Source organism: Mesocricetus auratus, unplaced genomic scaffold, assembly GCF_017639785.1.
Source record: "Mesocricetus auratus isolate SY011 unplaced genomic scaffold, BCM_Maur_2.0 Super-Scaffold_4256, whole genome shotgun sequence".
In the NCBI taxonomy this organism is placed as follows: domain Eukaryota; kingdom Metazoa; phylum Chordata; class Mammalia; order Rodentia; family Cricetidae; genus Mesocricetus; species Mesocricetus auratus.
Window position 1 is genome coordinate 124,490,694 of NW_024429182.1, and position 288,358 is coordinate 124,779,051.

The window sequence follows — 288,358 nt, forward strand, 5'->3', positions numbered from 1 at the left end:
CATGGTGTCTCTTCACAGCAAGAGAAAATAGTGACAAAGACAGGGGTTCTCTAGGAACTGATATCCCTATAAACCTCTGCCCAGTGTTCAGATTGTGTTTTTCAATGAAGCAAAGAACGTAGCCAGTATTGAAGACAAGATTGTATTCCCTCCACCAATATTCCCCGAGCGGCTGGGTTTTCTACATGAAAAATTTAAGGCTCCCAGGCAAAGATGAGCTTTTGGCATGTGTCACATGTTTTGTATAAACAGCTCAGGCACGGTGAGTCATCCTTAGGCATTAGGGAATGGCAACAAGCCTCCTTTCTACATCTCAATTCTTCACCAGTGTCAGAGGAGAGCTTTCTGCTACGGTAAGTTTTCTGTGCTATTCTTTTGTAGTAAAATAGGGAAGGCTTGTACCTAAAAGATTCAACAAAGGCCACGGTTTACTCCATGATTCATCATCAATTAGCTAGGAGTAGGTATTGCCATAGTCAGCAGTCTCATGAAAATCAAGTTTTGTCTGAGCTTTTTGGGTCATTAAATTTGTTAGTAAGGAATTTCAGTAGTGTCTCTCTTCCTTCCCCTCCTCCCCCTTTTGTTCTTTCTCCTTTCCTCTTTTCTCGATTCCCTCTTTCATTCATTTCCTTCACCTCTCTCTTTTGATCTTGCCCAGTTTTATTGTTAACACAATATAGAACAATTCCTTAAAACCCAATAAGTGGGAAGTACAAACATGTCCTTATCACAATGAACTTAGCTAAGCCACATAAAGTGATGTCTACCTTGACAGTTGGTGCTAAGTTGGACTCAAATACTAAAGCAATGCATAAAACAACAGAACAAATAGCATAGCTAGTGAAGCATCATGGAGAGAGGGGCAGACAAAATGGAATAATGGCAACATACACAAATAATTCCAAAGATAGTATAAAAAGAAGAACTGAAATAACATCAAAACTCAGAGAGTATAAATAGAAGATAAATAGCAAGGTGATAGATTTAAACTTATAATGCCAGTAATGATATTACATGTAAAAGGACCAAGCAGATCAATTGAAAAGGAAAATGCAAAGTTGAATAAAGGAAAGAAGATTCTTCTATATGGCATGCAGAAGCTCTATTTAAACTCAATCAAAACATGAAGAGGAAGAAAAGTAGAAGGGGCTTCTTGGGAAGAAGAATTTCAGCTAGAGAGAGGGAGATAAGAGAAGGTAATGAGAGATGAAGATGCTTTAAATTAAATATGTCCATGTATTAAAAATTCAAAGAATAAATAAAAGGAATTTAGGATACTAAAAGAGCAAATTTCATTTAAGTTAAGCAAAAGAAAGAAAATTATGAAAATTAAAATGCAAACCAGTAAAGTAGAAAACAGGGGCAAAAACAGAGGAGAAAATGAATGAAGCAAATATTTTTGTTAAACTTAACATCCTCTGTCACCTTGATACAAACCTAGAATTTCCTGGGAATAGGGAACCTTGAAGAAATTCCTGCATTGGTTTGTGGTCATGTCTTTGAAGCATTTAATTAATTGCTAATTGATAAAGGAGGGCTCAACCCACTGTGGGTGATGCCATCCCTAGGCAGATGGGCCTGGCATATATATAAAAGCTATCTAAGTAATCAGCATTGTACAGTGGTTTCTATTTTCTTCCCAAGTTGCTTTTGGGTCTGGTGTCTATCATAGCAACAGAAAACAAGCTAGGACCATAAATTGGTAGCAAGAGTAGGTTTGCTGCAGCGTTTGTCACTCTGCCCCTTCCTGAACAAGAAAAGAAGAGGAGGGGATTCAAGGAGGTAAGGCAGAGGGGAAGTGAAGGGAAGGAGTGGGAGGAGAGGAGGGAGGGGAAATTGAAGTTGGTACGTAAAATAAACACATACATTTAATTTAAAAAATGAAAATTTTCTCTGCAGGTGACCCAAGGGGCGATCAGGTACTTAAGCATGAATAGGTTCTAGTGACTGTCTTGAAGACTGGAGACAGAAAGTAACAAGGTGTATGGAGAGACTCTAGGAGGTGAATGTGACACTTGGCTAGCGAGAGAATACGGATCCAGTCCTACGAATGAACAGCAAAAATTAGCAGAGGACTTCTCCAAGTCTCTGGAAGAAACACAACTAATGTATCACTTGTGACCTTTAGTATTCAGAGCAGGGGACTTAGGCAATTACTTGTTATATAGAAAAGGGAACTAATGTACTTGTGCTAACAGCTTATTCTACACAGCTGGAGTTACCATAGTGATAAAGTAAGGCAGGGGGCATCCAGGAACTCAGGGAGAATGCAAAAATTCTAAGGACAATGCCAGTAAACCGAACCTAACAACCTATAGGAATAATGTAGCCACACAAATGGAATCTGTAAGTTAGGCCAAGTTCAGCATTCCAAAGTTGAAGAACATAGTGGGGTCATGCTAACCAACTGAAAACCAAAAAGTAATTTGTAATGGTCATAGTAGATATATAAAAAAAGTTGTTTGACAAATATCCAATTCACTACTTGACTCAGGAAACTGGAACTAGAAGGGACTTTGTCATCCTGGGATGCTGTCATAAGTATCATGTTTAATAGTAAAATACTAAATGCCATTTCCTGAATCCTGGGAGAAATTAAAACACTCTGTTATTCCACTTTATTGCATTTCTTCTGACTACTGATATATTTGTTTATATTAAACACAATACTCTGACCTTTATTCCTAGAGCTCAAAAGCACATGTACTTGTGATACATGGTCCAACTCTAGCCATTTTCCTACACATTTTCCCAGGAAATAAGAAAGTCTATGTCCTGCTTAATGCCACTGAACTTCATAATCACCACAAATTGAAAAGAACTGAAATGTGGTAAACCAGACACAGTATGGTCTCTTCAAATGCATGAAATACCGTGTGATGGTTCTGAGCATACTAGTGCATATGACCATGAGAATGACTCTCAAAATAACCATCAGGAGTACATGGAACTAGATCTCAGGAAAGCTGGTTTCATTGACCCAAACTCTAGAAAACTTATGTTAAAGGAGGAGAAAGCTTGGGGGAGCATGCCCTGGGGCACTGTGGACTTGGAATAGTGATGCCTTCATGTTTTGTCTCTATTCTCTTGCTTGAAAAATATGCATACCCATCATATTGTCCATGTTAAAATGTATGTTTAATCATAAGTGATCCTTCTTCAATAATATGTTTAAGTCAGAGTGACAAACCCTGCAGCAAACCTTTAAATGAAGTCCACTTGAACACAATGATATTGATTTGAATATTTACAGTTTTCAGTAAAAGGGTGGTGCATCGATAATGAGCTCCAGGTTGACCTCTATAGTTGAAACTGAATTCAACCAACTAATATGCTAGTTAAGTCAACCTGTTTTTAGGATCTAGTTACTGGGGGTTGTCCATGTGAGCCTTTCTAGTCTCCATTTGAAAGTTTAAACAGGAAAAGTCTATCTGTAGATAGCACTGGGGAAATAACCTTTCGTGCTCTTGTAATTCCGCTGCATCCAGGAGTCCAGCCCCAATGGGTGTCAGTCTATGATGCAGGGGAAAGCCAACCTCATGCTGTTCCTGTCTCCTTACTCCTGCCTGCATCTGCAACACACAAGGCAGTTGCGTCCTCTAGTGTCTATCCTAAAAGGAACTTTCTGTAGCTCTTTTTTTTTAAAGGGCTAGAAAATAAAACACATGGCATTTTCTTTTGTCTTTATCCCTTCCCAAGCTTGCTGTTTTATACAGTAAGCCGGGACAGGCATGCTTCCTCCTTAAAATCTGAGTATTTAGAAGGAAGGGCCGCCTGCGGTGAGTCTGTATGGTTGAAGAGGAAAAATAGCAAGGTAGCTCTATTTTTAGGCTATTGTTCATGTGCCTTAGAGCTCATCACATGAATGAGGACAGTTTGGACTGCGATTTCTCGATTCAGGAAAGAGCACAGCTGAGACTGCTGTAAAACCTACAAGCTGGCCTAGCATGTCTGAATGACTTGGGGAAGCTGGAGTCGCTACCTCCCCGTGTAGTCTCCCTAATATCAAATCTTCCCCATGGGATTTTCATGATTACAATGAGTTATTTTCCCAGGAACTGCTCTTCCACTTTGCAAAGCTTGCTCTAAGAGGGCGAGGAATGACTTAGCAGATTACCGGAAGCCTGTGTTTGTTCGTCCTGCTCTGGCCTGGGCAGGTACAAACCAAACCCTGCTTATTACGGCTGGTGGTTTCACTTGTCCCTTCCTGTTTGGAGAAGCGCATTGCCTATCCAAAGAGCCAGGCTTGAGAAACTGTCAGAGTGCACAGCAGAGGACAGGCCCACCTATCAGCTCTGTGTCTCCCCACACATGTGACAAAGCTTCCAAAAGTCTTCAAGGATAATTTGAGGGTCTATAGTGTGATGAAGGGGCCCATCACCAGCAGTATCATGTGGATGCCTGGGTGTCCCCAATCTAATGTGACAATGAGGCCCCCTCCCTTTTACCTTTCCTCTAACATTTTTCTCAGAGTAAGATTAGATTTTCAAATGTAATAATACTTTTAAAAAGCGACAGATCAAATCTAACAGTTACAGTTTCTACAAGATGTGTGGTCAGTCCTCTTCAAAGGTGTTGAGGCAATGGACATCAAGGAATGCCAGAGACATGCTTATAGACCGGAAGAGCCCTGGGAGACAGGAGAACCAAGCAGATGGTGTCATCCTGCATGGGGTCATTGAACATGAAGTGTTGCAGTAAGGGAAAAAGTGGCGTTTAAATAAAGACTAGCAGTTAATTAATAGCAATGACCAGTGTCTCTTTCTTAATTGTGACTAATGTTTCAAGAGATCTTAATATATTAACAAAGGTAAAGAGATTGGGCAGATGGCTCAGTGGGTAAGAGGGCTTGCTAGATAGATAAAGAAGGTCAAAGTTCAAATCATCAGCATATAAATTTGACTCCAGATTGGGTTAGTTAGGTACATATTGAATATTATCATGGACAGAATTCATGGGCTGGATGAAAAGTTAAAAAATGAGCTGAGTAGCATCATTCATTGGTTTCCCCTTCCTTACTGCAGACACAATGTGATCAGCTGTCTCGTGTTCTGACTGTCATGCCTTCCCTGCATGCTGGACAGGGCTTTCACAGTAGCAGCCCAAATAAATCCCTCCCACCTCGTGTTGCTTTCATCAGGCATTTTGGCACAGCAATGAGAAAAAGCAGTAAAAACATCTGTCTCTAGAGTATGTGTATTAAATGTTCACTGACTAGAAGTGATAATGGACTTCAAACGTGCAGATGACTAGAAGAAAGAAATCTTAAAATCTTGAGAATAAGTACAAGATGGAGAATGCTAGGCTCTGGACTGAAGTTCTTCAGGAACTGTAGAGAAGAAAATAATTTTCCAGTGCAAAGTCAACAATGTTTTTGTGTGTGTGAGAGGCAGCTGTGGCCTCATCCATTAGGGCCCCGAAGCTCTAATCACCTCCCACTTAGGAGGAAATGCAATAACTTTGTGGCTACATCGCCTGAAGACATCTTTGCCGTTTACAGGATGCTGGGAGGCCCTAGGCAGAGATAGTTTATCATTTGTACATTAGTGGTACATCCTTCATGGGATTTTTACCCACTCCCCCAGTTATTCAGGGAGCTCATGCTGTCAGCATGTCCATGTGAAATACTGAAGACTGCTGATTTTTCATCAGACCAATAGCAGTATGTGCTGCTGGCTGAAGATCTTGGATTTTTTTTCTCTCTTAGATATTTGATACAAGTAACTCTTGCAACTCCTGGGGGAATTGATGCAAAATCCTAACAGCTCTAGAACTGTACAAAACTCCAAAGAGAAGACAATATAGAATCTAGTTCATTTATTTTAATTAATATAATATCCTAAAATTCCTTTCCATTAATTACCAAGGTTCTCCAATAGGAATCAGGTCCCATTTGCTCATGATACCTCTAGAAACCTTTATAACTTATAGAGAGAGGCTTTCCAAAGCAGCACAATTAGGGCAATGCCATGGAGTCCCTACTCCAGTCCTAGATGGGTCCTGCTCTGTTTGAATTCTTGTCCTGACTTCCTTCAGTGGTGAACAACGCTGTGGAGTGTAAACCAAATAAACCCTCTCCTCCCCAATTGCAGCAATAAAAACCTAACAAAGACCACGACCAAGGCAACTTAGAAAATTTAGGGCTTACAGTGCCATAGGGCTGTAGAGTTTATGACCATCATTGTGAGAAACACGACCAGCAGGCAGGCTGGCATGACAGTAGAGCAGTATCTGAGGAGAGAGAAGGCAGACAATTGGCAATGGTGTGGGCTTTTGAAAGCTCAAAGCCCATCTCCAGTGATCTAAATCCTAGTTCCTTCCACCAACTAGGGACCAAGAATTCAAGTGTGTTAGCCTATGGGGCCATTCTCATACAAACCACTACATTGTATAAGAGTCTCTAACAGTTCAAAAGTACAGAGTAGGTGTATGGGGTTGGGGGACAGAGACGGGAAAACAATAAGTTCCTGTGACCTTAAAATCCAACAAAAGAACATATCATTCTATGGAAAAGGCTAATCCAAAAATGTTTTTTAGCAACTTTACTCAACACCTCCCAATGTGAAAAGTCAAGTGTCTATCAAGAGAACCAACTAACCAACTGTGATATAGTTATACAATAGACTATCATCCAACAAAAAGGGACACAATGAGGAAAGAAAAAAGTCAGCCTTACATAAAAGAGTATAAAGTTGTTGTCCTATTTATTTGAAGTTCTAGAATAGGCAAAAGTGAACTGTGATGGAAAAAATATCTGAAATGACATTGACACATTGTGAATTGTGACTGTGACTCTTTCTCTCTCTCTCTCTGTGTGTGTGTGTGTACATATAGATACTGACTTAAGAGGAATAGATGAAGTAATTTTGGAGTGTATAGACAATGTCTATGGCACTATACCTGTGTTTATCAATTAAACAGTGAAATTGTTTATATTAGGAACAATATATTATGTATATAGGTACATATATATCCATATATATGTATATATACATACAGAATATAAACCTGAATTCTAATTAATGGTATGATGGATGATGTGCAATGAAAGCTTCTGTTTACTTCGAGATGTGTCAAAAATTAAACAGAGATAGGGAGGATGGAATTGGTATGCAATAAAATGCATAATAGAATATAGGTGGTGAATACATCAGTTGATGGTCTTACAAGCACTGTATAAATTTCATAATAAAATGATGTAAAAATTTCAATAAATTAGGGCTGGGGGCATCAACTTACAATCGTGAACTTTATCATCAATGTTATCATTATCACATCCATTGATTTAATTAATGAGAATCTGTTTTGGCTCAGATATACTTAAAGTATGAAATCTCTTTACACAGTCCTTGAGTGCAGGTGCTATTCCAGCTCTAATCTGTAGGATTTCTGCTTGTTCAAGGGCTACACGCTCATGTGACAGATTGGCTGTGCTCATTTATTGACTGTTATTGGTTGCTTTTGTTCTTATTGTAAGTATATTAGGTCTCCTGTGTGTGTCAAAATAATTGAAACTGTTTGAGCAGCTAAAGAGTTATGTTTGAAATCGCTTTTACTCAGATTATAAAGTATATTAAATAACCAGGGGAGAAATGATCATACAAAAACTTGAAGGATTACTCTCCTGAAGTAATAGATGAATAGTACATAGAGCTCAGGGAAGAGTGACATTGCCATGACTGATTTTGTTCGTGCTGTGGATGGTTGTAGACATATTGAGGCCCTGTTGTATGAGATATGGTGTTTGGTCTGGGAAGGACAAGAACAGCATCAGTCAATGACAGTTTAGGTCAAGACAAGACTCTTCTAAGGACAGGAATAGAGAGACTTTGATGCTAACATATTTGCATCTTTCCCCTCCAAAAGGAAAGGTGCAGCAGGGAGCTATGGACCATGAATCATAACTTTGATTGCTTGCCAGTCACCTGGGAAGGCCAAGTTGCTTAGTGGCTTCATTTCCAAGGCCATAATAATAAAAACCACACTGAGTTCTTGTCTTGAGGGAAAAGAACCCATCACATTCCCAGTATATTTCAGAGAGCAACTTCATGTGGCCTAGAAAATTTGCTGGCTGTCATCAGGAAGTGGAAATTTGCCTGTGTGTTATTTAAAGGATTGGTGACAACGGGAGTGATGAGCCTTGTAAGAAGTCTTAAGTATTATTACTCCTGTAGAAAGACACTTTTCAGTACCAAGGCAAAGGCTTATAAAATTTAAGTGGTAGACCCATAAAGGCTTATTCTTAATGGAAACTGACTGTCCAGCAGAAAGGTTTTCAAAGATGTAGCTGTTTCACTTTTGTCTGTAAGTAGATCAATTCAATGAATAAATAGGAGGTGATTTCATATCCATCAGACCCTAACTGAGTGTTAAAAACATGACAAGAATTTGGAGGCTGGACCCTCTCATTAGAGCAAGCAATAAGATAGCCAGTGCCACAAAATTGATAATAATAATAGTAATTATTGGGTGAAACTACTGAAAGTGCTTGATGTGGTTAAATCTCTTCACCAAACAGCCTGAGAAATGGCACTCTGATTTGCTGAAGACTTAAATTATTAACTCAGATATGCCTTCTAATGCAGTTCTCTCGACTTCTAAGAAATTGGGTCATGTCTTTTTGTCACCTAGAATCAATGTCACGATAGCCATGGTAGAGATCCAGTCAAACACCTATAGGCTTAGACTTCCATTCCTGGCCATGATGAGATGAAGGGAACAGGGCTGGTCCCTCTCCATATTTAACAGCAGTAACATTTGTCTGCATTAGACAACAGGTGCCCTGCTCCCAGGAAATGATGGGAAATGAGTGCTGAGTTTCCTTCTCTTTACAGCCCTGAGTAAGCACATTTGATAGTTCAGCGGTGAGGACACCAAGTAGAGCCCGCTGGCTTTTCTAGCTAAGCTCCAGGAAAAATCCCCAGGGCAGGGTGACTTTCATGGGGGAGAGTAGCGGAGGGGAAGTGTATGCATACGAAAAGAGACAGAGACTGAGAGAAAGAATCAGGGAGAGACTGGCTCCCAATGTGTACTGGAACAGTAATTAGCTCGGGTATCTGAGAAATCCACATCTGAGCAAACAGGTGTAACACTCTTTAGAGTTAAAACAGAGCCACCAGCAGAGTTCAAATGATGTACTAAAAAGTCTTAGTCAGGGTTTCTACTGCTGTGGGAAAATGCCAAGGCCAAAAGATCCATGGGGGAAAACGGGTTTATTTCACCATACAGTTTACAGTTCTTTATGAAGGGAAGTCAAGGCAGGAACTCAAAGTAGGATCCTAGAGGCAGGAACTGAAGCTCAGGGCATGGAAGACTTCTGCTTACAGGCTTTCTCACTGAGGATCTCTCAGCTTATTTTCTTATACACCCTAGTGGCAATGTTCAAAAGCTTTCTAGCATCTACAACTGGTATCCAAATGGGGACATAGAAGTACCCAGAGAAGTAATTGTTGGAACACTTCTTATGAAACCTGGATTTGGTGATGATGACAAACTCGGATTCAGGATGTTCAACAATTAAGCAGATCATGCATTTCTTGGATATTTATTGTGTACCTCTCCTATTAACTGGACAATAGTCTCTGCCTTGGTCCCCAGTATCTCATTTTGGTACCCAAGGACACCCCTTCCCCTTGAACATCAAATGAACTATTGATTTAAATGTAATAATTAGAGTATTACAGAACTGATGGGTGTAATTTCCAAGACTATGTAATAGAGTTATGGTTCTACTTCTCTATCATACACATAAAGCATGGGACTTCCTGTGGGGAGGTATATGTAGCCAGGAGTCATGTTGTGCAACCAGCCATGTATATGAGTTTAGAATTTTGAAGCAGATTTTTGAGCTCTAGGTTATCAGCAATAAAGCGGTGTTTGGGGCAGATTACTTGAAAACTTGTGGTATATTCCAAGTCTGAGGCACTCATCAGAACATGCCCGAATCATTTCCCATAGAAACTCTGAGATGGTGTATGCTTGTAATTTTAAATAACTGAGGTTGGGAGTTGTTACACAGAAATAGATGTCAATTGAATCATGTGTATGTATGTGGGTCCCTTCAGGCATCATGGCAGGCAAGGAAACAGTCTGCAAAGAGGTGAAAAACTGAATTTAGCCTTACTTAGGTTGGCTGGATCAAACTTTGGGAGTCTGATGCCAGGCAGTTTATTGCCAGCATGTTTAAACACAGTACAACTTGGATTATGTCCCTGGTGTAATACAATACCTTGTGTACAAGGAAGCATAGTTATTTTGAAACTCAACTCAAAGTACTTGTCAGTGCTTCTAAGAAGATGAGTACTAGAAATAGGGTCCCAGTATTAGCTTAAACACCTAAGGAAGGGTCTGGTGTGGTCTTAGTCATATAGATAACAGAGAGGTCATTTGGGCTATGAGATACCTTGGATCTTTTTTGTTTGTTTGTTTGTTTGTTTTTGTTTTTCGAAACAGGGTTTCACTGTATTGTTTTGGAACCTGTCCTGGAACTCACTTGGTAGACCAGGCTGGTCTCGAACTCACAGTGATCCGCCTGTCTCTGCCTCCAGAGTGCTGGGATTAAAGGCGTGCGCCACCAATGCCCAGCAATACCTTGGATCTTGAGGAAGCTTTGTGGGAAGCCACTGACTACACAGATAATGTAAAGGTCATTTAGACTACTGGCCACCTCTGGTCTTGTTATGGGAGCTTAATATGGCCTGACCCAACAGATAATGCAGATAGACCACTAGGCTACTAATCATCTCCGATTCACAGCTTTTTGAGTGGAAAAAAAGATTTTATGTCCTTTCCAGTGAGAGGACAATCCTTCCTGCTTAATATTCTTGGTTTTCTTGGTGATCTGTGTGTACAAGGACCTTCGTGTTCCCAACATATGTGTATGAAGTTTTGAAAAACCTTATTATCCATAGGCTGTCTAGAAATGAATGGTTAGTCTAGAGATGTTGTATTTTGCAACAAATGAAATCACCAGAGGCATCAACACAACCCTTTTACAAAGATGGAAGTGGTTGCTCTTCATCGAAGCATTTTAAGGTTGCTGGGTACATATTTCTGTGGAGCCTCTTAAGTGGGAAGGAGTGATTCTTGCTGGAAGAGTGAGAGAACTTTGGAGGGAGGAGACGGTGTTTATCTTGGGTGTTGGAGGAGACAGAATCTCATAATTTATATTTAGCTTTCTTTCTGCTAACTCAGGGTGACAGGATAGGTGAGGCGGTCGAAGAGGCAGAGCACCAAGGGCTCAGTGTGGGAAACCATAAGAAGGGGCAGCCGTGTGAGAAACAAAAACAAAGACCAACCAAAGACTCTATGCTTTAAAACCACAGAGATAATTGCAACTTTTATCTTGGGGCTCAAGTATTGTTTGAGAAAACCAAACACTGACTCTTATAAATATTTCCTTGTACAATTCACCCTACTTTGCAATATGAGCATTTGCCTCTACCTCTGGATGAGCTAATGAGTGTCCTCACCCTTAGAGAATAACAGAGTCAGATAAGGTACTGTGGTAGCCTATACATCACTTAACTGAGCAGAGGATTACAGCACTTGACGAAGTGGCAATGGCAGCCAAACCTGGAAGGAGGTGTGATCCCTAAGAGGGACAATCCATTTTCTTGCCCGACATATTACAGCCACACACAGTATGGACTTTGACTTTATTGGGCCCATTTCCGTCACTACTGACATAATCAGGCCATTCCCTTTGACTTATTGTCTGTCTTGCTCATCTCCAGTGTTCTGCTCCTCATCATCTACGGTTGCTTTACCTTGGCAATTTAAATTCTTGTTTGCTTTCCAGTACTGCTCATCCATCACTGGCTTTTTCATGTTTAATTGTCTTCCATTTGACTTCTACTCACACTTCTTATGGTGCTGATGGTGGTGCCCTTTATTCTCTCACCTGACATCGTCATCATTTTTGCAACTGTGGAGCATTTTGCCTGCAGAGGACACAAGGTCCCACGGAGCACCCCTTGCTAAAACAGGTACTTCACAGTTGCGTGGAATAAGGACAAACAACAGACAACATCTCCATCAGCATTTCAAATGCTGGCCCTCAGACTTTAATTCAAACTCTTAGAGAACTGACTCTGTCAACTAACAAAATCCCACTTCAGTAGTACACTAAAACAGTCTGCTCAGGTGAAACAGTATGGGCTTGAGATTTGAGGAACTGTCAAAAGGAGCGATAGCTTGTTGTTATTGGAGCAGGAAGAGCGTTTGAAAACACGATTGAGGCATTGAAGGGGATACAGACGTAACAGAGGTCTGGCATAGATCTGCATGAGCATGCAACTGGATCCCCTTCTTATTTTGTGGTTTCCAGAGCATGTTCCACCAATGAATGTGTATGGATGAAGCATACACGGTTTGAAATATAAGCCTGGGATTTGCAGTGAGAGGCATTGAAGAAGAACCACATTTTGAAAATTCGGTAAAGAGGGGTTAGTTTCACTGAAACATGTCAGGAATAAGGCTACAGGTAATAACTTTGTGTGTGTGGGTGTGTGTGTGTATACATGAGTGCATGTGTGTGCTCATGTAGTAAGTTGTATTTGACAGGAATTGGCTGAGGAACTCTTTTCTCCAAATCATCTCAAGTATAGTTTCTGTTTGATTAGATAGGGATTCCCTTACTGTTCTTCATTTTAAAAGTAGCTGAACAAGAAGTACAAATTAATCAAACATTCTTTGTAAAGAGAATGTATCCTTTATACAATGTAAACTTTTCCCTTTAGTTAGGTGTTTCCAGATAGAGAAGCAGTTAAAGGCCTATGTATTGGTTAATCTTCTCAACTTCTTTTTTTATAATTTTTATTTTTGAGATTATAATATAATCACATTTCCACCTTCATCTTCTTTCCTACAAACACTCCCATATAACTCTCTTTCCTCCTTTTCAAATGCATGGCCTCTTCTTTCATTAATTATTATAATATGTATGTACATGTAAATACCTATGCATTCCCAAATATAACCCACTTAGTCTGCATAATATTATTACTATGTATGCCTGAAGGCCAGCAGAGTGCACCAGATCTCATTACAGATGGTTGTGAGCCACCATGTGGTTGCTGGGAATTGAACTCAGGACATCTGGAAGAGCAGTCAGTGCTCTTAACCTCTGAGCCATCTCTCCAGCCCAACTACTATGTATGATTTCAGGACTGACCATTTGGTATTGAATAACCAACCAGTTGGTGTGCTCCTAGCTGGGGAAGACTATTTCTCCCATCTTTAGTGTTCTTTAGGTGCCTGTAGTTATTTTGTGTATGTTTGAAGCCTTGTGGGTTTTTCCTCACCCACTATGGCATGTCTATTAGTGTTGTCCTTGTTCAGCTCATGGTTAAGCAGTCATGTTGGTAAGTATTACTAGAAGACATAATATCTAAGCAGCTCCAATCTCCTGACTCTTACAATATTCCTGCCCTCTCTTATGCAACGTTCCCTGATCCTTTGGTGTAGGTATATTTTATAGATGTATCCACTGGGACTGGGCTTCACAACTTAGAATTCTGATTGGTTGTAGTTTTGTATAGTAGTACTCTCTCAGTTTTAAAGAGAAGTTCCCTTAACGAGGGGTGACAACTACACTTATCTGTAGCATAAGGACAAGAATTTATAGATTGTTGTTAGGGATTATGCTGCTTTAGTAAAATAGTGGTTGGAGGATCTCCTTCAGTAACCATGATCTCATGGTACCAGGCATGGTCTTCCTCTTGTTGAACAGGTCTTAAGTCCAATTAGAGAACTGCTGGTTACTGCTAAGGTATATGTGCCACTACTGCACACATACAATTATTGTTACATGCTGGTTGTTTATGCTTCATAGCATCATAGTTTGGCAGGACCTTCTGTTACCATAAAAGCTGGTCCTAAAGGAGGAATTCTTTAGATCAGTTCCGGCTCAAGGATGCCCAGTGTCTGAAGTGCAAGGTGTCTTCAGCAATAGAGACTTACTTTCCACCCCTGATGGGACAGTCAAGGGCTCTAACAATAGGCCGAGTGTTTGGGAGTCTAAGGACAGCTCTGAACAACAGCTCAAACAGGGCTTCTCATGTCTAGTTATTAGGGTTTTTGTTAGGTCATCTTTGACTCATGGAGAGAGCGTTGTCTTCTTATACAAGAAAAGTTTATTAAAGCTATGTATTTATACACAGAATTATATGTATTAAAGGTTTTTCAAGAAAGGACAGCTACAAGTGTCATTTCTTGTGACTTTCAGAGATAATTATTGTCTTCCCCCTCTTCTATGCTTACCTCCTTCCCTAAAGAGCCCCTCCATGCCCCCACCCCATCTCATTTCCCTGATATTGTCAATTTGATGGGCTTGAGAAATGCAAATTTTATGAACAAAGCACACTTCTGGGTGTCTGTGAAGGGGCTTTTGGAGACAATAGGCATGTGGGCTGTGCAGCAACTAAGTGGAGCTGGGGAGAATTCCTGAAGATGGACTTACCCAGCCCATAGTCAGGGAGGACAAGAGAAATAAAAACGGAGGATGGAGAACATCAGCTAATGTGAGCATCGTCTACTTTTGCTTCCGGGTTTTTGTGATGTGAGCAGATCCAACGGGTCCTCCCTCCCCTGGTGCACTGAGACCTTCATAACTCAGAATAGATCTTTCTTGCTCTGAGCTGATTTGCTCAGGTGTTAGGAAACAGCAACAAAACCTGATTAACCCAATCTAAACACTAGATAGAAATCAATTCACCTTAAGCTGAAATTTCTTACTATTTCATTTCATATTTTAAGCCCATATTTTCTCAAGACATAGCAATATTAGTCATTGTAAATCTGTACCTAAAAACTAGTAATTATTTAATTGCATGTCCAGCTTGCTCAGAAATATTGTTATTACACATGTAATAAGGCTCCATCTATTTCCATACTGTTTTGTAATCAATAATTAGTGAGTCTGTACTTTCTTTGTAAGGCAACATTCCAGCCAGCAATTGGAGGTTAGATAAATTTAAACTTACACAAATTGCATGTCCTGAATAGTTCATGAAGACAGACAGGTGACACATGTCCAACATTTGTTAGTGTCTTTATTCAAAAGTATGGTTACCATTTCTCCCTGTGTATACATATTTAAAATTTTTGATATCTTGAGCAAATATCACAGAGATAGATATTCCTAGACAGGTTTGGCATCATTCCATGAATTATTCTTTATTATCTAGCTATGTCTGTGAGCATCCTAGGTTTGTACCTCAAGATCTTTTTCACAGCACCTAGGACTGACTGGAAGTCCTCTCCTGCTAACTCTCCTAGTATTATTTTTTTTTCTCCTAGTATTATTTTCTACATAGTCTCCTGAGCTTGACTCTGGACATGCATTTCCAGCCTCTTCAGGCTTTGGCATCAGAGCTGCCTCCCTTTGACTCACTCTGTGTGCTCATCTGGTTATACATTTTACGTCCTAGCAAAGCTCTAGGACCCTGGAAAGCCATCATGTTTTTTCCTCTTCCTAATCTTCCTCCCCATGCTCCTCCTCCTTCTATTCATACAACTGATAATAAAGCTGAACACATTGTTGATTAGAGGATACAGACTAGTCATGTGGCTTATGGCTGTAAGCCCAGGTTTAAAAAAATCTGTGAACTTGAATGTTTTAGGTGGGTATGTCTTGAGCTGTTTTGACTATTTTGGTCCTTTCCTGTGTGATCACAACCAGTCTTTTATTTTACTAGATGACCACTGTTTGTGTTCTTGGTTGTAGAAGTTGAGCATGTGTTAGCTATGACAACATGTCAGTGACAGCATTGCTTATTGATGGAAGATTGGTTATCATGAAGGGTTGCTTATCATCTGGCTATTACAGTCCTGAAACTTCTGCTTGCTCCATTTCAGACTTTACAAAGTAAATGCAAGCAGAGATAGCTCCAATGAACAAATAAATATTCCTGAGGGATTGCTAGAAGGGAGACACTCTGAGAATTCCAGTAGTCCAGTCAGAGCAGAAAACAAAGTCAGTTGCTGTTGTGGGACATTGGTACACTGTGAAGATGTTTTTGCTGTGGTTGACGTAATAAAAGCTGAATGGTCAATAGCAAAGCAGGAGAGATAGGCTGGACTTCCAGGAGAGAGAGAGAACACTGGAAAGAAGGCAGAGTTGCCTGCTTGACAATGAGGAAGCAGGATGGGCAGTACAGAGTAAAGGTAACCAAGCCACATAAAAGAACATAGATTAAAAGAGATGGCTTAATTTAAGGTATAAGAACTAGTTAGGAACAAGCCAAAGCTAAGGCCAAGCTTTCATAATTAATTTGAAGCCCCTGTGTCATTTTTTGTGATGTGGTAGCCCCCAAAAAATCTGTCTACATATGGCACCCAGTGTGGAGTGCTATGTGTAAGGAGTCTTTCTCTGTCCCAGCAGCCAGTTCCCAAATAATGACACAGAGACTTCTTACTAATTATGAAAGCTCAGCCTTAGCTTAGGCTTGTTTCTATCTAACTAGTTCTTATAACTTAAATTAACCTATTCCTATTAATCCACGTGCTGCCATGTGGCTCATGGATTTTTTCCTCTCCTTCTGCATGTACTGTTTGCTCTACAACTGGCTGGTGACTTTCCATTTCTTCTTCCCAGAGCTCTCTGTCCAGATGTCCCCTGCCCCATACCTCCTACCCAGCTGTTGTCCTTTTAGCTTTAAACCAATCACAGTGTAATTACATACAGTGTAATCAAATATCTCACAACAATATTTAATGTTTGCAAATCTTTAGACGTGTCACAGTATTCCTGATTTAAAATGAGGACACAGCCCCAGACTCATGAAACGACTGCTCTAAACCCTGGATCAAGGTGCCGGAAGAGTCTAAGAAACAAAAGGCCCATGGTAAAACTGGGTTTATCCACTGTGCCCTCTAGAGAGCAAAGGTAATGGGGAAAATCAAGTGTAAAAGGAAGAGGAGAAAAGCGGCCTATAAAAGCAGCAACCGTTTCTTTGAAGTTAACAATTTGAATGGCTTAAAACAGTAAGCAAGGCCACACAAGGAACTTTTGTCTCCGTCTCCCCTGCCACAGTGAAGTTCCTGTCCTGTGGTTCCCACAGCCCAACCACAGGTTGAAAATGACTCATAGCGTTTTGCAATCATTAAAACCTATAGAAAGCAAAACAGCTACAGATAGAGATGTCTAAAGTAATATCTCACCCTGCCTCCCACCACAAAATGTGCATCCATCCATCCATCCATCCATCCGGCTTTCGGGGCGGGGTTGGGGGGACACGGAGGGGAGATGCTTCTGAGGCTTGTTTTGTCTTTTATCTGTCCAAAGATATTACCTGCCCCTCCCAGGGGCATTTCACTCTGAGAACAATTCAGTTGTCTTTAGTTGAGCTTTGTTCCTTCACCACTCGCAGCTACATTTGAAGCCGTATGGGGCTGATCAATTTTTAATATGCTGCTGTTATATTGGATTTCTTAATTTAAACAGGTTGTGAACTAAGTCTTACTTTATGGGCACTGGTCAATGATGAAATAGACATTACTTTTAAAAAGCAAAATCTCATGAGTTTATAATCGGCAGCCTGTTCTCCCAGGCCTTCATAATTCATAGCAGCAATGAGGTATGTGGTTGTAGTCTCCCAAGAAACAGCCCCCATGGTCAGTGTGATTGCTGAAGTGGAGATTTTCCACTTCCAGACATACTCACTTTTACACATTAGGGAATGGATGCTTGGTTGCATGACAGTCTCATAATAGCTCTTGATCTTTTAAATGGTCAGTGAAAATGCATGTCTATGGGGACCATGTATGACTCTGCATACATAACCAAACTACTTATCCACATCTGTTGTGTGCTGCCCATAGGTCATACTGCAGAGGAGGAACCTCATCAGTAGGATGTGCATATTTGAAGGATGCAGAGTAATTTAAATGGGACAAGTTATAATTGATAGTCACCCAGAATTGGGATGTTGGATGCCAGAGTAAGAGCATCCTTCTTAGAAAGAGCCAACAACCCATGTAATCAGTGAAGCTACGGATCTGACTCTTCCTTGTCCTGAAGGACCACAGCGGATTTCCATGGCCTTCTTCCCCAAGCTCATCATGCTATCAAGCTATCAATCCAGCACAAGTCTGGAGGGAGGGGCAAGGCTAATGTTAGGAGTTCAAATCCCTTTGATACCTAAGAGAAAGCTTTCATGGCTCTTCTAGCCAAGCCAGCAGTGACAAGGCTTTGGCCTCTGATATTGCTCACATTTCTGTCACTGCACCTTCTTATTGGTTAAGGAACAATGGTGGTAGAAGTCGAAAAGCAATTGAGGTAGACACTTCTATCAGGATGCAGATGGTGGCAAAATGTATTCTGTTGTCAAAGTGCCAGATATGTATAGTGCAACAAGGGAGTGGACTTTGTTACGTGGCATCGCGAAAATGGCAGCCTTTTATGGCTAGTGCAAACAGCTTTTGCTATCCTATTTACTCAGCCAGGTTTTTCTATTGTATCATTGTCATCTCATCTCCTTTTCATAGTGGCAGGTGTGGAAGCCAAAATTAGTCGCTCACTCCAGACCTGGCACCACTTACCAGCCGTATTTTTCCCAGCAGTGCCCATCCTCCTGAGAAAAGGAAGGACCTTTACAGAAATCTAATGCTTACAAAGTGTATCATAAAACCTTCCTTCTGAGTTCATCAGCAGAATGTATGATAATTCCATGTTGCAAAATGTCTCAAGTGTTCCATTACGAGCATCTAGACTTCTGTGGTAGCTGTTGAGATAAGCAGACTTTTCATGACAAGGCAGTGGCTTTCAGCATTCTTCCTATATTTGAATACTATCTCCTTTTCTTTTCACCCCTTCTAACTTCCTACCTAGAACACATGGTCATTAGCTCCTTCTTAGTGAATGACTAGCATGCCCCATGGGCTGGACACTGGCTTTAGAATTTCTCAGATCCTGTGAGATAGGTATATGCAAATTGAGATTTATTGGAGGGAAGTTTAGAATCCTAGTAGTTGCCTAGTCACAATTGGTTGTTGGGCCAGGATTTGATTTAAGGGCTTTCTGAGTTCAGAGCCCTGCTCTTTAATCATCAATCATATCAAATACACTCCTCTCCAGTTACAGCCCTCCTGTACCCACAGCAGCCTATAGAACACCAAGTCTGTGTCACACCCAAATTACCCTCTCTATATCTCTTGTATCCAGTTTCAAAACTGCTGCTTCCAGGAAAGGCGAGCGAGTCCCCATCTTCCCAGACACAGAGCCCTCACCGGCTTGGAGATAAAGTGGAAACGGAGGAGTTGCAGGGGCAGCAAGGCTGATGAAACAAAGAAACACAGCCTGAAGGCAGGAGGGATTCCAAGGGAAAGGAACTAAGGGCCAAGATTTACTGAGCACCTGAGTCTTTAGGAGGTGTCTGATTCCTTGGGACAGCTCCCAGGCCACAGAGCAGCTCATGGGAGAAAGGGTACGGTCCAGCAGATATGAGTAACTGACTTCCACACACCATCGCATCCCTGTGGCACAGGTTTCGGGGGTTTAATCTCTTGGGTATCTCTTCCTAGGGTTGAGGCAGTAAAACGGGAATGTATTCTCTGCCTGGTGGTTTTTTAAGGACTGAATGGGAGCATTGTGAGGGTCTCTAGGAATCGGTGAAGAAAAAGTATTTAGTAACAAATATGCAAGACACATTCAGCCTCTTTTCTTCCTTTTGACTTCTTAGGACACACCTTCTTGTCCTGGGAGCCAACCCAAACGAATGATCGGAGTAATCACCGACTGCGTGTGCCGCCAGCCCAGAGAACAGCCCAGGCTCCTTCCTGTCACACCTGGTAGAAGCACCAGCTGCTGCCCACGCTGTAGCTGGGAGGCGGCTCCAAGGTGACGCGATCGCCTCCTCCCCTTTAAGGCGGGGCTCACGGAGGGGCTGAGGAAGTCCTGCGGCCCTTGGGACTCTCTTGTCTCCTCGGCATCAGGGCTGCTTGGTGCTATCCTGAGCAGCGATTCCAGCCACCACAAGCGACAGCAACGGTGGATCCCACGCAAGTGAGGAGCGCGCGCCCGGCTGCGCTCTATTGAATTGGGGACTCAGCCTCAGACAGGTGAGGGCGGTTGCCAGTTCACCTGGCCGTGCACAAGGGTTAGGTATCAGGGTCCTGGACAGTCGGATGCTGAAGCTGGACTTCTGTCCTTTTAAAGTCCAAGTTACTGACTTCGGGGGAGGGGTCCAGGATGGGATTTAGTGGCGTTCCTAATTAGGGCTCAGGGGCTCAGGGTTCAGAGAAACATCTTGTTGTGATACAGAGGCAGACGAACTTGAGAGGGCAATCTGTCCCAGAGTTTCTCAGCATTTTAAAGGCCACACTCCCTTGAGTACAGTGGAGTTATCACCCCGGCGCTGCTAGAATCTGGGGTTTGCAGAGGTCAGTCCTTTGCTTGGGTGGGTTTGATGCACTCCGAGTTCCTGAATATGTGGAGACTCCCGTTTCAGTCCTTGCGCTGGCATTTGTTCAGTTACAGGAAGGTAAAAAGTCTTAGCTTAAGCATAGGTTACAGAACATTAAAAAACAACGCAAAGGCTAATGATTACTGTAGTGAATTTGCAAGAAGTTGTTTCCGCAGTTAGTCCCCTAACGCTGGCTGTCCGTGGCTTATGCTTTCCCTGAGTTGAGTTGTCTCTGTTAATGGATGAGCTCTTTTGCAGTATGAAGGTCCCAGCTGCATCTGCATGCTGAACCCTGTGTGCACTGGAAGCTACAAGCCCCGGGCACTTAAGGTGTTAAAGAGCTTCTCCATGAACCTTGGGCCATCAGGACACTGTTTTCTCCAGGCATATGGAATTCAGTCGCTATTTACTGTGTGGGGGTCTCTAGATGATGATACCATTAGCATTCAGGCCTTGATTGGGTCAGCAGCAATTCAATTAAACAAATATTGTACACCCTTAGGCAAGACTTCTAAAGATGACGCTGACCTTGGCTTTGGTAACACAGATGTTAAGACAAGGGGATGTGGTTTAGAATACTTGCAATTTATAGGTGGTGTTTTGAAAAGCCCAGGGCCACGTTTATGATTTACTTCAGCACTGTCACCACAGGGAAAAACTACCATACGTGGAAAAGCACAAGTCTGAGAAGAGTATGTCATCAGCCATAGTGAAAAGAATGGTGAAAACTGTCATTCAAATAAAGTTAAGAATCAATGAGGATCAATTATATAAAGGGCTATTTTAGGCACTTTTTCTTATGGCATGAAATACACATCGTGGATATTAATCCCCCATCCAGATGAGAAAAGGAGACACAGAGCAAGCCAGTAATTTGGACAAGAAGGTTGACCTAGAAATGGAACGTGGGTGCATCTGTGTGCTGCTCCGATAGTCCATGCTGTCATAAGATCAGATAATGCAGATCTGAAAGATTGACTGGAAGTTAGAATTCAGTCATGTTCATGAAATCTGCTGCCTCAGGTTAGAGCAGGCGATAGTGGATAAAGTGAGCAGTGGTTTTATTGTGATTATCTTGGTAAACTGCGACCTACCTGAGACAAGTAGATGGGTAGCTATTTTTTAAAGGGAAAATTATTATGTGACTTCTTTAGTCTGTCTTAAATGGATTAATATGTCCGAGTGGGAGCAGTTACTAAAAGTTCATATGTATACTTTCTGTGTCATACATTAACATGCTTTAACAGTCTAGCTTAATTTCTTTCCTGAGCTGGGAAGTGAATAAAGACCATCACTGTTCCCTAGAAAGGGCCTTGTGTTTGTATGTAAATCTGTCTCATATTAATAGATACATAACATTAAAATATTGCATTCATCTTTTCATTAACCCATCCCAGGAAACTCAGTCCAATGTGCAGATTGGGCAAGGAACCCTTAGGCTCCCATATCACTTTTGTGTAGAATCCATGACAAGTCTGCCAGTCATATCTCAAAGTGACCTTCTAATTAAAGTTACTATGTTCTATAAAATGAACTAAGGTAGACTCAGAATTCAGTCTCTTTCTGGTCAAGGAGCATGTTTGCTTTCTTAAAACTCTTTCTGCAATTGCTACTAATTAAACACAAAAAAATCAAAGGTATTCACATTTAAATTATTTTTGACTTATTGCCATTTAATTGATGAGAAAGAGCTTTGCCTGTATAGAAAGATCAAGGGACATATTCTGCCTGGATCATGCTTCACATGGGTTTAGTTTCTCTATTTGCAGAGAAATTGACAAGCCATTCTAAACTCCTCTTTAAGAACCTTTAAAATTGTCTGTAGGAGGTGTATGTAATCCCATGCCTGATTCAATTAAGGTGATACAGTGAAGATTGAGCTGGACAAATGATGAATTGGAGAAATTTCCAGAAAATCCAAAGGGCCCAAGTATGTCTGGACGCTGTAGCTGTCATGACTGGTGGTTTTGTGCATCCTGACAGGCGAAGAATTTAGGCACCCTCCTGAAGAAAATCAATACAAATTGGGGCATGAAAGTGAACATTTATTTAAGTGAGGATGACACAGATAAGAACTTGTGTATTTCTCCTTTTTTGGTTGCAGTCTTATTGGGAAATTTATCAGTGTTTACAGAGCAACGTTTCCTGTTCCCAGACCCGCTTTCACTCTCCTGAGACTACTTAGATTCTACCAGCTGCTGGATCATAGAGGCCTGAGGCTGAAGCTCCTGTATTCATAATGAGCGAGGGGCAATTTAGTGTCAGGAGGTCAAGCACTCCCAGACCCTTCAATAAAGAGGAGGTAGTTGGTAGGGTGGCATCAACTCCTGGGTTGTTAGAACTCTTAACACTGGTGAACAACCCAGATATGACCTCTAAGGCCTTCCAGGGATCCTGTCTATTTAGTTACCATTTACCTTTAGTTACCGTTTTAGTTACCATTTTCTGTATCTTAAAGTGACCTAGGGGACTTTATTGCTCCACTTTCCTTGCCTCTGGGAGGAGGTTTCATTGATCATAGTGCAGTGAAGATGGTGCCTTCATGAAGGTTCTGTGGGAGTCTCTGCATAACTTCAGAGGACTGGGTGGAGTTTGGTGTTGGTAGAGTTACTGAGTCTAAGCAGGGTTTTGTAGGTGAGCAGAGAGCTGCAAGAAGCCTGAATGTCTGTTGACACTTGATAATAAGGTGGACCTTAGTCAGTTTTCATATAGGCAGCATGAGCATTCCTGACATGCTCATTAGATTCATGAGCTCAGCCCCTACCTCATGGCCTGGGTATCAACAACTCTGTATCTGAGCATGGAGCTTTTTATTGAAACACCTGCCAGATGATCTCAGGCATGCTGAAGGTTGTGAACCACTATAGAACCCAGAAAATAAGCCAGGCAGAAGGTGCCTTTTGGTCAAGAGACAGAGGGGAGTTAGTAATAATGTAGATATATTACTATCATAAAACAGGTTAAGCATCTCCATTCTGAAGATCAGAAATCCAGAGGACTCCAAAATCTGACTTTTGGGTATTGGCATGATGCTTCAAGGAGAAAAGTACACACTACACAACTTTATCTTTTGCACAAAATTATGCATAACAATGTATAAGATTACCTGCATGCTAGGTGCAAATGAATACAGTGACCTTAGGTACAAAATTGATTGCAATCTCACTGTACATATGCAAATATTACAACATCTGAGAAACTATCAAATCCCAAATTCTTCAGGCCCAAAGCATTTAGAATAAGTGGTATTGGATATAGTAAACATTGGAACTTGTATTCTTTATGCGTATCACATATTTATGCCATGCCATGCACTGTGTTGCAAATGTTACCATTCAATCATAAGCCTAACCTCAAGGTGAAGCAGCATTCTCCTTGCTTTGATGCAAAGGTGGGGAAACTTAAGAAGACAGCAAAAACAGGCTTTGCCTATGTTCTCACTGAAGTATGGATGCCGCTCAGGTTGGACTCAGGAGCAGGCACCCTGGATTCAGACACAACTTTCTCCTCCGGTCTCAGAGAAAGTTTCATGGCACCACCACTTTGTGTTGACATCGAGGAAGAAATCTGGAAGGCAGGCACAAAAACCTATTTGGATGTACCCTTTAAACAGTTATTTAATTTTGTGAGCACCCTGGGTTCCCAAGATTTTCTTTAGCGGTATATTCCCTTATTGGGAGAGGGGATTTATATGACTCATTCCTACTGTAGATGTTTAAAATTTGAATGCATTAATTACTTTCTTGTCACTGTGATAAAATACTTGACAGAAGCAACTGAAGAGATGACAAATAATTTTTTGTTTGCTTGAGAGGATACAATATCATGGTAGGGAAGGCATGATGGTGGGGCTGTCAGCAGGTAGTTGCATGTATAGCATCAACAGGTAACTAGGCAGAGTAGAGTCAGTTTAACTCTTAAGATCCACCATCCCAGGCAGCAACCCACTTCTTCCAGGTAGGTACAACCTCCTAGACATTATACAACCTCCAAAAGTAGTACCACCAGCTGGAGGCCAGGTGCTCAGACACAGGAATTTATGGGGAATATTTCTCACTCAAACCCCAACAGCGGTGAATAGATATAATTGCATAATGTGGGAAATTCCTTTCCTGTAGCCATATTATGACCTAATAGTACGTATCCAGTTAATTTAATTAGAGGTGGTAGTGATTATGGAGGCTGGCTTTCTTTAGATATGCTAAGATCTGACGTGACTTTGGGCTCAGAATAGAACTAGTGGCCTCCTGCATATGAGACATGTTTTTAAATTTTAGACTCTTCTAAAACCCTCTCCCCCAACCATTGTATTCTCCCAAACCATGAATCAAAATAATTTGATGCATATAGCCACTGTGTGTTGAAAGATGTACAGAAGACCCGTGCCTTGTGCTTTCACAGCTGTAGGTCTTTTTTTATGTTCTTGAAAACAAATATTCACATTTAATCTCAAAATAGCCTCAAAGAATCAAGTAAGAATATATTCTACAGATGTAAGTATATGTGAGGAGTACAGAATAATGGTTTGCCTTTGAACATCAGGCTACTGTCTTTGCTTTTCCTCCAGCTGCAAACATTGAGTTTATGATGGATAGAGCATTTAATTTTGATAGCCTCTTCTGCTTCATCCGCACATTCCTTTTTGCATGTGGTCACTCATTGCTTGTCTGATTATTAGGTGACTATGAAGGTAAAGAGGAGATCAGGACAAATATAGCCTTTCTGGGCAAATTAGAAAAGTATTGACTCTTCTGTGCCTTTGTTCTGCCACTGTGAAATGACATATGTTATTGTCATTCAGGGTTAAAGCCTGTTTGCTTGGCTTAAGGAAGTGGTGGATTCTGAAGGTGTGGATAAGAGAGAAAAGTAGTTTTACAAAGGTGATCAGGTGTATGGGGGTGATGAGAACAAGAGAGGTCTTAGCCTCAGGAGGGGATTTGTACCAGTTTGGAAAGAAGAGAATTATGAGTTCCATGAATCTTGTGTTTGAAATGACTATATGACCCCAAGGTAGAGAATGGGACCATACAAATGTCTTCTCTCTAGAAAAGAGTTGTAGAATGCCAAGATTAGAAAGAATGGGTATTTAGGTAATAGCTTAATCATTGACTGGTTATCACCTGATTGAATAGTGCAATTGCTATCACAACTGAGCAAGCAATTGAATAGAATCTACAACTAAAGATAGGGAGAGAGCAAGTTAGAAGGAGATTGAAGAGGACACTTGGTCACTCCTCCCTCTGGTTAAGAAAGATGCTAACACATTCCACTTCCTTTGAAGCTAGATGGGAAGGGTTTATTCCTGCCATTTATGTATAAGTGAGAATAATTCTCTACTCCAATTGACCTTTATCACATTCCAAAGCTGAAAAAATCCTCTTTGAGGAAAAGTCAAACAGAGCTGGCCAAAGCAGTGGAATGAACAGGAAGAGTGTTAAAGGCTAGGTTTCAAAATCTGATGCTATGAAAATTTCACATCGTTCACACAGGTAAAAAAGTCTAATGTTTTCCTCACATATATCATGTTACATCATGTATTTAATAAAGTCATGATTTTTATGTGACACAGATCAAATGCATTTGGTTGTTGATGTTAACACATTTCAGGACAACTTTTAAAAGCAGAATGCATAGATTGTCTTAGGTGCACAGAGTTAAGGAGACAGCTGTTTGAAATATGCAAAAAAGTTCCTGCAATAAGAATTTGGTCTTATTTGATTCTTTGCTATGCATATCGTGCACTAGAGTTTTAATTGTTATTGAAGCAAGGAGATCTCCATCCGTTTAGGATCTTATATCATAGGATGGTAGCTAGACATCTCACACTGAGTGACCTTCAAGTACTGTACAAGATAAGGGACTGGGGCTCTGGTAGTTATTGGTGAAGGGCAATCTCTAAGCAGAGTTGATGACCATAGGAGGAAGCCACAGGTGGGGTAGTTAGGCAGGGGCACAAGGAGGAAGTTTGCAAAGCACACTAGATGGATGCTTTTGAGGAACTGCAAGCCTCGGTCGCTCAGCTCAGTTTCAGCATTGTTAACAAAGGAAAACAAATTAAAAACAAAATCCAGGAAGAGACCTGTGAACTGACAATGAGGCCCCAGAGCAAAATACTGAGTGTATAATTGTGGCAAAGGAAATGCTGAGACGATGGAGAAGATAATGGATAACACAAGTCCCCCTAAAGAGAAACAACAGGACCCTACAAAGCCTTTCAAACCCAAACTGATAATGGCAGCAACATGATAAGGATTGTGCAACACATGTTTGGGTTGGTACATGATGAGCTATTTTTGCTGGGGTTTTAGATTGAGAGCCTCTTGGTGTATCAGTCATGAACATTATATCATTTGATTCATAATAAGCAACATCATTGCTATAATAGCTTTGATTCAAGCTAAAGATATGCTTCTATTGATATTAACAAATTAGCTCGGCTCCCTAGATGTTCTTTCTGGACACGACTTCCAGGGTCAGTCCTTGAAACCCTGTTGCTATCCCATAACTGAGTGATAGCACAGATATGATGGAAGCCCTCCCCCCCCCTACAATTATTTGGTGACAGCGTCTGTGGATTTGTAGCTCTCTGTCTACACATGTCTTGTCATTCTGTGCTCAAATGTCTCTTGCCTCTTGCCTAAGCCTGACCCATGATGATCTTACTCTGCCTCCCCTTCCTTTGCGATGGCCTTTCCTTATCTTCCCTCCTTATCTTCTTTCCCTCCTTAACTTCCCTCTGGTATGTTTGCGTTCTCATTTTTTTTTTTTGTTCACAAAACCCAGTGTTTTGAATGTTGTAGGAATCCTTGGCAGAAGTCACCTTCAGCATTGGGGACTTGTCTGAACAGGTAGGATTGTCTGCCATTTCTTTCTTTCCCTTAAGTCACATGTGACTGGCAAAGCAATGGTAGAATGAAAAGGAAGGTTCCCAGGAAGTTTTCATTGTTAATATTTAATAAGACATGGGAGGGATAGGAAGGCACATTGTGAATGGTCTTTAAACCTCATGAACTTTTAATGTGTAAAACAATAACAAAAAAGTTTGGACAAGCAGGTGTGACTCAGGTCATTACAAACTGGTTGGCAAATTTGATTGCATCATCATCTCCTTCCTGTCTGGCATCCAGCCTTGTGTCAGTTTCTAGTTTCATCATAAATCCAGGATACCACTTCACTATGTGATTGCATGGCTTCTGTGTTCCATTGTCAATACATACTTTTCATTGGCAGGTTTCTACTTGGCACTTAGTGGGAGAAGTACTTGCTTTTTATAGATGACAGAATGTATAGCACCATCTGGTATATTTTGCATTCTGTGTGCTCACTCTCCAAAGTCACTGAGCCTCCATCTTAGTCTTTGTACTCTGAAAGATCCCTACTCAGTAGGAATCATGCTCATTTGACTGAAGGGGAAGCATGTAAAACATGTACAAACAACCAAGTAGGTTGTTTGGCCAATATTTGTTTAAATTTTACTTCATTATTGCATTTCACGTTATCTCTGTCTTAGTTTCTCCCCCTCTGTGTTGCTTTTCATTGACATACAAGATTCACAAGATTAATCACAAGACTTCCAGGTCACCAAGGTTCCTTCCAACTACAATTTTTGGATTTCTTTTGCTTGTTGGATTAGGAGGAGGCTGGTTGGTCCATTTTTTCTCAGACTCAATACTAAGGTGAGATACTTCAAAGCGTGTGAGAGAATAAAGAGGATGCCACATGGGTAAAACCCTTGAGAATCCTGCAGACTCTCTTGTGGAGATGGGTGTGCATTTCTTTGATATTACTCAAAACACACACATGTACATGTGCACACACTTTTGGATTACTCTCTTGCCAGATTGTGACGACCCAAAGCAGAATGTTTTTCAGTGTCCCCTCTCCTTAATCTGACCCAGCCGGCACTGTAAACTCCTGATTGTTCAAGCGGTCTTGTGGAAGGAAGCAAACAGCCTCCACGTTTCATTCTTGATTGTTCATCTAAGATCAACTCACTCTCTGGGTTTCTGTTAGAGGATGTGAGCTTTTAAATATGAACGGAGGTTGACATTTCAAAGCTCTGAAAATATCCTTGCCATTGACGTGATTTGGGTGCTTATTTATATACCCATCAGCATTTGGGTATATTATCAAATGAGCCTTTTCGGTATCTACACTGCTCAGCTCTGCTAGGTGTTCTGGTTGTCCCAGTCTTAGAGGGTGGACACTATTCTTATTCCCAGAAAGGCTTTGGAGCCCTAACTCAGGAACCCTCCTTTTTATCTGTGTGCTTTTGAAGTCACTGTCTGTTACTTCTTTGGATGCTCCAGCTAATAGAGTGTAGAGGGAAGTGAGATATAATTAAAGCCCCCACAACCCACACGTCAAGCTCTGTGTGCCTCTGAGAAGGACACAGCTTGTGGTTTGTAGTAATTTCAATAGAAGTCAACTCACTTTGTGGTGTTTTATGAGGGGGTGGGGAGTTGACTTACTGTGCAAGCCAATGATGACAAATGGGTCCCTGGAACTCGTGTAAAACTCAGGTGTGATGACCCGTGTTTACACTTCCAGTGCTGGGGAGGTAGACAGAGACAGGTCCTGGCAGCTGACAAGTCAGCCAACCTAGTGCAAATGACGAGCATCAGGTCCTGGCTGCTGACTGGTCAGCCGGCCTAGTCCAAAATGATTTGCTTCAGGTTAAGTGAGAGACCCTTTCTCAGAAAAATAAATGATAGAGGAAGACACCCAACACTGTCCTTTGACCTTCACAGACACAAGCATATGGGATTGCATGTACACACACACTTTGATATTTTGTTAACTTTTTATTTAAATGTAATTTTTACCAACTAGTAATTCTGTATATCTGTAGGAGTTTGGAAAGTTTTCCTTGGTTTGCCTGACAACCTGAATCTGACTAGTCAGATAGCCAGTGTTCAGGCAATTGTCCCTTCCTGCCTGTGGCTGTGGCTGAGCACCAACTAACCTAGTATTTATAAAGAATTTGGTAGCATTGTTGCTTTCTTGATGCATGGCTTAGCATGGCTTGAAATGGTATAGACCAAAATCCCCTTCACACACATCTTTGCGCTGTTGCCTGCAGTATGAATATATAAATATCCCTTTCAGAAGTGAGCCCTAGAAAGTGTGTAGTTGTCCTTTATGGCTGAGTCACAGTTTATTGCGTGCTTCCATGCACAATAACCATTTCCTAAGGCATGCCTTTTAAATAAATGTGTTCAGTGTTAAATGGTTAGGGAGCTAATAGGCCACTTTTTGTTGTCATTAAAGTGTCATTAAAGAAAAATCCTTCAAGGGCTGGAGAGAATGCTCAGTGGTTAAGAGCACATACTGTTCTTTCAGGGGACTGGTGTTTGGTTTCCAGAATGGCTTCAAGCAGCCACTTCAAGAAGCTAATATTACCTGGAGCTCCAACTCCAAGAGATCTCAACTCTCCCGTCTCCTGAGGCACCATTTATGTACATATCTGCTCACAAAAGTATATGCATGTACATAATTTTTTAAAAAATTAAAAATATATTTGCATTGAAAATTGAGGATAGTTAAAAAAAGAAAAAAAGAAAGAAAAACCTTTGGATTTAATTAACATTTTAAAACCTTAAAATGTCTGACATTTCCTATCAGATTTTAAAAAATTCTCTGAAGTCAGAAAAACTTGTTCAGCTATGTCTGTGTAAGTCAAGAGTATCTCCAGATTTTTCCTCAGTTCAATTTGTCTTCCAGATGGTGCCCTCTGAGGTAAGCATGGGCCATGGCCTGGTTAGAAATGTCTACCCTAGAAGGCCAGTTTTGGAGACTCTTACTTTCTACACTCCCCTAAACTTACCATCACCATGCTGATGAGGAGAGTCTTGGTTTTGGACTCAGGGTAAATCAGAGTTCAACAATCAACTATGGCAGGCGCTAGCTGTGGACTTCACTGCTTCAAAATTTTCTCTTATAAATTAGTGGTGAAAATGCTTATCTGGCGGTGTTGTAAAGATTAGTAATGTCAGGTCCGGGCGGGAGCCTAGTATGGGATTGGTATTGCCTAAGTTTCTCTTTCACATAGAAGATGTGCTGGCATCTCAGCATTCAGAAGCATACAGGGGACTCGGGGAGGGGTGGGATGCCCAGTGCCCCTGTAGCTACAGAGTTTTATCATACATTGCTTGTGGCTTTCTAACCCATGCATGAAAGAAGGCAGGGGTCAGTAATGATGTTGAATTATTGTTTTAAAACTACAACACTGCAGAGGCAGACACCCACAGCTAAACACTGAACTGGACTCCTGGAACCCAGTGACAGAGACGGAGGAGTGATGAGCAAAGGGGTCAAGACTGGGCTGGTTTAACTCACAGAAACAGCTGACCTGAACAAGGGAGAGATCTTGGGCCTCAGACTGATGGCTATGAGGCCAGCATGGGACTGATCCAGACCCCCTGAATGCAGGTGTCATTAAGGAGACCTAGGAAATCTATGGGGCATTGGGTAGTAGATCAGTATTTACCTGGCAAACAAATGAACTTTGGGTGCCCATCCCACAATGTGGGATGCTCTCTCAATCTGGACACTTGGGGGGAGGGCCAGGGCCCTCCCTGGAACTAAATGACAGACTCTAGATATCCCCCATGGAGGGTCTCACACTCCCTGGGGAATGGAGTGGGGATTGGGTGGGGGGTTGGGGGGGCTGGTGGGAGGGAGTAGGTGTGGAGGGGGAGAGAGAGGAAGCTGGGATTGAAATGGGAAGCAAGCTTGTTTCTAATTTAAATATATAATTAAAAAGTGTCAAAAACCCTACAACAATGACAGCAACATCCACCTAAGGTCTCTTCTAGGAGATAAAAAGTAAAACTTAAATTCAATCAATTTATTCAATTTGAGTCATCCAGTTTTCAAGATGAAAGTGTTGGCTGTTTGCCTCCTAAGCACTCACCCAAACCTTATAGATGGTTACCTTACTTATAAGATACTTTCTTCTTTTTATATTTTAAACTAAATCTTAGGTCAGAAAGCAGATAGCAGACATGAGTATCCTATGCAAAGTGCTGGATTTAGTGTCTTCTTGCTGAGTACAGTATAATTTGGTGAAAACTCCACCACACTTGATCCAAACTTGACAGTTTCCTGGAAGGTTAAACTGAATCAGTGGCTTTGCTGGTCTCATACCTTTACTCTTCTAATTGACAGGTTGATTGGCCATGATCTCAGGTTTCTATGGGGCAAATGTGAAGATAGAAATAGCTCTTAGTCTGAAAAAATTGTCTCAGATGAATCTGAACATTCACACATGTGATCCCAGATACATGGAATGGGAGGCGGAAGCAGGAGGATTGAAATGCCAAGACCTGTCTGGACAACTTAACATCTAAAAGTTAAAAATGGGCTGAGGATAGCTCATTGTTACAGCAATGTCTTGGTATACATAAGGCCTCAGGTGAAATCCTCAAGATAGGGATAGAAAGGAGTGAGCGAGAGGAGAAAACATATCTCCATAGAAAATTAGGATTATTCTTCATGAGGAGATTATCCACGATAGTGTCTTTGGGACAGAGAAAACTTTAAAATCATGTAAATTGCTTAGTGCAGAGAGGAGGGGAAATGTGTCCTGTTGGGCAGGATGGGAAGAAGGAAAATATTTTGAGAGGCTTGTCATGGTTGCTGGGAGAGTCCATTACTGTCCACCTGCTCCTCCTAAGGCCTCCCTGGACTGTGTTGTATGGTGCTTTGCTAGACAATATGAAACAGTGTCACCTTCCAGGATCCAGGATATCAGGGACAAGGCAGCCTCGGGATCAGGAATGCAGAGCTGTGTGGTTGGTTCTGGGTCTTATTGAGTGTGTGCCACTGGCCAAGTTGCTTAAAGCTTTCTGTACTTCAGCTTGCCAATCAGTGAAATACAGGCTGCTAACAGGGTTAGGAGGATTATATTACAATATCCTTAAAGAGCTTGTTCCTGATGCCTGAGGCATCGTTTGCTCACTGAGGAGTATCTGCAGTCACTGCAGTCTTACAGCCTCATGATGAGGAAACTTATTTTAGAATTAATGAACCATCACATGCCCTATTGGCTTACCTCAATAGACCCTAATAATTGCTTTCATATTTCAAACTCATTTACAGCATTATATCTCAGTGGGAAGATTTCTTGGGATGTTGCTAATCATTCCAGGCATTTTCAATGTGAATTCTCTGAGGCACATTGCAAAATGACATCCGGGAGTGATCAGTTTAAGCTGTTACAAGAGAGAATCCTCTTTATGGAGCTGACAGTCACCCTGATGGAATCAGAGTGGTGGGGGAAATCAATGTGACTTTTCTGAAAGACAGTTTTAATATGGAGAACACCATTCTACACCTCGTCATTTGAGAGATGCTGCTGTAATAGAAAACCATATAAATACTCTACTAGAGAGATGACCACAAGCTTTGCTACTGACTAACCTCCTTCATTGTTGTAGGACAAAAGTGAGATGATCTTGACAAATGTCACTTGTGTTAATCACTGACAAGTTTAGAAATAGATGAAACAAGATTCATATGTAAGCATAGGGAATATTCAGTAATTAGTATTTTAGAACCTTTGATGTATATGTCCATGTGGGTGTGCCTGTGCACATGTGTAAGAGCATGCAGTATACATGATTCATTTGAATCCACTCATAAGCATTTTTCTGGAAGGAGACTAGAAGGTGTATGGTTACAGATTTTGGGCTCATGTTCAGTCTAGGCACCTTCAGCTCTCAACTGAGAGTCTCTGCTGTCGGTTATGTATGCCTTACCCTGTTAAGGATGTTAACAACTTCTTGGCCCACCTGTTGATTACACTTTTGTAATGGCAATAAGTGGAGTGCAGTGTTCATTATTAAATGATTTGGAAAATGCAGATGGGATATGCAGTGGGTAAAACATGCTCCATGCTTACAGGCTAATCTAGTGCAGTTCCTCCTGGGCATCTAATGGGGCTGTGAAAAGGCTAACGATTATTACTTATCTAATGTTCTTAAATCTGGGCACAAATCCACCCACATTTCTTATCATAGAGCAATACATTTTTTTCTACAGTCTATGATTTTAAAAGGTTTAATGGTTATGACACCTGTTAGGCTGATGGGACACACTGGTCTCTAGCCAGGCTTGGATTTACGGTATAAACATTCAGTCACGGTACTAGTAGATTTAATTGTTGCCTGGATACACTCAACCCTCTTGTCTTTCTACTGCCTCTGTCCATCTGTCCATTTGCCTAATGGAAATATAACTGTGATGCACTAAGTATTTAAGTGGACAAGAAAATACTCTCACCCCCTATCAAGTTCATATATCATTGGGATTGGAAGTAGAGTGGGAAATTAAGTAATCTAATGATCATTTTGGATCATCAGGTCTATGATAGATGTCAGCCGGTATTGCAAGAGAAATTACTGGGCAGAGATACTCCTTCGTACTAGAAGGTGGGCTTGGTGTTAGATGAAGCTTTCTCTGAGACCCCAGAGAGTCAGTGTTTGATTTATGACTGGGGTGTGTCACATAACAGCGTGAAACCAATGATATAAGCTCCAGATTGTCATTTCAAAGGTTTGCACCGATGTTCTCTTCATTCTGGTTCTGCAGCATTTTTCTATATGTGGACTGTATAGGACAGGATAGGACCAGGTAGAATTGGACTGTTCAAACATGAGGAATCTTTTCTGGGCTCAGTCTTTGCCATGGGTCGGTGGAGCCTTCTTCCCTGCTATAGCCAATGTCAACTGAACTTTGTGCTGCCTGGGATTTTACCTGTGTTAACTTGCCAATGACAATGGTTGGTTAGGCAAGCTGGTGCTGTGACTGGGCTTAAGTTAATTTACCTTTCTGCCTAAAATATGTACTCTCCTGCTTGGTGCTCTTAGCTCTGTGCAAAGTAGGCACTATCTTTGTCAGCTTCCTGCTGTCAAGGTTCAGCCCATTCACCTGCTGGAAATGAAAGCTGCCTCTACTTTCATTTTGAACTTGCCAATTTTGGAGGCCTTTCTAGCCATTTCTATTATTAATGGAATTTGAGTTGTAGCATGTGTTTTCAGAAGAGGAATCTAAGCAGGGGTGAAGCTCAGTATAAGGAAGAGTATATGAATTGAGAGCCCTTCATGACCAGTCAGGGAAGGAAGCTCACCATTGTTGTAAATTCAGTTACAGTGCTTTGAGAAGTTCTCTGTTTTGTTGTTGATGATTAACTCTGTGTATAGAAAGCATAACATGATTTATTTGAAATGGGAAGAAATATGTAGATTTATAGCTTTATAAGGAATCAGGAATTTACTTAATTATTAAAATTCAACTTCAGTCCTATTCGAGCCCTTGAATTACACAGGTAGAAGGTTACTCTTGCTGTTTTCTATTTCTAGAATAGTTTGGATGGAGACAAAAATATGGTAACATTTTATTGCAAATGAGTCAACATTATAACAAAGTAATGATGGAGCATATTAAATAGGTTCATATTCACTTTCTTTCCATATACCTGTATAATGTTGGTAGCAATCTTTTTATGAGCATTTTACTTTTAGAATAGTATGATCTCAAATAATATACATGGACATTTCTATCTTGGATAAGGGAAAAGAACTCATTCGATACATTGTATTTTAGTCACCAGCATTTCTTAAATTGGTGGTTTCGTAAAAAAGTCAAGGGTATTCTTGATTTTTGTGTAAAGTCTATGTTTTGGTATTTGGTATTTGAGACAGATGACAAGTAACTGGCCAGTTCTCATGTCTTTGCAGTCCTGTTTCATACTGAGTCTTAGAATCTTCTGGATCAGAGCTGCTTACACAGATGCTTGGAGTTCTCCTCAGTTGTTCATGGAAATCTAGACATTGTGATGGCAGAGAGGATACCCCCTCACTTCGCAAAACATCACCACACACAGATATTTTTAGATAAGTTTATCTTACATACACATAATGCCTGTACTGGAAAGAATGCAAAATAAAAGTGGAAAAAAGTCAAATATTCTCTGTTGAGTCAGCCATTAACAAGCAGAAGTTCCATGTTTGTTTGCAGTTGAGCCTTGATGGACACACCATCTCACAGAATTGCAAATGTATTTAGTTGTGGCTTTGTGAACTTTTCATTTACAAATGTTATTAGTGATTTCTGAAGTGGCTTCCTAGCACTTGAGGATAATGTTCAATGGCTAGTTTGATAAACGAACTAATAAGTCTCTACTGTGTCTGTTCACGAGCCTGTCTTCAAAGCCAAGCGAATTACTGTTCCTCCCAGGCCAGTCTCCTAGGCCTGGCATTTATTTGCTTTCAATTTTTCATTTGTCATCTTGAGCAAACCGAGACAGACATCCTCGTCTTCACCTCTGACCATGGAATCATTTAAAGTCTCATATGGTGAATACATATTGGGATTTGAAACAGAAGGTTATGCACTGGACAGTTTCATATGGAATTTCCTTAATTTAGTCTAAATCTTAAAAAATTAAGGTAAAGCCAGTATCCCCAAAGAATCAACATTGGAATTGCTTGGAAACAAAATGCAGATAATTTTTCCTCACTACTACTGGGATATTGGTTGTCTGTTTTCCCTTGTAATAGTCCAGTGAGTGTCTTCTTCTTATATGCATGAGGTATTCTGTTCCTAGGGAAGGTGAAATTACTCAGAAAATTAAAAGAAAAGTGGCCTTAAATAATGCATGGGAGGCTTATGCTTTTTAATGAAATTCAGAATAACCGAGCTGAGTTAGCAAATCCACAGCAGAGCCCAGAAAGTTTATAATGAAAATGACCCATCGAAACTGTCTCCATTGTGCTGTGAAATGTGAATCGGTGTGGATTGGTAGTGTGGGGAATAGCAAAAATGTCCTTGTCATTGAAGTGAAAAGGTTTGCATTGACTTGCACTCTAATGTAAGAAGGATCACTGTCAAGCATAATTAAGGAGTAGTTGTCCTGGATCCTGCGAAGATGTTCAGTAGGTAAAGTACCTGCTGTACTAGCAAGTGGACCCGAGTTTGGATCCCCAACACCTAAAAGACAGATGCTGCAGCACATGTCTGTTATCCCGGTGCCTGGGGACAGAGACTGATAGACACTGGGCTCTTTGTGGACAGTGAGCCTAGGCAGTACAGCAGTAGTGAAAGACACTGACTCAAAAACACAAGGTAGAGAACAATAGAGGAGGTATCCTGACATTGACCTCTGACTTACAGAAACATCCACACACAGATACACACACACACACACACACACACACACACACACACACACCAAAAACAACAAAAAGCAGTAATATAAAAAACAAACACCAATACAAAATGCCACCCTCAAATCCCTAAATCAGAGTCAGTTTTGTGACTGCGGTGTTTCACTTAGAATAATGCTTTCAAAGTTTACCAATATTGTAAAATCATAACTAGTTTCAGTATTTACTAACTTTCTTTTCTATGGCCATGAAAATTTTGTTCGAATTGCTTGAGGATTTCTTCTATCTGTTGTCTGCTGAGAATAATAGTGGGAACACTATCATGCATATAGATTTCTCTAAGTCCCTGCTTTCAAAATTCTTTTTGGTATATATGCTGACCTGCAATATACCTCACGTGATGAGATGTAATATTTGGGGAACTGACTATATAATATCTAAAAGTCAATACGCACGCTACAGTCCCAGAAACAGTCCACAAAGCTTATAGGTTGTCATGTTCTTGCACAGTCTAGGTATTTCTGTTTGGATGAGGGCTTTTCTTAGTTGTGATTTTCCACTTTCTCTAATGATTAATCATGTTGAATGAAACTTTTTACAAAAGTTTAGTATATGTCCAATCGTTGATCTGAAGTTTCTTTGAAAGAAAATTACCTGGAAAAATCAAAAGATCTAGATTCTCGGCATGATTCCATATCCAATTATCCATTTGACCTTCAATTCTGTTTAACAAATGTTAATTAGGCCACTATCAACTGTTAATCACTGTACCTCATACCATAGGGAGGGGAAAAATAAGTGAAAATATTTCTATTCCTTTCAGCTTACAGTAGTAAAAATGCTTTTTAAAAGCCTCCATCAGTAACCTCAATCCATTTACCGGCACCTACAATTCTAAATGTGACATAATTTGTCTTCAGACATAGGTAGGGTAACCTGCAATTAAAGTAATACATGAGAACTATAACAGAGAGATTTTAAAAAGGTAGTTATAAGATCTTGAAGGCCTAGGGTCTGTGATAAAAAACAAAACAACAAACAAACAAAAACTCTATAATCTGAAATCATAAATGAAATTTTTGTACTGTATATTTCTTCTCTCTGCTGTCTTGGTACAGAAACACAATCTAAAGTATTTATACCCTTACAGTTAATTTGATTTTATGTCATTCTATATGTGACCAATTAAGAAGAAAGCTTAATCTATCTAAAACCAGGTGATGCCATTACTACATCTCCATAGTTTGACATTCGAGTCTGTCTTCTATTTTAAAGGAAGCTTTTGCGCAAGATGGTTCTTACCCAGCCAGTCTTGCTTCTCTGTCTTCCCAGCTTGCCTCATCCTGGCATTTACATTTCTCAAGCTGCTCAGCCTGCTTGGTAGCCAAAGCTCACTGGCTCCTCACTGGCTCCTCACTGGCCCCTCACTGGCTCCTCACTGGCTCCTCACTGGCTCTCTACAGTTTCAGAAAAGGATGCTCACTTTCTCTTAATGTCTCCATGCTCCATCAGCTTCCCCACCCCCACCCCACTTCTCAGGCTATTGTTCCTGGCCACTTGATTCGTTTTCATTGCGAGTTCAATTTTGTCTGTTCTGCCACTAAGAAATAATGTGTCCTGTGGATCACTTCCTAATCTTGTCTTGTTTTCACTTGACACCCATGTTGAAGTGGGGGCAAGGGCTTCCATCACCTACAATTCCATCTAGACTTCCTTCTTAGCTCTGAATATCCCTGTGTGCCAGATATGTCTGTCTCAAGTTTAGAGCTGTCTGAGTCCTTCCAGTAGAACTCAAGAGGCATGACACTCACCTCTCTCCCGTCCATTACCCTTGCACTTGTTTCCATATGTTTAACTGGTGGCTGGCCATATAATCCCTGCTTTTTCCTCTGCCCTGCCTCCCTAACACACATCACTAAAGAATGACAGTCATTCCCCTATATTCATGGAAGTTTAGCATCAAGATCATTAAGCCCAGAGATAATTAAGTCCCTTGTATAAACTGCCATAGCATTCAAACACAGCCTCATGTCTTCCTGCGTGCCTTAAACTATCTCCAGGTGACCAGGTGACATACAATCACTTAATAATATATTGTAAGTCTTTTTGTTTGTTCATTTGTTGTTGGTTTTTTTTAAAGTGTGGTGCTGATTGAACTCCGGGACCCCGGTGTCTATTTCAGTTTTTAAATTCCTCTTTCAGAACGGAACCTTATTTATCCATTAGACGAGAGGTGGGTTGATTTCTCCAGCTGGAGATGACCATGTACTCCCAAAGTTGTGGCGGGGCAAATTGGGGAAACAGTGGCACTGGTACTTACCAGCTGACAACTTGTTCAGTATTTCTAATCTGGATTTCCTCCTACATGAAACTAGGGTGATTTTTATACAGCTCTGTTATGCTTATGAAGATTCAGAAAAGTCATAGATTAAAAAGAATGTTCAGGGACTGGTGAGATGGCACAGCAGGTAAAGGAACCGGCCATGCAAGCAAGCCTGTGGCTAGCTAGGGTTTGATTCCTGGAACCCATCTGAAGGTGGAAGGAAAGAAATAACTCTGCAGTGTTGTCTTCTGACCTTCATGCCAGTTCTGCTAGTGACTGGTCGACATATTCCTCTAATGAATGAAAGAATCTAAACCATATACTTGTCCTATGAGAGAAAGCATTAATTTGTCTTGGATAGCAACCGTAAATAATTGGTGAACACTTATTTAGAAGGTAATCATTTTGCCGGGCGGTGGTGGCGCACACCTTTAATCCCAGCACTTGGGAGGCAGAGGCAGGCGGATCTCTGTGAGTTCGAGGCCAGCCTGGTCTACAAAGTGAGTTCCAGGACAGCATCCAAAGCCACAGAGAAACCCTGTATCGAAAAACCAAAAAAAAAAAAAAAAAAAGAAGGTAATCATTTTACCAGTGACAATTTTCAAGCTGTCATTTTGTTAACAATTTCAACAATGTCTCTGTATTATTTATTCTGAAACTTGGAGTTTTGAGGTGACTTTCACCTGGCACTTGTATAAAAGATGTATTATGTTTGGGAAAAGTCAATAGTTTGATGCAAGGCTTAGCAATGATGGACTTCATAAAGACAGAATTTTTTAGAAGTCTCTAACTGAGAGACAGCATATTTTCTAAAGGTAATAGTAACTAAAATATCAATTAGTAAATTAAAAACAGTTAACATTTTATTACTTTTAATTAATTTTCCCTGTAAGAGCAGTCTATTAAGGGTAGAAGTGATGTCAAATATATTACTGGGGTGTGGTGGTCTGAATGAAAATGACCCTCAAAGACTCATAGGGAGTGGCATTATTGGAGGTGTGGCCTTGCTGGAGTAGGTATGACCTTGTTGGAGGAAGTGTGTCACTGGGGGTGGGCTCTGAGGTCTCAGATGCTCAAGCCAGGCCCAGTGTCTCATTCTCTCTTTCTGCTCACCGTCAATCTGGATGTAGAACTCTTAACTATGTCTCTAGCACCATACTCCCTGCTATGATGATAATAGATTAAACCTCTGAACTGTGAGTCAGCCCCAATTAAAGGTTTCCTTTTAATAGTTTCCATGGTCATGGCATCTATTCACAGCAATAGAAACTCTAATAAAGGCATGAGGGAGTTTGCTAATTTTCAGAATTGGTCAGCCAGGTATTTCATTGACTTGATGCAGAAAGAAGATCACAAGATCTGATAACTGTCTGTAGAAGAAATCCATGTGGAGGTCTTTAGTGTTACCAGTAGGTATGGATGGCACCATACTTAACTTTTAATTTTTAATTATTTTTTAACAACACTTTAGTATCATTTGAGGTAAACTAGTTCTAATAATTTTATTGTCACTCATTTTCTGGGTAGTAGTAGATCCCAATTAAACAACAATAACAACAACAAACAAAAAACAACAAACCTTCCCCATAGTCTTGCAAAGGGAGTTTAGACAGCATCTGGGACCCTGGTGAGAGTTGGATAGGTGTGCTTGTACTTAATCTAGCTGGCTTTAAAGATATAACATGGGAAGCAAGAACCAACTCTGTAGAGGTTCTCTCAGAACAACTTAGTATCCTGGTGGTCTTTGTTAAGGCTGAGAATAAAATCCTTTTCCATTGCAACACATTAGTCTTCAGATGTGTTGGGCTGCATTTATAACTATCTTGGGATGTAAACAGGTTGGACACACCTGATAGTAAGAAGACGAATGAAATGCAGCAGTGAAATTGGTGAAAACAAAATAATTGTTCCAAATGGTTTTGAAGGAGAGGGCTTATCTCATTTCAACTGTGGAATGATGATGTGAAAAGATTTTCTTTTGCCATTGAGGTTTGTATTTTTCTGTTATACATCTCAGACATATTTTTTTTAGGGGAGATGATATTTGCCTTCTGAAATGTCCCATGAAGACTATTGATTTGTTTTCCTGACACCATATCTTTTTAATGAATGACTCAATGACATAATGAATGAATGACTCGAATTCATGGTGTGTTTAACATTGTCCTCATGGTCTTCCCTGACATAGAATAGAGCTCACTTCAGACAGAAGTGAATATCATAGTAAATCAGCATATTTGGCCTATTACTGCATCACCAGTGAACGTCAACAAGGCAGACCTCCAGAGAGGCTGGGTGTCTCTGCTGGGAGAGACTCATGGGAATGGAGAAACTCACTGAAAAGAAGTGAAATGTCCTCACATATTAAATTCTGAGCAGACATTAAAGGCAGCATATAATAAGGGATGTCGTCTATGGTGTCTTATTCTTGGCAGGATGCAATTTTGAATAACCTGAATGCTAAGCTGTAGAAACTAACCACAATCCCAAATAACCATGAGTCTGGCCCCTCAGCTGACTGCCCTCCTCAGCTGATGGCCTGGTCTGACTCTGTTCTCTACTGTAGACACTGGGATGACTTGGACTAAGTAGACTTGCTGATGTAGCTTCATTATCTTTAATGCTATGAAGTTGAAAGGTGGATTTTTGTGGGGGAAATTCCCAGACAGCTGGAGGAGGAAGTGGGTGCTGAGTATCATGCATGAAATTCTCAAAGAATCAGAATTTTAAAACTGCCGTTAAAAATATAAGTCACACCAGTCTTCTCATAAGACTCAGCCTCTCTGTTTAGCCATGTCTACTTAAGTTCACATAGACGACTGCTGCGGTCTCTACCAACCCCTGTGCCCCTCATTGCTATGGTCTCTTCCTAATGACAGGTGAACAAGGTTGTCTTAGATATGTTCATCTCTTTGGTATTAGAAGCCAGAGGCATAGATGTGGCTTTAGGACTCAGGGTGGACTTTTCCTTCTATCTAGAACACTCTCTTCCTTAAGTTGGCAGTCACTCCTGCCTTGTCCTGATTTGAATGTATCTTTCAATTCCATGGATTAGAAAGTTAATGTGTGTGTTCATGCATGATACATGGAGATAGGACCTCTGGAGTTATTAGGATGCGATAAAGTCATGAGTCCCCACAATGACATTACTGATTGCATAGAAACTAGACTTGAGGTAGCAGGCTAACTCTCACCAAGTGACCCCTCTACCATGTTATGATGCAGCAAGAGGGCCCTCACTAGATGCTGGCACAATGCTCCTAAACTTTAGCCTTTAGACTGCATAAGTCTCTACTCTTCATACATTACTACAGTCTCAGATATTTGGGTCTAACAAAAAAAGGACTAAGATAGACCTTCTCTTGACTCTGGTTTCTTTTCTGAAGATGTAAGCCTTCATTGTGGAAGCTTGTGTAGGTAGGGCCCTGTGTGATTTTTCACTCAACTGATGAGTGTGAAAGAAGTCAAGCCAGGCTTGGAACCACGAACCTGGAAGTGTATTCGCAGGAATAATTTTCAAAGTATATGATAGATCAGGTGGCACTGAATCTTCTCTCATACATTTTGAAATTTTAGCCATGTGTTCACTACAATAACCTGGCAGCACAAAAGGTTAAAGGAAATTTTTCTTTGTTCATTTTTGTATTTTTGGAGATTACACTGTGTAAGAATATTTGTTTTCATTATCTTATATTGACCATTCATTCCCCTCAAAGGTTAAGACCATCCTAATCATTGTTTACAGTGTCATGACTGAAGTAAGTTAACTGGATATCTCTATCCACACATGATGGAGAATGTGTTTATTTGTTTGTGTGAGCCCGAATGATGACTGTCTCCTGTCTCTGTTGAGTTGCTCGGTTACTTGTTTGGTTATCCTTTCTACCAATATCACCAGAGGCCACAGAAAGGCATCTGCATCTACTTTTGAAAATACAAATTATACAAATGGAATAGAGGAAGCAAAAGGAGGCAACATACAAGGTAGTTTGCAAATATCACAGTGTGTTTAAGACAAATGAGCTCACTTATTGAAATTAATGTCCCCAAGGGAAACACCCTTTTGTAGAGGTGCCAGCAGTCTTGCCTGAATACCTTATTTAAATCGCACCTGCATGCTTTTTTTTAATTGAATATTTTCTCTCAGCCCATCCTGGCTGGCTGGCAAAATGCTCTCTGCCTGATCTAATTTTTTGAAAGGAGAGACACTGTTCCTAAAATAGCCTTTGCCTAAAGGGGAAACCAAATTCTTTTCTGGGTATTGCTGCTGCTGTTGTCTTTTAAATTTGCTTTATTGCAGACAAAAGGATTTAAGTCTCACCTGCTCTAAAACACTCTAGATTTTCTCGATCACGTACCCTTAGCAGCAAACATAACATCTGTGAGTTTTCAGGTTTACTTACGGCTCTGTGCACGTTATACAGCATGATGATGCATCATGAAAAATACACAGAAGGGAAGATGGGAGACACATAAAGTCGTTCTGAATGGAGGAGGTTCCAGTATTTTCTTCTACCATAGAACAGCACTCCAGGTATACTTGATCTGTTCTGGGGAACCCCCATGGGCCTCCTAGCCCAGGACAGGTTTTCAAGTGTACTGAAATGTGCTCACACCATGAAGATAGAGGCAGGGAAGAGAAAAGTTCGCTAGGATCCCAAAGGAAACTCATTGAGTGCTGTCTCCTCCCACTTCAGAGAGAGCACACAGGGTGTGGCCTGGTGTCTGGTGCCAGGTGGTGGTCAGGGACCGGAAGCTGGCCTTCTGCATCTGTTTCTGTGGCTGGTTTGTGACTGCAGCTGTTTCTGCTGGCTTCTAAACCACTTATTCAAAAACTCAACAAAACTTGTGAAAATGGAGAGTGCTGTTGTTTCTCATGGGCATCCAACCTGCAGCCTGACTTCCTAGCTAGCCCTTTATGAGCCTATATGTGCTAAGTGGTTCGAATTTTCATATGGTTAGTGGAATGCATACTCACATGTTAAACCTTAAATTCCAATTTCTACAAACTTGGCTGAAGATATTAATCGTTGGGAAGGTTTGATCTGTGTACTATTGTGTTTGAAACTTGTCACTATTCTAGGGAGAATCATACTCTATGACACTTTATATAGGATTCTGTTTTTTCTTAGACAAAATTGATTATAAAGGCTTGTGATGTAATTAAGTCCTGAATGGCCCCCAAAGACACATGTGTTGAAGGTTTTGTTCCCATTACATGGTGTATTGGGAGGTGGTATTAAGTTAGCAGGTGAGGCATAGTGTGCGTGAGGGGGTGCAGTTGGGTCATGGTCCTTTTGAAGATGCTATTCAGGCACTGATACCTTCCTTCCAGCTCTCTTTGCCTCTAGGTTGGATTAATGTGAACAGGATTTCTCTTCCTTGTATTCCTATGATAATGCACTGTATTCCCACAGACCCAAAGCAGCAGGGTCTAAATGACCATAGACTGAACTTCTAAGATCATGAGCCCAAATAAACCATTTTTAATTAGTTCACCTTGCATGTTTTGTTAAAACAATGGAAAGTTGATTGACATAGCTCACTTAGGTCTCTTTAGCTACAAAACAAGAACCTGTTCACAGTGATCACTTGCTCCTTGATTATGGTGGGCAGACATAGTAGACAGCTCTAGACTAAGCACAGCTCTATGCCCTTCTCCCTGTAGTGAAATAGTTGTTTTCAAATTCTGTTAACTCAATTTGTCTAGAAGCCCATTCTCCAAATTTGAATGCATAGTATGGGGTCATTTGCTTTATCTTGGGATTATGTTAATGACTCTGTTTCAGTGTTGTCCTTCTTCAGGGACACCTTCTTTTGCATCACGTGTACCTGAACTCCCAGAGCCTTTCTGGGCATTCAAATTGCTGTAATGTCTGCAGCTCTCTAGAGATAAGGAAATGCAAAAGTTCTTTGGTCATGGAGATCTACGAGGGCTTCTTTCAATATGGTAGTTCAGCCAAAGAGGTCTCTACAGTCTCTGTCATTCTTTCTCCAGGTTCCAGCCACCTACTTGATCTTTAGATTGTGTAATTTCTTTATCATAAGGTGCATCTGTCACTGATAGGTTGGCATGATCTCTAGATTGAGGTCCTGAACCAGCTCTCGCTGCCTTCTCTTTCATCTCTGGCCATAGATACAAAGGCTAAGAATACAGATATAAACCACCCACAAACAAATAAGAGTTTCAAATGCTGCCATTATCCTTTCAAATACTACCAAGTCTTCTCAACTTTTACAGTGTTTGTCCATAGAGGACTGAGTGAACCTACTTCCATATACTATATGGGCCCTATATTAGTCTGCTCCATGTTATTTTTTTAAATTCTTTTGTTCTTCTGGAGAATTTTACATGTATACATAATAAAACATGAACTCTAGCCCACATTTGATTCCTCAAATGTCCTCCTGAATATATATCCCAATGTCTTGTCTTATTGTATAATTCACCAAGTCTAGGTAGTGCTGCCCATGTATACACCAGTGGCAGATGCATATTTTTTAAAAGAATGGTGCCACCCCAAAATAGCTGTGGCAAGAGTAAGTTATTCATGTATTAGTTCTTTAATTTACAAAATGGGGTTTTCTAACTTACTCAACATGCCTATGGGATTTTGATGAATATTATGCAATCATCTTTGTGATGTGTGTTAGTATCTCTTTATTGTGTCAAAATATACAAGAAATGAAAAAGAAAGGTTTATTTTGGTCACAGTCTCAGAGGTTTCTGTTAATGGCTGGTATGATTGCTTTGGGCCCTATGGTTGGATGGCATGTCACAGAGGCTTGCAAATGTGGCATAAGACACCTGTTTACCAAAGGGGCTCGGGTCCCAGTATTCCACCCAAGGGCACTTTTTAAATACAGAATTTCCCTCAGAAGTTTTCACCTCTTTTTCTACCAGTTTCAAATAGCTCCATGGACTAGTTGTGGTACCTTCACCACAGGGGCCATTCCAGGTGTGGTTGAGATCTAGACTATGTAAGATCTAAGTAAGTAATTGTATACCAGGAACACAACAGGCCAGGTATCCCAACCCCACAAGCTATTTCTGCCAAGATCTGAACTTGAAATTCAGGCTTATGAAGTTGAAGCTTCTGTATTACAAATTGACTCTATTAGCGGTCACAAATTCTGTTGGTTAGGTCATGCTAAGAAGAGAAATGGGCTATCAAATAAAGCCCTGCTTGACTGGTACTTATATCTGTTGTCAGTGGACTTGGGAATTCATGTGGTACTTTAAGTTGAACACAAGATCTTACCTAAACCTATGTAAGTCTGTGATGTAGAATGACTTTAAGGTTAAGATAGGCAACATGTCACCAAAGACTCATGGTTTGAAGCTTGGTCCCCAGATGGAGGATCCAATGATCATGTGATCAGATCATAAGGACTTGGACTTCATCAGGGGATCAATCCCTTCATGTCTGTATAATATGTCAGCAATATTGGGTGGTGGTAGAAAACTAACAAAATAAGAGGTCTTCTTACAGAAAGTGGGTCCTGGGAAAATGCACCTTTCACCTGACCTCCCCTCTCTGCTTCATGGCCTCCATGAGGTTAGTGATCTCCCCTACAACATTCTCCCACTTCCCACATCTTGTTCTACCTTACCAAGCCCAAGGTGAAGACATAAAATCAAATGTGGACTGAAACATCCAAATGATGAGCCAAAAAATTTTCCTTCAAAACCCTTTTCACTGGTATTTCTCAAAGCAGGGGAAGTCTGAGTAATGCACTTGATTAGAAAGCCATATTTACCTCAAGGCTTTGGGGGAATCATTGCCATTTTGCATATAAGTCAATCTAATTAGACACATATTTAAGAACTTTGTAATCTAAGTATTTTATTTCTTCCCCCTCTGTTGTCTTCACACATTTAATTCCAGTCCTGTAATCAATGCATCCTCTTATTTGAGGTAATTTAATTGAGCTTAGGAGATTAAAAATAAATTATACTTAAAAGGCTTTTTAGTTGAAGTCACACAAATATTTTAGTATTATTAAGTATCAATAAGTGAAACTTTATAATAGTCTTCTTGTGCAATTATCATGAAATATGCTCTTTTATGGTGGTCTTTAATGTGCTATGTTTGCCAACTGAACTTCATTTGAAAATAATTGTTTGAAGATTGCAGTTTTAATTTGTGCATGTGTTTCCCAGCCTGTTCTCTTTACTCACTAATTTATAATGTGTGCCATTTCTTTTGTGATGTGACTGAGACATGATCAGACACAGATTAGCTTGGATTCATTCAGCAAGGTCAAAGCTCCTTAGCTCACTCATAATTTCTTAACTTCAAATGTGAATGCAAACCTAGTAGTGAGTGAGTAGAAGCTGTAGTGGGAATGTCTGTAATTACATATGCATTTGGAATACCTCTTCTCAATGCATTTGAACTTGTCTGTGTTCTGTTACTTTAATTGCAAAATGATATGTAGACTTGCATATGTAATTCCCTATGAACAAAATAAAAATAGATTATATAATAGATTTGTGGCTTACTTATGTATGTTCACAAATCACATAATTTATTAAAGGAACTATGTGTGTGGCTATTAGTTGAATCCTGACTATGAAAAATGTCTATCAAAGAAGAAAGACACTGAGTTGTATTTGGTCCCTATGTTCACAGTCATTGTATTCTACAGACCCAACAGAAGAAGTGAGTTATGATCACCTGAACCATTGCTTCCAGGGAAACTATATAGTTAGGTTCTTAAAATGCTATTTTATTTTTGTTTATATATGCATAAATGTTTTACTAATATATATACATGTGTATCATGTGTTATCAGGTTCCTTGGAACTGGAGTTACTGAAGGTTGTGATCTGCCATGTGGGTACTGGGAATTGTATGTGGGTCATCTGCAAAAAATGACAAGTGTTTTTATCCACCAAACCATTTCTCCCATAGTTATATTCTTGCAAATAGTTAGGTTCTAAGTTGGGTTCTTAAAAACTCAGTTACAACTTGTGTAACTCAATTAACAACATATTTGCTTCTTAGTACATGACCTTATTTTCTGTGCGATACTATTAAGAACACTTTATTTCATGTACACTCGTGCCCAATGTATATAATATGTATATGGAATTCCTTAACATTGAGCTTGTGGACAAAGCACTATAATTCATGTATGAATGAAGGTTCTCTAGCATATATTTGGTTTTCCTATAAGGCATACAATAGCCTTCTCCCTCTTAAGAATACCAGATGGTGCATCAGACTTGTGCTTGGAGATCAGTTAAAGCTGGGAAATCATCAATGGAAAGCACAAAGAATATACACTCAGTTGGCTCTAGAAATTAAGCCTTTTCCAACATCAGAACTGGAGATGTAATAAAACACAAGGTACTTTCTCCTGTCATTACTCATCACTTACCTTGTTAAAAAACATGATAGAACTTACATGATCAATATTTTTAATAATGTAATCATCTGACCAGGGAGAGCTCACACTAGGAACTTAGTTTCCCCTTGGTTGATACTTTGTGTGTGCCCCATTGTATTACTTTCAGTCTGCATTCTTTGTAAGAATCTTTCTCAGTAAAATGGGTCAACATCTTAATAAAATAGTAGCTGGGTTGACAGGCTGTGCAGGCACGCATGCGTGAGCACACACACACACACACACACACACACACACACACACACACCATGCCCCCCGTTGCACCCTCATGTATCACATAGACACACCCTTCTTACAGCACACACACATAGACACAGACACAGACACAGACACAGACACACACACACACACACACACACACACACACAGCTCCCAGGATAATCCTGAGCACGTGGGTCCTGTCATAATGTCTGGTATGGTAAAACTCCCCCTCTTCCTCCACGTCTAGTCCAGTGGCTTATGACTCACTGGGTTTGGTAAGAGAACCACACTCTGTTTCCTGTCCTGGCAGTTTGTTTCTTCATTTGTATCACTCACTATGTGAATTACAGGAAATACTTTTTTTGACTTTCAAAAAATGTTTTGTTGATATTTCTTTTGTCTTGTCTTCTTCAATGCAGACTTTCTGCATCCAGTGTTTACTGTCTTGCTCCCTGTTTTGTTTTCAACACAGTGACCAAGTTCTTGACTCAGCAATAGGCTGGCTGGATGTTGCCAAATGAAGGAATCAGTTTTCACATTAAAGTTTAAAACCAGACGACTCTCCTCAATGCTAAAATGAAAATAAACATAAACCGATGCTCTGATGTGTGGGGTGTTAATGCTTCCTGTAGGAGGCTGGGTGCGTTTCTGCTTTTAGTCCAAATGGAGAGTTGTCAGCCTGTCTAAAAACCTGTAAGGCTGAGATGAGGGAATAGAGAAGAGAAGACTGATGTGTGTAGGAGATGCAAAGTTGAGTGGCTGCCAGCATCTTGAACAGACCTTTGCCTGCTGCTGTGCAGGGCAGGCACACCAGATGCAGTGATGGTCAGAGGGCAGCCTTTTGGCAAAGAACTTACAGAGTGTGTTTTGGTGAGTGGCCAGTTTCCTGGCATTTGATCTGTGTGTGAGTCAGAGCAAGTTTATGTGTCTTCCTCTTTAGAAGGGTTTAGTTAGAAATTGAAACACATGAGTTCAGTCCTTGTCCAGGACAATGCGATCTTGTGGAAACACTGTGCAGAAGGCACTCTTGGCACTCTTTATGGCTTCTGAGGGTTGTGTAAGATCCAGAAGGGTAGTTTTTCCATAGGACTGTCATGGATTGCATTGTTTGGTGAGTTTCAGCATTTGGTTTGTTTTGAAGAAATCTTTTATAATTGTTTGAGTTCTTGTTGATTTAAAGCTCTAGTTTCATATAAAACTCTTATGCAGTAAACTTACCATATATATATATAGGAAGTTTGAAGTTTAACAAATTATACAAAAAATCTGTATGAACATCTCTTTCCATCTCCCCTCAATAAGTAGTGGTAAATGTTGCTGTTGGGTCACATGACCAGTAGATACTAATTGCTCAAGAAACTGTTGAAGTTTCCCAATGTGTCTGTGTTGCTTCTGTCCCTGTTTACAGTGTATGAGAATTCTAGTTTACTAGGTATCTAGGCAATCTCACCGGCACTGTGTATTGCTGGTTTGGTTTTGGCTTTGCTCATTTGTTTATAGCCATTCCATTAGTTTAGTTTTGAACATAGTGATATGTATTAGAACACACACACACACACTTTGATGTCATTTTGTTTTTATGAGAATGTAGCTTCCTCCTATTACTGGCTCCTGTTGTGTATACTTCATGTTAAATGGCTCGTGGAAGCTGTAGGAAATTGTTTGTGATGTACATTAAGCCCCACTTTGCTCCTCACTGAATTCTTACTGTTAGAGTATACACTTTATGTGCACAAGACTTTCACTACTCTGATAAAAAAAACCGCCAGCAGATACTCACTGACTGAGAGCATAGCCAGCTCAATCATCCTTGAGAGAATTGCATTGGATGATAGGTTTGAGTTTCGTTTTTGTCTTCTTATATGCAATGTAAGGGAATAATTTTTTTCTCTTTAGACAAGGGGCATTATTATGAAGCTCAGGTTGGTCTCAAGTCCACAATTCCCCTGCCTTAGTTCATCAAATATGTATACCACAGGTAGAACTGTATAACCAAATGAGTTTTTCCTTACTTTTTTCTTTTTTTGAAGATAAGTATGTTTTCCAGATTGTCAGTTTTGGATCAAGGATAAATTGATGAACCACTTTAGCAATTTTTAAGCAGTTAACAAAAGGATCTCTTATTGATCTGACAGCTTCAGTATGTCTTCTTCACATAATAGCCAATACTTTTCTAAAGCATCCAAGAAACATCCTCTGTTGATGAGAATAAACCCTGTAGATTTTTACTCTGGGCTGTCAGTTCACAAAATTCAACATGGTCTATAACTTAGGCTTGTCCCACTAACCCTTATAACTTAAATTAACCCATTTCTATTCATCTATGTGCTGTCACATGACTCATGGCTTTTTACCTCTCTTCCTGCATGTCTTGCTCCCACCAGGCCTAGCTGGAGTCTCTGCCTTTCTTCTTCCCAGAGCTCTCTCTGAGCAAAAGTCCCGCCTGTACCTCCTGCCTAGCTATTGGACAATTTGTTTTTTAATAAACCAATCATAGTGACACATCTTTACACAGTGTAATCACATTTCCCACAACAGGACCCTGCCATGCTGGTTTCAAATCCTGCCAGCTTTCTAGCTCTCTTCAAATTTGGCTCTAAGGAAAAAAATAATTATACAGACAAATAGCACCACAGACTTGTCCTAATGACTTTGGTGTCTGCAATCCTTCCTATTTAATAAGTGGTTTATTAAACATAAGCATGACTTTAGACTCTGCTCTTTAGTTCTCTTCAATTTCAATTGTACATCCAACTAATGTTGTGCATATACCAATATAGTTACGTACTTACATCATTGTGTATCTTGAATCATGTTTTTGATGACTGTCATAAAATATGTGAAGCAGAGAGCTCATAATTCATTTTAATTGTTTTGTGTAAGCTCTGTTCCATGAACATAGCAGCTTTGGTGGAGTTTAATAGACTCGGGCATGCATGGTTAGTTTTGGATGCAGAATTCTCTAGTATCTTATGTTATTTTTCCCACTCCAAGCATTTTTTAATATACCTGAGGTTCTAAATAAAGTCTCCTTGGCTTTGGATATTTTTCCTTGGCCCATTTATTACATTTCCATTTTAACAGTAGGTGCCTAATCCTGCAAGGCCTCTCTGGGATCAGCTGTCCTTCTAGAACAGTATCTCTCAACCTTTCTAATGTAGCAGCCTTTGAATACATCCTCATTTTGTGGTGATCCCCAACCATAAAATTATTTCATTGCTACTTCATTCCTGTAAGTTTGCTGCTGTTATGAATCACAATATAAATATCTGATTTACAGAATATCTGATATGTGAGCCTTAAAGGGATCATGACCCCCAAGTTGAGAAGTATGTTCTAGCATTTACTATGCTCCTCCGTGGGGTGGACAATTGTGTTTCAATACTAATTTGAAAATAACATTGTCATATTGAAGTTTGAGGTAAGGGAATGGCAGATGTAAAAGCCTAAACAAATGGAGGAAACAGGCCATCTTAAAAGTGGTTTGGTCATCCACACATCTTTCTAATGACTCCTGCCCCCCCCCCACATCTCTCCTACTGGCAGAATAAAGTGACAGAGGCAGAGCAAAGTGACAGTTTGGGTGGGAGAGTTCTGGTGGCTCCAGCTAGTGGATGCAGTGATCTCATTGGAGAGCACTTTTGAAGTTATGGCTACTAATTTGATTCTCACCATGGCAGGGATGCTGTGGATGTCAAGGAAATGATGACTGGTGATCATTTCAATGTATAGGACAGTGCCACACAGATGAGGAATGGTGGTAACTTCAATGTGTAGGACAGTCCCACACAATAACCCCTACACCACCCCCAGTGCCAACAATACCCACTATTGAGCAATTGTGAGGTACAAAGGCTCAGAGTCAACTTCTGCAACTGTGAACCTGAGCAAAATTTCCTCATTTGTAAAGCTGGCATAAAAGTACGTCAGCATATGATGATCTGGAAGAATTGTTAATGTGTGGAGAACAATGGGTACAGGAACAGATACACAGCAGTGACTAGTTAAGCATCCCAGGTACAGTTTTTAATGTTCCACTGTCCCTAAGACCACTCTGTACCATAGTCAAGATCTTCAGTGTTTCTCCTAATGACCCATCGTATACCCTTTCTCCTGCTCTTCTTAGAACACCTCTCTTGCTGGTTCCCCTGCCTGATTCTTCCCTGACTACCCTTGACTGCTTGGAGTCTCCCCATCTCTCCAACCCTTCTAGCCTTCTGCTTTGTCTGTGTATAGAAGGCTCCTGAATTTCAGATCTTTCTCTCTCTCTCATATAGTTTTCTTTTATGCTCTGGTACTTTATGCAATGGATACCTCCCCAGTGCATTGACCAGAAATGGCAGTCTGGAAACCTGCCAGACATCTTAGCACCTTCGATGTTGCTTTTTTCCTTCCCTTCATATTAAATATGCATTTACTTATTGTCTGTCTCTTCAAATTCTATGAAATAAAGAAGTATGCTTTGTTCCCTGACTTAAACATAGAGGCTGGAATATTCCCTGAGTACTTGGATACCAACAATGTTTATTAGTCGAATAGATTATTCAGTAGGAGGGTAGAGTAGGTTGAGATTGAGGGGCATCTCTTGGTGGCTCTGGTATGCATGTGAGAGAATGTGGTTATTAAAGGTTGACTTTCTTCTAGTTAAATAATTTTTATGAAGATGATAAAACTAACAACTTACACATGCCTGTCCATCTAAACAAATTAGCCAAATATTTTAAGTTATAACAACATGTGCAAAACTGTCCAAATATTGGATTTTCTGCTCCTCAAACTATGATTCTCCCATCCATTTCAAATGAGAAAAGCATGCTACTGTCATTACTTTGCAGCCATAGTGATGTGATTGCCTGTGCGTGTGTGGCTTGAAACTGGCTGTAAATCTCTGGATGGTAACAATAGAATTACCTATGTCACATTGGGATTATCCGAGTTCCTCTGCCTGACTGGAAGAGGTTTAATTACTCTTAGGATATGTGTCTCATGCTTCTGTTCTGACAGGCATGGATGAGGACTTACTTTGCAAAGACCAGTTATGAAGAAACTATTTGTTTGATTGGGAAGCTAGATCTTTTTAAGTTTGAATTTTCAACTCTTAATAGATGCAGTCATATACCTGAAATACTTTGTTTCCATTAAAAACAATAATTCGGTGATTTAGAGATACACACAGCCATATTCACATTAGAAATGCCCAATACTTCTATTGTCCTAAGTCATTTATTTCCAGCTAAATACTTTGACTCAAAACCCAGGTAGAATAAAGTTTTATAAAATTGGTTATTGTCTTCACATACTATTCCTGTGGCAGGAAACCTTCAGTGTGTGCTTTTTTTGAAGTCAATTCCCAGGTATCGTGTCAGATGCTGTTTTTATTGCTGTGACCACTTAAGACAGAAAGGATTGACTTTAGCACACAGTTTGGGAGTATCATCCAGCACTGTTGGGAAGGCAGAAAGACCTGAATATAGGCACTCAACTGGTTTTTGTTTCTGTTTTTGCTTTTTCAGCTGGGACACCCACTAAGGAAGGTTGCTAAGTACAATAAGGGTGTGTCTTCTCTCCTCTTTTAATTCTCTAGGACCATTCTCCTCTACACGCGATTCAAAGTCTAGTCACATTAATAGTTAAGATTGGCCATCATATAAGGGAAACCTTTAGGTGCAACAGTGTATTGGACTGGGGTTTCTGAAGTTTGGCACTTGCTTTGAAATGTAGTAGCTAAGTGATGTGTCTGTGTGATTTACATGAGGCCAATAATGCAAAACCATGAAGAAGTGAATTACTTCTCTTCTATCTGGTAAATACCATTAGGTTGATTGTTGGATTGGTTAAAATACAGCTCCACTCAATAGCTGGACAGCTGAGACCAGGTAAGGGAGTCAAGACAGCTTGCATGTGTTTGTGTTGGAGTGGGGAGTCTATTAAGTCAATCAGAGATTGCTGAGTGAACACTGCATTGAACCGTGTATGTGCCTTTAGTGGAAGAACTTCTTCTATCTACCTCTGGCCATGATTTTGCCTCCCCAAGTGACCTGCATTTCTCATCTTCCTCAGCCCAGTTTTTGAGTAATTACTGCCTCTCTTCCCATCATTTCCAAGCTCTTGTTGCCTACTCCACTCAGATTATTTTCTGAATCACATCATGAAGACAACCCATACCATGAGTACTTCTTTCATTTTGTCAGGTTGATACTTTCAAGATTATTGTTCCTTTGTCTGTGCGCAGTACTTGGGGCTGCTGACCACTTCCTCTATAAAAACAACCCTTCCTTTGGCGTCTCTGTTTTAGGTTTTAGTTGTCATACGTGATACCACACCTTTTTTTTTTTTTTCTGTCTATGTCTTTGTAGTTTCCTTCGTGAGGTTATTCTGTCACTACCGGCCATTAAGTGCTAGAGTTCCTTTAGACTCATGCTATCTTTTATTATATATTTTCATCTGTAGACTTTTATTATAAAAGTCTGAATGCTAATCTCTCCAACATTAATTTCTAGACATGATCCATCTCTTTGTTCTGCAATCATGTTTCCAGCTGCCAACTTGGCTTCTTCTATTGGAAAGACAAAACACAAAGAAGCCAAGACTAAATCTGTGATATTCCTGTAAAATCCAGACTTTTCAGTGAGTGGCTTTAGTTAATCGGGAATCACTTTGTCCCAACCTGACTTCTTCCTATTTATTCCTTCAATGGAGTACCATCAGTCTCTATCATTAATATTATTCAGAGAAGAAAATGTCCAGTAAGAATACAGATGTGAACAACACGATCAACCACCTCCAAATAATTGACAGACATAGAACATGGCACCTGGAGAATGTTTGATTTTTTTTATTATTTCTATTAGAATAGTATGCTTTATGATGAATCTCAGTATATGTATGCATTTATATTTTATGTTAACATTTCACATATAATAATTGCAATTTCCAAATTTTTTATTAAATTGTATTATTATTTAATTCTGGATAATATTTATGTCAATAGTTCATTCTAACTGGAGTATGTTTATGGCATGTGTATGTGTATTCTGAAATACACAGATTATTTTCCTAAATCAATCTTCAACCATAGTTAGATATCAGTAGCCAAAAGATAATTAAACAATTCCTGTGTGGAAATTAAGTAGTCTCTTCCAGACTTATCATTCTTTATGAGAGATCTTATTAAACTAGATATAGGAGGAAATTTTCTTATTTTGTTGAGTATTTAGTTTTCTAAAACCTTATTTTTTATACTTAAGTAATTTAAGTTTGAAATATACTTTGTAATTTAAGTTTTATACTTAAGTAATTTAAGTTACTCTCTGTGACTGCCTCCAATTGAATGAAGGCCCCCTGTCACTACTGGCATTAATCAACATGTAAAACAAGTTATGAATCTGTGAAAAAGAAAGTTGTGGCTTTGTCACAGATGGTGAGATTGTGAGCAGTTACTGAATACCTTGTTAGAAGAAACAGTTTCATGCTGATAGATATGGAGAGCAAGGTTAAAATGCAAAATACAGTAAAATTCTGAATGTCATTAATAAACGAAACTAAAGCTAGGACACCATTGACAGTAGCATCAAAATCATGAGAGATATGAAAACAGTTTACACTGAAAGTTTCAAAATGTATTTGAGGAAACTTTAAAAATCATATTTATTTTCCTGTAGATTTATAATTCCCCATTACCTAGGTTTCTTTTCCCAGTTCCTTATGTAATTATACATCCATGGATCAATAAATCAGCATCTATCTTATTGTAGATTTATGGCAATTTTGAGACTTTAAAGATTCAACCTCCTTAGCTTCTTTTCCTGTAGTGTACCCCCACTAATTCTGGGCCGTTTATATTTCAGAATACTTACTATTTTTAATCATCTGCATATGTACATGTCTCTGTGTGCCTGACATGGGTACTAGGAACCAACATCAGGTCCTCTGTAAGGGTTTACACATGCTTAACTGCTGAGCCATTTCTCTAGTTCCCAGCCCCTTATACTTAGGTGCTTAGGTTTGCATCAGTGTGTAAGAAAGATAAGAGTAGACATTGATGAAACTGGAAATAACAATAGAAGAAAAATTGTCAAGATACGGCAAGTGGAATATATTTTCTGTTTTATAAGAATTTTTTAAGACACATTTTTGGGCTCTATCAATCCTTATTATGAAAAGGAAAAATAATATTAAAAAGAACATGAGTGTATTCATAAATAGAGATTCAGTCTGTAGTTATATGGATGCTTTATGCTGATATGTTTGGAACACTAGATAAAATTTCCAATAAAATATACTAACCATCAAGGAATATAAGATATATAAAAAAGAAGCACCTAAAACCAATAAAGAAACTCTCAGCCAATAGTTAAATAACTTTTCCCCCAAACTTCATGCATACACAACTTTACAGTTAGGTTCTGCAAGGCTTTTAAGGAATTCCACTTGTTTGTGTATTATGTGTATATATGTGCATGTTGGGGGTAGGTATGCATGTGTGTGTGTTTTATATGTATATATGAGGGATTGCAAGTGTGTGTATGGAGGGATCATGCATGTATATGTGTGTATGTCATATGTTTATATATATGCATGTGTCAGTTGCAGGCATGAATTGTGTGTTTTATGTGTATATATGCACATATAGTGGTGTGCATGCACATGGTGTGTGTATTGTATGTGTATATATGTGCATGTGGTGGTGGGCATGCACGTATGTGTATTTGCATGTATATGTGCAGAAGACAACCCGAAGTGTCATTTTATCTTAATGGAACCATCTTCCACCAACTCCAAGAAATTCTTGTTTTACTTTAATGTTGTCTTTGCTGAGGGTGAGATAATCATGAGTCTCAAACTGAAATACCAGGAGAGGATTAGAAGTCCAGATTAAATATGAAGTCACATCAACAAATTCTAAGTGAAATGTTTTCAGTTTGAATTTAACAGTGGTTGCAGTTGTTATATTAATAGGAGAATTTGAATTTACCTTAGAATGGATAAAATGTTCCACAGTGGGATATCAGTGTGATTTACTGCATTAACATATGAAAGGAGGAAAAAATCACAATCATCTAAACAGATGGAGATAAACTGTTTTGACAAGTCAATGCTTGTCTTTAGCTTGCTCTCAGGTCCTGCCCAGTTGACAGTTAACACCAACTACCATGACCAAATCATTTCCAAGCAGCAATAGTTTTATTTAGCTTTTTTATCAAGCCAGGTTATTTTTCTCCCTTTTCACATGAGAGGGGCATCTAATCCAATTGTAGCAGAAGTTCTTGAATGTCTCTTGAGTGACATAATCACCCCATATACTTTCCACTCTGCCAGAATTTTAGATGCAGATTGCTTGATGAAAATAAGATACACTACTAGAATACATTGCATGTAGCTCAGCCACATGAATTCACATTTATGTTGTAAAAATAAACCTACAATTTATTCTACAGAGCAATGGTTCTCAACTTTACTGATGCTGCGACCTTTTAATACAGTTCCTCATGTTGTGGTGACCCCCAACCATAAAAATATTTTCATTGCTGCTTCATAACTGTAATGTTGCTACTGTTATCATAACTGTAATGTTGCAGTTTTCCTGATTCCATTTGGGCAATTACTTAGCTGCCAACTGTGAAGAACGTCTGAAACCATGCTATAGATGGGAGTGCCATTAGTCCCCTGGGCTTGGGCTGTTTCCTGTGAAGATAGTGTCCTGCCATCTGCCTTAGAGAGGCACAACACTTTTTGTTGCCTATTTAGTGAAAGCTGAAGTTTGGAGCTGGGGAGGAGAAGCATTTCATTTTGCAAAACAATTAAACTTTGACTGTTGCTTTGCAAAACACCAGTAGAGTATATTCTTGCAAATAATTTTAGTGTATCTTTTTCTTCCGTTGGTACACGGTAATTATGATATTGAGTGGATATTGTGTTATATTTTCATATGCAATGTAAAATGACCAGACTTACACGATTTTAAATATTGGGGATATTCCAAATCCACTGTGTTCTCTATTTGTAAACACTCAACTGACTGTTGGCAGTCATGTTACCCTGATAATAAGCTGAGTCTTTGACTTGCAGTTTGTGGAGTGCTTCTGACAACAGTCTTTGAACTTAGGACTTGAGAGAAAATGAAACACTTGGGTTAGCTTCAAATATTCTTTGAGATAAGGAAAGTTGGATTGTATTTAATATTCAGATAGGTGGGCTTATGTCACTGAGCTTTTCTTCAAACATAAGTTCACCATATTTCTTTCTTTTTTTTTTAGCATTCCTTAATTCAGAAGTACAAACTGTTTAGTGTAGGAAGTATGTTTCTCGTCATGAAAGAGACCAAACTTCAGTTAGCAGTACACGTTTAAATACGTATTAGCTTTGTTGTTGTTGTTTGATTTTTCTTTTCAAGACAAGATTTCTCTGTGTAACAGTCCTGGCTATCCTGGAATTCTCTTTGTAGACCAGGCTGGCCTCAAGCTCACAGAGTTTCACCTGCCTCTGTCTCCCCAGTGCTAGGATTAAAGGCATGTGCCACCACACCCACCAGAACTTGTTGGCTTTTTTTTTCTCTTGACAAATACTTTGGTGTTTGCATGCTTGTGATTCAGTACATTTGGTTCTAGAAATTATGGGCAGCATGCTTTTAATTTTTTTTTGCGAAAGTTATTACAAATAGTCCTGTCTCCAGATAAGATGGAATGAGGTAGACAGGTAAGAACACTGCCATTGACATCCCTCTGAACTTGACATGCGTTAGGTTCCTCTCAGAAGCTTGCCACTTCTGTGATCACACCGGGCTAGTGGAAAGATACAGATCTTTTCCAAACCAGAAAAACCCATGAAACTTGGAAATGCCATTTAGAGTGACAGCTTTACCAGAGAGAAGAGCTGTTTCCTGTAACCCATTGTTTTGTGTGATCTTACTTCGTTACTACCTGGATCTTTTATGGTTGTATGTAAATTTTAGAGTAGGTTTATTACCCACACAAAAATCCTGCTGTATTTTTATTGTCATTGTATTAAGCAACAGCACTTGGATTTTATTATGTCAAACAGTGATGCATTTAGCAGAACAGCTAAGCAATTCTGGAGAAGAGTGAATTCAGGGAAGTTACGTGAGCTGATTTTAAGACTGGATGCTGCCCTGGCCATCAGAACAATATAGTAGTGGGAAGTGATGGGTGTGTGGGTCAGTGGAGCAGAACAGACAGTTCAGGATACCTCCCCTTGAAAACAGGACATGTTTCATAGAGACAGGAGATAAGCAATTCATTTGAGGAGGACAGTGTCCCTACAATAAGATTGGAATCGATTGTCATCCATGTATAAAATGAACTATGACCTAAACCTAAATTTATATGCAGATATTTTGTTAAAATATGTCATAACTCTAAATGTAAAACTACAAAAAAAACCTTAGAAGGAAACACTGAAGGTCTCCTTTGTGAATTGTGGTTAGACAATGGATTCTTAGATATGAAACCAAGTCTGTTGCATAAGATGTACTAAATGTCATCATATTTCTGAAAGCTAACTCTTGATAATTAAGAACTTTTGATAAGCAAGAAATACTAATAATAACATGAAAAGACAAGCCACAAAATTGGGTAAAGTTTGTTATGTGGTGAACATGGCTCTTATATTCAAAATATATAATGAACTCTCATAAACCAAGAATAGGAAAGCAAAGAATTTTACATTAAAACAAATTGGAAAAGTCTTGAACAGATAGTTCCACCAAACTACATATAAGACAGAAAATTAATGCCCCAAACCATTTTCAATATTACACACCAATAGGAAAATGAAAATTGAAAACTATTCTAATTATAAAAAAATTAAGACTATTCTGATTATTCTAATTGCAAGGAACAAAAATAAAAGTACTAGAAATGTCAACTGAGACAAAAATGTGAATCAAGTGGAATTCCACAATTGTTAGTGGGAAAAAAAGGACTTCATAAACCACTCAGGAACCATTTCCAATGAAATAAGCATTCACTTGTCATGTGACCCAGCAAAAAAACGTAGCTGGTTGTTTACCTCAGAGAATGGACAGTAGTTCTACACAAACTTATGACAGCTTTAAGTTGACAGAACTTAAGACTAGAAAGGTCCCAACTGCACTTAAGAAAAATGAATCAGTCTGTGATATGCACACACAATGGCATACTGCTCCTGGAAATCGAGACATAACCCACAGCTGATAGGGCCAACAACTTGGATGAATCTGAGTGCAGCTTGATGGCGTCAGCCTTGGAAAGTTAAATGCTGGGTGATTCCATTTGGGAGATTCCTGAAGACAGAGCTGTTGTGATGGAGAATAAATCCATAGTTATCAGAGGAAATGAGTTTCTCCTGACAGTGTTCTTACGGTCTCTAAAATCCTCTTCCATCAGCCTTCCTTGCTGGCACAGTGCAGTTCAGTTGCATGAATGATGTAGTGCTTTCATATATGCAACTAGTTCTTCGGAGGTATGTTTTTAAAGAGCCAACACCACTTTACTGCATGATTTTTTTAATAGATAAAAAGATTTCAAATCTCTCCTTTACTTGAACACTTAATTCCTCTCATAGTTTCTTCTCAAAACAAATAGACTTCCCCACCAGGGAGTGCAAATCTCTTTTAAGGACTTAGATTCTAAACAGCGATTACCAGGAAGTTCTGATGAAAAGCAGATTCTTGGGAACCAGGTTCATCCAATAGACTGGGCTTAATTATTCAAGTATCACGCAAATTGTTAGGTTTTAGTACAGACATTTCCAACAAAATTTGTTTTATTGTCCTCAGTGAGTTCATTTCAGATGGTACAGGGGCGTCTTTGAGAATCCTGGGAGTGTGAATGTGCATCTCATCTCTGCTTGCCTACCTGTCTCCCCCACTTTTATTATGTGGGTGAAATCACTAATGCCTCATTCATTCCCTGAGTAGTTTGTTTCCTACTGCTCCCTCTGAGGTCATGTTCAAGTGCGCAACCCAACTGTGCTGTTGCGTTTCTTCAGATTTCTCCTGGCATTTATGTTGCCTACAGACCCAAGGTCATTGTTTTTGTTCAGAAGTTATTGGCACCCTTCTCCATTTTCACAAATTTTCTTTAAAATTCTAATATTTTAATCAGATTCTTTCCTTCACTCCAACTCCTTCTATATTCTTCTCACTCCATACCCATCCAACTTCATGTTTTTTCTGTTTCTCTAAACTGGTGGTTTGCAACCTTCCTAATGCTACAACCCTTTAGTGCAGTTCCTTATGCTGTGGTAACATCCAACCATAAAATTATTTTTGTTGTCACTTTATAACTGTAATTTTGCTACTGTTATAAAGTGTAATGTAAACATCTGTGCTTTTCCAATGGTCTTTGGTGACCTCTATGAAAAGGTCATTCTGGGTTGTAACCCACAGGTTGATAACAATGGCTCTAAACAAACAAACAAACCCCAAAAACAAACAAACCAAACCCAAAGAAAGCACTGCTCCTGAACGTGAGCCCTGCCTTGGAGTGTGGCTCGTATACTTAGTGTCGCTTCATCTGAGAAAACTGTTTTACCCTCTCCCTGTACCTGCACATTGCAAATCACTTCTTAGAGGGTTGAACTTTGTGCCTACTTCCCTTCTTTTTTCCTTTCTTCCTTTTTAAAATTTAAGTTAGAAACATGCTTGCTTCACATGTCAATCCCAGTTCCCGCTCCCCACACTTCTCCCCTGCCTTCCCCACCAGGCTCCCCAGTCCCCCACCCAATCTGCACTCCTATCCTCAGGGAGGGTGGGGTCCTCCATGGTGGATCTCCAGAGTCTTTAACTGTCCAGATCTTGCATAGTTTATCACAGTCTCTGTAAGTTCATGTGTGTATCATTCCGATGTGCCTGACTCAGGTCACGGACTCAGAGAGACAAACATTGCACAGTTTCTCATATGTGTGGATGTTAGCTTTTAAGGTTTAGATAGGTGTGGTTTATTTTGTGTATTTTAGTTGGAGTGCGTTAAAACTTGCTGTTACTGGAGATTGTTTCTTTACTCTGCCTTTTCGCTGATCTTTTTTAAATGTTAAGAACTGTCGCTGGTTGTAATTACTGTGGAATTTGGATAAGCTATTCCTCTCAGATGTTTTGCTTGCGCTGTGTTGTTTCTATTTCTACGAAGAATTTCTGGAGGTTGTGATTTGTACCCTGTATCCCTTATAGCACCTGCCATATCATGAATATCTTCTATACATTCATCAGAAGCTTTTAATGTGATATCATTTCCTCTAACTAAGTGATCTCATCCCCGCTGGAGAATTGAGAAAATGGACTTATAATGAGGTGACATGACTCTGATCCAACAGCAAGTATATAACAAAGTAGAATTTGAACCAAAGAGTCCATCTCTAGATCCCATGGACTTAGTCTGCAGTACTGGAGACACCAAGTGAATACTGGGAGAATCTCTTGCTTGTGATGATGGGCAGTAGTCATGGGCTACAGAGACCCATATTCAAATGTTCAGCAGGCTGTAGTCATGTGAACCACCATGTATGGGGAGTAGTTCTTTCTACTACTTAAATACCTTGTCTTGATATGAGGTGGTAGGAGACAGAAAAGCACTGCGGGCTGCACTAGGCTCTCAGCTTTGGTCCTCACCAGACGTGGCAGCACCAGTACAGCATATGTCATAGTGTCCTGATCGTATCAAAAGGACATTAGGAAGCATTTGGCACATAAGACAGGGGCATTTATCTCAATTTGGTTTTTATTGGTTTTCACATTAATCTAACCTGTTGCATCTGATCACAATGGCATTTCCAGTGTGACTATACATGTATCTGTGCAGCTGTCCTTACCCACACTCCCAATCACATATCCAGTTCACATCATCAGGATGGGTCTCTTCAGCTTGCTTTGTGGAAGGTTCCATTATGGAAACATTGTCGGTTCTTCTGGAGGGGTACAGAACTCTCATTTTTGACAAAGGTGTTTTCTTTACACTCAAGTGAATATGATGGTGTAGTGATCAAAGTTCCAAAGAGTACATTTGTCATTCAAAACAGATATAGAGTTTGGGGTGATAGCTCAGTCAGTAGATCAGATTGTACAAGCACCAGGAACTGAGTTGAGATTCCCAGCACCTAATAAAGTAGGACTTATCCGTTATCCCAGGACTGGGTGAGGTAGACAGGAGGATACCCGGAGTTCATTAGAAGGCTGATGCATCATTGGTAAGTTTCAGTGAGAGACCCTGTCACAAAAATAAGGTACAGAGTGGCTGAAGAAGCATCCAACATCAACCTCTGGCTTTAATACACATGTACACACACACACCCCTGACTTTGTGCAGTAAGATGGTACATTTGCAGTATAGATTGGCATGTACATAAGGATTCATTTGAACATAGCAATGCTTTTAACTGTAGGTACTCTTTTATCATCTTTGATGTCACAACAACTCATTTTTTAGATGACTACATCAGATATCACCCAATCCACAATGTCTAAAATACCCATTACTTTTCCAAGTTCAGCAAATATTTGGTGTTCCTCTATTTACAGAAGTATACGTAGTGTCCCCCTTGTTTATGGTGAAGAAATGCTAGAGTAACTGCTTTAGCTAATGTCTTAGCTTTGATATCCTTGGAGAGGAGGAAGTAGTCTATCTATGAAGCTTATCTTCAATCCAATAATCCTATTTATTACTTCTCTATTACTGCTGACTTAAATGTTCTGTTTCTTTAAAATGTTTTTTGTGATGTCTGTGAAATTATGACCTTAATGTTTTGATTCTCATTAAGGGATCAAGAGTAAATTTTCTGTATAAGTTGCCCTTGGGTATGCCCTTACACAGTGAGACGGCTCATGTCCTCTCTTTGTGCTCTATCTTGCAGAAGTCACTTACTATTTTCTACTAGAAGCACACTCTTTTGAAGAGTGGAATTCTTGATTCTTCATGCAGTCATGGATATGGATAAACCATCTGTCTGGGGGTCATTAAAACAGAGGACCAGACCATTGTTAATCAACCTGAGCAAGAAGAAAGCTAAAAAGACCCCAAGCAAACCCTTGGATTTAAAGGTGCAGCATCACCTGGACCGGCGTCTCAGCCTCTCGGTGCCTGATCTTCTGGAAGCAGAGGCCTTGGCCCCCGAGGGTCTGCCTTACTCAGGGCCACAGTCATCTTACACCTCGGTTCCCAACAGCCTGTCCACGGCAGGCATCGTCCCCAAGAGCAGCAGCAGCTCCTTGAAGCAGTCTGAGGAAGAACTGGACTGGAGCCAGGAGGAAGCAAGCCTTGTCCATGGGCTGGACACCGACTCTGAGGAGATCTACGCCTCTTCTGTGGAGGAGAGGCCGGCATCCAGCCAAAGTGGCCTGGATATGCACAAACAACCCCTTGGGGGGGATGCTCCTGAAGAGCCAGAGGTGAGGCCTGGGTACTTCCCAGCTTTAAAAAAATGTTTTTAAGGTGCAGTCATTGTCCTTGGGAAATTTGGGTAGGAGCTATTTTGTGGTTATACTGGATGGGAATAATGTCATTTACGAGAATTTAAATTAATGTACTATTGATTGCACTGGTGTTCCCATTTGATTTAGGGATGACCTCTATATATTTAAAGGCCAGCACAAAAGAACCTTCTAGGACCATTTCAGGCTTAAAAAGCCCTAGTGGGTGAGGCTTCTTTGCTTCTTCTCCTGGCAAAGAAATTGAGCACGCAACTTTAACCTTTTGTAATTTCCTCTTTCTCCTCTTCCTCCCTCCCTTCCTCTTCTTCTGCCTCTCCCTCCCTTCTTCCTCTTCCTCCTCCTCCCCTTACCCTCAATATATTACATTTTTCACACTGAGGTGAGGAGTGGCAACAAATGAGAGCAATAGAGCCTCCCCTCTACCATTACAAGCTCAATCCGACTTGTAGATACCTCACGCACACTGTCTTCTTCCTAACCTAGACTGTAGACAAAACACACAAACCATATATTTTAGATGGTATACATGTTTATCTTTGACTACCAGATCACAAAGGATGCCCTTTCCTCCTGTGGTATTAGGTCTGAGTCAACTTGTGCACACACAAATTCTGAGAACTTCCCTTACCTCTCTGCACAAAAAGATAATAGAAGTCAGTGATCAAACTTTCATTGATTGCTGGCTTTTAGCAAAGCTTCAACATTTCAGGAAGGCTAAGTGGTCAGTGTCAGTGCCAAAGCTCATGGATTTGGAAGAAGAGTTTAAATTCAGTCACCAAGTTCCTAAATCCTGATTTGAATGATCAACCAACTTGGATATTTTTGTTTGAAGTCTTCTCAATTAATAATGTAGAAATGGCTTCCAATGTTGATGAAGCTAATTTTTTATGTATTCCATATTATTCTTAGAGTTGTATAAAAATTTATTCTTCAGCTGAAGGTTCTGGTTTTACTTTTAGATGATAATCTGTGGATCACACATTGTGTCTGGATTTCCTTGGGGAATGGATTCTGGGAATGGAGAATGCTGGGATCATGTTCTTTTGGACATTGTTACTCATTAAGTGGCTTGTCGATTTTAATTTTGACCTTAATACTTAGGAGATATTGTTTGTAGAAATCATATTTGTAAATTTGAAATGTTTCCATTTTACAAAATGCTAAGAAGGTAGATTTAATAATCTTTGTCAGTATATGAAAGGAAACCTGTTGATTGTATCTTGAAATTGTCTTCAACATCTTTGCATTTATCTGAATCTGAGTGGACTTCTTGGCTTTGATATAGGAGCAATTTCAAATTAGTAAGATTTTTGAGCTATGGATACTTAACCACATTAGTATAATCCATGTAGTCCAAGCGTTGAGAAGGATGTTTTTGGAAACTGATGAATGCCACATCATCCATGATTGTGGGGGACAGGGGCAGGGATGGTCTAGTGTGTGCTCTGCACAGTGCCTGAATCTTCCTGTTTCCTTTAGTACAAAATAGGTCTGTCCACTCCCTAAGATTCCAGTGTTCATTATGTGGAGGGAGACATTTCTGCCTCTGCCTCTGAGTTGCAGAGAGTTCAGGGCTAGGAGAGGAATGTCTAATTTTTCTTTTCTGAAGGCCTTGCTCTGTGCTCATACATAGCATATATTCAACTATGCTTAATTAAGAAGAAAATCAGTGATGGCAATTGACCCAGGTTAATGGAGTTGTATATGTGGGTTTTCAAAATTGATTTGTTAATAGCGTTTATTACTTAAATTAAAAATGGTCTTCATGGTGATTTTTTTTTTCTGTAAGTATATAGTGTGTTCTGGTAATGCTGCTTTTGTTTGTAGTCATTCCCCCCTCCCCTTGATTCAAATCCTTTTCTCTACTCACCTACAATTTAGTTTGTAAATACGTTTTTTAGATGCCACATTTGAGAGGAAGTGCGTGGTCCCTGATTTTCTGAGACTGGCTCATTTTGCTTAATAAGATCTGCACTAGTTTTACCCATTTTCTTGCAAATGGCTTGGGTTTGTTCTCCTTTATGCTGAATAATATTGCATTGTATATAAGAGCATATTTCCTTTATCCTTTTACCTGTGCCTGGTCACTGGCCTTGTTCTATAACTTGGATAATTTGGATAGTGAATAATTGTACCATGGATGAAGCTGTCTATTGCCTTCTCATGTTGAGGTTCCTTTGAATGGCCAGACTTTTTGTTGTTGTTATCTAATACTTGTTTACTTTTGATTTTAGTCTTTGTATTTCTTTCTCTTTTCTTACTTGCTTTTAATGTTTATACTATAGACAATAGTGGCTTCATTATGATATTTTTGCAAATTTACATAATGAATTTTGATCATGTTAATTCATACCTTCTCTCTTTCTGCTCCAGATAATCCCCTTCCTATGTCCTTTCCATTCCCCATGTGCTTTCATGGATTTTTTTTGTTATTGTTGTAATTTTTTTTGTTGTTGTTGACCCATTAGGGCTGCTTGTAAGAGCATGAATGGGTGAGGGTTTGTGTACAGAAGGGTGGGCACCTTACCAGTGGTTTTGACACTGAACAAAATAGAAGTTCTCCCTCTCTCTCTGAAGCTATTAGAACCATCAGTGTTTTTATCATGAGTTTTCTTTTTTGGCTTATGAGTTAATGAAATCAATACACTTTTCTTGAAAAAGTACTCTTAAGTTCTCCATTCTATAAGATGTCAGCTGCAAGTGCAGAGAGGTCTATGAAAGTGGATTATGTCCTAATCCAAATATTGTAAGAACTTGAAATCTGAATTTCTGAATTTACTTCATTTAATGATGATGGAAATCCTGATAAATTTGTGTCATTGGAGTCTTGATGTTAGCATATCTGTCTCCGTGGATCCGATTCATGTTTGTCTTGCTTTATAAATAGTCCACAGATGTCTATAACTTTCAATGGATGGGGGAGAACTAATATGGATGCTGCTGGTTGTCATGTGACCAGCCTGGTATACAACAGGGATATTAGAGGTTTTCAAGCATCCTTGGTGCAGGCCATATGGCTTGTATCTTTCCTGAGGGTGGGAAGATGGTAAATTCTGTCGTCTAAAGGACACACTATGCAGCTGTCCTGCCTTGTTGATGTCATCCAGAGCCTGCTGCCTTCTCAGAAGACCTGGAGTATCATGTCTAGGTTCTCCAGACACTTTCCAGAGCCGCCAGGGTCAGCAAGCAAAGGAAAAGGTCAGCTTACAGTTAGAACACAGAACGAGAAGACAGGAGGAGGGATAGAGGTGAAGGTATGAATGGGATGTAAGGTCCACAAGACAGGTAGAGGCAGGAATTTCCACACAGATTCTCAGAGCAGCCACAGCAGCAAACTGGAGAAAACAGGCTTAGCAGAGGAGGATTGGGAAAGCTGGACTCCACCAAACTGGTTTTGATCCTCAGAGTCACATGTGTTGATAGCTTCAGGAAACATGCCCTCAAGTCGTGTGAGCGGAAGTCATCTTCTCCCTAAGGGCCCTCACACGTACATTGCAGGCTGCACCACCGTTATCTGTCTACTAGCCCAGACCTCCAAGTGTTAAGGTGGCACTGTTCTCACTCTGGGAAGCCTTTTTCCATCAATATATGATTCCTCCTTACTTTCCCCTGTATTCTCCTCTTCTGGGAAACCTTCATAGCCAAAAACCTCTGTTACGGTGTTTTCCCACATCTGTACCCAAATGTCTTATCCTGCCTTCATTTTTATAGCAGTGTGCTTCCATGCTTTCGGGAAATATCATCTTTCTGCATTGGCTAGGAATTTGAGAACTGTTGATGGCTTCCACGAGTGGTATTTATTTTAGCACCCATTCCACAGTGAGGGCAGAACTGCAAATGAGAACTTGATCCATTTTTCCTGGACCAACAGTGTTCATTTCTACATGGGATCTGGCCTGTCTGATAAAACCAGAATTCTTTATGTTTTGTGGCATAGGTTGTCCTCCCTCTGAGCTTACCTGAAGTTACCTAGCTTTTTTAATGATACATTGTTTTACTTGTTGTATGTTGTTACTTATTTAGGCTATATATTAGTTACTTTTTTGTTGTTGTTGCTGTGACAAAACACTGAGAAAAGCACCTGAAGCAATCAAGAGGGTTAGTTTTGCTGCACAGTTCAAGACTCTAGTCATGTCAAGCAAGTCATGTTGGAAGGAACTTAGATAGAACATCATATGAGATCTGCAATCAGGAAGCAGAGCAAGACGAATGTGAGGCTCAGCTCCAATCATTCTTTACTTTAGTCTAGGGCCCTGACCCATGGAATGATGCTTCTTATCTTTAGAGTCAGCCTTATCCTCTTAGTTAAGCTAACATAGAAACCCACTGAGACATAATCCCAGAGATTTGTTTCTGTGATTATTCTAAATCCTAGCAAGTTGATGATCACGACTGACTATCATCAGGGGCTAGCACTCTGATGCAGCAGCCCAGGAACTACACCTCTCCTTTTGTCACTTTGCTGGGTGAAGAGTTCAGTTGCTAAGGATTCAGGTGTGTGCACCTCCCTCTGTTTATACACTGAATTCCTAATCCCCCATATGATTGTATTGGAGACAGGGCATTTAAGAGATGATTGAGCTTAAATGAGGGTGTAAGCATGGAGCCACTCATGGAATATTACTGATGTTTTAATGACAGAGGAAAGTCCTGGATGGTTTTTTTTAACCATGTCAAGACCTGTGGAGAAGACAGCTATCTACAAGAAGTAAATGGCCTCATTGAGTACCAAACTTTCCAGGGCCTTGATCTTGGATTTTCAGGGTCCAGAACTATGAGATATCAGCTGTGTCAAGTCTCCTAGTCAGTGAGACGGCACTGTAGAAGCCTCAGGTGACTAAGGTTGTGTCTATTGGTCTTTATCAGGAGGTGACTTCATTGTTCTTGCCACTGAGACTGAGAACAAAAGAGTTGGTCAGAGAGCCTTAGAATACTGAAAAGCAGAAAGCCAGTAACAGAGAGGGAGGACTGATGACCAAAGGGATTAAGACTTGGCTGGTTTAACTCCCAGAAACAGCTGACCTGACAAAGGTTAACTCTTGAATCCCAGGCATCAGCCTGGGAATCCAGCATGGGACTGATCAAGACCCCCTGAATCTGGGTGTCAGTGAGGAGGCCTAGGTAATCTATTGAGCCTTGGGCAGCAGATCAGTACCCATCCCGAGTATACACACGGACTTTGGACTCCTATCCAACAATGTGAGGTGCATTCTCACCCTGAACTCTTGGGGAAGGGTCTAGGCCCTGCCCTATATGAAATGACAGACTATGGACACCCCCATGGAGGGCCTCACCCTCCCTGGGGAAATGAGGGGATAATGGGGGGGTGGGGGAGGGCATGGGAGGAGGGGAGGGAAAGGGAGAGGGACCTGGAACTGACTTGTGAAGCAACCTTGTTTCTTATCTAAATTTAAACTGAAAAAAAAAGAATACTGAAAAGCACCAGACCCCAACACATTATGTTGAAAAATTGTAAGCTCCAGATGGTTAGCAAAGAAATTTTTCTTCTCCAAGCATTTGTGTAAATCTGCAGAGATGGATATATGTGTATATATGTGTGTACATACATACATACATACATACATACACACATACATACATGCACATGTATTCACACAGAGAGATAAGTGATAGTACATACATAGATGAATATGTTCATGAAGTCTTCATTTGCCTTTCAAGCTAAGGCCACCATGATGTGCTCTGGTTACCATTAAGAGTCTCTATCTGGTTTGGAATGTGTTGACACATAGTGTTCCTTGGTACATAGCATGTGTTCTAAGGTCAAGCTTCTTAACTATAGCATCACTTAACTGAATGTGGGGGTAAAAATAATTTGACAGCAGTGAAAGTTTCCTGGCCATGTGAAGACTGAAAATTAAATAAAAATCAAATGGGTAATGAATACAAACTATTTATGACAGAACTGACCCATGTTACCACAGGACTTCACTGCAGCCTTAGTTCTGAACATGCATGTGCCATTCGTGTGCCCTTATACCAAACAACACCAGCAAATGCTTCCTAGAGTACCTTAGCTCAGATATGAAAATATTATATAATATGAATTATAGTGTTCCTCTGTATAATAAACTTTTTTGCTCCTATAAACTTATAATGGTTTAATTAAAGAAAATACACATTTATATTTTACTACTATCATTCTTCAGCATGTGTCAAATTAGCAATCTTTGTATTTTACTGTGTTACAATGCTAGATTTTATTTTTATAATTACTCTTTACTTATTTACATGCATATTCATGCATGTGTGGAGATAAGAGGATAATTCTGGAACCAATTCGCTCCTTCTATTGTGTGTGTTCTTGGAATCAAGCCCAGGTCTTCAGGCATCTCTTGCTGAGCCATCTCTTCAGCCCAGAATATTTACTTTTAAGAATTTCTGCACTTGTGTTGCTAATGTAAGTTTAGAAAAGAAATTGTTAGACAGAGTTTGGCTTGGGAATAGGAAGTAATTTCCAAGTGTCCTCGGCATTAACAAATCAAAATCAAAGAACTCTGAGGAGTACTGGAGATGCTGTTCTTGTTACAGCATCAAAATTATTCAGTCAAGTTTTAATTCTTTATTTGAAAAGAAAGTATCTCCATTTCATTGGCATGTAATTTGCTTTCATCTTCTATTAGTGGTAAAATATTAACTTAAGGAAATGTTGTAAAATAAATTTCCTCATGAGTTATTTCAGCAAATATTTGATCTGTATACCTGTTTTGTAGACCTATACATATGGTGTGGTGTGAAAGTTTCTTGGAGGATGTCATGAGCAGGATTTTATAAATTCCTGTTCTTTAGGCGTAACAGCTACCCTATGAACATTAAATCTCAGCAATATGGTTCTGTGTAAGGCCTGCACAGTGACAACACCAGTTGACATGCCAGTGTGGATGAAGGAAATTTCACTAGACTCCACTCCTAGATGAAGAGATACATGTAATCAAAGGCTATAAGAAGATCGATAATCAGTGTTGTCCAGGGAAGGACTCCAGACAGGTTTAGTACCAAATGGTAATCCCTAAACACATGTATATATGAGTAACACTAAATGGACACAATAGTATACACATATATACATACGAATCTTTGTTACTTTTCTATTGCCACATATAAACATCATGACCTGCGAAGTTTATGACATTTAATTTCGGGCTCACAATGGCAGAGGGTTAGGGTACATAAGCACCATAGCATCACAACAGGGAGGTAGGAATGACGCTGGAACAATAGCTGATATTTGTCTGCAAACAGGAGACGTGTGTGTGTGTGTGTGTGAGAGAGAGAGAGAGAGAGAGAGAGAGAGAGAGAGAGAGAGAGAGAGAGAGGAGAGAGAACACTAGGCTAACTAGGCTAGGCTTTTGAACCTCTAAACCCTGACCATGTTGACACACCTCCTCCAAGAAGACCACACTGCCCAATCCCTCCTAAACTGTTTTACCAACTAGGGACCAAGTATTCAAATACATAAGACTATGGGGGCCATTCTCATTCAAAGTACCACAGCATGTATACACATATTATATACATATGTAGCAATAATGGAGAAGAGGTCATGAATTTGAAAGGGAGTTCCAGAGACAGAGAGGAGTTGAGGAAAGGGGAGGGAGAGGTAGAAATGATGTACATATAGTACCTGTGTGTGATACACTTACAAAATTAAAAATTAATTTCAAAAACTCCACTTAGTAAGTGTCATCCTGCTAGTTCTAGAACCAGGCTTAATCGAGGCATATCTGAGTCTGTGTACAGAATTATACAATCTACACAAATTGGGAAGCGGCTTTGATAGTGGACAGATCCAAAACAAGACAACTGCAAAAGGAAGGTAGTCATTTTTTTTCTGCCTCTATTGTACCCCATCAGACACAAGGATTAAGGCAATGATTAAAAAATAAATGCTGATGCATCGAAGAGTTATTTCCTTAACATCACCCATGAATTCTGCATATGGTACCCTTTTCCCTCACAGTTCATTTGCCATTTGGAGCTGTAAACACTAGCTTTGGTGATGATGCTTCCTGCTTGGATGATTCCAGAAGACCTGCCTTCCAACCATAGATAGAGCTTCAAGTTCAGTGACCACAGAGAAGCTGTATGACAGTTACAAAGCAGAACAAACAGCCTGCAGAGGGAAGCAAGTGTCTTCAGCTCACTATTCTTCAGTTCTGTGGTCGTCACTTTCTGTTTGGCGTCGGTGAGGGTGGTATATATGACATTTTCTAGGGATCTTCGTGGATACAATCTTCCTCATTTCCATCTTTGGAGAATCTACGATCTGTGGGGTGATAAACTTGGCACTAGGAACATAGCAACTGACAGTGCAGTCAAACTTCCCTTCCTTGGGGAGTCCCTATGACAAATGTGAGGACAACTTAGAAAGTGGTTAAGTGCCACGGAGAAGCATTAAGTGGAAAACATCCTTAGAAGCACTGTGTAGAGATGCTACAAAGAGTGGTCAGGAATGACATCTTCTGAGTAACAGTCCTCTTGGTTTAGTATTTCTACTAGTGATTTCTGGGACATTTGGGAATTAAACAGTCAATATTCTGGGCAAAGGATCTAAAGCTGAGTTAGGCTCCTAGCTCTCAGAAGACAATCTTCACATGAAGAGGAAGCAGGATGGCAAGCTGTGTGTGTATCTGGAGAAGTCTTTTAGGGGATGAGAGTAGCAATTGTGAAGGCCATAGAGCAGGGAGCTACCAAGGAGTATGTGATTATTTCACAAAAAGGCAAGCAAGTGCTGTAGCTCAGGAGGAAGAGAGAGCAATGGAGGCAGCATCAGAGAAGTAGCACAGGTTACAGGACTACAAGGCTTTCCTACTCTGTAGGATAACTATTAGACTTCGGTGGTGGCCTGGTACCCTAGGTGTGTCAGAAAGATGCAAACGATACTGAGGCTCAATACCATGCCATTCACAGACAGTGAAAAATGAGTCAGCAGTCAGCAGTGTGCTGACCATGATTCCCACACCTGCTTCAGACCATAGGACAAGAGTTCTGAGGAAACCTGCTGGCCAGTGAGTAGCATAGAATGGCCCTTCCCAAGGCTTCATCCCCCTTCCTTCAAATAACTTTTTCATGCGAACAGCATCACCTGGTAAACATTAACAGGAGGCCTTGGGTTACTGGCCACCTTCACTTTATCAAAAGAAATTTTGGACTGAGGAGGTAGCTCATTGGGTACAAAACACACTTGTATAGCAGGTGTGAGGACTTGAGTTTCAGTTCCCATAATATACTGAGAGGCCTCACATAGCTCTGAACTCTGTAATTCCACTGTTCTTTGGGAAATAGGAAACAAATGGGGAAATCCCTGGAAATGCACAGGGCAGCTAGCCTGGTATAATCATTGTGAATGCAATAGAGGCCCTGTCTGAAATAAAGTAGAAGGTTAGCACCTATACCCAAGGTTGTCCTATGGCCTTCTCATTCTTGTCATGGCACCCATCCATCCATACTCACATCCATGAATGCCCATTCACATCAAACACATATACACACAGAGAAATAACTTAATTTTTATTGTTGTGTTTATTTATGAAGTATAATACCATGACTCTGTGCACATATAACTTTTAGTAGCCCAGTCAGGGTAGAGTTTTTCCATCTTTCATGAAGGTTGTTTTGCTCTAATACCTCCCAAACATATCTTCAATAATAATATTAATAATAATAATAATAATTGCTTTATTATTATTATAACAAATGTGCTATCATAGTGATAGTACTTTATTATTAGTTCCTGCAAGGAATTGTGTTGAAGTCTACATCACTGGAATTCATCAGTTTACAAAGAGCTAACCTGATACAGTATCCACCATAAAGAAGTAATTTATTAAGTACTCTTTGAATTGTTTCCCCCCTAAAACCTTCAAAGTAAGTATCCTGCTTTGCTCCTTTGGGAAATGTTTCTATGCCTGGAAATTTAAGCAAGAAATCAGAGACACAAAGAAATAGCAGAAGTGGGTGTGAGTCTAGGTGTTCTCCACCCAGATCCTGGTTTATTAAGGGATTTGAGTCTAGGTAAGCTTGCTCTGGGTCCTTGTTTATTACTGGATGTTTCTGTTCCCAATACATCTGGTGTGGTGGTTGTTATAGGTGCTTTTGACACAGTTGTATTCTCAAGTGGAAAGTGAAGTACTTAAAATTTCCCTAAAGGCCAAACTCTTGCTTCTCATTAGTGACTGTTTAGCCTCCTGGGTTTGGATTCTTCATTGTATATTGGCGACATGATGATAGCCTTTGGACTTCTTAGTAAATGATAATGTGTGTTTTTTGTGAATTATGAAGTGATAAGCAACCATAAAGGGATGGACTGTTCTGCTAACACATCTCTTGCAAATAAGATGGAAGATCATTTGCAAATATTACTCCTGGTTCAAGAAGTTCCTAGGAACTGGCCAACCACTTATATCAGGTATTGACCAGGTTTTTCTGCAAGTGTCCAGATATTAACTGTGTTACTGTGTTTGACTTTGTGGATGAAAAGGTATTTGCCACGACTCACTTCCGATGTTACAGCATGGAGAACACAGAATGAGTAGGCAGGACTGGAATTCAAATAAAAGAGTCAGTCAAATCCCCCAATTTTAGATAGTTAGCTTTTCTTTCTTTCTTTCTTTCTTTCTTTCTTTCTTTCTTTCTTTCTTTCTTTCTTTCTTTCTTTTTTTTTGGTTTTTATGAGACAGGGTTTCTCTCTATTGTTTTGGAGGCTGTCAGTCCAGCCTGGCCTCAAACTCACAGAGATCTACCTGCCTCTGCCTCCCGAGTGCTGGGATTAAAGGCATGCACCACCACCGCCTGGTTTAGATATTTAGCTTTTTATTCCAGTTTGTGTTTGTCTTTTCTGGTTTAGACAGCACTCTTAAATCCTTGCATTTTTGTAAGAAAGCTATCTCTTTATTAGATGATAGCTGTTTGATATTTGTAAATGGTGTGTTTGGGTAGGTAAAATTATGTAACTCTGTGCTAGAAACAAGAGAAAAATTCTTTATATTTTATTTTTTAAGAAACTGTGATATTTCTCAAGTTAATGGCAGTGTACTTTGTGCCACTGGGCTTCCAAAGTGTACCCTTTTGTTCTGTGCTTCAAATAAATAGAAAAATAGTTACAAAAAATAAAGAGAACAGAACAAGAGCTGAATGTTGTAATGGTTCTAGTTTGCCGAGTGCATTATTAGATCCTATGTCTATGCACACCAGAACCTCCTGGAAGTTTGTGCAGGAAGTGTAGGTGGATGTGCAGACCCGACTGGCTTTTGAACACACCTTCTGACTTTGCCCCAGTTGACAGATGCTGTGTCTTAGTCTGTCACTGTTGCCAGTGACTGCTTAATAGCCTAACTTGCCCATGTGGCCATCACATTCCTGTTGCTTATGTTAGTACTGTCTGTGTCTCACATAGATGTTTGCATGTGAAGTTCTACTCTTAAATATGCATGATCTTCAAAGCCTGGATTGGGTTATAGAATTTAAATCATATTCCACTTAATACTCAGATATCCACTCATATTCGTTCACGGATTAGTTTTAAAATGAAATAATTGATCTCAGCCAGTGTACTCCCTTATTGTCAGCTTGTCTGCCTGGGAGTGTATGCCTTGTTCTACTGAAATCAGGTACCCAGGGATGGCAAGCCTTGCTTTGGCTCTTGAGTATCCTGCATAGCAAGGTTCTCTGACAGCCACGTGGAAGGGGGCATTCACACAAGATCACACTGAGTATATGGAAAAGGAAAACTTCACTTGTTCACAATGATGTTTTGCTTTCAAGATCCTTGATGACAATATTGTGTGTTTGCACATGCAAGAGTGTATTCATATTCATCTATGTATAATTGTATATGTGAAAGCATACATGCATGTCTGTACATGTGTATAGCAGTCAGAGGTCAGCCTCAGGTGTTGTTTTTCAAAAGATGACCACCTTGATTCCTGAGGCAGGGTCCCCAGTGGCATGGGGCTAACCCAATAGACAAGGATGCTTTTCCCAAGCTTCAGACATTCATCTGTCTCTACTCCTCAGCCCAGAGATTCCAAGTGTACACCAGGATGTCCACCTTTTTATGTGGGATCTGTAACTCAGGTCTTTCCACTTGCTCAGCAAGCACTTTAACCAACAGAGTCATTTCTCTGTCCCTTGGATGCACACGCACACACATAAACACACACACATATGCACACACTCACACACACGCACGCACACACGTACACACATGCACAATGCACACAAATACACACACATGCACACACATACACACATACATACACACACACACACTTGTGTCCATCTCAAAGCTACCTACATATGTCAGGGTTTTAATGAATTTTCACTCCTTTAAGTTGGGGATTCACACCTAAAGGGGACACAAATTATGAATTAGCTTCCTATGTATAACAGTACACTAAAGTAGATTGCAACGCCGTATGTCTCTAAAGTCAAATCAAAGAAAGACACCTGTTTCTTTGATTGAGAGTTGAAATCCCCCATATGTACATGAAATAGGAAATAATATGCTTTAATTTATTTTGGTGCGATTTATTAGATTTTTTGATGTTCAAATATGATGTTCAAAATTATCCATCCTTTGCTGAGTATGCGCTTGAAAACAATTTGTTTAAAATCCTAAAAGTGCTGCTCAGTAGTTCATCAATCTGTACACTCACCACTCACCTGTTAGAACACTACTTGGCAATTAAGAGAGATGATAATAATGGGAACTTGCATGGTTTCAAATGCCTTATGCAAAGTAAAAGATGCCATAAGTTGACATATTATATGACTTCTTTGACAAGATAATTTGTAAATGATAATATAGAGTGTTGAAAATAGATGAGTAGTTGCCTTGGTTGAGGAAGAGGTAGCAGAGTGGCATAGAATGAAGGAGTTTTCTGAGTGTCAGAATGGTTGTGTATCCCAACCATAGAGCAGCTGTTCAAATCTACACCTCTTTAAAGTCACAGCACTCACAGCAATATGGTAACCTTCCATTGAGATACCTTGACTTGTGATTCATTTTTAGCAAACCCAGTATGTCTGATTATTCTTATTGAGAACATAAACACAAACAGCTAAGGGCAGAGGGCTATCAGCCAGTCCTTAGAATGTAAACTTAATTGTGTTCCTTTTACTAAGACACACAGTCATAACTCAAGGATCTAGTTACTTGGTTTACAGAAGAGAGTGTTACAGATTCTGCTCAGTGGATATTTCCCTGGGTTCTGTGTAAGAAGAGTGCATGAGAGTAGTCTAAGTTATGTGTCTCCCAGCTGCTGTATCTCGTCCTCTTGTGCATATGGAATGCTTTCTGTTCTTATGGTAATCACTTTCCTTCCTTCCTGTGTATATATAGTGTATGACAGTTACAGTGGCTGTGGGAACCATAACTTTGAGTTCTGTGACTTCTGTGAGTAAAACCAGCCATAATGTTGAATTAATGTCATTGCTCACATGGAATTTCCCTGTTGCTATAAGTGGAAAACTTACAGTGTATTTAAATAAAGGCTTGACATTAGTTTTTCAATAGTATATAAATTATGGCATATATGTAGACTGATTGCATCATTTAAATAGCATTACTACTAAATAGAGTAAGGCTGGCATTGGGGATTACATACAGAGTGCCATGCTTTAGCAGAATGTGGTTTAGTCATCCATACAATTCAAATGGAAGATAAGGACCCAGAGAGATGGCTCAACAGTTAAAAACACTTACAGCTCTTGCAGAGGACCCAGGTTCAGCACACTAACTTCCCTAACTCCAGTTCTAGGGCTTCCAGCATCCGCTTCTAGCCTCCAAAAGCACTAGGCATGCACATGGTACACATGCATAATTGTAATACACATACATGTGCATGCTTCTGCATACCTCCCCACCCAACCCCCCAACAAACACACTCACACACCCCCAAAATAAATATTTAGAAAAAGTGGAAGATAGCAGACTACCATGACACTCTATAAATAACAAACTAGAATTCTGCTCCCAGCCATGGTAACTATGTGGGATTGTCTTGTCTTCAAGCAGGATTGATCAACTGGAACATTGATTCATTTAATAAAATGAAATGGTAATGGAAACTTTCCCAGGTTGCAGAGCGTCAGAGTGTGCTGGTGATTGTTGGTTCTGGGTTTTTGAAACATCAGTATTGGCATAGTAAATCAGGCAGAAATTGGGGCTTGCTCACATGCAGTATAAAAGACATGCAAGGAATCCATTGACATCAAAAAAGTTGGGTAAGAATCTAATTGTTGATGGACCCACCTGTCTTGCCTGGGTGTCATTTTAGAAACAGTCAGTCAAGGTGAGATAAAGAACCTGAAGGAGAGGTTTTCTTGGCACTGGACCTGTTGTTGCGTTCCTGTCTGCCTCACATGGGGTGTTGGGACACTGGTAGTACTTACAGGGGTAGTGGGTATAATAAATGAAGTGTATCAGCCCTAGAGAAAACTCAAAGTATAGAAAAATTTCCCTCCCACCCTCCTATGTGAGTTGACATGAATTGACCATGATGTCTTCGTGTTCTGGGGAGAGTGGACCTAGGGTGGGTGAGGACAGAGCAAAGTTTGAGAACAGTAGAACCAAGAGCTCCAGGGCAGCTGTTATCCTGGCTGAAAGCTTGTAGATATGCAGGCGATTTCTGCCTGTTATGGTCTCCTGGCTCTTACCGAATGCAGAGGTGGTGACTCAGGGAGCCTTGCTTGTTTATAACTATCCACCCACCCTATTGGAGGATGAAAAATGGCTCTTGTGCTGGAACTGTCTCAAGGTCTGGGAGTGTATGTGTTAGCAAGGAAGGGTGTTTAACATATCCCCAATGGATAGGAAGCCTCGTGTCTTCTGGTCTTCCAAGCATGGCCTGCACACCAGGGGTCTGTATTCTAAGCAATCTCTGAAGGCCTCCTTACCCCCAAACTGAATTAAGACTTTGGAGTCACCCAGCTTTCATTAGAGCAATATATAGGGCCAGGCAAATGGCAGCATGCTCAGATTTTCAGGAAAGGGGTGCATGAACCCTGTCTTCTCCTGTGTGTGTTTTCCTGTGGGTGTCACCCTCTCACACTGCTCCCCAATTCTGCAAAATCCTCAGCTTTTCTAGATGTTCCCTCATGTGTGCACACACATCTAGACCAAGCAGGCTGCTGAGCATCATCTTTCCTATTGACAGATGTCAGTTCTGTCAACCCTCCCTTCCTGGGCACGGGAGTGTATTCACAATAGGAACCACATGTTACCGTGTCAAGTCATTCCTTGGGAGTTCCTGGTTGCCAATTTTGGGCTGGCGATTAGAGCCTTGTGGGACCCAAGCAGTCCAGGTGGAAAAAAAAGATTTCACAAATCCCATATTGAAGGACTTCCTAGTTTGTGGACGTGTTGAACTCTTTGGAGGATGGGCATCACAGTTTAGTTGCTGGTTGCAGGTCGAGCAGTCCCACCCTGGAGAAGGGACTTGGCTATGTGCCCTCCTGGTCATCTTGTTTGCTGTATGTGTGGATGTATTTATTCATAACCTAGTACCTAAGCCATGCTATGATAGATAACCTAGGTCTCAGAGGCCATGGCCCAATCGACACCTCTGAGTTCACCTCTTCTTGCCACACAGCTAGCAAAGCCTCCCCCATACCTGAAACCAGACATGCAAATATCAGATTCCCAAAGGGTTGAGGCAGGACAATGTCACAAGTCAATATTCATTTGCTTTCCTACAGCAGAATTTGTTTTCTTTTACAGAAGTCGCATGGCAATGATGATCTGAATGCTTCTATGACGTCTCAGAATTTTGAAGAAGAATCTGTGAGTGATGTTCAGTACAAACTAGCACTGATGTCATCTTGTAATATTTCTCACCGATTGTTTGTATTGCTTTGCTTCTTCATCTTTAAAATATATGGAAAGGTGTCCCGCCTATAGAAACGTGTTTTACAAGTTCTAGCTGCAAGAGATTCATTTGGGTTTATTGATTGGTTAGCCTGGAATAGATTACTCTAAAAATACACAGGAGCAATGCAACTGAGTTTGGAAGGAAAGAGGACAAAGCCCTTTGAAGCCCTCTGAAACTTTGAAAAGAAACTTGTCAAGGGCAACTGCAGCCACTGGATCAATTGACTGAGTGCCTAATGAATGAATAATAAATCATCCCACTTGTTCTTTGAAGAAAGGTAGAAATCTGACCTGGCTCAAACATTGCATGGGATTCAGACAATTCATAGGTACTCAAAACTAGATGGGTTAGTTACTGGAGCCCATGACAGCTGATGAATTCCTATAGAGGCAAGTGACAGAGCCTAGGGCATGAGAGAGCAAGAGGGTAAAGAGACACCAAGAAAAAATACTGAAGAGGAAAGTGGGTGTGCATAAGCTAGGGAGCAGAGCGCTGAGGCTGGGGCTCAGGTGAAGAGTCTGCACCTGATGGTCTGGAAGACTGAGACTCACGCTGAGGGTTGAAATTATAGCCCGTGTGGAGGAAGCCTACTCTAATTGGGGAGGATTGGTGGGAATGTAGACAAGAAGGGGGAGGCAGTCTGCATCTGGCGTGGATATGTGGGTACACCTGGGTGGGAGCCAGCCCCGCTCTCCTCTCGTCATACTATTCCTTTTCCCTTGTTCTGTCCTTATTTTTAGTTAATTCCCCACCCCCTGTGTGTGTGTGTAAGTATGTATGTATGCACACCTGCGTATGTTAGTGCACCTGCCTTTATGCATGGGGAGGCTAGAAAAGGACACTCCTTTCATCACTCTCCACTTGTCCTTTAGAGACAGACTTTCTCCCTGAACCAAGACTCATATAGGCTCAGCTAGGCTAGAAGCCAGCCAAGTAAAAAGAGCCTCTTATCTCTACCTCCCTCGGAGCTGGACTTGCAGATGTGCATAGACTGTTTGGCTTCTTATGGGGGTGCTGAGACTGGAACCCTAGTCCTCATAATTACACAAGTGTCCAACTGCTGAGTCATCTCTCCAGCCCAAGTGTACAGTTTTTATAATAAGAAATCTCACAATGTCAAGGAGTTTAGGGGTTTCTGACGCTGACATACTATTCATGTAATTGTTGGGAAGTTATGTTCATGATTCCATCTGAATTCAGATACAGTCCCACTGGGGAGAAAATATAAAGTAATGGGCTGATAATATGGTTAATGACCATGTTATCAAAGCATGTGACAGCTGGGGTTCATACTCAACCACTGTTTCTTTCGTCTCTCCTGATTAGTAAGTAGTGTCTCGCTTAGCCCACATTTCGCTGACTTGGATGCCTTTTCCCTCTGTGCAGACTCTTGGAGAAGCTGGCGATTGCTTGAGTCACCTCCCCAGCCCCTTCGCATACCTTCTCACCATACACCTGAAGGAAGGCCGCAACCTCGTGGTCCGGGATCGCTGCGGTAAGGGTCTGTGGTGCGCTTGCTCAGTAGCCTGAAAGACTTGTTCTGCGTCTTGGTATGAAGGCTTGAGTTGCTCATCTCACGCTGTTCATAGAGGAGCTCATCCCTCACACTGCACCCCAGCCTCAGCCTCCTACATATATACATTGACTCTGAGTTGTTTAAAACAGATAAATGCTGGTATACTTAAAAAATAGTAACAATACGTAAGGCTATTTCAGAATGAAATAGTCATGATAATTGTATTTGGCATGTAGAAAGTGATTCAGAGAAATAGTCACTTGGCCTTAACACTTGAAAAGAGTGAATGGTTTTCTAAGATGAGGCCATCAGATTCAATGATTGATGCAAATGGCCTTTACACTTCTTCCCTCCTGTCTTGAGACTCTGTAGGATCCCTCTTACATCCATTATCTATTTCTTTCCTTTGTCCTTTATACAATTCTCTTTACATTTCCATACACACATTTTAATTAAATTGAGACCCTGATGCCCATATTGTTGTTCAATAAGCATTGCTTTTTACTTTCCAATGTGTCTTCAAGATAGACCATGGTTTTCTGTGTAAATACACATTCTCTTTTAAGCTCACCTTGTTGCTGCACGCCCTTTGCATGTGTGAGTCTCCAAAGAAGCTTGGTCGTCCTTTCCGTGTCCTTGGGCCCCCACTTATGGATGCCATCTTTGTTCATGGTGGCCTGCCCTCAGTTAAGTGGGTTGAGACCTGCAGCTGGGCAGGGTAAGCAAGTAGTACCTGTTGGGTTTTTTTCTCTTCTACTTTGAGCAGCTCCTGCCATCTGCCATTTAAGGCCTTTCTTTCTGGCTTCCTGCCCATTATCTCTGTTCCTGTTTGATCATGCATGCTTTGCTGATCCTTGTGTAACATCAGTGGACAAGGGAGCGTCCATCCCTCCTCTGCTGTGTAAATACTGTACCCAGGCCCTGGTGCTCACTTGTACATAAATCAGCTTCTATGTCTTATATCTGCTGCCTCCAAGCCTGGAGCATGGCTAACTCGTCTGTCACACACATTCTCCTCCTATTCACCCCACCTCTGCCCCAGAATCCTTCCTACTACCTCTCCATACTGCATGCATTTGTGCTGTCAATTCTTCTACAAATCTCTTACCGATAGGACTTCACACAGTCAGAGATGTGTGAAATATGTCCTTCCTTCCTTCCTTCCTTCCTTCCTTTCAAGATGGGGTTTCTTGTGTAGCTCTGACTGCCTTGGAACTCTTGCTCTATAGACAAGGCTGGCCTCAAACTCAACAGAGATCCTCCTGCATCTACCTCCTAAGTGCTATGATTAAAGGCATGCACCACTACCACCTGGCGTATATTTCTTCTTGATAAAAATTATATCTTTTCATAAGTAGTTTTCAAAACAGGGAGTATAACATTGTATTTAATAGGAAGTCTATTATTTTTATTCAATATCATAGTTTCTTATCTGTCATTTGAATCACATGTGTTTTATATCCGTCATAAATACATCTATGTCTGTAGATACATTCCATGCCAATTTAATGAGAAGATTCATCTAGATCTTCATATATGAGATGACATCTGAGGGATGTGATCTTTAATCAATATGAGTGACCACTTACAGATGACCTGACTCTGGACCTGCTAAGTGTCCCAGTGACTGCTTATGTCAGTCAGTTCATTTTGTGACAACTTCCTCAGATGTCAAGAGCATTTTGGACAGAATGTGTTTAACTTTACAGGTCCCCAGACAAATGTACATGTATATTACATATATATATATTATATACACACATATATATGTATGTGTGTATGTATATTGTTTATATGGAATATATTTACTTTAAATTTGGACTTCAACAGCTCCCCTTTCTGATCTTTTGATTCTCTCTTATGTATGTGAGTTATGTAGCCAGCCCATTCATGGTGCCTCATTCTAATACAATGACAACAAATCCCTATAAGATGGCCAGTGTACTTGCGTGATGAGGAGCCTATTGCCATGTCAGAAAGAGAATGAAACACTGGGGTTCATAATACTATTTTCATACTTTGCTGTTTTAGTTTTTACTGCCACATTTGTATTTATATGGTATTCTGTTTATGTATGTAGAAATATATGTAGTGATTATATGTGGGCAATTTGCTTATACATTGCCTTAAAGTCTTCTCAGTTCATCATTGTGAGAACATTAACTATCTTCTCCACCTGAAAAATGTTGTATATTATTGCTGGTTATAGTCATTCAGTTAGGCAACACAACCCCAGAACTTCTTGCTCCACATAGCTGTAAAACTGTGCCTGTGACTAACCTCTGTCCCCCTTTCTCTTCCCCATATTCTTCTTGTCCCATGATATCCATCATTCTACTGTCAACTTCTTTAGTTTCTATACATAAATGGGAACATACAGCATTGGTTTTTCTGAGCCTGGCTTATTTCACTTAACATAATGTTCATCAGACTCACCCCATCCCCTGCTTTTATCATTGGGGAGTGTATAGTCATTATTTACGAGAGAGGTGTATTTGTATTGCCTTTTCCTTAAATGGAATAATATATTTAATTTTTAATTTGAAAGTCCAAATGCGTGTAATTGATCAGATGATAACTTCCTGTTATGATGGGAGCTTTCCAAAGTATTACAATGTTTTAGTTACCTTGCAGCTCACGGGAACAGATAGAAGATAGGTAATTTCCATGCATAGTTTCCATTTTTGGAGGTTTTGCAAATAGAGGTTATTTTTGATGAATCATTCCCTGTTACCAAAGAGCTCAGCCTTTTCTTTGAATTGTTACAAAACCATTCCTGTTTATGAAGCTGTCTGCCTAGATACAGGTTGGCCAGCAGTTTATACACAAGTCCCAGTAGTAGGTATTTTAGGCTTCATGACCCATGAGTTACATCTATTCAATTTGTGTTAACATAGTGGGAAAACATCTTTGGGCAAATGAACATGACTACGTTCTGCTAAAACTGTATTAATATAAGCAAAACAATGACAAAGTAGTCATTGGGCCAGAATGAACCCACGTACTAAATTCGCTGACCTCCGACTAGAGTATTATGATCTGATTTTTGGATTCATCTTCTAAAAACATGCTTTTAATAGCATAGTGGCTGAAACCGGTGCTTGAATAAATAAGGTGTGTTTGTTAACCAATCATGATTTGAAGTTCACACTTTTAATAGAGATATCTAGGAAGCATCTTGGTAAAAAGACAAAATGCTGAATTAATAACTGGAAATATCAGGCAGTCAAAGGTAATGTTTGGTATTTCTTTGGGCCTTGGAGCTAAAACTCAGTTTCAGGAGAAGACTGCTTAGACAACATCAAGAAAGTACGAAGCTGTGCTTAAAGGAGTCTTGACCCACAGGAAACCAGGGAGAAGAGCCTCCCTGGCACTTCAGTGCCTCTGTTAGCCAGGGCTGGGAAAAGTACCCTGCTGATGTTGACTCCTATGCTTTGGCCTTTGAAGATGCTGAGAAGTTCTGGGATTTTTTGTTTTGCAGTTTTTAATGCACAAAGGTGGCAGGTGCTTTCTGGAAAGATTTAGGAGGAAACTTGTGGTTCAGAATCCTGAACAGGAGCAGGGTCTGTAGCTGCAGCCCAGAACCCACCTGTCTGTTCATTCGCTCCCTGCCTCAGTCCCTCCCCTGCCCTCTCCCTCTCCATCCCTTGTAAACACGTCTATACACGTGTGAATAAATATGGATGTAAGAGCAATGTCACGTGAGGCCAAGGGCTTCAATTACACAGTATTAGAAGTCTGGTCACAATCACAGATTGCAGTGGCAGGACTCTTTCTAGTGTAGAATCATTTTCTTTGGGTTCCTGACATATCCCTCTGCCCACACCACTAGATCCAGCAATGGGCATTTTGTGCCAAAGTCAGAGATTCCTTTCTTTTACTGTTTTGGCATGCAGTTCTGCTTGCTGTAGTGTGAACCTGAGATGCAATGCATTGGCTGGGCATGGCCTTGAACTCCTTCTTTTAGGAGAAACATCATGGCTATTTCCCTCTCAGTAATAGCCTGTTTGTCTCTGTCCTCTCCTTTCCTCTCTTGGTTCTTGTATTCACCTTTTTATAACATTAACTTCCTACTTTATATCCCAAGTTTCTTCCCACCTGGGGGCTGTAAAATTACACCTGTTGTATTGTTTTTGAGCACATAAGACTTGGCTTTTTCTCTGGTTTGGGTGTGGTCCTAGTCCAGTGATTTTTAAGTCTTTGAGATACAGGTGAAGTGATATAACTTGAGCATCTCTTTTCGGTACAACTGCTTCATGATTTGGCTGATGCATAGAGGAAATTGGATCATGACTCAGTTTCACATAGAAAGTAATGTGACCATTAACAGTGTATCCGTAGAACTGAGGCCAGCAGCCTTATCTTACACACACACACACACACACACACACACACACACACACACACACACACAGGGGTCTGGGATTCCTAACATAGACAAAGTCTCTTGACCCTGGGAAAACTCCCATCTCCTGCCCTCTCATACCCTACATCAATTCCTGGAAATGAACAGCACCCACATGAAAGCTGTTTTCCCCTTTTTGTTAGGCTATCCCAAGTCCATAGCTGTGGTTTTAAAAGAATACTTGGGTTGGTGGTGCCCTCTCCTGGCTCCTCTCCAGTATTGCAAAAGGAAAATGAAATTCACTGTAATATCCCTAGGGCCATAACCATCGCTCCCCCTGTGATGAGGGCTAACGTTTTCTTTGTGATGTGAGTTTTTTTTTTGAAGATTCATGAAGCATTCCAATACAAAACACGTCTTGTTATTCATATCTGGAATAGAAAGGTATTTGGCATTTGTTTATAGAGAACTGATGGCTTCCTCCCCAGATGGCAGGAAAAACTTCATCAGAGGTCAGTTTTGAAAGGGGTGACTTAAAGAACATCAGCACCAAGACTACCACATGAATTTAGAAAGCAAATAGACTCATACAAAAGCTTTCCAATGGTCAGAACCTCTAATTTAAATCTGCTCCACTTAGAATGCTAAGTGTCATGATAGTATATTCTCTTGGTAACGACAAAATAATTTCATGTCGGAGCTACAGACAAACATAGCCTCCTTGTGTGGCTATAATGATGGACAGGCAGGCATTTCTGGATTGCATTGCAAAAGGAGCAGCATCATTTGAAGGACACTTAAATCTTCTGCTTTAACTTTGATTCAGGAAATGCTCCTCAAGATATGGAGACCAATGTGGGGGAAGGGGTGTGGATGAGGGCACCACCAGGTCCCCACTAGAATTTTAAGATGAATCTTCTTTTCCTGATATGAGTTAGAAAATGGGTTTTCCTTTCTATAGTATAACAATCTCTACTTTTTGGGATTCTCTGTCAGTTACTTTTGTTTCCCATGTGTATTGTTCTCCATCATAAAATATTTAAGAAGAAAAATAAAACCTTTACGACATCATGCTCTGTTGAACCAGTGTTTCAAAGTAGGTTAACTCAAAGTGCATTTTTATTGTTATTTATTATTATTTTGTGTGTGTACATGCTAACATTTATGTGCACTCTCCCATCATGTGTGTGGACACATGTGCGCCTCAGCATGTATGTGGAGGTTAGAGGACAACTTTGAGGTGGTCAGTTCTCTCCGAGTGCTGGTTCTGGCGATAGAGGTCAGGTCACTGGGTCACCAGGCTTGGGTTGTAAATATCTTTACCTACTGAGCCATCTTGCTGCCCCCTCCCAGTTTTTATTGTTACAAACCATGCTTCCACAAATGCGCCTGTGTATTAAACTGTGTGTACATCTTTGCTCTTAACGTCTTTGCAAGTCAATTATTGATTTGTATCGATTTTCTTCATTCCTCCAAACACCCGACTTGTTCAGTGTTCTCATTACAAAATTGGCAGTCTGCGCCTCAGAAAGGCTTACCCTCACCACAAGTAGTGAAGTGACTCACTCTCTGTTATCTACATTGACTATAGAATAACTTTGTTAATTGGGTGTAGGGAAAAATCATTATCTGTTTATCTTGCTTCAATCTGTGTGTGCACCAACAATTTTGAACACTTAAACATGTTTGTTCAGATCCGTTTTTTATCTTTGTAAGACTTCTCCTGTGCCGAATGGCCCCTGCTTCCACAGATAAGCATCACGATTTGTCCTCGGAATGTTTGCTTTTGTGTCTGCAGTTTCTGCTGTGAAAATCTTGCTAGCTTTCACTTATCCTGAATGGTACCCAGCTCCATTTCCATGTCTACAGAGGCCCATGACCTTGTATCACTCACGTTCATCCCTATGTCTCAGCCTCTTTGTTTTTTCATTTCTCATTTGAAACTTTTTGTCTGTATCCAGTTTTCCAATATTAGGACCTGAATAGAAACTTAGTTTTGCTTTTTCAAGATGACTTCCAGATGAAGGAGGACAAATCTTTCTTTCCCTGATGATTAGACTGCCGTTTTTTTCAATAACTGTACATGCAAGTGTAAAACATACCAGCATTTGCTTCCTGGGCTTCTGTTGGGTTTCTGCTGATTCGTTCTTTAGAGCAAGAGTCAAGTGCACATCACAGTCTTACTTCATTCACGCACAACCCAATTAATCCTCTTTATTTTGCAAGCTTCCAGCTTTGCTTCTCATTGTAGTACCTGCTCTGAACACCAGATGGCATGAGATCCTTACTATGGCCGTGCAGCAGCATTAAAAACATGGTCCTCTGTGTCAGAAGGGAACCTGAAAGCTTGCTGGCATGCAAACTGCATCCAGTGGTGAGGGTGTCAGTCTTCTTTCCCTCCCCAGGGGTGTTGTAGCTTAAGATGCTAAAACAGATGAACACAGCTGAGTCTGGGATTCTGTGGACCCCGTTCCCATCCTGCCTAGATCGTACAAGACAAGCTGATCCTAAAAAAACCGGCTTTGTGTATTCCTGTTTCCAAGAGCTTCTCACTGGGGACAGCTGTGTCTGGGTTTTGCTTTGGGGCTCCATACACAAATGGGTTGATTGGGATGTTTGGTGTCTGCCCCTTTGTTGAGCCAGTTTCCACTTCATCCTTTCTCGGTGCTCATGCTGGCCTAAGGAAAGGGAGTCTGGAGTGGCTCCCTTGCCCCTGCGTCTATCTTGACCACCTTACCCTGCATAATTTTTATCCGCTTGTGAGAGACTTGCCTACGTGGGAGGGTGTCCATTGTCAGTCACAGTGTGGTATATGATGGGTCATGCTGTGCTCCAGGTGTCTTTTGAGCATCTTGCTCCATTGTGTGTTGCACACGTATGTTCTACTTGTGAGTATGTGAGTTTCTATGACTTCAAGCACTCTCATTGTACTTGGACCTTTGTTTCTAGTGTTACGAGGGTGGCCATGCAGGATATTCACAGAAGTTCACACCCACGTGTACTTCTGGTTGCCTATAAAGAACAGGGATGCAGGCATATTGTCTGTGTGGCCATTCCGCCAAAGCCCAGCTAGTTCGGTAATTTGCTGAATCTGTATATATTGACAGGTCTTTCAATTATAAAAAGAGTTATGATAGTTGTATTCATATATATATATATGTATTATATATTAAAGGTCTGTGATACAGACTTTTAAAATAGCTGTGGGGTGTATCTGACTCATTAGCAATGGGTTATGAAGGCAAAATCAACGTAGCATCTTAGAGAATATTTAAATATTTGTTTAATTTAATCAGTTTTTTTATAATTTTATGTGTATGGGTGTATTGCCTGCATGTATGTATGGGCACCCTGTGCATGACAGGTACCCATGGAAGCAGAAGTTGGTGGACCCCAGAAGAGGGCGTCAGATGCCCTTGGAAATGGAGGGATGGATGGTTGTGAGCCTCCACATAGAGATGCTCTAAATGGCCTCCCAGTCATCTGCCAGAGCAAGTGCTTTTAGCTGCTGAGCCATCTCTCCAGCTCTTTAAACTAGCATGCAAAGAAAACAACAGGGACAAGGTATGTTGTAGCGCAGGCTATGGAGCCAGAAGGGGAAGATGTGATGGAAAAAGACAAGGGAATCCAGGTGGTAAGGGGAGCAGATTCTCAGAAGGTAGAGACTAAGGAAGTGTGGCGTGTGGCTGGAGGAATCTTATGGGAGGTCACATGTTTAAGAGAATCCAAACGGCCCAGTAAATGCTCAGTACCCGCTTTACTGCTGCACTGATAGACCCCATCATATATTTCATGCAGGCTTTTATAAACTTCATAAACAATTAAAGGATGTTTGTGGTAAAATTGCCACTTTCAGATCATTAATTCTGCCATAAGATGATTCCTGGGACACTGTTGAGTATAGTGGTTATTTGTATTTTCTTATGTTTTTTTTAATCATGTATATTTGTATACATGACCATTGTATCTCAAGGTCCAACCAGGGCCAATCCTTGCTCAGGGGACCTCAGGAGGTTTTGCATGGTCCCCTTAGAGGAGAGAGACTGCTCAGTTAGGGTGGGTAAATTAGTGATGCATGTTTTAAAGACAGTAGACCATTGAGGAAAACACAGCTCTTCTGGCTTTGATGGGAAAGTAAGTCTCAGAAGCAGATAGCCTCCATCTACAGAAGTAGCCTGGGCTGTGACCTACCAGCCTGATAGTTGTGTTCCCTGCATCAATCCAGGAGGACCCTTTGCTTGGGATTCTCTGGAACTCATATGCTACATAGGAAGTGATTCCTAATTTTCACTGGAGCAGGGACACTGCTCCCTCTCTTTCTTGGTTGCCCCTTCTGGTTTCTGAACGGGACTGGTAAGGATGCAGTGCACAGACAGACGTTGTTGCATCTGCCTGGCTTCACTGTGAATCTGTGGGCATAGGCTCCTGTGCAAACGTCACACTAGAATACCTCCCCCATTTTCTGTTTTGTTCTGGGAACTGTCTTGTTCTTTTATTTAACCACCCTCAAAGACAGAGCTCAATTTTCAGAGTGTCCTCAAGTCCTCAGTGAATCAGCTCTGGATTTTTAGTTAAAGCTGAAGCCCGTGTTCCTGAGGATTTCAAAGTTTCAATTTTGTATACAGTTGTTTCTTTCCAGAATAGCAAAGAACACTTCAGAGATGTTTTCCTGAACGTATGGAATTCCCCCCCCAAATAATTTAAGCTCACAGCTTTTGTTCTTCCTATCTCCCTAAAAGGAAGGTGACAGAAAATTCCATATCATCAGAGATAGCACTAAAGAAACTTTATAGGGAGAAATTAGTCATGTGAATTACCTTGGGCATTAAAATAAAGTAAATGGACATTAGGACTATATAAATGGTTATATGCTCTCCCTTTTGTAACTTAACTGAATCATGACACTAAAAATAGCAGCCCTTACAAGGAGGCATTCTCCATAAATTCTGGAGCTAGCTACCATTAAAGTAGATTGGTTTATTTATTCTCAGGGGACTACTTTGAGAATGGTAGTTTTTCACATTACAACTGAGAATAGGATAGTGTAAGGTAATTGAGTGAATTATTCAAGATTGCACAGTCACTTGCAGGGTACAGGATGGTACGGCACTAACTTCAGCATCCCCAGGTGTGTTGGGTACCCCTAGGCATATGCCTTTCCTTTCAGGAACTCAAATGGGGATGGATTTAATATTATATCTGTGGATGTTACAACCATCGTTTTCTATATTCAAATGATTTAAAAACACCTTCTCTGAAAGTTTTAAGTTGTGTTTATAATGTTGTGCTTTGTATCCTGCATCTATTGGTGAGATTTTTAATTTTCCTATTATTGTTATTACTATGAGTGTGTGTGTGTGTGTGTGTGTGTGTGTGTCCATGCATGCTGAGGCATATATATGCAGGTCAGCGGACAACTTTTGGGTGTCACTTCTCTCTTTCCACTATGAGCTCCAGAGATCAGTTTCTTAAGGCATTTACAGCAAGTGCTCTTATCCATTAAACCGCCTCGCTGGCCCTCTTAATGGAACTTAATATTTCACTGTACATTTTGAAAATTCTGAATGAGAACTCTGAGGTGCCACCTCCAATGGCTCTGGTGAGATATTCCTTCCAGTCTGTAGAACATCCCTCCTGATGCAAGGATATCTGTGTACATTGTGTTTTTTTCCATTTGTAAAAGGCATGTGTGTATGGCGTGTGTGTGTGTGTGTGTGTGTGTGTGTGTGTGTGTGTGTGTGTATGGAGGCTCCAGTGACAGGAATCATCTTTATTTCTTTCTCCCACCTTATTCTTAGGCAAAGACTTGCGATCACAACCAGAGCTCATACAGATGGCTAGCTTCCTCTGGGGTTGCCTTGCCTCTGCTGCAAGTTGGGATCTGTAGATAGGATGCTATCCCCTATGCGTACCCTGCCCAGGCCTGGGTTCTGGGGATCTGAACTCGAGTCCTCTCACTTGCTCAGCCAGCACTTTAACGACTGAGCCAGATCCCTCACCTCCTGCATGTGGTTCTTAGGGTCTGAGCTCAGTTTTGTCCTCTACCCTCAGCCCCCTGCTCAGCTTTCGGCCCAGCACCCAGGTGTCCTTGCTCTCTCCCCCTTCCTCCCTCATCTAAATTATAAGCTGCTGTCAGATTTATACGCGAAGCTTGGCTCTGATCACTTTACTCTCCTCCTGAGTGAACCTACATTTCCTTCCTCTTCATACTAAAATAACTCCAGATGGACCAAAAAAAAACCTATAATGTAAAAAAAAAAAAAAGAAAATGTGCAAAAATCAATGGGAAGAAACACAACTGTATTAATTTAAAATCTTACAGTAAAAAAATGCTTCTGTGCAGGTTGTGAAAGTACAAAGGCAAAAGTCAGATCTTGGCTAATTTGATGAAATAAAAAGGAAAATAATTTATTGCCAGTATCAACTTGTTAAATTCTGACAAGTTGTGGAGTTGGTGAGCTGTTTCCATAAGAAAGATCCCTTGCAGGCTTAGCCAGATGCCAAGCTAAGCCCGCTGAAAGACAGATAATCATGTAATAACGAGAATCTGATTGGCAACACAAATCGAAGTCACAACAGCAGGAAATTCCCTGAAAGTGTTACAGATAAGGGGAGAGACAGAGGTACTTTGTTTCCCCCCCCCCACCTGCCAACATATTAAAATAAAGGTTTAAAATATTCAGTGTTAGGGAAATGCAGAAAGAAATAACACTATACTCTAAGTTTGCTAAGCATTCGAAGACGATTTATTTTATATACATTTATGTGTAGGTGTGCGTGTGCCTGCATATGCCATGGATGTGGGTGCCATGAAATGCCAGGAGGGGTTGTTGGATCCCCCTATGAGCTTCCCAGAGTGGGTGAGCAGCAAGAAAGAGTAGCAAGCTCTCCTACCCAGAGAGCCCCCCTTCCCACCCGCGCCTAAGTTTGATAAGAATTAGAAAACAATTTTATAAGGTCTGTTAGAAACAAAACGAGCCACTGCCACGCTTGAGTGTTGCAAACTTGCTGTAGACAGGATTCCGGGATTCTGGGATGGCTACCTCAGCCTGCTGGCTGAAATGCTGTCTACAGCAGCCCAGCTCAGTAAAGATGGGTTTAGTTGCAAAGACACCAGGAGGTGCATATTGCTGGTGTGGCCCCTGGACTATGGCATACTACCCGAGGAAATTCAGTCATTTAAAAATGATTCCTGCACGTGTTTTCTCCTTTAAATCACCCGAGAAACTGCTTGTGGGTATCGAACCAGACAAATGAGTTCAGGGACCACTCAGAGGGTACAGACTTTGTTTCATTTCATGTGTTTCAAACTTTGGGGGCATGTATTACTTTTACTTAAGCAAAATTTAAAAGGCCGGGAACAGGAAATAAAACACCCACATTTCTTGCAGAATAATAACTAACCCTTTATTGTATATGTTTAAGGCACTTTGGTCTCTGACTCAAAACAGCCTCTTGTAATCTATTTCTTTCTATGATGTTTCTTCCTTAACTTTTGGGTTTACTGAAATGTTTGCTTGTGATTACAACACCAGTTATTATTTGGGGTCTCCCTCCCTGCCCCATTGATACCCAGGTCTTTGTTCTTGTTTGGTCCAACTCCTGTCTCTTTGATTTAAGCCCTCACTGACAAGCGAGCTAGGTAATACCTTTGCTACCTACTACTGAGCAGAACTGCACACCATGTCCAATTCTTTTGAACATTACCAACCCAGGATCCTATGCTGTGTTGTGGGGTGCACGTACCATCAGGTGCAGAAGAGCAGTGTCTTGTGTCTTAGCAACAGCTGGGTATCTGAAAAGCCTTGGAAAAGACCGGGAGTGTTTGTGATCTGGTAGCATGATTGACAGGTAGCATGGCTGACAGGTGCAGGTCAAGGGAGAGTAACCATCTGTAAGTTAGTGGGTACGAACAGGAACAACTGTGGTTCTTAAGTGTGTGTGTGGTGGTGGTGGTGGTGGGGCGTTGTGCCTCTGTGCTGCAAGGATTAGGACTACAGATGCAGCCATCCCCTGGGATCTGCATGGGGATGTTTCCAGCGCCTCTGGTGATACCATAATCCATGAATGTGTAAGTCTTTTATACAGAATGTAGTATATAAACTGCCATGCTTGCATGCATGTATGTATGGTATTACATGTAAACGATCATACAATCATATACAACCTATGTGCACTTCCCCTTACTTTTTACTTCATCTGTAGATGAAGCACATGATGTCCATACCATGTAAGTAAATAGCTGTGTTGTGTCTGTGGGATAATGACCAGGACAGGAGTCTGTACTTATTCTGTAAGGACACATTTTATATATTTAAAATTAGGTTGTGCCCATGGTTGGTTGAGTCTGTACATGTAGGGGTTCTGTTTGTGGACGCTCCAGTCTGTGTAGTGTGGGAGAAGATGGCTGGGCCTGGCCCCCAGTGTCAGAGTGAGGGTCTGCCTGGACACAGCCTGGTCTCTTGGTCCCCACTGAAAGCACCAACTACCACAAGAGCCTCTTTGTATCCCAGGCTCCCAGTGAGGAAGGTTAAAGTCCACCCATTCAGGTGTCAGCTCACCATGTGTATAATCCGGGAGTCGCATTCCAGAGCTGCTGGCCCCTTTTCAGAACAGCCTAGCTGGGATGCCACTTCCCTGACAGTCAGGCACTTAGGCTCCAAGAGAGAAAACCACCACAAACTACCCCCTCCTTGCGAATTTTCCCGAACAATTAACACCGCACTAACTTGACACCCTCTTTCCTTATTTGGCTTTGTAAACCCTGGTCCTTTTTTTCTATTAATTCCAGACATTAATATTTTCTTTCACGCAACTGCCGCCATTCACCCGTGAAACAGTTTGAACATTATGTAGCTGTCAAGATGCTTGGGGATTACCCAGTATGCCTTGCCTGTGAGAAAGTGACACCACTGAGGCCGAGTTTTGAGATGTTTATTTTGAGAGTACGCTGACAAGCATGAAGGCCCTGATCCCAGAGTGGCAATTTCATTTAATTAAAGGCCTCTTTTTATTATAGTTCCCCCCACTTTTTTTATATATATATATCACGATGATTGTTAAAACCTGACCAGCCAGAGGTTTTCTCTCAAGCCGCTGAATGGGGGTGGGCAGATGCTCACTCACCAGTGAGAATTCCACTGAGTGCCTGTGAATGCATTTATTTTTTACTAGCCCTGGAAAGCTGCTCAGCTTGGGTACGTGTTTCAAATGAAGGCTGGGCTTCCATTCCTGCCCTGCCAAACTTAAGATGGTAGAATTGGACGTGTCTGATATTTGTGGCTTATTTTAATTTCTTTGTTTAAAAGTCAGTGCCCTTGTATCACTAGAATGCTAACTTAGAAAATCCCTGCTCTAGTAAGGCTATTTGAGAATGTGTGCTGCCTTGTTCCAGAGTGATGGCACCTTCCACTCAGATAGCTCAGGAATGCATCGCATTTACTTTCTGTGGTGTTTACGACTGAGGCCACATGGAAGGGGCTATGTGACAAACTGTGAAGAATGTTAGTTCTTAGTGACGTGTTTGCAGCAAAGTAATGGGATTGATTTTTTGATAGAATATTTGTAGATGGTATTGGCTTGAATTTCGTATCAGAAATGTACTTCAATGAATATTCGTGGAACCTATCTGGGGCCCCAAATTAGATAATGGTGCCTCCTTACACACATCCCCATAGGGCTGGGTTTCAGGATGGACTACAATGCTATAACTCTGCTCACAAGTTTTATCTTAAAGCAGGGCTTCCCTTATCCCTCTGCTAATTGTTCATTTGCTCCTGTTTCTGCACTCACCTGATACGGATGAGCAAGTTTCTGCCCTTGGCATGTTAGATGATATACATATTCATGTAACATATAGGTACAATGCACAATTCATGCATTCTGTTTGTAGGCTTTATTTCTTTTCAATTGATCTAAGAAATGTGGAAGAGTAGGATCTACCATCAGTGTGTGTGTGTGTGTGTGTGTGTGTGTGTGTGTGTGTGTGTTGGGGAGATTGCAACTTCAGGGATATTATTCATTCCCTTTGGTATCCATTTCAAAGCACCCCAGGAGGGGCCAGTCAGGTCAGCTGTGTCAGCTCTGAGGCCAGCTGAGGGCCTGGCTCCTGTGCTGGTCCTGGGTGGGGACAATGTGTGCAGCTTTGGTGCAGGTGCGAGGAGGCGGCAAAGAATGGTTACTCTGTTGACTTAATCTTTATGCCCCTGGTGGCAGGCTGAGTCCCCTCACATCGTCTTTTGAATGAGTGATTGCAGAGGCTAATTTATTTGTTATTATTATGTTTTAAGGTGTAAGATTCGATTGAATCAGCCATCTGCTAAATATTTGGGAATGGCGGCTTTCCCTTTTCATGGACTTCATACTGATCCTAGGAGGGGCAAGCTTCTCCCTGGGGTTCCTGACACTGACTTGATATTTTTTTTTTGAATTTTTGTGGGTTATTGAGGGGTGACATATCCACAATGAAACCACATAAAAAGCTCAGGAAGCCCATTCATATTCAACCACTAGAAGACACAACAGAATTAATCATTTACCCTTACGTTGTTGCATTTCTCCCTCCCCACGACACCTCTAGGACTTCGTATCTGTCCACAGAGAGACACCGATCTCAGTGTGTTCTCTGGCTTGCAGCAGGCCTGGGCACTGTGGGAAGATTCTTGACTTGGTAGAAATCTTAGATTTGTGTGTGTGTGTGTGTGTGTGTGTGTGTGTGTGTGTATGTGTGTGTGTGTTTGAAATTCTGTCATGTTCTCTTTTTTTTCCTTTAAAGGCACGAGTGATCCGTATGTGAAATTTAAACTGAACGGGAAGACGCTGTACAAAAGTAAAGTCATATATAAGAACTTGAACCCGATTTGGGATGAGATAGTTGTGCTGCCGATACACAGCCTTGATCAAAAGCTTCGTGTGAAGGTAATAATCAAGTCAGCTCCTTCCTTCAAAATATTTATCCTTCTGTTGATCTCAGGCCTCCTTAAAAGTGAACTTGCCTCAATTAATCTTTCCATTTTTCCCCTCAGGCTGGATTGAAACATTAATACTGTAGGAGGAATTGTTTAAGGCTCTTTATGAAACTGTGTTTCCCTCAAATCAGGGAGATATGTATGCTACAAAGTCACCATGCACTGTGTAAATAATGTCCTTATTGGCTCTATTTAAACTTATTCGGTGTGGAAGAATTATTACTGGCCCTGTAATGGTGACAAGTATAGACACTGTTCTCATTAGAAAGAACCTTATACTTAATAGAGCTTCAAGCTACCAGGTGTAAGCATCAATTACCCCAACATCTGGGTTTAAACTATATGAGTTGAGTGCAGAATGGGATGGCTGTACAATAGTTAGCAAATTTCTATTTAATTGGCAGACCTGTTCACCATGGAAAATGCTAAGTTTTTAATGAAAGGCCGATTAAACTATAGGGAGGGCCCATAGAGTCCATTGTGTGTAATATTTGGTTGTATTTGACCACTGCCTTATAAGGTTTTTTTTTCCTATTGTTTCCAGCATGGCTAGCAAAATAGGGAAAATAATTCTCTGTATTGACTATATTTTTATTCAGCTTCACTGCGCAAATTATTGTAAGGACTACAAGATGGATTTGTGAGGCCCCAGCCTGTTCTATATGTTAGTCATTTGACAAAGCCAGCTGGTTTGGGTGGCCCTGTATGCTAATACCCTCTGCCTTTTCTAGGTGTACGATCGAGACTTAACCACATCTGACTTCATGGGTTCTGCCTTTGTCATTCTCAGGGATCTTGAACTTAACAGGTATCCTACTTTTACCTTGAATCATTATCAGTGAATTCCAGGGGAAATCCATATTCATATTAAGTGATACTTATTTAGATTTTAAAATATTGAGGCTCATAATTTAACTTAAAACATGTCTCTATTCTTTTTTTTGGTGGGTGATAGAGCAGGGAAAATCAGTTAACCAGTGTTGAAATTGACAATGTTCAGAGGGCTGTCCCCCCACCCCCAGAAAATTTATTTTCATTAAATGTGGTTCAGTATTCCCCTACTCCCCACCATCTAATCTTAGGTAGTAGGTATTTCCTTAAGCTTCTGATGTACTGTCAAGCCTGCAACATTGCCAGTTACTGTTAAAATCACGTGTTATGTTTTTGCTTGCAGGACTACCGAACATATTTTAAAACTGGAAGATCCAAACAGTTTAGAAGATGACATGGGAGTGATTGTGTTAAATTTGAACCTAGTTGTAAAACAGGGTGATTTCAAGAGGCATGTAAGTGGGAACCTGTCTGCTTAACCTCTCCACTGTGTGATTCTTTGATAGCTGGCCAAAGACAGGATGAGTGTTAATTTTATATTAAGGAGAGAAGTCAAACAATTGCATCAAGTTTCAGTATGTATTTATCTACATTCTTTCTCATGAACTATGGGCTAGACAACCTAGGTAATAGTAATACATTACCTGGCTGACAAAAGTATGGCTAGGATTGCTAATAAACTCACACACAGACTGTATGTGTTTTGCCTGGATAAACCATTTGAAATATAGTTTCCTTAAGCATCAGGGTTTCCATTTAGTAATTTTTACATTCTGAGTGACATTCACATATTCCGTTATGCAGGCAGTTCCCAGGATTGAATGTTTACATCCTGAATTATAAAGTGATCAAGTGTTCTCTTGAAACATGTCCAGTCCTCTGCCTTCTTCACTGGCTGTTGCTTTTAGCTGCTACCTTTTCCATTGGGTGTGCTTTTGTGAAAAATGCAAATTTTAATGTTCCCTATTCTCTCGCATGGAAATCTCTCATTAACACACTATAGAATAGTGATGTCTGCACCATTAGTGAAGCATTTGATTTTGTTATGATAAGACAGAAAGTCTGCTCTTACAAGTAAACATGCTGATGGAAACATAATCTCATTTTCATATTCATGGATTGCCCATCATAATTCCAATAATTAAAATAAAAGCACAATATGTTTGATTACAATTTACTTAAAGATATTTTTTAAGCAAACTAAAGCAGTTACTGAAGACATGTTACATTTGAACCTGCGTGGAATCCAATGCGAAAATCTGAAGCCTGCTTAGAAATTAAGCTTCTAATATTATTTTCTAAATTGAGAAAAATATTCTTCATTTTAGCTATTGCTTAATCTTTCTGTTGTAATTAATTTCATAGTGAAGGCCACAAATAATTTACTAGTAAATGCCTAGAAGCTAGCTAGTAATAGGCATAGGAATAGCAAAAATTTTACTATGACTTTTTCAATTGTCAGAGTGTCATGTAAACATTTGCTTTTTACCATTTGAATTTATTAGGTTAATTTACGTAAAACATGATGGGCTAAACCTCTATTTATACTTAAGGTAACACTGTTCATTCACACTGGGACCTCAAGGAAACTATAGCTATGGTGAAGGCAAGCATTGTCTTGTCTGGACTCTGTCCCAGGCTTTCCTTTAACTCATTTTTATCCTGTCGCTGTTGCTTCTGAATCTATGCCCTCGGATTTGCTATTCAAGTGTATAGTTGGTGGTGGGCGAATTGAAGTTGGTGCCAGGCTAAACTAACATGAAATATAAATAGGTATTTGAATCAGGATGGATCACTTGACAGTCAATGTGTTCTAAATATTTCTTTGGTGACTTTTGTAAAGTTGATGTTTCCAATGAAAACAGCCACACCTTTTGAATTTTTACACACCTCACTAGACTACGCCCCTCGACAATCAGATTGTACTCCAATGGCATTTAATAGTGCCACATTTGGAATTTTAAAGTAATAGCTCTCTGATTTCAAGTACTCTCAAACTACAGAGCAAATAATGCAAGAAGCAGCTTGGAATTGCTTTTGGGATGCATCTCAAAGTGTGTCTTTTCGAAGTATCGAGAGTATCCGCTGTCTTCATCTCCCTTGACCTGGCCCCTTTTAGTACCACCCACCACCTCCTCTGTTGAGATTACCAGCATCTCTGCTTCCTTGTGTGTTCTCCTTATGCATTGCCCAACAGAAACCAAATATGCAGTTTATTTTATATAATGGGAAGGTAATATCACCCGAAAGCCTGCCTATCTCATTTACTTTTCTTTGTAATTTCCCTATTCTATTTACTTACTTGATCTATGTGTAACCAAAGTGTCAGTAATAGAGGAATGACTTGTTATTAGCCATATATACAGTGTTTTGCTTACAGGACTATCCGGGTCCCTTTGAGTATCTAGTAATAGAGGAATGACTTGTTATTAGCCATATATACAGCCTTTTACTTACAGGACTACCCGGGTCCCTTTGAGTATCTAGGGAGAAGAAAACATTTGTTCTTTTTATTAAGCTTAAATGGATATTAAAAGGCATGTTTATTTGGGGGTTTTAAGTGAAAATAACAAGCCCTTGGACCTATAGGGCAGTAGATTTAGGTAATTAGAATGCTTGGTTTATACATTGTCACTTACATGTAAACTGTGGAGGAGATCCACTTTGGATTCTCAGTTTTACACCTATTTTTATTTCCATCAGTGAGGCAAATTTTGTTGCTTTAGAACCAAAGTGACAAAACAAAACAAAACTTTAAGATGTGCAGCTAATCTCTGTGCTGTACATCTAAGTAGGGTGCATTGCCCTGACTGAGCCGAGTGAATTGTATTTTCTTTGTCTTGAAGAGGAGTAGGATCATAAGTAAAATTGTGGACTTGTCATCAAATTGTCCATGTTTGACTACTAGATTGACTGGATTTGACTCAATCACATCCACAGGGTTAGCTAACCTCTCTGAAGAGTTTCCCTCATGTGTGAGATAAGAATGAGGATACCTGTTTTATCAAGTGACAAGATCAACCACAGTGCCAGGCATGGTAGAAATACTAAGTATATGGTAGCTTGTAGCATTATAGTAAAGTAGGTGTGATGTCTGTATCCTAATCTGGTTTATCTTTTATGATGACTACAAAAAATCAAGTCTTTATATAAAAAGGACTCAATATCTTTCTTTATGAAGCTATAAGATTGTCATTCATTTCTGTGATTGGATTAAGTGGGGATACCTGGTATTTTTTATCGAGAAAACCCTGGAACATTTTATTTTAAACCGTAGTTGTAGCACTTGTAACTATGTCAGGTGCACAATGACCACCTCCCCATTTCCCCAGGACAAGTCTTAATGAGAACCTTAAAGTTCTTTGTGTCCTGTCCCAAGGCTGGCTAGTGGAACGTGAGTGGACTTCTCTTGACCATTGTTCTTTTTCTGCTTTCTTATTGAGGAGAAAGTCTAACAAAGTAGACATGTCATTTACCTGCATTTTTCTGTTCCCTGAGCATTGTAGTAAATGTGGTCTGCTTGATTAGATTTCATAATTTAATTGCAGTATCCTGAATGTAAGCACGTTTTTAACAAGCAGTTAGCTTGTGAGCCAGCCAGAGCAGGGCATTGTTGTACTGGATAGTGATTGGGAGAGGAGATGAACTTTGCTGAGAGAAAATTTCAACCCTAGATGAAATTGAGCCGCATTTTCGTGACAAAAGAGGGATCAGAAAAGAACTTGGGGAAATGTGTTGGCCTTCATAACTTTTTTCTTTCTTCACACATTTGCTAGATCAATTAAATTAATTTAACTGGACAATGATGATCCTAAAAATTTTAGTGTTTTTTTAATTAGCTTACAAAATAGCAAATTTCCATGTGGTGTAAGTTCCCCATTCTTTTCTTTATTTTGGCAGTCAGGTGTTAACCTATGAAAGTAAATATAATTCTGTTTTCTGTTACCAAAAGCAATAGATGACCTGAACGTGAACTAAACTAATATTATTTAAGAATTTAAAAACATCTTTACAATGCTGCTTAAACATTGTAAGTAGGAGAAACCTGACTCTCCTACTTGAAGATAAAATGATACTATTTTGTTTAATTCAAAAAATGTTATGGAGATAGAATGACTTTTGTCTGCCAATGCCGATCTGCTATGAATACCCAAGAAAATGATGTGTAGGAAGAATTTGCCTATCTCCTTGTTTACGTGAGATTTTTGTGGGGAGGGGTAGGTGATGGGAGAGGCTCATTTTCCAATTTGGGAGTTGATAATTTGAGTATAATCTGCATCTTACATAGTATAAAATAGTTTAATTATATTATAAATGATCCAATGTTTCTCTGTTTCATTTTTGATATCCTCACTGTACAATGAAGCGTTGGTCAAATCGGAAGCGGTTAAGTGCCAGCAAGGTAAATTTACTTGTTCTTATCATGTGAATAAAACTGTGTATTTTTCATAAATGCATTATTAACGTATGTACCTGCATAAGGAAAATTAGTATCATTCTGACTTGATTTGTCTTGGCATTCTGTACCTCTTGTTGTCTTAACGACTCAAAAGGGAAGGACATTTCTTTAGAGTTTCATTAAGTGAGGGCATGGTCGGAATTTGGAACTTGCACTTGAGTGATGACATTTTATATGTACCAGGAATGTTAGAATTGTACGCTTCGCTAAGCTTGGAACACTTAGAATGTGGCACGGTTAGATGCTGTCCCTTCAGGAGGTTAATTTGCCATGAGAAGCTAATATGAGTCCTTAGGGGCGACATGAAGACTAGAAGAATATGTGGCAGCCATTATCAGTCCCCCCATATCTCCTGAAATAAAACTATTTCTCAATGTATAATGATAATATTTTAAATCTATCTTTATGGAGTACTGGTGGGTTGCACATCATTAGTAAATTTAAGCAATTGTATGATATTTTAAAGTTTATACAAGTAGGCATACCAATAAAAGCATTCAGAATTTAATCATTTATTAAGGTGACAAATTAGAAAATTATAAATTAGGTGGAAATGTGAAAATTATTCTAGAAGCAACCCCCAAAGTATTTTTAACTCAAGTTAGCAGTTTTATCAAGAGCTGTAGAATTCTAGTTAAATGATATGGTACTTTAGGCCCTTTGTCTAATTTGATGTCTGAATTTTGGAACAAATCTGTGCCTGGGATAAAAAGGGGTTGTACAGCCAATCACTTGTATATGCATGAGTGTGTACACACACACACACACACAGACACACACACACACACACACACAGAGAGATACTAAGACTGTCTTGCATTCAGAAAGAGCCAATGTTCCGATGCCACACACTGACTATACTGTATCCATACTGACTATATTGTAACCACACACTTATTGTAGTGTATTCATACTGGCTATAGCATATCTACATTTTAAGCATGTCAACAGAATTATGAAAGGGTCACTGGCCATGCTCGCATCTCACTTGGCTCCTTATACTGTGGTCCGTCTTCAGAAACAGATGAGGCCATGATTAATATTAGTGTACTGCCATCTCACACATTCTCCACCTTTGCTTTATTCCTTTATAGTCACTAGAGGGTAGGAGAACATCATTTCTCACCACAGAAGGGAGTCCAGCTCTCCCTTTCTGTATTAAGAGTTGCTGTAACCACCCAAAGCAGTAAAGTTTCCCAGAATGCCTTGGTGAAGCCTGACAAAGCAGTATTTTCTCCTTTATTGATTCGGCTGCTGCACTAAAACACTGGTACTGTACATCAATAACCATCTTTAGTTAGGGAGCCTCAGTCTGTGGAAGAGCACTGGCAGTTTGTGGGAGAACATAAAGGCAAGAAACAGAAATTGTGAGCCTGGGGAATATTGGAGCCTAGGGAGGACAGGAGAGGTTATGGAACAATGGCCAATGGAACGAAGAGGGGTAGGAAAAACGTCGACGGCTTGGATAAAGATATCAAAATTATGAAGGGGACAGAGGATCCAGAGAGCAGTATTTATATATAGACACTGCAGAGTTATGTGTTGAGGCTGAGCTGTTGCTCTTATTTTTCTCTTTCTGGATTTTTCACTTCAGTGTGCTGGGCTCAGGAATGTAATAAATGTCCAAAGCCAGTACATACGTTTAGTAAAATTCCAGACAGGTAAAGCTTGATGAACACTAGAGATATTCATATGTGAGACATGAAGATTATACATTGGTGAGCACTTAATGTTGACGCTGTTTTCTTTGTACTGGAAGGCATGCAGTTTCAGGGGGAAAGTGAGATGGCTTGTAATTTGACTTACAAGAAAGAGTCGCTGGGGAATTATACATCCACTGCCATTAACACTGTATAAACACAGATAACTCTCTGATTGTCTACCTTTTGATTTTTTAAACCACAAATTTCTTTAATTTAAAAATAGTGTTTTGCTATTTTATGTGTCTAAATGTTTGCTGCGTGTGTGTCTATGTACCACATACATATCTGGTGCTTGAGGAGGCCAGGGGAGGAAGTTGGATCCCCTGAAACTGGAGTTACAGATGATTGAGGGCTGTCAGGTAGAAGCTGGATATTGAACTTGAATCATCTAGAATAGTGGTTCTTAATCTGTGGGTCAGGGTGTGACCCCTTTGGGGTCAAATGACCCTTTCACAGGGGTCACATATCAGATATCCTATATATCAGATATTTACAATGTAATTCTCAACAGTAGCAAAATTACATTTATGAAGCAGCAATGAAATAATCTTATTGGTGGGATCGCCACCACGTGAGGAACTGTGTTATAGAGTCACGGCATTAGGAGGGTTGAGAACCACTACTGTAGAAGAACAGCTAATGCTCTTCATTGCTGAACTGTTTCTCCACTCCACACAAACTTCTCTTTTAAGATTTTATTCTTATTATTCTTAATGTTAGAGAATGTCTGATACAAAGATTAATTAGCTATAAATATAGAAAATTTTACTTCTGTGATACCTATGGCATAACAGGGATTTTAACATCAATCTGATTTATATAATGCATTTATTTAGATAGTTGCTTCTTTTTCTCTGTAACTTTAATACTTTTGTGTTACCTCAAATGTTCCTGAATAAGTGTGCCTTTGACATTATGCCCTAGATTTCAAGGTGCTAGATATATGAGGATGGCATTTAAGATAGGCTTAGCTTCTTCCTAGGAAATCTTTTAAAATGAGCATCTATGGAGAATTTGGGGTTTCATGTAATAGATCATGGACTGGCATCTGCATCTTTTTGCACTGTTGCTGTGCAGTACTCAATGTGGCCAGGGCTGCCCCAAGACTCACTTTCGTGTATTATGATGTCTGTTACAGCTCTACACAAGAACACTCATGACTGTTACCATCAGCTTAATGCAAGGAGGGCCAGAAAGGTGACTAAAAGTGGAAGTAACGTATCTGTGATAGTACCTAGACACCTTGTAGCTCTATTACCCTCCGTCCCTCCTTCCCTCCATCTCAAGTACACATACATACACACACACACACACACACACACACTCACACACAAACACATACACGAAGAGTTGGAGGGACTCTCCTCATTTGGTTTGTGATGCTGTCTGAACACCTTTCTTTAGCTATAGGCTTCCTGTGCCTTTCATGTATTCTCATCAGTATGAGGACCCACCCTCCCGGGGTTCTTCTTTTGACCCTCTATTTCAGAATTAATATGTTGGCTCTCTAAGATAGGAGAGGACCTACACTAGTGTAACATTTTTATTGTCTGTTATGAAATTACATGACTAGTAGTGCCAGCTTTTGGCCCATTTGGCTTTATACCCTTTTATTGCAGTTTCTGTCTGTTATTGTGGAGGCTGAGCTCTGCAGGATACACTTTCTAGGTCCCCTAATCATCTGTGTTCCAGCTGGCTTGGTACTGGAGAGAAATTGGCACCAAACTTGATTGATGTAGAAGAACTTAGACTGAAGGAGGAAAATGAAAGAATTTGAACAGGGCCCGTGTCTGTCTGTCTGTCTGACTGTCTGTCTGTCTATTGTCTGTCATTAATGTGACCAAATCTCACCCAGGAAGATAAGTGAGATTAATTATTGCTTTGTCTGATCGTAGTAAGTGTGTACAAGAAACTTCCTACCATTTCTACCCAAATGGGTGTCTCGCCATCGACTGTCTGGATCAACACTTCTCACCATACTCATTTCTCTATGTGAACTCCCCATGCCTTATTGGTTTGTGAGCCTGGGACTAATCAAGGAAACCCTTGCTGCAAGAAGAAGCATTCTCAGACAAGTACGAGGGTCAGCTCTCCCATGGTGGACAGAGCGCCAGCTCTCTTGCTACAGTGACGAGTAAGGTGCAGGGTCAGCTATCCCAGGGCCTGGTTGCTGTTCAGCCATGGACCCAGGCATGATCTACAGCAGCAGCCTGGGTCCAGTCCCATGTGGGCTGCACAAGCCACTGAGATTAGCATCGCCCCCATGGTAGTGAAGCCTTTGGACACCAACGTAGCTACAGGTGGTCACCAAGACCCCTGGCATTGGCATTGCCTTCGATGGTATCAGGAACCACAAACATCAACACAGACCTTGACTGCTGTAGGCCATGGACAAAGACATGGCCTTTGGCAGTAGCCCTGGCTCAGATGACACTATGACCCCAATGGCAGCATAGTCTCAGACACCAACATGGGCATAGTATGCAGCCTAGAACCCGGGTTTGACTTTTGGTGGCACCATGGGTCACAGACATCACAGACCCCAACTGTGGCAAGACCATGGATCTAGACATGGTCCCATGTAGCAGCACAGGCTCAGATGCCACTATGGCCGCATGTGGCAGCACAGCCCACCCAGATCAGCATGACCCCTGTGTCAGAGAGGCCCTCAGACACCTACATGGTCCCAGATGGCGACAGAGACTCTGGTCTTCAATGATATCATGAAGCCATTGACATCCACTCAGACCCACCTGGCTGTGCCACTCTGCACTACAGGCATGGGAGAGCAGGCCGTAATGGCACAGACCTAGGAAAGCTGGCTGTCCCTTACGTGACAGGGTGGTCCCAATGACCCAAAGTGACCAGCTTAACTACTACCCAGAACCACATCCTGGGCCTTGAGTTGGCTCACACTAACAGCTGTCTCATCTTTGACCTGCTGGAGTGCATGAAAGGACTGGGCCTGCAGAACAGTAACCAGAGAATCTCCATGACTCGGGGCAACAACTGGATATCTGAAAGGAGTTTGATAAGGGCCCAACCCAGTGATTATGGTATACCAGAAACCAGAGACCTTAAATCAGACCAAGGACTCGTTGCAATGAACATTTCATGGATGAGGCTGATTGGACAAAAGGATACTCTGAGTGGCACACCACAGCTCCTAATGCCACTAGAGTGAATGAAGAGGGATTGGAAAGATGAAGGAGTGAGGTGTTTCCTTTTGAATTAATTTGGGGGGCATTCTGTAGTGATAAGGGGCAGATGTGAAAGGACTGGGAGGTGAGCAGGATTGGGGTGCATGATGTGAAATTTTCAAAGCATCAATAAAGAATTGTGTTTAAAAAAGAAGAAGCCTTCAAAGGGAGCCAAAGACAGAGCATGTTTCCTGGTCCACTCTGAAAGCAGAGTGTTTCCTGTTTATCAGCTTGTTCATTTTCATCTGTACGTGTTCTTCAATGTTTGCACTATTTACACTTTTGGTTAAATTTAAAGCCATGGAATTATACGTTCAGATCACCACACCTATCTTAGTCCATAGAGATCTGTCTTTGCATGTCTGGCTGTTTACTTTTTAATCTAATCTCATGGATCCATACGTCACTATCTTATTTCTCCAAGTAGATATTATCTGTCATCTATCACTCTCCTCTTCTTTAACAACTCTTGGTGCTAGGAATAGAAGCCCAGAGCTTTGACTAAACACACACTTTACCACTGAGCTCTACCCTTGCCCTGAATTTGTCTATCTCTACTGTTTTTGCATCTAGACGGGGCCCTACATAGACCCATGCTAAATGTCTCAACCCTGACCTCCTGCTGTCTTAAAGGAGCTGCAGTCACCATGAGATTCTGAACACACTGACTTGTGGGGTTTTCTGGAGGCTACAGCTGTGCTCAGGCCGGGTGGTCAGTCTGCTACAGCTCTGTAAGCTTATATGAGAAGAGAGTCAGAGTCCTAGCCATTTCTTCATGTCTATCTTCTCAGTAGCATCAGAGTCAGTCTTAGACGAAAACTCATCACAGAACACAGCCTCACGGTGGGAATGCTGTCCTGGGAACATAAACGTGAATTAGATCATTTGAATGTGTGGTGTGAATATTCAGGGCCATCTTAGTCATGCAGGTGGGTGGGGAGAGGCCAAGGCTCTGCATGGGGAATTTCGAGAAGGCTGGAGTGACTGTGAGTAAATGAGACATGGCAGCATGGGGATGTGGCCATTCAAAATAATGGAGTACCTGGCAAGTGCCAGAGATCCTACTGTATGTCTTCAAGCAACCCGTGCTCCTGAATGTAACCCATGGACCAGTCCCAGCTTGAATTTGTTACAATTGTTTTAAAAGTCTATTTAAAAAACTTATTTTTGTATGTAATTTTTAAAATTTTTATAAAAAATATTTTTCATTTTACATACCAATTCCAGTTCCCCCTCATGCCTCTGCCCTTTCTGCTCTCTCTGCACCTCCCACTCTTCCCACTCCAATCCACTTCTCAGAGCGGGTAAGGCTTCCTTGGAGCGTCAACAAAGTCTGGCATATCAAGTTGAGGCAGGACCAAGCCCCTCCATCCTTGTTCATCCATCAAGGGAATGGGCTCCAAAATGCCAGTACAAACCCCTAGGATAGGGCCCTCTCCCTGCAAGAGATCAAGTCACATTCAGAGGATCTAGTTCAGTCCCGTGCAGATTCCCTAGCTGTCAGCTTTTGAGACAAGTTTTCACTATGTAGCTGTGACCAGCCTAAAAACCATTTTGTATATGAAATTGATCTCAAAATTATACTGATCCCCCATCCCCACAAGGACTGAGATTATGGGGATGCACTACCATGCTCACTTTAAATGCAACTTCTCTTCTCCCATTTCCTTTTATTTCCTGAATCAAACTCTCTGATAACTGGTACCAACCCTCTTAACTGGCTATAGGCTCCACATAGCTCCAAAGCATGTTCCAGTCTGAAAGATATTGACATGAGGCAGAAAGTGCTACAGGCTCCTGGGGGAAAGGAGAAGTTGAAAGTAGAAATGTCAGGAAGGGTGCATGGCGTGATCTACCTGCTAACTCTTGGAGGATAGTAGTAGGGATGGGGTTAAGATGCTGCAAGGTACTCAGGAACAAAACAAGAAGATGCTTGAGGTCTGGTGCTAGCCCTGCACCTTCAGTCACCTAAGAATGAGACCAGGACCACATACTTCAGTTTAGGTCCAGAGTATGGGAGCATTTGCTGCATTTTAAACTAAGGCAAGAGGTAGAAAAAAGGAACAGACTAAAACTGTAAGGCAGTAGACATAAAAATAAAATACTAGATTATAAATAGTGCTGCACAATATTTGAGTTCCCTGGAAGTCAGGTTAAAGAAATAATCTTATGGATCATGTGATCTTCATCCATTTACCCTGTTAATAATAGAAAACATATATTCCGAGTCCCAAATTTAGAGTCGTTGAGCACTTAGAGTCCTTGTCTGTTTATTACATCTTTTCTTAATTTAGTTTTTAGTTTCCAGTAAAAAACATGAGTGATAATAGTTCCTTGTAACTAAGAATGTGAAATGAATACAGCACTTCTATAATTTGTACACGCAGTGTTTATACCCTTGGAGCATTTGATACAAGTGCATCTACAAATACAGATCTCATCTTCCAGGTGCATGCAGGTGTGGAGAATGTAGAACATTTTCTTTGTGTCCCTGTAGGAGGACCCAGGACCCTCTTCAGATGATGTAAGCATCTGCAGAGGAGGGTCTGTTCTGGAGACTGGCTCCCTGCATGCATGGATTTGCTCTCTCGTGCTGTAAAGCTGTTGACAGGAAGCAGTAGTCTTACATGTTGAAAACACTTGAAAGGAATATTTCAGTGAAGTCTTTTATGGACCGAGTGCTTTCCCTCAGCTTTGCAAAGAAGCAGTCACCAGAGTTGGAGCCCTGCTTTGCTAGTCATTTTTCTTACAGTGGTGGTTGTTTTTTTGTTTTTGTTTTTTGTTTTATCTTTCATGCATTTGCTTCTGTTGGGTACCTGTGTTGTCACAGAGACTTTAGGAACTCAGTGGATAGGTCAAAATCAGGATGTATTAGCAACACACAATTCTTATGCTAGCATCACCAAAAAATTTAAAAATTAATAAAAAATTAAAAACTATACTTGCCACTGCTTTGTCTTGCTACTCTATTTATTGTGTGCATGTGGTATTTATATGCATGTGGCATAAGCATATATAAATGTGTGTGTGTGTGTGCCTGTGTGGAAATCTGTGGGAACCTTTGGCTGTCGTGTTTTATCACTCTTTGCCATAGTCCATTGAGACAGGGTGTCTTAACTGAGCCTGAAGCTAAACCTTTTTCCCGAAACTAGCTGGCATTTGGCCCCAGCCATTCTCCTGTCTCCACCTTCTATGTTTCTATCGTTTGGGATACTCATGGCCCTGCCCGTTTTTGTATGTGAGTGCTGTGCTGGGGAATTGGAACTCATGTCCGTATGCTTGTGAAACAAATGCTCTTAACCACTGAACCATCTCCCCAGCTCCTGGTCTTCCTTTATCTCTCCTTCCTTTCCCTTCCTCTCCTGTTTCTTCTCTTTCATTCTTTGCTATTCATCAGCACATTCCATTCTGGAACTTGCAGGGAACAGTTGAATGTAGCCTTGCTGTTGTTGGCCACAGACTGTCTTCCTAGTTCCTAACTCCACGATCTTCCTTGAGCTGATGTTTCACTCATCAGTTAATGCAGTCGTACTGCAACCTCCCTGCAAAAACCCTGAATAAACACATTCACTCTGAGACTCTATTCCTGGTTGAGAACCTTTTAAGATTCCGAAGTGACTCTCGGAGCCTACTTGAAGTGAGCCGAACTTCTGTAGCACACAGACTCCTTTTCTTGTCTCTGAGCTCTGTGTACATGTGTGGTTATCATGACTTAAAATGTGAAAAAAATCTTTGGAGGCTTGCTCCATTTACATGCGCTCAGCACAGTTAACAAACTGAATACCACACCTTGTTTTTATTTTCCTATTCATAATTGATATATGCACTTTCAAAGGACATCATTTTTTTTTCTTCCTAAGAAGAATGAATGTAATGTGGATCACATGGAGTGGGGGTCCAGACACAGAGAGATGAATGGATCACATCGAAATACTAAAAGGTTCTGATCCTTGGGGAGGAAGGAGGGAAATAGCGCAACCCTGATGCACTATATTTTATCCTTCCTGTCTGTGGAGGAATTAGGGTCAGGGCCCAGAAACTTTGCTCTATCAGCTGGGGTTTGTTTCAGCTCAGGTGGGGTGGGCTTCCCCTTTGATGGGTCATTTCCTCCTCTCCTATCGTATTCCAGGCTGCATTAAGATGACAAATTCCCCTTAAAGACAGGGACAGAGACATGAAAACCTGAACTATGCAGCGAATTGAGTGGGTGCAGATGAGCCGATTTATTGTGGGGAGAAAAGGGTTGTTTGAAGAACAAAATAGGTTTTGCTAACCTGGCTGTGCTGTAGAGCACACACAGGATTCCTGGTTCTATCCTGTTCGGTCTCTTCTCTTTGGGAAGGAATGCCAAAGAAAGTATGAAGAGTGTGGTGTGTGCAAGCCAAAGGCTCTTTAAGGTCAAATAAGTAGAATAAAAGTCCTACTTTCTTTCCTATCTGTGAACTCTGCAATAAATAATTCTCTTTAGGAGGGAGGGGTTAAAATAAAAAAGAAAAGAAAACCTGGCCAGTGAATGAGCAAGTCCATCAGATCAAACATGGCTGTGTTAAATACTAAAATGTTCAAAGTCCGACTGAGATAGATAAAGGCTTTGATGGAAAGAGGATATTTCCCAGGGACATTACAAGCCATAATCCAGATGTTACGGTGAAATGCAACGAGTGTCCACGGATAGATCAGGAGCTTCGGCCAAGCCGCGCCTGGTGCAGGCCTCAGCCTTGCCCTCCCATGCTGTTCTGCCATATGGAACCCATCTCCAGTCCCCTTAATAACCGGCTTTGGATTCCATTTTCACAGAGCTCATAGAGCTAAGTGGGACTGCTTTATGGACAAGTTAGATAGAGGTCTTTCCAAGATAAACATCCAATTTGAAATTAGGACATACTGCACTGCAAAATTATTTTAGGGCATATTTCATGGACATGCTGCCATTTTTCTTAGGCAATTGCCAGGCTGTAGGATGCCCTTTGATCCTCTGTGGACATTACTCCCTGTTTTATAAAAGGGATTTTGAAAAAGTTGCAGTGCTGAGGGAGGAATATATCTGTCGGAACTTTGAAGCATGGCCCATGGGACAGGTCACGCTTCAGCTTGTTGGTTAGAAGTCAAACTTTTAAGAAGGAAAAGACAACAAAAGAGGGAATTACAGCAGGACTTATGAATCAAAATCTCATTTTTCCTTTAAAGGCAGACATGTCAGCTTGTGCACTCAGTAAGCTATAAAATGTGTAAGTGTATATTCTGTGCTTGTATGCACATGTGTAGATGTGGACATACACAGATGTATGTCTGTGTTATGTGCTGCTCTTGTGATGACTTTAACAAAGGTACTTAAACTGTTTTGCATCTTTTATTATTGAATATATCGTCTAGAAGACCAAGTGACAGTTGGATGTTAAGAAATAATCCTTGTTTGCTAGGACAATAGTCTCTCTCCTATTTGTTTTCCCATTTGCATTTTAGTCTCTTTCCTTTTTTTTCTCTTTGTCACATGTGTGTGTACATGTGCATGTGTGTGTGCATGTGAGTGTGTATAGAAAAATCCTTATGATCATCATGGATAAAAGTTGGGAGTACATATTTATGGTTATCATACATTGTTCAGCAAAATGCTCAGAGTGGCATGGGTACATTTTTTGACAGTGGTGAAGTGACATAGCTGCATCAAGTAGGCTGATAAAATATTAATATGGACCTAACATACTATTTGCTAGGACAAATTGTGACTGGAGATTGAGCAAACTGGCGTCTAAATGACTGCAAAGACAGAGTAAGCAGATGATGGGAATGCCTGCACCGAGTTAGCAGTGTATAGCTTTATTCTGATGCTAGGTTCCATTGACAGCCTTCAGTCTGGTGGGTTGTCCTCTGAAGAAACAGTATATACTTGTTTTGGGTCTCTTATCAAGCAGACTTTGGAAATGAGCTCTACCATCTAAACGCAGCCTGTGGATCAGGAGGGAATCCCAACTGAAGCATCTAAGTAGGGAGAGGCCACTGAGAGGGCAGGGCAATGAACGTCTCATGGGGTGCTGATCAATGCTAAAGGGACGATTGCTCATTGGGTTGAGTGTAATTGTGGCATTTTGGTTTTATAAAAACAAATGTGGGTTTTTTCTTCCCTAAAATGTTTTAGCGAGGCAAACTAATGACAGGAGAGAAGAAATGAGATGGGTGGAATATTGAATGTGGTGAGTAACATAGGAAGATCAGTTCTACAACTTCTCTTTTTACTTCATGGAAAGCTTAAAAATTGTATAATGGGGTTTATAAAAGATGCAGCCTCCATCTCCATCATTCAAGAATAGATATCTGTCTTCTTTCTGCATGGTGTTTAGGTATATATAAATGAAACCCTTTGGAAAAGGAAAAGATAAGTTTAGAATTACTTAGCCCCACCTGGGTTTCAGGGACCCTGAGATGACTTCATGCACCCTTTCTCATCCCACCCTGTCACATCTCCCCTTCTGGACCCACACAGCTTTTTTGGCCAGGTAGGTCATTGTAAGCTACACTTGGAGTTGTGGCTCCTCTTAAAGTGGCATGGGGCATTTTAAATACTAACCTGAAGAAAGAGGGAGAGGAAAGATGACTTGGAATGGGATAGATAAAATCACAATCAATTTTGGTAAATATCCAGAAGTGTTTTGTCCCCTAGAGCACCGCTTCTAAGAGTGCCTTCTTTCCTTCCAACAAGTTCACAGCCAAGGTCAAGTTCAAGGATTTCTATGAAAGGGCTCATCTGAGTGGGAGTGCAGACCAGAGCCAAACCCACTCGCTGTTTGCACCTATCTTTTGCTAGGTTGGAAGCAAGTCACAGAACTGGGAGCACACATTTGCAAAACCAAGCAATATTAAGGCGTTTCCCCAAGCTGGGAACAACTTCAGGCTGAAACAGGGAGGAAGGCTGGAATTCCTGTGACTGCCAGACTCACTTTCAAGAGCAATTAATCTGTTTACATGCTGGTTTATTTATTTATTTATTTATTTATTTATTTTTAGTCCTATTTGATCCGCAACCTACGGCTCTCAGAGTCCCTGAGAAAGAACCAACTCTGGAATGGGATTATAAGTATAACTCTGTTGGAAGGGAAGAATGTCTCAGGAGGGAACATGTCAGAGATGTTTGTCCAGTTAAAACTGGGAGATCAGAGATACAAAAGCAAGGTAAGTTCTGTTAATTAGACAAGGAGGACATTATCTTTCCAAGTGATAAAAGTGAAAAATGTTCCCACTTTAGTAAGAGGCAGCCAGCTTATTTTTCGCCTCTCCCCAGCCATGTAGCATCCCAGAAAACAAAATAACCATATAGATCAAGTAAACTGATATAGGTATCGCTTAGTGCCATTTATTTTCAGAATATCTCAGAGGTAAAGAATTTATATTCATGTACTTCATATGTAAAGAAAGCTTATTAAATCATAGTTCTGGATGCATGGTCTGTCTTCAGTTAGAGAAAAAGCAATGTGAGCTTCAAAGAACTGTAGGAAAAGGGTAGTTGAGTGTTTTTCATTACTCTAAAATAAAGTGGCACAGTACTTGATAACATTAAAATGTTGAAGATGAGTACAAGTATTTTCAAAATTGTATGTCTCTTCCCTTGTTAGTCTTAGCACCAAAAGTAAATGTCTGGTGTTTCTGGGGTTTGCTGTTTTGTTTTTTTGTTTGTTTGTTTGTTTGTTTGCTTTTTGGTTTTTTGTTTTGTTTTTTGTTGTTACTTATTAATTTTCCCCCAAACAAATCACATAACGTACGAAAAAAATAACCATGCTTTTAACTGTTTTTTTAAAAATAAGTTTTCTGATCCTGTCAATCCAAATGCCATATAGTTCTTAATCTTAGTAATTTGGTGTGGATTGAATTAAAAAACAGTGGTTTTTTAAACTATGGAAATTAATTAATTTTCATCGTTATACAACTATTTTGTAACTGCCAGATAGGAACATGTTTCAAGTTTTATGAATTAAAGGGGCTAGAGTGATTGAAAGTTTTGTCACTTGTCAAAGGATGGACACACACACACACACACACACACACACACACACACACAGACAATCCTAGAAGGTTTTGAAAGAGCACCCAAGGATATTTGCACTGGGCTATTGGCATCCAGGAAGCAGTCAGGGTTAGACAACTTGGGAAAAGAGATGAAAAGACAAGAGGTTGGATGCTGCCAAAATTTTAGTGCAAAATCCAACATTTGACATCCTCCACTCCATAATAAAGGAGTGGTGGGAAGACAAACGCATAACAAACAAGTGTGTACAAAAAATGGAAAATGAGTGGGAGTGAGATGTGAAATGTACAGATGATAATCACTTCTAACAGATCATTTCAGGCAGAGCCTAGCAATGAATATACTGGAATGATCACTTCCCTCTACTCAGAAGTCGTTAGCCACTGGTGGTCAGGGTTAGCATTTCTGGAAAGCGTATTCATCTCTATGACAATTAGCTGTTCAGCAGGAGGTGAAGTGTAGAGTTAGACCAATGTCTAGTACATTCCCTGTGGGAAACACTGCATTGGATTTTTATTTCAAAGATATGTTTTCTTCTTGGAACCTAAATTCTGTGATCTGGTATGATATAAAATGGTATAATACCAACTCAAATGTGTTTATGTGACAGGACAACAGCTGAGGTATGAGATACCCATGCTTTCTCATGCATGGGGGTAGTTGGTGCTGACTTAAGAGTTGACCTGTGGGTTTAGAGCCCAGACTCAGTCACCAATGCTTAAAATATGTATTCACAAATTAAATCTCTATGAAAGAAAGAAAAATGAAGAGCCTTTCTGCAAAGCCATGCCATGGGCAATTTGTTCATGGGAATATGTGTGTGACTTTCTATAACTGGTTAATTTTCCAGTATGGTGGAGTGGAATTGTCCAGTTTTCCCTTTGCCAAAGCATTGTGGTTCAGTATCTTTGGACTTAAAAGAAGTCAGTTCTGTGATATCGTATGTTATAGAGTTCTCATTTAATGCGTCCACAAAGTGTTAGTTTATCTGATGCTTAAGCCAAGTCTGATATATGCACCAACACAGACACTGCTTGCATTTGCCTAAACAGTTAAAAATGCTATCTTATATAGGAATGTGCCATTGCAGACTCTTTGTGTACATTCACTGTATGTTTGTGTGGTTTGTACAATTTCTTATGTTAGTCTTTTTAACTTGATAAAGGAATTGCTGCATTTGGGAGTCAGTTAAAAGAGTAGTCACATTTTGCTAAATCCCAAGTCCTAGAGGGTCCCTTTTATTCTAGAAGTTAAGTGTATTTTTGCTAAGAGACCCACCCCATCATGGTGACTTCCTGCCCTATAGACATGACATGAATGTGTTACTGCTGTAGCCATGAGAGACCTTCTGAGAAAGTAAACCCTGTAACTGCATGTTTTCTAGACACTGTGTAAGAGTGCAAACCCGCAATGGCAGGAACAGTTTGACTTTCACTACTTCTCTGACAGGATGGGCATTTTGGACATTGAAGTGTGGGGAAAGGACAGCAAAAAGCACGAGGAGCGACTGGGCACGTGAGTCACTCTGCTACTACTGGGGTGGGAACTCCTGACTGTAAAGTGCTAGGTCTGAAAGAATGTCTTATCTGTTCGGGTTGGGAGTGGACACCCATCTCCAACCTCAGGGAGCAAATAGGAAGCTGGGCAGCCGCTTAATGTGGGAGGGGTATTGGTTTTCTTGTTGATGAATACAATTCAATATTCAATTCAGGCTTTAAAAATAAGAAAGTAGAATTGTTCCTCCTCATCCATGGGGAGCCCATTCCAGGAACTCATGATGGTAATAATGTACTCAAAGGTCAGAGTGCATGGGGTATGTGTCGTATTTGCACTCAGGTACCACAGATGCTTGCTTATCTTACATGATTTGTTTCTGGGTTACAAGTGATACCTAATATAATGTAAAAAAGTGGCTGTTAGATCCCAAGGTGACTTCATGTGGTTAGTATGGACATATTCTTTATTCAAGGTTGGTTGAATCCATGCATGTGGACACTGTGTATTCAAAGGGACCACTGCAGTCTACGTTATCACGAAGTCTCCAGAGGAAGTTATGTGCTGTCTCAGACTGGTGGGACAAGTCTAGAAACATTTGCAGGATTTCATTTTAGTTTTACAATGTATTGTGTGATTTAGTGGAAAAACACAGTGAGTTGTTCCCCAGGATAGAAAAGTTTCAATGTCCCTGATATGTTTGCTGACAAACTATTATAGAACCCGAAGCAACTATAAAGGTATTCTGTTATTTGCATACTTTGGAGGTCTAAAATAGGCAACTCAATTGAGGTGGTCTCCCATGGGTGACATTAAAAACACGAGAATTATAGTTTCTTCATAGGATTGCAGTAAGGAATGAGATAAAATCTCAAGCACTGTGCTGGGCCTGTAGTGGGGATCATGGAAACACTGGCAGACATTCACCTTACATCTGATCTCAGGTAGCAGAATCCTACAAGCTAGGGAGACCAAGTCATCCGGTGATGTGGTCTTGGGCTAGCCAACAATGAATTAATTCCCTGGCCAGGATTTGGGATTTTAAGGATCCCATTCTTTATATCAAATCATTCCCTTTAGTTTTGCCCCTAGATGTATAATTTGTATACACTTCTTAAATGATAAACACAAATGTTTAAAGGGATGCCAAAAGCTACTGGTTGTCGGCTTGGAACCTCAGCTTAAGACTGTGTTCCGAGCCACTGCTGAGGGAGGAGAGAGATACTTTCACCTCCCCTATGTGGCCAATACATCTTGATATTTGGGATTCCAGCCAAGGACAGGGCTTTATTACTCAAAACTAAACAGTAAAATAGCTTATTTGCTTTTATATTGGCGTTTTATAACAAGGGACTGATAGAACAGTAAGGAGTTCTGAGGGAGACTTGTCATTGGGCCTGCTAAGCAAACCTTCAGACAGTCCCTTTTCTCTACAGAGCTCTTGGTGCAGAAGGAGTGACCCTGCAATGCAGTGTTAACCCTGCTTGCTGTCTTTATATCATCATTCCTGAGGTAGTTGCATGAGAAGTTCAGCACCCACAGAATTCCCCTTTTGTGTCTCAACACAGCTGTCCCTTACATGGTGTTCCCTGAAATGTAACAGGACACTTGGAGCAGACTGGCTGGTTGCCATCCACCTGACACCAATGACTTCCCACAAATACCCAGAAACAGGCATGTGGTGGCGCACACGATGCCTGCATTCTATTATGTGTGGCCAGGTACCCACTAAGGGAACAGCCAGCCAGAAGCACGGCAGTTTCATCTCTGCCTTTCACCCTGTACCTGCCCAATACAGTTGGCTTTGCCTTGCAGGTCTTCTCAAGTATGCTCTGCTGCCTGTCTGCTAGGTAGTACTCATGGCTTTCCTATGTTCGCTGGGCTCCCTGGGTGCAAAGCATAGCGAGCAGGATCATGCCGCATATTCCAGATCCGGCGGGAAGTGTTTGACAGTCACTTCATGTCCAGTCACTATCTGATCTTGCTTCTTTCCCAGTACCTCCAGCATCCTCAGTTCTCTGACACGCCAGAGCCCTTCAGTATCAAGGGCGGTAGGACCACAAAGTTGGGAGTAAGGCTAAGTTAGGAAACTCAGGGAACTCTGTGTCCCAAAGTGTTATCTGCACAGTGGGTATCGGGCCTCCTGTGATGAATGGCCCAGGGTTATTTTAGTAGGCGCAAATAATAAAGCCTTGCTTGTCTCATGGCACTGCATTGTCATGCTTCCGTCACATAATAGGAAATGCTTTTGCAAATGAGTGTTATGTGGCTGCATAGAGACAAAAAAATAACTGGAGACGTCCTGTGTGGCCTATGTTTTGTCATTCGGGTATTCATTTATTATTTTAGCCATTTCCTGTTTGTAACTGAGATGTCTACCTGTCTTCGCATCATTCTGTCCTTCCTCTTTGCGGATTGGAAAGGGATTTTGTTTCTTTTTTGGGCATCCTTTTCCTTTTTCCGCTCTTGCAATTCAAAAGATAACAAAAGTATCTCTTGGGACGCCTGGTTCTGGACAGCATAGTATTGCAGTGAATATAGGTGGACAGAGTCCTTGCTCACATAGAATATCGCTTCTCAGGTTTACTGAAGACCTAATGGCGGGACAAGGTGCCCTGGGTTTTGTAATCCTAATACTCAAGAGGCTAAGCAGGGAAGATTATGAATTTGGGACCAGTCTGGGCTGCACAGAAAAACCCTGTCTCATAGATAAACAAAAGCACAAACCATTGTATACAATATGCAGCTATTTCTGGTAAGTTACTTATAGAGCGTCCTTACTTTAAAAAATTGCACAGCAGTGTCTGTGTGTGCAAGTTTGCATATGTCAAGATGTTCATGTGGTAGCCGGGCGTTGGTGGCGCACGCCTTTAATCCCAGCACTCGGGAGGCAGAGGCAGGCGGATCTCTCTCTGTGAGTTCGAGGCCGGGCTGGACCAACAGCCTCCAAAACAATACAGAGAAACCCTGTATTATTCACTCTTAGACTTATCTATTCTTGCTCCAACTGTTCAAAAATCAAAGTGTCTCTAGTAGTGTAAACAGATGCTCACTGTCTGCTAAGACCCATTTTCCATTTTATTTTGGAGAACGCAGTCATGTTAATACTTTCAAACCCCTCTAAGGAAGTTCTCCTTGGTAAGGATTCCCATTGCAGATAATTTGATATGGGAAAGAAACATCATTACTTATATGATTTTGGTAATGAACCCACTGCGTGTCTGACTATTTTTCTGTGTAATGGAATTCATGGCCAACATTCAGGCCAGAACTGGTAGCAATATTCATTGACATAGTCTACTGTGAGCATTACATTAGTGTTAACAATTTTGGAAATTTTCTAAATGGCAACTATACATCTCTATAAAATTAAAAGTTCAAGTAATTTATTTGAAGTCAATTAAATGTAACCAGTAAAATTCAGTATGTTTTTCAAAATATAGACCGCATGCACAATGGTGATCTTTAGATTGCTTCTTCCCTGAGCCTATGTTCTGAGGTTTCTAGAGCCTGACTTCCCCTCTGCTATGGAATACTGACCCACAGGTTCTACTTGACCTTCAGTAACTCTCAAGATGTGGTGGATGGAGCCCCAAGATGAACTTGCTTTCAGCAAGAGCCAACTTCCTTTAAGAACATACTTCCTAACTCACTGTTTTCCTTTCTTTTTTTTTTTTACTGGCAAAGGAACTGTAAAAGAAATCATCAGATCTGAGGCAGGGGGAGTGAACTTTTAAGGAAAGGAAGACATAAGCCCAAGAGAAACCAATCCCAGCTATGTGTGCATACATTACAATATAACTAACAATACAAGCAAATAATAAGCCCCAGGAATCTTTCTACCACAAGCCCCCAGCACGGAGTTAGTTGTGAACACTATGCTCCCCGCTTTTATGTTTGTATTGAAGATCTGGAATCCTCCTGCTTGAACGGCAATCACTTTACCTGCTCGGCCATCCTCCAGCCTCTGCTGTTAATGAAATGAAACAGTACAAAGAACAGAATATTAATTATTCCTTTTCTGTGCTGTTTCAAAGAAATCATTTTCTTAACGGATGCGTTCCATTTCGGGGCGATTGTTTCGTAGAATACTCTGAACTTAGGTTTAGACTGAGAATGCACACTCCTGTTTTGATCTGCCTCCCAGCCATTCCTTGGTCCCAGATGGCATCTTAAAGTGGCTCTGACATCCTACCAGTTTATTAGTGGCTTTGAAGCAGTGAACAATCCGGGCTGGAATATTTCTCTGGACAAATTGCAGCCCATGTCGTTGATCTGCTTTTACAGCCAGGCTTGACACATTCCCCGTTCTCTTCCTGTTCGCCCACATCCTCAGTGGCTGAGATTTACAGCTTTTCAAACTGTAGCACTCTTTCCTGCCCCTTGCATTTAAGCTAAAAGCCGGCCAGTCTGTAATATAAAACATGGAATTATGGTAATCAAGAAGAGGTTAAAAGCTACCACGGCAAGTCAAAGTTGGGCCGGTTTGGCTGACTGATATGGTAAAATTATGTGTTGAATTAAAACATTAAAATGTTGTGGGATTAATGGAGAAAGACAAGAATGGGAGGTCAGAAACAATGCTAAATCAGCACTTTAACAGCCAGTAGAGAAAGTGGGAGGCTTTACTAAATGTCTGTTGCAAGAAAAAAAGTAATAAGAGTAATTTAGTCTCTGTTTCCTTCAGGTAAGTAGACATGTGAAGTTCTCAACCTCAAACCCAGGAAATCCATTTACTTTTTTGTTTGTTTGTTTTTTCTTCTATACTGGGGAAGAATGATGACTGTGAAATAATTAACCAAAGGGATAGGCTTCTATCATTTGAGATTGGGGGTAGTTTTCTTACTCCATTGGCAATTGTTTGTTTGAGCATTCATTTTATTCATCAGTGCAGAGCCCTCTTGGATGCTGGACTATGTTTAAATCAGTGAGTGTTCATTATGAAGTAATGGAGGCAAATCTCCTGCCCTTATGCACTAAATTATTGGCTGCTGCAAGGAGCCAACAGTGCTCCTACCATTGGTGTGAAGGTTGTGGATTTCAGAATCATGCAAATGACCTTGGGTGGACAGAGTTCCAGAAACAGGGTTAATCAGAGATTTGTAAATTGAGTTAGTTGAGATCAGGGCAGGGACAGCTGGAGGGATGGTGCCATGGACCAAAGAGTTCAAATCACAATAAGCCATGTAAAAGCCAGATGCATAGTGTGAAAAGCTGGAATCCCAATCCTACTATAGGGAGTTGGAGCTGGAGATGGGAGAATCCTCAGGAGCTTGGGATCCAGTAAGCCTAGTGTATTCTACAGAAAAAGAACAAAGAGGGCCTGTCGGAAACAAGGTAGGACCAGTCGCTGAATTTGCCTTCTGACTTCCACATGTTTCCCATGGCAGACACACTGAGGAAGTCAGTACAAACACTGGCAGGTACCTTCAGAGGAGACAAGCTCCTGTGTTTGGTAGAATCTGGAGAGGTGGGAAAAGGCTGATAATGTCTCCGGATGAAGTTGGAGAATAAGGCAGGACATGTAGTTATGGAAGCCTATGTCACATTCATGAGTGCAGTAGCTTCTTTCTCTCTAGGTGTGCATAAATCAGTGACTGTTCTGCCTTCATTTCCACAGGGTGAATCTTTGAATTGTTCCTGTATTCCTGTCAACTCCTTTTGCTAAGATTTGAAGCTAGAATGTGTGTTTTCTGGTTCCACACAGGACCTCTGGGTTGAATATCCTGGTTGTCTAGAGAGGGTCACTAACCTTGCACAAGGAGTAAAGCATGACACTCTGGTGACAGCTATACTTCCGAAATGGTCATTAATTGGATTTCTTATAAGGGGGTTCTGAGTGGTTGAGGCTCTTCCAGCAGAGCAACGTTGAAATGGTGTTTCTTTATCTCTTTTTACTAGGAAACAGATCATTGGGTATTTTTGGCTCAGCTTTGTAGGGGATAGTGAGATAATTTTTTAAAAATTCTTAGGTTAATGTCTCCCATGCCTTTATTGATCTTATGATATTCCCTTCAAGTAATATTGCAATTAAAAAAGTACTTCCATTGGTGTAATTCACCACAGCCCAAATGACAGTTATTTCTGTGCATCAAGATTGACAAATAGAATCCAGGAGTCAAAGCTTTTGAGTAAATGAAGCTTTATTGGAAAAAAAACCCTCATTTTTTACATTGTTATAGTGTAGCTTTGTTGTTATAAGAAGAGAGTAGAGTAGTTCCAGTCAAGATGATGGTCCACAAACTGGAATGAATGATTCCTGCATCATCACAGAAAAGAGTTCACTCCATGTGAGAATATCCTGGGTGCAGCCCATAACAGGACGACAGGCTAATTCCATGACTTGCCAATAACAAGTAGAGAGGATGATGTTGTATCATCCTTGTGTTTAGTACAGGCTAATCCTGTACCTACCTACAACAGTTGGGGGGGGGACAAGAACAGCTGCAAGCAAGCAGACAAACAAGAACAAACTAAATTTATTTTGTATATTCTCTGAGACAAGTGCATTGCAGTAATGGGGATGAAAATGTTCCAAATGCAATGTATGAAGTTCTCAAATAATTTATAAAACTATTTAAATCCACACAAAGCGTGTCTTGGATTTAAGTAATAAAGGCATCTTTAATTGATTTTTAAACAAATTACCTATGTCTTGAAGAGTTTAGATTTGCTTTGTTATCAAAGAACAGAAGCCTTCCCTGTCACAATGAGCCAAAAAGGAATTTACTCCAAATATTTGGAATTTACATCTTAGCAGATAACTAGGAATTGATAACTGAGCATCACATGTAGAAATGTTTTAACCCTCATGAATAAACAGACAAAACATTTCCAGTTTGGTTAATTTAGAGAAAGTGCTTCCCTTTCCAAAATAAAGTGTCCTTAACAATGGGAAATAGTGCTCATTGTTATATATACTCTTGTAATATTAATGATATGGGAGTTTTTACTTTTTAAAAGATGGCATATAACACTTGATATTTCTCTATTAAGCACATTGGGTTCCTCCACTTAAACAATTACTTACATAATAAAATTAATTAGTGACCTCTATTTTCAAGGGCAGAGGTATACTTTATTTTATGAAGGCTTCTTATTGCTATAGAAAATATTATTTTCATTAAAAGCATGGAAAATTAAATATATTTGCATCATAATTTTTCTCTAGTAGAAACATTTGAGATTTACTATATATAATATAAATTAGCATAATATAAATCATATATCTTTAATTTATATACCACATATAATACATAATATAAATATACATAGCAAATATAAATAATATATATAAAATAATCAATACCCCTTCCTGTAATTGGAGGTTACTTTACATAAATATCAATTAAAAACCTATGCATGCTTAATGTCAGAGTCCCTTCTTAGTATGTGAATTTTGATCTTGTAATGAAACTGGGAATAGATTGGCAATTTACTTTCCCCCTGTTTTTAATTGTGAGGGAGACCATAACTTTCCCAGTTAATTTTGTCTTTGTATCTGTGTGGCTCCAAATTGCCATTGCTTTCCTTACTGTAAGCTTACTTACTCCGGTTTTCTGCTAACACACAAAGTCTCTTGAAAAGCTAGAATAAAATCTGCTTCAGTTCATTGCGAGAGGCAGTGCTTCCGTTCTTTCCAAAAGTCTTGAATATTCATCATCTTCATAATTGTACAGAGTCTCTGAGAACTGTATAGAATAATCAAATCTCGGTGCTTCTATCGCCCGCGTCAGCCTGCCCCCAATGCTTTCCCGTCTTCTTCACCCACCTGCATCCTTAAACTTAGAAGGCGCGGTTCACGCAAAGCCGGAGCTCTCAGTGTGGAAGCAAGCAAACAGCTCAGCACCTAAGAGTCCCCCTTTGGAGAGTTTGCTTCCCTGTTTAAATATGTTTGAGGTTCTCAGCAGCTCCTCAACTCTTAAGAGGCAAAAGCCCTGCAATGTATAGCAGATGGGTACAGCTCTTCCTGGCGGTGCTGGAGAGGCGAGGCGGGATCAATCATGAACACTTCGTGCTGCATTTGTCCACGAGACACTCACCTGGGGAAGCCTGCCTGTTAGGAAACCACCTCTACATGTTTCTGTAACTAGAAACTTGCCAGTTGCCTGTAATTAGTTGGGAAGAAAATGATTTCCTCAGCCACTCTTCCTCCGCACGTGGTAGTCCTGGCTTTTCTCTTTCCGTGTGCAAGTTCCTGACCCTTTATTTAGGGTAGGGCAAGTCACAGGGAAAGCTCATCCCCGACACTCACTCACACTTCACAATGCTCTTCTCCCTTATTCTTGATTGTACTGTCCTTTCGCGGCCCTTATTTGGCAAAGACCTGGCATTTTTTCCCCTTGCCATACTCTGTTATTGCCTTTTTCTTTTTTTCATTGTCTTTAGTGAAAGTGAATCTTTAATTTAGAACACTTTGGCCAAGAGAGTACCCTGAGCCAAAGGAACTCTGGGAACCTTCCTCGATCAATAACCTGTATCCAGACAGTGAAATTTGGTTGTGAGGAAATATGTGTGAAACGGGGACTCTGGAAGCTCACTGTGGCCTTGAATTAATCCCTGCTTTCCCTATCTCCTGAAATGTTTCTAGGTGTAAAGTGGACATCTCAGCACTCCCGCTGAAGCAAGAAAACTGCTTGGAGCTACCTCTGGAGAGCTGCCTAGGGGCTCTCATCATGTTGATCACCCTGACTCCCTGTACTGGAGTGTCCATCTCTGACCTCTGTGTCTGCCCCTTAGAGGACCCCAGTGAAAGGAAGCAGATATCCCAGCGATATGTGAGTACATTGCCTGCTCACATTGCCCCCTCCTCTCTGCCTCCTCCCACCCAGCTTGTACTTGGAAGTTGAAGCCAAGTCTATGCATTTAAGAAACTACCAACAGAGATCTTGGTGGCAACTTCAATTCCGTGTCTCATGAAATAAGACAACAGGGCTCTATGCATTAGCAAGGTGGTGAAGGGAGGCTTGGAGTTGACCTTGCTGTTTCAAAATAACAAAAAGCTGTTTGCAAGTTGCTGAAGGATGCTCCAGGAATACTAGTCTAGCCTGCCTGTGGATGTGAGTGGATATTTGAACAGAAAAGAACTTTGTTAGAGGAAACTTTCTAAGCAACTATAAATGTTCAGCGTGATTTATAGAGAGTTTTTTTTTTGGATGGGGGGGCTGTGCCTGACTAAAGCATGGGGTTGATGCGAAGGACTTTGTTCTGTACCACATTGATGGTGACATCAGTGTATGACCGTCTCTAAGTACTGTCATGTGTGTAACGGTTACTCAGCATTTATCTGTCCATTTGCTTCTTGAACTATGGCCTTCTAGGTGCCTTTATTTCCATAATTTTTGTTTTTTATTTCCTCACCTCTTCTTGGAAGAAAGCAGAAACGAATACTTTCCTCAAGTGGAAAGTGAATTGTGAAGTTTATGTGAATTGAAATTCAAGTGGACTGTGAAATTGATGAAGCATGCTGTATATTTATAAAAGGATGTTTTGGCATCATAATGACTGCTTTAAATAACATTTTAGAATTTGAGGCTACTAAGAAAGGAGACATACTGAGTTTCTTTGGTGAGCTAGTATGTGTGAGAGAGAAAGAATACACTATCACTTGGTGTTTACATATAGCTTAGACTAGCCTAGAACTGACTGTGTAGCCCAGGCTTGCCTCAGAGCCCAATCCTCCTGCCTCAGTCTTAACTTTGGGATTGCAGGTATACATGGCCACCATCCTGACAGAGTGGTGGTCTGTAGAAAGCACTTCTGTCTTTATATTATGGAAATATCCATTCCCAAAGCTTCCATATAGCTCAAAAACTATCTGGTTGGTTTGTCGAGGGAACAAATAGAGGGAAATCATAGTTTTCATAAGTTCTTAGAGCTGCCGTGTGTTAAATTAGGCTAAATATAATTAATATTAAACTTTTGCTGTTTTACCCTCACGTGCCCAAATAGCAAGGTTTTTACTGTTGTCTCTTAAGTTTTCAGAGCCTGCTTATCCCACTCTTTTAGCTATTTAGTAAGGATGGCAACAATTTTGAAGCTACATTTTTTTTCTTCAATAGACATCATTGGTAGGCATGGGAATAGGTACCTGCTTATCGCTGGTCCATGTGTTTTCAAGGATGCTGTGTAAAAACAACTAAATGCTACTATGTCAGCGTCAGAATCACGAGTAAATGTGGATCATGTTAATTTAAGACTAAAGAGAATGTGACTACAGGGTACTAGAAGCACAATTGTTCATTTAATGAATGGAACTGGTTGAATCATAGACCAGGAAACTGGGTCTAGATCTATCCCCGATTTCTTTCCCTTGGTAGTAAGCATTTACCAGAAATGAAGGTTAGTCCTATGGTATCCATAAAGTTTACAAAAACAAGGCCAGCTTGAATTTGCCTTTAAAGGTGATTTAAAGTTGCATTAATGAGAAAAGGCAGGAGAGAATGAATGGTAATTCCACCCACCCATTTTCCCAGTGGGCTCTCTGTGCTAGCACCAGGGGGCGATGTTAAAAGCAGATTGTGAGTGCTTCTAATTTGTTTATTTTGAGGCTGCTGTTAATTAATTCTCAGTCAATTTTCTTCTAATCTGGCTGTGATACATGCCTAACGGGCCTGGTGCCTGACATGAGACAGCTTTGCAACTCTTCTAAGAATTTCATGAGGAAGTTATTCAGGAAATAACTTCTGGGGGAACTTCAAGACAGGAGCGCCATTCTCACGTGTGTGCAACCTCCTTTGTCTCCCGCAGGCCCTACAGAATTCACTGAAGAATGTGAAGGACGTGGGCATTCTACAGGTGAAGGTTCTGAAGGCCGCAGACCTCTTGGCAGCTGATTTCTCAGGTACAGAACGCAAGCCCTATCATTCACTTTTGTTATCACCGTTCCTCTTGCTTCAAAGTGAACTTCAGGCAAAACAGGATGCTTAATAAGGAATAACCGTCAGCTCCCTTTGAATAAAGCAATGGGAGGCAAGGCACACATGGGAGCAATTGTTTCCTCTCAATGCACATTTTCCACGAGATAATTTCTTTTCAAATAATGTTACTCAGAGGCATTCGTGTAGCAGTTCGTTTGGGATTCCAACATGCTAATAGATTGATAGCCTCGTAGTCCCAGCTTCTGTACTTGTAAACTACGGCTTGGGCCCTGCTTTGCTGTGGCCCCTGCTGTGGATCCTGCCCCCTTCACATACTCACTTCGATGTTGAATGCTGCAGTCCACTATTCAATAGGCAATGCTGGTTCCTTGGTGTTTGAGCGTCGCTGGGTTAGTGACCAAGGTCAAGGCCCTGGGATGGCCTTCCACTTCTTGTTGCACTTTAGGAACATTGGTACTTTGTGAACTTGAACTTTCAGATGGAGGCCCCAATGGACCTTCTTTGTGCCACAGTGAACTCTGTAGCAAGTACAGGCTTCCAGACGTGACAAAGTCTGACTGGTCACTTCCCACTCATCGCTATCCAAGTGAAGGGCTAGCGGTGTCTAATCTGGATTCACAGACAGTGTGAGCTTCCTCATGTGGGTGCTGGGACCCAAACCTGGGCCATCTAGGAAAGCAGAAAGTGTTCTTAGCTTGTGAGCCATCCCTCTGGCTCTACATTAAATTCTAATAAGCTGAAAATTATATGACCAACTTTTAAGAAGTTTAAGCTTGACAAGAATTTTAACATTCAATCACATCTTTGTCAACAATTATTGAAAATAGGAACTTAATTTTAAGAAGTTTAGCATTCTGCAGGTGATAAGGAAGGACTGCAATGTACTTATATGAAATGACTTATCTCCACCTCAAGGAATGTCACAGTGAATAGATTGAAGATGTGTTTTTATGAAGTACTAAGACAGCAATTTAAGTCTTATAAATGCAATACTCAACACGTTTTTTACACATGTACTTGTATGTAGTGTATGTTTGCATGTATGTGGGTACATGTCTATGCATGGGTAAATGTGCATGCCCCCTTCTTGTGTGTGTGTGTATGTGTGTGTGTTCAGTCCTGAGCCTGACATATGATATCATTCTTAATTGCTGTCCACCTTAGGTTCTGAGGCAGGGTCCCTTGTTGGTCTCCAAGCTCCCCATTTCAGCTAGTCTGTCCACTCAGTTTACACTAGGGTCTCCCAGTCTCTGCTGCCCTCATGCTAATATTGCATCCCAGTTTTTACTTGGGTTCTGCAGATCTAAACTCTGCTTCTCACACTTGTACAGCAACACTCTTTTGACCAAGCTACCTTCTCAACCCTCAAAGAATACTTGGAGTATTCACTAATGTAGCTGTAGATGTGAATGGACTCAATAAATAAGACATTCTCCTTTCTTTTCATTTATGGATTGAGAAAACATGCACTGTTACATTTGTACCTTTTTGCGGTGTTGCTTTTATTCATGACTCATTTAAGATTAGTATGCAGAATGATGGTTTTCTTTATGGCATTATTATACATGTCATTAGACTCATGTGTGCCTTCAACAACATTTAACAAGTGCCTTTGATATTCACTGGTTTTGCCATCACTGAAACATATTCAGGGTTATCAATTTGTTTTCCAAAATGGATTCGTTTTATTTCTAAGTATTTACATGTAACTCTTCTTTAGCCCATACTTGTTATTGTCTTTGGAAATGGCTTAAGCAAGAATGCATTTATGTATTTGAGTAGATTGTTTTTAAAACCTCTTTTTGCAGTTGTAGAAATTTGATTCCCAGTAAGTAAGGATACTGCATCCACGGCTTTGTTGTTCCTAAGGCCTTTCATACAATGATGTCAGCTATGAAAATAGTGTATGTGACCCGCTTTACTTTTACCCATCCTGTCATCTGATGCCCATGAGGCCCCTGAAATTACCATGGATGGTAGCTCTTTCAGGCCACTGAGCATTAGCCAAAGAGTACTTTGGCTACTTAAACAAATGGGGATGTAACTCCAATGTGAGTCTTTGTAAATGCCAAATGTAAGGTGAAACCCTTTTTTATAAAATATTAACTAGTAAGGAGATGTTAGTTTTACTTTTTAAAAAACATTCTAAGTATTCAGTAGATCATTTTGGGATACTGATGGTATCACAGCACAGCACAGTGGACAAAAGAGAAGTAATATTAAGGGTTTTTACTAAACATGAGTGTTTTCTCCTGTATATTATTAATGAGCAAATTGTAAGTATCAAAATTAAGTCAAAGTGACTTGCCATTAGCTAAACATGTCTTTAGACTATACGAATTTAGGCTCCTGGGTTTTCCAACCTGGGTACCTGTTTTTTGGGGACCAAGGAAACCTAGCCCACTATTATAATGTAAATTTGTGTTGATTTTGAACAATACAAGCTGGTAGCAGAGTCTACCCCCTGCCTCTCAAGATCTGAGATGATAGAATTTTTCTCCATTCCCGGCATAGTATAACTTTTCTACATGAAAAGAAATGGATTCCTATTATAGTGAGGGGATACACTCAATACCTATAAGAGGTCAACAATACAGACATACAGTGCGAACGTAAGTGTTATTGCTATTATAGTAATCATTATTATTGTTACCACTCCTGGTAATATAGACTAGGACAAGAGGATGGGTGTGTGCAGATGTGGGATGATGAATATGACCAAAATGCATCTCATGATATTCTCAGAGAAATAAGAAAAGATAATTAAAAGTGAAACAGTTATTCTGTATGACTAACAGTGTACTCTAAAGAAGGATAGTCATTTTAGAGAGGGTGAGAAAGGGTCCTTTCTATCTTTCTCACTTTCGTCTGTCTGTCTGCCCGTCCGCCTATGTTAACGATTCCTTACTTTTTAAAAGTAATGCCATGTAGCCAGGTGACGTGATTTTCCTCAGATTCAGAACCTGACTGAAGCAGAAGCAAGAGAGAGTACTGGGAGTGGTTCACAGAGGTCCCTGTTACTGTGTGCTATGGGTAGGGTCCCCTGTACTAGGGAAGGAGCAGGGGTACATGGCAAAACTGCTGGCTGTTCTCTGATTTGAATGCCATCCCTCTCTCTGTGAGTAATAATGGAAATATGAGTCACTCAAATCTCTGCCATCGCATTAAAATACTCATAGTTTGTTATTAATGATTATACAGTTATAACAAACTAAAACTAAAAGATGCTAGTATTTTAGAATATTGGGGTAAAATATATCTAATGAATATTTTCTTTTATGAAGAGCTAAATGAGTGGATAGCTTTTCATATGCCACAGGAGGTATCAATAGCTGTGTGTGTGTATTATCAATATTAAGATACTAACATCACCTAAGGACATGGAGGTTCTGACATATACTCCCATTTTGATTATTGCATCCTTGAAGCAATTTTAAATTTTATTCATTATCTGTGTGTGTGTGTGTGTGTGTGATGCTGTGTGTGTTCACACTTGCTCATGAGAGAGATAGAGCACCTACACATGCTTGCCATGTAGTTCTCAGAGTACATTTTTTTTTTTGCCATTTCTTTCCTTTCACCATGTGGATTCTGGGGATCAAACTCAGGTCATCAGGTTGGAGCTGCAAGCTCTTCCCCCAAGAAAGCCATCTTGCTAGGCTTATTTAATGCATTTTTACATAAACTACTAATGTAGAGAGAGATTGATGTTATTCATAATGAATTCATGTGAATTTCCATGCATCTTATTTTTGATTTTTTAAGGTTGCTGAATTTTTTTTTGTTTTTGTGTATAAGTTTTTTATTTTTTAAGGTTGCTGAATTGTGTGTGTGTGTGTGTGTGTGTGTGTGTGTGTGTGTGTGTGTGTGTGTGTGTAAGAGAAGCCTGCTTGGGACGCAACTACAGATGGACTTTCTTTTCTACCGTCAGCCCCAAATAATGACATGGAGACTACTTATTAGTTATGAAAGCTTGACCTTTGGCTCAGGCTTGTCTCGACTAGTTCTTACAACTTAAATTAACCCATTTACATTAATCTACATTCTGTCGCATAGCTCTATCTTTCTTTTATCTTGCACCTCGTGTTTCCTCTCTGTCTCATGGGTGACTTCACATTCCCTCTCCTTCCCAGAGTCCCCAGAGTTACACCTAACCTCTTTCTAGCTATTGGTTGTTCAGCTTTTATTACACCAATCACAGCAATACATTTTCACACAGTGTACAAATATTCTGCATTTCTACCCCTTTGTCTAAATAAAAAGACAAATTTTAAATTCTAATATAGTAAAACTATATACAATATGAACAGTTAGCGTGTAAGAATTACATTCACAATGTCTAGTCCATTTGTATTTGGAGAAAATACTCTATCATCTATCATATCTTGATGAATTTAAAGTTGTATACCTAAACAATTTTTAAGCATAATTTGTAGTGCGATCCTAAAATGATCTTTTTAGATCTCAATATATTTTCTTAGATAAACAGTTTAAAGTTTTGCCTCTCAAACTTATATACAGTGTACCTCTTTTGTGAATTTCCTAATTGAATTTGGTAATAAGAACTATAACTATAACTATATCATCTTTAACTCCATCAGAGACATGAGGAGAATATATTATTATAGGTAGTGCAGAGAAAACAAATGCCTAAACTACAGCAATGACAGAGACTGCTGGCTATCTGAACAGTCACCCGAGTTTCCTCTGCAAAACTGGGGCATCCATCTTTGGCCTATGGACCTAGAATATCTGACATACTTCTCTGTGAGGCAGGACTTTTGAAGGACTGTGCTACCTTGTCTTGGCAAAGTTAGACAGTTGCCTTCGTTTGTGTCCTGCTTGTCCAGTTTGAACTGCATACTGTCAGCAGTCAAGGCAAGGGAAGTTTCTTGCCCAAATGGCTTGATCTGCCACATTGAAAGCAAACTCCATACTTCAATTCCCATCATCCTTCGTTTGAAGTATACTGGTACTGTATACTCACTGGTACTGTAGTCTCACTGTTAAGAAAAGCCCCAGGTTATTAAAACACCTTAAATGCCATAATCTGAAGGTCTTTGAATCTATCTATTTAAAATATATCTGTTAACCTGAAAACATATCTAAGGTGACTATAAGTTTGTTATTGATAACTATTTATTTATCTATCTTTATTATGCTAAATAGCTTTCAAGGACTAAAGCTTTATATTTTTTAATGGGCTGCATAGGTACAATACTTTAAGGATGAGTAGAAACACACATATATATATATATAATATAACAATAATAACCTTAATTTTTTCAGTAAACCAAAATCCATACCAATATAAAATATTTTAGATTAATAGTTGGCTTTTAGTTCAAAAGTAGACTCAACAATACACCACCTTATCACATCATTTATATATATATATTCCCCCATTTTCCCTTCAGAGAGAGATTCCTCAATCTAATCTCCTTTATTCAACTTTTTTCCTCACATTGACTAATAACTAACCCCGCTAAGCAATGGTGAATATCCATAATCCATTGAACAACCCCAGAACACCCACCTTACCTCTTGGGATTGTGGGTCTTGTGCTCTCTAGACTGCTTCCTGTTGTCTGTGGGTGGCAGCATCTTTGGGGGACCCTCAGAAAATTGGAATGATATTCAAATCCTGGGAAAACCAGTTGCAACATTTCTTTCCAGTGTCTGTGTAATGGGAAAGTACAGGGCTTATCTGAAGTCCCTACTAGAGTAGTTTGTGAGGCTGGACCATTCCATGTAGTAGCTTGGAAGTTGTTCTGGATTCAGAATTTTGAGGAAACAGCAATAGAGGCATTATGGGAGGCTGCTCGTTTTCATTGGTGTCTGATGTTTTTTTATTTTTCATGAAAACACATAAACTTTTAAAGGTAACATGTTTTTCTTCATTAACACAGCTATGGAATGTGCAGTGTGCACAAGTCTATTATAGATGATTTATTTTTGTTCTATGTCTGAGCAGGTAAAAGCCATCTGTTAACTGGCTAGCTCAGTCAATAGATAATGAGACTCTTAATCTCAGGATTGTAGTTCATGCCTCTTGTTGGGCCACACGTAGGCAGAAGTTTCTGTCCCGCCTGGTCCTGTACCTGTTCAGTCCCAAATAAGCATACAGACGGTTATATTAATTATAAACTGTTTGGCCTATTGCTCAGGCATATTATAAACAAACTCTTACAACTTCAATTAACCAATAATTCTTATCTATGTTTAGCTATGTGGCTTGGTACCTTTTCTCAGTAAGGCATTCTAATCTCATCTTATTTCCTCTGTGTCTGGCTAGTGACTGCATCTCTGCCTTGCCTCTTTGCAGAATTTTCCTAGTCTGGTAACCCTGCCTATACTTCCTCCCTGGCTACTGGGCAATCAGTATTTTATTAAGCCAATATAAGTGGCAATTCTTTACAGTGAACAGTTGGTTTGTTTGGACTGTATAGCCTAACCTCTATATGAAAGGATGGCATGTAATAATAAGTCATGAGGATTCTATAGCCAAACCTCTATTCATGCCATATGGAAGGATGGCATGTAATAATAAGTAATAAGATATGATTCTTTAGCCAACAGGATTTATCATTTAATCTAGTCTCAGAACTTTTCCTATGTTGAGGGATCAGCATATATGTCACCTGCCCTATAGTCTTTTTGTTTTGTTTTATTTTCATGTCTGTAACCAAGATTTTCAGGTCTTCCCCCAATAAAATCTGATCTTGATTAATTTTGCAGAGAACCATAAGTTTTTGTTTTCTGTGGAAACAAATGAATAACTTCTCCCTCAATGCAATATATATTCTGACTTATATTTTGAGGTCAAAACATTCTTGAAGTATATAGATTGGTTTAATTTAGCAGTTTCCAAAATCCAGTGTCTCTCAGTAACTATTGGTAACTATTGTTTTTTTTACATTCTAATTTTAAAAAATTCAGAGTCAACAAAGCACCACATAGGATCCAGACACCCTGCATATTTCCCATCTTTATTTAGCTTATTCTTTTTATATTTCTTTATTCTTTCTTTAAAGACTTAACTTTATATTTTTAAACTATTTTTCTATGGCTAACTATACCCATTTTCTTTTCTATTTAGTATAAATGCATTTTAAAATACTATGCCATTTTACAGGTTCTCTGTGTCTGGACCTGGCTGTACTATGTATCTGCAGCATTCTCTGACCACGTAAGACAAAAACAATCTTAAACTGCCATGACGGTTACCCTGTGCCTTAGCTTAGCACATGGTGTTTGTGCATGGTGTTGCCTTGGCTCAAGCCCACAGGCAGTGGCTGGTAGCTGAACCTCTGCATGCTAAACACCAGCCCACCTCAGAGAATGCAGGACTAGGAAGCTGTATTTGCCTCCTTGCAGGAACTTTTCTTAACTTTCTTAGGCCCTATGTTTGGATATTGGAGGCTCCATATGTAGATGGACTTTCTTTTCTGCTTCCAGCCCCAAATAATGACATGGAGATTTTGTATTAATTATTAAAGAATGACATTTAGCTTAGGCTTCTCTCAACTAGCTCTTATAACTTAAATTAACCCATTTATATTAATTTACATTCTGTCATGTGGCATTACCTCTCTTTCATCTTACACCTCCTGTTTCCTCTCCATCTGGCTGGTGACTCCATCCTCCTCCTTCTTCCCAGAGTCCCACCTAACACTTTCCAGCCTTTTCTTTTAAATACCAATCACTGAAATACATTTTCACACAGTGTACAAATACCCCACAGCATTCAGCTCAGGTCCTGACGTGCTTGTGTAACTTGCATGAAGCTCTGGGGTCAGTCTCCAGCACTGCATACCCTAGCTGTGGCAGTTCAAGCTAGTAATCCCAGTACTGGGCAGGTGAAGGCAGAAGAGTAAGAAGTTTCACGCCACGGTTCATTAGATAGCAAGCATGGATTACAGGAGACCCTCTATCAAAGAGAAAAGACTTACATACTTATGGATCTGAAATCCAGGTATGATGGAACACAGCTAAAAATGTCCATCACCAGGACAGTGAGACGATGAGAAAAGAAGGTCATACCTTTTAAACCAGCATTGGTTGTCCTGTAAGAGCACATGTTAAAAACATCAAGACAGTCTGTCCTAGATCCCATATCTTAAACATTGCTGAGAGATTTTGTTTTTGTACCGAGGTCTATGCTAACATTAGCTCGGGACATCCAAGTTATTGTAATGAGGAGCCTGTAGAATATATTTATAAGCTTGTATCGCACACCCTTTGAGCCTAGGGTAGCCTAGTACTTTAAAGAAATAGGCTATGCAGTCTGATGTCACTTCCTTAGTAACTGGGCCACAGTCTTGAACCATGAAGCAAATGACAAACTGTTATTTTTGATTCAAAGTGAACAGACCTGCGTGTAGTGCTTGAAAAGACAAATGTAGTTCAGTCATCTTTTTAGAGAAAAATAAATAACTTACAAGTTAACAATTTAAGAGAGTGACAGAAAACCTCTTTTCCTCCCCTCTCCTCCTAGACAAAGCTGAAAAAAAAAGTGGTAAGATCACCTGATTCCCTAGTGACAATGGAGGCCCCAGCAGAGCCCAGTACAGCATGTTCTCATCTGTCCAGGGGCTTATCAAATCCGTGGATAAATTTAAAGAATAATGCAAATGTGTCTCATAGACTATACAAAGATAATAAAGTGTACATTGCATTCATATAAAGGCATTTGAGAACTGAAGCATTTTTCAGCCAGAATTATCCATTAAGAACACTTCTCTTACACTTGAAAGAGATCAGTGATGGAGCGTAGGGAGCAGTCTTGCATGCTCAACTCACGACAGTATAACTGCTCAGGAGAGGCTCAGGATGATCGTGAGATGGTGTAACCCAAGGAGTCAATTCCATATGTCAGTGTAAAAAACCGTTAACGGATAGCCTCTGTATAACTCACAGGCAGAGATTCAACACCCATTCCTCTCTCAGACACATCTACTTTCCTGTTAATTAAGCTTTCCTTTCATGGATTTAATTATTCCCCTTGTTTGAAAAAAATCAAATAGATGAGATGTGCATATCTCCCTATGCCAACCCTGGGAATGGCACTAGGTTGGCCCATGAATCATATTCTAAAATAGAAGAGGTAGGAACTTAAGGGCATTTTCTTTGCCAGAGTGATCATTCTATACCTTGACCAGTCCAGGACAATGCTGTGTAGTTGAATGGTGAAGTGTGGACATTGCTGTTGTGTGCTTGCTCTCTCTCTCTCTCTCTCTCTCTCTCTCTCTCTCTCTCTGTAGTGCAGTCCTGTCTTTGTGCTGAGCTGTATATGTGGAGGTGAAGCCGGGAGCTCTCCTGAGGCAATGAAGGAGGCAGACCTGGAATTATAATCTGCACCCAGTTTTGACATCTACTTGCCCTTCAACATTCTCATCAAGGATTTTACTTCATTCCTGAGAGTCTTGAGCACATTTTGTCATAAACACAAGCCATGGGGCCATAAAAAGGTTCCCAATTATGTGTCAAATTGAATAAGCTCTAAGTGGACCTGTCAGAGGAATTTCGAGGACAACATGTTTTTGAGCAAGAAATGCAAGTTGTTATTCATATTGCCTTATTTGATGACTAGGTGGATTAGGGTCAGTGTCATGGCCTGATGCAGATGTAATACACTGATGTGTATTTAATTCCATGCCTGTGCTCCTTTCCAGGGAGTATAGTTTGCCTTCCCCACAGATTTTTTAAGTGTTCCTCAACCTGAGCAAAGTTGACATCATAGCAGTGTGGTGACCTCTGACACTTACCACTCAATGTCTCCACTATGTGGACAGAACCCTAGTAATATAGGGTCTGCAGGTGGAATCTGCGTCTTTCTTTTGTGCCCTCTCCCTCATGCTCCACTGCAGAATTCCAGATGTGAGAGGCGGTGTCTACCATCTATGTCAGGGAGGACCTGGCTGAGTCAGGGAGGGCCACTTAGGTTGCTGGTTGCTTGGCAGTGCCATTAGGAGGAGCTCTTAGCACATCTAACATGTGGACATGAACACCCATTACTTTGCTAACACCCTCTGTTCACTCATTAGGTAGTGCATGTACTCTTCCCACATGCCTAAATCACATGCCTGAGTGACCCTATACAGTTCAGTGATGTATTTATTGATGATCACAATCAATTCATGTAGCTTTTCCCCTTGATTTTTATTGTTATTGTTTCCATTTAAGCCTTCATTTTATTATGGAATGGCATATACATATACATTTGTATATATATTTATTATGGAATGGTATATATGAAATGGCATATATGTGTGTGCGTGTGTGTGTGTGTGTGTGTGTGTGTGTAGAGAGAGAGAGAGAGAGAGAGAGAGAGAGAGAGAGAGAGAGAGAGAGAGAGAGAGAACTCCAGGTGTTAGTTGGTTCTCCCACAGTGGCCGTGGACCCACTGTGAATTTTCCCCTTCTCATGAGTAATTTTTAGAGATAAATTAAAACCTAATGACCATACCAGGTATATATTTTGTATTCAGTAGATGATTTTTTTCACTTCTTTATTACATTTACTTTATTAGTGTATAGCTGACATGAAAAATGTCAAACTTTGGCTTCTTGACCTATTATTTATAACCTGCCTTAATTTTAGATAATCCTGGAATTATTAAGCATTCCAGTCACCTTTAGCTTTTCAATCACTTTAAAAAAACTACAGTGATTACTTTAGGATGCTTTATTCTTGTTATTTATGTTTCTGTTTTCTGCCTTAAAAACGAGAAAAAAAACAGTTTCACCTTAAGAAGTCTTCATGCTAAGCTGTCAGACATCTGCATTTTACATTTTGATAATTTGGATAATTGTATCTATATAAAACACATTTGTGAACTCATAGAATTTTTATTATATATAAAAACATCCCCCCACAAGAGTGTTGACTATAACACTACATTGAAACCTCACAGAACACAGTAGAAATCTTTCAGTCATATGTTGTAATACTGACTTTTGAGGCGTTTCTGTAATTTTACTTTATTGTGTTTAGGGTTTTTTCCTTTCTTTTTTAAATCTACTTCTATCAGAAGAGCAAGCATGTAGCTATTGTTCACTGGGAATTTTAACCCACATGGCCATTTTATGGTTTATTTTCACTGTCTATCTCTTGGAGCTGTATCCATAGCAATACTTTTCCTCTTAAGGATGCCCTATTTTCAGGGGGATGGCTATAATTGGAATTTCTAGAAGCTTCGTCGTAGTGATTGAATGCTTTTAATTTTCATGAGATCCTCCTGGACAGCTGAGCCCAAATCGAGGACTTTTGAAAAACACATTAAAAACTATATAAATCTGCCATTGGCAGCCTGTCCATTTCAACTGCCTGCCAAAGAATGTGGACTCCAGTGGAAGTAAAGTTTGGGAGGATGCAGAAGATTTGCCAACTTAATGGTGCCATAAGTGTTAGTGAATCCTGCTCTTGCGTGGCATCCAATGAGATAGCATTAAGTCCCTTTGGTTTTAGGGACAGAGTTCACAGCACATCCTAATTTACTTCAGTAGGTGCTTCTTCTGAGTGAGCCAGCGTTGTGTCCTGATGACACAGTAGGGGTAGGAATTGGTTCCAACCCTCAGCAATGGATGCTGGAGTATTATTTTGCTGGTAATGTCAGCGTGAGACTCACCAAAGAACACCTGACACTGTCCTAGAGAGGTGATGCGTTCCGTGAGATGCAGAGGCTGAGAAGGCACTGGCATGGCAGAAAAGGCACTGGCATGGCATTTCCCAACTCCAAGCCTGCAGGACAAGATCAAGCGAGACTGGAAAATAGATCCTGTAGGAGAATTCTGTGGGAGAAGGAGGCTAGTGTCTGAGGTGGAGCCGGATCACTTGAAAGTCAGACAAAGAAAATGTGAAAACCGAGGAGAGAGAAGTGGTATGGTTTCATATAGACTTACAAAGATGTGTTCTGGCTTCTGTGAGGAGAGTGACTTCTGCTGAGGTGCCAGGCAAGTTCAGAGGATACCGGTATGTTTTTGAAAGTTGGGTGGAACATGGGAGTGAAATGAAAAGGAAAAATGACTCCTGCCGTAATCATAGGGTCTAAGGATGCTCAACCTCTTTGTGTGAACATGTACACATTATAAAACTGTGCACACATATTCTCCTGCATGCATTAACTAACCTCTATCTTGTTAATGCCTACTATAATGGGAATGCTGTGTAAATGGTGACAGAGTTGTCTCTATTCAAACAGATGATACTATCTCAGGCACAATTACATATGTTATTAATGTTCATTAGACCCGTTAGATAGGGTACACCAACTGTATATGTATGTTCACAGACACCTTCCTGATGAATTTGTCCACACCACTTCAGGAAAGACCCAATTGTTTCTACTACAAAGTTCCTTCCCCCAAGGAGAGTCCTTGCAGTTCAGGTATCTTTGTGTATGCACATCCTGGCCAGTGCTAGGAATTAAAGAGATGTTCAGAAAACAGCTTTCAAATGATCGATACTGTGCTGCGTGCTTTTGTGTGTCAATTTGACACAAGTAAGACTCATCGGGGAAGAAGGAACCTCAGTTGAGGAAATACCTTGATGAGATCCAGCTGCAAGGATTTTTCTTGAGTCAATGCTTGATGTAGGAGGGCCCAGCTCATGATGGATGGTGCTATCCCTGGGTTGCTGGTCCTGGGTTCTATAAGAAGGTGGGCAGAGAAAGGCATGGGAAGCAAGCCAGTAAATAACCCCCCTCCATGACCTCTGCTCCTGTTTCTGGGATCCTGTCCTCTTTGAGTTCCTGCCCTGACTTTCTTCAGTAAGGAACAGCAATGCTAAAGTGTAAGCCAAATAAACTCCTTCCTCCCCAACTTGCAATTTGGTTATAGTGTTTCATTGCAACAAAAGAAACCCTAACTAAGACAAATATTATTCCCAAAGTATCAATATCAGATTTTCTGTAGTATCCAAATAAAAGTAAGTTAGGGAAATGCAAAGTTCCTACCTACTATTTAAGAAATAGAAACAAATTTTAAATTGGTACCCTCAGAGGAATTTTGAGTGATACTTCATCATGAATATGAGCCACTAACTTCGTGGCTATGCCATAGTCATGTGCATCTGCTTATAGTGGAAGTAGGTTAAAAGCTTGACGGCAAAATAGGGTATGGTAAAATGTTCTTGAGGATGTCTGAATTTCAGTTGGCCTGCCATTATTCTCTTAGTATCCTTGGGAAAATTCTGAATGGCCCATTTTTATGATAGAGCAATGTCCTCAATTCATCATTTAAATCTTAGAGAACCCTCCCCTCTGAAACCTTGTAAGAGAAAGAAACTAATGTACAAAGTGTCCACAAATTACTCTATAATCACAGTCATGTCTTTGTTTCCTCTTCTCTCTGCCTGTTTATTCTGCAATATTAATAAATGCAGCATTTTAATGAGCTTTGACTGAATTATCTTCAGAGAGTTGGTGCAGTAGGCTCCTTGGAGACACATAACTGAAGTTCCTGGGTTCTGGAGAGAAGCGTGCTCCTCATTAGCTAAGACAGCTAGGCACAAGGCTGCTCAAGAGAGCTGGGCACAGCTCGAGCCCACCTGTGCCTCTGCAGGACCATAGTGCCTCCGCCCTGCTGTGTACCAACCCCAGGGCTTTCATTAAAAGTGTCAGGTGCTTTCCCCAGAGTCAGTGCTGATGGCATGTCATGCTGATGTCCCTGGAGGAGCAGTGCTGACACCTACTAATGGTCTGACAAACCGTTAAGTAGTTGTCCCAGCTCAGGTTGAGGAGGGGGTGTGCTGCTGCACCTGAGCCTGTCAGACAGGGCCGGTGTCTTCCTCACCATAAGCGATGAAGCCTGTCTCCCCACCCCAATAGGCTCCTCTTACACTTTTATAGAAGACTTTACCAAGGGAACCTGACTGCAAGTAAGCAAAATTGGGTGGATTTTGTTAGTGGATTTCTGTGTTGGCAGTGGCATTTTGCTTGCCCCGTCTGTGTTTGGTTTGATTTATGTGACATTCTTAGAGAACAGATCAAAGTCACCTTCATTCACAAAAGCCTAAAGGCCAGAATTGATAGCCGAAGTAGGCGCAGTCAGGGTGTAGGGCCAAGAATGGCTATTGGATCCAGAATCCTGGTGAAGCAGAGGCCAATCTGGGCTTCTCTCAGGGAGAAGGGTGTCTATTGCATGTGTACTTTTGGTTGATAGAGTACATATATTTTTTAAGCCTGGTTTTGTAGGTTTCTTTTAAAGGAATTCAGAGGACTCTGGTATTATTTTACTTTTTAATTTTTATTTCTTTAATCCCTATCATTCTATATGTTATAGAGACATTTGTCTGTAAGTCCTCTATCATGCTATCTGTTAGAGAGACATCTAATTTAAACCCCTGTATAGTGCCCCACTAATGTAGTCATTCTTTCTTCCCCTGAGAGATTCAATCTTGGACCTTTTTGCCAGTCCTTGTGAAAGGTAATGGCTTTTGACTTGGGGCCTGTCAAGCAGATTTTGGATGTGAGGTGTCCTTGAGTCTTATGTATGCTCTTTTGGAGGATGGGGGAGATGAGATGGAAAAGGGAAGTGAGGTAACAGCATGTGTATGTGTTTGTACATACATGCTTGTGCCTGTAAGATGTACCTATGTGCAAATACCTACACTCACGTGTCACAGTGGTATACGAAGGTCAAAAGACAGTTTTGAGTGTTAATCATCACCTTACACCTTGTTTAGACAGGCTGTGTGTTTATGTGTTTGCATTTCTGTGTCTTTATGTGTGCTCTCCACTGTACACCAGGCCAGCTGGCCTAGAACCTTCCTGGAATTTTCTTGCCTCTGCCTACCATTTTGCCCAGGATTTTGTGAGTTCTAGAGAGTCAAAGTCAGATTTTCATGCCTTCCAGCCCTGTGAGATGAAATTTTTAAGTAAAAAGTTAGCTCTGGTGTCACTTACTGAATTATACTTTCAATGCTTCACAGCATCATAAACTTTAGCATATGGAGTCTCATACTGAGAATGTAGGCCATGTCTATTCCCCTAGGGCAGAGGTTTAGTCGTAAGTACCATTTTGTTCTAATTGTCTATTTTCTCAAAGCCTCATGGCCATCAATGTTTTCATTAGTTTACAATTATAGAAGAGTAACTATGTTCATTAACCTAAAGAAAATTTAGGGAGGTAGCAGTGTTGAAGTTGCATTACATTGCTTTAACTGGCATATGATAAGAACATCATAGAGTATGGAGTTTTGTTATGTGTGTCCATTGTGTCATAATTGAATCAAGCATATGTACCATGTCTTTAATTTCATACATCTAACATATGGTTGGTTATAAAGATCTAAAATCCTTTCTTCTAGCTCTTTTAAAACATCCAATACAATATTATTAACCATAGTCACCATACTATATAAGAGAACACCAGCATTAGTCCTTATAGTCTAACCTTAGTGTTATATTTGTGCACAAATCTTTCCCCATCATTCCTCACTCCTCCTCTTCCAGCATCTTGTAACTACTCTCTCACTTGGCTTCTTCCTTGTTTTTTGAGATCTATTTCTATTTTTATGTGTATCAGTGTTTTCCTGCATGCATGTCTTTCTACCATCTGCTTGCCTGGTACCTATGGAGGCCAGAAGATGGTATCACTTCTCCTGAAAACAGAGATGGTAGTAAGCTGCCATTTGCATGCTGGGAACTGAAGCAAGAGTTTTTCACAAGATTAGCTAATGATCTTAATTGATAAACCAGCTCTCCAGTCCCAACTCTACTTCATGATTCTATGTTGTATATGAATGCGACCTTGCATTATTTATTTTTCTGTGATTGAATTACATAATATATTTGTCTACAGGTTCATTTGTGTTGCTGCAAATGACACGATTCAGTCTTCTGCCCTTATGGCTAGATATTATTCTGTTGTCCCTATGTACCACATTTTCTTCCTATTCTTGCCAGCTGGTAGACACCTATGTTGTCTGCATTTTGGCTATTGTGAGGAATGCTATAATGGACATGATACTACAGAGGCTGAAACTGTTTCCCTTGGAGATATATATATATATATATATATATATATATATATATATACACATATATATATGAAAATAGGATTGCTGTCAAATGGTAGATCTATGTGTAGCTTTTAAAGGAACCCTGTTCTTACATAATGTCTTTACTAACTGATTGTCCCACTAATATATAAGACTTCCTTTCTTTCAGATAGTCTGGTATTTGTCATTTTTGTCTTTGTTTCTCTTTTCTTGAAGTACTAGGAATCATGTGTAGGGCCTTGTATGTGCTAAATGCTTTCTCACTCAATACATCTCCAGCCTGTTGTTACATGTTTGTAACAGCATTCTACCTGTGATGACGTGATATATCATTGTGGTTTTGATTATCATTTTCCTGAAGATGGGTAATGTTGACCATGTCTTTACATTTGATGCTTGTATGCCTTTAGAGATCTTTTTGCCTAGTTTTAATTGAGTTATTTTATCTTATTTTGCTATTGAGTTTCTTTTAAAGACACACAAGGAGACCTGGTACACCCTCCTGTGAGATCTGTGGTTATTGAATTTCAGACTGAAAATTCCAGTGCTCATCAATCTGGGTCCCTTGATAAGCTAAAGACTGAACACTCATGGGCTTTTCCCACTTCCTGAATTCTCAAATGTGGACCCGAAAAGCTTAGCGGGAGAGCAGCTTCGCTCCCCTCTTTGTCTCTCCCTTCTCATGGATTCATTGTGAAAGCACACAGCTTTGGCTCAATTTGTAGTGTTCCTTTTGAGAATCATTGGTCTTTGATACCTGTCTGTGTTCCATTTCCAGGGAAAAGTGATCCTTTCTGCCTGTTGGAGTTGGGCAATGACAGACTTCAGACACACACCATTTATAAAAGCCTCAACCCTGAGTGGAACAAAGTTTTTACCTTGTAAGTGTGTCATGCTCTGGGACCCAAGGAGAAGCTTTAACTTAGAGAGCAATTATCCCTGATGTGTGTGGGGCAGGCTGGGGGCTCTTGGGGGGAACTTTTCCACACAGTTTTATGTGCAAAGAGCGAATTTTATTGTTCTTTTTCTTCCCAAACCCTTTTATCCTTTCATTTTATAGTGCGGCTTAATAATAGAAGAGACCATTTGGAACTGTAAGGGACTGCTTGGAGACATTTATAAAGCAGATCTTTTAGTGACTAAATTAATCTGTGGGTAGATGGAAGCTTCTCGATGTCCAGACTAATCTATTTCTTGGTTAAGAAAAGTTACAAATGGAGTCCTGTCTTAAATTATGAGCACTTACGTGTTATGATACTATCTTAAATGATGAAGATTTGTATTCTGTTAGAATCTTCTGGAAAATGCAGATTATCTGTGAATCCTTAAAGACTCCCAACGGTTCCCGATATTCCCTTCTGTCAGAGTGTCTGGCTCCTTTGGACTGCCCTGTGTGTTTCATCAAACTTGGGCATTTAGGAAGCTGCATATATTTAGTTTCCTAGTTTGCCTTAGATTTCAAGGTGCCTTGCTGTAAAGAGGAGACCCCTGTTGGACTTGGTGAGTTGATGATGCCTCACCCCCTCAAAACAGACTGCTTGATCGGCGCTTACAAGTGGAGAGAGTCAGATTTGCCTCCATTGCAATTGACGGTATTCACAGGAAGTCCCTCTAAGGTCTAGCAGAAGTGAGTCAGTGGAAGACGCACCAGCCAGCTGCCAGATACAAGGGTTCTTGACAACAGCCATGGCTGTATTTTTTTTATTGTTAGTGGTGCCTGATTTCTGTTCAATGTAAAGAAAAGGTGCTTCTAAAGCTGCATGTGTGGTTTTTTTGTACTGTATGTATCAATTAGAAAAGACTTTCTGTGTACCTCATCAAATAATGAATTTTAGCACATCTTCTTTTAAAGAAATACATTTAAAATATTTACTTGGTTAATTTTATTTACATATGTAAGCATGTGTGTAAGAATGTATGTCTGTGTGAGCTTATATTCATCACATGTGCATTCAGAAGACCACAAAGGCAAGAAAAGGGTGTGGGATTCCTTGGAACTGTGGTTACTGGCAGGAGTGAGCTACAGTGTTTATAGTGTTGTGTGCTAGGACCTGAAGCGGTAAGTGCTTTTAACCACAAGCCAGATCTTCAGTCCCTCACATTTTTTCTTCATTAATTTCAAAGGTAATTTTTTGCTTTTTCCCATTGCATAATGACTTCGCCACCTCTTTCCTTTCTCCTCTGACTTCTCTCTTTTTCTCTTCTGTTATCCCGTTTCTTTAACGGTATCACCCTTGAGTGCACACGTGTGTAGAAAATGTCACAGGAACAAAGTTGTCTCCTTTTATCGTGTGCACATCTGAATCTTCCATGATGGAAGGTTTGGGAATACAGTCAGTTTGATTTAATTTTTGGAGTTTAATTAAATGGTAGTTTTATACTCCGAGGACACACAGACTTAATTAGTGCAAGTGTTTTCAGATCTTCATGGAGCGGACGTCACCCGTGTGTTTTTGTGTATAATACCTGATATTTCCTCTTTCAGCCCTATTAAAGATATCCATGATGTTCTGGAAGTGACAGTGTTTGATGAGGATGGAGATAAAGCCCCGGATTTTCTTGGAAAAGTTGCCATCCCCTTGCTGTCTGTAAGTCCTCTCCATTTATCAACCATTTGTGAGTCAGAGTTTCTGTGGTCTAGAGTAACTTTATCTTTGTCAATCTTGGAACTACAATGGGTATTAGTATTAATTATTTATATTCTAGATACAAGGAACATAGGCCTTTCTGTGTCAGTCCAATATTTACTTAATCAAACCAACATTTGGGCCAATCTTTCAATATACTCTCAGACTTCATTCCATCTCAAGATGGCACTTTATGTCTGGTTTCAAGGAATCCGGCCCTCTGGTCAGATTTTCCACTGATTAATGAGGAAAACCCATTGATTTCTTTTTACTTCCTCTGTGTACTTCTTACGAACGATTAATTGTTAGTGACTGCATTTATTTCTCAGTTCTCCTAAAGACCCTTTACCCAAAGTTCTGTCTGTTACATTTGCTTTCACTCTTAAAATATTTTGTGGAAGAAAATAAAGATCTTTCATAGAAAATGAAGAGTGTCTCAATAATCAAGTTCAGGTCAATAAAGAAGAAAAACAGAACGAAAAAAATTCTTATAAAATACAATAGAAAAAGTATCCCAGAATGGCTTCACAAGAGTGAAGAAGGAAAAGGTAGCCAATCATTTGGCCTTTTATTATTTATTATTTAATATTTACATTTTCCCTTTTGACAGGACATTAATATGTGTCAGATGAACTTGTTAGAGGCATGCGTTATAGTTTTCATTCCAGCCATTCATAGAACTGGTTGTACAGTCATTATGGGTTCACCAAAACATGAGAGTTGATTTCTTCCCTCACACTTTTTTTTTCCAAAGCTATTTGTACATTATCATGAGTTGTGCACTCTGATCTCACCACAAGCTTCATCTTGCTCCCATAATGTTTGCAGGGAGGGGAACACTGTACCTCTTAATATCTTTTCATCTGCTTTTGATCACTTAGTTAATTTCTCCCCAAGTTCTCATATCCCTGATGCTCCTCCAAGAGAACGCAGGCAGCAGCTGCTGGCTGCTGCAGCCTGGCCCCCGCCAAATGCTCTGAGGCCTCCATGGCAGGCGGCAGTGCTCATAGAGAGGAGATAGTGATCTGGGATTCCCCCCCCCACTTTTTTATTACAGCTTTGTCAGATATTCCTGGAAGAATACATGTAGCAGGAATATGGGACACACTTTAAAAGAAGTCTAAAGAGAGATGGTACAAAGCCAAAACATCCATCCTTTACAATTCAGTGTGTATGCGTGTGAGCAGAGCGGTCTCCCCTCTCTCTCTCTCTCTCTCTCTCTCTCTCTCTCTCTCTCTCTCTCTCTCTCTCTCTCTCTCTCTCTCTCTCTCTCTCTCTCCTCTCTCTTTCCCTCTCTGTCTTCTTTCCTCCCTTTCCTTTTATGTTTTTTATCAGATTAATCTTCAGTGTATTTTATTCATTGACATGAGAATACACTTGTATAATTTAGAAACCCTTGTTCTTTTTTCTTTGTTCATAAAACTTCTGTATATTTGTTTGTATGCCCCCCGCACCTCCCCCCGCCATTGCCATGATATCAGCTACTGGCTTTGCTTACTTACTTCAGTCCCCCAATCCCTCTTGTCTTTGTCCCTCCTTCCCTCCTTCCTCAGCAGATATAAGACAGGATGCTCAGCTGCATCAGGACTACCCAATATTAAGGCTGTTGACATTTGCAGTGAGAATACTGGTATGTTATATGGAACTTTCCCGAGCATTTTGAGGTGCCCAGCATATTCCTGGCTTCTCTTGGTGACAGGAGCACTTGTTTCCCTCTGCTGTTATAAAAACTAAAGATGTCCCTAGTCAGTGATAAATATATTGAAGGGGGTGGACTTCCTTATGGAGACAACAACTGGACTAAACTAACGGATCCTTTTTTCAAACATATCCCTCCCCAACTAGAAAATTAAGGGAAAGACATACCTTGCTTAACACCTCATTTAAACACAAGCCAAACCCCACAGTTGAGTTTTGCAATATGGGAACAAGCTGTCTCAGTATCTATTGTTCATTCATTTGCTCAACAAATGCTGATGAAATTTCATTCTATGATGGACAATATCAGCTAATTGTTCTCTAATGCTGACCCTAGGAAGCTGCCTCTTCCCTTATAGCTTATATCTTGTTTTATATGAGACAAGGACACAGAAAGATAGCTAAAATAAAATCAACATCCAATATTGCGTAATAAAAACCCACCACTGGCACACCAAGAATATAGGGTATGGGTTCTCTAGGGTTACATGGGGAGGGGTACACAGGAAAGGGGGCACTGGAGTAGGAGCTCAAGGCGGTGACAGAGCAAGCAATGTAAGCATTGGGGAAATTATTAGGCAAGGAATAATTTATGTTCAAAGGTTTGCTCGGAGGAAGGACTTTGTCTGTCAATATCCAGCGATGACTGGGTAGCCAGTGTAGATGTAATGTAGGGGACAGAGCACAGTAGCCTATAAAACAGAAAAACACAAGGGAAGGGTAGTGACAAGCCTTGGGGTATCCTGAAAGTCAAGCACCAAGGCCTGTGAAGGATTTGAATTTTTCCTCAGTAAGCATGGAAAACTATGGGTTTACATCCATCATGTATTAGTTTCTACTGCTGTTATAAAACATCATGGCCAAAAGCAACTTTGGTGGGGAGGGGATTGAGGTTGGTGTTTATTTCAGCTTACAATTATGCATTTTGGTCCATTGCTAAGGAAAGTGGGGACAGAAACTCAAGGCAGGAACCCGGAGGTGGAAATGGAGCAGAAGCCACCAGAGGAGTGCTGCTTACCAGCTTTCTCCTCGTGGCTCACTCTGCCTTCTTTCTTAAAGCATCCAGGACCACCTGCCATGGGGTGGCACTGCCTCCAGCGAGCTGGCTCCTCCATCAATCATCAATCAAGAATCTGGTTGGAGCATTTTCCCAATTGATGTTCCTCTTGCCAAATTACTCTAGCTTGCATCAAGTTGAAATAAAGCTAGCAGGACACACTGTTTATTTGTTTTAAGTACAAATAGCATGTGGGACAACCAGGAGAAAGCCCCAATTTAGCAGTCTCTTCCTAGCATAGCAGCCAGGCCAAGACTGTAATCCTCTTAGTTGCCTTGGGGACACTGGTGTGGCACTGAGTGGCAGGCTCTGCTTCTGCTGTTCATACAACTGACTTGATTGAGATTAATTTTAATTCTCTGACTGATAGATTGAGAAAATGACCAAATCTTAGAGTAGATCTGTATTTTTCTTGACATCAGGAGGTCCACCTGCAACAAATTGACCTTTTCAAATTAATTTATTTTCTAATAGAATGCAGATTATAAATGTGATTTCTAAATGTCATGACTCTCATTATGACTGAAAATTATAATCCAATAATTATTTAACTTATTGTTCTGTTATCAAATAATACAGAACCATACTTGGGAGGGTTTGTTTAAAGGCATGATTATTTAGGTGTGTGTTTTTTCTTTAGTTTGTATCTCTTGAGGGATGCATGCCTGACAAGTTCAGGGTGGTTAATGTGCTAAATCATTAATTTTCTAGCAACTTAGTCTTTCACATTTATTCTTAGCCATTTACGAATTAGAAAATAGGCCCAAAAGTGACCCTGTACTGCAGCTGGTTAGGAAGTGTGTTTTTAATGAAGACAGACTCATGTTGGAGTCCTAACTCCTAGGAGCTTACTAGACATTCACAGTGAGCGCTGAGCATCAAACCATAAGGAAAAATAGAGATGTGTTGCACAACTGTGATACGTAGAGTTAGGGACAGCAAGAGAGACATGGTAGGAGCAGTATAGGAATTCTGGAGAGACATCTGTTCAGTCAGCACAGAAAACAAAAAATCACAAATTGCCACAAGAAAGGAACAAGATGCTGTAGGAGAGATGGGTCCAAGTCTGAGATGACATTAGGAAACAGGGGTTTGAAATGGCTCAGGAGGGAGTAGTGTGTTGATTGTGACTCGTGGATGAACAGGGAAGGCCTCTAAAATGAAACAGGCGCGGGAGAATGGTCATCTTGTACGAACAAGGAGGGCCTGGGTGCCTCGGTCTCAGAGTGAGAGTAGGGAGGGTAGAAGGTCATTGGATCTGTTTGTTAGGCTGAGGCAGAGGAATCATAATTTAAGGGCTGTCTGAGATGCATAATGCATTGTTGCCAGTCTGGGCAATATAGAGAGGTCTTGACTTAGTGTTAAAGGAGAACGGGGGTAGGAATCAGTGGTAGAGCACTTGCCTAGCATGGAGGAGGTCCTAGGTTCAATGCTAGGACCATATAACAGAGATATCAAACTGTATTTTATATTTAACAACAATTGATAATGAACAACATATTCATAATTGGATGGAGATAATTTTGTGCAATCGTCTTCTCTTTACCTAAGTCAAGAACTAAAGTTCCACTCATAATTTGGTGGCATCGTACTTAAGGATCCTAATGGTATGAGGATAAAACACCACAAGCAAAAGTGACTTGGAGAGAAAAGGGTTTATTTCAGTTTACAACTGCACATCACAGTCTATCACCGAGGGCAGGCAGGGGAGGAACTCAAACAGGACAGGAAGCTGGAGTTAGGAACTGGAGAAGTATGTCTTACTGGCTTGCTCCTCATGGCTTGCTCAGTCTGTTTTCTTATAGCATGCATGACTACCACCCCAGGGATGGACCACCCACCTTGGGCTGGACCAGCCCACATCAATCATTTTAAAAAGATGCACTGCTGGCTTGCACGTGAGCCAGTCTTGGTGGGGGCATTTTCTCAACTAAGATTCCATTTTTTTCCAAATGAGTCTAGCTGTGTCAAGTTGACATGAAACTACTCAGCACAGTGCACTTAAAATACCCAAGTCCAAGGTAGAGAATGTACTTTAACTTTTCACTTTGCTCTGTATTAATGTGCTTAAGCCTGCTGTCAAGGTACATTTAAAATTATTGAATAAAAAACCTGTGCTAAACTCAACTACACATTTTTAAAATTTTGATTTTGTGTTTTCCTTTTTTAAATTAAAATATAATTTCAATGTAATCATTCTGTTTCCTCCTTCCCACCCTCCCAAGTTCAAGTGGGACACTTAAAAATTCAAACACTGGAACTGGAAAGATGGCTCAATGGTTCATAGAACACTCTCTTCTCACAGAGACCGAGTTCAAGCCCCAGTACAGACAGAGTGGTTCACAGCCACCTGGAACTCTAATCCCAGAGAATCTGATACTCTTTTCTGACCTCTGTAAGCACCAGGTTTACATGTGATGCACAGACATAATGCAGGCAAATTACCCATGTACATAAAGTCAAACAAAATAAAAACTTAGTACATTAAAATTATAATATTCATTGGTTCTAGAGAACTGTTCAAGGCAATATATATCTGAATAAAAGATTCAAGGTCAACGAATCACCTTGTATATGCTTAATTTCTCTTCAATTAAAAACAAACAAAAATCACAGAGCTTCCTTTCTAGGCTTTCTCCATTACTTTGTGTGAGCTGCTGATCCTCAGAAATACTTTTCACTAGGGACACCTACCTACACTCTCTGGGAACTCTGTTGGTGAGGACTTTGTACTTTCTTGCAGTCACTCTATGCCTTTCCTCCTAGCCCATTTATATTCCTTTTTGTCACCTGCTGATGTACAAAAGCTCCTTGCTTGTGGTCTAGGATTCAGAGGAGGTAATATCAACCAAAGAATGGCACACCTACTCAACAAAGACAAGACCAAATGGATACACTAAGATATATCTCAAACATCAAAGCCCCGGATAGCTAGATACCAGGGCAAAAACACAAGCATGAACACCTAAGACAATATACCTCCTCCAGAAACTGAGAACCCTACTGGAATAGGCCCCAATAAATGCAATTTAGCTGAAGCACGAGGCAGGAACTTGAAAACAGAAATCATGAATATATTGAAGAATCTTAAAATGGATATGATAAATGCCTTACTAAAGACCATGAAAATAGAAATAGTTAGGTGAAATAATAAAAACCATTGAAGACATGAAACTTAAAAAGAGGATTACTAAAGAAAACCCAAACTGAAGTAAAACTGGAAGTGAAATCTTAGGATGTCAGACAAAAACCTCATAGGTAAACCTAACAGATCATAAGACACATAAGAGAGAATTTCAGGTGGTTATCCAAGTTAAAAGATAATATTAAACCACCCAAAGTCTAGACACAAAACATCCAGAAGATCTGGTACACTATGCAATACATATTGAACCTATGAATAATAGTATAGAGGAAGAAGCAGCAGCTCAGGTCAAAGGCACAGAGGATATTTTTATCAAATCACAGAGGAAAATTTCCCAATATAAAGTAGATGCCTATGAAAGTACAAAGAGCTTACAGAACACCAAGTATACAGAACCAGAAGAGAAGTTACTCATGACACTTAATAATCAAGGCAGTAAAAGTATAGAAGTTAGAAAGGATAATAAATGATACAGGGTAACATGCAAAATCATCTCATTAGAATATTGAAACCCTGGAATCCAGAAAGTCCTGGACAGGCATTCTACAAAGTGAGAAACCACAGCTGCCAGTCCATACTATATTACCCAGAAAAATCTATCAATCATGTTCATATGGAGAGGGGAAAAGCCAAACCAAAAACATTTCATGATAAAACTGAATTAAATCAATTTGTATCTACCAATCCAGGTATACAGAATGTCCTACCAGGAAAACTTGAGTTTGAATAGGTTAAGCATACCCAAGAAGACACAAGGGATAATAATTCCATAAGAGTAAATAGTGTGAAAAATCCATAATATGACAATAAAATAACTGGAATCAATAAAACAGTTCATTGAAAACAAAATTAATGATCTCAATTCCCTCAATAGAAAGATAAAGACTAACAAACAAATAGGATTAGAAAATAGGATCCATCCTTCTGCTACACCCAGGAAACACCCCTTACCATCAAGGATAGATATCATTTCAGAGTAAAAAGTTTGGAAAACATATTCCAAGCAAATGATCCCACAAAGAAAGCAGGTATAACCATCCTAATATATGATAAGATAGACTTTAAGGTAAAACTAATCAAAAGAGCTAGGGAAGGACACTGAATACTCATCAAAGGAAAAAATACAAAAGGATATAATTTTAAATATTTTTGTACCAAACACAGGCTATATAAATTCATAAAAGAAGTACTAATACAGCTAAAATTTCATGACCCTTACATAGTGATAATGGATAAATTTAATACCCTACTCTTACTGATAGACAGGTAATCCATAGAAACTGAACAGAGAAATGCTAGAGTTAAATAATTTCATTAAGCAAATAGACCTATCAAACATCAACAGAACATTCCACTCAAACATCACATAATATTCTTTCTTTTAGGAAGCTCTTGAAACCACATACTAGGACATAAATCAAGTCTCAACAGATCCACATCTCAAAAAATCTGAAAGTAACTCTGACCAAGCAAGGGAGAGACTTGTATAACAAAAACTTTAAGACACTGGAAAATGAAAACTACACAAGAAGATGGATGCTCCCATGCTCATGGATAGGTAGGAGTAATAGTGTGAAAGCCCTCCTACCAAAAGAAATATACAGATTCAACAGTCTCCATTGAAATTTCAGCACAATTCTTCACAGAAGTTGATAAACCAATTTTCAACTTCATATAGAAGCGTGCACACACATACACACACACACACACACACACACACACAAACAGTATAGTTCAAACAATCCTCAACAACAAAAAGCCTGGTGAAAGTATTACTAACCTATATTTAAAAATATACAATAGAGTTATAGTAATAAAAACAGTATGGTATTGGCATAATGACAAACAAGCAGAATTAAATTGAAGATATAGATATGAGTCCATATATTATAGATGCCTGATATATATATATATGTATAAATATATTATTTCAAATTTAAATTTAAATTAGAAACAAGGTTGCTTCACACGTCAATTCCAAGTCCCTTTCCCTTTCCCTCCCCTCCTCCTGTGCCCTCCCACCAACCCCCAATATCCACTCATTTCCCCAGGGAGGGTGAGGCCCTCCATGGGGTGTCCATAGTCTGTCATTTCATGCAGGGCAGGGCCTAGACCCTCCCCCAAGAGTTCAGGGTGAGAGTGCATCTCTCATTGTTGGATGGGAGTCCAAAGTCCATTTGTATACCCAGGATAAATATTGATCTACTACCCAAGGCTCAATAGATTACCTAGGCCTCCTCACTGACACCCACATTCAGGGGGTCTTGATCCAGCCTGGGATTCAAGAGCTAACCCTTGTCCTGATTTTTTATACAGAAGCCCCAAATATCACACTTGAGAAAAGACAACATCTTAAACAAATGGTTCTATTCAAACTGAATGGCTGCATGTAGAACACTCACCTATTGCTGGTAGGAGTGCAAACTTTTATAGCCACTATGAGAAATCAGTGAAGCAGTTCCTCAGGAAGTAGGAAATATATCTACTTAGGATCCAGCTGAACCACTCTTGGGCATATACCTAAAGATTTCTACATTATACTTTAGAGACATTTGCTCATTGCTATTCTATTATTAATAATAGCCAGAAATTGGAAACAGCCTAGATGACCAACAGATGATGGATAATGAAAGTGTGATATATTTAGACAAAGGGATATTTAGGCAGCTGTTAAGAATAAATGAAATTCACAGATAAATGGATGGAACTAGAAAAAAATCACCATGAGTGATTTAACTCAGACCCTGTAAGACAAATATAAATTCACTTATGTGTGTGTCTTGGCTTTAAGCTTTCAACATGTGTCAATCTGAATAATGACAGAGGTTAGTTCCTTAGTAAGGGACTTGGGGGAGGAGATGATCTCCCAAGGATGGTTAAATAGAATATATTGCTAAGGGCAGACAGAGGGGAAACTTGAAAAGGAGGGTTGAACCGAGAGGAGATTTGGAGAGAAGAGTAAAAGAGCAGATATAGGGAGGGACAACTGACATCAAATGCCAGTTGAAATACCATGTGGAAACCTACTATAGAAGCTTCCTAAAATATAAAACTGAAGCTGAGCATTGGTGGCACACGCCTTTAATCCCAGCATTCAGGAGGCAGAGGCAGGTGAATCTCTGTGAGTTGAGGCCAGCCTGGCCTACGGAGTGAACTGATATTAAATGAATCTAAAGGAATTCAACAAATACCAGGGAGAAAATGTCCCCAACTAGACATGTTTGCCACTGCATAAAACCTCCACTGTCAAGAATGGGTTACATCTTTCTAAGTTGTTGGTCAGTGGAACCTTACAGAAACCTCCAAACAATCCAGGCTATTGATTAATCACCGCAACCTGATGGTAATGCCCTATAGATAAAGACACTTTTTTTTTCTTTTTTGGTTTTTACGAGACAGGGTTTCTCTGTATTGTTTTGGAGGCTGTCGGTCCAGCCTGGCCTTAAACTCACAGAGATCTGCCTGCCCCTGCCTCCCGAGTGCTGGGATTAAAGGCGTACGCCACCACCGCCCAGCAACACTTATTTTTATCATTGACAATGAAGAGGTCAAGCTGGTGCCTGACTAGAAGCTTCACCCCTAAAGACTAGTGTTCACAAGATGGGGAAGATTTTCCGAATGACTCTGAAGGAAAAAGTTACTCATCACTATCAGTTAAATACAAAATTTGTGGCCTACAGCAGTTTCCTGCCTGTAAGATATACTGACACAATAGTGGTACACATGTTACAGGAATAACAACACACTCTCTGATTAGACTTCAGGCCTACTCCATGAAATGGAACCCAAGACTAACACTGTTAAAGTACCTAAGAACCCGAGTCTAGCTAGGTCTTAGGGGCCTTATAGGCCCAGGGGAAACCTACTATTACTCTGCTACAGGATCATAGCAATAAAACTACTACTAAGTCGATATTGTTATCCCTAATAGATCAGTGCCTCACTCAACCCACATCAGAGAGAATCTTTTTGCATCAGATGAGAATCAACACAAATACCCACAATTGGAAAATGTGCAAAGAGTGGGATATTTTTATCAAACTCCCTTTTCTCAAGGTCTAGGGAGGAGGCAGAAAGATTGTAATAGCCAGAGGTGATGGGTGACTCCAAGAAAAGAGTGTCTTCCAGTCCCAATGTGACTAACGCACATATGCACTCACATCAACTGTGGCAGCATGCAGAAGCTCTGCACAAGTTCAAGCCCAGTGCTGAGTAGAAGTGAGCAGAGGATCCCACCCCTAACCAAGAAGCTGTTTGCAAATGACAAAAAGAAAGCAGGTTTTCTCCAATTGAGGGTTATTGGGTAGTCACCATACTTCAGGGCAGGCCCAATTCCCAGGAGTAGTTAGCCAACACAAAACAACTCAATGAATTTTTTGTAGCTTTATTTCTTTTTGCATTTTTTGGCATTTTTTTGGTCTTATTGACCTTTTGTTTGTTTTGATTTTTGTTTTTATATGTGTGTTTATGTAGTTTTTTTGTTATTGTGTGTAGGGTTTTTGCTTTTTGAAGGAACGAAATAGCATGCAGTTACATGGAGAAGAAGGTAGAAATGATCTAGGAGGAATGGGGGAGACATTATCAAATATATTGTTTTAAAATTTTTTCAATAAAGACAATAATAGTTAATAATACAGACACATAGATATACAAAATCCCTCAATCAAATATAGCTAAGATCATTTCAAATTATTGTTAGGATGCACCATGATTTGACACCTGCTACTGTTTCATTTTCATTTTGCTCTCTTATCCTCTAACCAGTACGATGGCAATGCAATGGATGACAGAAAGCACTTTTCAGTTTTGAAATATCCTAATAATTAGGTTCCTTTGCTATTTATAATCTTCAATTTAAGCACACTCAGTGCTCTCAAAAGCAGGCCAGTTCTTCTCTAGCTTAGACTTTGTCTTCAAAATGTAGTTGCTCTCCAAAATCATCTAGTGGAACAAATTGAGAATACAAATTGCTTTAGTTGCTAAGTCTGTGCAGAAGTAAGCAGATGTAGTCATCTTAGTACCTGACAAAATAGACTGCAAACAAAACTAATCAGAAGAGCTGGAGAAGGACACTATACATGCATCAAAGACAAAACCTACCCAGAGGCACTTACAACCCTAAACATACACCGAACACAGGAATGTTCAAGTTCATTAATTACATGTTGACTCTTGTATTATTTTCTAGTATTAAAAGATATACTTTTATTATTTTCTAATAAACCCAAATAAAAACAACTCCATTATCTCAGCTCACTGAAGTGGATTTTGAAACAAATTTGACTCATCTTATACAAGTGTGACCCATAAAGCAAAGCAACCTATGGCCAGAAATATGGCCTCTTATGCTTTCTTATGAAGCTACAGTTTTTTTTTGTGGAACATGTGTATATGTTGTGAGGAACTGTATCCCTAACAGCTTCACTTAAATAGCTTGATGGGACAAAATTTCTGTATGTACTTCTACCAGATAAATGCCATACAAATCTTCATTTGCGTTTTCAATTGAGGATTCTTTGTGCAAGCCCCTGTAATGGGGCTGCATGAGGGAAGGGGAAGGAACAATCATAGGTGTTTTTTGCTTTAAGATTAAGATGGAATCATAAATAATGGCAAAGATTAAGATGGTATTAAAGTATTAACAAGTTTATGATCAATATACGAATTAGAAGTGGCATGTTGCTGGGATTTGGGTTTGGAGTGTGGATTTGGTCCATGAACCAACACATTGGTTAAGGGGTAGAGGGGAATGCATCACCTGGGATATTATTAGATATAAACAAGACTTAAGTCCAAATATAACCAATAGAGGTTATTTTGATATGTATGTGTATATGTGGTGGCAAAGTATGTGTACAATAGAACCCAGGTACCAAAGGTGTAAGATCTCCCTGGAGATAGAGCTAAAAATTATTGAGAGCCACCTGCCTTGGATTCTGCTAACCAAACATGGGTCTTCTGGAAGAGCAACGTATGGTCTTATCCACTACACCATCGCTCCAGCTTCCCAGATAGTCATCTTTTAGTACAAACATTCAATTCTTGTTGCCCACTTCACAAGCATACTTTCAGGAACCATATGTAGCATGTTGTGTGATTGGTACTGTGTCAAGTCAGTCAGGCTGAGAGAGAATGCATGGTGGCAATTTCCCAATCTCCTAAAATATAAAGAAGGTGAGTACATGGCTGAGCACATTTCATAGAATGGTAGATATTGAATACATTGAACTTTTCTATTAACTGGCAACTCTCATATGCATTAAGGCAAAGCAAAAAATCTTACTCCTGCTTTGAGACATCTAAAACACAGTGATATGAAACAGGAAAGTACAGTGTACTAATGTAAATAAGATGCATTATCAGGCAAATGATACATAATGGATTGCTGTAAGAGTCCAAAACAGGATGAATCATCACTAAGATTATAAGAAACAAGGTCTTGCATGTGAAAGGTTTCACATTTTATTTTGGATTTTAAATTGCACAATTAGAATAAAAATGTATATCATCTGTCCAGTTTTAAATAAAGTATACCATGGATTAGGGCTACAGGCTAGTGGGAATTTGATATTTTGTTATTGCCATCACTGGACAATGACACAGAATAAACATGGGAACTTCATACACAAACAGAATAGAAGCAATGCTGCTTGGCTTCTCGAAGCCTCAGTTCTGTAAGTCTGCCCATAGTGAGCACCCCACATACTGATTGAGAGCAAGAACATCTGGAATCCTCTCTTCATCTATCAGCTGATTACCAGATAACTTTTGGACACATTCAAGGTATAATTTTCAAACTTTAGACAATAAAAATGAAATCCCTGTGATATTTATTCATGTGTGCATGAAGCTGGAACGCATTGTCTTCCAGTAACTACTGAACATGTTCAAATACTGTTGCCTTGGTTCAGGACACCTCAATAGAACCCAAAAAGGCAGAAACTGCACTATGATCATAGTACTGAAAACTCCTTTTATATGTTAGCAAAGGAGAAAGAAAGAAATATCAAACTACCTGGCTCCAAAAGAAAAAAAATCTGAATTAGTCAATGGATATTCCAAGACTGCTGTTAGAGAGCACTTAACACTTCCAACAACACTAAGTATAATTGTAACTTGATTAGTTTAGTAGCTAAACACAAAGGTTGAAAGTCAGTTAAACAATTCAACAAAACTAAATAAGACTAAGAAAATTAGAGAGGAATTGATGAAGGAAAACAACACCCTCAAGGTAGGTTGAGCAGTGTAGCAGAGTGAAAGAACGCTTGCCAAGCATGTGCAAAGCTGTGAGTTATCTACCAGCACCGAGGCAGAAGGAAATAAAGCACACAATGAGAAAGAGTCCAAACATGGTGCAGTGGCTATGATAAATCTAAACCCCGTTCCCCCAATACTAGTGAAATTGACACGCCATTTACAGTGATGACAAAAAGAATTGTAGTGAGAACGAGAAACATTAAACAAGATGCAACTGTGAATACTAGCACCAGTTCTTGGTGAGGAACCAAGAGAGTGTGGGAGAACAGGAGTGGTTCTACAAGCAGATGTACGATGATGACCTGAGTACTCTAAAGATGCTTACTCTCTCCAAAGAAACTACAAAAAAGTTCCACACTTAGAGGAATGAATGTGCCAAAAGAGCAAAGAAAATTATCTTTAAAAGTGCAGAGGAGTTTAGATGTCAGATCGTGAATATGTCACTTAGTGAAAATTATTACTTATGAAAAGTTTTAAAAAGTTTTCAAATGATTCTAACCTTTTCTCTATGCATTTTCTTCCCTTGTCATGAAGAAAATAACAAATTAATTGTTTACTGAAGTTTTTCCTAAATCCTAAGGAGATGAGTAATGCTTATACTATTTATGCATTAAGAATATTGTAACCTCAGTTAAGTCATAGCAAGAAAAAAAATTAAGACAAACAAAATCATACGCTTCTTGTGTATCAGAAAAGCTCAACACAGTAGGAAGCATACTGTATAACTGATAACAATAATGTATTAAAGTGGGATGTTCCACAGCAGTGTCATTAAATATGAAAGGGGTACTAGAAAAAAGTCTATCCCCATTCATGATTATGGACAAATCATTTAGCAATTAAGAAATCTTTTTGTTACTGTGACCAAAATATATGACATAGGCAAGGAAAGGAATAAATATTTTTTTGGCTATTAGTTCAGAGGTTTCAGTGCGTGATCCCTTGGCCCCATGCACTCTTTTTTATGTATTTTTATTTTTAAATTTAAATTTAAATTAGAAACAAGGTTGCTTCACATGTCAATTCTAGGTCCCTCTCCGTTTCCCTCCCCTCCCCCCATGCCCTCTCACCAACCCCCCCAATATCACCTCATTTCCCCAGGGAGGGTGAGGTCCTCCATGGGGGTGTACATAGTCTGTCATTTCATCCAGGGCAGGGCCTAGACCCTCCCCCCAAGAGTTCAGGATGAAAGTGCATCTCACATTCTTGGATGGGAGTCTGAAGTCCATTTGTATACCTGGAATAAATATTGATCTACTACCCAAAGCTCAATAGATTACCTAGGCCTCCTCATTGACACCCGCATTCAGGGGGTCTGGCCCCATGCACTCTTAAACAAAACGGTATGGTGGTAGGAGTGAGTGGAGGCAGAACTTCTTACCATGTCTCACTGTGGAGTGGAAGAAATTGAAGAAGAGACAAATGGGAATAAAAAGGAGGAGGAATAAGCAGCAGTTAGAGAAAAGATGTACCCTTTATCTTCTTCTGCCAGTTAGATTGTGAAATTCAGAATCTCAAAATGTAGCTCAGTCAGCTGGGAAACAAGTGTTTTATATCATGAGCCTTTCGTAGGAACACTCCATATCTAGACATAACAGTAGCTGAAGGATACTTCCTTAACATGAGTCCCAGTGTCTGCCCCAAACCTCAGAACCATGACTATAATACCACAATATTCCTTCTATGCCTTCACCTTTAAAGTGAAAGTAGTAATAGTGCCTTCTCTGCAGCATTGTGTAGAGAATTAAAGAGCCTTAAGTTTATGAATTAACAAGGGAAATCATAAAGCTTTTATATAGGAAACAGTCAATCCAAAATTATATGGAAAAAGACATTAGGTACATCTTGACTAAGAAATCACATATTTAATGTGATCACATAATTTCAGATATATGTATACATAGTTAATAAGTAACAGAATATAAAAATCAATAAGATGCATATTAAGACTAACATAGACAAAATATTATGTATAAGATTTTTGTGAAGATGCCCTAGAACTTTAGTGAAGGGCTTAACAGAATTCTAATTAGAGATCATTTAACATTAAATAAATCTGAAGCATGAAATGACTGTGTAAAGGATGGAAAACTTGGTAAGTGCTTCTGGGAAAATTGGCTGCTTGGGGAGTTAGGGTAAACCATTCCACTAAACACCATAGTAATTTCAAGATGAATTAAACACTAAACACTTAGAAGAATGCAAGCTCTTTTTATTTCCTCATTGTTACCATCAGAACTAGTTGATAAGAACTTATTGCTGAAGACCACATATACTTAACCTGCAAGATGTATCAAATAGGAGGACCTGAGCTAGAAGCTTTCTCCGTGCTCCCGAGCTTTCATGTTCTAGAAAGCACTATGCAGTCTCCTAAGGACTACTGGTGTTACACAGCTGTGAACATTATGGAATATATTATCAATCTGTCAAGCAAGATAGACCCATTATTGCAGTAGTGGCATGACTGTTATGGTGGAAACCAACTATGTTCTGATAGTATGTTTGTAATTCACAATCTCTTAGCTGGGGGTGAACTTATTGCTGCCTATCAGAATTGATGTGGGATCAAGCTTCCTTCTAAATATATTTATACCCACAAGAAAATTCTACTTCTGGTCTTAGTAAGAGAACCCTCTCTTTGCATAGAAATGTGGTAAATGCAAAGATGCTGGTTGCTCAGGGTTCTGAGAATAAATGATGGCCACCTTCATTAAAGCTGAGTGAACAAACATTGTGGAAGAGGGAATAGAAAGAATGTGAGATCCAGAGGACAGGAAGAAGGGCAGTGAAACACTGTCTTCTAGATGTTAATATAGACAATGTAGTCAGAATCTCACAGCAACCGCAGTGGTCTGCACTGGGTCTGTACAAGACTTCTAGTCCTGTCAACATTAAGCATCTGGGAGGGGCCCGGTGTTCATACCCCTCCATGCTTTACTACTGGCTACCTATGAATTCTGAGAAGGGCTATGATTGAGTTCAGTTATGTACCTACCCACTGACAAGCCTAGTGTGCTTCATTGGATATTTCCAAACCTATGGTCAAACATGTGATGCTTATTAAACTCTGAGTCTCAAACCAAAACCAAACCACATTCATATTTGGGGAAGACATTTAGTGGGAGGGCGAAAGAAAAGAATGATGTTACAGTAAAACAGGACAAGGGCAGAATAATTAGAATGCAGTCTATGCATTTATGAAATCGAAAATTCAAAAAAGTTGTTAAGAAACTCATAATATTAATGGGAAGTCCTAAATATGTAAATGGACCAGGAATAGTAAGAGGAAAGAAAAAATCCTAAGATCCTCAGATGTAGCCTAAACACCAATTACCATTGCAAATTGAAAGACAAAAGATGGAATGTTTCAACAAAACAAAACAAACAACAGTGAAAACAGAATTATAGCTTATAAACACATGTTTGTGGCCAGTATGTATTTTCAGTTATTGAATTTAAGGTAAGTCAAACTGGCAGAAAACAGAAACCCTGAGAGTACAGAGATTGTCCATCTAGTTATGCTCTCAGGTGTTAAGGTGTAGAACAAATTGGCAAATAGGGATTGAACTTCTCATGTAATTTGGCTGAAGTTTAGCAAGTTACTTGACTTCCCTGTCTTTGATACCTTCTTACTGCTGATATGAAGCAATAAGAGCTTGCACAATGTGAATTGTCATATTCCCTCACCTTCTTTTAGCAATTTAAATGATCCAGCCAATTTAAGCAAGAGGATTAACAAATCTGGTTAATAGTGTTCATTGTCAAATGGGAAAAAGGGATGCTTAAAATACTGTTGGAAAGAGTGACTTGGATAAAAACGGTTTAGAATATCATATATATATATATATATATATATCCAGCTTGTACATTTGTAGTCTGGGTATCTATTTTGAAGAGGCAGCTGTGGCTCACAAGATGAAGCAGTTATGTATAGTCACACAGACACAGAACATCAGAAATGGGAACTTAGTATGTCTGCCTGCTTTCACAAAGTAGTCTCATTTGCTTACAAAGGTACCTATTTCTCCAAGTAAAAAGTTTGGGACTGGAGAAATTGAGAAAGACAATCTTCTTCATTGGGAATGTAAATCACTTAAGGGTTTCAGGAACCCAACCTGCCAAGGCTTGATTAAACACTAAAATTAGAGACCACCCATGACTCAGCAATTCTACCAAGGGACTGTCACTTGAGAAATGAATGGATGATACACACAGCTATCCAGCAACACTCATCACAGACTACAACTGCTGGAAGCTGGTGAATTTAAAGAACTATAACACATAATTCATCAGATCTAATTAAAAAGGACATACTTCATACCTGGGTTGGTGGTACAGGCATGTAATCTCAGCCAGGGGTCGGGGAGGGGTGGCTGAGACAGGAGAATGGCAATGTTTAAACCTGTCTGGAACTGCAGGATGACTTCAATGCCAGGCTAAGCAACTTAGGAAGATCCTGTTTCAAATATTAAAGAAAAAAGAGCTGGGGGGGGGGATATAGCACAGTGGGTGAGCATTAGTCCAGGCTATAAGAGACCCTGCTATTACCAATATATTAGCACACATATCTATGCATATGTACATATGCATACTTTTTATGCATATAAATGAAGTCAAACGGAGATAGATGCTACTAAACATATGCTATCTATTTAACAATTCTTATGTACTCCCCACTGTGACTGATTGTTGTTAATGTACTTCATATCAGAGATAAATAGCATTATTATTTACATCTTAAGTATTAAGAAACAATAACAGAGGAGCTACGTCAGAATTGTGAATTCAGTTTATTTGCCTCTAGGGTCTACCTCAGATATTGCCTATCCTCTTTTAATTTTTTAATCAAAAGTTTATTATAAAGACATCATAAATAAGAAAGATAGCACACCAAAATTATTCAGGCCCAGGGTGCATAAAAATACATTTGATAGTAAAGTGTAAAATCCAAGGTAAAGCTCAAAATGGATATTCTGTTTAGAAATTCGTTGAGATGTATGGACTATTCTATTTTGTTTGTTTGTTTGTTTTTCGAGACAGGCTTTCTCTGTGTTGTTTTGGAGGCTGTCTTGGAACTCACTCTGTAGATCAGGCTGATCTTGAACTCAGAGAGGTCTGTCTACCTCTGCCTCCCAAGTGCTGGGATTAAAGGCCTGTGCCAACACTGCCCGACTGTCCAAAGTTATTTATGATGTATGTTTCTTGTAATTTTTGTGGGTAAATTTTCTCATAACTTTTAGAGTTCTCTGTAAAATTTGTGAGGAAATAGCTCATATTTTAGCAACAGTGGCTGTGAGAAGACCTAAGTATACCAAGCTTCCTGTCATTTCTTAAGTTCAGTTCTCAGCTTGCTTCTGGTACAAAATTTGACTGCCTTGGAGAGGAGAAGATGTGGTGGCAAGGGCCAACGAGGCGTTCTGGGCTTCTTCAGCTCCCTGGTGTCTGGTCTCTATGCAGGGCCAAGCAGAGCATCCTGGGAATCTCAACCTCTCCTGGTGCTTGTAACTCACAACATTGAACCGTTGCCTGATGCTAAGCTGCTTGAAGAATGTGAAATGCTGTTAGATAGTGCATTAACTGTCCTCTTGCCAAGTCATGTGTCTTTCCTTGTTACATTTTATTGGTGAGTTATTTAGCTTGTGCCTTAGATGGGCTCAGCTGCTGTACAATGCTGTAGCTATACTCTCTTTTTTTTTTAATTTTTTGGTCATATGGAGTGGAGGATCTTATTTGATACAGGAAGCTAGTCTATATCCAAATGTTCTGCCTTTTCTAGTTTGAAGGTCAAACAGTGATGGGATCAATACGACTTTTTACTTGGGATTTTTGATCTTAAATGCATGGCTTCCCTCCTTAAGCCCTCCCGTGGTTTCATTCCTTCATATTGATCCTGATTCACTTTAGTTACATATTACATCAAAGAGTTTTATGGTGAATCACAATGAAGATAATTCTTGTTTGGGAAAAACGTGCAAGTAGGAAATTTTTCTGTGTGTCCTCATGTGCTACAGTATGTTACATTCAGTTTATGTTTTTAAAAATAATGAATAGAGTATTCCTTTTTTTATTTTTTATTAACCAGCTTTTAAAAATCCTGTCATACTTATGGTGTTTAAGAATAAGCAGAGATAATGCTCTTTTATGTAGAAAAATGTTAGTTTAAGGATTATTATGGTTTACATTCGAATTTTAATTTTTAACATGATAATTTTAAAGTTTAATTTGCAGTTTTGCACACACACACACACACCCATATATATATATATATATATATATATATATATATATGCTTTTCACACATATAAAAAGTCTCCCTGCACAAATCTATCTCTCATATTCATTTCTGTTCCTTTTGGTTGTGGCCCACCAAGATTAACTAGCCCCATCTGGGTGACTATGGCATTGGAACTATTGCTTGAACCTCGTGGCCTCAGCAGAGGGTACACAACTAAGGCAGTGACTTCTCCTCTCTCAGAGTCTGTGTATGGCCACAATTCAGAGGCAAAGGGATGCCCTGAATATCCTCCATGCCTTCACTGCAGGTACAGGCTAGTCTCAGTATTTTTTCCTTTGATCCCAAATCTCAAATTATTATTTAGTTACAGACTTCCTGGTACTTTAAAAAAATATTTGGGAAATTACCAAAGAGTTACCTTTTACCATACTCCAGACAGATGATTTCTATCTCACACCGAACTGAAAAATAATCTAAGATAGAGATACAAAAGGCCATTTTTAAATCATGGAAGTTACTGTTGTCAATTATGGAAGTCCCTCCTTATATATGAAAGGTGCTATTTCTAATTATGAAAGGATTGTTTTCTAGTTTTGGTAAGTACTGCTTTAAGCTAATAATTATTATGAAAGGTGCTATTCATAGTTATGGAGGCACTATTCCCAATTAAGCAGTGTATATTATGTATTTGTTATACTGCCCTGAGAAGATGCTTTAAATTATGATCTAATACTGTCTTTGTTGCATATGATGTTGAGCTCAAAAATTATGTAATGAATCCATTTCAAGATGTTATCATACAGAACTGAAGTTCAATATAGTATCTGGTATCTTTATCTAAGAACCTTAGTTTGGTGGAAACTCAGTCCTCCAAGAGGCTAACATGGAAGACTCTTCAAATCAGCATGGTACCCACCATCTTCTGTCCTGAAACTGTTGCTTCTTTCTGACTGGGTTGACGAGGGTCTCTATTAGGGTTCAGCCATCTCACAACTAGAGACAAAAATCCACACAGATTCTCACCTGTAAATGTTCTTTTGACTGTATTTGAATTTTCTAATTGAACAGAATTGTTAAAATTTTAATATTAGAAATAATCTTTTGAATTCTTCCTATAAGGACTATGAATCATGAGAATACCAAATGTAAAATGGACATTTAACACATGATAGTGTGGGAGTTGGGCAGCTGCAGCTGCAAATAGCATTTCAGGCTGAGATTTTATCCTGTGTATAAGTATTGACAGTTTAGTTATATAGTAGAACTGGAAAATATTGTCCAGAATGTTCTCTTCTGTTTAGTGTCGGTATTTACTGTGATACCACATGATCAAAACATTGTAGTTGATTTTCATTTTGAATATTACATAACAGTAAAAAAGACAAATGTAAAATAATATCACCAAATCATATTGGTAGCTAGAAAATAAAGTTATCGACTTCATGTAGTTTTAAACAATAAAAATTTGAATACTTCATTTAAGGCTTTTTTGTGAATATAAAGTTTCAATGAAAAAAATGAGGAGAGATATGTGCCAAATTCCTACCTAATTTCTGATCTAGGTAGAGAATTGTGACTTTTTTGTATCATTGAAAGGAATTAGGGTGTTTTTTTTAATCTTCAAACTTTTGAAATTTTTATGTTCTAACTTAATTTGCTATTAAAGTAGTAAACATGACTATATTTCATTGTATCTCTGGCTTTGATGATACCTTTGGTGTTCCTATGTGGATTCTGAGTTTTGCTGACACAATGCTAAGGACATTGAGTAACAGGAAATGATCATTTACGGAATTAAAAAAAAAGGAAAACCTCCCTCTTCTATGAAATACTTTTATATGGATACTATTTGTTCTCCTACTGACCTTCCCTCGCCCTTAAGAATCATGGAAAATTTAAGATACCATTACAAGAACTGAGGACTGAAACAAAACGAAGTTGGAAGCGCTTCAGCTTGGCAAATTGACATGCTGTTTTTGTATTTATGTCTTTCAACTTTAACACCGACAATTTATTAAGTGAGACTGAACGCCAGAGCGGAAGCTGCAAATCCTGTTTGGACACCGTTGAGGAAGGAAGCCGGGACTTTATGGGGCACCCCCTTCCTCTCGGCCACTGACCAGGAAAGCCATCTTTCTGCATGAAAGCTCTTCAATCTGAGAGGCGGGGTGCTTTGGGAAGGAAGATGACCTCTCCCTTGTAAAGTAGAATTGCTGTTTCCCCGCCGTGACTTAGTCAACTCATTTCCACCAGGGTTTATAAGAACACTTGTGTGAATGACTGTAGTGACAGCAATAGTCATTTAAAATATGGCTCAAATTCCTGGCCTTCCAGTTTTCCAAGTTATTTGAATTATCAAGCATTGCAGTCACAAATCGAATGCTTGATAAACCCAGGTTGTGCTGAGGCCCTACAGAGTGGAGTAAGTTTCCTAAATACCAGAGGTTTCCAGCATCCTCGGAAAAGCACGGATACTCTCAGTCTGAAGAGAGAACAAAGAATTCTATAGTTAGCATGATTTTCAGGGAGCCAAAGACTTTCTGAAATGCCATGGTAGGCCATGTTTGTTGAGATGTCCTTTTTCTGAGAACTTCAGGCAGGTAGCATAGAGAGGGGAAATGCTGTGACATGCTGGATGGAAGTCAGAGGGACTTGTTACTGTCAAAGATAGGGATGTGTAGGCATTTTGTGCATCTTGAATGATTTGGGATCTTGACTTCAAATTCACTTAGGTTTTGGTTTAATGGATATGAATTTTGGAGTGACCATTGAATCACTGACAGCTTCATAATTAAAATTAGTTCCTTTACTCATTTCCTTATGATTCTTTAATATTTTGGGGGAATGGTTTAATAGTTAAAGTAAAACTGCTAAGAAAAGAGGACCATTTTCATCCATTGTTAGATTCTTATATCTTCAAGTGGATTTTATCTGCTTTTTTTTCATTAATGTAGTGTCCAGTACATTGTATTACATACTTTTAACCATCATATAACCTTAGTATTTTCTGATTCATAACAGTTTCCTACTCTGTCACTTTTTCTCCATAATCTTGATAATTTTTAGTAATATTGGCCAGAAATTTTGGAGAGTGTTCATCATATTTGAGTTTGAGAAAAATGTGGTCTTCAGAATTTGGGAGCAAGAAACTTCCTGTCACCATGTCATAATCTGCACCACTAGGTTTGTGTCAACACCCCACTTTGAGCCAATGGTTGCTACTTTATCTTCCTATCAATTACAATGCCACTCTAGAATTAAAAGTTGATTTATCTTTCATTTAGTACCTGTCTAATATTTGTTTCATATATAATCATATAGTGGTAAAAATGAGATCAACATAAAAACTGTAACTAAATTACCAAGTCATGCTAGTGGATAAAAAAAATGAGTTGTAGAGCACATTTTTACAGAGGCAAAAAAATTAAATATATTTTCAACTTAGTCAAAGTTAGTTTTGGCTTTTCAATTTAAAACCCACAAAACATTGGCACCAATATGTACTTTGTCTTTTATTTCTAACAGATTAGAGATGGACAACCAAATTGTTATGTGTTGAAGAATAAAGATTTGGAACAAGCTTTTAAAGGACTTCTTTACTTAGAGATGGACCTCATATATAATCCAGTAAGTATCCCCAGGATGGTGTTCAGCCTATGTGGTCTTAGTTTAATGTCACATATTTCAGAATTGAAGCTGGAGAACAAATGGTGTTGTGTTTATACCTCAGTCATAAAATCCATGTTGACTGTTTCAGGTTTCAAATAGTTGAGTTAGCAGGATTGATGAGGTTTAAATTCTCCATAATCTACATGTCAAGGAAAAAATTAAAAATAAAGGAAAAGGTAGTCTTTGTATATATATGTGTATGTACTTTGTATATCTACATATCATCTACTGATTACATAGATATATGATGCATTATACATACAGATATTCCATTCTATAAACATAAAATTACTGTTTTATATATAAGCTACATATAATATATAGCATATCTTTTTAATCTATGATATGCAAGCTGTGTGATCTCTAAAACAATGAGTATCATAGATATTATATCTCTGTAGTCTCCTCAGTAATGCTGAAATCGGGAGATAGTAATCAATATAACTGTGTTCTCCACCGTCCCTTCCTTTTCCACTCAAATACACCATCTGTCTAGTTTGCTGGAGAGGTGACCCAATCTGCTACTTTCTTCTGGGAAGCACTTGTGTATGGATTATATGGAGATTATGTTATTCAGCCAAGACATGGGTGCAGTCACAGGTGGAAATGTGTTGGTTAAGAGATACAGTGGAGGTAGATTTGCCTTTCAGGGTTTGAAGCTTTCCCTCACATGGATGGTTTGAACAAGTCAGTAAATCCCCCTGGGGCTCAGTTTTCCCTCTGTAAACGAGCTAACATGGCCCATTTACTTGCTTTTTCAGGTCACTGGAGGTAATGAGATTGTCTGTGAAAATGTTGTTTTCATGGACTGAGAACTGTCATTCCTGTTTTAGGTGCATTTGACAAAAGTTCAGTTCAAAATGAGAGAAGAATTTTTTGTCATTTAGATTAGCATGAAAATTTATGAAGCTTGGTGTCTGTCCTGGTTTGAAATACTTCTGTGGGTTTATCCAACTGATGACAAAACTGTCCTAGGTCCAGCCTGATTTACCCAGGGACTTTATGACTCTGAGACCCTGGAAAGTGGCCAGGCATGACTGGATCCACTACTTTCTGGTATCTACCCATGGCCTGTGAGATAAAAGGTCTCATTTTCTGTGATCTTCTCAGCCACTCAGGAGGAAAATATCCATATAACAGCCATGTTTTTCTAGGTCAAAGCAAGTATCAGGACCTTCGCTCCAAAAGAGAAGCGCTTTGTGGAAGATAGTCGCAAGCTGTCCAAAAAGGTAGGGGGCGCTCAACAACTGGCCTCTGAGTACATTCAGCGCCCAGGATCCAAGGGTTTGTGGTCGTGGCTGGGCTGTCTTCCACACTATTCCTCTCCCATTCATTTTTCCTCTGGGCTCCTCCTCTTTTTACTCCTCTCTCTTGTCTTCTCTTTCTAAAATGGGGCTTCGGCCAGGTCAATGAGGAGGGACTTAAAGCTTCCAGGTGAGGAAAGATGGGGGCGTGCGCCCTGCGGTGTGCCAGGCGGATCTCTAAAAGTGAGCATGGATCACAGACAACGTAAATTTCTTTGTCTGCCCTCTTCACTCGCTTCATTTTGGTTTCTCCTTTCCCAGCTGAACACAAGGGCTCTCTTCTGTTTGTTCAGTGGATGGAGGAATTTCCTAAGGTACTGAGGAAGCTTCTAGCCTCCGATTCACCTATTTGCAACCTGTGTCTAAATTTAGGGCGTGTAGGTGCTTTACCCCATATTGAATCAGCCGTCTTTCTGTTTGCCCATCACCCTGAATTCTTATCAGTTCAACCAAAGGTAAAGATCTAGGATGAGGAGGGAGGAGCTTCATATTCCAAAAGAAAAACCATGACCTTTGCATTTCTTTCTTCTGTGTCCCTCCCTGTCCTCTTTAGATAGTCCAGGATTTCAGTCAGGACCCATTGTTCTTCTTCAGTTGTGTAACAAAGAACAAAGTGTCCCCCCTTTAAAAGTGTTTATTACTTCCACAGCTTCCTCTGGGGTGAGCAGCTGTGCATGACACAAAGCAGTTAAATACAAAGCAATCTTATCTTCCTTTTGTTTCCCATGAACTTCTGGGCCCCCACACTGGGGAAAGGATTTAACCATCTTCTGGAGGGAAGTAACGGAGTGTTTTGTTTTCTTTTGGTAGCATGGAGCCATAGTCATTGTGTGTAATCCGAGTAAAAGTCTTCATTTTTATTATTAGTTTTCTTTGTCTTTCGCTCTGTTTACTTGAAAGTTAAAACCAAAGTGGACATAGGCAGGGTGACAGCTTTGCAAGCAAATCAAAATACTGTGCCTCCCGCTGGGAGAAAAGAGATTTCCTTTACAAAACAACTTGGCCCCTGGGGTGGCTTTGGCTTGAGAGTAGAGGGAGAATCTAGGGCAAGATTCCCTGGGTGGGTCACGACCCTCTTCAAGTACCACACACTTCTGGGTTACCTCAGATGGTCATAAATTGAGATTTTACTGATGAAACGAATACGTAAAACCGAGTCACTAATTCTCACAACCACCTGTAAGGTTGAAAACCATGCCAATCCTTTTGGGCAGCAAGGCTTGAGGAACCTGCTGACCACCGTGCAGCTGGGAAAGGGGCGACTGTGTTTCCTTACTTACACCCTTTGGTCCAGCTCATCTGCAATTCTGTGGCTCTCCTAATGCTATTCTCTCCAGTTGCCACCGTACTGAATAACATCTTGACACTCATTCCCATTCTCTGAGCATACTCTGTCTCAGGATTGCTCGTTCTTGCTCTGTCTCTCCTTGCCACACCGTGCACATGCATGCACACGGGACTCGTGTACCCCAAATGCCTCTCTCTCTCTCTCTCTCTCTCTCTCTCTCTCTCTCTCTCTCTCTCTCTCTCTCTCTCTCTCTCTCTCTCTCTCTCTCTCTCTCTCTCTCTCTCTCTCTCTCTCTCTGTGTATGTGTTGTCAGCTCAGTCTTGGACTGAACACTATTAAAACAAGCTGTTTTTTTTTTCAGACAATGAGCCGTAACATAGGCAGGAAATTCTTGTTGCCTGTGGATGACGATATTTTGAAATAGTTTTAGAAGCAAAACTTTGTACTTTTTTAATTGGCCCTGTACATAACACAATTTTCAACAGCCAGGGCAGCTGATACAAGGAAACATCCAGGGATTGTAAATCTAATCTACTTCTCTGTTTTCCATCTTTGAAAACACAGATCTTATCAAGAGATGCAGACAGGGTGAAGAGACTCACTATGGCAGTATGGAATACAATACAGTTCTTCAAAAGCTGCTTCCAGTGGGAGTCCACATTGAGAAGTTCAATAGCATTTGTGGTAAGGTTTTTTTTTCCTCCATAATGTTCACATTGTTTGCTGTTTATTTGTATCCATTCACCTCTCTAAAATATATTATCACACAGGGAATTAGTCTTTATGAGACTGTACCTGGGTAAACGTTACCCATAAAAATTCTTTAAATTATTCAAATACTGTTCATGCATCATTGCTCACTCAGCTTCAAAGAACCATGTTTCTGTGATGGTTCTCTATGTTTCTGTGATGTTATTGCAGTGTACTGATATAGTCTTTACATGCTCTATAAAAAGTGGCAGCTGAGCCAGGTGTTGGTGGTGCATGCCTTTAATCCCAGCACTAGGGAGACAGAGGCAGGCAGATCTCTGTGAGGTTGAGGCCTACCTAGTCTATAGAGCGAATTCCAGGACAACCTCCAAAGCAATACAGAGAAACCCTGTCTCAAAAAAACAAAGTGGCAGCTAGTAAGTAGTGTGACTAAATTATAACTAACTGGTTCTCCTTTAGTTTTTTAGTAAATCATTCACAAAATTCAGTATTGAAAATGTGTCCCCATCAAGCTTTGCATGTAATTCATTGCTGTACATTAAAACGGGACGCAATACTGACTCACATATATGAGATACACCAATTTTTCTCAGAACATTGGCCCGTTCTCAGGAGTATAATATCATAGAGTTAGAGAGTTTTAAGAAGTTGTCACGCCTCCCGAGACTGTTACTGAGAGTCCATGGGTCTTTGAAGAACATCACATTTGGCACCACAGCCTCGACTGACTTCTCTGGGCATTCTCTCTCAATTGTAAAGGCACTGGTTCTTCATCAGATTGACAGTGTCAGCTATGGAGGAGATACCTGGATTCCTACCGCCTTATATGTCATTTATACCAGGTATTAATGGTGAATTTCTATATGGTTTCTGTATAGTTAAGAGATTGCAACTGTTAGACTATATATGTCATAACCCAAGGCAAGTTGGATTCTGTTTTCTGTTGCCAGTACATCCTCCATGTTTTCTTCTGCCTTGTAGCCTCAGCCTTAATTTAGAATATGTATATATCACATAAATATAATGATGAGATCAAGCTGATACAGAAATAAAATATAAACAAACTGTTACATACATGTGTGTGTCTTTATATATGAACATAAGATATTAGTGCTTTATTGTGACCTCAAAGTAATGTCAACATTTTTTTTTACCAAACCAATTACGTCAGTTCCATAAGAGACTTTTTCTTTGCCACTGGGCAGCATTTTGATTGGTTTATTTTTATTTTTGCATCGTTTCAGAGCATCTACGTCTCTGTCATTGTCCTGGCATTTTTTTTAGCCACCTCCATCTCTTACAGCCTCCCCAGCTGATGGCTTCATATCTTAGGCTCCTCTTGCACCCCCAGGTCCACTTCCTGCCCAGATTCCCTTTCCAAACTTTCCATGGGCTGTTGTGAACAACTGTGTGCCTCAGAGGAAAGTGAACACAATTGGTGACTGCTTCCAGCCAGTACTCTGGCCAGCCGCGTGAGGGGTAGAGGATCCCCCCTCCTTTTTTTGTAGTTGATTTCTGGCTCTGAGACTTTAGAAAAACAGATCTGCTGCCCTGGATTCGGTAAGGGGATGACAGAAATGATTAATGGGCTGCCGGCCTGATCAGAAGAAAGATTAAAACAAATGAATGGAAACAGGTTGTCCAGTAAAGTGTACTTCTGGACAGGAAGGGAGCCTTGCCAGGGGCCTCTCCTCCACTGGCTCAGTGTGGGTGAGTCCTCTCTGCTGGGCAAACCTCGGAGAAGAGCCAGCACCAGGGTGTCAAGACTGCAACAATGTTCCTTGGTACTACAAGTTGCCAGGCAGATGGACACCAGTGCTGTCCTCTCCTCCCTGATTTATTGAAGCCCTATGCCCAAGGATACATGGACTATGAGATTGTGGCAAGCTCTACTGCTTACATGGATGGCATATTTCCTTCAACACATCACGGAAAAAGGATCAGATTTAGTCACATACACTGTAGAGTTGACTGGCTGTGCCCATGCACTTCAATTCCACAGACCCAACCAGCTACAACTAAAAAAACCCTTCAAAATGACATCCGTACTGAACAAGTACAGACGTTTCTCTTGTCTTTACTCACATGAAATAGTATCACAGCTATCTGTACTTCATTTGCATTTCATTTCAGGTTATAGTAGCAATCTGGAAATGTTTTATAGGATATGTGTATGTTACAGTGCAGATGATGACATTGGAAATATGGTACTTGAGCACCTGTGGGGCTCTGGATGTCTGAGGGGGGATCTTAGAACCAGAACCCCAAGAATAATGAGGGATTACTATATACATAGAGCATATCACTTATCCTGAGTATTGAAATGCATTCATGTGCCAAAGTTTATAACATATACATCGTGCCTAACCATGGTGGATCTCAGAGACACCAAGACACTGAAAGGCAGATAGTTTCTGCCCCAAGCTAATGAAATGGGATTTTATTAAACCCTTTCAATTACTGTTTACCACCGTTATAATTATTCCAGTGCAGTTTCTGCTTTTTAAAATAAGGACTAGATGGCTGGAGAGATGTCACAGCCGTTAAAGGCTAGGCTCACAACCAAAAATATAAAACCAGGACTAGATTAAAATACACCTGAAGGACAGAATGAAGGGTGTGTGTGTGTGTGTGTGTGTGTGTGTGTGTGTGTGTGTGTGAGCACACACATTCTACCCTGTCTTCAGTTGTTTAAAGTACATCATGAGTAGTCAAGCTCTTTTGGAGAAGGCATGTTTTGTACATAGAGTATTCTGTGGGCTTGTCCATTGCCCATAGAGTTCTGTTGAGACTGCCACTAGGGATGTTGCTGTGCCCTTGAGTATATGGAACTCTGTCATAGATTGTCTATCAGAAGAAAGTAGCTCCTCAACTAGACTGAGCCAGAAAGATGAAATGTGGTTGAGAGAAGGAAGCTCAGCATCCTCTTAGTCTGGCTTTCCTTGCAAGGATGATGCGTCTTATCACCACTGGTCCCAACTAATGGTTCTGCTGTGGTCTAGTTAGGACCGGGTGCCGCTGCTTTTTTTTCACCAACTTAGCACTTCCTTTATGTTCCACCTGCTAGCTTGGGTGTTACAATGGAGGACAGCTTTGTGGGTGTCCGAAGCATAGGTTTAAGCTGAGAATTTATTCAGCATCCAGATTGTATTTGAAGGTCCTTATCTTCTATTGGAAATGAAGATGACAGCTCGTGTTAGGCTACTGGAGGGCTGAAAAGAACAATTTTGCTCAAGCTATCTATGATAGGACTTTCCCTGTCCCTGCCTGTAAATGATGTAATGCTAGCACACTACATACTCAGGGGAGAAAGGAAAATACTTCTTTCTTCAGTTTGCTCCAAATACTAACTTCATATTCTTTCTTGTTCTTCCAGATAAGACAAAACATGTGCATTGTGGGATTATATTTATACGCTGGTTATTAATGTTAAGTCTTCAGGGAAGCAGGCCATACATTTCCTGGGATCCCTATGGGTGTGTGTGCTCAGATCCTCCCTTGTGGGAAGCTTCAGTTTAAAATTGAATCAGTGTTTTGGGGTCTAAGTCCAGGGAAGACTTCATCATGCTAGATTATCAGAGCATAAACCCGATTCACTCTAGCACTTATCCCCTTGATCCTATGTGGGTGGCTACATGGAATCGCCAGTGCCAGGGAAAGGATGCTGTCTTGAATACTTCCTGATACCTGCTATGTTAAAATTGCTGTGTTGGAGAATTTGTTGTTGCAAAAATTCAATTCAAAGAAGAGACCATCCATTTGAGGGGGGAGCATGTGAAGAATAGTTGGAAGGTGGGGACATCGGAGAGGTTTAAGGGAAGAAAGGGAAGGGGAAATCACTATATTTTAATTTAAAATATATTTGATATAAGTATTTAATTAAAGTACAGTTCCAAAGCAAATCTAATGCAATACAATGAAACATACTTTATAAATGTTAAGTTTGCATTATATGGGGAATGGTCAAAACATACAAAATCATGTTTCTCACCTCATTAGGCAGAATATTTCAAATAAAATGGTTATTTTTCTTTAGAGATTGTGCTCTCTTCATGTACCTTTGCTAAATATATTGGTTCATTTTTCTCTCTGAGTTTTAAGTTAATTCATGCTAAATTAACTATATATTTCCTCTCTTCAAAAAGTCATTTTCTTGACTTTCCCAATTGAAAGCCAATGTAAGTGTTGAGATCTTGACAGAGAAAAACTGTGGCAAACATATTGTACATAGGAATAAGTATGTCTGTTAGCATCCTGCTCTGTGAATTGACTTGAAAACATGACATTTATCCATGTGCACATGGTTGTACCCACACAAACCTGGAACTCTGGGGATACTAAGAGCTCAAATTACAGCTTTTCTGACTGGGTGTATCCATCCTAACCAATGCTCAAATGTTAATTCAGTGAGTTCCCATACGAACTGCAGATGTAGATACAAATCTGGGCCCACTTTTTCAGGTGAATATGTGAGCCCATGTAGTAGACATGTTGGTTTTGTGTGTTTGTAGGATGCATGAAATCTCGATCGTCTTGGTTTACAAGGGCCTTGCTTTTTTCTAGGGCTGGACACTACTTGCTACTGATGCTCACGATTCGATGCCACTCTTGTCTTTGGGTTTACATTATGACTCTCAGAACAAGCTTAGTGATTACTTGAGATTACATTACTTAGTGATGCCTTGACACTGTGTACATCAGGGAGACCCCTCTTGCTAGGCTCTGAGAGAAGGGTGCCTACCCGTGTGGGACTAGTTATTCCTCCATAGGTCACTTTGTTCTGAGTGATGGGCTAAAATTAAATAAGAGAGACATGTTTATGATGCCACTGAAAAACAGTTCCAGCCTCAGGAATTATGCGACCATATCCACTTTGGAACTCACAAACACGATCTAGGAAGCACCAGCTCTATATTAATTCCTAGTTGGAAGTTGGTTCTTCCCCCCCCCATTGGAAGGATAATCTTACATGATTCTGAAGTGTATTTAGAGAAAGTGTAAACAACAGCTGAGTAAATGGATCATGAAAGAAATTTCTACTTTTTAAGTCTTCTTTAAGGTTTCAAGTTGTTAAAAAGAAGATAGAGTGTAGAGTCATTGTGGACAGTAACAAGTGCCTACTGGTTACCTTACACAACCAGTAAATAAGCAGGCATTTCTGGTGAAGTTTAATCCCCATAGTGTGTCTATGATAGCACATCATTTGATAGTGGACTAACTCACAAAACATGCTTTTGCATTGTGATATGATATCGTGTATTGTAGAATCAATTGTAAATATGTGATTTTGCTGTTCTCTTTTTCTGTATAGATTTATGCACTATCTCAAGACTGTTAAAAGATATAAAGTTATTGTGTAAAAACATTTTCTATGTGATTAAAAATAACAATTACCAAAATATGGCCTCATCACAAGGTTACTTTTAATAGCAAAGCTCCCACGATGCTTTTAAAGTAATGTTGCCTTTATGGCATTGTGTCTTTCCACCAATCTTTCAGATAGACACTTACTATCCTGAGAGAGGCTAGTGTGCAGGGCATTGATGGATTCCTTGTTTTATTAAATTTTTCCTTAGACATTTGCTGTTAAAAAGTAATCTAAATCTACCATATATCAATGGACATCTTCATAAAGCTATGACTTTAACATCTGTGACTTTTTTCCTAAACTTTTTGAGTGTAAGAAAATGAAGAATTTTTCTTGAGTTGACAGGCCTTGTAATATGATATATAATTTAAGGTATCCATCAACCCCTCAAATAAGGTTCAGCATACAACTCTCCATTTCTTAGTCATAAGCAGGATTTAACATTTACAGACTCCTTTACAGTTTGAGATCCTAATGTATTAGGAAATACAAAATATGTTTTACTTTAAACTTAACCTAAACAGTAATAATGGAGCCAGCCATTCCAACACACAACAGAAATTGTGTAACACACACACACACACACACACAGACACACAGGAGACAGAGAGAGAATGACAGAGAGAGAGAGAGAGAGAGAGAGAGAGAGAGAGAGAGAGAGAGAGAGAGAGAGAGATAGGGTGCATTTAGTGAATAGTTGGCTCTGTTGAGCAGTACACCAGAGCAGTTTAGCAAAGCCTTGAGGTGACTGTTCGTTGTTTTACTTACTGCTACAACAAAACACCCTGACAGGAAAGGAATAGAGGTTCATATCAGCTTAGAGTAGGAGAATACTACTGTCCATCAAACTACGGAAGTAATGAGGTTGAGCTCTTAAAAAGGCCGCTGGCCATATGACCTCCAAGTCTGACTCTCAGGAATCAGGAAGGGATGGATGCTGTAACTCAGCCCACTTCTATTTTGTTCAAACAAGGACTACAGCCCACCAATAGTCAAGTGGTGCCACCAATAGTCAAGGTGGGTCTTGTCACCTCAGTGAACTCAGGCTGCAACCCCCTGCCACAGAAATGCCCAGTAATGCATCCTCATGGCGATCCTAGTGCCTGTGAAGTTTACAATTATTAATAACAATCACAGTGATCATGAGCCTCTAGGACATTCAACTTTATCTCCTTTTATTATGGATGGAAAAGACAGTCCTAAATTTGCTTCTGAACTCCTTAGATGGTGCCATTCAAATGGCTTCTTGATGATTTGGATATTGGTTCACAGCATCTAAAATACTTGGCTTTTTTCCCAAGCTCAATCACTAGTTTATTCATAACCAGCTGTACTTACATTTTATTACTATTTTGCGACTGTCTTCATACGTACTGATGGCCACCACTGTTCATATCTTATGGTCAGTACCTGTGAAGTTGGAGTTTAAAGTTGAATGATACTTTTATAAGAGGAAATGAAAATAAACACAAGGTTTGACCCATTTTACGTGAAGGGGAGAGTTTCTTAAGACATCTTAACAGTATATGCATGCACACACACAATAGGCATACAAAATTTACAATTCTTGGTATATTATTTGCTTTAATATTGATACAATGATCTCTCACATCCTTAACATGGAAGACTACCTAATGAGCTTCCAAAAACATTGTAAAGATTTTTTTCTCTGACACTTTTTAAAAGAAGAACAATTCATCATTGTACATTGTGATTATAATTTTACAACATAATTGTACCTTATATTGACAACTTCTCAGGCATTAACTAATTATGCCATTTAATAAAATTATAGTAATTGCATTTAAAAAATTATCCAAGGGAGATATAAAAGGACACTATTAACTATTTTAGCCGATTTTCATGTTTATGTTTTCAAACTTAAAATTGAATTGTGCTGGAAGACAGAATCATAGGACATGCAGACTGAGTCATTTAATATTTTAGAAGGTGCTGATTTTGACTCATAAAGACCAGGTTTTTATAGAGCAGTACACACTATCACACTCAGAAAGCCATGCCAGAGAGCAAAAGAATGACAAACTCAGTCTCTATGATTTTTGTTCTAGTCTCCACAATCAGAAGTCTGTTAATGCTGTTAGCGGTTCCCACTGTCCTCTTGTGCTGGACTTTGAGCACCCAATTCTATTTTAACTTGAAAACAACATCAGATATATGTACAAGGACAAAATGTGTGTGGGCAGCACATGCGTGCGCGCGCGCACACACACACACACACACACACACCATTTTCTGAGCTTTCTTGTAGATGCCTTGCGCTTTCAGATTCCAATGAGCTCAATTTACTTTAGTCTAATCTCCAGGAATACTCTATTTTAGTGAGCTTGAATATGGTTCTCACATTAGAATCTTAAATCTTAGATAAAGATAGGATTCTAGCACCCATGTGGCTCTTTTGTGTAGCTAATGGTTGGCTGCTTTCTTTACTGCCACCCCTCTTTCTATTATATTTCCTTCCCATTGCTGCTGGTGGTCCAGCATGCTTACCATAGTTACATATGGAGAGGCAAAAATGAGCTTCTCATACTATGTAACCATTGGTCCACAAAATTTCATCACCGGTTTTTCCTTTTCTTCCTGTGTACTCACCTCATGTACTCTTTCCTCTTTACCTTCCTGCTCCTCACTCCTCTGCAGTTCTTTGTTTCTTACTTTCTATCCCTACTGTTGTGACAGAATACTCTTTGACACAAGCAGCCGATGAAAGGAAAGGCTCATATTAACTCATAGTTACAGGGTACAGATGGTCCTGGTATGGGAGTCAAGGCATCAGGAACTTAAAGCGCTTGGTTACATAATATCCACAATCACACAGTCAGCAATGAATCCCTGTGCTCAGTTCACTTTCTTATCTTTATACAGAGGAGCATCCTAGCAAAACAATGGTGCTACCCACAGAGGGTGGCTCTACCCACCTCAGTTAAAGCAATCCAAAGAATTCTCCCAAGGCGTGCCCAGACACCCTTCACCCAGGTGACTCTAGATTCTCCCAAGGTGTGCCCAGACACCCGTCACCCAGGTGACTCTAGATTCAAGCCGACACCTTAGGCATCACACTTTGCCTTTCTTCTTGTATCCTTTCACTTTCCTCCTTGTAACAGAAAACAAGACAATGTTTTGAATACAAAAATGTTTAATGAGAAAAATCTCCTTGAAAACCAACTTTGATAATAGATAATAAACATGGAACAGGTGTCTTTTTTTAAAGGAAATAAGCTACAGGTAATGGTAGGAGTTGTTGAAAATACTGATGGGAATTGATGTTCTAGCAAAAGGCTTATTAACGGTATTTCATTGTGGAGTGTACGTTGTGGAGTAAAAAATGCCGACATCTGTGTTATGTGCTGTGGTGGATGTTCAAGAGCCGACTCCTTCCAGGGACTTCCTAGTATGCCTATAACCACCAAATCTCAAAGCAGTAACCTCCACCCTCAAGGATTTGATAACCGTCTTCACACTTGCATGGATTAAGTGCTTCACATCAAAAGCAGGACACACACACACACACACACACCCTCACACTCACACTCACACTGTGTTTGCTTGCTACATTAAGGAATCGTGCAGAGTGACAATATATATTTTATGGTATGGTATGGTATGGTATGATATGGTATGATATGGTATGGCATGGTATGGTATGTTATTGTATGTATGGTATGGTATGGTTTGGTACGGTATGCCATGCTTCGAATGACAAAGGTCTAGTCTTAAATTATTACTGTTGATGACAGTCCTGGGTACACAGTAGGCATCTAAACCTTGCTTCCTGGAAGAATGCTAGATCACTGGATTCCATCTGTTCCTTTTATTCCAATTCCTCCTCTGATGCACTAGCCTGTGACCTCTTTGGTGCAGAAAATCTGACAACTCTATTGTCATCTTGTTTGGTATGCATTTTTCTGACCATGTCTGTCCAGGGTAGTGCTAATTAGTAGCAAAATGGCCAAAAGGCAGCCAGCAACAGGAGGCTTGGGTGAGAGCTCTAACTGGAAAGCACAGTCATTGAATCTTGGGGCATTCATTTTATTTTATTTTATTTTTTAAGAGCAAAGAGGTTTTTTTTTCTCCTCTCCATCTGTTTCTTTAACATGACACCTGGATGTGAAAACATTTGCGGTGATGCAAAAATGGAAAAGAATATCTAGAAATAGAGAGAGGGAAGGGCACGTGTGAAAACAGCCACAACCATTCCCTGAATAGCTTTTGACCTGTTGAAGAACCGTGCTCCATGCTTATATCTCTGGCTAATTTGATATTGCCTTTTTGTTGCAGTCTGAGCTTTGTTATTTGTTTCTAAGCTATCATTTTTATTAGTCTCTCTGGCTGATCTTTTGGGGCTCCACATCAGGTGGCGTGTGCTCTCATTGTCTGGCTAGGCTCCGCCAACGGAAGGCCTTTTATTGCTGTGTGATGTGGGCGTGCTTGCCTGGGTAGCCTGTAATTAGACCCACCACAGGTGACAGTTACAAGAGAGCCCAGTAATCATTCTAGCTGCCTGATCTGATGTTTATGGAGAGCAACCTGCTTTGTGGTCTGGTTAGGGTTTACTGCTGGATTGCACTTCTGTCATTTGATTTATGCTTTTGAAAGGCAGGTTTTGTTACCTCTTCCTGGATCTTAGGGTTATGTCATTAGCTCTTTAAAATAACATATCTGTGTGTGTGTGTGTGTGTGTGTGTGTGTGTGTTATTTGTTTCTATTTGTATGTGTTGTTCAGTGGCCTAATAGTCCATATCTTACTTATGCCAAGAAACATATAATGATATGAGAAAAGCCATAATCAAATTCAGTGCACAGCCCTCTTCGCCATGCTCTTGAGCAGGGCTTATGAACTATTTTTGTTTCCCTGGGATCTTCAAACTACCACAATCCATACTTATTTTTCCCTGTGGCCCTTTGGAATGACTTTTCTATTTCTACCCAATCTCTTTAAAGTCTCTGTCAATTGTCATGGAGATGGCCTTCTTGTCAAAGAAAACGGTAAAAAAAAAAAAAAAGAAAAGAAAAGAAAAGGAAGACATGGTATACACTTCTTGGCAAAACCAATGCTAAATGAGGCAATCAGAGCTGCTGTTTGCATCTTGAAAAGATGGAGCCACAGAAGCTTTAAGTTGGAAGAATGTTTGTGTTCCATCAGAAGGGTAGAAACAAGGCCTTCCTTAGACTTCCCAGTGACAGAGTAACTAGCTTCCTCCCAACCCCCCAAACCGCAGCCTTAGACCATTTTTACAAGGTGTGACTTTTATTGGCATTCACTTTGGTATTATGGTTTTAGTTCCTGGATATGAATTAGGTCTACATGGCAGCCGCAGATTTTGTTGTTTTTTTAAACAGCACATTTCCCCCTCAAGTCCTCCTATTGAGAGCTAGTTTGTAAGTCAGTGGCGTTGCTCCCTGGGACATGAATCTGAATCATGACTCATGTGCATTTGGCTGACCCTTCTGTTAAGGCAAATGGGTCTCCATCATCAGGATGCTGTGAGCATAGAGCTGGCAATGATGGAGATGATGACAATGACTATAGAAGCCTGAGATCCATGTGTTTTCAAAGTGCTGTGTTTTGACTTCTGCCATAAAAACCTCTTCTTCAGTCATTGGCCTACAATCATAATTTTTGCAAAAATATTTTAAAACATGTTTTCTGTTTTCAAAGCAGCAGAATACTAAGTATGCATTTGCTAATAGCAATATTGCCCCTACTCTGGATGCATCAGAAGTAGTTTGTGAATTATCCCCAAACCTGATCTGTTTTCATGGGAAACGAATACAGTCTTTTTTCGGAAGGAAACTTCTATATGCGGTTCACCACCCGCTATTCTACTTTGCAAGATAGGAGGATAAAGCGTGTGTTGAAAAAGCTGCTGGAGTCCTCCTTAAATGAATCTTGTCTAGTAAGTTTAATTTTCCCTTTTATTGTGGTTTTAAAAATTTCAAAAATGTAACTGCTACCAAAGAACACTATTTATTTATGGCCATCTAACCCTCACCTCCTCCACACAAAGACAAGTTGGAGGAAACAGGAAAAAAAAAAAAAAAAAAAAGAAAAGAAAAAACCCGAGCAAGTAGCTTGGTTCTTGTCTTCTTTATTTAGAATCCTGCAGGTGGCGCCAGAAACCCACAAATGAGGAAATTCCCAAGGTACTTTTCCGTTGACTACGTGGGGATTTTAATTCCAGCAATTTATTTTTAATTTGATACAATAATCTGTAAACAGAAATTATTGCATCCATTTAAAAAATTTAATTTCCATGTTGTGTAATTTTCTGCTCCGTTTTTGTAATCATTTTCTCTCATATTATGTAGCTTGTTTATCTCCATGCAGACGGGATAAAATCTAGATTATTGTCAGGTTACTGCAGATTTTCTGTGGCAGTTAGCTACCTTGCACATTTGTATTGAATTTTATTGTTACATAACTTTTAGGTAAAGTTACAAATTATTGGTTGTTTAGAAAATCTGTTCTCTCTCTGTGAGTGTGTGTGTATGAGTTTGTATATGTGTGTGTGAGACACTGTGTGTGTATGTGTGATTGCGTATAAGTGTGTGTGTGTATACAAAGACACACATTTAAGCTATAATATTAAACCCAGTTGCTTTAAGGGGCCTTTTCTTATTTGAATACTTAAGGTTAGTTTGAATGTGCTTAGAATCACAGATTTCTAAAATTTGTTATCTAATGGTAAAATCACAGCACAAACAATTATCTTCAATTAGAAAGTGCATAGCAGATATAATAACATTTCTGTCTCTCTCATTGTTGCATTGTGGGCATTAGGAACTATAAAGGCAAAGTTAATGACTTAAAGAGTCTAGATTTCTTTCTCTGAAGCAGGTTAAGGTTCAAAATTTTTTAAATTGCTATTTTTGCAAAAACATATATTCATTTGCAATTTTTTAGGTTTTGGCTTCAAGACACTGACTCTAGAATGATTTGCTTAAACATAAAGCTAATTTCGGTCCTCCTATTTTCTTGTAACCTCATTAAAAAAAAGGAAAAAAACAAAAACAAAAAAACCTTGCAGTGCACATTTTCTGAGGGAACTGACACAATTCTAAGGAAATGTAATTATTTTGGTTTAAATGCTTTAGGCTTTAGAAGTTGAGTGTGTCATCAGCGGGCGACTGTGATGGTCCGGGGAAATTAACTGAATTTCTGTCATTGTCTTTCTTCGGAACTGTCTGCTAAGTCTTATGATAAAGTTCAAAACCCAATAAGGTCTTGTCTACTGGTCCCTTGGATCCAGACTGTCTTGTAATAGAAAAGGGGCCGGGGGGGAGAGACAGAGAAAGACAGAAAAGAAACCAGATTTCTTATATTCTGTTTCAATTGCTCTTTCAATTACTCATGAGGGAGACTAGGGGAAGGCAAGTCCGACCCCCTGAAAACCTATTTTGCAGCCTCCATATGAAGAATATTCAGTTCTCTGCTCTGTTAGCAGCTGACCAGAATCTAATCCATTAAAAATATGTCGTGGTAAGCAATTCTCGAAAATGTTTATAATAAATGGTGAAAGGCAAGCTTCCGCTGTGAGATTAGCAGTCATAGAGGACGTGTTCACCGGGAAATAGGTTACTGCTTGACCAGTTGTCTTGACGAGAAGCCTGCAGGATAGGAGATTTAAAAGCTGGCAGTGTGAGGACTGTATTTGATCCCCCCACCCCCACCCCATTGCTGTCTTTTGCATACAACTGCGTTGTTTATTGCTCGCATGAGGTTTTCTTCAAGGGATCTATTATGAAGCTAATTTTTAGAGCAAAAACATGGTGTGTTTTGGGGGGGTAACACCATCCCTGTCTTGTGACCATCAAATGACCCATGCATATTCATGTAACTCATTTACTTTCCCAGAACTGGCTTTGTAGCTTGGAAAAAATTGGGGGGGGGGCGGTATCTTGCTGATTGTAGTGATAACCCAGCTTTCTGCTTGACTGAAGTCCAGTGTCCATGGTGGACACGGTTGCCTGAGAATAATGCTTTGGAGGTGGATGATACCTTTACTATCAGGGCCTGAGTGACTAAGAGATCAAATACACTAGCTAAAAAGCCTTAGGGAAGCATTATGTGTCTGAGGTCTGATCTATTGTCTGGGAGGTCGGGAGTGTTAATGCATTCTGCAAAGATTACACTCCCTCTCTAATTGCTCACACACATCCTTAAAGGGTTTAAGCAACCAGGAGAGGTGATGTTTCTTGGCAGGTTTTTGTCTTCTGGTACAGTTGAAGTGAATCTGTCTTCCCACCTAGACACTAGATCCCTGCTAGACTGGAAGGCCCACATCTCTAATAAGGGATGAAAGTAGCCAGGGAGGATGCTTACAGCAGGGTTCCTACTTGCTCCTTAAATATCCTAGAGTTTCCTTGTGAGAAGGACAGTGCCCCTGTGTCCCTTAAAGCCTTCACACAAGTCTGAAGCGCTGCATTGATTTTTGGCCCAATATGTTTTCATCATTTCTCCTAGCACTAGAATGCCGCGTGGCATTTTGCATTGGGATTAGTCAAGTAGATCAGTTAAACAAGGGGAAATGTGAGTGGTAATATCTGTGGGCTTCCTCCTTTACCGAAACACAGACTTGAGTGCCCTCACATGTGCACTCGAGCACACAGACACACACACTCATGTACATAAACATGTATCCTCATCACGCTCATACGCTGAAACACACACTCACATGCATAGGCATGCGTGCACACACAAGGACACATACAGCCACATATGTTCTAAAATGTTCGTAAGACCCATTCACATATAGGACCTGATAGCTTTGTCTAGACTCATTGTAAATTTCACATAGCCTACAAGGACATTCCACTGCTTTGGGGTATATTTACTAAATCTTGTACACCTGGCAGCCCACGAAACAATGTGATCATTCATAGATGACACCCAAAAAACTAAAACGAAGGCTTGACTAAGTTTCACATGACAGTTTAGGGAACACTGGAGTCCGTGTGTTTGGAAGAACACAGTGTGTTACATTTGTAATCCGTGAGCTGTAGGAGCGGGCGGGGTCGGTCTCTACACTACCCTGGATGCTCTCTCCTCACTAGGTACCACGGCATCGCTGAGAGGTATGGATCCCTCTTAGATAAGTTCCGTCTATGAATACAGATTGTGTGTATGGCCTGGAGCCCGCAGTATAATGTTTATGTAGCATACGAGAGAGACCTGGGAGGATTCCCTGTGATTCCCTGAGTGATGGGTGTGGAAGGAATTTTTTTTTTTAAAGAAGTCCTTGTTTGTCCCTTGGGATTTTTCACACTTCTTAGTCGACAACACAGTACTTTACTCCTCCTGTATAAAGCTGTCAGTGTGTGCATTATATGTGTGTCTTGAAGACTCTAAGCAGATGACAGGAACAATTGCTGGAGGGAGAAAAACCCATGTGAATCAAAATCTTCAGAGGAACGCTTCTCTAGGATCTCCAGCCCCTGCTTCTACGTGGTGGACTCCTTCTCACACATTTCCTTCCTGTGTGTTATCTCACACTGCTGGTAGATTGCACTGAATGTTTCATCTGTATATAAAAATTAAAAATTCAAACAAAAATCTGGCCCACATGAAGAACAGGCCCTTTGGGCATATGGTTCATTATGCATATTCGTTTAATTACTAAAACACTTGTGATGGCTTTTCTGCCCTTGCTTTCAACTTCCAAAGTTGGATCTCTTCTATTGCTCAGAAAATGCAGCAGATAATTCTATTTTGAAGGTGGGGGAAGAAAAGAGAAGGGGAGGCAGAAAGAGCCTTTGAGGAAAGGATGTGGTTCACTCGGAAGAGGAAGGTGTCTTGATAGGGGGCAGGCATCCTGGCCTCCTTTTTCTCTCCCCTCCTGGTCCCACCACACAGCCCCACCCCCGCCTCCCAGGGCTGTTCTTACTGCAGTGAGTTCATACAGATGTGAACGGGAGGTGAGATGAGAGGAAGGATGGAGGTTTCCGGCATGTTCCCTCAGAGTATCTCAGGGAATGGGGATGATGGAGCTGTCTGCATTTTATTGGATAAAATGTGGCTGCTATGAAAATGGGACTTTAATTGATTTTTCAGGGCAAGCAGGTGGTGATGGTTTAGACATTCCCTGGTCTTTGTGCCACTCCTAATTTAAGGCTGTACATAGAATAGCTTTATTAAAATAAACAATCTCTTGGCTTCGGTGCTACCTGGGCATCTGCCTCTCGGCTTTTAAAGATACTCTGGAAATATTTTCGTTTTGTGATCCTTTCCAAAGGTTCAGTTTCTAAGCTAGTTGGAAAATAGGAATATATTTTCTATTCTTGCCATTAAATGTAATATTTTAAAAAATCTCGGTGTAGAAGCTGTAGTGTGACCCAGTGAGTCGCAGAGTGTACTCTTTAGTTCATACATCAGTACTTGTAAGTGTTCATTGCAGAGTCATTGGTCTGGTTCGAGACCTCCGATTTCTTCTATACCTATGATTCTGGGTCCTCACTTGGACCCTTCTTGGATATCATTTTGTTGCCTTGTGTCCTGGGGATCCTGTAACTTTGGATTTTCAGATTCAGCCCCTTCACATGCTCCAGAGTTCATAGATGAGGTGGGTGTCATTCTTTTGTAAAAGCTTAAAAATTAGAAATTAGAAAAGGGAAGGCAAAGCTGGGGCGTTGGTGACTCACACCTTTAATTCCAGCACTCGGGAGACAGAGGCAGGCAGATCTCTGTGAGTTCGAGGCCAGCCTGGTCTACAGAGCGAGTTCCAGGACAGCCTCCAAAACAATACAGAGAAAGCCTGTCTTGAAAAACCAAGAAAAAAAAAGAAAGAAAAGCAAAGGCACAAGAGATGAGACTTGCGCGATGAGCACAAGCCATAGGTGACATTAACCATAGTTTATTATAGCAGCGGGAGAAGGATAGGGGGAGACAGACTTGAGAAATGAGAAGAGGGGGGTATAGAGAAGAAGGGGTAAGAGAAGTAAGAACATGGAGAGTGGAGAGAGTGGAGGGAGCCACCAGTTGGAGTTACAGGGAGTTATGCAGCCCTGTAATGTGGCACACCACTGTGTCTGCCTTGCCTGTTGTCAGGGGGTAGGGTCAGCATGATGCCTGAAGTTTCAACAGTGGGTGTTGAGGTGTTTTTGTTGTTGTTTTTGCTTGTTTGCTTATTTTTTGTTTTATTTTTTGGTTTTACTTTAAATTTTCCTTTCAGGGGAGGATGAAAGCAAGGGGTTGGGGGAGATGAATGGAATTGGGATGCATGATGTGAAATCCACAAAGAATCAATATAAAGTTTTTTTAAGTAGTACTTTTGTTCTTTATTGTAATACATTAGATAGAATTCAGAAGATGTACAAATAGGATCATTGTTTTCTTTCTTCATCTAAGTAAAGGCACTTTTTCTTTCTTTTTTGCATAATGCATCAGATTTCCAGCCTGCTAGGTTACAGTTGAATGTGTGCTTATTCTGTTTTGACTAGACTTGAACTTTCTTGTCTGTGAGAAAAAGATTTCTGGGTTGAGTATACACAGGAGTATGGGAGCTGTGCTATGCGACCTTTTGGATTTCTTCCTGATTTATAAAGGTGTCTCTACCTAAGAGGGATTTCCTGAGCTCCTGATGATGAGAATAGACTGAAAACTCCTGTGCCTGTCTTCCAAAGGCGATTGCAAATCTGGGCAACTTACTGGTCTTCAATGGCAGATATGAGTGGCTCAGTTGCAAGCACAATTTTGCTTTCCAGTTAAGCAAATTAGTAGTACTCTGAGACATGCTTGGTGGGATTGCTAAAGGAGTTTCACTTTGCTATTCTTAGAATCCTTCACTACTCACTTTAAAGAGGCCCTGAGTTTGCTTTCAGCAGAGGTAATAATATATCTTAAACAGGCTTGGTATGAACACCCTACAGTCCTAAAGGTTTCAGGCCCGGAAACAAAACTCAACAGAGGGAACCCCTTTGCTTTAGTGATAGTCTCCCGTTAATCAGCTTTACTTATTTAATACCCGAACCATCCACACCTTGTTTTTATTCTCATCAGTCTATGGACACAAAGACATGATGACGGTTCAACTATAGTCACAGTTACACTGTGCTGCTCTCTGACTTTGGACAGAGAGAGACCTTTCTCAGCAAGCCTTGTCCAGCTGGAGTGTGATCAGAGTGTGTCTCTTTCATTCTCTTCTATGGAGGATATCAAGCAGCCCAAAATAATGCTTCCAAAAGGAGAGAGACCCTCATCAGTCCATACAATGAAACTATCGGTTTTGACCTTTTCAGATACCCAGCTATATGAATGAATACATAGAGATGTAAGAGTTTTCTGGTCCTTTCTTTAATGAGAATAGAAAACTCGGTAATAAATGTATTATGTGATTGTAGACTTGAAATTATGATTATTACAGGGGAAAAGCCAATGGTCACTGCACATTAGATGCATGTCTTTTCTTTCTTTCAGTTTAGTGCTTTGTGCTTTATAAATTTGTTGCCTGTCCTTTATGTGTGATGTGGAGATATTGTTTTGGGCCATGAGTGAAATGTAAAGCATCAAGAACTGTAGAGCACAGAAGGACCATAAACGTCATGCAGATATCTAAGTGATGTTACTTTCAGAAAAAGACCATGGGAAGACTCTTTAATGAGAAATGAACATATGCTGTGGCATATTCCTGTTATCTAGGACTTGGGAAGTGCAGGGATTATATGTATGAGCGATTAACCCTGAGTCACCAATAACACACTGATATTGTGTTAAGGAAAGAAATCAAAGCACTTCCCCCTGGCTTCATTTAACCAAGAGTGAATCCAGATTTGAATTCTCTGCTTATGTTTCATGTCCTGTGTCTGTTGAATGAGTCTGGATCTGTACCTACGTCTGTGTCATTGTCTATCCCTGTGTGGTCTATCAGGAGAAGGAATGGTATACTTTACCAAAGTATTTAACAGTTTTATAAGGACTTAAGTCATTGACTCCAACTGATTTCAGCTGACCCACAGAACAAGCATCAATCTTTATCAACCAATTTCAAAACTTGCTGCTTTCAACTTTTCTGGCACATTTTAGGAAGTTGCTTTCAGTCTCGGTATTTGAAACCTTTAGGAAGTGATATATCTGCATTTTCTGGGTTTTAGGGCCCTTGGGAGATCCCTATTTTAAGATTGCAGCTACACATTACCTTAGGTTATAAACTTTGATCACATGAAAATCCAAGACAAGTAAGGTTTGGTGTTACGGTGTTCTCTTAAAGGCAGATTAAACAAACAGGCTAAGTAAAAACTAGGATAACAGTCTTCAGCTTAAGATATAATATTAACTTTGGCTGTGAGATCTAGCTCAGAAGTTCTAGTCTCTTAGGATGTAAGAGATGTTGTCTAAAATTCTAATGAGAGAGAACATGTAAAAGGCTATGAGAAGGAGTATAGCACACTGAGAACTAAGACTTGGTTGATGATCTTGGCCATGTTGTGAAAGAGAACCAGGGAGAAGTATTATAGATAATTTACGAAACAGAAACATATTAAGTAATCTGGGTACAGACTCAGAAGCTTGAAAATGGTTAGGGTTACATTTGGTCCACAGTGGTTTGAGTATATGTCTATGTAGGGGAACCAATTGACTATTTTAAAATGAGTGAATCAATTATTTATATTTAAATTTGTGAGTTTATATCATGGACATTTAAAATTCAAACTTCTCACTGTGAAATATGTATAAGTCTCACAAAAACAATAAACTAAAACATTTTGTAAAGAGTTTTAATGATCCCTGCTTTTGTTAGTGATATCATATATACTCACAAATGTACCTTCTCTGAAGTGGGATTCTCAGTATGAGCCTGATTCCTGTTTCTGCAGATCTGGCATTTGATGGGGAGTTTCAGTGAGCTCTTCACACAGTAGGCATGTAAAGAATGCCACAATCAAGCTGCTGATCTATCTCCGTGTCACACGGAGCCTCTCTCATGTTACCCTTTTACACCCATACTAACCATGACAACCACTCACTATTTTTCGTCACTGTACTTATGACTTATAGATAGTTAGAAAAATCAGAGTATAGTGCCTATTAAGATGAACCTTTTTCATACCAATTAGTGACCTGAAGATACCTTCAAGTTCTGTGCATCACGTAGTCATACATCTCATCACCTTTTAAATGGTTAGAGGGCTGGGCAATGATAGCCTTAAATTTTCATGAATAGTTAGATAGTGATCAGAATGGGCCCCTAAAGAGGAGTAGTGCTCTGAGTTCTCCATGGCCTCCACCACTCTCTGAGTCCCTCACCTAGGATTCCCACACTTTTTTCCATTTTACCTGTCTGATCCATACAGACATTTTGGTCTATAACCTTCCCAGTGAGTTTTAGTTCTGAAGTGGATATAAGATGGCCAGGTTCATAGGCTAATGTATGTGCTATAGGAAATGAGAAGGCTTCCATGTTTCAGGCAAATTTGGGAAATAATGTGAGGGTTCAATTTAATGTAGTTAATGTGATGGAATCCTTATTCCTCCTCCATTCCTAGAAGTGTTCTTAGCACTGAGTGGTATTCCTTCAGGTTGGCTGAGGTTCTGCCACTAATGACTATGCTTATCTACTGTATTCAACATTGCCTAATTACAGAAGACTTGATAGAGCAAATCATGTGAGATTTTGATGTCTTCTTTTATGACTTGAAAAGCAAATCAATCAGCATTACGTTTGATGATCATATTGTTTTGTAATTTTGTGAGTTATTTTATTTGTCTATTCTATTCTAGTTAGACTTTGGATTGGTCCTAGATTATAGCATTTGTTTTATTTTGCTTTTGGCTATTACTAAGATTTTAAATAAGTGTTGGAGTGCATGTCATCTGGTGGACATGTGGAAAAATCGAGGCTTATGGTCCTAGTGTAGAGATTGTAAAGCAGCATTCAGAAGCTTTGTAACAATGTGATTTCTCAATATTTCTTATCGAACCTGTGGAATCTGGACCTCTGGGAGTTGGACCCTTGTCTTGTTTACATAGATTTCTAGGTGTTCATGTTTTTTAAAGTTTATACTGACTGCTTTAGGATATAGGATTACTGGAGTATGTTATACATATTGTTTGATTAGCTAATACCAACCTCATCCCAATTTATAGATCATCAACATCCAATTGAATTTATCTTTCTGAATCTTAGAAACCTTTCTACCTCATCTGACTTCTTAATTTTATCAACTGGGGTGGAGGAAGAATTCTTCAAATTTGGTCAAAATTGTATTATTCAAATTTGGTCAAAAATTGTATTTTTTCTCATAATGAAAATGCATTTTACTCACTAGTACGTTTTGTGTGTTTGGAGAACTTTTGGGCTCCTCACAGTTTGTTATTCTGTTATGTATTTTTAATTGATTGTAGCACTGTATATACTATATAATGTAGACAGGAGCTCCTTGCAATACAAATATCTTCATAAAGGTTCTGTTTACCTTTTGTAGTCACATTGTGATGTCATTCATTGATAAGCAGAACCTACCATGTAAAACTTCTTACCCACTGTTTACTTGTTTAAGGAATCCTTAGATCTTGATTTCTTTAAAAATGTTTATTGTTCTGACTTTTATATTAATGTTAGCCAACTGATAGTTGGATTTCATTTTAGCCTTTTATTTTTCCTTTTAACTTTTGGAGAATTTAATATATGCATATAATATGTTTTAATTAAATTTATCTCACATTCAATACCCTCCAGTTTCTCCTTTGTCTTTCTTAAAGATTTCAACTTTATGTGTTATGTATTTTTTGAACTCACTGAGTCCACTTAATGCTGCCAGTCATCACTGCAGTCTTGCAGATTGGATCCTTGAAAAAGGATTTGACTGTCCTTCCAGCATCCTGCAGCTGTAATTAATGGTGGGACCTCATGCGCACCTCCCCTTCCTAAGGGAATTTGCCTGGTTTGAGCTTTTGTGGTTCTTCTGCATGCTGTCACAATTCCTGTAAGTTCATATGTATAACTAAACTTTTGTGTTCAGAAAACAGGTTTTCAGTAGGTCTGGCTCTTAAAATCTTCCTGCCCCTTTTTCCTCAATGATTCCCTAAGCCTTGGTAGGAAAAGGTATGATATAGATGTCCCACTTCTGTCTGAGGACTCAGCTGTCTCTTATTCTTTGCATGTTGACCAATAGTAGGTGTCTGTGTTAATAGCTACCTACTGAAAAAAGGAAGCTTCTCTGATCAGGTTGACAGTTGCCCTAATCTATGGAAGTAAAAATAAAGTATTAGGAGTTGGCTCATGTAGCAAAATATTATTAGTAGGTTCTCCCCTCGACCCAACTAGACACAAATTCTTGACCACTTTAATGGTACCAGATGTGAGTTCCATCTTTAGACTGCTTTTTAAATATAATTTTTAGAAAGTGCTTGGTTACTCTCATAACATTGGTGTCACTATCGCATTATATGCATTCTTTCTTTTTTTTAAAGGAAGAAAGATTTTATTTGCCTTATATATATCAATTCTATCAGTGTCTAGTCTCAGCTGTGGAACAAGACTCTATGACCCCCCTTAGTCTTGCATATTTGATTCCTCTGAATAAATACCATTTGGACAATACTGCCAAGTTGAACCAAGTTACCTCTATATGACTTGGTGGCTGGAACGGGGCAGTGTTTTTTGAACATTGAACCCCATACACACATTCTCGAGCTTTCTGCTTTCAAACAGATTCACATTTTTGTTATGTAAACCCTTGGGTAGATGGGGCCTTGCCTGTAGGGTGCCTTTCCTCCTGTCTCAGTGAAGAAATCGCTCTTCTCTTCAATGAAGCTTGTCTCTATAACAATCACAGAGGCTTTGTCTCCTCGGAGAAGTGTACATTCATTTCTTTTTGGGACATTTACTGCTCCTACCCACTATATACTTGAGTAAGAGCTGTGAGCAGATGGCAAACCACAGCCTGCATGCTTTGTTACTTAGAAATTTCTTGCACCATACAAATTCGGACATTATTTTTGGATTCAGCCTTACTCAGGTTCTCAGGACATGGATCTTTGAAGCTAGATTCTCTGCCTATATGTAGCAGGTGTGGTCTCTGATCCACTTAGCCACTTAGTGATAGTCCTGTTTCCCTTTTGCAACTTCACGAGCCTCTTTGATGTTCTTTCAAACTCCCACCAGAATGGCCTATTGAGCACTGCTTGCAGAATCCTCAGGCTTTTCTGTTACCAAGTTCCCAATTCTTCCACATTCCTCCTACAAAACACTTCCCAGAGCCCAAAGAACCATTGTTAGGTTTGTCAGAGATAGTCCCACTTCTCAAGACCATGTTCTGCATTATTTTTCTCATATAAGCATATTTTTCTAAGTGGATCATTATTGTAGCTAATAGAGTTTGAAGCTCAGTAAGACAGATAATGACATTTCTCTCTTAGTAAAATGAATACCCCTTGCCCACAATGTGATAGCTAGTCAGTATGACATTACGCTTCCAACCCAATGCAATCTCACATGATCCATGTTCTGTGAGTCAATTATATGGTTCTTCAACAATAGGGTCTTAACATCAAGTTCTAGAGGGTAACCAAAACTAATGGCAATAACTTGTCATGTTTGGTTGTGGGTTTGAATGATCCCACTGACCAAAAGCTACAAGAGACATAATCCATTCCTATCACTAGACCTTTTATTTAATATACTGTAATATCTGTTTTCTCACTATATGAATATCCTGTAATATCTGTTTTCTCACTATATGGTAACTCCATTAAAGTGTGTGTGTGTGTGTGTGTGTGTGTGTGTGTGTGTGTGTGTGTGTGTGTCTATCTATTCTCTGCATGGAGAACTCTCATTATGCCATCACATTAATCTTTCTGGAGTAGAAGGCAGTCTATGCCATTCTCTTGCTTATAGCCATTTGGATATCAGCCTGTCTACTTCTGTAGAGTAAAACTCAAATCCTAATACCCATTGACAAAGCCCTAAAGAAGAGCTTCTACATCTCCCCCTTCTGATCATTCACATTCTCCTTCAGACACAACTTGGATATACTGGATAGTAGACTTTTTTTCAGTTTTGAAATTCGTGAGCACCCACACTTTCTTCAGAGTCTTGGCTATCATTTAATGAATTGCTCTGTAAAACTTTCCCTAAATACTCACTTAAAACTGCTTAAGTCAGCCTTGCTGATGGATGTCCCCTTCCTTTTATTCCTGTTTCTGCTTTGATTTTTGGTGTTTTTCTTCATCATCATCATATATATATATATATGTAATATATCATATATAATGTTTTACTGTTCATACTACATATTAATGATAAATGATGTGTGTTTGTATATATTAAATATAATAGCTTGCATATCAGTTAATAAAAGATCCAAGTAAGCTACAGAAAGGATGGTTATTTTTGATTTAAGAAGTTTTATTTTATTGCTATTTGTGTGTACTTGATGTGAAGGTGAGAGGAGGATTTTATGAAGTTGGTTCTCTTTCAATCTGTGTGTGTGTTCCAGAGATGAAACTTGGAACATTTGGCTTGATAAGAGGTGCTTACTGATACATCTTTCTGACTCTAGGATGGCTTTTGTGTTTGTATCAATATTTCTTTCCTTTTATACCTATTTATGTCCATATCCATTATGTGTTATCCATTCCAGGTGCTTGATGAATAAGGACAGAAAGAATAATGGACAATGAATTTATGCAGGAAATACACTTATAACAACAATCTGGGGGTAGTGTGTATTACTCAGAATGGGGTGAGGGGGCACACCAGAAACAAAGAGATGCACCAACTTCTGAGGTACTTCCCTCCAAAAATCAGAGGAGCAAGTGTCGATAAGCAAAGCTCTAGCCGGCAGCATTTCAGATCTTGCGTCTCACTACTGTGCAGCCTGGTGAGGAGCCTGGAACATGTACAGGGAATTTGCTGATAAAATACATTCAAGTGTAAGCTAGCTCACCCTGGTGCACTAAGCTATAAGATCTACATATCATTTGTAGGCCAAGGAACAAGAGAGCATTTAGGTAGGCAGAGGGTCATCATGAGACCTGCTGGTGTTTAATTGTTGCTGCTTTGTTGGGGATAGAGATATATAAGGCACTTCAAAAATTGTATTATTATTTTAAGCTTTGTTTTATGTGTATGGTGTTTTGTTTACATGTATGTCTGTGTACCATGTGCATGCCTGGTGCCCACAGAGGCCAGAAGTGGGTGTCAGAATCCCTAGAACTGGAGTTAGATATGGGTACGAACCATGATGGGAATTTAACCTAGGACCTCTGCAAAAGCATCCAGCTCTCTTAACTGCTGAGCCATCTCTGCAGATTTAATGTTTTATCTTAAGGATGACTTTTGGGCCTGGAGAGATGATGCAGACATACATGCTGGCAAAACAGCCATACACTTAAAAGCAAACAGGTGTATACTAAAATGAATTTAATTATTAACACTACATTAGAAGCCAGTTGTTTCATTGCTTTGTTTTTCATTTAGCCCTGGAAGTTTTTAACCCTCACCCAGCACCTTTTTTAATTTATTCTACAATAATCATGTGCATGTGAGTTCCTGACTTTGTTCGGTTTTACACACTGATTTTCCCTGTAGATTATATGACACAGAGGCCATTTTCAAATATGGAGACTTTTATCTTCATTGCTACAAACAAATTGATTTGCACAGTGTTCCACCAGCCCGTGAACACTGTTGTTTGGTGTGTGTGTATCTGTTGCAGTCTGTAGTTTTCCTTCTGGCAAGGCCTACTCCAGTGGACTTGCACAGCTGTGTGGACCCTTCACCAATAGGTTAGAGATAAGAACATATTCTACACCCTGGAGTATTGATTGGAAGGCAAGAAATTTTGAAACCTCCCACCATTAAACAAAGGAGATAGCCAGAGCATCCTGTGCTTCCGAGAATGATGCTCCTGGTTCATCTTCAACCCGGAAACCTAGTAGGTTTGGAATTTGGGTTGGTGTCAAGGAAGGTAGATGGTAGGGCTTTCTCTTCTCTTTCTTAAAACAGATGTGGGAATGATTAAGTATCTGTACACCAATGAATGTAACCCAACACATCTCTGGCATGAAACCTACTTGATCCTGGATCATCATTTTTGATGTGTTTTTGCATTCTATTTGCAAGTATTTCATAGATAAATTTTACATCTATGCTCATAAGGGAAGTTGGTCTGTCATCCTCTTCTTTTGTTGAGTCTTTATGTGGTGTAGGTATCAGGGTGGCTGTGGCCTCATAAGAAGAATTAGGAAATGGTCTTTTCATTTCCTTTTGGCAGAATAACTTGAGAAGTATTGGCATCAGTTCTTCTTTGAAGGTCTGGTTGAATTCTGAATTCTGAGATAAACTTATCTGGCACTAGGCTTTTCTATATATATATATATATACATATATATATATATATCTTCTGTGTTTGGATCAGAGAAATAGAGACAGATACACAGTAAGATATGGAGAAAAGGAGGGAGAGACACATGGAGAAAGACAGGGAGAATACATGTTATACATGCTAGAGATCAATTTGTATTTGTGTGCAAGTTGTCTTCCCTTAACTTTTGGAGATCAGCTTAGGATCAGTATTACATGCTGATTTAATCCATAACAACAGTGCTTCTTGCCTAAGCTGATCTGCCTACCCTGCTTTATATTAGAATTTTCATGTTTCTATTTAAATGCATTGTAAACTCCATGATAGTTAATGCTTTATGCCTTGCTTTGAAGAGGCATACGTATTTTAAAATGTTGTTTTGCATTTAACTTTGACCGTGCCACTTTTGAAGTGTAATTACTGGTGCCACCACTGTGACTCAAGTAGTTCTTGGGCTGAAGATGAGCAAATACTCAAAGGACCCAGATCACATTCAGTTCTTAAAGATGAAAAGTCATTATTAGAGTTTATGTGCTTTTTAAAATATGTATCAGCTCTCCAAATAAAACCCTGGAAGGGGAAATGAGATAAATGAACATGGAAGAACCGTCTTTTGATCTGTATGAAGTCATGTCCCACAGAGATGTGAAAACACACATTTGTAGTCACATGTCTCAAAATACTGTTTTGAGGAATGATTTTCTTACAACTGTTTCCTGCTGAAGCAGCTGACAAAATTTCATCAGCAGGTTCGAGATGGAAGTAAACATGTAGACCCCAAAGAACGTGTAGATGGCTATATAAATTTACTTTCTAAAAGCATCTATAGAGACAAAATTAAATTTGATGCTTATTTATACCTATGAAAAAATTGAAAAAGAATAAAGATCATATACATGCAATTATCATTTAAAAAATAGATTTATCATTTCAGGGTGAACTAAGATTCCTGTAGTAGAAGGGCTGTATGTATTATTTGTCATCTTTAAATACTTAGTTTTATGAACGTTAGCATGTGTCATACATTGTTGAAGAATGCTTATGTGATGTCACAATACACTAATTTCAAAATTTGAAAATATACAAAATTCCAACATTATGTTATTGGGATCAATGTAAAGCTGTCTTTTTGGTCTTCATGAATTCAGTACAACAATAGACCTCAGTGAAGGAGTTTCCCCAAGATGTAGAAGATTATTTCAATCTTCTGTTTAGGTTAAATATATCCTATTAATATATTAAAACAAGGAAGATAAAATGCTTCTCCAGAAAATGCGAAAATGTGAAAAACAAGTAAATTAAAAACAATTAGTAGGCCACCATCCATTACTGATTTAATAAATAAATAAACCCTTATTACAATGGATGGAAATCTTATTGTTTAATTTGAAGCAGATGCAAAGAAGTGCTTTTAAAATATTTGAGGGATATCTACAGTAATAAAATGAATACCTCTGAATTTTCTCATATTAAAACTAAATAGATTTGTGTATTTTCTTAATGTGATATGATTTATACAGTGGAAACTAAAAGCAAACATCATGCTTAATGGTAGGAAAATGAAAAATCAGGACAATTTTCATTGATATTTGGAATTTGACAATAATGTCTCTCCTAATATGTTTATGTAGGAGCATTGAAATTAAGCAAGAAAAACCAAGTTATAATCACAAGGAAAGAAGAAGCAGAAAAATTTCTTAGTCATAGTTCATATGAATATGTTTAAGAAGCCACAGAAAAATTAAATAAAGTGCTATTTGTATCAACAAGAAAAATCTTAGCAAGGTTGCTAATTTTAAAGATGGATGTATTCAAATTAGAGGTTTTTCATTAAATTATAATCAGATTTTGCAAAAATTATTTAGGATACAGAGTAACCAAAAATGAAAGAATTAAGTGATATGTAATAGTTACAAAGTTTTCAAATTTTAGGTAAAAAGTATTGTGTTTGGCCAGAAAGTTTTTATACTTATCATGAAATAGTCTACCTTGACTTTTTCTACACACCAGAAGCCGATCCTTACAAATCATGCAACTCAACTCGTAGAATATGTGTGAAAGTATGGCTTAAATTTTCTAGTAACTGTGTTCTCATGCTTTGTGACAGCACCCCTGTCACTTGCCTGTGTGTCTGTAGCTTAGGGCCTTAAGCTCTTACTTGTTTGTCCAAGGCTGAGGTTGTTCTGGGGGCATGCATATCTTGTATTACATCAGAAGTAATACCTAATTATTTCCTAGGAGCTCTCATATTTCACAACTTTCTCATTTCAGGGTTCTTAAAGGGATTTTAGAAGCATACCTGTATGTTAAATACCTGTAGTTTGAAACATTGACAACCATTTTCCCTAGTTCAAATCCATCTTTACTGATGGTAGTATTCGGCCTAGGTTTTGGTTTATTGTGACCTTAACCTCCTCTAGCCTGCTGTCTAATTTCTGACACATAAAACTCCAGAAGCAGCAATATTAAATAGGGCTGACAAGAAAATGGTGTCTTAAAATGCAACAGTAATCTCACTGTTGCAGATCATGATCTGCCAATTCTGTCTATATTCTTTTCATTCTGTCACAATCTCTAAGACTGAGTTCATTGTGGACGTTCATGTGCACACATTTGTACCTTTTGGGAGCTGTTTCTAAATTTAATCCCTTTTAAAATTACATTTTCAGTTCTTTGAGAATTTCATACATTTATTTTAATCATCACCTTAACTCCTCCCAGATCTACTCCTTCCTCTTTACTTTGTGTACTTCACAACAAGCAAACACACACACACACACACACACACACACACACACATACACACAAACAAGTAAACAACCCAACCCAGTTCCGTTTGTGTTGCTCATGACACTCAGAAGTGTGGGTTCATGAACTGGAGTGTTGTCAACCTAGCATAGACCAGAGGTCACACCTGTAAAGAAAACTGAGTCTCCTTCCTCCAGAAGCCATGATTAGTTTTAGCTAGGGCCTCTTGGGGTCATCAGTGTAGCAAACCTGCTGTGTTCAGAAGGCACTGTTTCTTCTTCCCAACCTCTGACTCTTACAGTCTTTTCACCTCTTCTTCTGCAATGATCCCTGGAGCTTTGGAGAAAGGCTTTGTGATATAGATGACCCATTTGTGGCTTAATACTCCATCCACCCTTATCCTCTGCACTTTGACAAGTTGTTAGTTTCTGCATTTACCAATGTCACCTGAACACAGACGTGTCTCCGATGAGGTCTGAGAGCTACATTAATTATTGCCTGAAGTATAAATTTAGAATGGACAGTTTAAGAATTGCCCATTTACCAGAATAATAGTAGTAGGCTTATCCCCCGAGCCTATATCCATCAATGTATTCTTGACTAGATTTATATTTCTAAACAAATGTTTCTTTCTGTGGAGAGGTTCTTTAAATCAGAATATAGTTGGTTGTTCCTACAATATTTGTGCCATTATTGTATGATAAGAATGTCTTGCCAGCCCAGTTATTTTTGTATCTCATAGGGTTAACAGCTTGGTACAAGTGTTGATGACTGATTTTCCCCAAGCAGCCTGCATAGAGCATTCCAGTACTATGAAATCTAGCCATTAGGGATGATACTTCCTGCTCAATACCAACCAATACCAACTTTATTTCCCTATGTCCTGTTCATAAACTGGTGTCTACAGCAATATGGTCTTACCATGAAGTTCTGGTTTGTAACCAAGACCAGCAACTACACACTATTGTTTTTATTGTCTATAACATACCTGGCCAACAGTTTGGGAGAAGTATCCTACACTGGGCACAGGGATTTATTTATTTTGGTAATCTATGGTTTCTGGAAGGAACACTATCCTTTATATAAGGAAATTCCACTTCTATTTGTTTCTATGTATTTATGTATGTATTATGTATGTATCATCTATGTACCTATATATCTTCTATAGCATATCAAACAGTAGTATTTTTCAGCTATCCTTGTTAGTTATCTTTTCCCTCACCCTGATTCTCTACCCTCCCCTCCAATCTCTCTCCCCACTTAAACCTCCTTGTCTATTATGCCTCCTCTACCCTTAATATCACTTGGGTGTTGATAGTTGCTCTTCCCTAAGATGTCCCCAACACCCTGAACTTGTGGTCTCTTTTCAGTTCCCTGGTACTCCAAGTTAAGCACAAGAAATCTAAAAATTTGACAGTAAGACTCATGTGAGAACATGTAACTTTTCTGGGAGTGGCTATGTCACTTAGTCTATTTTCCGGTTCCATTTATTCACTTGCACATTTTTTAGCTTCATTTATCTTTACAGCTAAATAAAATTCTCCGTGTATAGGCAGCACATTTGAATTATCTATTCACTGGTTAGGTGACATGTAGATTACTTTCTTGGCTCATCTATTGTGAGTAAAGCAGCCATGAACATGGTTGAGCATGTGTCTCTATAATAGGAAATATTCCTTTGCATATATGTCTATAGCTTGGTCATGCAGTTGATCTATTTTTAGGTAAATAACAGACTGCTTCACTGATTTCCATGGTGGCTGAAGTATTTGCAATCTCACCATTTTTGAGCAATCCCTAAATTTAATTTCCCTGTATCAATGAATCAGCAAAGTAAAATTCCTGTCCTCTGTTTTCATCTAAGAGTCATGGATTCTCATTTGCTTTCCTGGCAGGTGTTTTTGGTCACTGTCTGGAATTTTGAACTCTACATGATCCCTCTGGCATTGCTACTTATCTTTCTGTACAACTTCCTCAGACCCACGAAAGGGAAGGCCAACAGCACCCAGGACAGCCAGGTAAGCAAAGATTCCCAGAGTTCCTCCAACTTCCTGTTGAGGACTAGAATAGCTGCAGGGTATTAGTCCTGTGACTAAATCATGCAACAGTTCACTGTTTGAGGAATGAAGAAAGAGATACAAGAACAGTATCCAAAACAGGTATTTTATCATATGTATTCTGGAATCTTCCTTTTATAATGACTTTTAGTCCCACATCTCGGCTGGTGCTATCAGTATGGGAGGAACCCTCTATATCTTGACTATTGTTTCCTCCCTAGAAATATGCAAATCTACCTACTTTTTATAGAGTTCCTGGGAATTACCTTCTAACCACTAGAGGAAAACCTTTGAGGATTCCTTGGGCCTCTCTCGCATGCTATGGCACGGTGTGGAAAGCTGACTTTGGCCATTGGTCCTCTTGAGGTTTAACCAGGGATTACCAATTCCAGGGTACTCAATAAGAAGGTGGGAATAAGTCCCACCCTCTACTCCTAAATGCTGTGATTTGGTCACTTCTGAAAGCAATCCCTTGGTGCCTGCTCCTTCTCCAGCCCTCCTGACCCTCATCATTCATGCCAGCCCAGAGGGTCTTTTCCTGTTCTAAGTGAGCAGGAATTTGTATTTGTAACAAGCTTTAGGAACAAACCTTGACATATCTAATTTAAGAAACAGGTTTTTTAAAATCAAAACTAAAATTTCAGTGTCTGATAAATTTCTTTATAGAACTGTCCTCTACACATGAGTTTTTTCCATGATTCCAATGCAAACATTGTCATAGGGTTTCTATATTCTCATGTTAAAAGTTCGTCTTTGAAAGAATGATTATTAAAGGACATTTCTGGTTTCATTTAGGATGGAGAAAAGTTAGAAAAATGAACACATTGTAGAGGCAAAAACCTTAAAAAATTTCAAAGATCTCTTGTATTTTTTATTATCTAGTAGTGGTCATGAAATCATGTCAGTAAAGATAGAGGAACCAACTAACAAGAAACGGATTTAAAGTTTATGTGTATTTATAGACTAGATTTTATATGAATATAAGCTAGAGAAACATCTCTAATAGGGAGCATCTGTAATAGTAAATTCTGTTAACTCACATTGGTACAATATTTAGCCAGATTTTATTTTGCCACCACATGTATGAGAGCTTCTTTATCCTATGTGCAGAAGTGCATATATTTCCTGTGAATACATATGGATAGGAATATAAATTTGCATTGTTAAAAACTTTTTGATTTCAAAAGCATTTTCGAATTCACTCTTTAATTTAGCCTTGATGAGACAACTGTAAATGTGACAAGACCTTCCACCTCCATTTCATCTTGCTGAGTGAGATGAAGGTGTAGAGCAGCAGAGCGATGGGTCCAAAGTCACAGGGACAAACTGCAGAAGTCACTGCTCAAAGTGATGACATATAACTTTCCCAAGTGCAGTGCGGTTATCCCTCCAAAAAATACTTTCTTTGCTCATTCCTGTGTATCTATTGGCTTTTATGGGGCACGAATGATGCCGATGGTGAGTAAGCTAATCGCCTATGCAGTCAGTGTCATGCAGACTGACAGCTGAAGCTCATGAGGATTAACGGAGGTAAGGAAGCACCAGCCTGAGAGAAGTTACACTGATGACTGCATGGAGGAATAGAGTAGCTCACTATGCTCACTCCACAGTTGCTTCTTTTAGCAGTTACAGTGCAGAAAATTGCTTTAAGCTGGTGGAACAGTACTAAATGGGAAGTCTGACCTTCGCATGGTTAAGCAGAAAGTCTCCAAGTTGAAAAGGTCCCTGGTTCTCTAAAACTGAGTGTCCTTTCCCTGTTCTTGAACCCATCTGATTGTAGCAACTGATGGTAATTTTTCTCTTCTATTCTTTTCTTGGGGGTGTTGGGTCTCACTATATAGCCTTGAACGTTGGTTATGTAGAGCCCAGCCTCAAACTCAAAGAGATCCCTCTGCCTCTGTTCCAGAGTGCTGTGAGTAAGGCATGTACCATCGTATCTGAATCATGTTACAAAATAGATCTGTTAAACACATGGGACTTCTAAATGACTCTGAATGAACCCAGTAGCAATACAGGGGCACTACAGCCCCTGCTCTAAAGCCAAGCACCTGTTAGTCAATATCAGAGCCTTGAGTTTTCTTCCCTTCTCTCTTCCTGCAACCCCAAGGGAGAAACTGTAGCATTCTTAATGATGACTCTATTCAGACTAGTGCATTTTTTTATTGTAGAATGTTTCAGTGATGGCAGCAAAGAGAAAGGTGTGGTTCTTAACACAGCATTTGGTTTATCTGCCACACAAGAAGAAAATTGTTTGCAGAAAGGATAAGCTGGATGCTGTCAAAGGGCACTTGTACAATAGCTTTATTTATACCCAATGTTCCAAGTAGACTATGTGTATTGTTTGTAACCTTGCCACAGTGTCTCTGAACTCTAAAGGTGTGATTTTTACAAGAGAATACAATGAGTTTTAAAATCATGCTAATGTTTCAGTTCCATAAGAAAACTTAAAAATGTGTGTTGCATTTGCATTGGGCAATCCCAGTTGATGCCTACCTCATTAACAAGCTATGGGGTTTCCTTTCAGGAGAGCACAGACATAGACGAGGAAGAGGAGGAGGAAGAGAAGGTGAGTGATGTGCTAATGACACAGACCCTTAGGAAGAACCCCTGGCACTCATGCTGTTTCCCCAAGTTGTGCCTGTTTTGACTTTTTGGCATTATGCACTATTACAGAAATACTATAGTTTAAAAGAAATCAACCTCTGGCTTATTTAAAATGGAATGGCTACAATATCTATTTTTCTCTAATATACAGTATACTAGTAACAACTACCTTTTATTTATCAGGATGATTATTTTTTAATGATAATATGTGTTTGTTGTTTTGATGAATAGTGTGGTATTTAGTTTTTTCCCAAGATTTAAAAAATGAGATAGAAAGAGGGTAAAACATGAGCAAATAGGTGACCTTTTCTAAGAATCAGGATGCAAGCCTTTCTCTCTGTGGATAAAAGGGAGCCTGATAAGCCAAGAGCAAATCAAGGGAAATGCTTGCTCCTTTAGGTTCACGTCTGCGCTATGGGGTGGTCACCCACTTCTGAGCCTGTCACTTTCCCAGCTGTTGCTGGCAGCATTCTCTGCTATATGTCTGTGTACAGCTGTCCTTTTCCTTCTCCTGGGAGAATCTCTCAAATCTGCTGCTTTTGTTGTCATTACACTTTCAGACAAACCTTCTGGAACAAAATGGGGGGAAAAAGTGAAGTACCAAATGAAAGGCGTTGAGCTTCATGGACTTCCAGTCCCTTAAAGCCTGGGCATGTGTGGGGACATGGTGGTGCCTTGGAGGACGCTTGTGGGAGAGGAAAGGGCAGAAAGGAGAACCCAGAGAGCAAATGTGTGATACAAATGTGAACAGACATTAATTCAAAGACTGGTTCTTGACACCAGAGTCTTACAGTTATTTGAGGGGACCAGATGGTTTTGCCCATTTGAAGCAAATGACATATTACAGAGTGAATCTTATGCGTTGTCTGGAAGTGATCATTATTAAAGACATGATGGAATAAAGCAAGGTATATTAAAAAATCTATTTCTTTACAGAGTAGAGATGTTAGCAATGTAAATTACTTCTTGAATAATTATTAATCAACTGATTCGAGTGGTTTCTGAATGAACGAGCATTGAATATTAGGTGCAGACCAATCTCAGTGCATAGAGGGATGTTTTGCCAAAGAAAATTACAAATAGTTATTTTAAACTTATCTGAGGCCACTTGCAAGGCTGGCCCCTTGTATTTCTGATGACCAGTTGTAAGTTGGGGATCCTACTCCAGAGATTTAATAAGTTTCTAGAATTGCTCACAAAAACATGATAAAATAGCTCCCTTTACTGGTTTATTATAAATGATTCAACTGGGGAACAACCAATCAGAAGAGATGCACAGGGGCAAGCCTGGGGCAGTGTGTGGAGCTTCTACACTCAACCTAGGCCCAGGAACTCCTTATGTTAATCGTCACAGAAGCCCCCTGACAGTTTTCTGTTTCTATTATTATGTACATAGTGGTGTCTCTATCAATACAAAATGGATTATGTAAGTTAGTGACCATTGGTGATAGAGGCCATTGGTGTCTCTTCATCTTGAGAGTCAGGGTCTTGTGGCAGTGGTGTCGGGGTTACACCTGAAAATTTCAGCCCTCTCATCAGATGTCCAGTTCCTATGGCAGGAAGCTCCCCCTGTTTTTTGAGGACACCATGCCCACTTAAACTCAAGTGTATGGTGATATATTATTTGTGACTTTTTAAAGCTTGCCTGAGGATTCAGAAACAAAGTCAGCCATAAGCTATAGGAGCCAGGCAGTCGTGGTACACACCTTTAATCTCACCACTTGGGAGGTAGAGGTAGATGGATATCTGTTAGTTGAAGGTCACACTGAGCTACACAGAACATATCCAGTCCTAAAGAGAACTAGCTCATACAAAGATGATCACAGCACTTGGGGTCAGACACCTTTAATCCCGGGACTCATGAGAGGTATTTAAGACAGGAACAGGGTTTCAGAGCTAGCATTCGTTCTCCAGGCATATTGAGGATAGGGAGACATAGAGTCTTTAACCACACTGAGGACAGCATAGCAGTCTAAGGGAATCTGAGGAGCAGGAGCCTGAGCTGAGGGAGAGGTAAGAGCTAGTGGCTAACAGTTTTGATTTTTCTGATCTCCAACTTGAAGCATGAACCCCAGAATTTCTCTCTGAGTTGTTTATTTTCTGTGCTACACAGGTTTCCAAAACAGGCTTGTTCTGCACAGCAAAACATTACCCTTCCCCTTTCTAGAACTTGACCTGTTTCAGGAACAAAAGATAAAACCATTTAAGGGAACACACTCCTGCTGCTCCTATCACTTAGCTAAGCACAAGGGCTTTAAACATTCTGGCCAACAGCCAGGAACCAAGGCAAAATATGTATTTCTTATTATATCACAATATCACACTAGGCAATATTTAAATCTTCTAGAAACCAAGCTTAAAAGTGAGGCAGATTTCGTTTCATCCAAATCTGTTTAAACGTGCCACCCTTGAAAGAAGACGGCATTTACCCCTTAGGGACAGTTGGAACAGAGTATCTTTGACATGTCACATAAAGGAAATCTTCCAACAGGAGGAAATGGATCCATTCATCATGACTCGTAAGTGTACTTCCACTGCTTGTGAGGTTGAGGCAGGAGGATTGTTGTGAGTTTGAGAATAGCCCGAGGTACAGAGTGAGATATTGTGACAAACAATCATAACCAAAATACACAAAGCACTGAATGAAAAACCGCTGTGTGAACTCTTCCACCAGGTAGATATAAAAATTGCTTCTCACCTATGGTAGGACACCACAGAAAAACTAAGGCACACTTTCACCATGGTCAAAGCTGTGACCCAGTTGGTTTTATGGAGCTTTGTAGAGTACAAGGGTGCGGGATTACCTACAGAAGCATGGGTGACCCCAAAGCAACTACACCTCTGAAAAGTCTCACCCTAGCATTAAATGACTACTTCCCCAGACCTGCATGGGTGAAGTCCCCTGTGGCTAACCTTCCACAGTCTATGTACTCTGGGATCTCCAGAGACCACAAGGCTGTGTGAAAAGTAGAGCAGAGTCACATACAACTAACTGGGAGGTGTTTGTATGAGGGAGTGGCTAGAATGCTGAGTGAGGATTCAGTGACCCTCTCCAGCACTTCCTTCTAAAAGTGAATATTAGCTGTTAACAGACCCGGTCTTAAGGTTCTCCTGCAAGCAGCCACAGCTGCACTGATGAAGACAATGTGCATTCTCCAACAACATTTCAGATATCACAGTCCAATCTAGACTCTAACCCAGAATGTGATCTCTTCCCAGAATTGCTTGGGGTGTTGAAGATGAGCAATATGTGCTGTTTCAAATCTTTCTGGACAAAGATGACTACAGAACGTATCTAAAAGTGGTATCCACAGAGATGGGCCAGGACCTAGTCTGGACCTACATACAATAGTGCTATCAACCTGTCCTGTGTGGAAAGGGTTGGCCGTGGGGCTGTCCTCAATCCCTTCATGGTATATTCACTTCTGAGGCATTTCTATTAGGCATTCCAGTAAGTTCTTTTCATAGTTTGGTCATAACTGTGGTTTCCATAGTTTTATATTTTTATATAACTTACTAAAGAAAAAATACTTAAAACGAAAAAAATTGTTATCTGTGATCTTTCTGATAAACACACCTTTCTGTTGCTAGGGAGCCTGGCATAGTCTTAGTCTATGGCCATATCATGCCACTCTAGCTTCTTTGTCTTAGGGTTTCCATGGCTACAATAAAACACCATGACCAAAAGCAACTTGGGGAGGACAGGATTTATTTCAGTTTACTCTTTCACAGCACAGTCTATCATTGAGAAAAATTAGCATGAACTCAACAGAGCAGGAACCTAGAGTTGGGAATTGAAGCAGAGGTCATGGAGGAGTGCTGCATACTAGCTTGCTCCCCATGGCTTATTCTGATTGTTTTCTTATAGTACCTAGGACAACCAGCCCAGGGGTGGAACCCCACTCAGTGAGATAGATTCTCCTATATGTGTTGTCAATCAAGAAAATGTCCTATCGACTTATCCACTAGCCAGTCTGCTGGGGGGCATTTTCTCAGTTGAAGTTCCCTTTTCCCAAATGTCTCTTGCTTGTGTCAAGCTGAGATAAAACTCACCAGCATACTTCTCATTGGGATTTGCTAAACTAGATTTGTTGAGCTTAAGTTCAACATTTTGAGGGCATAACCCATGTGTGTCCCAATGCATCATTTCCTCTATGTGGACAGGACCCCAGCACCCTGATATGCTTGTCTGAGACTTGGCCAGGCAGTGACAGGGTCACTCCTCACTACAGGGCCTCTTCACAGAGCCCAATGACTTCAGCTGTATGTTAGACATGACAGAACATGCTTCTGGGATCTGTAACACACCCAATCCAAGAGGTATCATTTACAGATTGTAAACACACAGCCATTCCCTGCAAAAGCAGAAGGGAGGGAAGCTACTCGCAATTCCGCCAATCTATCTTGAGAGTGACATGCCTTTATCTCTAGTTTCTCTTCCAAGAAAACACCATCATAGATGACAGATGAAAGGCGGCCTGGGCCCCTCGGGCCTGCTTCTTCAGGGGATGAATGTATTTCTATCTTTTGCCTCTCTCTGACTCATAGACCAGGGCATGCATGGTCTGGGGTCTGTCATACTTTTATTGTCTGGGATAGAGATGGTCATAAAATGACATCACTGTAGCCTCTGACTCCTTATCATTGTTAACAGCACACTGTAGTAATCTGTGTTAGAGACCAGAAGGGAGGCCACAATTCTGCCTTCTTTTCTTTAGTGATGGTACATACATCTTCCAGGTAACTAGATTTGGGGCTTTTAAGAAATGAAGCATACAGACTAAACTATGAAGAAAGAAAAATCCTTCTTTCTTATACCAGATGATCCATGTAAGAAACTGCTTGTTGCAAGTCTAGTCTTCTAGGGACCCCAGAACAGATAATGGCTGAGTTCAGCCAACAACAATCAGTTAGCATTTTCTATTTTATTAGATTTCCTATGTGGGATCCTTCATGTGGACCTTATTTGTACGGATGGACTACAATGAAAATTGCATTAATTTTCTACACAGTAAAGGTCAGTAATTGAAGCATGAACCAAGAAACGATTGTGTAAAATGCTGTACCCCATACTTATGAAAGGTCATGTAAGACAATAATATCTTGTTTTCATTGCTGAAGGTATAAATACTTTCCAGAGAGTTTCTTCCTGGTGCCAGCCCAACAATCACTTACATAGACTATTCCAGCATTTACTATTAACATCAGGAAGAAGGAAGCAAAACAGAATGTAATAAAAATAATAAAAAAGCAACTTGCTTCTTGCTATCAGAAGAAAGCCTCCTGTGATGCCCTTGGCATAGGTTAGTTTCTGTATAACTAGACTGTAGAGGGACTTGAATGGCTTCTTTCAGGGTCACTGATGATAATCAGTGTTTGTGAGAATAGAAATCCAACACTTTCTACTAGTTATGAATTTAAAAACGATGATGGATGTGTTTCTTTAAGCAAGTATTTCATTGATGGGCATTCTATAATAACAAAGGATGAATGAACGTTGCTTGTACTATTCCCATTTAGAAAACTTGGGATGCTGGGACTCGAGAGATGGCCCAGTGGTAAAGAACATTTACTGCTTTTGTTGGGGTCCTGGGTTCAGTTTCCATCATCCACATCAGGTGGCACACAACCACATGTTAGTCCAGGTCCAGACGATCCACAAACCTTTCATAATCTCTGTGGGTACCTACATGCATGTGATATGCACACACACACTAGGATACATATACACACATTAGGAAATACCTCTTTAAAAACGTAGAATGTCTCCATTGTCCTAAGCTGTGACTGAGTTTAAGATGCCTTTCTCTCTTCCAAACTGATCTGCATACCGGATGTGCATTTGGGAATTGCTTTCAGAGTTTGCCTGTAAAGTACTTTGGTGAGGTGTCCAAAGCCACCATGTTAATTTCTAAAGAAGTGAATCTTCTCTTCCCTTAACCTAAGAACATTTGTTGGCTGCAGAGTGTCTGACTGTCTCACAGTCTACCAGAAGGATGAGTTTTGCTTATTTTCTTTTGTGTATCCTCAAGAAAATAAAAGACAATAGCAGCAGCTCACATATGCAAGTACAAACACACACACACACACACACACACACACACACACACACATGCGCGCGCCATGTAGGTCAGTCAATGAATGTGGTTAATTACAGGAGACACAATGTCAGTTATTAATGGCAGAGTATGGTATTCTTTAAACAGTTAGATTTAGGTATACAATCATGAGTGCATGTGTGTGCACACAGTTTTAGAACAAACACAACCTATATGGAGAATGTGGTACAAAGAATCTGACTGTGGCCATTTCCAGGGCAATAATGTAACCGGGCATTCTGATTTAGGCTCTGATAATTGGATCTAATGTGTTTTTATTGATGTGATGATTTTACTGCTAGGGTTTCTACAATTTTATATTAGTTTCAAGGTTTTAGTAGGCAACGTGTTGCAGTCAGTTCTTAATGATCAATGTATGTATGTTTTGAATCAACGGAGGGCAAATTCCTGAGTTCCTAGAATCCCCTAACATACTATCTCATGTACATTTTCTTTTTTTGAAAACCAAATCTGCATTCTTCAAAGGGTTGGAACTTCATTTCCTTCAGAAATAATTCAAAAATATTCTTAACCTGGTCCTTGGAACATTATTTGGGTATCTTGCTTGTTATGACACTGGACAGTGTCCTTGGTACTTGGAGATGTTTTAAAACATCCATTGTAACTCTTGTTCTTGGTATGTGCTTTCAAACAATATGAAGCAAGACACACCAGGCTGTAAAATCCATGAGTCTTCTACACTGCTATCAAGTAACATTACTATTTAAAAGCCTAGAGTCCAAGGATGTGCTTCTTCAGGAGTCGGTGCTACATCAAGCTGTTTACTTTCCTAATGTCTAAAATCATTCCATGAAGCCAATGTAGAATAAACTGGACATTGTATCCTGGTTATCCACTGACCATTTTTCTTATTAGTAAAATTGTTCTTCCCCAGTCTGACACACATAAACTATGTTCTGGAACCCTTCGATCCTCTCCTGTTTCTATCCTGCCTCTGCCATTCCTGCTCCACTCCTTAAAATATTTTCTCTGTTTATTAGTCGTGTTTTTCTTTATTATTCTTAATAGTTATGTGGCTGACTGTGTTGCCTTGGATTTGAAACTAACCAGCAGAGCTTGGAGAGATCAACATCTACTACTGATTTTTTGGGGGGAGGGGTAGTAATGTTTGCTCTTATGTTTTGCAGTGAAAGCTGCTGTTTCCTTGTGGCCCACCCTCACCCAGTATTCATCCCATCCTCACCCCATATCCCAGTTATCCACACAGTTTACAAGATACCTTTAGATAATTTATAAGTTAATTGACAATGTATAAAAAAATTGATAGAAAATAGAGCTATCACATTTCCTATTGGAAGAGTTAAGTAATGCATGAAGATGCATGAAATTAATAACACTATTAATTTAAAATGAGTTGGTAAGACATTTAAATATCCAGACACATGGGAATATTAGTAATGCTATAATGTTGTAAACTGTGTTACACCGTTTAGAAACAGGCATTCATTCATTCATTTTTTCACTGAAGCAATAATAGCAACATTTGCTGATTTTATTTCTCTGTAGCAGTACCCTATGAATATAGAGGTCATGTTCACACATAAAGGTGCTCCGATGAAAACCAGTGTTGGCCAAGTCACCTTGCACAAAGTTAAGAAGCAGTTGAGGCAGTTGGGAGGCGATGTTGAGGGATTCAGGCCTGCTTATAGGAGCTGATGTTTGGGTCACGTTTTAGTGTATATTAGCTTTGTAAATTGTTGTGTATGTGCATTATATACTTACTACTGTGGGTGTGTGCACACATGAGTGAGTGGGCCAGAGGGCAAAGTCAGATGTCCTTTCTACTCACTCTCCATCTTTTATTTTCTGAGACAAGCTGTCTTACTAAACCCGGATCACATCAATTCATCTAGGAGAGTCAGCCAATGAGCTGCAGGGATCTTTCTGCCTGTCTCACCCTGCTAACTCCTTTCTGGATAAGTGCTGTCATACCTGGCCTTTTAGGTTTATTCTGGGGACCCAAACCAACATTCTCATACTAGGATGACAGGTATTTTACTGACTGAGTCATATTCCCAGTCCTATGTTTTACTCTTCTTAATGTTAGGAATATCTTACCTAGTAGTCTCTTCCCTCTCCTAACTAAGAGGAAGGGAAATGATCCATGCAGCAAAGCAAGAAACCATCCCTTACTGTGCATCTGTCTGCAGTAGCCCCGGCTACAGAAGCTGTGAGTTCTCTTCACCTTGTGGCTGCATCTATTTGTCAGCTGGCCCAGGGAAGTTATAATGGAGTCAGTCCTTTGAGTCCCAAAGATTAAGGACTGCTTTCGTCTTTTCAGTTGTGTGTTTCAAGGGTCTTTCTCAGCATGTTGGGGATTGTACCCTTCCCTTTTCCCCTGCTTTCACTGACACTAGACAAGACTTTCAAGGTGAAAGCACATGTTGGTAAGCACCACAGCAGAGCTTTTTGTCAAGATCAGATGCTTAAAGCAGAATAGAATGCTGCTAAGAATCAGTATTGATTCAAACTTGAACAGTTTTGTCTTCATTTCTCTAAGAGAAAACATATCCTCGAGACAGAATACTTTCCAGAAAGAACATACATTGCCTTCTCCTCCAATTAAAACATAGTCTTTGGGGCTAGAGAGATGGCTCAGTGGCTAAGAGCACCAGTTATTCTTTCAGAGGACCCAGTGGGATCCCTTCCCAGCATCCACACGGCAGTTTGCAATGCCTGGAACCATGGTTCAGGGGATTCTGAGGTTGTGCACAGACAAGCATGTGGATAAAAAACATACATATAAAATAAAAATAAATAAGTCTAGCACTGTCTTTGGCCATGAATGTATATGGATCTGAATCCAGATGTATCACCACAATACACTTATCAGAGAGCAAACTTGGGTATTGGTACTTGCCTTCTACTCAGTTTGAGACAGGGTCTTTCTGGTTTTCACAGCTGTGAAAGTTTTCCCATGGACTTCTAGCCCCATCCCCAACCACCCAGTTTTAATAGCATGCACCATGATACTAACTCTACCCATGTGCATGATGGGGCTAAATCCTGGAGTTTGTTACTAGTTTCTGAAGCTAAGGTTTCCAAGGAACATTCTTTAAATCTCTTGTAGCAGAAATGCTGCTTCCTAGTTCTTGTTGTTAGTACAGATATTAAGTTGTTTTTCTTTATCAATTTCTAATGTTGATCATTCAGAATTTAAAATTATAGACTTCTAACATTCAGTGAGTTAAAACAGACAATGCATTTCCTAAAGTCCTGGTTTTGCATCTTTCCTCTGGGTGGCTGACATTACTGGGCAGATCCTGGGGAAAAAGTTTGGTTTGGTCCTTGGGGGACTTGTAAGCATTCTTTGACAAACACCATTCAGTTTTTAAGCATGTCAAAAGTATTTTTTCTGACAGGGTCAGTTTTCAGGAATATCTCCTTGGTTTTGCCTAGATAATTAATAGAGAAATGAGTGATTTTCTAAATCATAACAAGCAGGGAAGATTTAAAGTAACACACTGATTATATAATTAATTCTCAGTTGTAAATTCATTTTGATGGTGTTAATTCTATCCCAGAGGCTCAAAACCCCTTTGCTGCACCTACAGAGTTGTGTTTAATAGAGACACAGGGTAGGCAGCAAGACCTTAAGGAAAGAAAGCTCGCCTGATGTACTCCTTGTGTCTTGTGTGCTTGTAAAGAGTGAGCAGCTATGTTATGCCACAGGCACATTATTGATCCTTAATTCAACTCTCTTTAAAACTCAGCCAAAGACCCAAATCTTCTGGTGCTCTACAAACTAATGCACAATTGAAAGATGGTGATTTTGTATTCCTCTTTACAGGATAAACACCTTTAAGTTAAGAGTTGGAACTTGTCATGTGTTTGTCTTACTGTCAATATCTGTCATTCTTACTGTGCATTGAACAAATAAAAGCAGGAACTGGTATGCCGGAGCAGTGGGTAATAGTGGCTACAATGATTGGCTACACAAGCATAAGGATCTGAGTTGGTATCCCAAGCACCCACATAAACAACAAAAGGGTATAGCAGCCCACTTGTAATACTAGCACATGGGAGATGGAAACTGAATCCCAAGAACAAGCTGGCCACCTAAACTAGCAAAGCAGCAAGCCCTGGGCTCAATTAAGAAAGTCTGCCTGATACATAGAGTAGAGAATAATAAAGACAATGACATCAGTCTCTGGCCTCGGCTTCCATATGCCCCGACACATAAACACATGTGCCGATATGCACACAAACACACATACCATATGCACACATATAACAAAAGGAAACCGTGTAAAATTGGCTTGTGGATTTGAAAACCTTCATTTTTTTTCTGTTCTGCTATTGATGACAGCTGCCTGCACATCAAGTAGACCCTCAGTCATGAGGATTTCACTTAGGCATCTATCCTTTTACGGGTTGATAATCATAAAGAAGACCTGCTGTGGCTATGCGGTCAGTTGCAATCATCTTGTTCATTTGTGCAGTAACACCAGCGGTCATCACTATTTCTCTACACACGGTTCTCTGTCTGAATCGGGAGCCTCTGTGGTGAGAGGACTAGAGGCGTGCAGCCGCTGTCTGTCTTTCTGAATGAATCACTCTTCCTCTTGCCAGGCAGAGTGGTGTCAGCAGCAGAGGCAATGTTGTGTCTGCTAAACTGTTATCACCACATTCCCTGGTTCAATCTGAGATGTGTAAATAAAGCCAGCGGGAAGCACGCCCAGCTGCTAGACGGTCTCTCAGAGCATTGGGGCAACATGAGCAGACTTGTTCCAGAATAGCCTTTCTTAAGAAACCTAAATCCATCGCAGTAGTCTTTAAGCTGGACAAAAGGCTGTTCATCTTTTCTCTTTTTGGCGACTTGAAGGGAAGGGGTTCACACTAACTTCTATACCAGGTAATTTATGTATATGATAAAGTTTCTTTCCTAGCTAGCTTTTGTCAACATTGTACAAATGAGACATATCTGGGAAGAGGGGATCCTCTTAATTGAGAGGATACACCCATAAGACTGGCCTGTAGGCAAGGCTGTGTAGCATGTTCTGATGAATGGTTGATATGGGAGAGTCCAGGCCATGGTAGACAATGCCCTTTTGAGTTTTTAGTCCTCAGATGTATAAGAAAGCAGGCTAACCAAGTCAGGAACCAGCATCCTCCTATGGTGTCTGCCTTTACTTCTTGCTATGACTTTCCAATGTGAAGGACTTTAAGCTGTAAGACATACCCTTTCTTCCTGAAGTTGCTTTTGATCATGGTGTTTTGTGGCAGCAAAAGAAAAGCAACTAAGACTTCTCATCCCTGACTCCCACTGCAGTCAGTGCTAAGCTTATGTGAGTTTCAGTTTTCACAGCAGCACCTAAGACTCACATGGTAAATGCCATTGTGTTCACTGCTGTGGTGATTCCTTGACTCCTGGGGTTCGGGTTCAGTTCCTCATGAGTTGTGTAGAAGCAAAGGTAATGAGCTGTAGCGATGTCAGGCACCATACCCGAGGGTGGTATTAGTGCTGGTCTGGCAGAATGGTGTGTTTGCTCCTGAAAGGGATTGTTATCAAGTGAGAGCACCCTGATTGCTTGGGCCCCTTTGCAAATGGCCATTTCCTTTCTTTTTCTCTGTATTGTTGTAGTACTACATTACCAGAGGAAGCTCACCACGATGCTGGTACTATACTATTTGAATCTGCCAGCCATGGGAATTGTGAGCCAAATAACCTCTTCACTTTGTCAATCACTCACCTCATGTCTTCTGTCATAGCAATCCACATCAGTTAATGTACACACAAAGCTCATTCATGATGGTACCAGAACAGCACCCACTTCTCCCCAACTCCATAGACAGTTGTTCAGAGATACACCTTTGTTTTCTTAAAAATACAAATAATACTAAAGGTTTTGTGTGCATTGTTATATAGGTAGATGTTACTTTTAGAAGTGTAAAAATTATATACCTTATTTGGCATAATCTTGCAGTATAGCAAGTGAGCAAAACGTTGGCTACTATACAGATTAGTGTATTTCCAGGATGTGCAGGTCTATGGAATTCACGTCTTAGGAGTTTTACACTTTATCTAGATTTTCATCTATTGATGTAAAATCACTAATTACCTATCTGTTTCTTAGATGAAAATGGAGTGAGACTTTCCCCTAAATTATTTTCAAAAGGCATCATGTACTATAATTCTTAGGAAAGTTGCACAAGAAAATCCCAGGGGAAATCATTTATGATATCTAGAACCTTGCTTGATGTCTGTGCACTTGCCAGTTTCCCAGGTCATTGTCAATAGTACTTTAACATTATTACACTGTCCTGCCCTTTCCCTGTATCCACCCATTTCTCCATCAAGAAAGCAACTTAGCCCTGAGGCCTCAGGTGGATCCTGAGAACATAGACAGATAGAGCAAGCTGGTCTTATCTGCTGGTCTAATAAATTCCACCTGTGAACAGCACAAGGCAATGGTGTGGAAGATGCTAATCACATATACAATTGTGAACATACAAATACCACCTTCCTATAGTGTAGAGACTACTATGCCTGGATCAACACAGAGAAACACTGTCAAAAGACCATCAGAGCCAGTGAAAAGAAGATGTCTTTGATCCTAAACTTGAGGATGCATCCTTCAGTTGGGCACATCCTGTGTCATCTATGAACATCAAGTGCCTTGTGCAGGGACTCTGTAAGAGGGTATGGGAATGCGTGAAGAAATGCACGCATCTGAATGAATGCTCTAGAAAGAACTGATCTGTCTGTACTAATAAACTTCAGAGGAAAACAAAATTATCACAATCCCTGTTTCCTCCGAAGCTTGCCTTCATCAGTACTTTCCATTTTAGAACTAAATATTGTATTTAATATTTACATTAAAGCAATCTGGAGCAAGTTGCTTAAGTTTCCAGATTTTTTCCAATCGTCATTACTAGTATCCTCCAGAATGCATGTGTGGGCAATAAACTTCTCAAAGACAAACAGTAGGTTAAACCTAGCAGACAAGCAGAAATTATCTAACCCTGAATTCTTCCAGGAACTGGAACTAACTTTCCCTAGAGGTAAGGCTATGGATGATCACTGGTAGAAAAAAAATGCCAGCCTGTTCTTATCTCAGGGCCTGGTGGAAAAGCACCCAATTCCTCTGCCTCATTACCCACCTGTTATATCAGCTTCTGTGCCCTGACTGTCTAAGATGAACAAAATTCCCAAACTGCCAATACAGAGTGGTTATTGGGAGGATTTGGAAGTTACAGAATAAATATATATTGAATATATTTAGAATTTAATCCATGCCATTGATAGGATGGTGGAAAATAGCTTGAATACAGGAATAGAAGATTTTATTTCACCTATTATATTGAATAATTCTGCACTTTTAAAAACTTGGATAATGCACTTTGGTTTTTAAAGAAGAATTATGCAGAGGTATATAGTTAATAAATAACCAAGGTCTGATAATATAGTACAAGAAGTAGTCATTGGCATGCTGGCTATATTGTAGATTGCTTGATGTTGCTGTAATAAAATATCCAGGGCTAGGATAGGGTCTTTGTAGAAAGGCCTGTGTAGTTCATGATCCTGATAGCAGGAAAGTCTGCCTTGGTGCAGTCCCCTAGCTATAATCACATCATGGAGGAGAGAATGGCCAAGCACATGGTAACCATGCTTTAGTTCAAATTATGATAAAAATATTTGCACATAAAATATAATGTATCTAGAAATGGGAGAAAATAGTAAATGCATTGCTCACTAAGAATAAACTCTATAAAATAATCAAATAAACATCTCTTGGAAAGCAGTGTCTTTAGAAATTCTTAACAAGAATTTCATAGCAATGGGTATAAAATATAACCTGGGTGCATAAATTTGGTATTGCAACACAGAATTGAGGCGATCTTCCATCTGTCGTGCTTTTGAGTTTTCAGTGTACCTAAGCAATTGTTGAAAAATCTCCCTTAATTTTATCTACAGTGGTGTCGGTTAAGATACCAATTTAATGGCCATTATGTTCAACTGTGAAGATGGTTAGGAACACCTTTATGAACATTAGAAATGAGAAGATGAAAGTCCTTAGCATGTACATCCTGTGACATAATAATAGAAGATGAACATAGAGCCACAAATAAGTGTATTGAGTGCATTTGACCACGGATGACCATTCTTTATATGCCACTTTGAAATAGTCACATAATCAACATGAAGACTTTTTTCATTTTAATGTATACATACTATATATTTTTGTTTTGAAACAATATGTTAAAAAATGAAATGAAGTCATTTTATAATCTGGCTAATATAATCAAAATGAGTTAGTTAAAAAGTACAGGGTTTTGATTACTCTGATTCAAAAAAATATGCAAGTCTGAGTCTTATCTGTGGATACCAAATACAGCAAAATGTCAAATTCACTTAAAAACTGGAAGGATGCTGTCACAATCCTTCATTAGTTTGGTGTACTAATTAACACTTTCTTCCTAATCAGAACTTTAAGTTTTGGTTGTTTTGTAGGGGAAAAACTCAAGCAATAAAAATGGGAAGTTTCTTAGGAAATGGAGCCACAAGGAAATCTGAGTCATTTTCCAAGAAATTGTTTTGACCTAAAGTCAATGCTGCTGCAAGGGGGAAGCTCTTTTGCCCTTTTGGGTCAAGCTCTCCAGAGCCTTGAAATGCTCCTTTGTAAACATGAGGCTTATGTAGCAGACAGAGATGGGTTTTGACCATTGTGCCTATTCATAGGCAATTGTGGGTTGCTGAGTATGCATGAGGTCGCCGTAAGCAGCATGTCTGATTTTTAGTACAAACTCCTTAAAAAATGATAGTAAGTGGACAATAAATCAAAATTAAGGTAGGGAGTGAAACTCTCTCACAAAGTTACCATTGCAAGAAGCAGCAGCAACCTCGATGTTTCCTCCTGCAGCAAATGATGGGGTAGTAGCTACTTTCATGAGTGAGTGGATGACACATACCTGCCCTATTGGTGTATTTACCTTCAACCACCATGGGGGGCGCCTGCTTCCTCATTCTATTCATGACTCCATTTAAATGTGGCAGAAACAGAAGATGAAAATGAGTTTATCTCTTTTTTTCTTTCTTTTGCCGCGTAGATAATACCCTAGGAGTATTCTCCTACTGATTGTCTACATGGTGATTTACTAACTCCAAGCCAAGTAACATTCTCAATAAGAAAGTTTTATAAAGACCCCTGTTGTATATAGCAAGTGTAACAGGCTAACTTGATGCAATATTGGGGAAGAGCACAAGCCAAGAAATAGTGTAAAAATACAAGCGAAGCAGTTTCCAGTCCTTGGGCATTTGAGCAATCATTAAATTGTATTTACAGTGTTATAGCTACTTAGCATAGTAAAATATATTGAAGGCAGTTGCCATAGGATAACAGAAGATTTCTGGATGTCTTCAGTGTGTGGCAAACATGATTAAAATGCAACAGTTTGTGTAAGAAGTCATGGTACTCAGAAATGTATTGTGTGTCCTTCCAAAGGGACCTGCTCTTACTGTGGGGCATGTCTGCAGCACTGTCAATGAAGAGGGGTTTGGTGCATGTTAGATATCCTAAGGATGGAAGGGAAACCAGCTGACCATGAGAAAGCGATTGCAGAATTCTATGCAGGGATCTGAAGCCTCTGGCCCCAAGGACCCCGTCTTATCATCTCTGGACCCTAATTCAGTGACTGGGGCTCACAGTGTGAGTAGGAGTAACCAGAAGAGGGAACTGACCTTTGTATCTTGCAGCCCATAAGCATTTTTGGAAAATGTGGCTGTACTCTTGAAATAACTTTTGTTTTTAAGTAGTTAATATAAATCTTGCTTTTTATGTTTCTCACAGGAATCCGAGAAGAAGGGATTAATTGAGAGAATCTACATGGTACAGGATATTGTTTCCACTGTCCAGAACATCTTGGAGGAAGTTGCTTCTTTTGGAGAAAGGATTAAGAAGTAAGTTCTTTCCGTATATAGTGGTGTATAAACTAGCCCTTGCACCACCAGGATGATGGGGGAAGGAGGCTATGGGGTCCTGTGAGTGATGAGGAAAGCAATGGTGGCAGCTCCTCAGATGCGGGGTACTTCAGAACTGGGGTGAAGATGTGACTCAGTTTACACTGGTTGGCTGAGCACAGCTATTTTTCCCAGTTATTGAAAGTGGATTTTTTTCTCACATAGTGTATCCTGATTACAGCTTCCCCTCCTACTTCCTCCACACCACCCCTCCCACCTGGATCAAGAACAGACCTCTGAGTGATAACAACCAAACATGACAGAGTAAAATATAATAAGCTAAAACAAAAACTATCAGGTTGAAGTTGGACAGAATAAATCAACAAAATGTAAAGAGCCCAAGAGAAGACACCAGAACCAGAGACCCACACGTTTTCACACTCAGGAATCCCCCTCCATAAAAAACATTAAACTGAAAACCATAATACATATGAAAGATAGAAGGAAAGAAAGGAAAGGCAGGAATCATTTTCTTCAAATCCAGGATGCATTTTCTGAAATCCAGCCCTAATGTGCTACCCTCTACTTTTTGGTCAAAGGGCTTTGCTTTTTCAATGGAGGCTCAGTTAAAGCTAGGATTCATGTTTTTGGTTATATATTATATAGCATTAGTGTGCATAAGGGCATCTTTATCTGGTATGACATGTGAGTTTTAACTGTTTTTTTAGGTTCATGAATAGATTTTTTCCCTTTCTGATCCAAAATTGTAGTATCTATGCTCTGTAAATCAATGCTTATCTTATGGTCATATCTGTTTGGAAATTGTAGTAGAAATTTCAACTAGTATTAAATACCCAGTGAAAGTTTCTAAATAAAAATGCAGGTAAATCCCTTGTGATATTTAACATCAGGGAGTATATGTGATAAATGTGCATTTTTTATGAATACTGCTTGTTTTCAGTTAGCAGTCCAAGTCACTGTCAGTAAGTATCTTCAATGTAGTAGTTTTTGTTGTTCTTGTTTCTATTATTTCTCTGTAGCTCTGACTGAACTAAAACTTACTCTGTAACTCAGACTAGCCAGACATGACTATGTAGTCTAACTTGGCCTGTTACTCATGGAAGCTCTCCTGACTCAACCTATTGAATGCTGCAATTACAAACATAAGTTATGTACATAGCTTAATGCATGTTCAGTTAAAAAAAACAGTGTTCAGGGGCTAAAGAGAGGGTTCAATGGTTTAGAGCACTTGCAGCTCTTCTAGAGGAGCCAGGTTCAATTTCCAGAAGCCACCTTAGGTAGCTAACAACTGCCTCTAATTCTATCTCTAGGGGATCTGACATGGCTGGTCTCAGTGGACCACACACCTGCACTGCCTTGTACATACCTACAGCCTACATACAAACACACACATGCACATAATTAAGAATAGTAAAATTTGAAAAAGAAACACTTTCAAACACACAGGTTTCTATTAAATTTCCAGTGTATTTTCCATTCCTAATACCTTAAGAGAAAGGAATTAGAGTGTGAGGATCTGTGCTGACATATGCTGACACCTTATCTGCTGTCTTTTCCAAGGTTTCACATGGTGAACAAATCATGCCTTAGATTAGCTTTGCAAATGTTTAACAGAAGCATATGGAATAGTAACATGTAATGAAGAGAGTGGACAATTCTTTATTAGATCATTTTGCTGAGAATGACAGTGTGTACATAGTAGCTGTACAGATAACAGTAGCATCAGCTGGTGTCATGCTGTAAAACCATTGAATGCAGCCATTTATACAGTGAATTTTTTGTAGAATCATCCAATGTTTAAGGGAGTTGTTCCCTGCAGAACATGGTTAGGATCGCTTGTATGACCCAGGATCCTAAAGAGCATGATTAAATATGTAGTCCACGATCACCGTCAATAAACCATAGAGCTTGGATTTGAACCTGCTTCTGTTACTGTCATACAGTGATATTTTCACTCTCCAAGAATCTATTCTTTTCAAGTAAGGGAGAAAAATAGTAACAGTCAAATAGATTTTTATGGCTTTAGTAGATAAAAGTCAGTGGGATACTAGGGGAAGCTTGATGAGCACAGAAGGTGACTTAAAAGAGGAAGCTAGAAGGGAAGACTGAAGAAGCAACTAAGAAATCTCAGGAAGTTGGGGAAGATAGTTTGGCAAATGGTAGATGAAGATGGCAGCAGATGGGCACCCTATGCTTAGACTCAAATCTCAACAGTGTGGAACGGTGGTTTTTAACCTTCCTAATGCTGCAACCCTTAAATGCAGTTCCTCATGTTGGGGTGCGCCCCGTCCTTAAAACTATTTTGTCACTACTTCACAACTGTAATTTTGCTACAGTAAATACCTGTTTTCCAATGGTCTTCTGGGGGATCACAACCCAAAGCGGTTGAGAACCGCTGTTGTAGAAGATACAGGGAGAGGAATGTGGGTTAGGGAGAAAAGTCGTGATGCTTGAAGGCAAGGCACATCACAAAAGGCCTTGAGTAGACAGGAAAAAAAAGTCATGAAAAAAAGAAAACAGAGTGAAGAGTTACTGGAAGCCAGGAGGAAAAGAGGATGTGGAGTTGGGGCAAGCCCGAGGCAGGAAGATGGAGTTTGGTACAACTGTCTCCATTCTTAAACATCTCTAGGACACAAATGTAGCTGTTGTGTAGCTGATAATGCAAAAGGAAATGTGTCTGATGGGCGAAGAGGGCTGAGTGACTTAAGCAGGCTCCCATCTCTACAGAGCTTTTGAAGGGCAGCTGTGCTAGGCACAGCTGTGGTGGCCATGCCCAGAACGTGTTTACAGGCAATGAACAGAGCACTGTTGTGCCCAGCTGCAACACAGGAAGGCTCAATAGGCTCAACTCCTATTAATTCTTCGCCTGTTCATTATTACAGTGACCTTAAAGTCCCTGCTGGGCATTCAAGTGGGATGTCATGTGTCACACTCTTGGAATTCTATTGTAATTCTGTGCTTACAAACCAAGAAAACTTCTCCCAGCTTTTGTCAACAAGGAACATTTTACATGAAACTCTCAGAGCAAGGCTTCCATGCTGCTGTCCTGAGGATTGTCACCAGTGCTGTGTGTGTGTGTGTGTGTGTGTGTGTGTGTGTATCTATATATCTATATATTATTTTATCCTTCCTGCTTTATCTTCTTATCTTCTCTGACTACTTTTTCTAATATGTGCAAATTTCAAATATATATACACAGCATATTGAAAATCTTGGTCCATACTAAACTCTCCTAGAGAGCAGATCAGTTGGTCTAAAGAGCTGAGTATGTTGAATGTCCCCTTTGTGGAATGATGGTTCCAACCACATGCTCTTGAGCATCTAAGCAAAGCTCCAAAGTGTTGGTAAGATAGAGGGACCCTAGGAAGATAGGAATTCATTCCTACAGAGGGTCTAGAGCAGTGGTTCTCAAGTTGCCTAATACTACACTACTTTAATACAGTTTCTCACGTTGTGTGACCCCCAACCATAAAATTATTTTCATTCTGCCTCTTAACTATAATTTAGCTACTCTTAGGAATTGTAATGTAATTATCTGTATTGTCTGATGGTCTTAGGTGACCCCTATGAAGGAGTCATTCAACCCCCAAAGGGGTCGCACCCCATAGGTAGAGACCTACTGATCTAGTATGTATATGACACATATATACATAGGACTGTCCTCACTAGGAAGTAGTGTTGAGAGAGCAAGTTAAATAGTTAAAATCATAGGAAATTCAGCACAATGTCAGTTAAACATTTTGTGTTTACCCTGAGAAAAGCATGCTAAAGGGAACAAAGAAAAAAGGACAAATTCCTAGAAGAGCATTAGCAAGCTAGCATGAGGATGGTGCAATGCTAAGTGAGACCATCTTGCTGAATATGCCATAAAAGAAAAATCTACAGGAACATGTGGCCAGTATTTGTTTCTAAGAGAGAAGGTAGCTGAGGGCTTCATAGGAAGCCATTGAATTTTCCTAAATTCACTGCAACACAGCATGGGGTGGTACAACAGGAGAGACCTGCACCTACCTTACTAGGTAGCATCCTAATCATTTTTGTTAAGTGCCTTGAAATTTACAAAATAGTATCCTCTCATGGTGGTGAACTCATGTTAGGAATGTTAGCTTTTTTTTTTTGTCCTCCATGACAAGAATTTAGAGGGCTCTCAACAAGGAAAACCACTGAAGTCTATGAAAATGTTTCATTAATTATGTGATTTCAACCTTGGGTGTCCTATAGAAGACTCCCAAGTCTGGCCTTTGGCATACATACGTATTGCATCTCTTCCACTGGCACACCAAATGTTAGGGTCACATGAATTGATGGCTTCTTCCATCTTTCCCAACCATCTTATTTTCCATCTTAGAGTTTTGACACTTAAGTGTGTGAGAAATTGCTTCCCAAGTTTTTGATTTTTTGTTATAATTTTTATTACATTTCTTAAAAAGAGGTTTTATTTTCTACCTGTTCTTCCTGGTGTTTAGAAGTAAAATACATTTTCCTTCACCGACTTCACTTCTAATGACCTTGTTATGTTTTGTTACTGCAGTTCTTGTAAGAAAATGAGTTTGGGTATTTTATTAGATCTGTCTATCATATAAGAAACCTTTTCATCCTCGCATGACAGTCCCTGTGTGTTTTAGTTTGGCACAGAGCATTGCTCCTGGCTACAAGACAACACTGATCAGAACGTGTTTGGTGGAGATTGCTTCCTCCATCTCAGAGTGAAAGCTTCCAAAAGAGCACCCCTAGGGAGGACTTCTGCTGTAGGTTTTTGTAAAGATAAGAAGCATTCTGTTGGTGCCTCCTTGTCTCTCACATTCATTGCCCACATGAATTGAGTTTGTCAAACATATCTTTCTTCATATTCGTGGGGTGATTCATGTGCCTGCTACTTTCTTTTTGCTAATGTATTGAAGTATTGAGGCTGATTTTTAGATGGGACGCCAAGCTCACAACCCTGGAATAAACCCCCTGTGCTTTGTGATCCAGTGCCCTCATATGTCACTTTTTGTCTCTTTATTGTTGGATTATATGATATACACACATCCCTTTTACAGCTGTAATTAATACTGGGGCCAGTTGGTTTTCTATTCTTCAAAATTCCTTATGAATAGAAAGCTCCAGTTGTGTTTAGCTTCTTCTAATCTCTGGGAGCTTTTGATGGAGGTAGAGAATTGTCATTTACCCTCAAATCTGAGAGAATTTGTTATTGAGGCATCTGGGATACAGAATTTTTTCTTAAGGTTTTTATTAAATATTCACCTCCTGTTCTCATAAATATGTGTGTGTGTTTTCTATAATTTATTTTTCTGCAAGCTGTAATTTCTCTATAGCTTCTGTTTCTATAAATTGTAACCATTAGAGGTTAGTTTATTTAATTTGAATATTCTACTCTTTTCTATTTTTTGTATGTGTTCATAAATGTGTATCCTAAATGCATATGTGTAGGGGGATGGTCACATGCAAAGGACAGAGTTGAATATATGATGTCTTACTCTACGGCTCACCTCCTTATTGCCTTTAACAAGGTCTGCCTCTGAACTGGGAGCTTGCTATTTCAGCTGAGTTGGTTAGCTAGCAAACTCTGGGGATCTTCTTATCTTTACTCAATTCTGGGGTTACAGGGACATGCAGCCATGCCTGAATTTTTACATGGGTACAGTGAATTGAACTCATGTCCCTATGTGGTCCAGCACTTTTACTTACTGTGTGTTCTACTTTTTTACATATTAGTTAGATCTGCCCCAGTATCTTCCACTGTATTTGATAGTTGTTTTTCCTTCCTTGACAGAGATTTGTCTTTTATATTAATCTTTAGAAGGAACACTTGTTTGCCTTCATGAATCTCTGCATCCTGTGTCTCTTTCATTGCCTATGTTTCCTCATTATTTTTTTTTTGTGATCTTCATTTACTGTTATTTTTCTACCGCTTGGCAATTACATCACTTACTATCAGGCTTTCTTGTTAATGTAATGATAGAATCTTATACATTTTCCTGTAATCACAGCTTTAATTCCCTGACAGACATTTTGAATTGTAACAATAAACACTTGCATTTAGCTAATGCCATTTTCTGATTTTTAACTTAATTTCTTCATTGGCCAAGGAATGTGTTGCTTAATTTAGGTTACTGTGGAAATTTTTTGTACATCTTTTTGTTTCTAGACTATCATTTCATTCATTTATGTTCAGAAGATATTGGTCCAAAGCTTACTTCTGTAATTTTTTTATGGAAGCTTAGTAAGTAGATAGGGTGTGTTATACCACTGTATTCCTAAGTTCAAATTTCTACGGTCATATCTTGTATGTACTCTTTGAGTTTTGATAAATTTGTTCTAATAGTTACTTAGAGATCTGTCAAAGCAATCAACTTTGATTAGGTATTATTTCTTTTTGAATTTTGTTGCTTTGGGCTTTCTATATCCTTGATAATCTATTCTTTGTTTCAATACATTGACATTGTTTTTATTAATTATCTTATTAATAATTAAGAAGTAACCTGTTTATTACTTATGAAATTTTACTGTCTTGATGACTTACATGGCTATAGCTATGCCAGCTTTCCTTTGTTAGTTTCATGATCCATGTTTGCTTATTTTCTTTCAGCATACCTGGTATTGGTTGTGATCTCTCTCTTGCATCTAACATTTGATATGTTCTCATTGTAGCATGTACTCTCTTTAAATTTCATATGGTTGGTTTTGTAAGAGGTTTAGATTTAAATCTCTATTTTTCAAGTACCCTATTCATTCCTTATTATTAACGACTTGTTATTTTTAAGCAACTTTTCCGTATTAAACATGGCTGCTAACATGTCAAGTTCGCTTCAACACCTGAAATTGGCTATCTCAGAATTTGTTTTCTGCTGTTCCTATTGGCGCTTATTCACCACATCAAGTTTTAAGTACTTTGTAGTCACTAACTCATTGGATAATCTGAATATCACTATAAAGTCAACGAAGATTGTAAGTTTTGCATCTATAAAATGGAACTGAAGCAGAGTGAAGTTGGGTACATTACTTATGGTTTTACTTTTTGACAAAGAATATTAGAAGAGAAAACAGTTTTTAACTACACAGTACTAACACATAATATGAAGAGGTTCAGAGGTCATGTGTTCATCCCTTATTGTGGATGTCTGTGTAAGGTGGTCAGCTCATTTTGTTATTAAAAAGTATTCAAAATTATAGTTTGATATTCATTTTTCTTTAGTTTCATTTCACAATGTACCCATTTAAAAAATCAAACATGGCCAGTCTCCTGTTGTATTCTGTGCCTCTTCTCTAAACTCTGTCTCATTTAGCTACCGTTAACTGTTTGGAATGTATCCTGCAGGTGTTTATTGCAGTAGAGACATCTATTAGAGATAGTGCCTGCACATGGTTAAACCCAGTAATAGTTTCATTATCGGTGGAATCAAGATTATTTTATTGGTGGTGTGTGTATGTGGTATACAAACACATGTGCATAATGTGTTTGGGTGCATGTGCTCATATGGAAACATGCATTCATGGACAGGAATATGTCAGGTGTTCTGCTCTCTGATTCTTTACCTTATTTTTGATCTTATTTTATAGCTATGCCAGAAATACTCATGATATGATGACTCCGTGGCCGTTTTTCAGCATCAGATGAACTGACATTTATGTGGTTTGTCCACAGCATGTTTAACTGGACGGTCCCCTTCCTTTCGCTGCTGGCCTGTTTGATTCTGGCTATAGCCACTGTGGCTTTGTATTTCATCCCTCTGCGGTATATTGTTCTACTCTGGGGTAAGTCTGACACGATCACTTTCCTAGCAGGCAGTTCCAGGTAAGAACAAATGATTCATTTTTAAAGTACAACCATAAACTTTAATTGTGCTCTTGTTACCAATTAAACATGAGATTAAGGAAAACATTTGGGAAATGAAAACTTCCAGGACCTTTCGACAAAGACCAGTTACATAAGGGCTCAACATGGATTTTATAAGCCCTGTGCAGAATCATAATCAAATGAACCTGTGATCAGACTTCCTATTTCCCTTTAGGCTTTCCTGGCCATAAATTGCTTTGAATAATATATGGCTGTGGCCTAGTAACTTTCCAGAAACACTGTGGTTCAAATGGTGGGCAAACACCTGCATTTTGCCCTTTATAGACAGTAAAAATATGTCTGGCCACTGCCCCACTGTTTCTGATGCTTAATCTCAATGGCAGGAAAGGAAAAACCTAACCTCATAGTCAAATCCAGAAGCAGTGGGGTGCAGGATGGACATCTATGACTACCTAAGCAGTGGATGAAAAAGGAGGAAGCTATTGTTTTCAGGGGCCTTGGCTTGCCTGCATAAAGTTTAGCCGCTTCAAGAAAGTAACAAGAAAAATGGTCAAGTTGACACCTATTTCATGACTAGATTTTACATTTAAGCTGAAGAAAATTGGAAGCCTCTTTGTGAACGCCCATGTCTATGCTGGAATGACAAAGAGAATGTACTAGGCGCATACTCAAGTCATTGATGGAGAAGCCAGCAGTCTTTGTCTTAGGCGTGTTGCTGGATCCCCCATCTTCATCATGGGGTGGATCTTGTGAATCGTGTTATTCAGAGAAGTCTGGAAGATGACAGACTGCTAGGATGCATTCCCCTGTATGCAGCGGCAGAGAGCTGGGAAATGAAGATGAAAGCTACACCTTTTTCTAGAGCCCTCAAGATGGTGGCAGTGGAGAGAACCTGCTGATGAGAAAAGCCCAAGTGGACATTACGAAATGAGGGAAGTTATTGGAGAAAAGACATAACTCATAAGAACACAGAACAGCATGAGTGGGGGAGGGTAACTCGGCCATTCTGTATATTATTTAGGAGGTGAAATCTCCTTTTGAAAATGTTTGTCATTCTGTTATACCATACAATCTGACCACAGCTTCTCCTCCCTCCACTGCTACCAGCATCCCCACTCACTTTCTCTCTCTACAAGAAACACTCCCAGTCCCAGTCTCCTACCAGAAAAGAGAAGACCTCCCTGCAATATCAACTAAACTTGGCATAACAAGATACAATAAGACCAGACACAAACCCTCACATCAAGGCTAGGTAAGGCAACTCAGTATGAGAAAAAGGGTCCCAAAAGCAGGCAAAAGACTGTCAGGAGTCATCTCCCCACCCAAACACCAAGCTGATGACCATAGCATGTATGCAGAACCTATAGCAGACCAAATCATGCTCCATATTTCATGCTTCAGTTTCTGTGAGCTCCCATGAGCCCTGCTTAATTGATTCTGGGAGACGTGCTCTCCTTGTGTCCTAGGAAGGAGATGAAATCTTAAAGAAGGCTCTCTCCATTGTAGCCAGTCATAGAACATATTCTAGTTGCTTCTTCATGGATTTTTGACTTTAAAATATTGGGAATGAATAAGAATCAAGCATGAAGTTTGAAACACAGCTACATTGTATAGCAAAAATACTTTTATTCTTCCTTCATTTTTATAAGTATTTTTTTTTCAAATCTCATTCACCTCTAGCATTTAGGTGTTATCTTCTAACCAGATGTGATTGATAACTATAAGCCATTGGCTACTATCTCATTCACGTTGAGCTGCTTGCCATGTCAGCTGTTAAATAATATACACAGGTGATTATTCTTCTGAGCATCCTTCCTTCAGTAAAGAAGGCTGATACAGTAAGAGATTGTTTCTATGAATCCTGTGAACACCTGCATCTCTAGATATTTAAGTCCCATTATATATGGTCATTTCATTTGCCTCTAACCTGTGCATACTCTCCTCTGTACTTTAAAACATTAGTAATCCCCTGGATTACTAATATATAAAGCATATAAAACTATGCTAAATAATTGCCATGCTCTATTTTTAGGAACTGGCAAGAGGAAAGTCAGTCTAGGTTCTGCACACACATTTTATTTGCTAATATTTTTGATCCCTGGCTATCTAATACAGAGATGTGAAGTTCAGATATGGAGACTATACTACATGATTGGTTCCTCTTCTGGTTGTCAGTTTTGGCAAACTGGTGTGCCTTTCTGTTTCCCTGAATCACTCTGATTTCTGTTTTATCTTCCTGAATCTTAGCAACTTTCTAACATCTCTCTATATAAACTTAATAAAACATTTCTCTACTTGTTTTTCATTTTGTGACTGAAATTGTTAAACAGCATGAAGTTCATTCTGCTCTTATTGGCCTAAACAAACCTTCTCAGTCTTTCACTCTGGTTGCTTAGTTCTACACCGTAGACCACAGATGATAGCTTATTGATGAGCACTAATTGGTAATGGAGTCTAAACCTTAACCATCAACACATGGTTACTTGCTTCCTCTCCTCATGGAAAACAGATACTGCACTTGGAATATATTCGGTAATTCTATTATAACCTCTCCTTTCCCATAGTGAACTAGTCAGTTAGCATAATTTTAGAGAATAACCTTGCATATCCTTTAAATTATTATATCCCCTATAGAGTCACACCTTGTCACCTAGAAAAAGTCACATGTATATGCCTCAAACTTTTTTTGCTCCTTCTAACTGTGTTAAGGTTTAGATGGCTTATTCTGCAAGTTACCTGCTAATTTTTGTTGATTGCTAAATCAGATGAATTAGTCTCAAAAACTAACTGATGGATTCAGCCCTTTGGAAAAGTTAACCAAATTTCAAGCACTAGATCAGATATTCTATATGATACACACTTTTGTAGATACATGTCAAGCCCAGACATCATTTCACATAAACCTATGAAAGCAGCTTAACTTCAGAACTCTCATGGGAAATACTGCTGAACTCAAAAATTCACCATGAAGTTTTGACAGGTGACACACTATCTTTGTTCTTTGGCTCCGTAGTGTATAGTGTAGGGTATGAACAGTATGTAAGAAAGACTTGGAAATATGAGCAATTGTTTCTGAATACTCATAGTTGTGTTTCATAAAGGTGAACTACTGTGACACCCACCATTTCTTTACTTTGAGAATTCCCACAAAGTATCAGTTTTAAAGAAATTCTGAAAATTTCCTTAGGGAGCCTTTTCTACCAAACTTTGCTAACTCATATAACACACATATTTCTAGAAGTCTCTATGGGACTTTGCTGATCTGTGTGATCTTTATATTTCCCAAAGGCCACACAATTTCCACTATTCAGTCCAATATGTGCTTTTTTCCTTTTGAGATATTTCCCTTAATTCCTTTAATTCCTTTGATTCTGTTCTTTGTCATGGATGTTCTCATCATTATCTATTAGTACTGGTTTAGACACTTCCATTGTTTCCTGTTCTCATCATTATCTGTCAGTTTTGGTCTCAGACACTTTCCTTGTTACAAGGAGGATAGAAACTCCTCATGCCACATTTTGAGTTTTTCGTAAGAAGGAACCATGACCCATTTACCTTGTATTCCCAAACAAAGTACATGGTATCGTCACAAGAAAGGAACTCAGGGTTTGACAGAACAAGCCTGGCTTCTCTGTCTTACACTCAACCAAAATGATGTACTTGGAACTGTGCACAACCTACTCAAATGCTTGATGGACAATGGCATTCTATGCCATGTGATTGTTATTGTGTTACAGAAATGCAAAGCAGATACACAATTTCTCCAAGTGATTATTTTACCCCGCAATTGGAGGCCTCAGCAGTACCATTAACTGATCTGTATGTTGTGTGGTCGCCAATAATTTCGTTACCAAATGTTCTACACCAAAATTTCCATCTCATTTGACTCTTTCTTTTTGTTTTTGCTAGCAATATTAACAACAGATAACTACCTGTATCATTTCAGTTTTTAAAAAGTCTAAAATTAAGACTAGTATTCACTGGATCAAGACACAACTTCAATGTTTGGAGATGTGCTCTTAAAATAGTGTGTGTGATATGCATAATAGCACACAGACCTCTTTCATCACTATGTCCTCATGGCACTACCTAAGTGGCATCTACAGTGTCATCTCCAATTGCCCTCTATTGTTGAGTAATGGCAGATTATAAAATGCTTTCCTATATTACTCAACATGATTATATTATCAACCCTAGAAACTACAAAGGGAAATTTTTTATTAAAAAGATTGTATTTTCAGAAAACTTGGGCCCAGGAGGGTGAAGTGATGTACCTGAAATCACAGTTTATCTGTTATGAAGTTGGAATGGGAGTCCAGCTATGTCTGTACCTTTGTATTGCCCTATTACCTCATAAAGTTGACCAAGGAGTCTATGATGTCCTCTTCATACTTGATCTCACATAATAGATAATTTAGCAGAATATCTGAAACTGTCAAATCCAAGATGCCTTAGAAATAAGCTGTGTCTCTGAAGCATGCAAGCTGAATACCTTGTGATTTTTATTCCAAGTTTTTCAAACATAGTCAGTCTCACTGCATTGTGGACTACTTCGTCCTTTATGGGTGAGTCTGAGCCACTGTGCAGGTTTGTAATCTTCTCAGTGACTAAGAATGCAGTGTTTTGATCGGCTGTGATATTATCCCTGCCTTGCCGTTCGTTGTAAAGGCTCCAGATGCGCACACTATATATAATTAACAATAGAAGATACATCTTTTCTCAATACGTCTTTGTCTCCCTTCATCACTTTGCCTTGTCTGTTTTTCTTTTGCCAAAAAGCCCATGCTACAATTAAATGTCTTTAGAATAACACAGTGAGAGTATTTTAGTTTAAAGGAACGCTGGGGGGGAATTTTAGCTCCAAACACGAGGCTTGCTGTGGGGGTAGAGGGAAGAAAGGCAGAGTGCAGCTTTGACTTGAAGGAAAGGGGAGCATTACTGAGATCCTTCCCCAGCCAACCACCAAGCCACCATTTACTCATGAACAATGGCCTGCTCCCATTTGCAAAGCAGATGTAAATCTGACCCCCCAAAGAAAGGACTGGAGGTTGTCATTGTGTCAGGTACAATGCCATGCAGGAAGTCGAGTCCTTAGATGAAAGCAAAGTCATATTTAATGAACAAAGGGAAACATCAAACCTTTTATGTGATGGGGACTGTTGAACTTGGCTTCTGAGTAGAAGCCATTCAGAGCACAACTAAGCTGAACATTTCATTCAGCGTCATTGGGACAGGCGGGCCTTCAGATAGGGTCCTTGTTAAACAAGCACCCTGTGGCAAAACTTCAGAAGGCCACCTAGTCTTTCTGCTTCTAAAACTCAACATGAAAAAAGGGGGGGTTGACATTTGGTGAAAAGACTATAGCTTATGAGATCTGGATAAGGCAGAGGCACCCCAAGGAGCAGAGTAGAAGACAAAAGAAGGTTGGGAGGAATCTCTCTGCAGAGGAATCCATGTTCTGGGCATGCCCAGGAACTCTACATGCATAGTCAAAGATTGACAGATGCAATATGGTCTGTCACCTTGAACATCGAACCTCATTTTAATTGCTTTTGTCCCCATTCTAAGTGAGTGCGGACATTTACTTGCACAAACACGTGTGCCAGTGTTGTGGTCCATAAATGAAGTTAGCCACCACAGTCCGATAATTTTCCAATAATAACTTTTCACAGTTTCTGCCAGCAACATACAATCAACATGTCAAGTTCTGTTCTGCTGCGAGAGCAGAGGATCCTGTGAAAATGAGTAGAGGGAGCGTGATTACTACAGTTTCTTTCTGCCCACTGAAGCTCCCACCCTCTTCTCCCCACAGCTGTGTTTTATCCAGAATATACACGCAGGGACTTGTTTGGACTAGTAGAAGCCTTTTCCCATCTGGGACATTTGTTTCCATAGCAGAGGAGGCTCTTAGTCAGTGACTTCCAAAAGAGCCAATCAATCCCCCTGTTGTAACCCATGTTTCTGCAGTCCTACAACTGAGACTGTAATGGGAATTTCACAGCAGAAGGAGGCAGAGTCCGCTTTCCACAGCATGACCTCCTTCATTTCAGAAGAAGGTTCTTGTGAATGATGCCGCATGACAGCAACGTGTGCACGACTGGAAGTGCAGTAATTGTTTTCACACTAATTTTTAGTTGTGGCTATCTCTCTCTCTCCTTCCCCCACTCAGGCATGTTTCCAAAGACAGATGGTAGACAGGTAGCTAGACAATAGGTAGATGATACATGGATAGATGGATAGATAGATAGATAGATAGATAGATAGATAGATAGATAGATAGATAGATAGATAGATATGGGTAGATAGATGAATAGATATACATGAACAATAAAAATATTGTATTTTTGTTTTGCAGGCATAAATAAATTTACTAAGAAGCTTAGAAATCCTTATGCCATCGACAATAACGAGCTCCTCGACTTTCTCTCCAGGGTGCCCTCGGACATTCAGAAGGTAGGTGATGATTGGTCATCACCCACAGAGACACCAGCACTGATCTCTTGGCAGCACCAGAGATTTGGAAGGGCATATAGCTGTGTTTGTGTGAGCAACTGAGATAAGGAATCAGAAAATCCCTAAAGAGTTCTTTCTGGGAGGTGGTGGGGGAGAAGATACAGCCCTTGGTTCAAAGTATATAATGGCTGGGGGAAATTATCCTGCAAAAGAGCTACTTAGGAATGAAGCTGGAACTCATACTGAGCAGCTACAGGACTGCAGCGTTGGTACCCTTTTGATTGCTTGCCTCCCTGAAGAGAGTGAGACGAGATAGGAGGAGTTTTGCGAGATCCAGTGATGAGGGGCATTGCTTATTTTCTTCGTTCTCCAGATGGCAGGCATTTTAGGGGAAGGAGTAGACAAGAGGATTATTCTTTCTATTCCTTTCTTGGCCCAATTATCTCTTCAGCCTGCCCTCTATCCCCTCTCCACTGAGGACTTAGGAATGCCGAGGGCAAAGCCCCTACTTACTCTGATACACACAGCAGAAGAGGTGGTGGGAAATGAAATTTGCGATCAATCGCAAGTATTATTCACAGGCAATGCTCACTTAGTCCAGCAGCGTCTCAATTTTGTGGATGCACAGAGATTAACAAAGGCAACAATAGCGGGAAGTCCCAAAGAATGGCCCCATCCAGGTCCCTGCAGACTTGCCTGCACCAAAGCCAGAGGAAGGAAGGCAGGCAGTGATTTCTGCTAATGGAGAAGAGTGACCACTGAATAGGTAAAGGGGGATATCATGGCATGAACCATCATCAAGATGATCAAAGGCACAGCCTTTCATTGTCTGAGAGAACCCCAAATCAAGTATCGATTCTCATCGTTGGGCCAATGTAGTATAACTGGTTTCCAGGCTTCTTCAGGTGGATTATAGACACATGTGGTTAAAGGTCTCAAGGGTTCCTTTCCCCTGCATTCCACATTCTAGAGATTAAAATGGACCCTGTGGTGCTTAGGAACAACAACAAAACCCTTTTATGTCATGACATAAACCTGTTAAAATCAAATCTATAAAGATATATTTGCTCTCTTGTAATAACATGACATAATTGAAAAGTAATAACCTGGCCTTTGTTTATTCTGGATTTAAGATCAACAGTTATTCTGGGGGAGTTTCATAGAACACAAGATGCGAAGGATATACTTTCCTTTTTGTTTATCTGGTTTGGGCAAATTGTAGCCTAACGTAGGACTAAGTGTAACATCCTTGGGTAATTTGGCAGAAATGGTAAGATTAGGGAGCATGTGTGACCAGTAACACACACACAGCCTACCAGAGCTACACATGAAAATATTATGCTTACAGTGCACCATCACTTGGGTTACAGTGTGAGTTCATACAGCCTCCGTGAATAGAAATGTCCCATCAGTGCCATCTCTCAGAGGTCCTGGAAACAGCCCTTGCAGTGTCCACCCAGGTACACTTGGTGTATTCACAGAGAGATGCAAATGACAAGACATTTGAAAGGGGATGCTCCATGCATGGGTTTGAATCTCCCTCTCCCACTCAGGGTGCTTTTTAATGACAATGACAGTTTGCCTCTTGGGGACTCCCCTAGTGCTCATGCTTATCCCAGATGTTCTAGCCATTACCCTACAAGTGGAATTAATTTTAAATGGCATCTACAGAAGTTTGGGGCCTAGTATCGATTTCAGTGTTTTGTCCCCTCTTAGGTAAAATTAACGACTGCAAGAGACCAAATATCCCCCCCATCATTGTAGGTACTTTGAAATGAAACATACTCATTAAGCTGTTGTGTCATAACATAAGATCAACCGTCCTAAGAGGCGGTTATTAGGTTATTTATGGTTGAAAGCTGGTATAAGCAAGATCAAGATGGGGCAACAGTGGTGAGTTAAGTAGAAGCCCCTAGAAGCCCATGCATCTCGTTAGAAAAATCTGCTTTTAATACTTTGGTTTCAAGAAATGATGCATGACTTCTGAAACCCTTCCTGCAATTAATCCCCCCCACCGTCCTGTGTTTAGAAAATGATTCATTACCTTTGAACCTTCCTTCCTTTGCCTCCTGGTCCTTGGGGAACCATTAACACACTCTGTGGTGAGCTAGTGTTACCTAACTGCTAGCATCATGTCTGTGTGTTTTCACAGGTGCAGTATGCAGAACTGAAGCTCTGTGGCAGCCACAGCCCACTTCGGAAGAAGCGGAATACTGTCTAGAGCTCACTCTGACTGAGGACTGCAGCGCCCTATGTGTAGCTGTTAGGCCTCTGTCCTGGCTGCTCCAGCGGTACTGAGGTGTCCTGAAATGGGTGCTCTGTGAAGACCTCCCTCTCCTCATTCTCTATTCTCTTCACATACACAGATGCACACACACCTGCACACATGTCCCTGTTCATGGGTATCCCAGATGCCTAGACAGTCAACCCCAAAAGGGCATTAAGCCTGAGACCATGAGCTCTGATCCCTTTGTCAGAAGGATGTTGAAACCAGGTATCCATGTATCTGAGCACTGTTCCTGAGAAGAGCCAGGAGACCACTCGGTTCCAGGATCACGTTAAACTTATTTTAGTACCATCAGCAGATTTTTTTTCACTAAGATTCAGTAATTTCCATCTGGAGCTGGTGGCCCACATTTGTAATCCCAGCAATGAAGAAGCCAAGGCAGGACAGTCGCAGGCTCAATGCCATCCCAGGAGCTGTATTGTGCCAGCCCCTGTTCCATTACAAAGCTCTGTCCTAAACCACAGTCATCAGCAGAGGTGCAATTGTTTCCAGTCCCAATCGTGCCACTCCCTGTAGAGTATTTTGCCACCATCTATCCATCCAGATAGTGTATATTAGAAAACGGATATGTAGTGACTTCCAGAATTAACACAAATAGTTTGTCAGCCGTAATTACGCAAGACGCGTTTGTTTTCGGTGACCTCTTAGTATTGGATGCCAGCCTTATTGCATTTCAGCTGTTGTTGGCAAGGGGTATCCCTGAAGGTTCCAAGGAGTCATTCATTTGAAGAGTAGGGATTTCATGATAATATTTCATTGCTGTAAAATGTCATTTCTTCCAATTTCACTTTTTGCTTATTACCAAAAGGAGATGTCGATATACATCCTCAGAGAAATGGTGGGGTGGGGAGATGGAGAGAAGTTAGAAAATCCAGAAAGTATTTAGGAATGTGAAATTCTGAAGGGCCTTACTTAGAGACTCTTGGTGAAATATAATTGTTCCAGTTACCTGATGTTGTGAGCAGACAGTTAAAATGACTTTGGCTGTCTAAATTTATCTTTTTTTTTTCTGAGAGTCAAAATAAGATATAAACATTAAAAGCTTATTTCAAAACCTTGTTCATACAAGACAACCACCAAAATGCCCTCTGCTTATAGGATCTGAGTCTTGAGCTCCCAACGACCCCACAGCACACCCTGCCAATTTCAAAACAATTAATTTTGTGCATGTAGAAAGTGTGTACAGATATATTTGTGCTAAAATTATATTTAAGCTTTAAAATCTGTATTTCATCCACACATACCTGCAATATGCTGTTTGTATGTATATATATTGTAAAGGAAAATTAAGGTGAAAAGCCAGATTTCTTTGTTTCTGCATTGTCATTTAATAATCTTCTGACAAAATATTTTATGAAAAATGCCAAAGATTCTAAACTTTATCATCTCATGTCTGTGTTTCTTCACATTCTTCTTCCTGGTTTCTTTGTGGCATAGCCCGATTTTTGCATGATTTGATTTACTTCAAGTTAATGAAGCTGGTTGGAAAAAAGCATTGAAGAGATTCTAAAAGCCCCAGTAAATATGTTAGATGTACATACAATAGATACCCGAGAACTTCTTTGTCTATCCAGTTACTCAATCTTCTGTGTAAACAATACTGCATTGTCTTGTTCTTGTCATCTAGTTTATCACAGTGTGTCATTTAGTAACGACCCAAGGCAGACATCTTTAAGCTGATGTGTGAGATTGGATCAGTCATTGGAATGAAAACTTTTGGGAGCAAAATAACCCCTTATTTATTTAAATGTGGATCCCATCCTTCATGCTGTTCTTTTGCTTTAGAATTTCTAAATGAAATACTTCTCCTGGTAAGAAGGTATCATTAGGGAAACTTCTTCCCTCTGTAACCCAAATAGAACTTGCAGCATTACATTCAGGACACAAATGCCAGCTGGTATTTGAGAGCGAGACAGGGCCAACTTTTCCTACACTCTCTACTAAAGACAATTGCTATTTGATTAAACTGACAATGCATGTGAGAAAATGAGTGTTTGTCGGGAGTGAAAATGGTAAGATTTATATAATTATTATAGTTGTACAGGTCTAATCCTTACAGACTCTGTCTTAGCCTAAGATCTCAGAGAAAGACAAACACAATAATTTAATACTTTATTCCATCTTGAAGAAGCAACTGTCACATACTGTGGGCAGAGCTATTGTCCTTGTATGTGTGACACCAAAACTATTATGAATTTCCTTTCCTTTTTCTACTATTAATATACAAAAAGAAGATTTGTTCTAAACCAAGATCTTAGCAACTTCTTCAAGATTTTTTCCTCCTTCTTCCTGAGAAGTTTTACAATTTACACTTCTAGAAAGCAGCCCTTTGGCATGTCCAGATTTGCAAACATGACAATTTGTATGCTTTGAGACCAGTATTGAATAAAATGCATGCTACTAAAATGGAATCGATGCAGTACCATAGCATTAAATCCGATAGGTGATCACCACTCTAAAGACAGAAGAGCCAAATGAAAGCAAAATTCCCACACCTCAACAGGTCAGGCCTGAGTGTCTGGAGTCTGGCTCCCTAGTGACCTCAAATATCTTACATAGACATCTGTAGCCTAACCCCTAAACACTTACAGTACTTTACACAAAAGGCACATGTTGTGGGATTATTTATACACTATGTGAAAATGTATTGCTATGATTAGTGTGATAAAAAATATAATAGTTAGGCAGTGTGGGATCTCTGGGGACAGACAGGACTCTGGGAATAAAGCAGCAGAGTCACCAACCAGACATGGAGAGGAAGTGGAAGGCACAAGTTGGAAGAAAGGTAATACCATGTGGCAGAACATAGATTTAAAAATATGAGCTAATATAAGTTGTAAGATCTAGTTAGGAACAAGCTAAGCTATAGGCCAAGCCTTCATAATTAATGAGTCACCATGATATTATTTGGGAGCTGGCTGGTGGGAAAGAGAAAGACTGGATTCCTTCCCGGCCTTTAGAACATGAATATTGTTATAAAACTTACCTGTCCCCTCAGATATGGACCAACACAAGAGACCCATGATGGAAATACTAAGTAACATCTCTTTTACTTGCAATAGCATAGCTTCCATCTGCTTCTCTGAGTGGCATGATTGTCTCTCTCTAGAAACCCACTCAGTGCTTTCTTGGAGTGTATTTCAATAAATTGTATATTTGTGTCTTGGTAAATTATTTTATTAGTACATCACTGTCTTTCCTATGTTGATTTGCATGGTAACTACTATGTGAATAACAGGAAGGTAGCATATGCAGTATGGATACTCTGAACAAAGGTTGAATCACATCCAGGGAAAGACATACTATACGGTGCAAGATACAGCCACATTAGTGAGAGAGTGTGAAGTTCACTTAATGATTTTGTAGAAATTTGGAGATTACATAGTCACACTCTTGAACTTAAATATAATTGAGAATGTTAAAGTTGTGCGAAGTGTACATGGTTCATGTCTTAACCACGTACTCACATTTATAGCACTGCCTAAATATTTTAAATATTTGGACTGGGGCCAAAGGTCCTCTCAGATATATTTGATTTTATTTTTTGTGCTTTCTCTCATATTCAAACTTATAAAATCTAGTCAGTCAAAGGTCAATGTGGTATTGCTTCCATCCTGATGGCCAAGGCTATCCTGTGAGTCAACTATTCACAGTATCCAACTTATCAAAGAAATGGTGGCAATGCTGTCAGTCACATTGTTCCGGTTAGTTTTCATCCATATTATCCCTTTCACTTGTGATACCTTCCCCTAAATTTTCTGACTAAGAAGTTCTCCTGCTCTGATGATGTTACCTTCGTCTTGGTGCTACATGAGTTTCCACTTCCTACTACAGCATAAACTAGTGAGGGCGTCAGATGGTGAGTTGGAGAGTGTTAATGTATATTTTTTACAAAACCACCATTGCCATCGTGAGGTACCTTCATCATAATAACCTTCCAAATTCCCTGCCTTCAAACACCATTATCCAATAATTTGAAGATCAAGGCTTGAAGAAATGGATTCCAGGGGATTCACCAAAACATCAAAAAATCTTTGTTACATCTGCTGTAGGTCAGAATTCCTGAAGGCCTTGACCCTACTGTTCTCTACCAAACATGCCAGCATGTAAGCCACTCAGAAACATATGCGCCTAAGAGCACAATCACAGGCCATTTGTTTTTGTGTCTTTTCATATGTGGCTATTGGAAAAGGGGATTAATCAGGATTGATTGTTGTTCAGAACCTGAGCAATAATCACTTGCATGAATTAGAGAGCTAAGTTTGTATAATATATACATACATATGATTTCTAACTATGTCAAAGACAAACCATTCAATTATAAGATGCCTTATATTTGGAGAAATTCTTACTCTTACATGACAATAGAAAATGTGATATTTGTGAGCTGTAAAATGACTTTCTGACACTTCTCTTGTCTTCTCATAACTTAGTAGTTAACATATTGAACATGTAGTGATACACGTAAAGAAAATAGGCAGCATTCCCTTGGTGGAGCCAGGTAATCAATAGCTTCTTTCAAGCAGCTGATTGAAGTTTCCTAAACTTTCGTTCTAGTTTCAGTGGGTGGCTTAGCAATTAGGAATGGTTAGAGAATAGTTCTAGGTCATTGATGGTGTTCCTAATGTAAACTAATGGTGCCCTAGATTTCCATATCAGTTGTACAGTAAGAGCAAACATAAAAGCATAATTGGGAGATTGTAAAAAAAAATGACAAGAAATTGACATCAGCATCTACTTGATTGGGGGGAGAGAGCAGAGTCAACGATGGCTATTCAGTTAATGGAAATAAAATGTCAATAATGTATAGTCTTTCTCCAAGTCTAGGGAAGTGGTGTTGCCCTTTGCTGTGGAAGTAAGTGGAGAATCAGATACAGGAGAAATGTGTGTGGGAGCCACAGAGGGACTAGGGAGTCAGTGTTGAGTTTGAGGAGCCCGCAGAGCCCACAATGGGAATAATAAAGACGTAACACAATATGAAGTTCTCAAAGAGACACTCCATACCTAGGAGACACACACATTAGGACTTACTAAAAATGAGTGCAGGATTGCTGTTTCAGAAAATGAATCTTGGAGACCACATTCAGATGTGTAATCATGAGGTGGTTAAGAGTGTGATAGTGAATCTGGATTATTTGGTAAAATATCTACTGTGCCTGTGTGAGGACAAGAATTTGGATTGCCACATCCAATATTAGAGTAGATTATGGTGACTCATGTCTGTAAGCCCAATGCTTGGAGACTGAGATGTGTGGATCCTTGGAGTTTACAGGGTAGCCAGTCCCAGAAATTCGGTGAGGACCAGATTTATTGAGAGATCTTGTTTCCAAGAGTAAAGGTGAGTGGGGCTAGTGAAATAGTTCACGAAATGAAGATGTGTGTTGCCATTCCTGGTGACATGAATTCAATCCTAGGATACACATTATAGAAGGAGAACAACCATCTTCCATAAGCTGCTCTTAGACCTCCACATTTATAGTATGTCACACCTGAGCCTACCAACACACACAGTAAATGAATGAAATGTAGCCAAACTGTAGTAGGGGTCAACAATAGAAAAAGTTACCCAGTGTTGACTTGACTTGTGGCCTCTAAACACGTGCATGCTCATACATGTGCTCTCTCTCTCTCTCTCTCTCTCTCTCTCTCTCTCTCCCTTCACTCTGTGTGTGTGTGTGTGTGTGTGTGTGTGTGTGTGAGAGAGAGAGAGAGAGAGAGAGAGAGAGAGAGAGAGAGAGAGAGAGAGAGAGAGAGAGAGAGAGAGAAGCAATAAGTAGATTCAGGGATGATACTTGTGAGGAAAAATTAGCTCTATGTTCATCTATTAGCAGCAACAATAACAACAACAACAAATTCATAGGTGTGTGGCAGCATTAAGCATGCTAAGATATCTGACATGGTCTCTGTTACAGCTCGCCCATTTTTACCACATCCAAACGTGTATGGAAACAGTACAGCTGAAAACAATAACTCCTGAAAGTATGGTGAGCAGATTACTGATGATTCAACAGCAGCTGAAGTTCCAGAGCATAAAAACAGGCTCTTCTTTGCATGAAGCTTGCTGAACTTTCTTTACTTGGAAATGATTCATGTTCCAGGACAAAACATCTGTCTATATTTTGGAGAACATGTCAAATGCCAGTCAATGGTTTAATAAAAATAGATAATAAAACTGTCAGAATTCCTTCTAAAAATTAAGATGGAAAACACTAATTTTATACAAGGTTGCCTATATTATACACAACTAAAAGTATAAAATTTACCCACACATGTTATGAAGAAAGTATAATCCTCATTCCACAATACTCCTGTGAGCATAGATTTAAGGTGGAAAATACAGAAGTCATTGCATAGAAAACATGAGGGAAGATATATGATGGGATTCATGTTAGAAAATTGAGTATATGTAAGTGTCAGAGACTGAATGCACTTCTGATAAAAATGCAGAAATTGATTAACTGATTCTAAAACTATATGGAAATGCAGGATTTCAAGAATAGATAAATCAATATTATAAAAGTGAATGCTAACCAATAAGCCCCCTGCAACTAAGATAGCATGCCATGCTCATAAGAATTGAAAAATAGAAAAGTCAAAACCTGGATGCTGCTGATACTCACATACATGGTGAACACTTTGTCTTAGGCTATATCTTTTCAGTGCATAGAAAAAAATCTTTGTGTAAAATGGCACTGGGTTATCTTCGTATTAATATGGATAAAATATTGACCCACTTCCTTGACTCACAGACAAATATCAATTTATCATATATGAAAGTGGAAGGCAAAATAAAAGTTCCAAAAAGACACATAAGAAAATATCTTGATACTATGTAATATAAGCAAAAATGTCTTAAGCTATAAACAAAACATTAATTCAAAGGGAACACAACATTGCTTTGGAGAAGCATTAAACTTTTCTTCAAAAATATTTAAGAGTAAAAAGACTTATACATACAAGAGTAGGTATCTTTATCTATGTTCTATTGTTTGCATATTGTTATATGCCATATACTATTACCTATTTTATGCTTACATGTGTACTAATAAATGATTTGTATAGAGAATATGAAAAGTCAAATATCTCAGAAGTATAATGTGAACAGGTTTTTCCTGGGAAATGCCTACCCAAATGGCTAACAAGTATAAAAATTGGCTGACACCTTTAATTATCAGACAAATAAAATTTAAATAACCAAACATGACTATACAATAATAGCTACCTGGAAATTTACTTGATGCTACTTCTTTGGAAAGTTATTCCTCAATTTCTATTAAAGTTGATCATACATGCTCTGTGCCCATTCCCACAAGATCACATAACTAGGAAAGTATGTATCTTCAGTCAGTCACAGTGCCCTTACTTGCCTTTTTCATAAATGAGAAATCCTCTTTCCTTTATTATGTTTAGTAGTAGATTGTAACTATAAAATGGAATAGGCAGAAATTAACTGAACTGTTGTTACATGTAGCAAAATGAATCCACTTCTCAACTGAGAGCCCAGGAGACTCAAAGAGATACAAAGTATGGTTTTGGTTAAGTAAAGTTCAGATAGAGGCAAAACACAGAAGTAGGGCAAAGCAGAGTTGGGAGGCCAGGGCTGTAGTAACTGAGTCTGTGCCCAGGGCTCTTGAGTATTAATTGTTCTATGAGTTTTGTTTCTGATGTTATTGCATAAACTTATTTACTTTATAAAATTTGTTGATTTGTACACTTAGGACATAATAACTGCACTTCTAGTTTTAGTACAAGAAAAATTATAGGACAGTGTTATCCCTATTTCACAGTTAAGCCGGGGCCAATAATAAGTATTTAGAACATGAAAAGAGAGCCAGTTATAGCTCTTCAAGTGACCAATGAAAACACATACTTAAATACATTTTAACTTTCTTTGAGCATTGTCGGACTCAGTCTTGCATATGTAGTTCCACTACTAACACAATTTATTTTTCGTTTTAAGACATTCACTATCAGGATTATTAACATGACTTTCCCTAACTATATAACCACTACACACTGTAAAATTGCTTGATAGGGATAGAGTAGGGTTGGATGGGGGTGCGGGGATTCTGATGTAGCTCAATGACACAGTCTTTCCTATCAGTCCCATGACCCTGATTACATAACCAGCATTGGAACAAAAAATCCTGATTTTGGCTTGGGGATAGCATTCACTCAACACGTGCAAACTGGCTTATAAAATTTAAGGATCTGAGCCAGGCGTTGGTGGCCCATGCCTTTAATCCCAGCACTCGGGAGGCAGAGGCAGGTGGATCTCTGTGAGTTCGAGGACAGCCTGGTCTACAGAGTGAGTTCCAGGACAGCCTCCAAAACAATACCAGAGAAACCCTGTCTCAAAACACCAAACCAAACCAAACCAAAACTTTAAGTTTTATAGACTGTAGGTATGATCATATGGCAGGCATCTGGGGAATTTATCTGTCTCATGTGTGACTCATTTTGTCCCATTCCTTACATTTTCACCCACTGAAGTGTGTCCAACAATAAGGCTATAAAGCTTGTTGAGTGTCCGAGGAAGGTTATGATCTTTTTTTCTCCTGTAGAGAGAAATAGGTTACACAGGACAAATGGATAGACACATATACATATGAACACACACAAGACACACCTATTTATTTCTACACATATACTCATCATTTCTTATCATTTTGCACATTTCCAAAAAGCTGAATTCAAGGCTGCAAGTAGAAATATCAAGAATCTAAGTTTTCTGAAGAAAACTTCAGTTTGCCTTTTGTTGGCTTCCAAACCTTACCCACAGCTCAACCTCACTAGGTACTCAATGCCAGAATGCAATGCATCATTATTCCAGCCAGCTTCTCTCTCTTGAGGATGACTTTATTATATGATACTCTTCATGCCTGACAAATGCCGAGATTTCAGCTTTTCATTCATTTAATTCATGGGGATACAATCTTGTCTCTTTCGCGTGTTCACATTATTACATCAAAACATCTGGTTCACAAAACAGAAACCACACGACATTTGTTTAACTCCACACTAGAAAAAGCATGCCACCACCCCATGATGTCAGTTATTCACTAAATACTGCTAAATATTTGGTTTTACTTCGTTTAACCCCTTCCTCCCAAAGACGGAATTACGGAGAACAAATGGAATATTCTTTGCATTGTTGAGTGAGCTTGTAGGTTGCTAAGATCCATTCATTTTATTCATGTTGCACCCAGGCCAGGTCCAGACAGAAGGCCTCTGTGGTGGGATTTTGTATAGCAAGCAGAAGACTGTGTCTGAATGTTTGACTGTACAGCTCTCTGTGTGGGCAGAGCACCTCAGTGCCTGTGTTGGGCCAGACTCCACAGCCCTTGGATGTGCTTATTGTCACCCTCAACTGCAGCAACTATTGTGACTCCACACAACGTCTCAGATAAGAATCTTTTCCCCATAAATTTTCCATTCTCTGTGTGTATTTGTGTGTATGTGTCCTTCTTTGTCTCTGTGTGCGTTTATTTGTTTGTGTCTGTCTGTCTCTGTCTTTGTCTCTCTAACATATACACAAGACTAATTGACCTGTGACCCTCTAAGTAGTCTCCTGATTCTCTGCCATCTCATCATAGACTGTAACATAGGTATGTTATATCTGTGTATCTATATATGTGTATACATACATAAAGCGCATTTGTGTCTTATTCCCTGTTTTGCCATCATTATGTTGGACAAGATTGGCCCATATCCTCAGCAGACCTCTCTTTGACCAGATTCACTATTATTTCTCCTTGATGCCACTTTAAAAATATGAATAGTTTTCAGCCCATCACTTCCTCTTTTTATTACACTGAAGAGTTTTAAAGTGATGCAACATCACTAGATCTTTTTTTTTATTTGAGATAGCACACAGATATGCTTGTTTCAGTAACTGACTCGTCACTCTACTGCCCCACTCACTGACCTCAAGCTTCATTATTTGTGTATGTATACGGTATGAAGTGCATGTATATGTGACCATAGCCAGAGCTTTTCTGTCTCACATGCCAGTCCAGCAGCCACTCATAAAATAACCACCCAGAGGCTTAATATTAATCATAATGGTTTGGCCATTGGTTCCCATTTAATACTAACTAGCTCCTACGCATAGTTTCTGTGAATTTGTGAATTGCCATGTGATCTGTGATGTACTGGTAATGCTTTGGCATCTTACTCCTCCGGTGGCTGCTGGTGTCTTACATACTCTGCCCTTTTTCTCCTGTATCTCTGTTTGGATTTCCTGTGCCATCCTATCCTGCCTTACCATAGCCAAAGAAGCTTTATTCATCAACCAATAAGAGCAACACATATTTGCAGCATGCAGAGGGGCATCCCACGTGTGACCATGTGTGTAAGCATGTGGAGTGCCAAGGTGAAAGTGTGGACAACTTGGAGCATTGTGAACACCCAAGGATTTCCCATCTGTCTCCCATCTCATCACATAAGTACTGAGGTTACAGATTTGTTTTTGTTATACCCTGTCTTATGCGTATTAATTCTGGGAATTCAAACCCAGGTTCCTACTCCTGAGCAGCAAACACTCTACAGACTGAGCCGTTTACCCAGCTCCACTTCATAATTCACTTTTTTTGAGTGAGGGCCCTATTATAGTCACCGGGATGTTTGCCACTCAGTGATGATCATTTACACTGGGGACTTTGAATCATAGTTGTAATCAATTATGAAGTATTTTAATTTATGAAGTATTTTTTACTTAAGTAATCAACATTGACTAGATGTAGGAATTTCAGTTTGCTTTTATGGTCATCATAGGAGTAGAAGAACGCTCTCAGATTTGGGTGGTTTCAACACCAAATTAGGCTTATTGGGCAATGGAAATGAGTTTTCCCATCTCCAGCTGCCATGCATTAGTAGTTGACTGTTACTTTTAGGAGTTTGGCTGCCCACAAAGACCAGGAGTCAGAAAGGTAAAGGTTCCACTGCAGGCTTTAACACCATGGCGTCGAATTCTGATTGAACAACAGAACTAACTTCCTAGAGCCTCGGTTTCTTCATTTCTAGTGTGGAAGCTATAGCACTGAATGATAGAATGACTCATGACACTGCCATGCTGATTCTGTTCCTTCTTTGGAACTGTAATATGCATACATATTTATAAACATGTATATACATTCCTGTATACATCATATGGTGAATTACAATAAGAAATTTTTCTCAAATATTTTTAAAAATTCATTCTCGTGGAATTAGTGTGACTAGGTCACGAAATGGTGTTCTTATAAATAAGATTAGTAAATGTAAGAAAAATTTGACTTGTGTTGCATTATTCCAGCCTGAGTTCCATTGCCAGTTTAGCCCCCAAATAACACACAAGACACTATATTAATTATGAAGCTGTTGGCCATTTGATATGGTTTCTAATTGGCTAGCTCTGATTTAATTATTTACTTAATTGCTAATACATATTTTTATAAGGTCTTATCTTACGGAGAATGCAAACTTGAGTCCTCTTCCCAGGAAGATCATATGGCAATGACTCTCTTCACTACATTTTCCAGAATCACACTTCTCTTTTCTACCATGCAAAGTTGGAGTGAAAAGAGGACTGCCACTTAGGAGGAGTGCTCTCACCAGACACTGTATTCTCAGGTGCCCGAATCATAGACTCTATGGCCTAAAGAACTGTGGAACATAAGCATTAATTGCATATCAATCATTCAGTCTTAGGATAGATTAAGCTGACTAAATAAATAATTTTTTGTTGAGAAAAAATAAAAGACGGCAGTGTAGTGAGATTCCTGATCACTACTGAATAGAGGCAAGTGATACTTTACTAAATCATGACCCCAACCTTCCAATTCACCTCAGACAGTGCCATGTGTTCAGGTTATGTGAGTGGTTGTTGGGGAGCCCCGCTGGTCAGAGATTGTAGTCTACCATTGCTTAGCAGCTCTCCCAGACTCAGCACAATATGGAGGACTCCTTCATCTGCCCCAGCAAGGGCTTTCTCGTCTTTACCTAAGCTTCTCTGGAGGATGTCTCTAGGTCCAGATGCTTGACTTATATCAAGGATTCACAGCTCTATGAAAATGCTCCTCCTCTGCTGCCACATAGTAATTCAGCAACATGCTTTAGTCATTTTCATAGAAGCACGTCACCAATGCAAATTAGGGTTTTCCCCAGCAACCACCCCAAACTTTTCTTTTTAAAAATTTCACTTCTTTATTAATTCATTGGGAGTTTCACATTATGCACCCCGATTCTGCTCACTTCCCGTATCCTCTCCTTACCTCTGCAGTGTCTCCCCCAACATACAAAAACAAAGCAAGCAAGCAAACAAATAAAAAATTAGAGCATACAACAAAAAACAACAGCAGCAAAAAAAAAAACCCTGTCTGCTTCTCCTTCTTTCCGGTCTATCCAACATCTCTTCATTTTTCCTGATAGTATTTGGAGCCTTATTGTGTCATATAGTATAACCTTTTGTCCTATCAGCTTTACTGTTCATTGTAATGAGTCAATGGTCTTGTTGAAGAACTCTGGTTTTTGGTACACCATCATCACTGGATTCTCACTGGAGCTCCTCTGGGATATCCTGTGCCCATATTATTTCACAGGACCAATCCTTTCAGGAGCTTTCACAGGTCCTAGATGGGGTAGATATTAGAGTGGGCCAACTCAAGCCCCTACTGAGGGCCTGGGTGGCTACCACCCCAATCTTATTTATCACCCGTATACTGGAATAAATTTGAGCTGTCTCACCAAAGTCATATACATTGGTATCTCACCAGCAACATCTGCACTTAAGAGCACTACACTGGCTATGAAGCGCTACTTTGTATATGGCTTTGTCACAAAGAACAATCAGGGCAACAGGTGCAGAACTATTTCCAGGAGCCTAGTTGAAGAACTCTGAAAATTGTCAAGGAAGTCAGAGATACCTTGGTCAGCATGGAGAGCACCAAAGGCAGCCCAGAGATGAGAACAAAAAATGACAAATTTATCCTCACCTCTTTGTGTTTGTGGTGTGTAGAGGAACATTTGCAAGAAAAGGGAAAACACATCAGAAATCTAATCATAGAAGCAAAAACTGAGCCATGAATTCAAGAGAACTCCTCAGTTCTTTGGGATTGAAACCCAGTTCCTGTTGTAATAGGAATCCAGTTGCTGTTGTAACAGGCTTCATTGATGGCTGCAATACTCCAATGAAGAGAAACATATACTCTGCTCTCCAGAATCTAAAGCACAACAGCAGCCATTGCTATATGTTGTCTTGCTTTGTTTTTTGGCAGCCAGAAGCCTTGGTCCAATGTGTCTCACCAAGAGGAGACAAAACCCTAAGTGTCCTACATGTTTAGGGTTATTAGGTGTCTTAGTCAGAAGATTAAGTTCTACACCCGCTTGTTCGACAAGAATTAAAGAATGTCTCCTTTGTAGTGGAGAGTTTTGAGACTTTAGACACTGTACATGTGTCCATCAGACGCTGGGGAGGGTCCTAGCCTGGCAACTAAAGAATGTGACTGCCATTGTCTCTATGATCCCTATTACTACCTGCATTCACTTAGTGGGAAAAGTCTCCTATGTAGCCCACAGGTACTATAACAGCAACTGGTACATAACATTGTAGCATCAGCAGCTAAACTGCAATTCCAGTGCTGTGGTTTCTAGACACCAGAGATTTCTCTGCATGCCTTGGGGGAAATTTCCATTCATTATTCAGCTCTAGAGCCATAATTACCAAAGCCACAAGATTCTCCTTCACTGATGTTTAACCCAGGGGGCTTGAGTAAGGCATACTCCACATTGTGTGCCCCAAGAAGTTTGTATACCAGCACCACCATCCTGAGTACCTGTATCTGCCACAGGGGATTAGTTAAGCTCCTCCTCAGCTTTTCATCATAGGACCATAGCGGCTAGTAACCAAAAACATGTATACTGTTTGCTTTGATTCATTAGGGTACTGAGAATTTATCACTGGACTCTCACAAACCCCAAAGAGTGTCCAGTATTATCAGAAGCTCCCCAAACCAAGCATAGATATCCCAGAGGAAGTAAGCTCTCTTTTGTATCCTAGAACCCAAAGTTCAAGGTTATCCAGTTACACAGATCCATTTTGTCTCCTGTCTCCACAATAGTGGTTTCTGATGCTAAAGACTCCAGGATCTCTGAGATCCCACTTGACAGTCCTGGCAATATCTTATTCATGTTTTGTCGCTCAGAGATCATAGCTTCTGATGGCACATGTGTGGAATTCCTTATATGTGCCCCAAGGGAGAGATCCCTTCTACATCCCCCACCACAGTGTCTATGGTGGTTGCCATTCCAGGACCCAATGTTATCAGTGCTCACCTCTGTAATGTTTATTGACACATGATGGGAAGGTTACACAAGCACCTTCACCAACTGATGATACAAACATGGGTGCTGCTGACATCTATCAAAGATGAAAGAAATGAAAGACTATGCTTTTTCAGTTGTCTTAAATTATACTCATACAGACTTCTTATATTCATATAAATGAAAAAAGATCTACAGAAACTATTTCATAAATGTGGAAGAAGAAAATAGTAAACTGGATAAACAGGAATCATTTTTTAGGATAAAAGACATTAGAAACCCAAAAAAGAGATTCACTGTACAGAAATGCACCCCCCTTTAAAGAAACAAATGATGTGCCTGAAGACCAATGGAAAATACTTATCCAAAAGAAAGTCCGTGAGACACAAGAAAATACAAATAACAGAAAGAAATGGAAAAAATGGTGGGATAAAAGAGTCACAACAGACAGAAATCTTTAAAATGAACCAATAAGATATCTTATAAAGACAAACATCTATTAACAAAGCAAACTAATTCCATAGAAAACTAGGATAATCAAAAGGCTTTCTGAACAGGAAGATATGTAAAAGATGATGATGGAAGAGTAGGAAGAAGGGAGGAGGAAGGAAGGAGGTAGAGGGAAAAACGCCTAAAAGGTTTGGAACTCAGCTGAGTGGATACATATTTGCACAAAAAATAAATAAATAAACCCTTCAGATGGTTAATAAAAAGGAAAAGGCCAGGCAGTGATGGTGAACACGCTTAATCCCAGAATTTGGGAGACAGAATCAGGCAGATCTCTCTGAGTTCGAGGACAGCCTGGTCTATAGATTGAGTTCCAGTACAAACAGGGCTATTACACAAAGAAACCTTGTGTCAAAAAACAAAACAAACAGAAAAAAATAAAAATACCTTTGAAACCATTTTTTAAAAAAAATATAACCAATAACTTACCACATTTTTTAGAATTATAAATCCCCAGACACTGGAAACTCAAATACTGAATACTGTATTTAGCCAAAACAGTCCTCCATGATTGTGTATTGCAGCCAACTTTGAAGTTACAAGACAATTTGAAGGCCCTGAAAGCTAGTAATGTAAAAAGAAATGTTCATAGACTTACAGCAAAATTTTCAACCAAATTCAAACAAGTCAAAAAAATGGGATTAAATAATTAAAGTGATGAGAGGGGAAAAAAACTAGACTATATTGCCAATGGGGAAAATGCCATTAAAAACTGAAGGAAAAAGTAAAATATTATACAGACAAGCATAACTAAATATATTCCTAAATATAAGAGAGTATCAAATAAGGCCTTTTCACCACCTTGAAAAAATTGAACATACAAAATTCACTAGAATATGCACACAAAGGAGAAAGGGAAATAAACCCCAGAAAGACAGAAACCAAACAAACAAATTACAAAATATACAAAATAAGGAGAAGCAATTTACAAAATGACAGGAAGATTTCCAGCTATCAGCAACCATGCAAAGGAAATTATTAAATTCACAAATCAGATATAAAGACTGACTGAATGAATAGAGACACCGTCACAACTACATGCTGTATTTAAGAAACTCACTCCCCTAGTGTAGGTACATACAAACTGAGTATCATCCACCCAAAGCTAAAAGAAAGCAGAAGTGTATATATACTCAGATAAACAATATTCCAAGAAAAAAACTGTAAAAAAAATAATCAAAGACTATCATTACTCATAGGTTTAAGTATGGATTCAGCAATTAGATGAAAATATGCACAGTTGTATTGCATACATATATGAACACCCACATATATACATATCCCTAAACAGAAACACAACATGCTCAGTCATTCAGTGTTATATGTACTTACATTGTTTAATGGTCAAAACTGAATTATTTTTTATGAGTCAAAAATTATCTTGATACTCATTCCAGAGAAAATACAGAATAAAATCGTGTAATGAATACAGATGCAAAATTCCTTCTTATTGTAACAAACCAATTTGTACATCTCATAAGAAATATGACATGATCATGTGGAATTCATTCCAAGGATATGCGACTATCCTACCATATGTGAGCTGATCAACATGATACAACACATCCCTATAATGAAGAATAAGACATATGGTCATTTCATTAGATGTACAAACAATTTAATGTCATCCCTTTCTTTTAAAAATTAGGTATAGAATGACTGTAACTCAAAATAAGAAAGGATGTGACCAACACTCCACAGCCAACAAACATCTCTGCCTTCCCACACCCTACCTTGGTATACACTTGTTTTCCTCTCTGTTCCCTTTTTCTTTTTTACTTGTTTGACTCTACATATAAGTGAGGCACTACCAGATTGTGCATGTTTGTGTGTGTGTGTGTGTGTGTGTGTGTGTGTGTGTGTGTGTGTCTTATCCCACTTAAAGTAATGTCCTCTTGATACATGTTGTTTCAAATGATGGATATCACTACTAGTAAAGGTTGAATAATACAGCATTACAATGTTTTCTTTTTTACTCATTCAGCCACTTGAGAGATTTCCATGTCCTAGGCTATCATTAATTCTGCAATGAACATAAGGATGTGAACATCTTTCTGAGGTAGTGAGCTCAGTTTTGCCTCAGTGTAGACAGAAGAGGAACTGCTGGGTCCTCTGGTAGTTTTATTTCCAGTTGTATTGGAAATACCCATCCACTGATTTCCATAGTTCCTAAACCATGTTCCCAGGATCTACGTAAAAGTGATTTAAACACTTTGATTCAGATCAAAGCCACCGTTTTCCTCACACACAGACTGCTTCATTATTAGACTAAGCATCCTCTTCTCTCCCTAAAGTTTGCTAGGGAGATATCAGGCTTGCACATTTGGAGTGCATACATGCTTTTCAGCAAATAGACATCAAGCCAGTCTAATAAGAAGTCCTTACCTGAGCAATGCATGACCTTTCCTAGGTTTGCCACTGTCATGCAGGACAGCATTGCTAGTCATTATTTATCTTAAATCTGAGTCTAAACAATGAACAACAGCTTTGTGTTTTAATCTTTGATGGATGTATGGACCAATGCTGGTGAGATGTCCACCCACTTAGTGTCTTCTAGTACACAAATTCAGCGAGGCTCAAGTTTGTAGAGAATTCTTATATGCAACATAATTAATTTATTTCCTTGCAATCTTGAGTCAATAAATCTCGCTGGGTTTTGCTTTTCCAATCAATGAAGCAGGTGCAATTTTTGTGTGTAAAAATCTTATATTTTAATTCAAATTAAAAGTAGAGGAGGGCAACAAATTTTAGCTGCTCAGGCATATTGAGCCTCTTTCTATCTGAAAAGCTACTTAGCACTCACTTCAGAAACTGCATTTAGTTTCATTAGAGTTCCTCAGTAATTCCCCCTTGAAGTTAGGAGTGTAGAAAATCTAGTGGCCAATGAGAAGTTGATCAACAGGTTAAGTTTCCTGGTATACTTTTAGGCCTGGAAAAAAGTTGTCTGTAAAATGTACATGTTCTTTTTTATTTTTCACCTCTCTTAATTAGATGACTATAGGCAGAAATCAGGCGTCCTTATATAATTGTGTTTTTAAATCTTATTTTGCCTTTTTATCTCATATTTTCTCCTTGGTTCGAGAAAAAATTTTTGTATTTATTTCTCAGTCTTTCTATTTATTATTTGATGTGACAAAATGGAATTCAAGTTTCTCAGACAATTACATCACAGCTGTTCCTTTAGCCTGTCATCTAATCTGAAAACAAAGGTGATTTTTCTTATGTTCAGCTGTCTTGCTTCCTGAGTTATATATTTCTTTCCATGTCAGGTCTTTCACAGTGTATATTTTCCTTAAAATTGTGTAGATCCATTTTCATGTTTTAGTGTTTTGGAGTGAGGAATGGTTTGCATGTTCTAGACAAGAACTGTGAGCTTTCTCTGCTGATGTATAGCTATTGTCTGGATGAGCACGTGTTAAAGAAGAAAAGTATTATCCCGACAGTGTGCACGCTTGATGGAATAGATAAAGTCAGTTTCTGACTGTGTGTCCTTCCTAATACTAGAATAAAAAAGATTTTATGTTTCCAGTACCACATTGAGCAAGTTATTCATAACAAATAACTATAACAATAAATAAATAATAATGAATTAACTAGTCCTTGGGAATATCAGAAAACTTGTGGATAAGATTATAACCTTTATCTTATATAAAAATTGCAAGTTAATCATGAACACAAAATTTCAGACAGCGTCAAAGATCTAATTATAAAGGTCATCTCAGTTCCCTCAGCTGAGCTCTCTTACATGTGTCTGTGCACTGATTCTGTGGCTACACAAGGTACACTATGTCTCAGAGGCCATTATTACAACTGGCTCTCTCCCTAACCCAATATCTAGAGAGATAATTTTAGTTGTGAGTCTGCCCCTGAAAGAAAGGTTGTCATAAATATTCCCTACATTTCACTCCATAGGTCCCCAGTGGCTGTCATAATTTCTGTACACACATAAACTTTGGTAGATTTTTATGGACTTTGCCAGTGCTGATTTCACCTGGCAGAGATACATGGAAATGTTGCTGCTGTATCATTGCTCAATATGAGACTTCTGTATTTTATCGTGATTGGACCTTAGAAGGTTTAAGTTCATCTGTGTATGCTTGGGCGATGAACAAAAATATGAAAATAATGGAAATCAATATAGCACCAAAGGGATACAGTAATCGACTATAAAGAAATAAATATATATATTGCCTAATACAGAATTAATAATAATTATTTTAATAAAAACAGCTGTGTGAATATAGACAGGCAATAATGAAATCAGGAAAAATACATGAACGAAACTAGAAATTCAGGAGAGAAATGGCGCTGGAAAACAAAAACAGAACCTCAAGAGCTAAAGAATAAACTAGATAGAAAGCAAGTGTCACTGACAGCATCAGTCATATTACAGACATTGACAGAGAGTCAAATTAAAAAGAGAAGAGTTTGTGAATACGAGGACAGGTCATTCACATATAACACGTTAGATGAGAAATAAAGAGAAATGAATAAAAGGGAATGATTAAATCAGATAGAACTTATGGGATACAATTCAGAAGAAAATGGGAAGTTAGAGAGAGAAGAAGAGGAAGATGAAGAAAGGAAGAGAGACAGAGAGAGAGCAAGAGAGAGAAAGTGACTATTAAAAAAGTAGCTGAAAAATTTCCCATAGTAGGGACAAATATGTATATGTAGATATGTAAATCTTAAATATCTCTAATCAGTTTCAACATAAAGAAATCTCCAGCATGACACAATATTACTAAATTATCAGAAATCAAATGCAAGGAAATACTTAAAAGCAGCAAAAAAGAGAGATTTCTCACATGCAAACTAGCCTAGCAAGGAACTCTTCACTCTTGATACAATTGTGAAACATGAAGTCTACTAAAATTCTACTCAACTTCATACTCAGAAGTCCTAGAAAATAATTAGGCATAATGATACACTCCTACATATATAAAATTCCAAAGATATCAATTGATCAAAACTACCAATTAAAAAAGAGTATCAAAAATCATTTGGCAATAATTTATATCTTCTTAATTGGATTTAAGAGCCACTTAACAAGGATAACGTCTGGCACTAGAAACCTAGCCAACTATCCAGGATGAGTAAAGTCATGCATTTTGGAGGATAACCAAAAATGTCACTATATTAAACCAGTACAATCCATAGCTACAGTATAAATATTTGTTTTTATATCCACAGCTAAGTGCAGTCATCATCTCTCATCTAGGAAACTTCTCTTTGCATCTGACAGACACTATTACATAAGCCACAAGCAGTCATAATGCAGACTTGTGGAGTTCAGTCCCAAATGATACATCTGTAAAACACCTACACCTAAGGCTCAGGGACCATTTCAAAAGAGGTGGTGGAAAGACTTTGAGTGCCAGAGGGATCAGGGTGTTTGCTGAGAGACTGAGTCTCATTGGAATATCAGAAACGATAGCCATGAAGTCTCACCAAAAATACAGCCCAAATATGGCTTGACCAAGGACAGTAAAAGATATGCTAACATGAATGGGAAAAAGTCCAAGTGGTCTCAGTCCTACACACATGTGTGCGTGCACACACACACACACACACTCACACACACACAGTAGCAGCAGCAGCAGCAGCAACAACAATAACAACAACAAAAAACCTGCAGGAAACTATGGAATGCCAATAGTGGGAGAGTCTTCCCCAGGGAAGAGCACACCGATTGTTGCTAATACCCAATATTCAGACTTGAAAACATACATACCGGTTTTATGAGCAGGTTTTACTTAATGTATATATGTATATACATATATGTACATAGCATAAATCAACGAAGAAAGGTCATTAATTTTAAAGAAAGCAAGGAGTATATCAGAGAGTTCAGAGGGAGAAGAGGGAAGGGGGGCATGAAATACTTATAAAAATGAATGCCAAATATAAAAGAAATGCTGTTTTAAAAGAATCAGTTGCACAGTAGAGCTAGTCCTGATGTTTCAGGTATGGGAGAGCCAACCCTCAAGATGTGAAAGCCCTGCCCCTTGTTCATTGCTGCAAGGGGTGAACTAGCCAGGGCAATGCTGGAGAACTTATCCTGGTCACGAGTATCGGGGCTGATCGATGTTCCGACTACCAGGCCTAGAATCAAGGTTATGATTTAGCCCACCTCAACATCCACCCCATCTATGATCTGTTGGAGTACTTGAAGGGCCTGGTTCTGTAGACCCAAAGCTACAGGATTTCCATGACACAGGACAGCAACAAGATATTCAAAAGGAGTCCCAGAGTGGGACCAGCATAAATGGTGTAGCAGAAACCAGAGTTTTTGAACCAAACCAATGACCCTTGCCATGAACAAATGCAAGTAATGATAAATGAACAAATGTCACAATACAACTTCCATGATGATATTGTTCCTTTTTTCTTTTTCTTTATCCTTTTTTTCTCTTAAATTTTACTCTTTTGGGAGGGGTTTTTGCAAGGGCAGGGAGCAGAGACAGAGGGATGGGGAAATAAATGGAATCAAGATGCATGGCACGAAAGATACAAAGAATGGTTAAAGAATGTAAACACAACATCAACAAGCAAACAAAAGAAACAGTTGCCAGCAGTCACATGTCAACAATTATCTGAAAAAGAAATTAGAAGGATATCATTTACAGACATATTAAAAGAAAATAATCATGAATTAATTTAGCTAAGAAAGCAAAATACAGAACTATTCTTAAAACCTGAGAAGAATTATTGAGGAAGAAAGCATGTGCTCACAAATTGGAAATTCTATTTGTTTTTTATCAAAACATCAACAAAACCCAAACTGGTCTAGATATTCCATACATTCACTATTAAAAATACAATGACTTTTTCATAGAAACAAAAAAAAATCACAAAATTTTACTGAATCATAAAAGTCCCAAAATGACTAAAGTAGTGTGAACAAGACAAAAGCTGTGGATTTCTGAATTTTACAGTATGTTTTGGAGTTATATTAGCAGACAGTATGATATTAGTAAACAAATTCACAGAGCCATAGGGCAATAGGCAACCTAGACATGAAGCCAACACATACCCATCAATGAACTTTTGAGAAAACTTCTAAGGATATGCAAAGGAATGGGAGATTATCTTCAACAAATGGTGCCAGGATAATTGTCTGTAAGTTAAAAAAAAGAAAATTGACATTTTCTGGGCTCAAACATAAACTAAAATGAAGTACGTGTTGGAATTCAAGACTTGAAGAAAGACTTAGAAGGAAGAGGGTTGTCGCACCTGCTGTGCGGCCTGCATCCGAGAATGTAGCGAGGTGGTCGGGATAGATGACACAGAGACCGGTCGGTTGCTTTAAGAAAACTTTATCTTTCCCAAGTCAGTTTAGGAGAGCTCTCAGGAGAAATCTCAGGAGAAGTCTCTCTAAGAAAAAGGAGCTTCCCTTTTTAAGGACTTTTGCCATCCATTTACATACCATTCTTTCCACTTCTCACCCTCCTGGCTGGTGGTTTAATCTCAGGCCCCAGAATTGGGGAGACACCACAGGGGGCAGGAAGAGGCCTCTAGCCATAGGAGGTGTGGAAGGCATGGTATTTCAGTGAGCCAGCCCTATCTGAGCCCTATCAAGCTTTAAAGCACTGAATTGTTTTCAGTAAACAATACATAGATGCCTGCTCCCAGGCCAAAGGGGAAGTGGGTTTCTGCTCAAGGTCTGGTGTCCCCACAGAGGGTGTTCCCAAGAAAGAACTCTATGCACTGATCATGGGAGTGGCTTTTGGTTTATGGCATGTAAACAAACTACCAACCCAGTAACATTAGTAAAATTAAACAAATTATGGTAAATAAAGGGATTAAGAATTATTTTAGCAATAAAGAAGATAGATAATATCAAGCTAAAATTTTTAAGCAGTGGAAATAATCAGTATTAAAATGCAACTCAGTAATAGAAATGGGAAATTTTGTAAATCATAAATGTTCCCTAAGGTGTTAATTTTTCACGGTGTCAGGAATTTGTGTTTAATCTTCAAAGTTGACTTTATTAGACACAGGATCAGCTAGGAGAGACATGAAGGCATACCTATGAGGGAGTTTCTGGAGAGACATAACTGAGGGAGACCACTCTGTGGATAATACCATAATCCCATGGGCAGGGATCCTGGACCTAGTAAGAGGAAAAAAGGAGGAAGAGAGACAAACAATAGTACTCAACCTGGTTGAGAACACAATGTGACCAGTAGCTCACAGGGATGCTTCCATGCCTTCCCTTTATGAAAGATTGTGTCCCCATAAACCATTAGTCAGAAAGTACCCTTCCTTTTTTAACTTGATTTTGCCACAGCAATAAGAAAAGAAAAACTAATAAAGTCACTCAGACAAATTAAAGAGTAAAAAGTAGCCATTTAAAAATTGTCAAAAGGACTTGAAGAAACATTTTTTCCAGTGAGCATATGAAAGTTTTCATCTGGTGAATGAAATATTACCCAGCATCAATAGAAATGCAAGCCAATACCCATATGTGGTATCAGTTGGCACTTATAGAAGGTACTATGAAAAAGCCAAAAGATACCAAGTTTTGACAAAAGGGAACTTTTGCCTATCACAGAGGGAGGGGGTGGGCAGGCATTATGGAAAATGGCATGTGGACCTGTCACCAAAGGAAAAGTAGCACCATCATAGGATCCAGTAATCCAGTTTCTGGATGTACACTCAGACACGTGTGAAACGAGACCTACCACTTTCCATGTTCTTTACAGCTGCAACAGTAGGTTATTACACTGCTAAAGATGCTTAGCACATACATGGCCTTGGAGACAGCCACCTGCACACACACAAAATGAAAGAAAAGCAAAATGCTGTCAACTTCAGTGTCATTTGCTGTTTGCAGATGAACAGATAAAGACATAGACTTTTATTTGGCCACAAAGATAGAAATCTGATATTTGTGACAACACAAATAAGTTGGGAGAACATTAAACTAAGTAAAATACATCAAACAGAGAAAAAAATTATGGCAAATCACTTTAATACTTCTATATTTAGAATATATAAATTCAGAGTGTGGAATGGTACTTATCAGATATACGGGGGAGGGGAATGAAGTTTTGGGAAACAAGAAATGTCAGTAATGAGCATAGAAACTTTTAGTTATAACATGAATGAGTTATGGAGAGCCTAATGTATAACACTGTGCCTATAGTTCACAATAATGCAGGGAACATTTGGAATTTGTTGATGAAGTAGCTACTAAGCACTATCATCTCACCATGTACACATACAGAGGTATGAGTTCATTTATATGTTACATAGATAAACTGTCAATGATTTTATGGAGGATTTATAGTTGGAAACATAATGATATAGACTTTGGAATATATACATATCATATGATTATAAATTATATATTACTATGTAACATTTTTGCTTTTAAGTTACATCTTAATGAAACTGAAAAATAATTATTTAACCTAAATACAGCTATGTCAAATCATTCCATTATTACACCCCTCGCACTTTATAATCACAGAAACTAAAACAAAATGGTTAAATCAGTTATTCAAGTTCTTGCATGATAGAGCAGCAAGGCTGGGCTGTGAAACTAAGCAGGATACTTTTGTGCACCTGACCTTCCAATGCTGCTGCAACTCATTTCAAAAATGCCATTGACATTTTCAAAAGAAGTGACCTGTGGTTTCATAAACCAGGGTCTCATTAGCTACGCGCCTCCATGTGTACTGTTGGTGAATCTTCCTGGTCTTAGCCATTGCCTTCTCATCAACCACTGAGCTCAGGCTTAAGACTTTGAAGGGTCATCAAACGCAAAGAAGCTTGCTGCTCCACCCAAGCCTGAACTGCTCTGGGTGTGCTCCCTCCCTCCCTGGGGAGCAGAAAGGGAATAGAATAGGCTGTTAGTAGAGGGCAGAAGGGAGAGGAGGTAGAGGGAACTGGAATTAACCTCTAAAACAAGCTTGTTTCTAATTTAAATATAAAAATAGAAAAATATATTAATAAATATAAGAATGAAGTTTATAAAAAATAAAACAGTGAAGTAAAAAGTTTGGGACTATAGGTTGCAAATTGTACTTAGTTTGGATTTCTTAAAATCTAGTTAATTGAGCATGGTAGTTCTATGTTTTGTCATGAGAAATTAATGAATGGCAGAATTATGTGAAAGAGAATACACATAAAAGTGAAGAGGGTAAATGAGACAACGCCCAGACAAGAGCTCTGCAGAAGGGCAAGGGAAGTACAGGTTTTCAAAGTATGACCTGGAGATTCTTTCCTCAGTGTCAGTTCCCCCTTTTCATTTCTGATTTTGTTAATTAGCATGTTCTCTCTTTTTCTCTTGGTTAGTTGGATAAATATTTGTTTATGTTGTAGATATTCTCAAAGAAACAACTCTTTGTTGCATTGATTCTTTGAATTGTTTTCTTTGTTTCTACTTTACTGATTTCACCTCTCAGTTTGATTATTTCCTGGCGTCTACTCCTCTGGGGATGAGTATGCTTCCTTTTGTTCTAGAGCTTTCAGTTGTGCTGTAAATTCTCTAGTGTGACTATTGTCCAGTTTCTTCATGTGAGCACTTAGTGCTATGATCTTTCCTCTTAGTACCGCTTTCAAAGTGTCCCACAAGTTTGGGTATGTTGTGTCTTCATTTTCATTTAATTCTAGGAAGTCTTTAGTATATGTGCTGCTGAAGTGAGCATAAATTCTAGGAAGTCTTTAATTTCTTCCTTTATTTCTTCCTTGACAAAGGAAGGGTGCAATTGAGCATTTTTCTATTTCTCTGAGTTTTGTAGAGTTCGGCATTTTGTGTTGTTGTTAAGTTCTAACTTTAAAGCATGGTGGTCTGATAAGATACAGGGTATTATTCCAATTGTTTTGCACCTGTTGAGGTTTGCTATGTTGGCAAATACATTGTGGATTTTAGAGACGGTTCCATGTGGTGCTGAGAAGAAGGTATATTCTTTTGTATTTGGATGGAATGATGTATAGATAGATGTCTGTTAATCCCAGTTGGGGAACAATTTCTGTTAGTTCCTTTGTTTCTGTAAGTTTCTGTCTGGTGGTCCTGTCTAGTGGTGAGAGTGGAGTTTTGAAGTCTCCCACTATAAGTGTGTGAGGTTTTATGTGTGATTTGAGTTTTATAATGTTTCTTTTATGATTGTGTGTGCCTTTGTATTGGGGGCATACATGTTCAGAATTGAGACTTCTTCCTAATTGATTTTTCCTGTCATGAATATGAAATGACTTTCTTCATCTCTTTTGATTGATTTTAGTTGGTTTCTTGGGTCCATTTGATTAGAAAATCTTATCCTAACCCTTTACTCTGAGGTAATGGCTGTCTTTGAAGTTGAGGTGTGTTTCTTGTTTGCAACAGAAGGATGGATTCTGTCTTCAAATCCAGTGTGTTAGCCTGTGTCTTTTCATATGCAAGTTAAGACCATGAATATTCAAGGATATTAAGGACCATTGAATGTTTATTCTTGTTTGTTTTGGTTTTGTTGTTTTTTGTTGTATTGTGTGTAGATTTATCCTGCTTTTTCTTTTGGCTTTTGGAAAAGTTGTATTATCATTGCCTATGTTTTTGTGAGTAAAGTTACATCCTTATGTTGGAGTTTTCCTTCCAGTACTTTCTGTAGGGCTGGATTATTGGATATGTATTGCTTAAATCTGGTTTTGTCCTGGAATATCTTTTTTTTACCATCTATAGTGACTGAAAACTTTGCTGAGTTTAGTAGTCTGGGCTGGTATCCATGGTCTTTTAGTGTTTGCAGAATATCTATCTAGGACCTTCTCAGTTTCAGGCTTTCCATGGAGACGTCAGGTGTAATTCTGATAGGTTTGCCCTTATATGTTACTGGCCTTTGTCATTTGTGACTCTTATTCTGTATGTTTGGTATTTTGATTACTATGTGATGAGGGAACTCTTTTGTGGTCCACTCTATTTGGTGTTCTTTAGGCTTCTTGTACTTTCATTAGCGTGTCTTTCTTTAGGTTGGGTAAGTTTTCATCTATGATTTTGTTGAATATGGTTTCTGCACCTTTTAGTTGGGTTTCTTCACCTTTTTCTATACCTATTATTTTTATGTTTGGCCTTGTAATGGTGTCCCATATTTCCTGGATAATTTGTGTTAGGGATTTGTTGGGCATAAGATTTTCTTTGGTCAATGAGTCTGTCTCCTAGTGTATCTTCAATGCCTGATATTATTTCTTCCATCTCTTTTTTCCCTTTTTTATTTAAGTTAGAAACAAGCTTGTTTCACATGTTAATCCCAGATCCCTCGCCCTCCCCTCCTCCACCACCCTCCTCAGCAGGCCCCCCAGTTCCCTACCCAATCTCCACTCTAATCCCCAGGGAAGGTGAGTCCATCCATGGTGGATCTCCAGAGTCTGTCATTTCATCCATGGCAGGGTCTAGGCCCTCCCACAAAAGTCCAGGCTGAGTCAGCATCCCTCATTGTGGGATGGGCACCCAAAGTCTATTTGTACTCTAGGTTCAAATACTACCAAAGGCCCAATAGATTATCTAGGCCTCCTCAGTAACACCCACATTCATGGGGTCTGGGTCAGTCCCATGCTTTCCTCACAGCCATCAATCCGGGGTTCGTGAGCTCCCCCTTATTCAGGTCAGCTGTTTTTCTGGGTTAAACCAGCCCAGTCTTAACTCCTTTTGCTCATCAGTTCTTCCTTTCTGTTACTAGATTCCAGGAGTTCAGTTCAGTGTTTAGCTGTGGTTTTCTTCCTCTGCTTCCATCATTCCTGGTATGAAGGTTCTCTTTCCCAGACTCTCTGGCAGTGGGATTGTATGCTGACACTCCCCTGAATCATGTCTAAAACCCATATATGAGTGAGTACATACTATGTTTGTCTTTTTGGGACTGGGTTTCCTCACAGAAAATGATTCTTCTAGTGCCATCCCTTTGCCTGCAAATTTCAAGATTCCATTGTTTTTTTCCGCTGAATTGTATTCCATTGTGTAAGTGTACTACATTTTCTCTATCCACTATTCAGTTGAGGGGCATCTAAGTTGCTTCCAGTTTATGGCTATTACAAATAATGCTGCTATGAACATAGTGAAACAGACATCCTTGTTGTATGAATGAGCATATTTTTGGGTATAAGACTAAGGGTGGAATTGTTGGGTCTTGTGGTAGACTGATTCCCATTTTCCTGAGGAATCTCCATACCAATTTACTTATAAGTCAGCACTCTCACCAGCAGCGAAAGAGTATTCCCCTTTCTCCACATCCTCTCCAGAATAAACTGTCATTGGAGTTTTTTATTTTAGCCATTCTGACAGGAGTAAGATGGTATCTCAGAGTTGTTTTGATTTGCATTTCCCGGATATCTAGGATGTTGAGCACATTCTTGAATGTCTCTCAGCCATTTTAGACTCCTCTATTGAGAATTCTCTATTTAGTTCTGTCCTCCACTTTTTAATTGAATCCTTTGGTGTTTTGGAGACTTGTTTCTTGAGTTCTTTGTAAATTTTGGAGATCAGCCCTCTGTCAGATGTGGGGTTAGTGAATATCTTTTCCCAATCTGTGGGTTGCTTTTTTGTCTTGTTGACTGTGTCCTTTGCCTTACAGAAGCTTCTCAGTTAAAGGAGGTCCCATTTATTAATCGTCAATCTTAGTGTCTGTGCTACTGGAGTTATCTCCATCTCTTGTGTTCTGTTGATTATACTTGCATCTATAATTCCTGATTGTTTACACATCTTTTTTATTTCCAGCATTCTCTCAGACTGTTTTTTTGTCTCTATTTCAGCTTTCAAACCTTGTCTGTTTGAATTGCTTCTTGCAACTTTTTGTTTGTCTTTTCTTCCATTTCTTTAAATGATTTTCTCATTTCCTCTTTTAGGGTCCCTATCATCTTCATGAAGTTGTTTTTTTTGTTGTTGTTGTTGTTGCTGTTGTTTTTTGTTTTTTGTTTTTTTTGGTTTTTACGAGACAGGGTTTCTCTGTATTGTTTTGGAGGCTGTTGGTCCAGCCTGGCCTCGAACTCACAGAGATCCACCTGCCTCTGCCTCCTGAGTGCTGGGATTAAAGGCGTGGGCACCCACCGCCTGGCCCATGAAGTTGTTTTTAAAGTGTTTCTTTCTCTTCTGCTTCATCTCTGTTGGGATGTTCAGGTCTCACTGGTATAGAGTCCCTAGACACTGCTGGCATCGTATTGTTTTTTGTTGTTGTTGTTGTTGTTGTTGCTGAGTGTGTTTTTATATTGTCTCTTTCCCATCCCTTCTTCCAGTGGGTCCTAGGTCCTCTACCCGTGGGTGCAAGCAAGTCCGATACTCTAATGGGTCTCATGGTAGGTGCAGGCGGGTCTGAGTCACTCCCTCTCCTGGTGGGTGGGAATGGGACTAGCACAGCAATGTCAGCAGACTCCAGGTTGCTTGGTCTACTGGGGGGCAAGTAGAACTGCCTCTAGTCCCCAGGCCAGGAGATCTTAGTTGGGCAAGTGGGAGTCAGCCTGAGACAGGGTCCCAAGCTCACCTCTCCCTTGAGTGGGGGAGGGAGTAACCCAGCGATATCAGCAAAGTTGCCTTTGCTTGGTCCATGGGGGCAAGTTAGCCTGCCTGCAGTCCCCAGGCCAGGAGACCCCAGCTACTTCGGTGTTTTAAATCACTTGCCATATACATAGAATTAGATTTGTGTCTCTGTACATGTAAAAATGAACTATATAAATCATATGTAAACTAGCTTTAAATTTCTTTCTAGAAGGGTCTTACTGTGAAATGCGGTTGCCTTTCTTGATTGTCTTCCACAATTACCTCATAGCGACCATGGCATGAACACCAAAGAAATTCGGGTACCTAAGACAAGTTCACTCACAGCTTTGTGGGAAACTTTAACAATAATATATTTCTGCGATTTCAGAAAAGAATGTTTTTGATACATTTGAATTTTAAAAATTTCTTATGAACACCCAAATACAAGCCAATGAAGTGAGATCTCAGGTACTCAGGTCCCTGGATAGGGTTTCCTAGGCAAGAAGTGTCAGGTGTGTTAGCCAGGCTTCCTGATAGTCAATGCCACTCCTGTGCATTTATCAATGCCATTCTTGCTATGCATATTTTTCTGGTATTTGCCATGCATTGTTAGCAGTGATTGTCATGTAATTAAATCACTGCTCATCATGAGAGCCTCTTTTTATGCTGAGATAAGCATCAAGAGCCTGCTGTAGGACCCCAGGATCAATAAAGATGTTCCCAGTAGGATTACAAAGAAGCTAGGGTTGAGTAGGGCACCAGAATTAATTAGGAATGATTTCTTTCTCTTTCTACTTTCAATATATTTTTAATTGTTTTTCCATTTTCGCTGGGCACTACCACTACTGCCTTTTAAGTTCTGCTGATATTCAGACAATCCTGTCCAGAAGCTGGGCTCACAACCCCTCCCACTTCTCCAGCTTTGTCCTGTAATTCTAACTCCTTAGGTCCCAGTTATCTCAGAGGCTCTGAGTTTTCAAGGAGACACTGACAACAAAGTTGACCATTCAATTTTGGAAAGTTACTTAAACATTCACACACTGGCTTTCAACTACATGGAGGATTTTTGCTTTAGTTGTCTTGCTCTGATAAAACAGGGGTAGTTTCTAGAGGTAACTGCATATTCTAAAATAAAATCTGAATCAAGACAAGTGTCAGAAAATTTTCTTCTTTTTATTTGTTCAACTGTTGTTCCATAACTGAGGGAGTGTCATGTGAATGGAGCAACATAACAGCTCCATGTTCATAATGCAAGTGAGAGGTGAGCCCTCTTGCCAGAGGGACTGAGTGCTCTGGGAACAGACAGAGATACTTCCAGTATGGTGTTTTAGTACTCCCAACTAAAGGACATAAAGAGGCTTCAAAATCAAGGTTAAGATGTCCCTCTTATATTCTCGCTAGATGTAAATTGGCTATATACACTAGGCTTCCTCTCCATTGAAACCAGCCATCAGAATTAGTATTCTAACTCCAACCTACATATATCCACCATACCTTTCTATCTAGAAGCTGACCCTAAAGAAGCTCTTCTTGCCTTTTTCTGTAGACTTTATGACCTATCCAGCAAGACCCTACACCTTAACTCTGAAACAAGAAATGTCCCAATAGAAAAAGCAGAAAGAAAGTGACCACTGAAATGCCACCAGATATTCTTACTCAAGACTACAATATCAAATTTCTTTTTTGACAACCATATCCATATATGGTTGTCTCTGCTTCAAATAATATATGCATAAAATGGATATTGTCTTATGCCTTTCATCTTCATTTAAAAGGTTCCCATGTATGGTTATTTGAATAAAAATGGCCCCCATAGGCTCTCCTATTTGAAAGCTTATTCACCAGGGATTGGCACTCTTTGAAAGAATTAGAACGAAGAGAAGTGGTGACTTGGTTAGAAGAAGTGTACTACTAGGAATGGCTTTGAGGTTTCAAAAGCCCATGCCTTGACCCCGCTTCTCCTTGTAGATCGGGATGTAGCTCACAATTGCTTATTCAGCACCATACCTGCCATACATGCTACAATACTACCCACCATGGTGGTAATGGACTCATCTCTAAAATTGTAAGCAAGACCTAATTAAATGATTTCCTTTATAAGAGTTGCCTTGGTCATGGTGTTTTATTTTTCACAGCAATAGAACAGTGAATAAGATACCATGCCATATAAAATTATTATTAAATAAATGTTTCAAGCTTTTCTTTGGTTAGCTTGCTCTTCCTTTCAGACAGTTTAACTGTGGTCTTCATGATAGGAAGGAAGATGACCACTCCATTTCTACCCACATATGAGACAGTAAGAGTACTTATAATCTGCATTGTATGAATGACTAAAATTCTTAATTATAATTCTGAGCAGGGTGAATGAGGCTGATACTGCAGGGAGTATTGGAGGGGCTGAGTGCTGGTATTTGAAGAATAAAAGGTGATAGGAAAATCTACAGGAATTGAAGATTATATTTTGTCAATAGCAATCGCATCATTGAAGACTGAGGTTGGCAAATAGGCACTTAACTAAGCTACCCTCATGTGTCAAACTCTCAGCGACTATAATTGGGTTAGCATAAGCAAGTGATGCAAAGGAGAACAGAACCTTTCAGGAGTTTCATATACAGATTTCAGAAAGAGCTGTCTGGTTTGTATTCAGCTTGGAAGCTGGAAGAAGCTGATCGCAGCTATCTTGTCTGCCAAGTGAACAGAATCAGCAGGTCGGATGCAAACCAACAGAGACAAGGGATGAGATGGGAGTTCTTGGTACTGCCTGGCACTGGAGTAAGAATCATTCCAAGATATCACTGAACTGATCCAGTAAACTCCCCTTCTGTATAATTTACACTATGTTGACTTCCCTTCCCCACAGCAGAATTCTAATTAACACATTTGATCATATAAAACTGCCTACTTGTACTAATTTATTGGCCTTTGGTTGTATAAAAGACTGAAGCCATATTTATGTTTGTTGGATATGATTATTTCTTCTCTTTTAAAATTTTTCTTTGTGGTATTTTCTCATATTTGACAATTTTCTTTTTGTTTTATAGTAACTTTTTATATATTTAGAATACTAGCCTTTTTAAATGCCATATATATAACAAATATTTTTTCCCAGACTGTCATCCATCCTTTGACTATGACAGGTTTTCTTAGCAAACAAATGTTTTCCTTGTGCATCCTGCTTTTTTGGCATTCTGCTTAAAAGTGCACTTTCTAATCCAGAAGTGTTTAAAATTCAGCTTTCAAAATAAAACTTAAAAATCAAAAGCATCTGTCTATACTGGGAATACTAATTTAAATGGAGAAATAAAAATATTTCATGTAGTCAGAGTTTCTGTCCAACTTGGTCCTGCAGCTGTTTAGCCCCAAATAAACACACAGAGACCTATATTAATTATAAACTGTTTGGCCAATGGCTTTGGCTTCTTACTGGCTATCACTCTTTTAATTCCTAACCCATTACTATTAACCCATATATTTCTGTATGGCCTTATCTTATCAGAGAATGTTGGCATCCTATCTTCCCAGTAGCTACATAGTGACTCTTTCTCAGCCTTTCTCATCTCCCCAGAATTCTTCTCATGTCATAGCTCTGCCTATAGTATCCTTCCTGGATACTAGCCAATCAGTGTTTTATACATCAACCAATAAGAGAAACATATATACAGTTTTAAATATAGAAAAAACCTACAAATATGAACTCCAGCCTAACATTGAATGTATTTGCATTTTTAGAAAATGAAAGGGCAATAGAAATGTCTGAGTAAATGAATAAACACTTCTTTGATGGATGAACAACTAAATCATGAACTTTCTTTTTTAACTCATAAAAGATCTCTTTATCAAATTCTCATCACATGATTTCCATTTATAAGCCATTTTCAAGTATTTAGCATGTATTTTAAAAAGTGTGGTAGTGAGCAGGTGTGAAGAGTATGTCCTAGCCCTATATTATTGTTAAAGAGAATGCACATGTGTGTGTATATCATATATATGTATATATATATGATACTAATATGATGGAAATAAGAGAGGGTGGTGGGAGGGAACAATCTGTAAATCATGAACTTTATATTGACTAGTATTCATTGTATGTCTATAGAATGTCTGGCACTCTGAAGGACTTCTCATGTGTTTTAGTTTGTTTTTGCTTGCTGTCACAATATGCTCAAGGTTGGCAGTATATTTTAAGCAGAGGTATATTTATCTTACATGGTTTTAGAATCTGAAATTGTATAATTAGGCAGCCCAGAGGGCTGCTGAGTGCCTTATGACTGTGCCATAACCTGGAAGAATTCATGACTGAATTCCTTGGAACTGAGAATCACATCAAATTTCAGGAATCTAGGCATCTGGGGTCTGAGCTTGCTCCTTACATAATAGCTCATTCAGTCTTTGGAGAACTATGTTCTCTTCTGACTGTGATCTCTAATGGCCTAATTAATTTCCACTAGGACACAAGTCTAAAGAATTTTTCTGTGTCTCACCATCACCCCAGTGGAACTAGGATTTTAGTATCCAAATCTCTGGATTACAAACTGAACCCACATAAAAAATAGTGCCAAGCATTAACATTTAAATCACTCATTAAACCCTAAATAGTATTATCATCACAAGCATTAGAGTTGGTAATTAATGGGGTTGGAAGCTATAGTAAGAGAGAGGTGGGAGTAATGAACAGGAAGACAAACAAATAAACTTAGCACTTTGTGCCAATTGAGAAAGTCAAGAATAATGATTATTTTATATAGTAAGTTCAATACAAGTGACATCCAAAAAGGACAAAAATTGAAATAAAAGAAAATCATACACTTACACAGTCTGCCATCACTTAAATTCTTTATTTTGATTTGTTATAGGTTGTGACAAAATTAGCCAAAAACCTGCATAGATTTCATGACATAAAATAGAATTTTATAATAAAAATTATAAAATGCATTTTATTTCATGTATTCCTGGTGTCCCTTTTTCTATCCTAGTGATAGAAGTATCTGTTTTTATACCAAGAAGAAAACTATGTCAGCTTTTTAGATCTTTTGTTTCCTACTCTGTATTGTAGTTAGAGAAGACCTGTCCAACTTGGCATTCTGTGGCTCCCGTTGAACCTGCCCTCCATTCTCATCACACATCTTCCTGTGGTGTTCCATGTCAACACTGGGTTCCTTTTTGTTCACAAACTGGCAAGGTCTTCCTGTTAAAGTACCCCTCACGCCGCTATCTGTTGAGAACTCTCTTACCTTTCCATCACCGACCTCACTTTAAAACTCACTCGTCATAAAGACAGCACTCACATGCCTGTAAATGTGAGTGGTAGCTTTTAATTTGGACAAAGAATAACTTGCCGTGGCCGACACTGCTTTTCTATAACCCGCAGCTTTCTTGGATAACATTGCCATCTGCAATTTGATACTTCTTATGCAGGTATCATAATGTATTCTCCTTCTCATTCTCTCATATACTAGATTGTAACTTCCTTATATGTAGGGTTCATGTATGCACACAGTAGGCCCTCAAGTATTTCCTTAATAAATAGTTGGCATTTTACTGCCATTTGAATAAGTGAACGCGACTTCTATCGTTCTTCATATTCAAATTCCCCAGTGGAATCTACATTAACTTACTCTTTAGTGTGTGTTTTGTGTCATGTATGTGGAACATGTGCATATCTGTGGAAGCCAGAACAGGACGGTATCATGGAGAGCCCATTGTTTTGGATCGGTAGGTTCATCCCCTTCACAAGCTCCAATAGTTCACAGATGGGGTGCATATTGGAGTGGGCCACCTCATAGCCCTGATTCTGGGCCATCTCATAGTTTGGTTGGTCAGCCCATTGACTTTCCCTCATCATCTCTACTCTTGTGAGCTCTCCAGCACTGTCCAGATGGATCTCCATAGCATCCCTGTCTCTTAGTGAATGGGAAGTTCACCACTTTGCTAGGCTGCCTAGCCAGGGAGCTCTGGAGAGCCATCTGCCTCTGTCTTACAATACTGGAGATCCGAACCTGTGCAGCCATGCTTGGCTTTCTATGGGGATGCTCGTGATTCACACTCAGGATCCCTCACCTGCTGCACAAATACATTTGCCCACCGTGACATCCCCCCAGCTTCTATGCAGTTATTCTGAACATGAACTCTGGGAAGATTTTTTCCTTTTATCAAAAAAAATATTTTTCTCACATAATATAGGAAATTTTTTCAAGGTACCCTAAAAGCACCAGCTGGAACTTAATTACATTCATGAAATATTTTTTGTATAATCTGCTACCATCATAATTCAGAGTATTAAGTGCTCTCCATGTATGTTTTACATGTTTCTGATGATGACTATTTCCACTTACATATTTTTGGTGAAGATAATTCAACATCTTTAGGTCCTTATTGTACGATTTTTTTGCACATATATGTGTATATATATATATATATATGTCCACATTGAAGGAATAAATGAAAGCGAGGATTCATCTCAGAAGAGGGTAGTACCTTCTTTCCTTTGGTGCCTAAATGGAGTTGTGAAGCTTATGTAGCCAACTTTGTCATTATCTAGAGTTGCAGGGATGCAACCCGCTCTCCTCCACACTCCCTGAGAACCTGGCAGTGTTCTCCCCTGCATGCTTGGGTGTCTGTCATCCCAGCAGCCAGCGCAAAAAAAAAAATCATTCCTCACTTTCACAAAACTGGTTTCTGTTTATGGAGCAGCTGGCAGGAGCATTCCAAGGCCAGGCGCTCCCTGAGAAGCAAGCCTGCTTCTTTCAGCTGTCAGGGGCTTTTAGAAATAACACCCTCCTCTGAGGAAGTCAGAATAGCAACAGGAAAATAAGTAAAACCTATTATAAAACAGTTGTCCAAGAACTTGGGCACGGCGCGGGGGAGAGATCGATACGCCGTGAAGGTTAAATCTATTTTCACACTGTGTTCTATTTCACAGTTTAATGGTGTTTTAATGTGTCTGTCACTGAGCTCCTTCATGTTACACAGGTAGAGCCTTTAGAAAGGAGAAAGAGCCTGGCTTTTCAAGCTTCGCTGTAACGTCTTATTTACCAGCTGCGACCTGACACTTTCTTTTCCCTTCCAGAGAGACAGCAGGGCGGGCTCTTCCCGCCACCCCTCCGGCTTTCCTTTCTCTCCTCTTTCTTACTCCTAATTTTACAGGAGGCAACATCAGGACCCTCTGAGTGACTCTTAGATATCGTTCTGAAAAGCTCCCCAGGCCACATGCCTGAGTGAAAAAAAAGGAAGCTTACTAAAGCATAGCCGACCCCTCTGCCCCTAGCCCTGGATTGGCATGCTCTGTTTTCTTGGCGTCTCCAGCTGGCTCTGTTCAATATCACTGCGGTCCTTCCTGTTCTCTGGGCTCCTTGCTCAGTCCCCAGCTTTGTCTCTCTCTTTTCATACTTCAGGTCACTGAGCACATCGCAGGCAGACGCCTTCTCTTGCTCTCCAACCCTTTTGGGAAAACCCCGATTGCTTATTAATTTGTACCCAAGTAAAGATTCTGGCTTATTTATTTGCGGGCTTTAAGCCACATGGTAATGTGCAACAATATTCACTTATTAGGCATTTTACAGTTAGTGACTGCACACTTGATAGAATAAAACAACAAAAATCAATTCGCTCAAAAATCATAGAGGTCCAAAATAACGATGTCCTCAAGTTCAGGTCCTCCCCCTCCCTCCCTCTCTCTGTGTTCCCTTTCCCCCTTCTTCTCTCTTTGTCATAGAGACAGGCTGCATATCTTTCTCTTAGCTTTGGATATTGCTGGCAAATGCAGGCATGCCTGGGTTTAAGCATATCATCCCAATGTCTACTTCTATCACCACTTATTTTTGAATCCCACTATGACGGCTGATATTATGTACAATGACCCCATTTAAAACTATGGCCACAGTCTAGAGTTTGGACAAAGAGATGGATAGTGACATGAATGCTACATCAGATTGATTAAGACACAGATGGGTGGGTGGTCAAGTATTCTTCAGTATACTTATGTGAGGAGGTTTTTGGATGAGATTTCCATTTACAATAGTGGGTTCTGAAACACTGGCCTCATTACACAGCAGGGAGAGGGGGCTCCTAACCTGATCAGTTGAAGGCCTTCACAGAACATACTTCCTGCCTTGGAACCAGTTAGAATTGTGGTAACAGAAGGCTATGGAACTTGAATTACATCAACTTTTCCTGGACTTTTACTCTCAGTCCACCCAGCAATGTTTGCATTTGCTAGTCTTCAAAACTGTGTGAACCTGTGAACTTAGACTATATCTTTCAGAGACGCACATAAACCCCTTATCCTCTGGAGAACTCTGATTAATACACACTCTGCTATGATTTTGACTAGGTGTGAGTGTGGCTCAAAGTGTGGACATTTAATCCCCTATGTCATATTTAGAGGTTGGGTCTTTGAGAGGACAGAGGACTAGGTGAGGTCATAGGGCAGAAACCAATGATTAAATCCAGGGATATCTGTAAGAGGGGAGAGAGAGTGGAGCATACACACACATGAACTTGTCCTATCTCTTCTCTCTGATGCTTTGGGGTCTGGCCAGCAAGAACATATGAAAGCCACATGAGTCAATAGAGTTCCCTTTTTTGGTAATCATTATGCTATTATAACAGGACAAATACACTGTCCAATGCATAACAAAGTTATAGAGGAAACATATCAAAAGTAACCTATAGAGAAAATAGTATTTATTTATGGTCAACAGTTATGGGACAGACTTTATATACATGTATTTCTATATATGAGCACAATGGAGTTAGCATGACATGTTCCTTCTTGCTCCAATTTATGATTGGCTAGGTTTCCGATGGAATTCAAAGTACAGTGGGGGAGGAGGTGCTGATCTAGTCATATCTTATAACAGAGGTTCTTAAATAGTCGTATTGGGGCCTCTTGAAGGCATTGGGATGCTCTCACAAGTCCATAAAGTCAAGATTATCTTCATAAAACTCTAGGATATTTCTTGATTATTTCCTTTTGTTGACATTTGAACTAATCTCACTAAACAATAGCAGGTAAAACTGTTATACATTTCAACTAAATACTACCAAACATTGTTTTTATTACCTCTTTATATTATAAATATAAAAGATAAATAAAATAACAAGGCAGTTTCACTTAAATATGTTTAAGAAAAGTATAATGTTATTCTTATTAATTATGATCTTCTGATACTAAAATTGAAAGCTCACATACATCACTTCTGTTCAATATGAAAATATAATGGTAAGGAAAGTACTTGTGGTTTAAGTTACTAGCTAAAGTCGCCATTAAAGGAAATACCATTTTTACTCTCAATAACAGTAACTCTGAAAAGACAACGGAATCCTAGAACACATGTATCTTCCATAATGAATTATTGAATATCTTTATGTTGAGATTTGAGCTGTTAGTACAACATGACATTTTAGTTTGTATATGAAACATATCAAGATTTGAAATGTTTCTTTAATACATTGAATTAACATTTTTAATAGATACAGTAAGATATTGCATAATCAAGCATTTGCAAATATTTTGTAAAATCCAAAAGAAATGGATTTTAGAGTGCATTAATGCAGTGGCAGGTTCCACATTGCAACTCACTTTTACAAAACTCCATTTGTCAAATTTTATCAGAAATATTAAAGAGGCTTTTATAACCTTCTTCCCTTTCTGAAATATATGGTAAACTTCTTTATGTACTTCAGCCAACACAATACGTTACAATCTATCAGCAACAACAATAGCAAAAACCCAAATCAGATCCCTGCTAAATTCTGTTAGTCTAGGTGTTGAGGATATCAACAAAAACTGTGATCATATTTTCTTCACTAATTATCTAAAATATAATGAGCATCAATTATTCACTTTATGCATTATTTTTAATATCTGCTTCTTAAAATGATTGGCTTTAATATTTGACATAGAAACATTGATAGATACATCTCATGTAAAAAGCATTTTAGGATGTCAGGCTTACTTGTTATTGTTCAGTTGGCTTCTCAAATTTTGAGATTCTAATAAATATATAAATATTGATCCTCAGGAGAAAATGGTTTAAAACTATTTGAGTTTGGAGATAACCAAAAATATAGCAAGAAAACATTTATTAACCTGAAATGGAAAACTGACTTAGTTCGTACTAAATCATTGACTGAGCTACTGAAACTGAGTAATTCATTCTCTGTATGTTGTAGAGGTGGTGCCAGTATGACCTGTAGAGGAGTAATGGAGGGTGGTAGGGATGGGAAAGAAATAATTCCAGCTCACAGTTGGGTTTTGAAGTTGAACATACCAGTGTAGATTTGACTAGAGAAATCATCAGAAGACTTACATTGAGAAATCCGTCAGAAATTAGAGTTCAGAGGGTTGGCATTCAGGAGACAGCTAAAGTTGCTCTCACAAGCAGAACTCCCTTGAAGGAAGCCTGGTGTCTGTTTTGAACCTTGCATCGGACTGAATCAGCATCACCGAGTCTTACAGCCACTAAAGGAAAGATCACCTAAGGAGTCTCTACAATTTCATGCCTGTTGATTATGGAGTTGATGCAATTCACCGAATGCCATTCAAACAAACAAGATTAGTGTTGTTTGAGAAACTTCAAACTGTCTCACAGTCAAACGAACATATTAAAAAGATCATGATAGTCCAAACCTTGTCAACATGGTACCCAGAAACATCTTTAGATCGTATTTATTCCCCATCAAGAATTAGAAGCTGTTCTTTCACATAATACTGTACTACCCTCCTATAAGTACCACTCACATAAAAGACAATAATTAATGCTGACTGTGGTAACAGATCAATTATGAGGATGGAGATATGGTTAAAAGCATCCCTAGCCTCCTCTCAGATGATGAAGTTTCTCAGGGAATGGACATTCTTTTCATTTGCTACTCCATGATGAATATTAAAATAAAAGTTAACAATTGTTAACCATTCTTATGATAAATGGTAAGTAAATGAGAGGAGAAAACAAAAACGGTTGGCAGATTCTTGAACAGACATATTCACTACCAGAACAAGGAAGGGATACACATAATTGCTAAGCTCTCACTTTTGGTTTTTATGTGTATGTGTGTTTTGCTCACATGTTTACAAGTGCCACATGTGTACACAGTGTCCACAAAGATCCAGAAAGAGATGTCAGATACCCCAAAATTACAGTGAGCCACCATGTAAACTCTGGGAACTACAACTGTGTCTTCTAGAGGAAAACAGGTCCTCTTAACTTTTGAATCAAATCTATCTCCCCACAATTGATCCTTTGATCGCAGTTAGCATTTATTATTATCTTTTATGTGAATGGTATGTATGGGTGTGTTTGTGTACATGCCTTTGGAGGCCAGAAGAGGATATCCTTGAAATCTCATCTCTCACTGAGCCTAGAGCTAGACAGGTAACCACCAAGCTCAGCAATCTTATTGTCTCTGCACTCTCCCAGCTCAAAGAGTTACATATTCATGACTGTACAAGTCTTTTTATATGGGTTTTGGGATTTGAGCTCATGTCCTCATGATTGCATAGCAAACACTCTTATTTGCTGAGTCACCTGCCCTCCCCCACTTAGTATTTGCAGCTACTTTTGTCATTCAACCTTTAGATGAGGTGACAAAATACCTGAGATAAATCATGTAGACGAGGAGATGTTTGTTTTGTTTTTTACTTTCAGAGTTTTCATTCTGTAGTAGGCAGGCTGCATTGGATTTTGACTATAAGATACGGCATATCATGGCAGAGGGCGTGTAGTAGACAAAGCTGATTATCTCATGGATGTCAGAGATGTGTGTGGGTGGGAAATAGAGGTAGAGAGAGACCCAGGATATTACATACCTTCAATCTCATCTCCCCCTATCATGATGCACTTTCCATCAGTACTGGTCTAATAATCCATTCACTATGTCCTCATCACAGTATTGACCTACTGATTAAAGTTACCACTCTTGCCCTCAGTTCGCTTCTCAATGACACTAACAGCCAGGGACCAAGACTTCTGCACTCAAGCATTTCAGGTAGGCATCTTTTACATTCAAATCATAGCGACTACCTTCTTCTGCTATACTTTTATGTTCCCATTGTCATCAGGTGAAGTGTCTCAAATGATTATAATTAGATGAACCACATCTGTCTTCCCAAATGATGATCCCTACCCACCACCCCAGATTTTCCTTGATATATTTATTTATTCATATGAATTTAATTATTTATTTTGCAGCTGGGGCATAGTTTCCCTTGTCTCCTCTCCTCCCAGTCCCTTCCCCCACCCACAGTCTGTTTCCATCCCCTGATCCACTCCTCGGTCTCCATTCAGGAAATGGCAGATCACCCATGAATATCAACACAACAAGGCATATCAAGTTGCAGTAAGACTAAACATCTCCTCATGTATTAATACTGGGCAAAGTGACCAGAATGGGGAGTAGGGTCCCAACAGCCAGTAAAAGAGATGGAGACTGCTGCTGCTCCCACTGTTAGGAGTCCCACAAGAGGATCAAGTTACACAATTTTAACATACATGCAGCGTGCCTAGGTCAGTCCCATGTTTGTCAGTTTAGTTTCTATGTGCCCCTGTGAACCCGGTAGTTGGTTCTGCTTGTTTTCTTGACCTCTTTGGCTTCTACAATCCTTTCTCTCCCTCTTCTGCAGGATTCCCCACACCCCACCTAATCTGCATTTCTTTCTATTGGTTGTTGAATGAAGCTTTTCTGATGACAATTGAGCTAGGTGCTAGTCTGGTCACAGGAGGTGGCCAGTTTAGGCTGTGTATCCACTGTTGTTAGGGGGTCTTAGCTTGGATCATCCTTGTAGATTCCTGGGAGATTCTCTGGCACCAAGTTTCATGATGATTCTTAAACACTAGCAATTTTTCCTAACTTGGGTTGCTGTAGGTTTTCATTATTGCTACCATAGAACATGATAGTACAAGAGATGCTTAAGGGTCCTGCTGTGCTACAGACACGCCCTTTTTATATCCATTGGGTAACAGCAATCCAATTTGCCTTGGTTAGTCATTCTAGACAGTGCACTGACACTTTTCTGCAGGTTAATGTAGAAGCATGAAGAGTCTACTATGACTTTGTGGCAGGTTGATTATATTGATGGTCCTAGTATAAGAGATATTGTTCTTTGTTCTTGCTAGATTAGGTACTTATACAGATGGGCTCTTCTTCTCTGCATGAAATGCTTTTAGAAAAGCAGCTCTTTTTAGACTCTCAGATATTCACTGACTTATTGGCCTTATTCCTGATATTGATTCTCCAGGAGTGGTTACTTTCTGATTTGGTGATCACAAGAAGAAAAGCTTTTAGTTAATTGTATAAATGAGTGTGGTATCATGAGAACAGTTTAGGGAAGAAGGTGAAAACTGGGAATAATGAGTATGTAGAAAGTGTTTGAGTCACAGTGCAGGAAAGAAGACAGAAGAAAAACAGACAAACTACCAGCACGGAAAAGGAGTGAAAACAAAAGCAACAAACAAGGAGAACTCACTACTCAACATAAAAAAGTTGGTGGTCCATATGTATAATAATTCCACAATAAAAGTGCATGATAATGGGTCTTAACATTGTGCCTTTCATTGTTTTTCACAAATAGAATCACAGCTTCTGATGACCTGCTACACAATAAAATGTGGCAAGCAGTAGGAACCTTGCATTCCAAGTCTGACACACATGGGAATCTACCTCAAAGAACAGAAGGCAGGGTGAACACGGAGAATGCATGCACCCATTTACTAAGGAATGATAATTAAAAATGTATGGGAGTGACATTAATTTGGGCACTGAGAATACAAAATTTAATGTGATTTCTTCCCCAATCTGAAATAATTAAGGAATACTTCTGTTACAGAAGAATAAGAAAGCATAGGAGTTAAAATTAGCCTTTGACTTTGATAGGGCCATAGAAAACAGAAATCCCAGAAAATGACAGGTTTGCTGTGTGTTATTGGGCTATCCAATGATGCTCAGATGTTCAGTGAACATGAATTTGGGAAAATTAGTCAAAAAAATGACCAGAGCATTGAACTCTTGAGACATTCTGAGGCATTATCATTTCTCCCAGAATTAAGGCACTTTTTAATCTCCATTTACTACTTTCCCAGTGAGGTTATGAACCAGCTGCCTATAGAGCAGAAATATTACTATCCAATTAATATTTTGGAAGCACTGACAGATTACTCTAACCTCTTGGCTCAGCAGTCTGTTCTAAATGTCTGATCATACAGGAAGTGGGATAAACTCAGGTCAGGTCAGGTCACTGAGTCTTTCCCGCCCAGAACAGAGGACACTCAGTGAAGTCTGTGAATCATAGCAGGCTGTGGCAGGGGAATTTACATCTGAGTTATGAATATTTAAATGGCCTTATTAAAACTGGGTCCACAGAGAGCAAAAATGCATTTGCTTTTAAAACAATTAAAACTATAAGGAACAGGGTGGGTCTAAATGCATAAGCTCTGGAGCCAGAAGTCTCAGGTTAACTCCCTAGTTCTGGTACATCCTAGTGAAGTGGCCATGGGGAAATCCATTTCAACTCTCTTTTTTTCCTAGTTACCCTATAACATGAAAACTGTGCCTCTGGTACCAAAGGATCAAGATCTAAATTCTGGCTCTCACACTTATTACCAGATAATTTAGACTCTATGTATCTAGGTGTTGCCTTGTGGAAATGCAAACACTACTAACAGCTACGCTGGTCTTACTGTGAGAACCAAAGTTTTAATACATATATTTAAGAGACATGTTGAGTGTCTTCTCTTAATATGATTGACTATATGTCACTAATACTGACAACAAGCTGCTGGGTGAGGAGAGGTAACAACGAGGCAGATAGACTTTGTCCACCAGAAGATAATAAAGCACAGGATGGCATTTAATAAGGAAAAGTTAATGTTGAAGAAGATCCTTTGCCAGTGCTGATGGGTCAAAGAAAGTTTCCAAAAGGGAGTAAACTGTGAGAAATGGCAGGAAGAGGTAAATCAGACAGGTAACAAAACCTGTACCTGGTAAAAAGAAGACATGGTATGGATATGGGGAGAGAGAATGAGGAGAGGAAGAAAGAGGACAGATGTGAGAGAAAGAAAAAGAAATCAAATGTTTTTGCCAATGTTTTCTCCGTATGATGCTCTGAAAACCAGATGTTGATTGGCATGTGAGTAATATTGAAGGGTCTGGACTCTGCCTTCCAAGCATTGGAAAGTCTAGAATTTGGTGAGGTTCATTTCATCTGGTAGAAAGTAATGAAAAGAGCCGCAAGAACATAAGCAAAAGTAGGAACTAAAGGTAGCTGATGCTGTAAGTCAATCAAATGCAATTCTGTCTTGTAAAGTGATGAAACAGAAAATAAGTGATGAAACACATTTCCAATTTGAAACACAAGGATTATTAGATGACTGGATGTGGGGTACAAAAAGGGGTGGCTGCTTAAGTCTGGCCAACACTGATGGCTTGTGCAATGGATACATGTGATGATGTAGCATCAGAAGTAGGCTACATTCAGGATAGAAGACGTGAGAGGAATGAATTTAATTGTACAGTCACTGATTGGGGGATTAATGCCATAACCAATCTGGAGTAAAACAGCTGGGGACACCAGGAATCATTACTACAGACATGGTAAGCAGTATGAAAAAGTCAGAGACTGAGATAAGTTGGAGGATGATTAGCTACAAAGTCCCTCAGGAACAGCCCCTGTATCATGGACCTAGGAAAAAGATATTGCTGGTAAAAATGATATACTATAGTAGAAAGGTGAGAAGAAAAAAAGTCATACTCAAAGTCAGAGTTGAGAGGTTCTGGATTAAGGACTCTCAAAGATAGACGAAACAAACATGGCAAGGACTGTTATAACCTGAAACTCACTGAACAGCAAATGTAGGTGATTTGCATTATCTTACTGGAGTGATGGTGATAGAAACTAGCAAACTGAAAGATGGGAATGAGAATGGGGAAACTTTGATGAGAGCTTTGAAATGGAAAGCTGAGGGCAAAGGGAGCCTGCTGGAGGAGGGAGATCAGAGAGAGTGATTTAAAGCCATTTGGCTCCCAGGTATTTGGATGCCAGGAAACTGCAGGAAAGAGACTGAAACTGGAAGTTTCCACAGGAGAAGGCGACAGAATTTAGACCATGTCAAGCGATGACTTTCCCACATGTCAGAAGATGCTAGTGCTTTAAACAACATGTACTAATTCTTGGAATGACTCCTTTAGGTTTGTCTTCATTCATAATAATCAGACATATGAATGAGATATATTATACAGCTTTCTGCGTGCATTGGGAAATGATGTGATCAAATCAGGCAGTTGGCACAACTAGCCGTTTGCAAGTTGATTATGGTTAAGTATAGTCCAATCATCTTTCTGTTTGACATAGGTAACACAATTCTTATCAATGCTCAACAACTGTCTTCATGCCTTTGAGTAGAATATGGGGCTGTAATTTATATAACTGTAACACTATAGACTTAGAGCAATCTCTGCCCATCCCTTTACTTTCTACTCTGGCAACCACTATTTTGCTTTTAAATTTTATTCGCTCATGGGTTTTAGAAGCAACTTCATGAACATTGGGTTCACTATTGGTGTACAGTCTGGCAACTGTGGGATTGAATACAATATACCATTTTTTTCTTTAAAATATAAACTTTTCTGAATGCTTACACCAATTTCTACATGGAACACTATTATATAACATGAACAGTTATTGGACTCACATCAATCTGGCATAAATAGTCTAAGTAGCTTATTCTTGTACTGTCCTATTTCCTTATATGTCATTGGGAACTATGCTCAAGGTGTGAAACTCTTCATAATGCTTAAACAATTATCCAGAAAAGACTTAGTTCTTTTTCTACTTATTCTACTGTCTGCCTAGAAAAGCGCTTCTTCCCAAAGCTTAATGTGGTAGATTGTCTCTAATCATTTGGCTGTTCCCTTAAATACTCTCTCTTCACTGAAGTTTTTCCTAACAGATTAATGTAAATTACTTATACCCCTAGTTATTTTCTGTATTACCATAAATAATTTCCCCCTAGTATTTACTGCTGAACATAGATTAGTTAATTCATTTACGGATACTGAATTTTTTCATTACTATTACTAAAAATACAGCATAAAAGTCAAAATCGGTGTTTGTTTGCCTTAACAGTCCTAGTGCCTCGAATGGTGTCATATGCCACTAACACTGCACAAATAATGGTTGGTGTATAAAATGCTAAACTATAATCCATGCTACACTTAAGTCCAGAATAGACGATGGAATGCAACAAAGACAGAGTCAAAAATAAGAAGGCTAAGCCAGATGCTGGTGGCACACGAGTTTAATCTCAGCACATGGAAGGCAGAGGCAGGTGGACCTCCATGAGTTCAAGGCCAGCTTGGTCTACAGAATGAGTGATAGGAGGGGTGCCAAAGCTACACAGAAAAACCCTGTCTCAGAAAAACAAAATAAATACGTAAATAAGGAGGCTAAGCATAAGACAATTTTACTTCATAGTAAAATAGTTTCTAGGAATTATTTTTAAAGGAAGGCTATGCTTGATTTTACTATTTTTATAAGTTCTAATATTTTTAATATTTTAATAATATAGTATTGTGGGAACTAGAATTCCATCTTGCTATGAAACTTGAGAAATGAACGAAACAGCCAGAGTTACATATTCTAATTTCTGTCTCTTACTGGATGGAAGCTACTTGCAGGGAGCATTAGAGTACAAGAGTCTTGGGATCTCTTTTCCCCCCTTTTTAAATTTAAATTAGAAACAAACTTGCTTCACATGTCAAGCCCAGCTCCCTTTCTGTTTCCTCCTTTCCCATTTCCCACCAACCACCCAACTCCCCACTCAATCCCTACTCCACTCTCCAGGGAGGGTGTGGCCCTACATGGGGGATCGCCAAAGTCTGTCATATTCTATGGAGCAGTGCCTAGGCTCTCCCCCTTGTGTCCAGGTGGAGAGAGCATCCTTCAATGTGGAATGAGCTCCTAAAGTCCATTCAGATGCCAGGGATAAATACTGATCTAGTACCCAAGGCCTCCTCACGGACACCCACGTTCAGGGGTTCTGGATCAGTCCCATGCTGGCCTCTCAGCCATCAGTCTGGGGTCCATGAGTTTCCCCTTGTTCTGGTCAGCTGTTTCTGTGGGTTTCACACAACCGGTTTTGATCCTTTTGATCATCACTCCTCCCTATCTGCAAATGGTTTCCAGGAGTTCAGTTCAGTGTTTAGCTGTGGGTGTCTGCCTCTGCTTCCATCAGCCACTGAATGAAGGCTCTAGGATGGCATACAAGGTAGTCTCATTATCGGTGAAGGGGATTTAAGGTAGTCTCTCCATTATTGCTTAGATTGCCAATTAGTTTCATCCTTGTAGATCTCTTGAAATCTCATTAGTGCTAGATCTCTTGTCAAGACTAAAATGACTCCCTCTATTATGGTATCTCTCATCCTGCTCTCTTCAATTCTTCCCCTGACTCAACCTACCTGCTCCCCCATGTCTTCCATTGCCCTTCTCTTCTTCTCCTCACTTTTCCCCAGCTCTCTCTCCCCTCCCTCATGCTCCCAGTTCACTCAGGAAATCCTATCTCATTCCCCTTCTCTGGGGTACCATGCATCTCTCTTAGGGTCCTCCCTGTTTCCCAGACTCTCTGGCGGTGGAATTGTAGGTTGGCACTCCCCTGATTCATATCTAAAATCCATATATGAGTGAGTACATATCATGTTTGTGTTTTTGGGTCTGGGTTACCTCACAGAAGATGGTTTCTTCTAGTGCCATCCATTTGCCTGCAAATTTCAAGATTCCATTGTTTTTTCCGCTGAATAGTACTCCATTGTGTAAATGTACCACATTTTCTCTGTCCACTCTTCAGTTGAGGGGCATCTAGGTTGCTTCCAGTTTCTGGCTATTACAAATAATGCTACTATGAACACAGTGGAACAGATGTCCTTGTTGTGTAAATGCACATCGATTTAGTATATGTCTAAGAGTGGAATTGCTAGATCTTGTCTAGACTGATTCCCATTTTCCTGAGGAATCTCCATACTGATTTCCAAAGTGGCTGTACATACTGACATTCCCACTAGCAGTGGAGGAGTGTCCCCCTTTCTCCACAACCTCTCCAGCATAAATGTCAGTGGTGTTTTTGATTTTAGCCATTCTGACAGGAGTAAGATGGTATCTCAGAGTTCTTTTGATTTGTATTTCCCCAATGGCTAAGAATGTTGAGCACTTTCTTTAGTGTCTCTCAGCCATTTTAGACTCCTCTATTGAGAATTCTCTATTTAGATCTGTCCTCCACTTTTTAATTGGATCCTTTGGTGTTTTGGAGACTTGTTTCTTGAGTTCTTTGTAAATTTTGGAGATCAGCCCTCTGTCAGATGTGGGGTTAGTGAATATCTTTTCCCAATCTGTGGGTTGCCTTTTTGTCTTGTTGACTGTGTCCTTTGCCTTACAGAAGCTTCTCAGTTAAAGGAGGTCCCATTTATTAATCGTCAATCTTAGTGTCTGTGCTACTAGTGTTTTGTTCAAGAAGCAGTTTCCTTTACCAATTTGTTCAAAGGTATCTCTTGAGTGTTATGACAGAACTTGTGGGAAGATTCTTGGATGTTCATACTTGGGACAGCACTGGAGTCCTCTAATGGCAAGAATTGGAAGCTATGAACAGGATAGAGACCAGTTCTGCTGACGAAGATTGAAACCTACTCAATTGCATACACTACTGAAGGCACTTAACTTTATTATTGGAAGGAGGATAATTTCTGTCATGCCACAAATCATTATTTCTTTTTAAACTCTTGTTATACAGCTGTTTCCTAGGAATCAAAATTGTCCCTCCAGCTAAGGGTCTTGATATTCAAAGAGCTACAGAAACTTACAAGAGTTAGTAAGTTAATGAAAGCTACAAAATTCACAATACCCTTACCCCCAGTATATAATCACCAGGAGATTTCTGGAGTGAGCAGAGTCTCTCTGGTGGAGCTACCTGCAAGTTAGAAGGGAGTTTGAGGACCAGAACTTTAATGACCATGAAACCTGCACCAGAGTGGACTTTATAGTTGTGCAACCTGACTTTGAGTCACAAACATGTTTTAGTCCCCAATATACTATTTAGTTCTCCAAGCTAGAGATGGATGGAAACGTTTTTTGTTTCTGTTGAGGGTTAGTTTTCTGGCATGAATAGATACTTGTTAACAACACCCTATGAAATATTATATAACATATAGCCATACATTT

General features: G+C 39.6%; 1 protein-coding gene across 5 annotated transcripts; it reads left to right on the forward strand.

Annotated features, from left to right (window-relative positions):
* Positions 1-291: 291 nt before the first annotated feature.
* Mctp2 (multiple C2 and transmembrane domain containing 2) lies at positions 292-242,078 on the forward strand. Of its 5 annotated transcripts, none has more exons than XM_005084546.4 (24): positions 292-353; positions 19,683-20,061; positions 64,356-64,890; positions 80,675-80,737; positions 82,212-82,320; positions 97,461-97,603; positions 98,385-98,461; positions 98,828-98,939; positions 102,851-102,886; positions 114,849-115,013; positions 117,248-117,378; positions 125,948-126,134; positions 128,107-128,200; positions 145,017-145,119; positions 146,724-146,826; positions 169,783-169,884; positions 171,081-171,155; positions 173,083-173,202; positions 203,560-203,682; positions 206,246-206,287; positions 222,236-222,345; positions 230,015-230,124; positions 236,523-236,620; positions 238,773-242,078. In XM_005084546.4, the coding sequence occupies exons 3-24, from the start codon at positions 64,426-64,428 to the stop codon at positions 238,839-238,841; spliced, it is 2,637 nt and encodes an 878-aa protein (XP_005084603.1). In that variant the 5' UTR covers positions 292-353; positions 19,683-20,061; positions 64,356-64,425; the 3' UTR covers positions 238,842-242,078. The 5 variants fall into 5 exon arrangements, with proteins under 5 accessions (XP_005084603.1, XP_021091246.1, XP_040586210.1 ...); XM_040730276.1 differs by lacking the exon at positions 292-353 and adding an exon at positions 16,761-16,888; XM_021235587.2 differs by lacking the exon at positions 102,851-102,886.
* Positions 242,079-288,358: the final 46,280 nt, after the last annotated feature.

What these genes read in the sequence shown, in the direction of transcription:
- Mctp2 (XM_005084546.4), top strand. Translation starts at nt 64,426, where the DNA reads ATGGATATGGATAAACCATCTGTCTGGGGGTCATTAAAACAGAGGACC. An exon ending in ATCAAAAGCTTCGTGTGAAG is followed by an intron (nt 97,604 to 98,384) that starts GTAATAATCAAG and finishes TGCCTTTTCTAG; the next exon opens with GTGTACGATCGAGACTTAAC. An exon ending in TTTGGAGAAAGGATTAAGAA is followed by an intron (nt 222,346 to 230,014) that starts GTAAGTTCTTTC and finishes GTTTGTCCACAG; the next exon opens with CATGTTTAACTGGACGGTCC.